This window comes from Anomaloglossus baeobatrachus, chromosome 7 (assembly GCF_048569485.1).
Source record: "Anomaloglossus baeobatrachus isolate aAnoBae1 chromosome 7, aAnoBae1.hap1, whole genome shotgun sequence".
Classification (NCBI taxonomy): Eukaryota; Metazoa; Chordata; class Amphibia; order Anura; family Aromobatidae; genus Anomaloglossus; species Anomaloglossus baeobatrachus.
In genome coordinates, this window is record NC_134359.1 from 218143624 (window position 1) to 218424452 (window position 280829).

At 48.7% G+C, this 280829-nt stretch overlaps 3 protein-coding genes across 7 annotated transcripts in view; 2 read left to right on the plus strand and 1 right to left on the minus strand.

Annotated features, from left to right (window-relative positions):
* The window catches only part of PMM2 (phosphomannomutase 2), a 24631-nt gene extending 9107 nt beyond the window's left edge, over positions 1-15524 (plus strand). Inside the window, 4 exon segments of the mRNA XM_075317902.1 lie at positions 7639-7738; positions 9433-9508; positions 9644-9759; positions 14030-15524. Coding sequence (XP_075174017.1) covers positions 7639-7738; positions 9433-9508; positions 9644-9759; positions 14030-14134 — 397 coding nt within the window. The 3' untranslated portion in view covers positions 14135-15524.
* A 16122-nt stretch (positions 15525-31646) lies between these two features.
* On the minus strand, positions 31647-237804 carry CARHSP1 (calcium regulated heat stable protein 1). Of its 5 annotated transcripts, none has more exons than XM_075319098.1 (4): positions 237794-237804; positions 48495-48695; positions 35377-35499; positions 31647-31842 (listed from the first exon to the last, which is right to left on the minus strand). In XM_075319098.1, exons 2-4 carry the CDS (start codon positions 48680-48682, stop codon positions 31680-31682), a joined length of 474 nt encoding a protein of 157 aa, XP_075175213.1. In that variant the 5' UTR covers positions 48683-48695; positions 237794-237804; the 3' UTR covers positions 31647-31679. The 5 variants fall into 5 exon arrangements, with proteins under 5 accessions (XP_075175213.1, XP_075175212.1, XP_075175209.1 ...); XM_075319097.1 differs by lacking the exon at positions 237794-237804 and adding an exon at positions 110054-110150; XM_075319094.1 differs by lacking the exon at positions 237794-237804 and adding an exon at positions 109975-110064.
* On the plus strand, positions 226465-228368 carry LOC142246663 (uncharacterized). The gene is made up of 4 exons (XM_075319728.1): positions 226465-226633; positions 226734-226947; positions 227028-227184; positions 227315-228368. The coding sequence occupies exons 2-4, from the start codon at positions 226833-226835 to the stop codon at positions 228366-228368; spliced, it is 1326 nt and encodes a 441-aa protein (XP_075175843.1). The 5' UTR covers positions 226465-226633; positions 226734-226832.
* Positions 237805-280829: the final 43025 nt, after the last annotated feature.

Below are 280829 nucleotides of genomic sequence, written 5' to 3' on the forward strand. Positions count from 1 at the left end.
GCAGCTTCCGCTGATCAAGCAGTAGTCACTACAGAAAGGGGTACAATCTCTCCTTCAAGGCCAGTCACACCCCTTGAGGCGCCTCATGCACTTCCTGGGGAAGATGGTGGCAGCAATGGAGGCAGTCCCTTTCGCGCAGTTTCACCTGCGTCCCCTTCAATGGGACATCCTACGCAAATGGGACAGGAAGCCGACGTCCCTCGACAGGACCGTCTCCCTCTCTCAGGCGACCAAAGCTTCCCTTCGGTGGTGGCTTCTTCCCGCTTCATTATCGAAGGGGATATCCTTCCTACCCCCATCCTGGGAAGTAGTCACGACAGACGCGAGTCTGTCAGGGTAGGGAGCGGTTTTTCTCCACCACAGGGCTCAGGGTACGTGGACCCAGCAAGAGTCCTCGCTTCAGATCAACGTTCTGGACATACGGGCAGTGTATCTTGCCCAGAAAGCGTTCCAGCAGTGGCTGGAGGGCAAGCAGATCCGAATTCAGTCGGACAATTCCACAGCGGTGGCATACTTCAACCACCGAGGCGACACACGCAGCCGGCAAGCCTTCCAGGAAGTCCGGCGGATTTTGATGTGGGTGGAAGCCACGGCATCCACCATATCTGCAGTTCACATCCCAGGCGTGGAAAACTGGGAAGCAGATTATTTCAGTTGCCAGGGCATGGACGCAGGGGAATGGTCCCTTCACCCGGACGTGTTTCAGGAGATCTGTTGCCGCTGGGGGGTGCCGGACGTCGACCTCATGGCGTCCCGGCACAACAACAAGGTACCAATGTTCATGGCACGGTCTCAAGATCCCAGAGCTCTGGCGGCAGACGCCTTAGTTCAGGATTGGTCGCAGTTTCAGCTCCCTTATGTGTTTCCTCCGCTGGCACTGTTGCCCAGAGTGTTACGCAAGATCAGGACCGACTGCCGCCGCGCCATCCTCGTCGCTCCAGACTGGCCAAGGTGGTCGTGGTACCCGGTTCTGTGGCATCTCACGGTCGGCCGACCGTGGACACTACCAGACCAAACAGACTTGCTATCTCGAGGGCCGTTTTTTCCATCTGAATTCTGCGGCCCTCAACCTGACTGTGTGGCCATTGAGTCCTGGACCCTAGCGTCTTCAGGGTTATCTCAAGAGGTCATTGCCACTATGAGACAGGCTAGGAAACCAACGTCCGCCAAGATCTACCACAGGACGTGGAAAATTTTCCTGTCGTGGTGCTCTGCTCAGGGTTTTTTCTCCCTGGCCTTTTGCCTTGCCCACTTTTCTGTCCTTCTTTCAATCTGGACTGGAAAAGAGTTTGTCGCTCGGCTCCCTTAAGGGACAAGTCTCGACGCTCTCTGTGTTTTTCCAGAAGCGCCTAGCCAGGCTTCCACAGGTACGCACGTTCCTGCAGGGGGTTTGTCACATCGTTCCACCTTACAAGCGGCCGTTAGAACCCTGGGATCTAAACGGCGTTCTGATGGTTCTTCAGAAACCACCATTCAAGCCAATGAGAGATATTTCCCTCTCACAACTTTCGCAGAAAGTGGTTTTTTTCTAGTAGCAGTCACTTCTCTTCGGCGAGTGTCGGAGCTAGCAGCATTGTCGTGCAAAGCCCCTTTCCTGGTGTTTCACCAGGACAAGGTGGTTCTACGTCCGGTTCTGGATTTCTCCTTAAGGGGGTATCCTCCTTTCATCTCAATCAGGATATCTCCTTACCTTCTTTTTATCCTCATCCAGTTCACCAATGTGAAAAGGATTTGCACTTGTTAGATCTGGTGAGAGCACTCAGACTCTACATTTCTCGTACGGCGCCCCTGCGCCGCTCTGATGCACTCTTTGTCCTTGTCGCTGGCCAGCGTAAAGGGTCACAGGTTTCCAAATCAACCCTGGCTCGGTGGATCAAGGAGCCAATTATCGAAGCTTACCGTTCGGCTGGGCTTCCGGTTCCATCAGGGCTGAGGGCCCATTCTACCAGAGCCGTGGGCGCGTCCTGGGCTTTGAGGCACCAGGCTGCGGCTCAGCAGGTGTGTCAGGCGGCTACCTGGTCGAGCCTGCACACTTTCACGAAACACTATCAGGTGCATACCTATGCTTCGGCGGATGCCAGCCTAGGTAGACGAGTCCTTCAGGCGGCGGTTGCCCACCTGTAGGAAAGGGCCGTTTTACGGCTCTCTTACGAGGTATTATTTTACCCACCCAGGGACTGCTTTTGGACGTCCCAATTGTCTGGGTCTCCCAATAGAGCGACAAAGAAGAAGGGAATTTTGTTTACTTACCGTAAATTCCTTTTCTTCTAGCTCTAATTGGGAGACCCAGCACCCGCCCCTGTTTTTTTGTGTACACATGTTGTTCATGTTGAATGGTTTCAGTTCTCCGATATTCCTTCGGATTGAAGTTACTTTAAACCAGTTTATAATTCTTTTTCCTCCTTCTTGCTTTTGCACCAAAACTGAGGAGCCCGTGGGAGCACGGGGGGTGTATAGGCAGAAGGGGAGGGGCTTAACACTTTTGAGTGTAATACTTTGTGCGGCCTCCGGAGGCATAGCCTATACACCCAATTGTCTGGGTCTCCCAATTAGAGCTAGAAGAAAAGGAATTTACGGTAAGTAAACAAAATTCCCTTCTTCTGAGATGACTTTTGGGTTTTCATTGGCTGTAAGCCATAATCATCAACAGAAATAAACACTTGAAATAGATCACTCTGTGTGTAATGACTCTATATAATATATAGAAATAGATCACTCTGTGTGTAATGACTCTATATAATATATAGAAATAGATCACTCTGTGTGTAATGACTCTATATAATATATAGAAATAGATCACTCTGTGTGTAATGACTATATATAATATATAGAAATAGATCACTGTGTGTAATGACTCTATATAATATATAGAAATAGATCACTCTGTGTGTAATGACTCTATATAATATATAGAAATAGATCACTCTATGTGTAATGACTCTATATAATATATAGAAATAGATCACTCTGTGTGTAATGACTCTATATAATATATAGAAATAGATCACTCTGTGTGTAATGACTCTATATAATGAGTTTTCCTTTTTATATTGAATTACTGAAATTTAACTTTTTGATGATATTCTAATTTATTAAGATGCACCTGTACAATGTGTTTTATTTTACTCTTTAACAAAAGAAATGTCATCATTGTGCAGCTGTCAGTGTCCATTACAGATTGGGGGCATTTAGTCCATGGGTGGCAAAGTTTCCCAGAGCAGGAGCCTTTCTTGGCAGTGACTTTCAAAGCCATAGACCTTTTTCTATGGATCTTGTCCCAATAGTGCTCATTATCTTAAGGCCCTGTTACACGCAACAACATCGCTAACGAGATGTCATTGGGGTCACGGAATTCGTGACGCACATCCGGCCTCGTTAATGACGTTGTTGCGCGTGACACGTACGAACAACCGCTAACGATGCAAAATACTTACCAAATCCTTGACAGTTGACACGTCGTCCATTTCCAAAATATCGTTGCTGCTTTTGGACGCAGGTTGTTCGTTGTTCCTGAGGCAGCACACATCGCTACGTGTGGCACCCCAGAAACTATGAACAACACCGTACCTGCATCCTCCGGCAACGAGATGGGCGTGACTTTCATGCGGCTACTATCCGCCCCTCCACTTCTATTTGACGCCTGCCATGTGACGTTGCTGTGACGCTGCACGAACCGCCCCCTTAGGCCCTGTGCGCACTGGAAAAAGGAATTTTCTTAAGAAAATTCTGCAGGCTCTTAAAGATTTCCGCACCTGCGGGAAAAAAAACGCAAAAAATCCGCACTGAAATCCGCATGCAAAATGTTGCGTATTGTTACGGGTTTGGTGCAGAATTGACGCAGGTTTTTCCCTGCGGGATTTCACAGTTCTTCCCGCTCCTGCTGTCCGTGGTGCTTTTGTCCCGCGCGACTGTCTCCGGCGCTCTGCTGTTTGCGGGTCAGCTGTGCACTGTATAACTGCATATGCATAAGCCGGCCTGGAAGCAGATGAGCAGTGTCCGGAGGCAGCCTCACAGGAGAAGGTGAGTATAAGATCAGCAGTGACTTCAGTCAGCGGATGTGCAGTGACAGCGGGAGTCCTCCACCGGGAGTCCTCCACCTGTCACTGCAAAGCACATAAGTGAAGTGACCGCTGATCCCGGCAGCTCACTTCACTTGCGTCCTGACCCTCACAGTGAGCAGTCATGGTATATGGCGCTCACTGTGAGTGCCAGGTGTAGCAGAGCTAGAAGCGTCGTGGGACATCTTGTGGATTACGTCGGACCCTGGAGGGCTGTTATTAGGGGGTTAATAGAGTGGTGAAAGAGGGGGCTTTTTTGTATTTTATTTCAAATAAAGGATTTTGGGGTGTTTGTGCTTATTTCACTTACAGTTTAGTGATGAGGGGGTGTCATATAGACGCCTGCCATCACTAAACTAGGACTTAGCGGCAGCTATGGGCTGCCATTAACTCCTTCATTACCCCGATTGACACCGCATCACGGCAACGGGAAGAGCCAGGAAAAGTCTAGGACTGTCGCATCTAATGGATGCGGCAATTCCAGGCGGCTGCTGGCTGATATTTTTAGGCTGGGGGGCTACCCATAACGTGGCGCTCCCCATCCTGCGAATACCAGCCCCCAGCTGTGAGGCTTTATCCTGGCTGGTTATCAAAATTGGGGGGGACCGCACGCCATTTCTTTTTTTTTTTTTTAATTATTTATTTTACTATACGCTATAGACCCGCCCACCGGCGGCTGTGATTGGTTGCAGTGAGACAGCTGTCACTCAGCGTGGGGGTGTGTCTGCCTGCAACTAATCACAGCCACCGGTGAGCATGGAAGTAAATACGAGATGGAATAATGAGCGGCGGCTCAGGAAGATAAGAGCCTCCTCGGGAGCAGTGTGACAGCCGCCCGGTCATCGGTGAGTATGAAGCGCTTGCTCCTACCCCTTTGGACCAGATTCTGTTCCCCATAAACTTTATATGGGTATCAGCAGCTGGCCAGATACCAGGGATCAATCCTCCGCCGACCCCGAGTCAGCGGGTGATTGATCTGCCAGCCCTCGAAACTGCAGGGACCTGCGGAAAAGAAGTGACATGCAATTGTTTTTGCTGCGGGAATCCCGCAGGAAAACATTCAGCTGTCAAAATCCGCATAGTGCGCACAGCTTTTTTTTTTTTCCCATACGATTTACTGCTGAATCACCGCAGAGATGTTATGAACATTTTATGCAGTGAAACATGCAGCAAATCCACAGGAAATCCACGGTAAAATCCGGCAAGTGCGCACAGGGCCTTAGAAAAGAGGCTGTTCACCGGCCAGAGCGACGTCGATAGGAAGGTAAGTACATGTGACGGGTACTAGCGATATTGTGCGCTATGGGCAGCGATTTGCACGTGACGCACAATCGACGGGGGCGGGTGCTTTCACGAGCAACATCGCTAGTAATGTCGCTGCGTGTAAAGCAGCCGTTAGAGAGCCGGACAATCCACTTAAGACAACCTGTCGTCAGGCCTTTACATGTTAAAATAAAGGCATGGCCATAATGGCGCTGTTAGTCCATGTTCACACCTTGTGTTTTCGCAGCGTTTTTTTTGTTCATTTTTTTTATGCAATTTATAAGCTGCTTTTTACATTAACAGCAAAAGCTATGAGAGTTCAGAAATCTCATGCACACAATTGCTTTTAGTTTTCTTTTTCCTGATTGAACCTGCTGTGTTTTTTTTTTTTTTTTTTTATTTTGCAGCATGTCAATTCTTGTGTTTTTTTTCACAATAGAAAGCAGTGAGGCAGTGCAAAATCACTGCAAAAAGTTGTTTTTGGTGAATAAAACTAACTTTATTAAACGTGCTGTAGAGAAATGACTAGAGATGGACGAATAGTGAAATATTTGGATTCGGAGTATGCTATCCAAGTACTAGTCATCATAAATAGTGAATCTAATGCAAGTCAATGGAGAACGTGAGCACTTTTTCTTGAAGATTTCCCAGAATAACACTCAGGTTCCGCATTGACTTGCATCAGATTAATTATTCGTGATGAATACTGGAATAGTACTAGGATAGCATAATCCGACCCCAAATATTTCACTATTCGCCCATCTCTGCAAATGACACATATAATCTGCAACAAAAAACGCCCTCCAAAATCGCAGCAATTTTTATGTTTTTTTTGTAAGCTGGTTCTCTACTGCCATGATAGCAGGTTTTGCCTGCAGCAAAAAATCAACATGTGAACATAGCCTTATACACACTCAATAGATCCCTTTAGTGAAGAAATCTGCATCCTGGTTGTTGTTGTTGTTGTTGTTGTTGTTGTTGTTGTTGTTTAATCAGCATTTTATGATTGGGTGTAATAAACGTTTGATTCATTGGACAGGACTGTGGATCTCCAGCTCGTCCCCGGCCCCTCTGGTGTCTGTATCTGCTTTCTGTTTTAAAGTTTGCTGTTGTCGCTTGGACAGATTGATATCCGGTCCTCAGCATAATGGTGGCTGTGCATGCGCTGCCACCGGAGTTATTTTTACTTAAAGGGAACCTGTCACCGATTTTTTTTTTTTTCGGCCTATAGGCTGCAGTCACCACCACTGGGCTCTTATATACAGCATGTTATACGGCTGTGTATAAAAGCCCAGGCCTCTATGTAGAATGTAAAAAAACATTTTCTAATGATCGCGTTGCGTTGGATTTGAGTCAGATTGGCGTCTCCGTTCTCCGGCGCCTCCTCTTTCGGCCATCATCGTCCTCCTTCTGTAGCCGGGGTGCATGACGCCTCCTACATCATCCACACTCGACGGTATTGAGGTCCTACGCAGGTGCATTTTGATCTTCCCTGAGCAGGGCAGATCAAAGTATTGTAGTGCGCCTGCACGGGACCGGCGAGTGTGTATAATGTGGGATGCGTCATGCACCCAGGCTTCAGGAGGAGGACGAAGATGGCCGAAAGAGGAGGCGCTGGCACCGGAGAACGGAGACGCCCACATGGCCCAACTCCACCGCAGTGTGACCGTTGGGTAAGTATTATAAAGTGTTTTTTACATTCTACATAGCGGCCTGGGCTCTTATATACAGCATGGTAGAATGCTGTATATAAGAGCCCACTGGTGGTGGCCGCAGCTTATAGGCCGAAAAACTGGTGACAGGTTTCCTTTAAGACTGCCAAGAGATTGATCGGTACAAATGCCATCTGCGGCTAAGACAACGCCGAAGCAACATTTTAAACAGGAGGCTGATACAGACACCAGAGGCAGCAGAGAGGCCGAGGCAGAAATATGGTCCCCTTTCAGTGTTTCCCCTTCCCCCTCCCAGTTTTTCTCCCTCCCAGTTTTTCCCCCTCGTTCCTCACCCTCACAGTCCCGCTCCAATGCACCGAAAGTTAGGAAACCCACACTGATTAAACAACCAGGCTGCAGATTTCTTCACTGAAGTATGTATTGTATCTGTATAACCGCACCATTATGGCCGCACCTTCACTTTAACATGCAGAATCCTGATAACGGGTTCTCTTTTACATTAAAATGATCAAATATTATCACATTCACCTTCCAATATCAATCCTGTCACTTTTTCTGTAAGTCCCCAATCACACGAGACATTTATACATAAAAAGCAAATATTCCTACCAGAAGCCGAACTTCTAGCTGTTGTGTAATTTCAGGGGAACGTTTGTTGAATTTCGGGATGGTATGCTGAATGTCTCGCCCATTGGAAGGAACTGCACCCAGGAGGAACGGATTGAGTTCTATGAATTGGATAAGGTGGGTGGAACAGTTTCACTAATGAATGGCATTATTGGGACCCTAGTAACCAGACTGAAAAAAAATGTACCTGGTTAATATCAGCTTGTTTTATAGTGTTGGGAAGTGAAGATGTTAATGCCCGATTTCCTAATATGTAGGACACAATTTGGCAATTTGAGGCTAGTATATGGGACTGGTAGCTAAATACAGCAGTCATTTATCTTCATTGTACCCATAGATTTTGAACAGCATGTCACCAAGCATGGGTGACCATTTCTTCATTAAAATTAATTACATATGAAACCTGCTGTCATAGTATGTTTCCTTGGTGGCCTAGGGTAGAATCAAGTGGGGTGATACTTGTTGTCTAGAGGCATACTCACATCTCCAGGATCCACCCATGTGTCCTGCTGTCTTGTGTTTTTCTCAGCTTCCCTTTTCTGCGCTCATACAGAGTCAGTGTGCTATTCAGACCAGGGAGAGCACTTTATGAGCACTTAGCACTCATTACGAAAAGTCAAGGTGCTCCGGTGCCGCCAGTCCCCCTGACTCTAGACTATTAGGATAAGTTCACATGTGGTAAATCTCTTTTGAACATTTTAGTCGTCTGCTATATTGACCTGAATGGGGTTTGAAATAAATCCAAGCACATTCTGCGGAAGCGACCCCATTCACATGTATAGAACAGATGTCGCTGATTGTCACGAGATCCTTCTCCGATATCACACAATCAACAGAGCAATAGATGATTGAACAATCCAAAGAACATTTATTCCAAGCAACTCAGAAGGTCCATCAAATAATCCACCACACACAGGGTAAAATAATCCAGGAACACTAATACAGTCCAGTAAGGGATAAATGTCGAGGTCTCTCTGGGGAGTCTCAGCTTCTCACACAGAGGATAAATCAGTCACAATCCTCCAGCAGTCCTTTTCCAGGGAAATCGGGTTTCTCACAGTCTCTTTGGGGTGTCAGCTTCTCCCTCAGTGGATCACTCTTACTCCTTCACTTGTCTTTCCCAGCCAAAATGAATAATCTCCCTGGTAAACAGAGAATTTGGGTGGATTCCAGGGCCCCTCCCTCACACCTAGGGACAGAAGCACTGCAGGGCGTTATAACTCAGTGACAGGACAAATAATCCAAAGAATGGACAGAGCAGCATGCCTAAAATACGAACCTACACAAAATGATACACAACCCACAATATCACACTATTTCTGCAATAAATCTTCAGCGCATAAGTAACTTGAAGGACTGCATTTACACCAGACGATCAATGGGTGTTTAATAGTTTTTTTTAGACTGGCCGACCACGCTTTCATGAGCACAGAACAATTGGTATTGTGACTGTTCTGTGGACGTCACCCCCCCCTCTCATAGCGCCTGTCTTTGCGGCAGGTGATGTGATGTTGTGTCTGCTGCAGTTCCCCGTTGCAGCCATTTTTGCTGTGGTGGAATACAGATTAGCTGCAGCTGTTCAGTAGCGCTGATTGGCTGTAGCAGTCACCTGACAAAACAATATCAGACCCAGCAGTGCCAACGTTGCAGGAACGTCAATGCTGCAGGAGGAGGTATCCATTGTTATTCTTTCTAATGGGGCCCTGAATTGCATAAGCAAAGACAACCCCTTTAATATCTCCTATTACGGATTAAACTGTCAGTCATTGGTTTGATGAATGATTGAAAGTTCTTCTCTTTTGCTTTTTTAGAAAGAACATTTTCGAGACAAGTTTGTTGCAGATTTGCGTAAGGAGTTTGATGGCAAAGGTCTCACATTTTCAATAGGTAGAGTATGAAGCGCTGTCAATCAGGCCCTGCAGGGAAGAAATGGACCGAATTATTGTCCTCTACGATGTGTACAGGGCCCTAAAGGGTAAACGCGGTGACATGCCATGGTACGAACCTTTTCTTTGCTAATAGGTGGGCAGATCAGCTTTGATGTGTTCCCCACTGGCTGGGACAAGACATACTGCCTAGGGATTCTGGAGAAGGAGGCCTTTTCCCAAATCTACTTCTTTGGTGATAAAACCATGCCGGTGAGTATTCAGAGGAGGTTTCTTATGGGCTGAATGGAGTCATTTTATGCGCTAAACACTATACAATTTCTGTACATTCATCTATTTCACCGCACTTTATAGAAAATGTGTTAATAAATCATCACTGACCACATCAAAGTTGACTGTAGGAGATAGAAAGCCTGTATAACCCAAACTGCAACATTTTTTAATGAAACTCAATTGCTAGAATGATTTTTAGCTACAAATACATCCATTTGAGAAAAATAAACCTCCCGTATGTGGCCAATATCTTTAGATAAGGCTTCAGTCCTTCATAATCTGCTGTAACGTAACATTTGTCTCCTAACCATTGTCGGTGTAGGTCGTTTGTGGGCCGGACGCTTCCTCCTCCATGGGCCGCCTCTGTGCTATTTGTCCACTTTAGATGATTTGTATCTCGGGATTCTCACTGACTCTAGACATTACTCCTATTCATAGCGGCCTCTCTCTATGACAGTTTCCCCAGGTCCCCCAATCCGCCATCATATATGAATTGCCATCTTTGTAGCTTCCCTAATAAGCTCTTAGTGTCTTATTGATTACTGCATATGGCAAAAAAACAAGTTGGTGTGCAAAGATGATATGAAAATTAGTGGGTGACTAGTCATTGAGGCGCTGTTCTTCCTAAGGTGAGTAATCCCACTAATTGTGTCATCGTCGTGTCCCTGTGAGCCTGAGGAAGACTGCTTTCACACATCCGTTTTTTGCTGAGCGGCACAATACGGCGCTTTGCAAAAAAAACGCAACCGTATTTAGCTCATGCGGCGGCCGGATGGAACGTTGCCTGGCACGTTTTTTTGTGCAACGAAAAAACCGCGCCGGCCGCCGCATGCGTTTTTTTTGCACTGCGCATGCTCAGTATCAAGCCGCATCCGTCAAAAAACGGACGGGCTGCATGGAAAAACTTATGCAACGGATCCGTTTTTTTCGCCGCATCCGTTGCATAGGTTTTTGAGCTGGATTGAGCTGCACTGCAATAACCGGATGTGTGAAAGCAGCCTAATATGACTGGCAAAAAGAGTATTACCACGCGATCCTTGTGTTTTTTTATTGCATTGTCAGGAAGGCAGTGATTTACAAGCAGTGCTTCCTGGTGCAGCAACAGAAATGTACAGATGGTCGTACAGCTTACTGCGCACCTCTGACAGCTGTGCTGCCGACACAACACCAAAACATATGTCAGGATTCCACAAAGGCGTTATGGGCACTTCTGCTGCCAAATCCCGGGACCCGCACTCCCTCTAGGGGAACAACAATGCAAAAACAGGAGGAACTATAGAGGTTCACAGGAAACACCAGGTGGCACTAGTGAGCGCTGCACTAAATGGCATAGAAACCACAATTGACCGGATGAGATATATAAATTAGCGTATGGAGTTTATTAGCACAAATAACTTGTTTCTCCCACAGCTTGGTATCTTCATCAGGATCTAAGGAGGTGAATTGCGGTTCCTATGCCATTTAGTACAGCGCCACCTGGTGTTTCCTCTAAGCTTCTACAGTTCTTCCTGTTCCATTACAATACGCACTATAAGTGGGTGTATGCCCCCCAGTTTCAGCACTGCACATGCCCAGGTGGACAGCAGTGACAAAAAGCTCATTCAGCCATTACCGCCAATTTTGAAAATGGCTGTGTCCTATGTTATCATCAGCTCCCTGGGCGTGCACTAATGAAGCCAGAATTTGTATACCCCACTTACTGCTCATCATCCGGGAGACCGAAAATTGCAAAGATCCGGCAGTGACGCAAATCATGTTACTTCTACCCATAGGGCTGTGATCAAATGATCAATGCGATGACTAGTCTGGGGAACGCAATGCCCCCTTGACTAGTCAGTCCGGAGTTATACAATAGTTTTCTGGCAAATGAAAGAATCAATACGAAAAAAAAAGGTTTGTTAGGAAAGGTGTAAAGATAGTTGTAAATACATGGTGGTGGTTTGGGCGCCCGGGGAAGCTGTTAGGTTCCCTTTAAATCACATTTGTTCTTAAGCACAGAAGTATTTTTTAATTACTGCTGAGGGTTCATATCTGTCATAAAAATATATATCATAGTATCATAGTTTTTAAGGTTGAAGGGAGACTCTAAGTCCATCTAGTTCAACCCGTAGCCTAACATGTTGATCCAGAGGAAGGCAAAAAAAAACCCAATGTGGCAAACAAGTTCCAATGGGGAAAAAATTTCCTTCCTGACTCCACATCCGGCAATTAGACTAGTTCCCTGGATCAACACCCTGTCATAAAATCTAATATACATAACTGGTAATATTAAATTTTTCAAGAAAGGCGTCCAGTCTTAAATGTTAGTAGTGAATCACTCATTACAACATCATGCGGCAGAGAGTTCCATAGTCTCACTGCTCGTACAGTAAAGAATCCTCGTCTGTGATTATGATTAAACCTTCTTTCCTCAAGACGTAGCGGATGCCCCCGTGTTCCAGTCGCAGGCCTAGGTGTAAAAAGATCTTTGGAAAGGTCTCTGTACTGTCCCCTCATATATTTATACATTGTGATTAGATCCCCCCCTAAGCCTTAGTTTTTCCAAACTAAATAACCCCAAGTTTAATAACCTGTCTTGGTATTGCAGCCCACCCATTCCTCTAATAATCTTGGTGGCTCTTCTCTGCACCCTCTCCAGTTCAGCTATGTCCTTCTTATATATCGGTGACCAGAATTGTACACAGTATTCTAAGTGCGGTCGCACTAGTGACTTGTACAGAGGTAGAAGTATATTTTTTTCATGAACACTTATACCTCTTTTAATACATCCCATTATTTTATTAGCCCTGGCAGCAGTTGCCTGACACTGTCCACTAAAGTGAAGTTTACCATCCACCCATACACCCAAGTCTTTTTCTGTGTCTGTTTTACCCAGTGTTCTACAATTAAGTACATAATCATAAATGTTATTTCCTCTACCCAAGTGCATGACCTTACATTTATCTACATTAAACTTCAATTGCCACTTCTCAGCCCAATCCTCCAATTTACATAAATCTCCCTGTAATATAAAATTATCCTCCTCTGTATTGATTACCCTGCCGAGTTTAGTATCATCTGCAAATATTGAAATTCTACTCCGCATGCCCCCAACAAGGTCATTTATAAATATGTTGAAAAGAAGCGGGCCCAATACTGACCCCTGTGGTACCCCACTATGAACTGAGACCCAGTCCGAGTACGTACTAACCACCCTTTGTGTCATATATATATATATATATATATATATATATATATATATATATATATATATATATATATATATATATATATATATATATATATATATATATATATATATATATATATTATTATTCAAGTTCTTCAACAATGCCTTGTTAATTAGTTTCTTAGTAGACACTGGATCATCTATCTAGACTGAATTCAGTGTCTACTATCTCACAATCTGTATTTAAGCCACAATGTACCGACTGATCACACACCTCTTGACCCAAAAAAGCAGCCAGAAAGGCATATAGGAGCCTGCTTGGTGAGGTCAGGAGATGCGTGGCAGGTGTGGACTTCTCAGTCTGCATATGGGCCATGAAACACTTCAGTGTTTATAAAAGATATGCTGGATACCTGCAGTGGCAACCAGGGGGAGTAAGAACTTGCTGCATATTTTAATACACTGATCTCATAACAGAAATCGCACTAAGCTCCCTCTAGTGGTGGCTGCACATAAAACAAGCTGCTGATGAAAGATGGACATTCACGTTGCATAGAGATTTTGCTGCAGATTTCATCTTCTTTATTACAAAGGGTCAATGATTTCCATGTTGATGCAGCACAGATTTTATTTTTCTACTTGTGGATTTAGCAAAATCTCAAATGTTTGGGGTTTTTTTAAAATATTTTTGGCAGTGGATTGTGATATGTAGAAAAAAAATCTAATTTAAAAAAAAATAAATATATAGAAATCTTGCCATCTTCACACCGGCCAATATAACGTTTGTAGAATCTAGCTTCAGGATAATATAACTTGCATATAAGACAACATGGTAATGTGAACAGTAGGTCATTTTACTTTTCTCCTTCATTCTTTTGCGCAGCCTCTTGCTCCCATACGTAATCCCTCACATACACAGAAACATGATCATCCCATAATAATGTATTGTATGGCTATCATGTAATGCACAGTCTAACCCCAGTATAATAGAGGAAGAATAGACAGAGGCTTAAGCCGGAAAGCATGAACTTGTATTGTGAGCGGTGGAAGCTGTAACCTCTCTCCGGCTTTGTTTTTCAGGGTGGTAACGACTACGAGATCTTCACAGACCCCAGAACAATTGGCCATTCTGTGACGTCGCCCGCTGACACGCAGGCAGTCTGCACACAGCTGTTCTTGCAGTAAACCGTTCTGCTTGAAGGGATGGTGGCGATACTGGGAGAGCTGATTGGAAATCGTCCCAATAGTGGCTTAATCAATGGTGACGGATTCATTATGTTCTAGTCTTTGTGGAACAGCAATGACTTTTAGTGACTGATACTTATAATTACTGCAAAGCTACAATAATGTGCGAGATGACCGTTCTGTAAATAGAAGTTTCTTACCACCTTCATCCATCTGATGGTATCGCCAAGAGCTGATCATCACACAAGGTCCTCGCAGCTCAATATGTGGATTCAGTTCTGGGATGTGATCTTGAAGAGGGCGAATTCCCCAAATGGGAAAATCATCCAGTTGTCGTTTGTTTGTTACAGCAGCAGTTTTTCTGCAATACTTAGAGACAGAACGTTACAGCCATAAGCGGCCACTGGGAATCTATGCATCTGGTCTGGAATAGAAACCCGCACACTTCTAGATATGTCTGTGTAGCTACGGTCCTGTGTGTCCTGAGAATATAAAGACCTGAGGTCACCGTTTCTGTAGATATTATTCTGAGCCCAGCTACGGTTATGCCAGTAGTTTCCTCACTGACTTTAATGAAGGAACGATTAAATCACGTGGGAAAAGTATCATGTGATTATTTGAGATTATTAGAGCAGACTTGGTGCCCCAGCACTGTCTATCACCCTAAATGTGTTTACAATAATTGTCGCTGCTGATCCCCTCCTGCCCTTGGCTCCATAATCTGCCCACGGATTTCCAGCCTAATTCACTTTTTGACTTTGCAAAAACTGGAAAAACTGTCCTGGGAGCAGAAGGGTTCATACAATGTATGCTCTTTTGTACAATGACTGGACCACACTCATTTAGTAGGGATTGGTTAGTGATGAGCGAGCACTACCATGCTCGGTACTCGTAATCAGCAGTTGTTGCTCGGATGGGCGCTACTCGAGTACCCGGGTATACCGAAAGTCAAAGGAGAACTCACGCATTTTCCCATAAGATTTTCTGGAAAAGTTCTTGCATCCTGCATTGACTTACATTACACTTGCATACTCAAGTCGCACCCATCCAAGCATCAACTTATTATGAGTACAGCTCGCTCAAAACTAGTGAGGATACAGTTTTAATGACATTCAGGTGCCATAGTGTGTCCAATTATTAGCAGTAAGAGAATATCTGGTCTGAGTGATTAGTCTACCTACTGTACTGTCAGCAAAGTTCATTTTCTCTCGATTTCTAGACTGGCTCAGACTTAGTGCCTTACCTAGGGAACCTGTCAAGTGCAATATGCAGCCAGAACCCTATGAGCTGTTCTGGGTGCATACTGCTAATCCCTGTATAACTGTCCCTGTATACACTAGCATAGATAAAGGGATCTTAAGAAAAAGTATTTCTAAAGATCATTTATTACATGCTAATGAGGCCAGGGACTAGTCCCAAGGGCGTTACTTGACATGTCTAGTTGGCCCACATAGCATGTTAGCACACCCCTGTGGGAGGGGTGCCAAGTAATGCCCTTGGGACTAGTCCCTGGCCTCCTTAGCATGTAAGAAATGATCTTTAGAAATATTTTTCTAAAGATCTGTTTATTTATGCTACTATATACAGGGACTGAGGGCATATAGGATAGGATTACTAATACGCACCCTGAACTGCTCGTGGCTATGAGTGCATATTGCACCTCACATGTTCCCTTTATTATTTCCATGGGAATATGCCAAAAATGGTTCCCTCCAGATCATACACTTTTTTTTATGCTTCAGAGAAGAGTAGCCACTATCCTATCCTAGTTACAATCCTCCAGGTCGGTGCTCCCCAACTTTTCTAATCTTGAAAGCCACATTAAGCTCTCATTGATGGTCACAAGTTACGTTCATCAGGACCACCCCCCCCCCCCCCCATGTACTCCATAGTGACACCAGCTGATTCTTACACAGGCAGTGAATTCTCAGTGTATTGTATAGGTAAGTTTCTATCATTACGGATGACTGCTGGCTACAAGCCATGGAAACCACATTGACCACGTCCTATATACTAACTAGTAAGGAAATTATTAACAGCAGTTTATTTCAAAATTATCCTTTACTGTATTCTCTATGTAAATATATATACATTTATATTTTACTGTTATTTCCAAAGGTGCGTTCTTCAGCCGTCAGCCTCGCTGCACACAGCTCTGCTTGCAGTGTATACTTGACACAAATGAAATTCCCATGTTGGCTAGTCCTCAGTGATGTGTGCGAAGGGGGCTGACAGATTCATTTCAGTAGCTAAGATAAGACCCTCAAGACACACTCCTGCTTTACTTATGAGCCAGAAGTGGTGATAAAGCTAAGGAATGCAGGCGTGTTCTATATATATATATAGAACGGTAAGGAAAGAGCGAAGTATGCCCCCCCCATCTCGTCTCAGGACACCTGATACTAAATCTGATATTCTCTTTAAGAAGGTGCCTTGTAGTCTTTAGGACAGTCTGAGTTCTTCCAGACTTATTTGAAACGCCCCACCTCCCCCTTGATCATTTCCGACTGCCTGCTGACACCACTAAGAACAGCTCATCAGCGGGGATGACGGTTTTTAGACCTCAACCGATCACACATTGATGACCTATCCAAAGGATAGGTCATCAATGTAAAAGTTGTGTACAACTCCCTGCATTCTGTTCAGGACAACCTTCCTTGCCTCCACTGGCCATATACTTTTTGGACTGTTACTACTAAACCAAGCATAGTACTGTACCTTGGAATACTAACATTACAGCAGATAACTTCTTGGGTCAAACTTGTTGTTAATTTGAGAAGCCTGCAGAATTTTGAATACAGACGAGAAAAGTAAAATCTGGAGCAGATACGTTAAGTGACCTTGGAAATATGTATGCACAAATTCAAGTTGTGTATTCATACCCCTACCAACCACTCTAACACTGAATAAAATACTTGAATACTACTTTTACTCAAGGGTTTGATTTCTAGTAACTTGTTTTAGGTTTTTTTATGTTTGTTTTCATGATGTGCCAAAGAAGAACCAAGAAACTGTGAATGTTCCAGTTTTCCAAATTCTAGACTGATGTGATGGTTGGATATTCGCACTTTGTGAAGAGCCTAAGACAAAGGATCGTACATGCAGTGATATTAGATTTATGTAGGATACGCAAGTGGCTCATCATACTAACATTTTACTCTCTTGTTGCAGTCGTCAGTCTGTTTTTGCAGCAATATGGCAGGAAGACGTGCAGATTCAGAGTTTACATCTCTAGCTAGATGCTGGCATTGTGCGTCAGCCATTGTTCTTCAGCTTTTGATTCATTCTGTTGCCAGATAATGTCTCATTGTTTCTAACAAGACAAATCTACAGCACGTGCTCCATCAGATTGATATCAATCCCATCACTGATTTTTGCAGATGTATCTACTTTTGTTAACCCCTTAACACTAGAACTACTGAGGTAGTCATTTTGACTACTTTGGACCATGTATTTCTATATAGGTGTCACGAGTCCAGTAGTTCTAGAGTTAAGCACCCGTCACATTTAACGACTTACCAGCGATCCCGAAAACGATACAACCTGATAAGGATCGCTGGTAAGTCGCTGGTGAGATGTTACACAGTCAGACCTTACCAACAATGCAGTAACGATGAGCGACTTGTATAGGAGGTCATGGTTAGGTGTCAAACACAACGATGTGTCCTGCCCAGCAGGACATCACCTTTGAAGAAAATGGTCTAGACGCTTCGGCAACGACTAGCGATGTCACAGCAGGGGCCTGATCACTGGTAGGTGTCACACATAACGAGATCGCTGGCAAGATCGTTACTGCGTCACAGAAACTATGACGCAGCAACAATCTCGTTAGCGATCTCGTTATGTGTGACGGGACCGTTAGTGACCACCAATATATCTTTAAGTAGTTGTTTGGTGTCCATTATAGCTGAAACCCTGCTACATCCGTCATCATCTGTGTTGGCACCGACCATGGCTGTTTTACCCCGTAGATACTTCTGTCAATAGTGACTTCAGCATCTAGGTGCTTAACTGATTGTGGGGTGGGATCATATTTACCCCATCAGCACCCTGAGATCATGTTTGTCTGGTCATGATTGTTACCACTGCAGTTCACGGCCAAGGCTATGGTGACTTGTTCAAACGTTAGCGACATTTAGGAGGTAAAAAAAAACATTTCTCTTTCCTGTTGTGTCACTTTGCATTAATTCCTGAACAACAGCTGATGGGTAATAAACTACATAACAGCAGTGTTGAGTATGTTGAGGGGCACTGTTTTAAAATATCACTTTTATGGGTTTTACAGTATAAAGGTCCCCCAAAGTCACTTCAATAGTGAATAGGTCTCTTAGGCTACTTTCACACTTGCGTTGAACAGCATCCGTTGCATTGCGTTGTGTGACGCATGTGACTGATGCCTTGCAAATAGTGTGATAATAACGGCAACGGATTCCTGGGAAATAACGCGTTGCGTTAAGTTTTCTAGCCGTGAGAGAGAGAGAGAGCCTCCATCATCACTGCACACACAGGCACTACCGCATTCATCATCATCACACACATCCCGGCATTACCGCACCCATCATCACTGCAGACGCAGGCATTACCGCCCCTATCATCACCGCGCACGCAGGCAATACCGCACTCATAATAATCACACACACTGGCACTAGCGCACCCATTATCATCATCATCATCATCACACATACCTCGGCACTACCGCACCCATCATCACCGCACACACCCCGACACTACCGCACTCATCATCACCACAGACTCAGGCATTACTGCCCCTATCAACACCGCACACGCAGGCACTACCGCACTCAATCATCACACACACTGGCACTAGCACACCCATCATCACAGCACACACCCCGGCACTACCGCACCCATCATCACAGCACACACCCCGGCACTACCGCACCCATCATCACCGCACACAGGCATTACCTCAGTGACGTCTCCGCTGACAGCGCGACTTCCTTCAGTTGCTGTATGGAGCTCACAGCGTACAGCGGTGTTCTACGGCCGGTCCTATCAGCTCCATGTAGCAGAGCTGGATGCGTCTCGGGACCTCGTGTGGATTACACTGGACCTGGAGTGGTATTTGGGGATTAATAAAGTGGTCAAAGAAGGTGTTTTTTTTGTCTTTTATTCCAAATAAAGTATTTTTTTGGGTGTGTGTTTATTTACTTTCACTTACAGGTTAATCAAGGAATGTGTCTCAGACGCCTGTCATGATTAACCTTGGACTTAATGGCAGCTATGGGCTGCCGTTAACTCCTTATTGCCTCGATTGCCACCGCACCAGGGCAATTCGGGATGAGCCTGGTAGAGTCCCGGGATTGTCGCATCTAATGGATGCCGCAATTCTGGGCGGCTGCTGACTGATATTTTTAGGCTGGGGGGCTCCCCATAACGTGGGGCTCCCTATCCTGAAAGAAGGGAATTTTGTTTACTTACCGTAAATTCCTTTTCTTCTAGCTCCAATTGGGAGACCCAGACAATTGGGTGTATAGGCTATGCCTCCGGAGGCCACACAAAGTATTACACTAAAAGTGTAAAGCCCCTCCCCTTCTGCCTATACACCCCCCGTGCTCACACGGGCTCCTCAGTTTTGGTGCAAAAGCAAGAAGGAGGAAAAAATTATAAACTGGTTTAAAGTAAATTCAATCCGAAGGAATATCGGAGAACTGAAACCATTCAACATGAACAACATGTGTACACAAAAAAACAGGGGCGGGTGCTGGGTCTCCCAATTGGGGCTAGAAGAAAAGGAATTTACGGTAAGTAAACAAAATTCCCTTCTTCTTTGTTGCTCCATTGGGAGACCCAGACAATTGGGACGTCCAAAAGCAGTCCCTGGGTGGGTAAATAATACCTCATAATAGAGCCGTAACGGCTCCGTCCTACAGGTGGGCAACCGCCGCCTGAAGGATTCGCCTACCTAGGCTGGCATCTGCCGAAGCATAGGTATGCACCTGATAGTGTTTCGTGAAAGTGTGCAGGCTCGACCAGGTAGCTGCCTGACACACCTGCTGAGCCGTAGCCTGGTGCCGCAAGGCCCAGGACGCTCCCACGGCCCTGGTAGAATGGGCCTTCAGCCCTGAGGGAACCGGAAGCCCCGAGGAACGATAAGCTTCGAGAATTGGTTCCTTGATCCACCGAGCCAGGGTTGATTTGGAAGCTTGTGTCCCTTTACGCTGGCCAGCGACAAGGACAAAGAGTGCATCCGAGCGGCGCAGGGGCGCCGTACGAGAAATGTAGAATCTGAGTGCTCTCACCAGATCTAACAAGTGCAAATCCTTTTCACATTGGTGAACTGGATGAGGACAAAAAGAAGGTAAGGAGATATCCTGATTGAGATGAAAGGGGGATACCACCTTAGGGAGAAATTCCGGAACCGGACGCAGAACCACCTTGTCCTGGTGAAACACCAGAAAAGGGGCTTTGCATGACAGTGCTGCTAGCTCAGACACTCTCCGAAGTGAAGTGACTGCTACTAGGAACACCACTTTCTGCGAAAGGCGTGCAAGAGAAATATCCCTCATTGGCTCGAACGGTGGTTTCTGAAGAACCATCAGCACCCTGTTCAAATCCCAGGGTTCCAACGGACGTTTGTAAGGAGGGACGATGTGACAAACCCCCTGCAGGAACGTGCGTACCTGTGGAAGCCTGGCCAGGCGCTTCTGAAAAAACACAGAGAGCGCAGAGACTTGTCCCTTAAGGGAGCCGAGTGACAAAACCTTTTCCAATCCGGACTGAAGAAAGGACAGAAAAATGGGCAAGGCAAATGGCCAGAGAGAAAAACCCTGAGCAGAGCACCACGACAGGAATATTTTCCACGACCTGTGGTAGATCTTGGCGGACGTTGGTTTCCTAGCCTGTCTCATAGTGGCGATGACCTCTTGAGATAATCCTGAAGACGCTAAGATCCAGGACTCAATGGCCACACAGTCAGGTTGAGGGCCGCAGAATTCAGATGGAAAAACGGCCCTTGAGACAGCAAGTCTGGTCGGTCTGGTAGTGCCCACGGTTGGCCGACCGTGAGATGCCACAGATCCGGGTACCACGACCTCCTCGGCCAGTCTGGAGCGACGAGGATGGCGCGGAGGCAGTCTGCCCTGATCTTGCGTAACACTCTGGGCAGCAGTGCCAGCGGAGGAAACACATAAGGGAGTTGAAACTGCGACCAATCCTGAACTAAGGCGTCTGCCGCCAGAGCTCTGTGATCGTGAGAACGTGCCATGAATGCCGTGACCTTGTTGTTGTGCCGGGACGCCATTAGGTCGACGTCCGGCATCCCCCAGCGGCAACAGATCTCCTGAAACACGTCCGGGTGAAGGGACCATTCCCCTGCGTCCATGCCCTGGCGACTGAGAAAGTCTGCTTCCCAGTTTTCTACGCCCGGGATGTGAACTGCGGATATGGTGGAGGCCATGGCTTCCACCCACATCAAAATCCGCCGGACTTCCTGGAAGGCTTGCCGACTGCGTGTTCCTCCTTGGTGGTTGATGTAAGCCACCGCTGTGGAGTTGTCCGACTGAATTCGGATCTGCTTGCCTTCCAGCCACTGCTGGAACGCTTTTAGGGCCAGATATATATATAAAGGAGAGAAGCGCCGCGTCACCGATAAAGTAGGTGCTCTAGGGTAAAAAATAGCACATGAGAAAAGAGTAACCCCGGCACACTACAACTCCCAGAAAAAAGGCAAAATGCAAAAAGTTGTATACAATATTTTTATTAACACAATAGTTCCTTGAATGCTTTTTTTCAGAAAAAATGAATATGGTCCAACAAACTGGACGTTTCGGCCACAGGCCTTCGTCAACATGGACTATTATCATGCACAATCAAATGTATGCGAATATTCGGTAAGGGACTAGGAATTATGGAAATGAGTAGATTCTCATATGTTTATCACTGTGTCAATTCGCATACCCATAATTGGAACGGTATATACGTCAAGGGTATTCGATGCTAGTACATCGATTCTATACTGTGTGTAGCATTAGAATGGTGCTACAGAATAAGACCTATATGTATGGTGCCAAAGAGGGAAGGGGCAGCATGTATCTGGTCACAAAACACAGGGGAATAACCATAAGCTGGTACTCAATTGAATCCTATCTCCACCTGGAGAGAACTGCTAAAAAGCAGTGAAGCAGGAAACTTGTAGTAGCTGATGCACACTCTTGCATGTGCTGTGTCAGTGTAGTCATTCTATGTCCTCAGGCAGTAGGGGAAAACTGAAGCCGGTAGAACCGGAGGTGCAATTGCCCGGACCAAACCGCAGCTGGACGTGTGTTCTGTAACAAGTCACCTGCACAGATACACTGCCCTGATCTCCAGAACATTGATCTGAAGGGAGGACTCTTGCCGAGTCCACGTACCCTGAGCCCTGTGGTGGAGAAAAACTGCTCCCCACCCTGACAGACTCGCGTCCGTCGTGACCACCGCCCAGGATGGGGGTAGGAAGGATTTCCCCTTCGATAATGAAGTGGGAAGAAGCCACCACCGCAGGGAAGCTTTGGTTGCCTGAGAGAGGGAGACGTTCCTGTCGAGGGACGTCGGCTTCCTGTCCCATTTGCGTAGGATGTCCCATTGAAGAGGACGCAGGTGAAACTGCGCGAAAGGGACTGCCTCCATTGCTGCCACCATCTTCCCCAGGAAGTGCATGAGGCGCCTCAAGGGGTGTGACTGACCCTGAAGGAGGGATTGCACCCCCGTCTGTAGTGAACGCTGCTTGTTCAGCGGAAGCTTCACTATCGCTGAGAGGGTATGAAACTCCATGCCAAGGTATGTCAGCGATTGGGCCGGTGTCAGATTTGACTTTGGAAAATTGATGATCCACCCGAAACTCTGGAGTCTCCAGAGTAGCGTTGAGGCTGTGCTGGCATGCCTCTTGAGAGGGTGCCTTGACCAGCAGATCGTCTAAGTAAGGGATCACCGAGTGACCCTGAGAGTGGAGGACCGCTACTACTGCAGCCATGACCTTGGTGAAAACCCGTGGGGCTGTCGCCAGGCCGAACGGCAGTGCCACGAACTGAAGGTGTTCGTCTCCTATGGCGAAGCGTAGGAAGCGCTGATGCTCTGGAGCAATCGGTACGTGGAGATAAGCATCTTTGATATCGATCGATGCAAGGAAATCTCCTTGGGACATTGAGGCGATGACGGAGCGGAGGGATTCCATCCGGAACCGCCTGGTCTTTACGTGTTTGTTGAGCAGTTTTAGGTCCAGGACCGGGCGGAAAGACCCGTCTTTCTTTGGGACCACAAACAGGTTGGAGTAAAAACCGTGACCGTGTTGCTGAAGAGGAACAGGGACCACCACTCCTTCTGCCTTCAGAGCGCCCAGCGCCTGCAGAAGAGCATCGGCTCGCTCGGGAGGCGGAGATGTTCTGAAGAATCGAGTCGGAGGACGAGAGCTGAACTCTATCCTGTAACCGTGAGACAGAATGTCTCTCACCCAACGGTCTTTTACCTGTGGCAGCCAGGTGTCGCAAAAGCGGGAGAGCCTGCCACCGACCGAGGATGCGGTGTGAGGAGGCCGTAAGTCATGAGGAAGCCGCCTTGGTAGCGGCACCTCCGGCGGTCTTTTTAGGGCGTGACTTAGACCGCCATGAATCAGAGTTCCTCTGATCCTTTTGAGTCCTTTTGGACGGGGAGAATCGGGACTTGCCCGCGCCCCGAAAGGACCGAAACCTCGACTGTCCCCTCCTCTGTTGGGGTATGTTTGGTTTAGCCTGGGGTAAGGATGTTTCCTTTCCCTTGGATTGTTTGATGATTTCATCCAATCTCTCACCAAACAAACGGTCGCCAGAGAAAGGCAGACCGGTTAAGCACTTTTTGGAAGCCGAATCTGCCTTCCATTCCCGCAGCCACAAGGCCCTGCATATTGCCACCGAATTGTCGGCTGCAACCGCTGTACGGCTCACAGAGTCCAGGACAGCATTAATAGCGTAGGACGCAAATGCCGACGTTTGAGAGGTTATGGACGCCACTTGCGGCGCAGACGTACGTGTGAGTGCGTCAATTTGCGCTTGTCCCGCTGAGATAGCTTGGAGTGCCCATACGGCTGCGAATGCTGGAGCAAAAGACGCGCCGATAGCTTCATAGATGGATTTCAACCAGAGCTCCATCTGTCTGTCAGTGGCATCCTTGAGAGAAGCCCCATCTTCAACTGCAACTATGGATCTAGCCGCCAGTCTGGAGATTGGAGGATCCACCTTGGGACACTGAGTCCAGCCCTTGACCACGTCAGGGGGGAAGGGATAACGTGTATCCTTAAGGCGCTTAGAAAAACGCTTATCTGGACAAACTCGGTGTTTCTGGACTGCCTCTCTGAAGTCAGAGTGGTCCAGAAACATACTCGTTGTACGCTTGGGAAACCTGAAACGGAATTTCTCCTGCTGAGAAGCTGACTCCTCCACTGGAGGAGCTGCGGGAGAAATATCCAACATTTGATTTATGGACGCGATAAGATCATTCACTATGGCGTCCCCATCAGGAGTATCAAGGTTGAGAGCGGCCTCAGGGTCAGAATCCTGATCAGCTACCTCCGCTTCATCATACAGAGAGTCCTCCCGCTGAGACCCTGAACAATGTGATGATGTCGAGGGGATTTCCCAGTGAGCTCGCTTAGGCGGTCTGGGGCTGCGGTCCGTGTCAGAGACCTCACCCTGGGATCTATTAGACCCCCCGGGAGGACATTGTTGTTCCAACAGAGGGGAACCAGGGGGCAATGATTCCACAGTGCCCCTGGTCTGAGATACCGGTCTGGACTGCAAAGCTTCTAGTATCTTAGCCATAGTCTCAGAAAGTCTTTCAGTAAAAACTGCAAACTCCGTCCCTGTCACCTGGACAGCGTTAGCAGGTGGCTCCCCCTGGGCCACCCCTAGCAGAGGCCCCGGCTGAGCAAGTGCCACAGGGGCCGAGCACTGTACACAATGAGGGTCAGTGGAACCTGCCGGTAGTGAAGCCTTACATGCGGCACAGGCAGCATAGTAAGCCTGTGTATTTTTGGCACCCTTGCTTCTTGTGGACGCCATGCTGTTGTCTCCCCTGAGCAACCCAGGAGGGTATATAGCCAAAAATCAACCGTGCACCATACAGTGTAAAGTATAGCCTATAAGCATATAATCTATAAGTACACTTCTGCACAAGTGGGGCCAGCACCACAGGTGCTGCTTACCGCCCGCTTAAAGCGGTTGTGTGGTCACCAGAATCCCTGCCTGGGTTTCCGAGAGCTTGTCTCCCCTCTCCAGCGTCGGAAGAGCTGACAGGAATGGCTGCCGGCGTCCTGAGGAGAGGAGGGGGCCGTGGGCGTGCCCTAGAAAGTGCGGGAAACTGGTGCCCCACTGTGCACAGTGAGGGGGGTGGAGTATGCAAAGCATGTTCCAGCCCTCAGTGCTGATGTCCTGCACAGCGTCCCGCCCTTCCCCTGACTGGCAGGCCTGGGGGCGGGAAACAAACGAGACTAGGCCGCAAAAGCCGGGGACTAAAGTTATAAGCGCGGACGCCGTATAAGCGCGGTCGGCGCGGTAGTCCCCGGCGAACTAACAGTCCCAGCCGCGCCGAAGAATAAACATGGCAGCGGCGGTCAGCGCGGTAGTCCCCAATAAACTAACACACCCAGCCACGCTGCAGTGTGTGATGGCACAAGCGCGGTCAGCGCTGCGGTCCCCGGCGCACTAACACACCCAGCAATGCTGGAGTGTTTCCGTGCGCGGTCCCCACGGGGACACAGAGTACCTGAAAGTAGCAGGGCCATGTCCCTGACGATACTCGGCTCCTCATCCAGCAGTCCAGGAGCTGTGGATGGAGCACGGTCTCAGTGCCTGGAGACCGATTAGGATCCCACTTCACCCAGAGCCCTAAAGGGGATGGGGAAGGAAAACAGCATGTGGGCTCCAGCCTCCGTACCCGCAATGGATACCTCAACCTTAACAACACCGCCGACAAGAGTGGGGTGAGAAGGGAGCATGCTGGGGGCCCTGTTAAGGGCCCTCTTTTCTTCCATCCGACATAGGCAGCAGCTGCTGCTGACTAAGTTGTGGAGCTGTGCGTGCATGTCTGCCTCCTTCGCACAAAGCATAAAAACTGAGGAGCCCGTGTGAGCACGGGGGGTGTATAGGCAGAAGGGGAGGGGCTTTACACTTTTAGTGTAATACTTTGTGTGGCCTCCGGAGGCATAGCCTATACACCCAATTGTCTGGGTCTCCCAATGGAGCGACAAAGAAATACCAGCCTTCAGCCGTGTGGCTTTACCTTGGCTGGTATCAAAATGGGGGGGGGGGGAGGACCGCACGTCGTTTTTTTAAAATTATTTATTGTACTGCACGATATAGTCCCGCCCACCGGCGGCTGTGATTGGTTGCAGTGAGACAGCTGTAACTCAGCGTGGGGGGTGTCTGACTGCAACAAATAATAGGCGCCGGTGGGCGGGGGAAGCAGTAAATCCTAGATGGAATGAGCAGCCGGCATTTTCAAAAAGCAGAAGCCGCCAGAGGAGTGTGACAGCTGTGCAGCGCCACGCCGGCGATCGGTGAGTATGAGAGAGGGGGTGAGAGAGACCAGGAGTGATTTTAAATGATTTAGATCGTTCTGCTGGACATGCTGAGCATGCTCAATAAAACGTGATGGAATCAGTTAGCGGATTCCGCCACTTAGTGCATTGTGGTGGAATCCACTCCCATAGACAATCATTAGACACCTTGGGGGATTCTAATGGAGTCCGTCAAAGTGCGTTATTTTAACGACCCAAAAAGCGCTACATGCAGCGTTCCCTCCGCCCGACGCTGCATCAAAATAACGACGCAGTGTCGTCCAGCGGATGCAACGCAGACACTTGCGTTATGGTACGTCATCAATACAAGTCTATGGAGACTAGCGCAGTGTGTTAACGGACTGCACTATTCTCCATAGCGGCGGATTGCGCTGAACGCAAGTGTGAAAGCAGCCTTAAAAAAAACCACATTTTGCAGATTTCTTTGGGAAAAGTGAGAAATTGTGGCTACATTTTGGAACTTAACATCCAAACAAAATAAAAACATTTTACAGATGGTGCTGATGTAAGGAAGACATGAGGGAAATGTTGTCATTTATTAACTATTTTGTGTGATGTGACCATTAGAGATGAGCGGTTCTGTGGAGGTTCGGTTCCAAGCTCCATCGGCTCGATCCGGACTCGAACCTCGGAGCAAGTCACGGATTGGCAGTTTGAGTCTCTGCCCACATACAGCCAGCCAAATCACTTCTGGGGGAGGGTGGGCAGGCTTTTTTTTTTAAAAATTTTTTGGGGGTTGTGCACTACATACGATCACGCTGTTGTTACCTTTAATGCGAGCCGTTCAAACACTGCAGGCGCCTCGCACAGGGTTAAGCACCAGGCATACCTGAGCACTGCATTGATCATGCGAGTAGAGTTCGCACGTAAAGCATCCGAACCCCGATCCTGGACTTTGATTTTTAAATTTGGTGTTTGGTTCGAAAACAGAACCTTAGGTTCACTCATCTCTGGTGATAATCTGGATTAAAGGGATAATCTAAGTCTGAAAATTGCCAAATTTCTGATATTTTTAAAAATGCAAAACATAAACTAAATCTCCCATTAACATAAAATATAATGTTGTCACGAAAAAAAAAATCTTAAAAAGGGAACCTGTCAGGTGCAATATGCACCCAGAACCACGAGCAGTTCTGGCTGCATATTTCTAATCCCTGCCTAACCGTCCCTGTATCTAGTAGCATAGATAAAGAGATCTTTAGAAAAGGCATCTCTAAAGATCCTTCATGAGATGCTAATGAGCACATTGACTAGTCGCAAGGGCGTTATTTCCCCCGACTAATCTGCTCTTATAGCAAGTTAGCACGCCCACAGAGGCGTCCTAACATGCTATTCAATGCCCAGCATCATTGGCATAGACGTGTGTAGTTATGACTGTTGTGACAACCTCAAAGGCCGGGTTTAGGCTCAGAGCACATGATCAGGAGTCCCGACGCTTCCAGTCATGTACACTAGACCTCTCTGAAGCAGAGACTCGTAGACCCAGCTTCATAGTGCGCATGACTCACAATACATGACCCCATCCATCCCTCCCTTCAATCCCCTTTGCAGAACAGCACCCCCGAAGTATGTAGTTTCCACCCTCATGCTTCACGGTTGAGACGGTGTTCTTGAGGGTGTATTCATCCTTCTTCCTCCAAACACGCTAAGTGGAGTTGATATCAAAAAGTTCTATTTTGGTCTCATCTGTCCACATAACCTTCTCCCATGCCTCCTCTGGATCATCGAGATGGTCACTGGTAAACTTCAAACAGGCCTGGACATGTGCTTGCGTAAGCAGTGGATCCTTGCATGCCTTGCAGGATTTTAATCCATCATGGCATAGTGTGTTACTAACTGTGATCTTTGAGATTGTGTCCCAGCTCTATTTAGGTCATTGACCATTGACCGGCGTCATTAGCGACATCGCAGCATGTAACATCTCTGAGCGACCTAAAACGATCGCAAAAGAGGTAAAAATCGTTGGTATTGGAGAGGTTGTTCCAACAACAAAAATCGTTGACAGGTGAGTAGCGAGGTTGTTTGTCATTCCTGCGGCAGCACAAATCGCTATGTGTGACACCGCAGGAAACTCACCTGACCTGCATCCCGCCGGCAATGAGGAAGGAAGGAGGTGGGTGGGATGTGTGGCCCGCTCATCTCCGCCCCTCCTCTGCTATTGGGCGGCCGCTTAGTGACATCGCTATGACGCCGAACGAACCGCCCCCTTAGAAAGGAGGCGGTTCGCCGGCCAGAGCGACGTCGCTAGGCAGGTAAGTATGTGTGACTGGTGTAAGCGATGTTGTGCGCCACGGGCAGCATTTTACCCGTGTCGCACAACCGACGGGGGCGGGTATGCTCGCTAGCGATATCGATACCGATATCGCAGCGTGTAAAGTACCCTTTACCCCACGAGATGAGCTCTTGCATGAAGCCCCAGACTAAATAAGATTGAGAGTCATCTTGTTTTTCATCCATTTTATAATAATTGTGCCAACAGTTGTTGCCTTCTTACCAAGCTGCCAGTCCAGTAGCTCAACCCAGCCTTGTGAAGGTCTAAAATTTTGTCCCTGGTGTACCCAAGACAGCTCTTTAGTCTTGGCCATGGTGGAGAGCGTGTAGTGTGATTGCTTATGTGGACAGGTGTCTTTTATACAGGTGCAATTAATTCAGGGAATGAGTACAGACTAGGAGGGCTTCTTAAAAGAAAAAAAAGAACGGGTCTGTGAGAGCAAGAATTCTTGCTGGTTGATAGGTGATCAAATACTTATTTCATGCAATAAAATGCAAACTAATTATTTAAAAATCATACAATGTGATTTTTATCAATTTAAATTCTGTCTTTCAGAGTTGAAGTGTACCTAAAATAAAAATGACAGACCTCTCCATTCTTTGTAGGTGGAAACACTTGCGAAATCGGCAGTGTATCAAATACTTTATATAAAATATTATATAATGAGTGAGGAAAATATCTGTATTGGTTAATATCAACTTAAAAAGGTTTTCCTACAAAGAAAGTTAATTTTAAAGAGTTCAGACTAAACTATGTAATAATCTATAACACGCAAATATAATAAATTCAACATCTAAATATATTATAGTCTAAACGCTCATACACAAAATATATTTTTGACTATAGAACGCACCTCAGGGTTAGTAGAAAAATAGGAAAAGCATATTTCCTGTTAATTAAAACTTCCCTGTTGGTGTAAAGAAGTGGAGATGCCAGGATCAATAATATTAATGCACTAGGGTAGAACAGGGAGGTAATGGATCTATTAGTGTGTCTCTGCAACATGTGCATTTATAATTGCTACAGCCTGTGTGTGCACAGCTCAGATGTAATAACACACAATCATACACACAGCTCAGCTACATCAACACACACACACAGGCATTCTTACATTACTTCTAGTCATGTCACTGATCAGGACACCTAGAAGGTCCTTCAGCTATTCAGACCCTGCAGCTTTAGAGATGCGCAGGTCCTAATCTCTTTCTCTCCTGCCCTGCACCGATTAGGCTGATCAGTTTCAGACATTATGAGAGAATTGTGCTGCTGGTATAGTTCGCTCAGTGATCATGTAGGACACTGTTTCAGCATTCTCCTCAATCCGAAGAAACTGCCTTCAGACTAAGGCCCCTTTCACACGTCAGTGATTCTGGGACGTTTGTGCTTTTTTTAAAACGTACCAGAATCATTGACATACGCAGACCCATTATAATGAATGGGTCTGCTCACACGTCAGTGATTTTTCACTGCACGTGTCTCCGTGCAGCGTACCCGCGTGTGTGTGATTGCTGCACGGGGACGTCCATATTTTTCTGGCATCACTGATGTCCCACGGACCACGCAGTGGTGTGGTCCGTGAAACACGTGCCAGAAAAAAACGTGCATTTAAAATAATAAACATTTTAACTCACCCGGCTTCAGCCGCGCTCTCTGCAGCCCGTCCTCCCTGCTGCTTCTAAGCCGGCTGATTACTGTCGCGCATATTCATTATGCGCGACACAGCCGACCCGGAAGCAGCTGCTGCAGGGGTCAGCGCCGGCCGGATGCTGCACCGCGGGAGGATTCAGCACCACGGAGAGCGGGAGCGGGCGCAGGTGAGTTGATTTCTAAGTGCAATCACGGGCCACGGAGAACGGAGCCCGGATTGCACTTAGACAACCCACGTGTGCCGTGATTCACGGCACACGCAGGGACATGTGCGTGTTTTACACGCCAGTGAAAAACGTCACTGTTTTTCACTGACGTGTGAAACAGGCCTAAGATGCATACGCTTTAAAAAATCACTTTTTCGAAAGAAAAATATTTTTCGAAGTCCAAAAAATTATAGCAAATATTTATAATGTACAGCTAATACAAAGCATGCATATACATACAGCAACATACATTGTTAGTTTTTTGTTGTTTTTCTTGCCCTGGAAGTAGGGCTTGGTACAAAAATGAAAAAAGAAAAAAAAAATAATGATTTACATAGCTGTGTGCTAAACTGCCTAGCTGTGTTTGATCATTACCAGGTAAATAAAAGAGGATATATGTCAGTGCCCAACATGTTACGGACCATGTGCAAAACAGATATTTTATTTTCAACTAAATGAAATCACTAACTCAAATTATTTCTGGACATTTATTACATAAATTGCAATTCCTTATTAGAGACAAAACATTGTAAAACTGTTAGCTATCCCTATGTTATTCAGTACCGGAATAGCATATGCTGGAAGTCATTCCTGTGGAGCCTTCATTTTTTTGCACATAATAAAGGGGAAAATAAAATGTCACAAGCTACAAGAGTGTGGTCCTGCGTTTTGTATGGATTGAACTATACATATTTATTCATTTTGGATTATAGACTATGAAAAATAAGGCAGCGTGTCGAGAAACCATAAATTGTATAGTTCACTGCATCCATGTTGGGAATGTTTGTCAGTACTCACTTTCTGCAGTAGCAGACAATGTTAGTTATCAACAATAGTTAAAAAAAAAAAAAAAATCTTTGTTCTTATTTGGATCTAAGAAGAGATGATATGTCCAGACCACGTTTCGTGCTTTATTCCTGGAGTTAAATGGGTGATGACGACTTCCACAGCCTGTTTCTTCTCATTCTTCGGAGGAATGGTGCAAACTTTGTAAGTGACTTCATCTCCTTCTACAGGGACATATTCTCCTTCAATACTATGAAAAAAAAACAAATAATATTCTAGTTTATTGCATACATGCAGTGATGATTAATAGCAAATTAAAGCAGGATTCTGACACAATGGGTAGCTTTCCTAAGCCTCAGTCGAGCATTGGTCCCGAGGCTGTAGCTTGGGAGCCACACGTGGCTCACAGGCCCATGATGTGTGGCTCACGACTGTCTTCCAGTTTCATGGATTAGCACCAGGTCTAGCAAACAGTTAAGAGGATCCGGTCTCCAGATGGGGACTTTTGGGAGTAGCCCCTAAATAGAAGAACAAATTGGAAAGGGTGGTATGGTAGGAACCCCTGAAACCTGATATACTGTCTCGGTGTGATTTCTGTGGAAAAGATTTGCTGCCATTATACAGATAATATGGGTTCTGGGTGTCACTACTGTGAGGGGGACGGGATCTGGATGTGGCTCCCGACACTCTTTCAGATCTAAATGTGGCCCTCAAGGTCAGAAAGGTTGGGGATCACTGCTGTAGAGGGTCACCAATTCTTCCATATCTAGGACTCCCACCTATTACATGTTTGGGATATGTGGGATCAAGTCAGCAAAGATCAGGGTTTGCAGCCGGATGGATGATAAAATGAGGCAAAAATTAACCCAATATATTTCCGTATATGCAAAGTGAAGTTCCAACATAGGTGAAGGAATGCTACAGGGCTACACAGTGGATAACCTTAAAGGGAACCTGTCAGGTGCAATATCCAGCCAGAACCATGAGCAGTTCTGGGTGTATACTGCGAATCCCTGTATACACTAGCATAGATAAAGAGATCATTAGAAAAAGAATTTCTAAAGATCGTATATTATATGCTAATGAGCACGGGGACTAGTGCCGAGGGTATTTGTTCCCTTAGCTAGTTAGCCCATATAGCATGGTAGCACTCCCCTGTGGGCCTACTAACATGCTAATGAATGTGCAGCGACGCACACATACCTCATTCTTCATGGCGGCCGGCGGAGGATGGATGCGCTCTGCGCCTGATCCGGAGTACCCGGGACTTCCGATCATGCGCACTAAACTGATACCGGGTGTAAGCTTCCTGGCTTCAGTGAGGTACAGTGCGCATGACCAGAAGTGCTGAGGACTCTGGATCATGTGCAGAGCGCATCCATCCTCCGCCAGCCGCTATGAACAGTGAGGCATGTGAACGTCGCTGCGCATTCATTAGCATGTTAGTAGGCCCACAGAGGCGTGCTACCATGCTATGTGGGCCGACTAGCTAAGGGAACTAACGCCCTCAGAACTAGTCCCCGTGCTCATTAGCATATAATTTTTGATCTTTAGAAATACTTTTTCTAAAGATCTCTTTATCTATGCTAGTGTATACAGGGACGGTTAGGCAGGGATTAGCAGTATACACCCAGAACTGCTTGTGGTTCTGCGGGCATATTGTATCTGACAGGTTCCCTTTAAAGGGGTTATCCGGCTTCTTTGACTTTTTTTTTTTATTTCCCTATTGGGCTACATTGGGGCAGGTAAGTAGATAGAGACCACTTACCTGCCCCGCTGTCAGCCCCCTCTCCCCCGGCTCAGAGCGGTCATGTGACCGCTCCTGCCGCGATTTTGCTGCTTCCGGTCTTTGCACGTCTACATGGGCAGGGCCATGTTGACATGCAAATGTGGAGCAGCATGTCACCTCCCTGCTGGGCGACTACAGTGCGAGGAGTCACCGCCCCCCTTCCCTGCACCCTCCCACACATTCCCCTGCACCTCCAGTAACCTCCCCCTGCACTGCTGTGGGGTCCGTGATTTGGGGGCGGGGCCTGGCGGCAGCTGCCGTAGTGTCAGCTCCAGCACCGGGCCCCCTGCCCAGGATCGCACATTCAAATGTACCGGCATCACAGATCACCGATGCCGGTACATTTGAATGTGCTGATGAGAAGTCACTGTCCCTCCCGCTGTCTGTGCGCTCTGCAGCACAGCGGTGACGTCACTACTGTGCTGAAGAGAGCACAGACAGCGGACGAACGTGCAGGAGCGGCGGGGACCGAGGACGGGTGAGTATGTACTCCACATGTGTTCCCGATGGGGATGGGGGGGTTGCAGAGCCATGTGTGTGCGTGTGCAGAGCCATGTGTACGGTGCAGAGCCATGTGTGTACGGTGCAGAGCCATGTGTACGGTGCAGAGCCATGTGTACGGTGCAGAGCCATGCATGTGCAGAGCCATGTGTACGGTGCAGAGCCATGTGTACGGTGCAGAGCCATGTGTACGGTGCAGAGCCATGTGTGTACGGTGCAGAGCCATGTGTACGGTGCAGAGCCATGTGTACGGTGCAGAGCCATGTGTACGGTGCAGAGCCATGTGTACGGTGCAGAGCCATGTGTTTGTACGGTGCAGAGCCATGTGTACGGTGCAGAGCCATGTGTGTACGGTGCAGAGCCATGTGTACGGTGCAGAGCCATGTGTGTACGGTGCAGAGCCATGTGTACGGTGCAGAGCCATGCATGTGCAGAGCCATGTGTACGGTGCAGAGCCATGTGTACGGTGCAGAGCCATGTGTACGGTGCAGAGCCATGTGTACGGTGCAGAGCCATGTGTACGGTGCAGAGCCATGTGTGTACGGTGCAGAGCCATGTGTACGGTGCAGAGCCATGTGTACGGTGCAGAGCCATGTGTACGGTGCAGAGCCATGTGTATGGTGCAGAGCCATGTGTACGGTGCAGAGCCATGTGTACGGTGCAGAGCCATGTGTGTGCGTGTGCAGAGACATATGTGTGCGGTGCAGACCCCGATGTGAGGCTGTTATTTGCAATGCTGTAGTGATACCAGGTCAGGTGCTGGGGAAGAATATACTGACAGGGACTGTGTGTGCAGGGGGCGGGCAGGGGGCGAGGCTGGACACTGGGGAGGGGCTGGACACTGAGGCTGGGCGGTGACAGCTCTGACTGAGGTTTTGCACAGGAAGTGGTCATGTTTGCTGGATCTGAATGTAAACAAGAAGCTGCAGAGAATAAAGGTATAATTCAAGAGGAACAAAAGTTAGAAAACAGAAAATAACAATGTAGGTGTGATTTATATGACAATACAGCACAGATAAACTCAAAAATTTTTGTTAAGCTAATGTCGGACAACTCCTTTAAGTGTTCAACCATTTTGGGGTCTCTTGTTAAAAAATAAAAAAAAATTGTTTACATTATTAAGTACTTGCTATTCTGACTTATTCATATATGGAATGATTTCACATAAGAAGAAAACATAAAAACTGAAAAATGTTGAAACAAGTGGAGGTTTATGAGCCTATAAATAATTGATGTGGATCCATCATTAGCTGTAATGGCCTGCTTCCCGTCCCTACAGGAATTACAGTGGCTATCAATCTTAGAGTAGTCAGTGAGCCCACAGCTATAATGAATGGTAATGCAAGAACTGGCACTGAAGTGGAACGAGCCTTATCATCAAAGTTTCCCATGATTCTTTTACACGACGAAACACAAACCATGAGGGTGTAAAGTGCAACTCCGCATGATCAGATGATCCGGGCCCGGATTCACTCCCAGCAGAAGGTTACTTACTCAGAAATGTGTACAAAGATATCTGGAGAGCCATCTTCAGGTATGATGAAGCCGTGTCCTTTAGAACGGGAGAAGGATTTACACACTCCTTTGTACAATGGTCCTTCAGAAGCTCGGACAGTTCTGTAGGAAATGAAGAATGGAGCTGTAGAAATTATTCTTTATTACAGGGCAAACAGAGTTTACACTACATTACATACATGTAACAATATAGGACAGTCATGGCGAACCTTTTACAGGCCGAGTGCCCAAACTGTAGTTCTAAACCCATTTTTTTTTCCGAAGTGCCAACCAATCCTATTATGTAAATAATTGATTTTAACCTTACCTTTGCAGTCTTCTCTTCTCTCCAGCAGGGGGCATCATGCTCATTCGTGCTTACCACACATTGAAGCTGAGCCCTTTCCAGACACAGCAGTTGGATTGATCTTTCTGGAAATAAATTGCAGCATATTAGACAGTGATTTTAGTCTGGAATGCAATCAGATGTCGCCCTGTAATCCACCTCTACATTTTAAAGTCTGAACATCTTGAAATCCCATAAAGACGTACGAGTGGCTCCCCTCCCCCTCCATTGTGTAGTTATGTCCCCCTTCCTGGGCCACTTCCTGGTAAACATGTCCCCCATCCTGATATATATTTCCTACATTCTGGTATATTTGTCCACATCATGGCCCCATCCTGGTAAATGTACCCCATCCTGGTAAATGTACCCCATCCTGGTAAATGTACCCCATCCTGGCATGTTCCCCCATGCTGTTAAATGACCCCATCTTGGTAAATGTACCTCATCCAGGCATGTTCCCTTATCCTGGTAAATGTACCCCATCCTGATAAATGTCACCCTTCCTGCTAAATGTTCCCCATCCTGGCATTTTTCCTCATCCTGGCATGTTCATGTACCCCCATCCTGGCATGTTTCCCCCCATTCTGGTAAATTTATCCCCCTTACTGGTAAATGTATCCCCCATACTGGTAAATGTATCCCCCATACTGGTAAATGTACCCCCCATACTGGTAAATGTACCCCCCATACTGGTAAATGTACCCCCCATACTGGTAAATGTATCCCCCATACTGGTAAATGTATCCCCCATACTGGTTAATGTACCCCCTATACTGGTAAATGTATCCCCCATACTGGTAAATGTATCCCCCATACTGGTAAATGTACCCCCCATACTGGTAAATGTACCCCTTCCTGGCATGTTTCCCTTCCTGCTAAATGTACCCCATCCTGGCATGATTTCCCCCATCCTTACAGCCATGTGTACCCCCATCCTTGCAGCCATGTTTCCCCCATCTTTGCAGCCATGTTTCCCCCATCTTTGCAGCCATGTTTCCCCCATCTTTGCAGCCATGTTTCCCCCATCTTTGCACGTTTCTCTCCATCTTTGCAGCCATGTTTTCCCCGTGCTCTGTTTGCCCCGTGCTCTGTTTGTATATGCCCCATGCTCCCATGTTCCCCCCCGTGCTAGCTATGTCCCCCGTGCTCCCATGTTTGCCCCATGCTGGCTCTGTCCCCCGTGCTCCCCATGTTTCCCCCGTGCTCCCCATGTTTCCCCCGTGCTGGCTCTGTCCCCGTGCGCTCCATGTTTCCCCCGTGCTGGCTCTGTCCCCCGTGCTCCCCATGTTTCCCCGTGCGCTCCATGCTTCCCCCGTGCTGGCTCTGTCCCCGTGCGCTCCATGTTTCCCCCGTGCTGGCTCTGTCTCCGTGTTCCCCATGTTTCCCCCGTGCGGGCTCTGTCCCACGTGCTCCCCATGTTTCCCCGTGCGCTCTATGTTTCCCCCGTGCTGTCTCTGTCCCTGTGCTCTCCATGTTTCCCCCGTGCTGGCTCTGTCCCCGTGCTCCCCATGTTTCCCCCGTACTGGCTCTGTCCCCTGTGCTCCCCATGTGTCCCCCGTGCGCTCCATGTTTCCCCCGTGTGCTCCATGTGTCCCCCGTGCGCTCCATGTTTCCCCCGTGTGCTCCATGTTTCCCCCGTGCTGGCTCTGTCCCCCGTGCTCCCCATGTTTCCCCCGTGCTGTCTCTGTCCCCGTGCGCTCCATGTTTCCCCCGTGCTGGCTCTGTCCCCCGTGCTCCCCATGTTTCCCGGTGCGCTCCATGTTTCCCCCGTGCTGGCTCTGTCCCCGTGCGCTCCATGTTTCCCCCGTGCTGGCTCTGTCTCCGTGTTCCCCATGTTTCCCCCGTGCTAGCTCTGTCCCCCGTGCTCCCCATGTTTCCCCGTGCGCTCTATGTTTCCCCCGTGCTGTCTCTGTCCCCGTGCTCTCCATGTTTCCCCCGTACTGGCTCTGTCCCCTGTGCTCCCCATGTGTCCCCCGTGCGCTCCATGTTTCCCCCGTGTGCTCCATGTGTCCCCCGTGCGCTCCATGTGTCCCCCGTGCGCTCCATGTGTCCCCCGTGCGCTCCATGTTTCCCCCGTGCTCCCCATGTTTCCCCCGTGCTGTCTCTGTCCCCGTGCGCTCCATGTTTCCCCCGTGCTGGCTCTGTCCCCCGTGCTCCCCATGTGTCCCCCGTGCTGTCTCTGTCCCCGTGCTCTCCATGTTTCCCCCGTGCTGGCTCTGTCCCCCGTGCTCCCCATGTGTCCCCCGTGCTGTCTCTGTCCCCGTGCGCTCCATGCTTCCCCCGTGCTGGCTCTGTCCCCCGTGCTGTCTCTGTCCCCGTGCGCTCCATGCTTCCCCCGTGCTGGCTCTCTCCCCCGTGCTCCCCATGTGTCCCCCATGCTGTCTCTGTCCCCGTGCTCTCTATGTTTCCCCCGTGCTGTCTCTGTCCCCGTGCGCTCCATGTTTCCCCCGTGCTGGCTCTGTCCCCCGTGCGCTCCATGTGTCCCCCGTGCGCTCCATGTGTCCCCCGTGCGCTCCATGTGTCCCCCGTGCGCTCCATGTGTCCCCCGTGCGCTCCATGTTTCCCCCGTGCAGGCTCTGTCCCACCCCTACATCTTGGCACAGCCGCACAGAGGCTAAAAATTAAAAAAAAACTCACCTTCTGGCCCCCACTCCTCCACTGCTGCGTCCTCAGTCACTTCAGTTCCCGCGCGGCCACAAGACACCGGCGCCGCCTACTGACGCTCCTCCGTCTCCTAGGCAACAGGCCTGCAGCCCAGGAGAGGAGGCGTGTCAGAGCGAGGAGAAATGTCTCCTCTGCTAAACACCTGTTTGAGCTGCTGGCGCGATCACACCAGCAGATCAAACTGGCGCAGTGTGGCGACAGCGCGTGTGCCAGCACAAACGGCTCTGCGTGCCCTGTCTGGCATGCGTGCCATAGGTTCGCCATCACTGATATAGGAGATGGGGTAGGAAGCAAGTGCAGTAAGCCTGACCCAGGCTGATTTACACACAGCCTAATTGTCAATGAGCAGGGACAGGGCATAAATGAGTGTGATATGAGAGGCCAAAAAGAGAGGTGTTATAGTAGTCTAGGAGGGAGATGAAAAGGGCATGAAGAAAAACATTGTTTGCTAAAAGTTGAAAGAGTAGATTTGAGAAATGTTTCCATACTGCCTGAAGGTAGCCTGCCTTTCCCAGCTTGATAAGTGTGGAGCAGTTAGCGGAGATTGATAGGTCTAGTAGGGCTTGATTAAGATGATGGAAAGATAATTACTTCAATTTTCCTGATGCGTTTTAGAAAGCAAGAGGAGAAGTGCAGTAATTTTCTGTGAAGCCCCCTTCAGACTATTTGTAAAGAATGATTGTCCGGAGAAGAAAAGGTGAGCGCTGAGTCCTGGGTCATGCAACCGTAAAGCATCCTGACATTGTATTCTTCTGTGCGGTTACTTTGCACCCATGGAGGGGGCTCACTCCCAAAATTGCCTAACAACAATATGAATAGAGAATATAATCTAAGCATCCTCAAACAGCGACTTCTCCTAAAGATCCAGGGGCAATTTGCTAATGAACAATGTTTTTTCCAGCATAATGGCTTCCACCATATATCTCTGAACTAATATCTCCTGATATCTCCCCACATGTAATCTCCGGCTCTCACAAGACCTCCCTTTTCTCCGCCACACTTGTACATGCTTCACACAATCGCCTCCGAAATGTCTCATGAATATCCCTCATCCTCTGGAATTTTGTGCCCTAACACATCAGATTATCCACCACATTAGAGCTTTCAAATGGAACTTAAAAAAACCATCTTTTTGCTCCCCCATCTGACAGCAGCATAAAGTGACCCTGATTCCAGAGATATGTCACTTACTGAGCTGTTTGCTGTCAAATTGATAAAATCAATGTTTTCTCTGCTACAGATCTAGCAATTATACAGAGCTCATGACTATGCTGGAGTCCAGTAATGATAATCTACTGCTGATTAATCAGTGATTTTATCAAAACTACACTGAGCAGCCTAGCAAGTGACAAATCACTGAAATCAGGATCTCTGCCCCTACATTATGCTGCTCTTAGATTAGGTGACAGATTCCCTTTAACAAAGCTTACAGTCTGCAAAAACCCACCTCACCGCCACTGGAGCTGCTGCAACCCCCAACCTATTGTCTCCTATCCATTATCCTGTATATGTAAGACCGCAAGGGCAGGACCCTCTGATTCTGTACCAGTTTGTCATTGTTAGCTTGCTGTGTATCTTGTATGTGACCCCTCATCATGTACAGCACCATGGAATTAATCACGCTCTAAAAATAAATACCATGCCAGTGTAGACAAAATGCCCCCTAATGAGACGATCAGGTCACTGGTTGCAGAGCTCTCACGTGACGTCAGTGCTGGTTATCAGTAACAGGAATGGAGAGCGCTGGATCCGTAAAGCTGAGTACAGACTGCTGCTTTTTTTTTGTCTTTTTTTTTAACCAAAAAACTGCAGCTAAAGGAGAAACTAACTGAAAGGGAACTGCCCCTGTAACATTTTGGGTCTGTGGCCTGGTGGGGACTCCCTAGATCTTCATCCCGTTGAGAATCGGTGGTCAGTCCTCAAACAGAAGGGGGACCAACAAAAACACAAAATTGTGATAGCCTCCAACCAGTGATACAATGTGTTACCATCAGTCAGGATTTGGCCCAGGAGCTGATATTCAGTGTGTCACTGTAAATATTTAGTCTTTGCATAAACTTGATGTATTTTGTAAGTAAAAAAAAAGGTGTAACCACTTATGAAATACTTATAATTGTACTTCAGTAACCATAGAAACATCTGACCAATATATCTAAAAACACGGAGGCAGAAAACGTTGTGAAAACCCAAATTTGTGTTAGTTTCAAAACTTTTGGCCACAACTGAACCTGGATTTTCAGTTATATCTGGTCCCTTTTACATTTTTCCACCGTGTTTCAGTATTAGCAGTTTTTACTTTGACTGTTTTGGCAACAAAAAAGATGTACAAAGACGTTAGGAGTCATATTTCTCTTGACTTGATTTATGACTTACTAGCTGCAGTACCCGGGCATTGCCCAGGATAGTAACTGTCCCCGAGTGTCTCTGTCCCCGACTGTCTTTATCATTCCCTGTCTCTTTCCTTGTCTCTTTTCATGTTTTTATCTCTTTCCCTGTCTGTCTCTCTGTCTGCCTCTTTCCCTGTCTGTATGTGTCTGTCTGCCTCTTTGACTGTCTCTCTCTTTCCCTGACTCTTTCCCTGTCTGCCTCTTACTGTGTCTGTGCCTATGTCTGTCTCTTTCTGTCTCTCTCTATCCGTCTCTCCACCGACATCTTATTACCTCACACATAAGCTTCTTATACTAACAATTTATTTTGTTTCTATAGCAACCAACCAATCACAGCTGCTATTAATACCCGTTAGCTCGTAGCTCTATTGACTTTAATGGAGGCAGGTTTTGGAGAGTAATTGTAAAGCGCAGGGTTAAATTTTCCTGTCAAAACATAGTCTATGACGTTCCCTGAGTCACATGGGGTGTCTGCAAAATTTCGTGATTATAAATGCGACGGTACGGATTCCTTTAGCGGACATACACATACACTCAGCTTTATATATTAGATTTTAGCTTTATATATTAGATTTTCTGTATACTTGGAGCTGCTGAGCAGCTGTGTAGAAGAGAATAATAAGAGTATAGCAGTCACTGACCGGGCTGCCCTGGATCTAATGAGGCTCATGGTCAGGTAAGCCATCACTCGACAATCCTGTGATTGCCGCCTCCACTGCACAGATAAGGCTCATATTAATGCCATCGGGTCAGCAGAAATAAAAACTAGTGTCTGCCCTCACCGTACCTGACCCACCGCTGCATCATGTCCTGTGCAGCCTGAATTATAAAATGCAATAAACCCCCCATTAAGGGGTTAATGAAACAATGGGGTCTTATTATTGCCGATATAACCACAGCTTTATAGTTTTGTTTTAGTTTTAAACAAAAAAAAGGGATAATTGCTGTCTCACAGCAAATATATCTAAAGATTTAGGTTACTATTGACAATGTTTTAAAGGGAATCTGTCGGCAGGTTTTTGCTATTTAATCTGAGGACATCATGATGTAGGGACAGAAAAACTGATTTCATGGATGTGTCACTTTTTTTGATGTGTGCTGTTTCCATACAATGAGTTCTTTAACTGCAGGAAATTATCACAGGGACTAGGGGCCCATATAACAGGCCCCCAACACTGAGAAGAAGCTCACTGTCAATATACAATGTACACAGAGAGCTGTAGTGTGGGTGGGCTACATCTAGCAAATCTGTCACAACTGCTGCACCCAGTAAACTAAGTGAAACATCACTGGAATTAGAGTCTCTTTTCCTATGTTATGCTGCTCTGAGATGAGGTAGAAAACACCAGGTGACAGATTCCCTTTAAAGGGGAGTCAGCCCCAAAATGCATTTTACATGTCGCTGTTTGCTCCACTAAGCATTCAGATGGTGCTCGCTCTGGGAAGCGATCACTGGCAATCAGAAATGGAGGATGAGCCCCTACAGGTAAATGAGGAGGCGAAGGGGTGTCCCATCTCTTGGCCACACCAAACCCTCTGCATTTGCATATGAATTAGCTATTTTCTCAAGCAGTGTACACCAGCAACAGCTACAGTGCAAGATTGGTTGTCATATATGTATAATTGCATGTCAATTATTCATGCAGAATTACCTGCGGATGTCCCGGCCCTCCGCTATGGAGATAGAGGCCGGGACGTCCGCAGGTAAGCCGCATGAATCTCCACATGTTTCCCGCAGCTATTCCGCTGTAATCTAGCAGCTAAAAATAGCTGCGGACGCCGGCGGGCAGCTGCGGGAAACATGCGCTCGTACCTGCGGATACATCCGCAGGTACGAGCGCCCGTGGGCACATAGCCTTAGGCTATGTGCGCACGTGTGCGCTCTGCACCGCACCTAAAAGGTGCGCTTCAGAGCGCAGCTGAAAAGCTCCGTTCTGAAGCGCATGGTGCCGGCAGAGAACGTGCGCTCTGCATGCTGCCTCTCCCTATAGACAGCATGCAAACCGCACGGAAGAAGTGACATGTCACTTCTTAGAACGCAGCGATTCGGGCAGCAGCTGAATCGCTGCATTCTAATATGCCACGTGCGCACGGCTCCTGCACAATCTCCATAGATTGTGCAGGGGACGCAGGACGCATGCAGTTACGCTGCGGTGCAGAGCACAGCGTAACTGCATGCAATACGCACACGTGCGCACATCCCCTTAGGGTTTCCCAGTAAACAAGTGGTGGTCCAAGATTGAGGATATAATCCTAGTACAGGCAGAATTGTATATCTTAGAGAAGAGAATGACCTCTAGCTACTACAGAAGACTCGGTGCAATAGAGTCATATCTTTAGAGTAAAACATAAGCCTGATAGCCCGTGTTGAGCTGACGCACACATGGAGACCACTTGCAGGACTATTCGTTTATACAGGAGATCCTTTGTATGTCCGAGTCCCAGCACATTCCTGCTCCTTTATACACACCAGAGGCCTCTTTCACAGATTGTTATTCCTTGCCTGTGTCAGGGTAAAGTACACTCCAAAGACTGCAGCACTGAACGCTGGGGATCACTGCCCACCGACAGGAAACAGTCACTATGGTCACAGCATGGGCAGCAATGGTGGCAGCCACAGTGACAGTCACCTGTGACGATTAGTAGCCACCAGATCCTGATGACTATTAGAGAGGACCCATCATTACACAATGATCCAGGTCCACTCCCAATGAAATAGAAAGGTATTTTACTATATTATAAGGAGCACAGTCAGCAAGACATCACCAAAATGTAGGAATGAATCCATCCTCCTCCATATAACAACCTCCAGCCATTTCATTACAAGAAGCTGAGAAAAGGGGCTATGAGATTGTTCTACCACCAAGGCTGCTTAGGGTATGTGCGCACGTTGCTTTTTACCTGCTTTTTTGCTGCTTTTTCTTCTGCGCTGTTTAATGCCAAAATGGATGTGTTCTTCTATTCAAGCAAAGTCTATGGGAATTTGGGTTTCTTGTTCACACTATGTTGTTCAAAATGCTGCCTTTTTGAGGCAGAACTTTGGTCAAAAACTCAGCTTTTCAAAGAAGCAACATGTCAATTGTTTTTGCCATTTGGGTTTTGCACTGCAAAGCTGAGTTTTTGACCAAAGTTCTGCCACAAAAAGGCAGCATTTTGAACAACATAGTGTGAACAAGAAACCCAAATTCCCATAGACTTTGCTTGAATAGAAGAACACATCCATTTTGGCATTAAACAGCGCAGAAGAAAAAGCAGCAAAAAAGCAGGTAAAAAGCAGGTAAAAAGCAACGTGCGCACATACCCTTAAGCACTCACATTTTTACCTGCTTTTATAGCGCCAACATATTCCAGTGTGTTAGAGGCACGGCCAGGAGCACTGTCCCCATTCAGTGTATAGCCTCATTCACATGTCTATGTGTGCAGGGAAATGTGACTGAGGATTTACTGCTGTCTGCACAGCGCATGAGAAGTCAGTATTAAAGCCTCATTCAGACATCCCTGCATTACAGACATCTGAATGAGGCTTTACACTGAATGGGCAGAGCCATGTATGTAATCCCCTCATGTGTGACATGGTCCCTTGAGCCATGCATCCATTCCCATCAGGTGTGAGTCTGCTGGACCGTGCATCCAGTTCCACCATGTGCGACATTGTCCACTGAGCCGTGCATCCATTTCCATCATGTGTAACACAGTCCCCTGAGCCGTGCATCCATTTCCATCATGTGTAACACAGTCCCCTGAGCCGTGCATCCAGTCTCATCTTGTGTGGCACAGTCCCCTGAGCTGTGCATCCAGTCCCATCATGTGTAACACAGTCCCCTGAGCCGTGCATCCGGTCCCATCATGTGTAACACAGTCCCCTGAGCTGTGCATCCAGTCCCATCATGTGTAACACAGTCCCCTGAGCCATGCATCCGGTCCCATCATGTGTAACACAGTCCCCTGAGCCATGCATCCAGTCACATCATGTGTGGCATGGTCCCCTGAGCTGTGCATCCAGTCCCATCATGTGTAACACAGTCCCCTGAGCCGTGCATCCGGTCCCATCATGTGTAACACAGTCCCCTGAGCTGTGCATCCAGTCCCATCATGTGTAACACAGTCCCCTGAGCCGTGCATCCGGTCCCATCATGTGTAACACAGTCCCCTGAGCTGTGCATCCAGTCCCATCATGTGTAACACAGTCCCCTGAGCCGTGCATCCTGTCACATCATGTGTGGCATGGTCCCCTGAGCTGTGCATCCAGTCCCATCATGTGTAACACAGTCCCCTGAGCCGTGCATCCTGTCACATCATGTGTGGCATGGTCCCCTGAGCTGTGCATCCAGTCCCATCATGTGTAACACAGTCCCCTGAGCCGTGCATCCAGTCCCATCATGTGTAACACAGTCCCCTGAGCCGTGCATCCAGTCTCATTATGTGTGGCACGGTCCCCTGTGCTGTGCATCCAGTCCCATCAAGTGTGGCCCGGTCCCCTGTGCTGTGCATCCAGTCCCATCAAGTGTGGCCCGGTCCCCTGTGCTGTGTATCCAGTCCCATCATGTGTGGCACGGTCCCCTGTGCTGTGCATCCAGTCCCATCACGTGTAGCACGGTCCCCTGTGCTGTGCATCCAGTCCCATCACGTGTAGCACGGTCCCCTGTGCTGTGCATCCAGTCCCATCACGTGTGGCCCGGTCCCCTGTGCTGTGCATCCAGTCCATTCATGTGTGGCACGGTCCCCTGTGCTGTGCATCCAGTCCCATCACGTGTGGCCCGGTCCCCTGTGCTGTGCATCCAGTCCCATCATGTGTGGCCCGGTCCCCTGTGCTGTGCATCCAGTCCCATCATGTGTGGCCCGGTCCCCTGTGCTGTGCATCCAGTCCATTCATGTGTGGCACGGTCCCCTGTGCTGTGCATCCAGTCCCATCACGTGTGGCCCGGTCCCCTGTGCTGTGCATCCAGTCCCATCACGTGTGGCCCGGTCCCCTGTGCTGTGCATCCAGTCCCATCATGTGTGGCCCGGTCCCCTGTGCTGTGCATCCAGTCCCATCACGTGTGGCCCGGTCCCCTGTGCTGTGCATCCAGTCCCATCACGTGTGGCCCGGTCCCCTGTGCTGTGCATCGAGTCCCAATGTGTGTGGCATGACCCCTGAGCCGTGCATCTAGTTCCACAATGTGCGACATTGTCCACTGAGCCGTGCATCCAGTCCCATCATGTATGACAGTCCACTGAGCCGTGCATCCAATGCCATTATGTGTGACACGGTGGCTTCCTGTGGACTAACATGACAAATAGGGGGGAACCTGGAGGGCTCTTCCCCTCCCACTAACTGGGTGGATGTCAAACTGGTATAGCGCTTTTTCCTCACAAGAAAAAATAAAAATGGTATGTGCATCCATTATCTTTATTTATCGTCCTCACGTATCTACAGTTGCTTTTTCATCAATTTGTGGCTTCACTAAACCACCAACAAATACCAAAATATGCCCCAACAGATAAATCTAGCTATACGTAAACCATCCCAGGGTCTAAACTTGGCTTCCTACTCCACCAATATCGAACTTGGGTGTCATTGGAGTGGAGTATGGGGTGTCATTCTGTGTGGCCAACAACCATCTGGTCCCAAATTTGCTGGTGGCTGCTCACACTTATTTTTCACGCCGGAGAATAGCGGCATATAGCTTAAAAGAAAAAAAATGGATAAGTACCGTATTTTTCGGACTATAAGACGCACTTTTTTCCCCCCAAATTTTGGGGGAAAGTGGAGGGTGCGTCTTATAGTCCGATGGCTGTGGTGCGGTGGTGGTGGAGCGGGTGAAGGCGGGTGCGGTGGTGGTGGAGCGGGTCATCAGAAGCAGGAGCAGGCTGTAGCTGCGATACCCTGACCACATGGGACCGCTCATTTGATATGCACGCCCATCATCCTGCCCATCAACTCTCAGCCCTGAAGCCGGCGCTGACAGGTGGCGGGATGATGGGCGGGGGATGCGAGCATACTAAAGAGCCGGCCCGCATGATCACCCCAGGCAACTACAGCCTGGAGTGATCATGTGCGGCTGTATTCACTGCCCCCCGTGCACCATCATCATCGCGGGGGGCAGTGAATAAGTACGGTATACTCACCGTTCCCCTGCAGCATCACGGTGTCCTCCTGTCTGTAGCCGGCTTGCTGATCTGTGTAGAGAGCGGTGAGCACAGGGATGACTTCATCGCTGTACACGCGGCTCCACACAGCTCAGCTAGCACACAGACAGGAATCAATGCTGTGTGGAGTGAGGAGAGGTGAGTATACAGCGAGAGCCCTCCAGCTGTTACCGCAAATCCAGCCACGGCTAAAGTGACCGCGAGATCCGCGGTGACTTCAGTCAGGTGATGTGCAGTGACAGCTGGGGTCACCGCTGATCCTGGCGGCTCATTTGACTTGCGGCCTGACCCTCAAAGAGCGGTCGTGTTCTATGGCTGCTCTCTGTGATTGTCAGATGTAGCAGAGCTGGATGTGTCGTGGGACATCGTGTGGATTACATCGGACCTGGGTGTTTTAGGGGTTAATAAAGTGGTGAAAAAGGGTGTTTTTTTGTCTTTTATTTCAAATAATGGATTTTTATGTGTTTGTGTTTATTTACTTTCACTTACAGCTTATTGATGAGGGGGTGTTTCATAGACGCCTGCCATCACTAAGCTAGGACTTAGTGGCAGCTATGGGCTGCTGCCATTAACTCCTTATTACCCCGATTGCCACCGCATCAGGGCAATCGGGACGAGCTTGGAAAGGTCCCAGGACTGTCGCATCTAATAGATGCGGCAATTCTGGGCGGCTGCTGGCTGATATTTTTAGACTTGGGGGGCTCCCAATAACGTGAGTCTCCACCAGCCCCCAGCTGTGAAACTTTATCTTGGCTGGTTATCAAAATTGGGGGAACCACATGACGTTTTTTTGTGTTTTTTTAAATTAAATCCATACAGTGTCAGCAGCGGATCCTCGCCCCATAACAGTGTGTCATGACAGCATTTTTTGCTTAAAAATTTTGTTTTCCTATTTTCCTCCTCTAAAACCAGGGTGTGTTTTATGGTCCGGAGCGTCTTATAGTCCGAAAAATATGGTACCCCATATATTGGCAGAATGGAGGTATCCTGATCCATGGGGGGCTCTCTAAAAATAAGTAGAGGTTTACAGGTGGCCATACGCGAGTGTAACAATCTTCATTCAAGTATAATGGCAAAGCACCAAAGATACACACTGTCTACTTTTCCTTATAGCAACAAGAAAAGGTTCCACATGTATAAAAAAAGCAGCATAATGAAATAATAGCATAATCAAAATTTGTGTATGAAAGCAGCATAATACAGTGAGAGAGACCCTGAGTCCAGCGATGTGTCACTTACTGGGCTGCCATATGGTTCTCCATATTCATGAGCTCTTTATAGCCTCGCTCTATCACTGATTTACACAGAAAGCTGCCAATCAGTGGTATGGGTGGGATAATACAGGTCGTAAAATTCAGAGCACTAGTAGATCTGCAGCAGATAAATCAGGGAGCAGCCCAGTAAGGGAATCAGGTTCTCTCCCCCTATACCCTGCTGCTCTCAGATGGGGTGTCAGATCTGGTGACAGATCACCTTTAAATATGATCAGTTATGGAACAGTACAAAAGTCATTTTGCCATTTACCTAGATTAAAAATCTGCCGCTCGATGATAACCTGTTATAGACATAAAAAGCAAGATAAATAGACTTACGCAGAAAATGTTCTTGTACGTCTGGTTGGGAGCGGGCTAGGTATAAGGTGTCTCATAGGAGAGGGAGAGCGATCTCTTATTCGTCGAGGGCCTGGTAAATTAAGGGTCTTTGGAGCCTCTGGAGATTGGGGAGATACCGGCGGCTCTCTGGATGTGCCAGTGACAGGGGAGGTGGCGTCAGATGACATTTCTGTTTCTTATCTGAAATGCACAGAACAAAGACAATATATGCATGAGCTTTATGCTAAATGTTGTAAAGGTTACACGTCCAAATGATCCGTCCAGCGTTGTGCACTGCCAGCAGGAGCTAATGAAATAATCATCTCTATTACATGCATCATTCATACTGGATCTACAGAAAGGAAACAAACGCTCAATATAACGTCAGCTACAAGTGATGACTGCTCTGGATCTGCTGCATTTATTCTATACAATATATCGTTCTTGTTATTTATGATAGATTGGTGCATGTTCTCTGTATGGGTGGAGCGCGCCTAGTCATGTACTACCCAGGTGTACTCACTCATGGGAAGGTGAAGAAAGTATGGACAAAACTTACCATGGGACACCATGCTTTACAATCATTAATCTTTGGATTTATTCAAATAATATATTTCCTCCCCAGTCGCACCTTCTGATGACCTGTGTGCAGGAGGAGCAGCTAGATTCCCCCAAAATAAGACCTACCCCAGAAATAGTAGGATGTTTAGGGCTTTTTTGAGTATGCTTAAAATACAAGCCCTATCCCAAATATAAGCCCTAGCTGCAGTTCCATGAGAGTGTCCAAGCAGCTACAAAAGTTAAATAATACAGTGGGACTCGATATCACAAGAATCAACCACCTCCAAAAGAAAACAGACCCCTACCCCAGCCCAAAAAAAACAAAACAAAATGAACTCTTCAGACCCGAACACTTAGGCAGGCTTTGCACGTTGCGACATCGCAAGTCGATGCTGCGATGTCGCACGCAATAGTCCCCGCCCCCGTTGCAGGTACAATATCTTGTGATAGCTAGCGTAGCGAAAATTATCACTACGCCAGCTTCACATGCACTCACCTCCCCTGCGACCGTCGCTCTGGCCGGCGACCCGCCTCCTTCCTAAGGGGGCTCGTCGTGCGGCGTCATAGCGACGTTACACGGCAGGCGGCCAATAGCGGCGGAGGGGCGGAGATGAGCAGGATGTAAGAATCCCGCCCACCTCCTTCCTTCCGCATAGCCGCCGACGGCAGGTAAGGTGAGGTTCCTCGCTCCTCCGGCGTTATACACAGCGATGTGTGCAGCCGCAGGAGCGAGGAACTACATCGTACCTGTCGCTGCAGCATAATTATGAAAAAGTCAGAGCCTGCAACGATGATACGATAACAACGCTTTTGCGCTCGTTAATCGTATCATCTAGCATTTACACACTACGATCTCGAAAGTGACGCCGGATGTGCGTCACTTTCGATTTGACCCCACCGACATCGCATGTGCGATGTTGCAACGTGCAAAGCCGCCCTTACAGTTGGCAAGTGCCGATGGTGGATGGGCTCTCACACAGAGATCTGCATCGCTGTCAGGTCCCTCGCCATTCCAGCTGCATTGCACTGCAGCTCTCACAAACAGACTGGGTACCAGTATTACTCTACGCAGGTGATACTGCTTCCAGGCACCAGGAGGAGCCAATAGCTGTAGAACCCAACCTGACCGCAATGCAGATTTGCATGTGAGAGACCATTCACTTGCCAAATTTAATTGTTTGGGGTCTGGTAAGTACAATTCTTGGGGGGGGTCCTGCTTTCTTTTGGGGGTAAACTTAGCGATACCCACTGTAAATATGGTATGTGCCCACCACTAAAGGATTGGGTCTGCACAGTGAGAATAGCAGATCAGATAAGAAAATGTGCATCTGAACCAGTAATCGGATTAACACAAAATGTTGATGCTCCAGAATATGATCACATGATTAGATTTGAATAAATGTTGATTTTTTTTTTGTCCAAGACTAAATGTAGATTGTTGTTCATAAAGAAAATATAAGACATCCATTGAAAATAAGCCCTAAGCTATCTTTCTGAGCAACAATATAATATAAAACCGGGAAACACAGTATTTAGCTTTGTAGGAAATAATTCTGTGCATGTTGTAATTTGTTGAACCATCCAATGTTCAATCTGTAAATCTAGTAGCTGGTCCTACGCAATGATTGACAGGAGGTCTGCATGCACACTTACACAGGAAGGCTGTCACTCTGAGTGAGACCACATAGTTACATAGTTACATAGTTACTTAGGTTGAAAAAAGACCTAGGTCCATCTAGTTCAACCTTCCTCCACCAGTTCTACATTTAGTCACTAAGTCATTTATAACCAACAATGTTTTGTGTACTGAGGAAATCATCCAGCCCTTTTTTAAAAGCTGTTATAGTATCTGCCATTACTACCTCTTGTGGTAGGGCATTCCACAGTCTGACTGCTCTAACTGTAAAGAACCCTTTCCTATTTAGCTGTTGGAATCGCTTTTCTTCCACTCGCAGTGAGTGCCCCCTGGTCCTTAGTATTGTTTTCGGAAGAAATAAGTTATGTGCCAGTCCTTTATATTGACCACACATGTATTTATACATATAAATGAGATCTCCTCTGAGACGTCTTTTTTCTAAGCTAAACATATCTAACTTTTTCAACCTGCCATCATATGGGAGGCCTTCCATCCCTTGTAGTAGTCTAGTTGCCTGCCTTTGAACTGACTCTAACTTCTGAATGTCCTTTTTAAAATGTGGAGCCCAAAACTGGATCCCGTATTCCAGATGTGGCCTTACAAGTGATTTATAGATGGGTAACAATACGTTGGGATCACGGGATCTAATCTCTCTATTTATACACCCTAGAATCTTGTTTGCTTTAGCAGCTGCTGCCTGACATTGAGTGCTGCTGCTCAGCTTATTTGTAATGAGAATACCCAAGTCCTTCTCCTGTTCTGTAGTCCCGAGTTTACTTCCATTTAATGTATACGCAGCTATAGGATTACTCCGTCCTAGGTGCATTACTTTACATTTATCAACATTAAATCTCATTTGCCAAGTATCTGCCCATTCTGACATCTTATCCAGATCTTTTTGTAATATTGTACTATCCAGGTCAGTTTTTAATATCCTACATAGTTTGGTGTCATCGGCAAAGACTGACACTGTACTATCAATCCCATCCACAAGGTCATTAATATAGAGAGTAAAAAGAATTGGTCCTAGCACAGATCCCTGCGGCACCCCACTGCTGACTATAGCCCATTTAGAGAATGTAGCATTTATGACTACTCTTTGTTTCCTATCTTTTAGCCAATTCCTTACCCAGTTGCATATTGTGTCCCCTAGTCCTTGCTTCTGGAGCTTTAGTATAAGGCTATTATGTGGTACAGTATCAAATGCCTTTGCAAAGTCCAAATAAATCACATCAGCTGCATTACCAATATCCAGGTTTGCACTTACCCCCTCATAGAACCCCAACAGGTTGGTTAGACACGACTTAGCTTTCATGAATCCATGCTGTCTGTCAGTTATTACCGTATTTTTCGCTTTATAAGACGCACTTTTCCTCCCCAAATTTTGGGAGGAAAATGGGGGGTGCGTCTTATAAAGCGGTAGCGGGGGGGGGGGGGGTCCTGTCTGAGGCGATCGGGCGGGTGCCTGTGGCTGCATGCAAGCGCCCGGGTACCTGTACTTGCATGCAGCGGCAGCCGGGTACCCGTGGCTGTGTACGGGCGGCAGCGGGTGCTGTGTGGGGTCGGCAGCCAGGTACCTGTGCTTGCATGCGGTGGCAGACGGGTACCCATGGCTGTGTGCGGGCGGCAGCCGGGTGCTGTGTGCGAGCGGCAGTCGGGTGCCCGTGCAGGTACTCGGCTGCCGCCCTCACACAGTCACCCATCTGCCGCCCGCACACAGCCATGGGTACCCGGCTGCCACCGCACGCAAGCACAGGTACCCGGCGGCTTGTACGCGGGGTGGGCGGGCAGCCTGCTGGCTGCCACTCTGTGCATGCGGGGCGGGCGGCTGTGCAGCTTACCAGTTGTCCGCGGTCCCACTTTCAAATGATGGCGCCGGTGGAGCTCTTGGATGAGAGCTCCATCTGCGCACGCGCTGCTCCGGGAGTCAGCGCGTGCGCAGATGGAGCCCTTGGATGAGAGCTCCATCTGCGCATGCGTCGCTCCGGGCGCCATTACTTGAATCGGGACCGCGGACACACTCCACCACTGAGCCGTCGCCGCCGCTCCCACTACTGAGCCGCCGCTGCCACCACTGAACCGGGACCGCGGACACACGCCACCACTGAGCAGTCCCTGCCGCTGCCACCACTGAGCAGTCCCTGCCGCTGCCACCACTGAGCAGTTGCCGCCGCCGCTGCCACCACTGAACCGGGACCGCGGACACTCACTGCACCGGCCTGCTGCACGGCTCACACGCCACGGCTGCTGCCGCCACCACGGACCCCACGGATCCTGCCACCGCGCCTGCAACCACGGCACCTGCAACCACGGACCCCGCTGCCACTGACCTGCCGCGCCTGCCAGCACAACCTGTGCCTCCTGTGACCCCGCTTCACCACCACTGCTGCCCCCCTCCGGTAAGAGAACACCGGAGTATAAGACGGACCCCATTTTTCTTTTTTTTACCTTTTTTATGTCTAAGTTTGGGGTGCGTCTTATATTCCGGTGCGTCTTATAAAGCGAAAAATACGGTATATTATTTTCTGCAATATATTTTTGCATGTCATCCCTTAAAATGCCCTCAAAAACTTTGCATACTACTGATGTCAGGCTTACTGGACGGTAGTTGCCTGGATCTACCCTCTTACCTTTCTTAAATATCGGTACCACATCAGCAATCCTCCAATCCTGAGGCACCAACCCTGTTACAAGTGAGTCTAAAAAGATGAGATACAGCGGTCTGTCGATTACGGAGCTCAATTCCCTCAATATTCGTGGATGAATGCCATCTGGCCCTGGGGATTTGTCAATGTTTAATTTACTCAGACGTAGGCGTACTTCATCTTGTGTTAAATTAATTATATCAGGTGGTGGACTTTGATTTTTCACTTGTTGAATGATCCCTGGTACAGTCAGTTCCTTGGTGAATACAGATGAGAAATGCCTATTTAATATCTCAGTTTTTTGTTTGTCCTCTATAACTAACTTGTTATTATATTTTAAGGGTCTGATACTATCCTTTGTTTTCCTTTTGGCATTAATGTATTTATAAAAGATTTTGGGATTTATTTTAATGTCATTGGCGATTTTTGTTTCAGTAGCTAGTTTTGCTTGTTTGATTTCTTTTTTGCATTGCCTATTGATATCTTTATACTCCTGCAATGCTATTTCTGTATTCTCAGCCTTTAAGATGTTAAACGCCCTTTGTTTTTGTTTTATTATACTTTGTACAGTCTTATTTATCCATAGTGGTTTCTTTTTATTCCTGGACATTTTATTACCAGAGGGTATAAGTTTTTTACAGGACTCTAGCAGTATATCCTTAAACTTACCCCATTTATGTTCGGTATCCCCAGTTACCATGACTCTGTCCCAATCTACACATTTAAGCTCTTCCCTTAATTTGTTGAAATCAGCTTTCCTAAAATTCCAGGTTTTAGCATTTCCCCTTTGAAATGTTCTATTGAATATTACGTTGAAGCTTACCATATTATGATCGCTGGTGCCCAAGTGCTCCCGGACCTGTAGATTTGAAATTGTATCCGGTCTATTTTACAGGACCAGATCTAGCAAATTATCTCCCCTGGTCGGTTCATCTACCATCTGAGAGAGGAAATGGTCCTGAATGGTAGATAAGAACTTACAGCTTTTAGCAGAACCAGAAGATTCTATGTCCCACTGTATGTCTGGATAGTTGAAATCCCCCATAATAAGAACCCGATTATTATTATTAGCTGCCTTTTCAATTTGTTCCAGCATTTCACCCTCTATTTGTTCAGGTATGTTAGGAGGCTTATAGCAAACTCCAATTAGCATTTTTCCATTATTCCCCTCCCCATGTACATTTACCCATACTGACTCTACATTGTTGCTGTTCCCCTCAATGTCATCATACAACACAGGTTTTAGGTTAGATTTGATAAATATACACACCCCACCACCTTTTTGGCCTTTCCTGTCCTTCCTAAATGTACTATAACCCTGTATGTTTGTCACCCAGTCATGGCTTTCATCCAGCCAGGTTTCCGTAATGCCCACCACATCATAATCCATGGTTGACATAAGAGTCTCCAATTCATTCATTTTGTTTGCAAGACTTCTTGCATTTGCCAGTAGACATTTAATCCTATTAACACCTTTATTACTCCTAGCCTCCCTACATTCCTTGTATGTCCCATCCCCCCCTAATCCTTCATTGACCCCTACCGTCTCCCTGTCTCTATCTGCTCTATCTATCCCCTTATTTGCTCCACTACCCTCCCTCCCCGATCCTAGTTTAAAAGCTCCTCCATCCGTCTGACCATTTTCTCCCCCAGCACAGCTGCACCTTCCCCATTGAGGGCAGCCCGTCCCTACCGTAGAGCCTGTAGCCGACTGAGAAGTCGGCCCAGTTCTCCATGAACCCGAACCCTTCCTTCCTGCACCAATTTCTAAGCCACATATTTATCTCCCTAAGCTCCCGCTGTCTTTCTAGTGACGCTCGTGGCACCGGTAGTATTTCTGAAAACACCACCTTGGAGGTCCTGGACTTCAGCTTCTCTCCTAGTTCCCTGTAATCATTTTTAAGGACCTTCCACCTGCCTCTAACTTTGTCATTAGTACCAATGTGCACCATGACCGCTGGGTTTTCCCCAGCCCCACCCAGCAATCTGTCTATCCGATCCACAATATGCCGAACCCGAGCACCCGGCAGACAACACACTGTTCGGCATTCACGGTCTCGGCGACAGATGACCCTGTCTGTCCGCCTAATTATAGAGTCCCCTACCACCAACATCTGTCTGGGCTTTGCTGCACTCCTATTTCCCTCCTTCCTACAGCAGTTGTTTTCCTGGTTGCTAGGAGCAACATCCTGCTGTAGTGACCCTAGTGCAGGCCCTTCATTCCTAATATCAGCCAAACAGGCATATTTACTAGGTTGTGCCAGGTCAGGACTAGGCTCCCTGACACTTTTCCCCCTACCTGTTCTTCTAACTGTTACCCAGCTACCTACCTCTGGGTCCTGATCTTCCCCACCTCCACCCTCCTCCATATCACTGGCCCCAGCCAGAGAAAGCTCAGTGAGCTTTAAACTTCTCTCCAGGTTTGCAATGCCCCTTAGTGTTGCAAGCTGCTTATTTAGATCAGTTACCTTGGCTTCCAAACACGCAACATGCTTGCATCGAGTGCAGACATATTCACCCTCGAACGACTGCTCAAGGCATGCATACATCTGACAAGATACACACCTGGTAGCATTGTCCATGGAGCACCTATCAAATGGGGATCAACAGTAAAGTAGAAAAACAAAGAGAAAAAAACGAAAGAAACCCAATGGGAAACGTATAAGGATAAATTCAAACTATGTTCTTGTGTCAAACTATGTAATTGTGTTGAAACTATGCACTTATCTTAAATTCAGCACTTTACTTGAATTCAGCACCTCGCTCGCTCAGCCCCCTCGCTAGTACTGGCTGGTTTATATAGATGTACAATGAGTATCAGAAGCTGCTGGAAGCTTCTAGAAACAGGTGTGACTAATCCTACTAATTAAATCACAAGACTAACCTTTTTTTTTTTGTACTAAGCAGATGATCCATAAATCACAAGTTATACCAAATCATTTATCACAAAAATAAATATGACGCAGCTTCACTCCTCCTGCTCTACAGCATGTTAGGAACGGTGGCTCAGTGGTTAGCACTAGAGATGAGTGTACCCCTGTAAAAATTCAGGTCTGCTGGGTTAAGCCAGACTTATTTAAAAGTTCGATTTGGCACCCGGACCCCATATAAGTCAATGGGGTGCTGTGAAATGGCTGTAGTAAGGGCTAGGGGCCTGAAGAAGGAAGCAATATGGGGGAAGTTGTTCTTCAAACATGTGGGTATGGAATAAATAAATTAAAAAAAAAAAAAAACATGGGCTCCCGCCTATTTTGCATAACCAGCGTAGGTAAAACAGACAGCTATGGGCTGAAACCCTCAGCTGTCAGCTTTACCTTAGCTGGTTAACAGAAATAGCAGGGATCCCACACCATTTTTTTTTTTTTTTTAAAACAAGTATTTAAATGAATCATTAAAAAAAATGGCGTGGGTTCCGCCCTATTTTATATAACCAGCCAAGGTAAAGCATACAGCTGGGGGTTGGTATTATCATAGTTATTGGGCCCTTCTCTGCTTAAAAATAGCAGCCCACAACCGCCCCATAAGTGGTGCATCACTTTAGATCAGGGGTGGGGAACCTCCTGCCCGTGGGCAGTATACGGCCCGCCATGCCCTTTTATGCGGCCCCTGGGTAGATTCCCGGGGGCGGCAGTGCTCGAGCCGCCACCGCCATCTTGTGGGCCGCCGGCCCTTTAAATCTGCACATGTGCTGCTGTGCTTTCCAATGTGATCTCCCGCTGGCCAGTGCCAGCGAGAGAGGACTTACTTTGTGGGCGGGTTTAGTGCTCTGCGTTGCACGCCCTCTGCCCTCTGAGCTGCGTTCCCGCCCCCCGGCTCTCGGAGCAGCATTCCCGCCCCCGGCTCTCGGAGCTGAGTTCCCGCCCTCCGGCGCTGCGTTCCCGCCCCCCCCGGCTCTCGGAGGTGCGTTCCCCCCCGGCTCTCGGAGCTGCGTTCCCGACCCCCGGTGCTGTGTGTCCAGCGCCAGCCCTCTGCTGCTCTGTGCCCTGTCCAGTGCTTTGTGGCCCCCCCTCCCCTCAGTGCTGTGTGCACCCCAATGCTGTGTATCACCCCAGGTTTGTGTGTCCCTCTTCCCCCCACTGATGTCAGGGCTCCGCAAGTGATATCTGTGCCCCCCCAGTGGTGTCTGCGCCCCAGCCCCTCTTGTGTGGTGCCTTGCGCCCCAGCCCCTCTTGTGTGGTGCCGTGCGCCCCAGCCCCTCTTGTGTGGTGCCGTGCGCCCCAGCCCCTCTTGTGTGGTGCCGTGCGCCCCAGCCCCTCTTGTGTGGTGCCGTGCGCCCCAGACCCTCTTGTGTGGTGCCTTGCGCCCCAGACCCTCTTGTGTGGTGCCTTGCGCCCCAGACCCTCTTGTGTGGTGCCTGCGCCCCAGCCCCTCTTGTAATGTGCATTTCCTCAGCGTCTCCTGTGACTTATACATCACAGGAGGGGCTGGGGGCACATACATCACAAGAGGGGCTGGGGGCACATACATCACAAGAGGGTCTGGGGGCACATACATCACAAGAGGGGCTGGGGGCATATACATCACAAAAGGGGCTGGGGGCATATACATCACAAAAGGGGCTGGGGGCATATACATCACAAGAGGAGCTGGGGGCACATACATCACAGGAAGGCTGGAGGCATATACATCACAGGAGGGACTGGGGGCATATACATCACAGGAAGGCTGGAGGCATATACATCACAGGAGGGGCTGGGGGCATATACATGTCCCCAGCCCCTTGTGTGATGTATGTGCCCCCAGTGTCTCCTGTGATGTATATATACACCGTCTGTTATGTGATGTATATGATTTACCAATCTTATCACAAAGAGTTGACTGCGCTCCAGACCCAGACAAAAATGAAAAAGCAGCTGTGAGAAGTAACATGATTAGTATCACCAAACATCACAGCCGCACCAAAGAGAAGCAGCTCCGGCCGCCACAGTAGGGGGTAAGTTAATTAATTGTTTGACCAAATATAGCAGGGTCATTTTCACATTGATAATTTTGTGCGGCCCCCGAAGGTTGGTAGAAATTTCCAAATGGCCCCCGGCTGAAAAAAGGTTCCCCACCCCTGCTTTAGATGCACCAATTCTGGCGCTTTATCCGGCTCTTTCTGAATGCCCTGGGCGGTGGCAATCAGGGTAAACCTTTGAAGTTGATGTCAGCTGTGATTTGACAGCTGGCATCAAGCCCAGGGGTTAGGCTGGGGCCACACGGGGCACTACTGCGATGCTCGCATGAGACTCGGCTCGCCCTGGCAGCACAGCAGGAGCCGAGTGTCATACGAGTGTGCCTGCATCTGAGGTCCGATCATGTGAGCAGACCTCAGCTGCGGGGGGCGGGCTGGCACGGAGGAGGGGAGGGGGGGATTTCTCTCCCTCTCTCCTCCGTAGTCTGCTATTGCCATTCTCGCACTGCACTAGCGGTACACCAGTGTACTGTGAGTGCAGTGCTATTTTTCTCTCGCCCCATTCACTTGAATCGCATGCTGCGATTGTTTTCTTGGTCTGATTAGGGCTGAGAAAATAATCGCTCATGTGTGCTGACACACAGGCTAGAATTGGTCCGAGGGGAATGCGATGTTTTATCGCACTCCACTCGCACCGATTTTCTCGCCGTGTGGCTTAGGCCTTAGTAATAGAGAGGGATCTATCAGACAACCCCATTACATCTTACCCCAGCCAGATGTATAAAACTGAAGTTCTAAGAGAAATGTGCTCACACACTGCTCAAGGTCAGCTAAGGCTGGTTTCACACTACGTCTTTTTAACATCCGTCAAAAACGTTTTTTTAACGGAAGTACGGATCCGTCCTTTTGCGTTATTTTAACATGTTTCAAAAACGCAACATGTAGCGTTTTTGAGCTCCGTCCAAATACTGCAAATTGCTGGATCCTGACTATAACGCACGCAAACGCAGGTGAACGTTGCATGCTGATAGACAGGATCCTGCTTTTGGACTGAGCATGCCCATAACCAGTGTCTGTCTCTCTCTCTCTCTCTCTCTCTCTCTCTCTCTCTCTCTCTCTCTCCCCGGCTCCTAGCAGCCACTCGTAACCAACATAAATATCGGGTATCCAAGGCCGATGTTTACCTTGGTTACCAGCGTCTGCAGCTGTCAGAAGCCTCCTCCCAGTCTAGTTCCCCTCACTCCCGATCACATGACTCCAATGCCCGCCCCTAAACATCCAGTGCAGGATCCTGCAAAATAACATATGCGTTTGCATACGTTATTTGCTGTAAAAGCAGGATCCGTACATCCGCTAAAAAAACGTTTTCAACGGATGTTAAAAAGACGTAGTGTGAAACCAGCCTAAGGCCCAGCAGTATTTCTATATCTGTTGTCTCCCAGGTATTACAATTTCCAGGTCCAACAGAGAAGACAGAAGTGATTTTAACTTCTTTCTCATCTCCAGGGTCCTCAGCCGAGTCTGCCAGTTGTTGGCACTAAACTCACTACTACTAGATTGTGGGAGCATTAAAATGCACCATTAATTTATAATGAATTCGGACTATCATAAAACTCAAATGTGGTTGAGCAGGTTCCATGTAATGTGAATTTTATGTTTGTAACAGGAATTGGTCTCTGTCAAAATACCCCCCTGCTCACACACACACACACACACACACACACTTATCCCGTTATCCTGGCTCACATTACATCAGTAGCTTTATAAGCATAATCAAACAGTAATTTGCTCATCTAATCTTAATAAAACAATTAATGGCAATGATCCTAAATTAGCAAAAAGCAGCTGGAGGACAAACCTAAACAAAACAAAAAACAACATGCAGAGGGACCTGAACACTCATTTTTGCAAGCTCCAATTCTCATCTAAATATAGTCTGAACAGTTCCCCGTCCTATGTATATTTTTGACAATGCGTTTGGAATGGAAAGCTTGTCCATAAATATCTGATCACCGGGCATTGATGAAATGGAAGGCATTAATCATCACACGGAGAGTGGGTGGCGGAAATGGGAGAATTTCCTAACAAAGGTCCACTTAATCCGCTCTATGAAGTTACAGTAGCCCTGTCCAAAATGTAAAACTAGACCAACCAAGATAAATGCTGATCGGCAGATTTCATGAATGTCGCCAGAGTTCACTAGTCAATTAAACTAATGACTGCGGATTATTGGATCCAACACAACAAATAAAGTGTCTCTTCGGCAGGGTGCTACATTGTGTTATAGCAAAGCCAGGAGGAGAAAGAACAAAGTACTACGGCAGCCGCTCCGCTACACTGCCATTGTAATGATTTAGTATCTGTAAAGCTGCAGATATATACTGGGAAGTTACATACAGATAGCTGAAAATAACTTTTTACAATACGCGGGTTCTATAGAAATCTTAGTGAAATGTGATACTTCTTACATCATCAAAGTACGTGCCACAGAGCAATTATCACTCCACAAAGCAGAAGAAGCCGCATTATCTGATTATATAACTGATCGCGATACTAACCTCAGTTGCTGCCTGGAGCTGACCGGAGCAGCGGTGAGTAGCGCGATCAGCTGAGCTGTCACTGAGGTTACCCGCGGCCACCGCTGCATCCACCGCTGGATCCAGGTAACCTCAGTGACAGCTCAGCCGATCACGCGGCTCTCTTCATTTGCTGCGTGGAGGTGACAGGAGCGGCGGTTTCTTCTGCTGCTCCAGTCACCTTCATGCAGCACAGCTGGAAGCGACGCTGGACCATCCTGGATTACGCCGGACATGGAGGGCTTTTTGGGGCTGATTAAAGTGGAGAACCAGGGAATGTGTTTGTGTTTTTTATTTCTAATAAAGGATTTTTCAGTTGTGTGTGTTTATTTACTGTAATTTACAGATTAATCATGGAAGGTATCTCGGGGAGACGCCTGATATGATTAATCTAGGACTTATTGGCAGCTATGGGCTGCCAATAACTCCTTATTACCCCGATTTGCCAACGCACCAGGGCAAATCGGGAAGAGCCGGGTACTGTCCCAGAACAGTCGCATCTAATGTATGCGGCCATTCTGGGTGGCTGCTGACTGATATTGTTAGGCTGGGGAGCTCCCCATAACGTGGAGCTCCCCATCCTGAGAATACCAGCCTTCAGCCGTATGGCTTTATCTGGCTGGTATTAAATTTGGGGGGAACCGCACGCCGTTTTTTTTAATTATTTATTTCTATACTCCATAGTGACACGCCCACCGGCTGCTGTGATTGGGTGCAGTAAGACACCTGTCACTCAGCGTGGGGGCGTGTCTCACTGCAATCAATCATAGGCGCCTGTGGGCGGGGAAAGCAGGGAATACGAGATTGTTTAATGAGCGGCCAGCTTTTTCAAATTAGAAAAAGCCGCCGGAGCAGTGTGAACGCCGTGCAGCGCCGGTGATCGGGGATCGGTGAGTATGAGAGAGGGGGGGACACTTCAGTCACTCGGGGGATTAGCGGTCACCGGTGAATCCTTCACAGGTGACCGCTAATCAGTACACGGCACACAGACAGAGCCGCGGCATGACAATGAAGTTGGGTGAAGTTCACCCGAGTTCATTCTCATCGCGCTACTCTGTCTTCCGACAGTTTTCACGGTGGTTTTCACGGATGTGTGTTTTAGGCCTGACAACGTCCCCAATGACTAGCTAGGTCGTTCTGCAGGTCCGGATCGCTGTTGCGTCGTTGGCCAGGTCTGCCTGTTTGACAGCTCACCAGAGACTTTGTAGCGATCCCGGCCAGGTTGGGATCGCTGGTGGGATCGCTAGAAAGTCTCAGTGTGTAGTAAAAGGGCCTTTATATACAGAGCTAAATCCAGACATAGACACCTCTGCTTATTCTTCACCTTCCACAGACTAACAATGTAATTACATAGAAAATACCTAGACAAAATTAGAACTTTATGATGATATATGGTCCTGATCAGTCATTCATCATGTCCCTATCCTACTATCATCGCTTTCCAACTATATCTCTGACGCCATACTAAGGAAATCCTGAGAAAGCACCCAATAAAAAGCCATGTCAGTACTACAGCACGTCTACACCCATCCAATAGTATTAGAACAGTTGCATTCATTTTAAAGGGAACCTGTCAGGTAATTTATGTGTTCTAACCTACAAGCAGCGTGATGTGTGGCCTAGTAACCCCTTCCTACCCATCCGAGTGTTGTAATAGTGTGTAATGTGAATGTATAAAATATGTTTTATTACTTACGTGTACCCTATGTAAATGAGCAGGGGCTGTAGCCCCATGGGTATTGCACCGCACTGTGGGAGTTTGCATATTTTCCATGGTATCACGCTCCTGTGGGCGTGATACCATGGATTTACATCAGCGACATGAGGTTGCTACTTCAGATCCCACGCGTGCGCACTTACCATTCCCTCAGTCTTGCTTGCTTCTCGTCTTCAGACACGCTCTGCACATGCGCAGAAGACTCCTGCAGTTCCGATCATGCGCAGTGCGCGTCTGGAGACGAGACGCAAGCACCCGGATAACAAGGGAGTGCAGGAGTCTTCTGAGCATGCGCAGAGCGGGTCTGAAGATGATAAGCAAGCAAGACTGAGGGAATGGTAAGTGCGCATGCGTGGGATCTGAAGTAGCGACGGTCACGTCGCTGATGTAAATCCATGGTATCACGCCCACAGGAGCGTGATACCATGGAAAACATGGAAACGCCCACAGGGCGATGCGACGCCCATGGGGCTACAGCCTCTGCTCATTTACATAGCGTGCACGTAAGTAATAAAACACATTTTATACATTCACATGACACATTATTACAACACAGGGATGGGTAGGAAGGGGTTACTAGCACACACATCACACTGCTTGTAGGTTAGAACACATAAATCACCTGACAGGTTCCCTTTAATGGGAATCTGTCAGCAGGTTACTGCTACCTCATCTGAGAACAGCATGATGTAGGCAAAGAGATCTGAATGTTTAGTCATGTAGCAGAGTCCAGAGAGCTTTCCCTGACCACACCAGGCTCTCTATAGAGATTGTGCATTGACTGTGAGGTGTCAATCAGAAGATGGCATGTGCCGAACTGTCATGTGTGACACATTTTGGTCTGAGCAATGATAAGGGTCCCTGTTATGATCTGGTAACCGTGGACGATCACAAAAATACCATCAGCAGAAAAACACAAAAAAAATAAGAGAAGTTGGAACCTGAGCTGACAGCAATCCCCTACACTAGAAGTAGCCGTGGAGCATTCCTAAACACACCTAGACGCCTTGTCACAGCCGGATAAACTTACTACACCTCACAGATAGAAATGAGGAAACCTATCTTGCCTCACAGCAGTCTCCAAAGGAATAGCAAGCCCCCAACATATAAAGCCAATGGTGATGTAAGAAAACACAATACACAGATAGGGAATATAGATTAGCAAAGGCGAGGCCCGACTTCCTAGATACAACAGGAAAGGAAATAAAACTGATTGCGGTCTGTGAAAAACTCTGCAGAAAAATACCAATCTCCTAATACACAAAAATCCTGAGACCACACGGTCTCTCCCCCTCTATATCAGGTACTCTTAAATAATGGCAGAAACAAAATACCAAAAAACACAAAAAATACAAAAGTGCAAATAAATCATGTAGAACAGGGAGAATCTCCCTTCTTGCAGTGGGGCCTGCAGAGGGGGAACCCCCATGCTCATCAAAACAGAAAGACATATCCTCTCCTGCAAGAAAACAGACCTTAAGCAAAATTAAAAGAAAAAGAAACACCCTTAGGTGTGGATCAGGCAATAAAGCAAAGAACTTACAACTTATCTGGAATGGTACAGGCACAGGATAGATGGAAGGACAAACTCTAAGCCAATTCAGAGACTGAGGAAAAACATTTATCACAGGCCCCAGCCAGCAGACACTGCTCTTCTATTAGCCCAGGCTGATCTGCAATTGGGCTTCCCGAACTCCCAATTAACTCCCACACCTGTTGAGTCACAGTCAGCTTCACCCCCAGTCCTGACCACCAGATGGAGCTCCAAACCATCACCCCCTCGGATAACATTCACAACAGGTCCCTGCTTAAACAAACATAGAAAATAATCAACAGATCGGACCTTGACAAGACAGGCATCCTTGAATTCTCTGTTAACCCTTACAGCATGCTGGCTTCAGCTTACAAAACAAAAACCTCCTGACAGATTCCATTTAATTTGTTCAGATGAGTGTTGTTGGTATTGCACGGCGACATTTCTATCCCCGATTCATGTAGTGGTCACATCCTACATCATTCACAAAGAACCCCCAATCTCGATCTTGTGCAGGCGTACTATGCTCGGTCCTGCAGAGGGCAGACCAGAGTACTGTAAAGTGCATGAGCCAGAAGAAGCCAAAGAAAGTCAATGAGTCAGAAGCAAAGCTGGCGCATGCAATATTTTTTGTCACATGCAGCTTATATTAGGAAATCCTGGTGGCCAGTTATGTTCAGAGGAGTGACTAAAAAGAAAGCTGAAAAAATATGGATAATTTTTCAATGTCATCTGTACGTCACTGATATGCAATCCATATGGTATCCATTTTTATACATCAGAAGTGAATATTTACAAAACCAAATAAAGTTCTTTGTTAAGAATTGCAATGTATCCATAAAAATCGGAGGCTTTACGAATGATCTGCATGGGATCAGGTTTTTTTTGTGTGCCCCCATAGATTTCAATATTCGAATCTCTTCAGAAGAGATTACCGTATTTTTCGGACTATAAGACGCACTTTTTTCCCCCCAAATGCTGGGGGAAAGTGGGGGGTGTGTGTTATTGTCTGAATGTAGGACTGTGGGGAATAAGGGTGCTGCGGTGGAGCGGGTCATCGGGGGCACGAGCAGACTGCAGCAGCGCCTGCCATGACCACGTGTGCCCGCTCATTACATATGCACGCCCATCCTCCCGCCCATTATCCCTCAGCGCTGAGTCGACGCTGACAGGTGGGCGGGATGATGGGCGGGGGATGCGCGCTTACTAAACAGCCGGCCCGCATGATCATCCCTGGCAACTACAGCCTGGAGTGATCATGTGCAGCTGTATTCACTGCCCCCCGTGCATCATCATCAGCGTGGGGTGCAGTGAATCAGTACACTCACCGTTCCCCTGCAGCACCGCGATCTCCTCCTATCTGTGCCGGCGGCGCTGTGTGGAGCCGGCCACGATCACTGCAGCATCGCGATCTCCTCCTTTTGGTGCCGGCCGCGCTGTGTGGAGACTAGCGGTGCTCACAGCAATGACGTCATCGCTGTGCGCACGTGTCCACACAGCCGCGCCGGCACAGACAGGAGGACATCACGATGCTGTAGGGATCGTGGCCGGCTCCACACAGCGCCGCCGGCACAGACAGGAGGAGGAGCGATGCTGCGTGGAGCGAGGAAAGGTGAGTATAAATGTTTATTTTTTTTTGTGTACCACAGGATGCAGGACGGGGGTATATGAGCAGGATGATAGCACATAGCAGGATGGGGGTATATGAGCAGGATGGGAGTATATGAGCAGGATGGGAGTATATGAGCAGGATGATGGCTTATATAGCAGGATGGGGCCATATGCCAGGATGGGGTATATAGCATGATGCGGTTATATACCAGGAGGTATATAGCAGGATGGGACTACATACCAGGATGGCAGTATATAGGTATATATCAGGATGTGGGCTCTACCAGGGTGAGGGACATCATTATATATATATATATATATATATATATATATATATATATATATATATATATATATATATACACACATACACATACACACAGCAGGAGGATCATTACCAGGCTAGGGTACCTTAGTGGAGAACTTGGGGACATTGCCCCCATAACAGTGTCAGCAGCAGATCCTCACCACATAACAGTGTGTCATAACCACATTTTTTTTTGCTTAAAAATGACATTTTTGTGTACTCACCATAAAATGTCTTCCTTGGAGCCTTTCATTGGGGGACACAGACAGTGGGTATTATGATGTCTCCAGGGGAGGTGTGACACTAGATTTGAAAACGTGTTAGCTCCTCCCCCACAGCATATACCCCAGCTAGGCAGGAAACTAGCTCAGTTTGGTGTAAAAGCAGTAGGAGGACAACCAAAACCACAAGGGTGGGAGCTGTGTCCCCCAATGAAAGGCTCCAAGGAAGACATTTTATGGTGAGTACACAAAAATGTCATTTCCTTTCTCGCCTTTTCATTGGGGGACACAGACAGTGGGACGTCCCAAAGCAGTCCCTGGGTGGGAGCTGAACTATTAACAGTGGATAACATCAGACTAAGAGCTGACTAACAACTGCAACTGCAGTGAACATATATCAAAACACTGTCAAGAAACCGAGCAGTGGCCACTTATAACTGGGCCACTGCCGCCTGAATGACTTGTCTTCCGAGAGCAGCATCCGCGGAGGCATGCGTATGCACTCTGTAGAATTTTGTAAACGTGTGCACACTGGACCAGGTAGCGGCCTTGCAAAGTTGGGCCGCCGAAGCCTGATGGCGGATAGCCCAGGAAGCACCCACTGCTCGCGTAGAGTGGGCCCGCACAGATTGAGGAGGAACAACACCTCGTGTTTTGTAAGCCTCACAGATGGCAGTCCTAATACATCGAGAAATCGTGGATTTAGAAGCCGGATTTCCCTTTTTGTGTCCTTGTGAGAGGACGAAGAGGGCATCGGACTTGCGCAACGGCTCAAGTTCTGGAGATCCGCAGAGCCCTGACGAGATCTAGAGTGTGAAGGGCTTTTTCAAAAGAGTGGACCGGGACCGGGCAGAATGACGGCAACACAATGTCCTCGTTTAAGTGGGAAGAAGATACGACCTTCGGAAGAAAGGCGGGGGAAGGCCGAAGGACCACCTTATCATGATGGAAAATCAGGTAAGGTGAGCGACAGGAAAGGGCCGCCAGTTCGGACACTCGCCTGATAGAGCTAATGGCGACTAAAAAGGCAACTTTCCAAGACAGTCGTTGAAGAGAGATTTCTCTCAGAGGTCTCAGAGGTTCGAAGGGAGGAAGCTGAAGAGCTCCGAGAACCAGATTCAGATCCCAGGGATCTAAGGGGTGGCGATAAGGAGGGACCAAATGTGCCCCCCTTAAAGAAAGGTACGGACCTGAGGGCGAGAATCCAGCCGCTTCTGGAAAAATACTGACAAGGCAGAAACTTGTCCTTTAAGGGTATTGAGAGCTAGTCCCGAGTCCAGACCGTCTTGCAGAAAGGCAAGAACATTAGGGATTGAAAAGGTAAGGGGCGACCGATTATGACGGTCACACCAGGAAAGATAGGTCTTCCAGGTCCTGTGGTAGATATTGGCGGAGGAGGGCTTCCGAGCATTAAGCATGGTATGAACTACCTTAGAAGAAAGACCTGATTTTGCTAGAATCAAGGATTCAAGCGCCACACCGTCAAATGCAGCTGTGCTGTATTCTGGTGGAATATTGGACCTTGCGACAGAAGATCCGGGCGGTCAGGAAGACGCCAGGGAGTGTCGCCGAGCAGTTGGAGAAGCTCTGGGTACCAGGCTCTCCTGGGCCAGTCCAGGGCCACGAGGATCACCGGGATTCCCTCCGCTTTGATTTTCTTGATTACTCTTGGAATGAGAGGAAACAGAGGCAAGATGTAGGGTAGGCAAAACTGCAACCACGGAAAGACTAGAGCGTCGGAGCCGAGCGTTAGCGGGTCTCTCGACCGGGATATGAAGGGATGTATTTTGGCGTTCATCCGAGAAGCCATGAGGTCCACATCTGGGAGTCCCCAACGAAGAGTGATCTTATGGAACACTTCGTCGTTGAGGGACCATTCCCCTGCCGCTAGACCTTGCCTGCTGAGAAAGTCTGCGGCCAAGTTGTAGTTGTCTACCCCTGGAATATGGACAGCTGAAATAATAGGACTGTGCCCATCTCTGCCCAAAGAAGAATCCTGGATACTTCTTTCATCGCTGCCCTGCTGAGAGTTCCTCCCTGACGGTTGATGTAAGCCACGGCCGTGGCATTGTCTGACTGGATCTGAACAGGGAGGCCCAATAGTAAGGGATGCAAATTCTGAAGGGCCAAAAATATGGCTCTGATCTCCAGAACATTGATGTGCAGGGAGCGCTCGGAAGGAGACCAGCGTCCGTGAACAGTGTGGTGGAGAAACACCGCCCCCCAGCCTATCAGGCTGGCATCCGTCGTGACTACTTGCCAGTGGACCGGGCGGAAGGACTTCCCTTGAGATAGGGATGAGGCTTGAGTCCACCAGACGAGGGAGCTGAGCGCAGACCGAGATAGGCGGACTGACCGGTCTAGGGAAGCTGTATTCTTGTCCCAGGAGGATAGAAGATCCAGTTGTAGAGGGCGCAGATGGAATTGGGCAAAGGACACGGCTTCTATGACCGCCACCATCTTGCCTAACACTCTCATTCCATTCCGAAGGGATGTGTGACAGCGAGAGCGGAGGGATTGGGCGGCCCGGATCAGGGAAGACCTCTTGTCCTCTGGAAGAAAAACCTGGGACTGGCCCGTGTCTATCAGCATACCTAAAAAGGTGATGCGCTGATGAGGAATGAGGGATGACTTGTTTAAGTTGAGCAGCCACCCTAGCCTTGACAGTGTGTCTAGGCAAATCTGCACGCTTTCTGAGCAAACTTGGGAGAGCTCCCTTTGACAAGAAGGTCGTCCAAATAGGGAATGACCAGGATGCCTCTGGGGTGTAAAATGGACATGACGGCCGCCATGACCTTTGTGAAGACCCGAGGCGCAGTGGCCAGCCCAAAGGGAAGGGCCCTGAATTGGAAATGACGGTGTCCTACAGCAAAGCGAAGGAACCGTTGATGAGAGACACATATGGGAATGTGTAAATAAGCATCTTGAACGTCTATGGAAGCTAGGAATTCTCCAGGTTCCATGGCGGCTAGCACTGCTCTCAATGATTCCATTCGGAAAGTTCGAATCCGTACGAATTTCAGCCGTTTGAGGTCCAAGACAGGCCGGACAGAGCCATCATTTTTGGGAACGACAAAAAGGTTTGAATAGAAACCTTTGCCGCGCTGTTCCAGGGGCACTGGAATGATAACATTTGCTTTCTGTAAAGAGGCTATGGCCTGAAATAAGGCCTGGCTTTGCGTTTTGGACTTTGGAAGACGAGAACGCAGAAACCTGTTGGCCGGCAGGGAATGGAAATCGATCTTGTAACCTGAGGTGACGATTTCTCGAACCCAAGCATCGCGAGTGTGGTCTAGCCAGATATCCCGAAAAAGCAGAAGCCGCCCTCCAACAGGAGTCGGATCTGAGGGATACCTGGCGTCATGCTGAGGGGGCCTGTACAGAGCGAGGTCCTTTGGGTTTAGGTTGCTTGGAGTGGGAACGCCAAGAAGAGCCCCTTGAGGGACCGGATCCTCGATCTGAGCGTTGGGACGATCCTTGGGTTGATGGTTTTTGGTGGGCAGGCCGAAAGGACTGCCTGCGCCAAGGAGGTTTTTTAAAATTCCTGGATACAGGCCGCTTTTGAGGTAGAATGGTACTTTTACCACCAGTCGTCTCAGATATGAGTTTGTCCAGGGATTCTCCAGACGCAGGCCATGGAAGGGGAGTGTGGACAGGGATTTCTTGGAGGCACTGTGCGCATTCCATATTTTTAGCCAAAGGACTCTGCGGGCAAAGACAGCATTGGCCGCCAATAGGGCTGACAAACTAGCTGCATCTAGGGAGCCATGAAGAAAATAATTAGAGGCTAGAGAGAACAAATCAAGGATCTCAAAAGCCGCCGGGGGAATATTACAAGAGCGAAGCATCCTGCGTAGGTTCTTGCTCCACACACCCATAGCTCTCGCGACCCATGTTAAGGCAAACAGGGGGCGAAGAGAGGAGTCCGAATCCTGGAAAATAGATTTGACCGCAGCATCAACTGCGCGGTCGGACGAGTCCTTGAGAGACACGTTGTCTGAAACAGACATGACCATGTGTTTAGCCAGTCTGGATACTAGCGGATCCGCAACGGAGGGTAATGACCAGGGCTTAACCATTTCAGAGGAAAGGGAGAAGCGAATGAAGAGAAGGGTTTTTTATTAAACCTTCTATCAGGGTGATCGCACAGTTTAGATATAATTTGCCGAAAAACCGGATCCTGAGCAAAGGATTTAGGAGGCTTCTTGGCCCGCTTGATTGCCGACTGAGAAGTCGGGTCAGGAGGCTGATCAGAGATCGACAGAGAGTGATTGACAGCCGAAATTAGTGTGTCTTCTATATGCCTAGACTCAGAAAGGACATCTGAATCAGAGTCAGGGTCTTGAGAATCGTGACTACTAAAGGTCACGGAACCTCGGTCAGACTAACTATTGTCCGAGTCGGATGAGGCGTAGAGGTCGCAATGGCGCCTTTTGGAAACAGCCTTTTTACGTTCTGGGAAAGAGGGACCAGACGAAGCAGGCGGGCTCCTCTGAGGGAGCTGGGCCAGGGGAAGGCTGTGCAAGGTCATCTAACCTTTTAGACATTAGAAGAGCCCATGCAGGCATTACATCATCAGACGGGAGTGCTGCCTGGGCGGTGGCCGGGGCAGAATCCAAAACCTGCGCGGCCTCCTGGTCCGGCAACGAGGTGTGTTGTGACACGGTAGTAGGGGCATCGCAGCCCCGGCATAGTGGATAGCTTCGGCCATTAGAAAACGAGCGTCCACAGGTGGTACAAGCATAGTACAGGTCCATAGAGGACGCCTGGGAAGCTTTATCACCCTTGCGGTTACGCACGTCAGCAATAGAGTCCAACAGCCCTATAGGGGTAGAGTTATATGAGTGAGGAGCCACTAGCAGTATTATAAAGTGACTGCTATGCACAGCCAGTATATACCGTAGCAAAATGGCATATACTGTCAAACAGCCGGCATATACCTGCAGGCAGAGCCAGTATATACCGCTAATAGCTGATATACACCGCTAGCCAGCAGGCACACACCGCTAGAGAGACAGCGATATACCGCTGAGCAGAGCGGTATATAGTGCTGCAGAAGTGCAGAGCCAAGGAGGCGATCTCACCCGTGTCTGCTCCCCACGTGGAAAATGGCGTCCAGTGTTCCTGGCAGCCTGGAGGAGAGAGACTGCCCCCGGAGGCTGATTGGTCTCAGGGCTGGGACTAAGCGTGACAGCCAATCGGAAAGGAGCTGCTCCTGAGTGAGGGAGCGGCTTCCAGAGCAGTGAGAGGGGGCGTTGCTAGAATGTAGGCCGAAGCCGGGGGCTAAATTAATGAGGCTCCCCGGGATCACGGCCTGCATTGGCCCACCGGCGCCTTTCCAGGCGGCGGTTTGGATGCAGGGGACAGATGACTCGTCGTCTCCCTACCTGCTCCTGGCTCCGTCTGAAGACGCGTTGGTGATGGATGCAGGGATCTCAGGGACGCATCTTCGGCTCAAGGCTGAAGCAGGTCCTCGGCTCTGCTCAGCCCTCTGGAGCTACTTCAGTGTGAGGTGCTTCCAGGGAGCCTGGAGGGGTACGCAGACCCGACCACTTGGGCGCGAGGGAAGACTGACGGCTTGTGCACGCCAGGGTTCCTCTGACCGTACACGGGGGGAACAGGGGTGGCAAGGCACCCTGGTATTGCCCCTATCAAAAATAGAATGAATAAGAAAAAGAAAACAAAATAAAAAGTAAAAATAAAAACAAAATAAGCTGGCCTGAGGCACCTCTGGTGGAGCTCAGTCCAGACATGTCAGCCTCCCTGCTGACACTAGAAAAAACTAAGCTAGTTTCCTGCCTAGCTAAGGCATATGCTGTGGGAGGAGGAGCTAACAAGTTTTCAAATCTAGTGTCACGCCTCCCTGGAGACACCATACTACCCACTGTCTGTGTTCCCCAATGAAAAGGTGAGAAAGGAATTTTATTTTCCTATTATCCTTCTCTAAAACCAGGGTGCGTCTTATGGTCCGGTGGGTCTTATAGCCCGAAAAATATGGTAGTGAAGACTACAGATTTTTTTTATGTGGACATTCAGTCTAAAAAAGACCCTTATCATCTGAAAAGCCAAATTGAATTACACTGGTCCGAGTGCTATCTGTATGATGTGAAGTTTTCCACGGACGAAACACTGACTGAAAATATGGCTGTGAGAACGGTCACAAGTTTCCAACAATAATGAGCGGACACATCAGATGCCTACTACACTGGAGTGCGATTTCCTTACCTCCAGCCTCCAGCAATGATTTGCTGTACTCTTCACTTACAAATGCTCTATCCCACATGAGACGTGACAAAGGCTTAATTTTTTTTTTTGCCTTTTGATAAAGAATGCATCTTGTGATTTTATAGCCATCAATAGGAGGATAAAATTTAGGACTAAAAAGAAACAATATGGAAGTGGAAGTGTTCTGAGTAGTAAAGCGGCTATAAACAGAGCTTTCTAAACAGGTTTGTAGCCTATTACAGCAAGCTCTTAGTGCAGCTCATAACATTGATTGTTGCCATTCATTAACACAGAAACGCCAAAAATAATCAAAGCTTTGAGCAGAGCGTTTCCTGCATTAGTGGGAGTCCGAGTAATCATAATTACATTTAGACAATGTAAGGGGTGCTTCACACACAGCGAGCTCACTGCCGAGATCGCTGCCGAGTCACGCTTTTTGTGACGCAGCAGTGACCTCATTAGCGATCTCGCGGTGTGTGACACTGAGCAGCGATCTGGCCCCTGCTGCGAGATCGCTGCTCGTTACACACAGCCCTGGTTCGTTTTCTTCAAAGCCGCTCTCCTGCTGTGACACACAGATCGCTGTGTGTGACAGCAAGAGAGCGACAAATGAAGCGAGCAGGGAGCAGGAGCCGGCGTCTGACAGCTGAGGTAAGCTGTATCCAAGATAAACATCGGGTAACCAAGGTGGTTACCCGATATTTACCTTAGTTACCAGCCTCTGCAGCTCTCACGCTGCCTGTGCTGCCGGCTCCGGCTCTCTGCACATGTAGCTGCTGTACACATCGGGTTAATTAACCCGATGTGTACAGCAGCTAGGAGAGCAAGGAGCCAGCGCTAAGCAGTGTGCGCGGCTCCCTGCTCTCTGCACATGTAGCTGCATTACACATCGGGTTAATTAACCCGATGTGTACTGTAGCTAGGAGAGCAAGGAGCCAGCGCTCAGTGTGCGCGGCTCCCTGCTCCCTGCTCACACTGGTAACTAATGTAAACATCGGGTAACCATACCCGATGTTTACCTTAGTTACCAGTCTCCGCAGCTTCCAGACGGCGGCTCCGTGCAAGCGCAGCGTCGCTTGCACGTCGCTGCTGGCTGGGGGCTGTTCACTGGTCGCTGGTGAGATCTGCCTGTTTGACAGCTCACCAGCGACCATGTAGCGATGCAGCAGCGATCCTGACCAGGTCAGATCGCTGGTCGGATCGCTGCTGCATCGCTAAGTGTGAAGGTACCCTAACTCCTCATTCTAGTTTATTACCCTGGGCTACAAGAGGAATCAGATGACAAATCCTCAGGCTTAAATGTCTACCTTCCATTATAAACACTGGTCCAGTGGGAAGAGGTCCCACAACTAGATACAGCCTGGTGGGTTTCCGCACATGCCTAGGAAAGGCATTGTATCCCCCCTCAGCTGCAATGTATCCCCCCCAGTCACCTGCAATGTAATGCCCGCAGCTACCATGCACCCACCTCAGCTGCCATGTGCCCCCCTCACCTGGCCAGGGAGGAGGGACTGCCCCAGAGGTGACAGTACATTGCTGATAGTCCAGGCTAAAGTGGTGACATAAAGGATGTGAATACTGTCAAATTAAAGGGGTTGTCCACTACTTTTACATTGATGGCCTATCCTTAGGATAGGCTATCAATGTCTGACTGGCCTAGGTCCGGACACCCAGCACCCCTGTCGATCAGCTGTTCTTGGTCACAGCAGCAGCAGGAAAGGCTCAGTGCCAGAGCTGCCCCGACGTGTGATAGTGGCCGCAGCTGGGTACTGCAAATGGGCTTCCTATAAATCTGAATGGGAGGCGGATGTGCAATACTCAGCCACTATCAGAATATGGAGCAGCTCCGGAAGTGAGCATTTCCAGCTGCTGCTGTCGGGACCGAGAACAGCTGATTGGCAGTTGTGCGGGATGTCGGACCCCAAGTGATCAGACATTGACAACCTATCCTAAGGCTAGGCCATCAGTGTAAAAGTAGCGGACAACCTCTTTAAGGCTGGGCTCACATTAGCATACAGCATGGGATGTGAGAGAATGGGCTCAGGCTCTGCTGTGACTGCGCATTGTGCTCCGATTCTCTCACATGCAGGAGTCGGATCACAGGTGAGGAGAAGATGGTGAGATTATTCACCCAATTGTCTCCGCTGCTTGTCTCTGTGTAGATCGGACTGGACTTGGATGACATCCTTGACAAATTTGGTCTTTTCAGGCATAAGGACAACAACGATTTCTTTATAGCAGTGAACTATATATTCTGAATAAAGTTTTAAACTTCTAGATTTTATTTTACTTACTTTATATTATTCATGTATTATATTTATCATCTTGCCAGGTTTAGCTTTTGTTACCCTAAATCATTTCTCAAACTACAAAAGACTAGACCATGTGACGAAAGGCTGGTGAGGGGCTGCAGGGCTCCCAATACTTAGTGTCATGTGAACTGCTGCTTAGTAATAGGATTTATAAAGCAGGCCAATGTTCAGTACAGTTTAGTACCCTTATAGTCCATCCCTGGCCGTACGGCACCAGTACTGGATTACTCTAGAAAAAGCCATCCACACAACTGCAATCAGAAAAAAACAACGCTATTCCAGTGCAGGAAGCTCGGGGTGGGGGAGGAAGGGAGGATAGCGCTATATTTCTTGGGAATGTCAAACTTTCTAACATCCTTCTACGGCATGTGCAGCAGATATACAATATTCAAGGCCTAGACCTAAAATATACTCTACATGTCTTGCTGATTCAGTGTCTGCACAGGCACCATGCACTAGAAGTAGTCTCGTTTTTGAAGGAACGTGCGGATGCCGGACCTCAGGGCTCTGCACTACTTTGCTAGAGACAGCCGATGCTTGTAGACCGCTTTTGGGCAGGATGTGCGATGCTTACTGTACTCTTCAGGACAGGGTCCACCCCACAGCCGGTCACAATCTTGGATGGTTCAATTAAACACAGGACACTGCAGAGATCTGAGCAAAACAACTGTAAACATTTATTTAACTCTTTCACCTTCACGACAGACATAGCCACACTTATCTGGTTCTACTGCCACTCTTTCCCGGGATATTTTGACTATCCTATCCAGCTGCCTGCGACCTAGTCTTTCAGCTGCCTGGCCTATGCCTACGTTTCCCAACTGTTTTTCTCTCCGAGGCTACTGGTAGTCTACTCACTGCCTCTGACAGCATCTAGTCTCTTGACTTCCCTAGGCCCGTCCCGAGAAACTCTCTCCCGGTCACATCGGTCTAGTCCCTGGACTCTAAGCCTGTCCCAAGGTGAGCCGATGGCTCCAAACCCTTGGAGGACATCTCTGGGTTCCGCCCCGTTTAAAAGTACCATCTTTACTCTAGAAACCCCTCTGCAGAACTGATCTCTCTCCGGCCTGTCTCAACACAAACCCCCCCCCCCTCACTCCTCCCAGCTCCCTCAGTACCCATGATGCACCTGTTTGGCAGATTCCTGAAAAATTGTTCTTACCGGCATGAATAGTGCTTTCTGGAACATTTGATGGAGGAGGGCTAAGGCTGCTTTCACACATCCGTTTTTTGCTGTGCGGTTCAACCCGGCTCTTTGCAGAGAAAACGCAACCGTTGGGTTTTTTTGCCGCCGGTTGCGTTTTTTCCGCATAGACTTTCATTAGTGCCGGACTGTGCCGCATGGCCTTGCGTTCGGTCCGGTTTTTGCCGGAGGCGGCAGATTTAGCCCATGCGGCGGCCGGATGGAACATTGCCTGGCACGTTTTTTTTGTCCGGCAAAAAAAACCTGCATGGCGCCGCATCCGGCCGATGCGGCGCTATTTCCAATGCTTGACTATGGATGCGGCGCGATGCAGCAAAAACCGCATCCGGCTGCCGCATGCGGTTTTTTGCACTGCGCATGCTCAGTAGCGTGCCGCAATTAGCAAAAACCGGACGGGCCGCATGTAAAAACTTATGCAAAGGATGCGTTTTTTTCGCCGCATCCGTTGCATAGGTTTTAGAGCCGGATTTAGCTGCACTGCTAAAACCGGATGTGTGAAAGCAGCCTAATCGCAATCTGGATATTGGTCAGACCCCTTATTTCCACTGAAGAGTAATGTTAAACGCTATCACTATACATAGGCATTTTAGACAATCGTATGCTTCTAGTTTACTTAATATATGTTATGTAATAAAATTACTTTAAAATACACATTATGCAGTAAAACACAGTATACAAAACATATTAGATGTCATGTAAACACCGTAGGAGTGGGAGAAACCTGACCACTTCCTACATCTTTTCCTTGTTATGGGTCATTGGACTCATTTGGGAAGACAGTAGCAGACATTACAAGCCAGACCTTCTCCAGTCTGTGCACGCTCATTTCAAAGGTGATAGATACGGTTACAGGCAGAACCCCTGCAGGACACTCCAGCTCCTGTACACTAAATGTGTCAAACAATGTCTTCATTGACCCTACCTCATACCCAAGAGCTTTCACAGGCAAAAACATGCTGTAGAAAAAAAAAAGTCAAAAACTAGAAGCATACGACTGTCTAAAAAGCCTATGTATAGTGATAGCGTTTAACATTACTCTTCACTGGAAATAAGGGGTCTGACCAAAATCCAGATTACGATTATCACTCCTCCATCAAATGTTACATAAAGCACTATTAATGCCGGTAAGAACATTTTTTTAGGAATCTGCCAAACCAAGGTTCATCCATTAGCCTGCTAGATAGCAGTTATAAATGACGTATCCAGAATGTGTTCTCGCTGCTCGAGTCCGGTGATGGTGCACCTTACACCACACCGCTGATCCGGAGCACGGCGCATGATCCGATTCTTCAGTACAGCCGCATGACAGCTTATTTGACAAATATTGAAAAATGCCATTTTTATTTTGGGTTTCTCCTTTCTTAAAAACCTGCCAAAAAAGGTAGCACTTTAATTATGTAGTTGATTAACCTCTTCACCACCACTTGACTCATCCTTTACCATCTAAGCTTCTGTATTTCTTTTCATGTGGAAGATGATAAATTAACCATTTCAGATAATGTCACTTAGAAGCAATAACTTGTATAATCATGACACAACACAGTTTCTATCTGTATAATGCTTCCTGATTGAGTTTCCACAGATCAAATCTACAAATTGCATTTCACTCAGATACACATTATGTCTGGCTTGTGCTCTGCGGCTGGTCTGACATGATCGTGCTATGCTTGTTGGACTTCAACATTACAATTACACTTCAAAGATACTTATATGGAATCTGTCAGGGAGATCAATCATCAAAGCCCTGCATGCCTGTATATGCATGTTAGGTTGTGTGTGTGTGTTCTTAAGGCTGCTTTACACCAGACAATCTATCGTGCGATAGATCGTCGGGGTCACGGATTTTGTGACGCACATCCGGCATCGCTGGCGATGCCGGCCTGTGTGACACCTCCTAGCGACGCAGTATCGCTCACAAATCGTGAGTCGTGTACTGCTTGTTAGGTTCCATAATATCGTTTAATTTAGTTGTTCATTGTTTCCGCGGTAGCACACGCCGCTCCGTGTGACACCCCGGGAACGATGAACAGCAGCTCACCTGCGTCACGCGGCCGCCGCCGGCTATGTGAAGGAAGGAGGTGGGCGGGATGTTTACGTCCCGCTCATCTCCGCCCCTCTGCTTCCATTGGCCGGCAGCCGTGTGACGTCGCTGTGACGCCGAACGTCCCTCCCACTCCAGGAAGTGGACGTTCGCCGCCCACAGCGTGGTTGCACGAGAGGTAAGTATGTGTGACGCGGGTTACTGACTTTGTGCGACACGGGCAGCGATTTGCCCGTGACGCAAAAAGGACGGGGGCGGGTACGATCGATTGTGAAATTGCACAATCGGTCGTACCGTGTAAAGCAGCCTTTACTGACAGATTACCTTAATACTAAATACCAATTCAATTTTACTTAGACACTGAAGGTAACAACTTAGAGGTGTAGCTTCTTTGCAATGTTTGTTACCCCTTTCATGCAGTTGTCACAGTTATTTTCACCCATCCCTTGTAGACTATGACCCCTCGCGGGCAGGGTCCTCTCTCCTCCTGTACCAATCTGTGCCTTGTAATGTTTATGATTATTGCACTTGTCCCTATTATCTACACCCCTTTTCACATGTAAGCATCATGGAATAAATGGCGCTATTATAATACTAATCTTATCTAGGACTAGGTTGACTATGTAACCAGAATAGATCAACATCAACTAAAATGTTAGTGTATGGCCTCATCATCTCCTACATTTACTTTTGCAATAACCTTCTCTGTGTTCTCCTAATTAACTCTGTCACACCCCTCCAGTCTATCCTTAAAGGTCCAGTCACACATAACGAGATCGTTAATACGTCACAGTTTCCTGATCGTTGTTAAGTCGTGGTGAGATCATTGGTGAGATGTCACACAGTCATTTTCCCAATGACTTTAGTAACGATGCAGCGACCTGTATAACGATCTCGTTGGTCGCTGTCACACAGCAGCTATGTAACGATTCCGACCTCGAATAGGGGCGTAGTGTTTGACGCTGTAAGCCACGTAGGCATGTATATGCGTCCCCTTTTCCACACCCCCCCCGCTCAGATTGGTGGCCAATACTGTGTTCTGATTAGGCGGCCGTACTTTGTTCCCGGTTGCTTGCTTTTTGGATCAAAGCTGCATCTGCACCCGGATTCATCCCTCCTTCGTTCTATCCTCAAAGCAAGGCTCAAAAAGGAACAAAGCATGAATCAATACCCAATCAGAACGCAGTACTGTTCTCAGCGCCAACCAATCGGTGCAGAGGGGGCGCGGAAAAGGTGACGCAACTACACGCCTATGTGTCACGCTTTAAGTTCTCATCTAGGTGTTAACGAGATCGTTGGTAGGTGTCAAACATACAGATCCATCCTGCCCAGCAGGACTCCAACGAGCCAAAAATGGCCAGCAATGACCAACGATCTCACAGCAGGGAGCGGATCATTGGTACGTGTCAAACATAACGAGATCGCTGGTGAAGTCGTTGTTTTGTCACAGAAACTGACATAGCAACGATGTCGTTAGCGATCTTGTTATGTGTGAAGTGGCCTTAAATCTGCTGCCTGATTAGTCCTCCTCTCCCCTTGATACTTCTCTGCCTCTGCTCTCCACAAATCCCTTCACTGGCTTCCAATTTCCCAGCCAACCATGGCTCACAAGGTGGTCCACAATCTGCCTCTTCCAAACTAATCTGATGGGTTCGTCCGGACTTTAGTTAAAAGTTCACTTCAGGACCCATACTTGCCCCGGACCTAATACAAGTCAATTGGGACCCAAACTTTGGTGCTGTAAAATGGTCACACTAATGGAGAGGGAACTGCGAAAGGAAGAAAAATGGTGGCAAGAGCAAGACAATGCAAACAAATGTGGATAAGGAATCAATAAAACAAGATTGAGACTTTCCGTGTCTAGGGCTGATCGAGAGTGACCTATGGATCTTCATTCTCAGAATGAGGCTCCATAGAATTTGATGGACGTTGTTGGACATTCACCATTGGAACCTCACTAATTTCTTTTTAATTAATAAATTGGTGAAAGTGTAGGGAAGTCTGTATTTAAACAAACTATTTTGTCCAGTGTCTGTGTTTCTTAACTCTACACTTACTGGGTAATGGGGTGTCTGATAGACGCCTATCCATTACTAACCTCTGGACTTGATGCCAGCTGTCAATTCACAGCTGGCATCAACCAAAAAAGTATTACCCCGATCGCCACCGCACCAAGGCAATCAGGAAGAGCTAAGGAAAAGTGCCAGAATTTCCGCTTTTAATTGATGCACAACTACTGGTTTGACTGTAGGTTGACATTTTTAGACTAGGAAGGGCCAAATAAACATGGACCTTCCCAGGCTGATAAAGCAAGCAGCTGTGGACTGGTAATACATTGGCTGGTTATCAAAAATAGGGGGAACACCACACAGTTTTTGTTTTTTTTTTCAATTATTTATTTAAAAAAAAAAATGCTTGACATCACCTCTGTTTTTGATAACCAGCCAAATTAAAGCAGACAGCTAAGGGCTGCAGCCCACAGCTGTCTATTTTACCTTGGCTAGTTATGAAAAATAGAGGGTACCCCAAATAATATTTTGTTCTCAGCAACGTCCAGGCATCTTCCCCATGGTGAAATTTTGTTGATTGGCTGCACTGCAGCCTTTCAACAAGGTTTATTCAACATCCCAACAGCAGCCAAACTCCAAACTCAGACATCCGAACTTTACTGTTTGGATTTTCCCTATTTTTAGGATTTTTTTCATGAGCATCCTCCATTCTCTGTTTAGTGCCTCAGCACATCCAATTCCACCATATTTGAAACCTTCAGACGCAGCCTGAAAGCTCATCGCAACAAGAAAATTTACAGGCAGCAATAGCCCACTGCCACCTCATTACCACCATAGCTGCTGCAATCCTCTGACTTACTGTCTTCTTTCCCTATACCATGTAGATTGTAAAACCGAGAGGGCAGTGTCTTCTTCCTCTGTAACAATCTGTCACTGTTAAGGCCCCGTTACACGCAACGACATCGCTAAAACGAGATGTCGTTGGGGGGTCACGGAATTCGTGACACACATCCGGCCTCGTTAGCGATGTCGCTGCGTGTAAAGCCCCCTTTAGTTTGTTCATGTTATAATTTATTTATGCATTCTCTGTATGTAAACCCTTCTTGTCTACATCAGAATGGAACAATAAGGCTTCTATTTACAGGGGTGAAATAACTGCATCCATTATATTGAAATATGTATATTAGAAGCAACTCATTCATGTTTTCTTAGAATTATTATTAAAAGGGGTATTCCAGCCTGCAAGAACTTATCACCTAGCCACTGAACTCTGCCCTGCAGAGAACAGCATTCCAATTGCTAGCGTATTACAATGTGTGCATCCTTCACCTTCCCACTGCCAAAATATTTTAATGCCTGTCAGATATGAGGCAAATACTTGTACGGTCATTTTATTTTTTTTAGTTACTTTCAGATATTCTAATCTGCATAATCACGGGGACAAACCTGTAACTAGGGCAGCCATCATCCCACCTAGGACAACATCTGCAAGGAGCTTTCTGTTTCCTCCCACACTTAAAAGACATACAGGGAATTTATATTGTGAGCCCCAGTGGGGACAGAGATGATGAGGTCTGTAATGCGCTGTAGAATATCATGGTGTTACAGTCATATGAAAAAGTTTGGGCCCTATTAATGTTAACCTTTTTTCTTCATAACAATTTGTTTTTTTGCAACAGCTATTTCAGTTTCATATATCTAATAACTGATGGACTCAGTAATATTTCTGGATTGAAATGAGGTTTATTGTACTAACAGAAAATGTGCAATCCGCATTTAAACAAAATTTGACCGGTGCAAAAGTATGGGCACCTCAACATAAAAGTGACATTAATATTTTATAGATCCTCCTTTTGCAAAAATAACAGCCTCTAGTCGCTTCCTGTAGCTTTTAATGAGTTCCTGGATCCTGGATAAAGGTATATTTGACCATTCCTGTTTACAAAACAATTCCAGTTTAGTTAAGTTTGATGGTCGCCGAGCATGGACAGCACGCTTCAAATCATCCCACAGATTTTCAATGATATTCAGGTCTGGGCACTGGGATGGCCATTCCAGAACATTGTAATTGTTCCTCTGCATGAATGCCTGAGTAGATTTGGAGCGGTGTTTTGGATCATTGTCTTGCTGAAATATCCATCCCCTGCGTAGCTTCAACTTCGTCACTGATTCTTGCACATTATTGTCAATAATCTGCTGATACTGAGTTGAATCCATGCGACCCTCAACTTTAACAAGATTCCCGGTGCCGGCATTGGCCACACAGCCCCAAAGCATGATGGAACTTCCACCAAACTTTACTGTGGGTAGCAAGTGCTTTTCTTGGAATGCCGTGGTTTTTTGCCTCCATGCATAACGCCTTTTTGTATGACCAAACAACCCAATCTTTGTTTCATCAGTCCACAGGACCTTCATCCAAAATGTAACTGGTTTGTCCAAATGTGCTTTTGCATGCCTCAGGCGACTCTGTTTGTGGCGTTCTTGCAGAAACAGCTTCTTTCGCATCCCTCTCCCATACAGCTTCTCCTTGTGCAACATGCGCTGTATTGTTGACCGATGCACAGTGACACCATCTGCAGCAAGATGATGCTGCAGGTCTTTGGAGGTGGTCTGTGGATTGTCCTTGACTGTTCTCACCATTCTTCTTCTCTGCCTTTCTGATATTTTTCTTGGCCTGCCACTTCTGGGCTTCACAAGAACTGTACCTGTGTTCTTCCATTTCCTTACTATGTTACTCACAGTGGAAACTGACAGTTTATATCTGAGACAACTTTTTGTATCCTTCCCCTGAACAACTATGTTGAATAATCTTTGTTTTCAGATCATTTGAGAGTTGTTTTGAGGAGCCCATGATGCCACTCTTCATAGGAGATTCAAATAGGAGAACAACTTGCAAGTGGCCACCTTAAATACCTTTTCTCATGATTGGATACACCTGCTTATGAAGTTCAAAGCTCAATGAGGTTACAAAACCAATTTAGTGCTTCAGTAAGTCAGTAAAAAGTAGTTAGGAGTGTTCAAATCAAGAAATTGATAAGGGTGCCCATAATTTTGCACCGGTCAAATTTTGTTTAAATGCGGATTGCACATTTTCTGTTAGTACAATAAACCTCATTTCAATCCAGAAATATTACTGAGTCCATCAGTTATTAGATATATGAAACTGAAATAGCTGCTGCAAAAACCCAAATTGTTATAAAGAAAAAAGGTTAACATTAATAGGGGTGCCCAAACTTTTTCATATGACTGTATATAAGTAAACATAAGAAAATTCTGACGCTGCCTTTTGAATCCTAAAAAAGACTAAAAGTTAACCCACAGCATTCTGTTGTCAGATCATGATTTTGGTTAACTTCTTTTTTTTCAATTTATGGGACTTCTAACAATACCAAGTCATTCTTCACTCATAATCTGGTCAATATCTACTACATTTGATTGACCAAAATTTGATTTGTATGGCAGACAACTAAACTATTATAAACAGAAGTTACTTAAAGGGGTTCTGTCAGCGCAGACTGACTGTTCAAACCACATACAGGCACTAGTGTATTATGGCGGGGCCAATCCCTTAAAGCGCACCAATCACCAGCATTTTCCTATATAACCTAAAGCCAGTGCTATACTGGCACTATCTAATTCTATTATACAATCGTTTTACTTTGTGACTAGAAGGACCTGTGCTGATGTTATACCCGTGTGACCAGAAGGGGCGGGGTCTCAGCCAACATAGCTTATACCAGGACGTCAACATTTTTCTGTTGGCTGAGGCCCCACCCATTCTGCTCACATGGGTATGACATCAACACAGGTCCTTTTAGTCACAAAGTAAAAAGCTTCTATAATAGAATTAGCATAAATAATAGGGGGAGGGGATAACTATGACTACCCACCCCAGCTATCAGCTGATCGGCAGCTGCTCTCACGCAACAAGCTGCTGACTTTTACAAACTTTACTTGCTTGTGTTTCAAAACCTATACATCCTAGTTGACAACTAAATGTATATAGAGAATCAGCATGATAGTGCCAGTATAGCACTGGCTTTAGGTTATATAGGAAAATCCTGGTGATCGGTGCACTTTAAGGGATTGGCCCCACAATAATACACGAGTGCCTGTATGCGGTTTGAACAGTCATTCTGTTCTGACAGAACCCCTTTAAATCCACCTTCTCACCTGCCTGTTTTCCCTCTATCTCTGCCTTTTCTGGCTCTATAAAGCCAGATCCGTCAATCAAAGAGGGGGGTGCAGATAGAGGGAAAACCAACAAGTGGGAAGGAGGATTTAAATATTTGACCCCACCATGATACACGAGCGCCTGTTCTTGGTTGGATTAGGCTATGTTCACATTTCCGTTGTTTTGCCTAAAGTCACAATCCGTGGCCTTGAGGAATTACGGTATCTTGCAAAATATTTTGCAGGAATCTGTTATTTCCCCATAGACATCTATTAGCGATGGATTGTGACTGATGGCCCTGCGTTGCATCCGCCGCTTGACGATCAGTCGTTTACTGACTGACCGTCAGGCGGGAGCAACGCTGAATGTAATGTTTTTTTTGTGCAGCGGATCGTTTTTTTACTTTGAGCATGCGCACAGTAAAAAAAAACATGATCCACTGTGAATGCAGTTTCAGCGGCCGGAACGATCAGCTGTACGCCCGGCTGCCGGCTGTGAACGATCAGCTGTTTGCCCGGCCGCTGGCTGTGAACGATCAGCTGTTCGCCCGGCCGCCGGCTGTGAACGATCAGCTGTTCGCCCGGCCGCCGGCTGTGAACGATCAGCTGTTCGCCCGGCCGCCGGCTGTGAACGATCAGCTGTTCGCCCGGCCGCCGGCTGTGAACGATCAGCTGTTCGCCCGGCCGCCGGCTGTGAACGATCAGCTGATTGCTTACAAAAGCCGGTGGCCGGGCAATCAGCTGATCTCCCGGCGGCTGGCTTTTGAGAGCGATCAGCTGATCTCCCGGCGGCTGGCTTTTGAGAGCGATCAGCTGATCTCCCGGCGGCTGGCTTTTGAGAGCGATCAGCTGATCTCCCGGCGGCTGGCTTTTGAGAGCGATCAGCTGATCTCCCGGTGGCTGGCTTTTGAGAGCGATCAGCTGATCGTTCTCTCTCTCGTTTTTATACTGAAATCATTTCACCAACAGAATCCTCTTTCTCAGGACAATCAATTCCATTTCTTGCCACCCGTCGTACAACGCATCAGTAACAAGCGTCAAGCAACGCAGGTGACTGATGCAAAAAACGGAAATGTGAACATAGCCTTAGTCGTTCTGTGCTGACAGAGTCCCTTTACAGGGGATGTGCACTACTGGTCATCTTCTTAATCATGTCAATGTCACATAGATAAAAACAATGTAAACTCAGCTCCTGTGGTGGCACCTTTCCAGCCATGACTATTTTGTCAGAGCGGATGTCATCAGAGCCAACATGATTGGAATGGCGCCACTGCAGGAGGTAACATTGATTTTATCTATGGGACTCTGAATTCATTAAGCAGCAGTTGTCCAGTAGAGGACAACAACCACAAGTGAATTCTCTTGCTGCAGATTCTGTCGAGACAGTTCAGTGACTGAAAATCAGTACCATCCATCTGAACGCAGTGACAGTGGCAGATCCTTCCACAACAAAATCCTCACTGTGCGATTTCATCTTAAGGCTATGTGCGCACGTTGCGTACAAGCCCTGCAGAAATTTCTGCAGCGATCTGAAGAGCACATGTGCGCTTTAGATCGCTGCAGAAATGTCCGTAGTGAGCGCCGATTCCATGCGCTCTGCCTGCAGCTCCTGCCATAGACAGAGCAGGAGCTGCCGGCAAAGCGCAGGAAAGAAGTGACATGTCACTTCTTTTTGCGCTGCGCTCTTAAACGCCACGTGCGCACGGCCCCTGCACAGTCTCCATAGACTGTGCAGGGAACGCAGGACGCATGCAGTTACGCTGCGCTACAAAGCGCAGCGTAACTGCATGTTTTTACGCAACGTGCGCACATAGCCTTAATCTCAACCACGAATCTTTAGCATTTCCAGAAAAAAATGGTCTTTTTACACCCTTCAGCATAAAATAAAAGATCATTCACTTTATTGGGAAACAGCTTTTCGCTCTTGCTGTTAGTGTCACTTCATTTTACGGCTGCAGAATAATGTAAAAGGACTTTGTACAATTCATATCTTATCACAAGTCACCAACTGGAATATGGAGCAATTATTCCGTTTATTCTCTTCCCTTTTATAGATTTGAAGAGAAGTTCCCTATGGAAACATTTATGGCATATAAATAAGAAAAGCCATAAATGTCCCAGAAGTAACAAGCCTTTTGGAATAGATTTCACTCACTGCAAATCTGTTTTAAACGCCATAAAAATCAGCCGCAGACGATTATGCCGCACAGCTGGAATATCTTCCTGACGCTCTATTCAAATGTATTGTACTTAAAGGGAACCTGTCAGGTTCTGTATGTACCCAGAACCAAGAGCGGTTCTGGGTGTATATTGCTAATCCCCTCCTAGCAGTCCCAGAATATAGTGGCATAGATAAAGGGATCTTTAGAAAAAATATTTATAAAGATCCTTTATGATATGCTAAGGAGGCCAGCAACTAGTCGCAAGGGCATTATTTCCCTTGGCTAGTCGGCCCCCTTAGTATGATAGCTTGTCCCTGTATGCGTGCGAACATGCTAATGAATACGCAGCATCAGAGGAATGGTCGCTCTCACCTCTCTGCTGCCACCACTGGTTTTCGGCTCAGAGCACATGATCAGACCATCACCTGACTTCCGGTCATGCGCACTACACCAGTTTGAAGCCGGGACACGTACACCCGGCTTCATAGTACACATGACCGAAAGTACGGGACTTCTGATCATGCGCACCAAGCCGAAATCAAGCGTCGGGCACACTGGCAGCAGAGAGATGAGATCAATCATGAATCTGACGCTGTGCATTCATTAGCATGTTAGTACGCCCACAGGGGCATGCTAACATACTAAGGGGGCAGATTAGCCAAGGGAAGGAGTCGCTGGCCTCATTATCATTTGGTAAAAGATCTTTAGAAATACTTTTTCTAAAGATCCCTTTATCTATGCTACTATAGGCTGGCACTTCTAGGCAAAGATTAGCAATATGCACCCAGAACCACTCTTGGTTCTGGGTACATACAGGACCTGGCAGGTTCCCTTTTGAAGGTCTAGTCTCCAGTAGGGAAAACCTACCAAGAACATCACAATCCAGAGTTACGACAACCACAATCTTGTTGATAGTATATGTGGTGGAAAAGCGCATTATAAAGGCAAGACGCTGTCCGCTACAGATCGTAGCTTCTGTTACTATGTCACAGTCTGGACATGTTTGAGCCACAGGAAGGGGTATGACTAATATTGGGGAGAGACAAGTAAACCACTGTCAGAAAGAGTCTACAAATACATAATGATGCATCAAAATCTTGGCCACACCAAGGGTGCACCATAGCCCCTCATTTACATACAAATTAAGTTAATTTCTCAGGCACTGTATCAGTAACAGGTACAGGGCTGATATAACTTTTATAGTAGCCAAGTTGCTCATATACTAGATTTTAGTACAGACATGACCGGGGCCTCCAATTCACATTTTACACAAAAAGAAATACAAACTGGTGCAAAGCTGTGAAACACTCACTCATGTGTTTGAGATGGGAGCGGGTTACCTGTTTAGTCTAGAACAATAGCGACCCTAGAGATTACAGTAATGAGTCTCATCCATTGGTGTAGTTTTACTATTAATGGTGATAAGGTTACATCAGATAGAGACAGAGGGAAAGAAAATATAACTTGAGCTACCAGGATACCAACCCCATTGGGACTGTAGTGGAGTAAATTACCCTGGTGTAAGTGAAACAGAAGTCTGGAGTAAATAATACATGCTGCATACATGGCTTTTACCTACACCAGAGTATTCTGCTTCTGACAACTTTCTCGATAGTCAGCAGCTTCCCACATCAAGTAAATGCCGCACAGAGCTAACGGATACCGAGGCAGAAGATCCTGGCAGACATCATGAAGAAAAACCAGATGCATGTACAAAGATCTCCAGATTTACATTTTCTGCCTCCAGTTGTAAATTAGGAGATATATACATTAGCAAGGAAATTTTCCAGTGCGGCAGAACGACATTTTTTATGTTTCCACCTATATTTCAGTATTATAAAAGGGAGACTTTTTGGCAAAAACTAGCAACTTATTCAACTTTGCCAAAAGTGGATTGAACTGGGAGGCCAAACACATTTATGTCACAAAGAGGTACAAATTATTGTTCAATTCTACGCCAAGACGCTGATTTTCACACACAGCAAGAGATGTGCCCGATTTATAAGAGTAGGGATGAACAGACCCGAACTGTAAAAGTTCGGATCCGTGCGGTTTCAAAGGTACTCGAGTTCCGGACCCGGGATTCCGGGTGTTTGATGCAGATACGGCACTCAAGAAATTAAAAAAAAAAAAAAGAAATATATAAAGGAAAAATAAACAAAATAAGAATGAAGTGAGCGCTTCATACTTACCGAGCTGCGTCACGGCAGCAAACTGCTTCCAGGTTGCGTATTCAGTTCCTGTGCAGCGCATTAGGCTCATCATATATGTCCTGCTTTCTCTCCCTACCGGCCGTCCTGGCGACTGTGATTGGTTGCAGTCAGACGCGCCCCCAGCTTGTGTGACAGCGTCTGACTGCAACCAATCACAGGCGCAGTATGCGGGTCAGTACCAAGGTATAAAAATAAATAAAACAACTGGTGTAGGGTCCCTCCATATTATGATACCCAGCAGACAAAGCTAACAGCTACAGGCTACAGTCCCCGGCCCTGCGCTTATCTTGGCTGTGCATGCACCACATGCATCTTTTTTTTTATATAAATAATAAAAAAAAAAAACTAGAAAACAACAATGTGCGTTCCCCCCCTCAATTTCGATAAAAGCAAGACAGCTGGGGGTTGGTAATCTCAGACTGGGGAGGCCCATGCTTATTGGGCCATCCCCCAGGCTAAAAATAGAAACCTGCAGCCATCCAAGATTGTCACATCTATTACATGGGACAAGCTCAGCGCTTTACCTGGCTCTTGCCGTTGCCCTGGTGCTGTGGCAATCAGGGTAATAGCAGGGGTCAATAACAGCTCACAGCTGCTACTAAGTCCTAGATTACTAAAGGCACAGGCGTCTACGAGACCCCCCCATTACTAATCTGTAAGTGAAAGTAAATAAACACAAACCCTAAAAAAAAATCTTTTAATTGGAATAAAATACAAAAAACACCCTCTTTCACCACTTTATTAACGCCCAAAAACCTCTGTAGGTCTGATGTAATCTACTGGAGGTCTCACAATGATTCAGCTCTGCTACATGTAAGTCACAGCGAGCGACCAAAGAGGATGACTGCCCGCTGTGAGTGCAGACAGAGACTGGGCCACGTGATCAGCGGTGACATCACTCAGGTCACAGCTGGAGGTTCCCACGGTCCTTCCCCTGTAACAGCAGATAACCTGTGCTCAAGTGACCTTAGTAAAGTCAGTGACCTCATCTCAGGCGAGACTTGCATCTCCTATCAGAAAACCGTGTGGGGTTTTTGCCAAGAGATGTATATTTCGTGCTGAAAATTTTACACCATATTCCTGCACCCAATCTACATTTCCTGGCAACAAAAAAAAAAGGGTTTTTTTTACACATTTTTTGCCACGGTCTTCTGCCAGGAGGTGCACATTTGGTGCTGAAATTGTCCGCACCAGATTTCAACACCAAATTTGCACATCCTAGCAGAAAAAAAATGGGGTTTTTTTTGCATTTTTGGGCCAAGAGATGCAAATTTGGTGATGACATTTTTACACCATATTCCTGCACCCAATCTACACCTACCAGAAAAAAAGGCATTTCTTTCCCACGGTATTGATGGAGATTTCCAGCAGGAGGTGTAAATTGGGTGCATGAATATAGTGTGAAAATTTCAGTACTAAATCTGCATCTTTTGGCAAAAAAATGTGGTTTTCTGCCAAGGGATGTAGGTGAGTTCACTGACTGAGGTCACCTGAGGGCAGGTTAACTATTGTAACAGGTGGAGGACCGTGGGGACGTCCAACTGTGACTGCAAATCACTTGACTGACGTCACCGCTGATTGCGCGGCTCAGTCTTTGTCTGCACTCACAGCGGGCAGTCATACTCTATGGCCGCTCGCTGTGAATTGGATGTAGCAGAACTGAATCATCGTGGGACCTCGTATGGATTATGTCGGACCTACAAGGGTGTTTTGGGGTTAATAAAGTGGTGAAAGGGTGTTTTTTGTACTTTATTCCAAATAAAGGATTTTTTCGGTGTTTGTGTTTATTTACAGATTAGTGATGGGGGTGTCTCATAGACCTGTTCTCATCACTAATCTAGGGCTTAGTAGCAGTTGTGGGCTGTTATTAACCCCTGCTATTACCCTTACTACCACCACATCAGGGCAATCAGGAAGAGCCAGGTAAAGCGCCGAGCTTGTCACATCTAATGCATGCGACAATCTCGGGCAGCTACAGGTTGCTATTTTTAGGCTGAGGGGTTGGGGGGGGAGGCCTAATAACCATAGGCCTCCCCAGTGAGAGAATACCAGCCCCAGCTGTAGGGCTTTATCATGGCTGTGTATCAAAATTGGGGGGGGACCGCACGTCATTTTTTAAAATTTATTTAAATAGTTAAAAAAAAAAAAAGCTGCATGCGGTTCCTCTTATTTATATTCACAGCCAAGATAAGCGCATGGCTGGGAGTTGCAGTCTGTAGCCATGGGCTTCATCTGTGCTGGGTATCATAATATGGAGGGACCAATTGTTTTATTTATTTTTACTGCCCAATCTAGACGCACACAGCGCCTGGGAGTGGAAGCATCAGACACGCTGTCACTCAGAGCGGGGGCGCTTCTGACTGCAACCAATAAGAGACGCTGGTGGGCGGGAAAGCAGTGCAAGTTCAATTATCGGCTCCGGAAGTGAATGAATGACCTGGAAGGAGTATACAGCCATGACGAAGCCTAAGTGAGTACAGCGCGCATGCTACCATCTCCCCATCCCTTCCACCACCATTTTTAATCGCCAGATTATATGGGGACCAGATTCCGGACCAGAACCAGATTTTTTTTTTTAAAAAAATTTAACAGGTACCTGCCGATCCCGATTATCTGCAAGTCCTCCCATCTCTAATTAAGAGGTGTGCACCTCTTAGGCTAAGTTCATACTTCCGTTGTTTTGTATCAGTCACATGCGTCGCTTGACGCATGTGACTGATGCGTTGTACAACGGATGACAATGAAAAGAATTTCATTGTCGGACTCCGTTGTGTGTGGGAGGGGGCGGAGCCGAGCGGGGGTGGAGCCGAGTGGGGGGCGGAGCCAGGCGCTGAGGATGTCAGTGGCAGTGCTGCGGTCTACATGGCTGGGGACAGGTGAGTGTGTGAGTGTTGCGAGTGAGTGTGTGTGTGAGTGTACACATGCGGAGTGCGGGAGGGGGCGGAGCCAAGCGGGGGGCGGAGCCAGGCGCTGAGGATGTCAGTGGCAGTGCTGCGGTCTGCATGGCTGGGGACAGGTGAGTGTGTGAGTGTTGCGAGTGAGTGTGTGTGTGAGTGTACACATGCGGAGTGCGGGAGGAGGCGGAGCAGAGCGGGGGCGGAGCCAGGCGCTGAGGATGTTAGTGGCAGTGCTGCGGTCTGCATGGCTGGGGACAGGTGAGTGTGTGAGTGAGTGTAGTGAGTGTGTGTGTGTACACATGCGGAGTGCGGGAAGGGGCGGAGCCGAGCGGGGCCAGGCGCTGAGGATGTCAGTGAGTGGCAGAGCTGCGGTCTGCAGGGCTGGGGACAGGTGAGTGTGTGTGTGTGTGTATACATACATGTGCGGAGTGCGGGAGGGGGCGGGGCCGAGCGAGGAAGTGTCGGCTCCCTGCAAACGTAACCAGACTAAATATCAGGTAAAGCAAAGCACCCGATGTTTACCTTGGTTACCCGATATTTACCTTGGTTACGGGCGTACACCGCTTAGCGCTGGCTCCTTGCACCGTAACCAGGGTAAATATCGGGTAACCAAGCAAAACTGGTGACGTGTGCAGGGAGCCAGAGAGCATGCGCAGCGAAATCCGACGGATTGCACTGCTCAAAAAACGTTACATGCTGCGTTCCTCCAGCCCGGCGGTCAGTCGTTCCACGACTGATCAGTCGGGCAGAGGGTGCAACACAGCATCATCAGTCACAATCTGCCGCTCATAGAAGTCTATGGGAACAACGGAATCCGCTTAACGGATTCCGTTGTTTACCAGAGCAGCGGATTGTGACTGATACAATTTAACGGAAGTGTGAACCTAGCCTTAGACACATCTTATGCCAGCATGCTTTTTGTTATCCATTTATTGCCCTGTTGTGCTTTGGCCATATATATTACAATGTAATACACATGTAATACAAATTGCAAGGCAAAAACTATATACTAAACAAGCTTTATTTTCCCTAATTAAAATCTGCTCATATAGATAAATCAAAAATATGTTCAGACAAAAAAAAAAAAAGAAAGAAATATATAGATAGATAGGGAACACCTGGAAATAAAATGTATGCCCTAAGATATCTCAAATTAAGCACATGATGGCACAATATAGAAGATTTTGAGCAATTGTCAGACTGTATAGCACAAAGATAGTTGAAAATATACTCAATAAAAGGGCAATTTAGAGATTTAGAATATGAGAAAACTGCAAGAAGCTGGAAAGTGTACTCTAAGGGCGGCTTTGCACGTTGCAACATCGCACGTGCAATGCCGGTGGGGTCAAATCGAAAGTGACGCACATCCGGCGTCACTTTCGACATCGTTGTGTGTAAATCCTAAATGATACGATGAACGAGTGCAAAAACGGCGTTATCGTATCATCGGTGTAGGCTCCGACTTTTTCATAATTACGCTGCCGCGACAGGTACGATGCTGTTCCTCGTTCCTGCGGCAGCACACATCGCTGTGTGTAAAGCCGCAGGAGCGAGGAACATCCCCTTACCTGCCGCCGCCGGCTATACGGAAGGAAGGAGGTGGGCGGGATGTTTACATCCTGCTCATCTCCGCCCCTCCGCCGCTAGTGGCCGCCTGCCGTGTGACGTCGCTATGACGCCGCACAACCCGCCCCCTTAGGAAGGAGGCGTGTCGCCGGCCAGAGCGACGGTCGCAGGGCAGGTGAGTGCATGTGAAGCTGGCGTAGCGATAATTTTTGCTACTCCAGCTATCACAAGATATCGTACCTGCGACGGGGGCGGAGACTATCGCGTGCGACATCGCAGCATCGGCTTGCGATGTCGCAACGTGCAAAGCCCGCCTAAGTCTATGTTCACACATCAGTTTTTTGGCATCAGGCACAATCCGGCGTGTGCCTGATGCAACGGATCCTGCGCAAAATATGCAAAAACGGATGCACCGGATTCTTTTTTTTTACGGAATCGGTATACTGGTTCCGTAAAAAAAAAACGGATCCGGCGCATCCGTTTTTTTGCATCAATTTCACCCGTTTTTTGCTGGAACATGTGGAACATGCTCAGTTTAAAAAAATGGATAAGGTGGCCGCATCCCTTGTTTGACGCATCGAGCCGGATCCCGTGTCCATAGGCTTCCATTCTAAATCACGCCGGATCGCGCCGATCCGGCGCGATACGTTTTTTTTCAGAGACAAAAAACGTTCAATGAGACGTTCCATCCGGCTAACGCACTGAGTAATTACGCCGGATCCATCATAAACCGGATGCAACGCAAGGCCATCAGGCACAATCCGGTGCAAATACAAATCAATGGGGATAAAACGGATCCGGCGCCTGATCCGTTTTATCTGTTTTTTCCGGAATGTGCCTGATGGAAAAAAACTGATGTGTGAATGTAGCCTAAAGCTGGGTTCACACATTGCGACAGCGACGTCGCTGTTACGTCACCATTTTCTGTGACGCAACAGCGACCTTGTAAGTCGCTGTTATGATCGCTGCTTAGCTGTCAAACACAGCAGACGCAGCAGCGATCATAACGACATGCATCGCTGTGGAAGCGATGCTGCACTTGGTAACTAAGGTAAATATCGGGTAACCAACCAAAGTGCTTCTCTGGTTACCCGATATTTACCTTGGTTACAAGCGCACACCGCTTAGCTGGCTCCCTGCACTCATTTCCACAGTACACATCGGGTTAATAAGCAAACCTTTGCTTATTTCCCGATGTGTACTCTGGCTGTGTGCAGGGAGCAGGCAGCCGGCAGCACAGGCAGCGGCGGACGCTGTAACTAAAGTAAATATCGGGTAACTAAGGAAAGGGCTTCCCTTGGTTACCCGATATTTACCTTGGTTACAGCTTACCGCAGCTTCCAGATGCCGGCTCCTGCTCCCTGCTCGCTTCATTTCGTCGCTCTCTCGCTGTCACACACAGCGATGTGTGCGTCACAGCGGGAGAGCAACGAGCAAAAAATGAAGCAGGACATTCAGCAACGAGCGGCGACCTCACAGCAGGGGCCGGGTCGTTGCTGGATGTCACACACAGCGACGGGACGTCGCTGCTACGTCACAGAAAATGGTGACGTAACAGCGACGTCGTTGTTGCTATGTGTGAACCCAGGTTAAGGCTAACAGGTATGCCCTACTGTGGACCGGACCATTCAGTGTATCATATAATATCATTGATGGACGAGCTTGCTTGACAATCAAGCACCAGGGTTCTTGAGATGCTTAATACTCGATCGACTAGCCTGGTACTCAGGGACCATGCTCGAGTCCCCGCTCAGCATGTTTCACGGCTGATTTTCAGCCACTAAACATGCAGGGATTACTTACCAATCACGGTAATACAACTAGTGTAGAGTTAACTTCTGGAGTAGGGATAGTGTATTAGAGGAATTTAGGCAGGGTTCTTTGCGTTACAGTCATTGGTGCTACCACGTACAACCAACAGTCCTTTTTAGGGCTAATCTAATTTAAATAGATTCTATTCTGTAATAATAGCATAACTGCGTACATAATGTAAAATGTGCAAGGAGTGCGGTAAGGGACAGGGAACTGGATGTCCAACTGATGAAGGGGTATGCAGAGGCTGAGGGCCTGGGCAAACTAGACCTGCGGGGAGCACACCAAACCCATGCATCATCCAGACCTAACTTCCTGTCCAACTGGCTTTAACAGTGGGACATTTTTTTCAGTGATTTTTGATTGTGGGGTAGGGAGAAGAAAAAAAAACAAAAACCACACCACCAGCTGGTTTGTTCCTCACAGGCTACACATGGTCTCGAATTGTCCGAATGTCCGAATTTGTCCGTAGATGCACATGCTGGCTGCTGAGCTTTTCCCACACGCTGTCAACCCCCATGTAACTATATGTAATTTTGCAATAGGGGATTAGTTTGTAACCATTCACATAATTTAGCCATGGTTTTTACATTTTTACATACCCATTACGTTTTATTTTTTTAATTGAGAAGTCCCTTTCTTTTCTAATCCATGGGGGAAAAAGATTTGACAAGTCTGCACCATTTCATGGATCAAGAGTAAAGACTAAGGGTGCGTGCCCACGATCAGTATTTGCAGCGGTTTGGATGCAGCATACGTCAGCTGCGTCCAAACCGCTGCAGTGCACAGTCCAAGCACAGTGGACGGGACGGGATTGTTCTTTCCACAGCAAACACTGACCTGCGGAGCGTTTTTACAGATCGCAACATGTCAATTGTTTGCTGCTGAATTGCCTGCGTCCTCCGTAGGTAGAACACAAGCGAGAGATCGCAGCGCACTGAACCCTGATCATGGGTACTGACAGCTGCTGTCTCCTACGTTCTCCTGCGGAAGGGACGCCCCCCCCCCCCCGGTCAGGACTCGCTGCGTTCAAAACGCAGTGAGTCCTGATCGTGGGCACATACCCTAAAGGTGGTGGTGGGAATGTGCACTGTAGTGTTTGCAAGCGAAGCATACACAGTAAAAAACAAAGAAGACATGGTGTGAGGTTTACGGCTCCTCATGCAATTTTATGTCAGTGGCTCGTGTGCTCCTCTGCATGGAGGAAGGGTGCAGGAGCTGCCGCTATACACTTGCGTCAGTCTGGTCCGTACAACCAGTGATTTTTTTTCCCATCCCCCATCACTGGTGTACATGGCCCATAGATCAATATTGGGTCAGTGGGCTGTCTGTTCTGCATACGGGCAGCACAATAACTGAAGACATGCTTGTCTGAAGGCCAATAGTAATTACATAGTTTTGTTATGGAACTTGCTACACTAGTGCCTGAGGTCAGAGTCACTATCAGCAGTTGCCCCAGCCATTAACAATAAGTAATCAATTTACAAGCTTTCCCCTATAATCTATTTGACAGCCGCTGCAACAGTAAAGACACGTGCAGATTTTATGAATTTCTTTATCCTAAATTTTTTAATTAAAAACAAAATTAGCTGCCAAGAGTACTTAAATTTGCAGTCAACTATAGCACGGCAGAGGAAACTGATTAGTACAGTAGTTAGAAAACGAGCGAACGGCCAGCCAGATAATCCATGGACTGCTCCAGCTCATGAAGCCATAGCCACACACACAGACACACAATTGATATGTTTGTTGATGCCTGCAGCCTTATACAGTCCTGCTCATCGTTATTGGCACACATGAAGTTTAAGTACATAATGTGGAATATCTCATGTAAAAAAATGAATTAAGTGAGGCAGCTTTTTTTTTTTTTATAGACCACTTGTGTTAAATACAAAAGCGAAAATGATAAATATAATCCACATGTGTGTAATCAAGTCCCTGTATAAATGCACCTGCTCTGTGATATTCATATTAAATTATGGTATAAAGACCGGCCAGGGACCATAGCCAGAGACGAGAATAGTTTGGGGGCCACCTCTTCAGAGCTGCTGGAGGTGATTGATAGGGCTCTCCCTACGTATATCATCTCTAGCACCTCTGGGAAGAGCCAGGTGTGGACAGTGACAGACCAGTCTTATCTCTGGCAATGGTCTGAATCTAGTATATATTCACTAAAGTGTTTCAGAGTAAAATATAAATGTCTGCAATAGTGCAGCCAGGCACGGATTACTGCTGCCTGCGGTGTGGGCAGCATGAACCAGATGACAGGTTCCCTTTATTATAGCAAAATAACATAAGGCAATGTCTCAAAGCTTTACTTCAGTCTTACCTATAGAGCTGCAATAGAGAAAACGTCTGCTGTACATGATTAGCTATAAAGCCCCACACTGCAGATGTGTACGCACACAGGCAGCCAGATTCCTGTGCTTCACAAATCACTATCAAGAGCAAATTCTGACACCATACAAATATAAGCAAGGTCATGCTTTTTACATGTTCTCATTTTAATCACTCGCAAACAGTATACGGTAGTTCGTCAGCCATCAATGCCATGCAAAGAATTAAGAAAAAAACACTGAAGTACGAAGAATGACATTCTCTGTAAAGGTCATGGATGACAAGTAATTATGTCACTCATTGACAACAATCAATCCAAGGACCCACTCTGCGCCCCCTACAACCTTGCACTCTATATAGGAGTACGTCATCTGTACTCTTGTAAACAGCTGTCTGGATGGCCCGAGCAGCCAACCATGGCAAGCTACAAGCATGGCAGATGTGCTTCTAACATGAGGCAGAGGCAAGCGATGATCAATGTGCTGACTGCTGAGCAAACACTGCTGACTACATACTACGCCTCACTCCTTCACATCTGCAAGCACCACAGCATAATGGAGAAAGCAGTGTAAGAGGAGACATATGGGCACATTTTGCATGTCCCTTCCTTAGTTAATGCCAGTTACTGTCGCTTTAGTACAGAGAAGTCAGCAGCTGCAGAAAGTGTTTAGTTCAGTATTTTTTAATAAATGCTCCATTTGATTTGCATTCAATAGGAACAGGAACATGGAAGTAGAATTTCAAAATATAGCCACACACAGGTTATATACCTTTAAAAATGGAAACTTGTAATACTACAGCTTCATTGCCAACAAGAGCAGAGTAAAAAGCAGGAGATTAATCAAAGATTACTGCACAATACACTATATGCTGCAGTACTGCACACTATCCTGCTGAAGAACCAACTCATGTAAGGAGCAGGCTTCCCCAATCTACAATCTGTCAGACTAACAGGATGAAAGGGTAAACGATGGTGTGGGGGTGCTTTGCTGGTGACACTATTGGTGATTTATTCAAAATTGAAGGCATACAGAACCAGCATGCCTACCACAGCATCTTGCAGCGGCGTGCTATTCCATTCGGTTTGCGTTTAGTTGGACCATCATTTATTTTTCAACAGGACAATGACTCCAAACACCTCCAGGCTGTGTAAGGGCTATTTGACCAAGAAGGAGAGAGATGGGGTGCTACACCAGATGACCTAACCTTCACAGTCACCAGACCTGAACCCAATCGAGATAGTTTGGGGTAAGCTGGACCGCAGAGTGAAGGCAAAAGGGACAACAAGTGCTAAGCATCTCTGGGAACTACTTCAAGACTGTTGGAAAACCATTTCCGGTGACTACCTCTTGAAGCTCATCCAGAGAAAGGCAAGAGTGTGCAAAGCATTAATCAAAGCAAAAGGTGGCTACTTTGAAGAACCTAGAATATAAGACATACTTTCAGTTGTTTCACATTTTTTAAGTATTTCATTCCACACGTTTTAATTCATCATTTTGATGCCTTCAATGTGAATCTACAATTTTCAGAGTCATGAAACTAAAGAAAACTCTTTGAATGAGAAGGTGTGTCCAAACTTTTGGTCTGTACTGTGAGATATTTTTATATATAACTCTGCTCCTGGATATTCCTCTTTCAATTTTTCAATTCATGGATAGACAGGTTTCAACATTACAGGGATCCTGGCTACGATGGTTGTCGCTTTCAAAATTCTACATTGAGGGGTGGAGAGAGCAGCTGGAGGCAGGCGCAGACATCGTGCTTCAAGTTCTACTTAGACCGCAGTAAGGGCTCATGCGCACGTTGCGTACTTACATGCATTTATGCTGCGTATTGCACTGCAGCGTAAATGCATGCGTCCTGCATCCCCTGCACAATCTATGTAGATTGTGCATGATATGTGCGCATGTTGCTTTTATGAATGCAGCAATTTGGGTGCTAACATTTTGACCCAAATCCGTGAGTTCATAAAAGCAGCATGTCAATTATTTGTGCGTTCTGGATGCATGGTGGGGGCAGCATCCCAAACGCATGAAAACGGCTTTTTTTTAACAAAAATACTGCATTCATTACGCAGTGTTTCTGCAGCGATTTGAAGTGTACATGTGCTGTCAAATCGCTGCAGAATATTATGCAGTTACGTGCGCATGAGCCCTTAGGATAGGGCTAGACAGCCATAGATTCTCTCACCTCAGAGAATCGGGCTGATCATGTAATGGACAGTCTGCTCAGACTCTGATCAGTTTGATTCCAGTGCCAGCTTCTGTACTCTATCAATCAGAGTATAGAAGCACACTGTGAGGAGTAGATGGAGAACAAAACTTCTAGATTTTCCCCATTGTGTCAGTGTGCAAAAATCGACTGAACTCAGATGTCATCCAAGTGCAGTCCGAAGATTGAGAAGCACTCACTTACTTGCATGTCTGAGTGCAATATGAACATTAGATCAAACTTGGACATACAGCGATTTTTTTCCCCTCGAACAGACCTGGTCCAAGGAAAAAAAAGAATCTGACGTGCTCGACCCCATAGTCTAATATTGGTCTGAGCACGATCTGATGTTTGGTCAGAAAAGTCTCGGACTGAAAATACTGCCATCTACCTCTGCCCTTACACTCCGAGTTCACATCAGTTGCCAGAATTTAAGCAGAAAACAGATGTGTGGTGTTTTACACAAGCCTCAGCTCCAACAACCTTTTGAAAATGGGCACAATTTAGGGTGCTTTCACACTTGCGTTCAGCAGAGTCCGTCACTATGGAGAATAGCGCAGTCAGTTGTATATATAGACTTGTATGGATGACTCACTGTAACGCAAGTGTCAGCGTTGCATCCGCCGGACGACGCAGCGTCGTTATTTTGACGCTGCGTCGGGCGGAAGGAACGCAACATGTAACTTTTTTTGAGCAACAGAATCCTTTGGATTCCACTGCGCATGCTCCCTCTGGCTCCCTGCACCTGTAACCAGGGTACACATCGGGTAACGAAGGAACCCTGGTTACATGTGCCGGGAGCCCGACACTTCCCCGCTCGGCTCTGCCCCCTCCCGCACTCCGTATGTATACACACACACAATCGCACACGCACACACACACACACACTCTCTCACACTCATTCACCTGTCCCCCAGCGATGCAGTCCCCGCGGCACTGACGTCCTCAGCCATGGGCCCACTCGGCTCCACCCACTTTGCACTCCGCCCCCCGCACACATTGTCGGCGACCGAACGATCAGCTGATCACCCGGCGGCCGGCTACTGTGAGTGATCAGCTGATCACCCGACGGCCGGCTACTGTGAGTGATCAGCTGATCACCCGGCAACTGTGAGTGATCAGCTGATCGTTCACAATAGTCTGCCGCCGGTTAACTGTAAAAAAAACCCAAACTGATTGCGTTGTTTTGCAGCATCCGTTGCATCCGTTGTGCCACTATATGCAACACATCTGTTGCATCCGTCACACAACGCAATGCAACGGATACCGTTCAACGCAAGTGTGAAAGTAGCCTTAGCTGAAAATGCATGGTTTACAGTCATCATAATTTACAGAAAAAAGTGGTAGAAATTAAGAAATGTACTTCAATGTTAAACTGGAATACGTTTTTCGTGGTGATGCACAGCAGCTGAAAGGTCAGGCACAAACCTCTTATAGGGAACCTGACAGCTGATACATATGGCGTTTCAGAGAGAAATATACAGTGGAACCTCAGTTTACGAGTAATTTTCTTTTTGCTGTACTATAAATTTGTAAGTCAGTTTACGAGCAAGCTTTGCTGTGCAAGCAAATACTCACCGCACACACACTGCCGGTTCCGTACTTTCACCGCGCTCTGACCCGCTCTTGCAGTCCACACAAACACACACACACACACACACTATGCTCACCTTACCTTCCGTTACCTCGCCGGCCTCCTGGTTCTAGTAGTCCACAGGTATGTGTATCAGGTAACCATCACGACGATGGAGGAACTTCCGCTGTCAGCGCTTCTCAAAGGCAGCACGCTGACAAATCAGAGGCAAGCGGCTCATGCGTATGACGTGGACGCTGACAGCGGAAGCTCCTGCATCGGTCGCGATGGTTACCGGATACACATACCTGTGGACTACAAGAACCAGGAGGCCGGCGAGGGAACGGACGGTAAGGTGGGCATAGTGTGTGTGTGTGTGTGGAATGGCACAATAGGGGACATTGCACAAGTTGTGGAATGAAATTTTCTGAGCTTCCATTATTTCCTATGGGAAATCTTGCTTTGCTAGACGAGTAAACTTTGTTTACAAGCACACTCCCAGAACGGACTGTTCTCGTAAACCAAGGTTCCACTGTACTTTAAAAGTGACTGGGGACTCAGACGTATAGGAGACTGGTCAGCCACAGGCCCTGGCGGGTTCTCCTAGTCCGCTGCCAGTGACTGACAGGTCTCTCCATTTACACATTAGAAGTGAGCGTGGAGAGGTCACTGGGACCGGCCTGTCTGACTAGTGTTCCGTGTGCTTCGGTCCTCGGCGGCTATTGAAGAATGTCTTTGGCTAAAACACAGCAGTGCTCTCAGAGTCCAGCTTACCTGGCTGAGACCATACAGCCAGTGCCTGACACATGCTGCCCATGTTTTTGGGCCGCATGCATCAGTTGTCAGACTCCCCTTAATGAATACTTCAGTGCACTCTTCAGCAAGACTGGCATGCAAAACAAAAGCCTTGATGAATCAAGGCCTAAGTAATGATCTTCCAACCACATCTGCTAGAAATTTGTTCCAATCATCTACTACGATTTCAGTGAAATACTATGTTCTCACTTTGCTTTTGATCTTCGTGCCCACTGGCTGTTGTATTTAGATATGGGGGAGGGGGCGTTCTGCTGGCATTATGGAAAAACAATGTCCAATGAGCACTTTCAACAACAACAACATTAATAGACCACAAGAATTCCAGACAAGTTCGAAAACGTCTGCAATCTTCAGCATTCAAAAAGGAACGCTGGCTTTCCATTTTAGGCTCCTGACTGCTACATAATTTGCCCAATGCATTGCTGAGCATCAATGATAAGCCTACCAAGTGTATCGCTATTCTTGCCTGGGCACGTAGATGTCTATGTGAATGGATTATACAAAAGGACATGCCATCTGCATTTGTTTAGGTTGTAAAATGCATCTTTCAGAGGAGCCTGCTGCGTGTAGTGTATAAACATCTCCCGGAGATCCCAGGGCTGGGGCTGAATGGCTGCAGCATGTAAATCAGAAAGTTTCAGTCCCGTTATGAGACAAACCGGATGTATGTGCCTCCTCCAGAGCCTGCGATTATACAGCGTGTTATCCTTGTCCCAATGTCCTTTGTGCCTCCTTCTGCAAGACTGGATTTTCCTGGTTTGAACTCAGATAGAAAGAAGTGACATGCTGACTACAGAAGACATACGGTCACCAATACGATTACATCAGGATGAAGCATAGCCGCCCGGGGGGTTTCAGCTGTCGAACCCACCATAATCAGCTGATCTCTGGCAGGGCTGCATTTGGGAAAGGGGTTGTCCTCATGAGACATTCATGTAAAGGGATTGTCAGGGACTAAACTAGCCATGATCTACCCATAGGTTAGGTCACCATGAGATCAGTGGGGCTCATGAGCAGGATAAACTGCAGTACCACACAGCATCCACTAAATGTACATTGCTGCAGTGTTCTGTCCTGTACACGGCTTATGCTATCTGCACACCCTGAGAATTGTAGATTATTTTGCACCAAAAACACTGTGCTTTTTTATTTCATTCATTTCAATGAGTGAAAAATGCTGCAAAGAAGCTGTAAGATTTGACATGCTGCAGATATCAAACTGCTTTACATCTGCAACGAAAAAATAAGCAGAAAGTGCAGTACTGTACAGTGCAGATTTATTTTTTTTACCATTGAAAACGAGGCAAAAAGCAGCATGTGAACAAGCCCTTAAATTCGGCTGCTGCCAAAGCAGGTATAAGCTGACCGGTGGACATTCCAGGTGTTGAACCGCCACCGATCTTATATTTACCAGACCTTGTTACTGTCACACCTTTACGTACATCTATACACCATAGCATTAAGACCACTGTAGGTCCTTCTTGTATCATTCATATCCAGCAGCATGGTGCTGTTTGTTGGTTTATCTAGCCACATTTTGTAACTATCGGCCTCCTGATGAACCAGAGAACTGGGGAAACGCGTCGAGGCATGAGGCGTTATTAAGATAAGTTATACTTTGGGCTTTCCCTGATTAGGCTGCTTTCACACATCCGGTTTCAGCAGTGCGGCTAAATCCGGCTCTAAAACCTATGCAACGGATGCGGCAAAAAAAACGCATCCTTTGCATAAGTTTTTACATGCGGCCCGTCCGTTTTTTGCCGGTTGCGGCACGCTACTGAGCATGTGCAGTGCAAAAAACCGCATGCGGCGGCCGGATGCGTTTTTTGCCGCATCGCGCCGCATCCGGCATCCATAGGCATGCATTGGAAAAACCACCGCATCGGCCGGATGCGGCGCGATGCGTTTTTTTTTGCCGGACAAAAAAGCGTGCCAGGCAACGTTCCATCCGGCCGCCGCACGGGCTAAATATGCCGCATCCGGCAAAAACCGGACCGAACGCAAGGCCATGCGGCACAATCCGGAACTAATGAAAGTCTATGCGGAAAAGACGCATCCATCGGCAAAAAAAACCGGTTGCGTTTTTTCTGCAAAGAGCCGGATTGTGCCGCACAGGAAAAAACGGATGTGTGAAAGCAGCGTAAGTTGTTGTTCTCATAGAGAACCATTGCGACATCCTGGGTATCCCGGAGACTTTTTGTGAACTGAAGCTATTGCACTTGAAGCACTTTAATTTGCGCACTGCACTTTATCTTTTGTTGCAGGGGTTTACAGGGTTAGGACAGGGAAAGCCGTCGAGGAGTGGGGGCGCCATATCGTACATCTAGGGTGCCAACCTCCATGGCTAGGTAGGACACAGTAGGGCAGGGGTGGGGAACCTCCGGCCCGCGGGCCGCATGCGGCCCGCCATGACCTTTTATGCGGCCCCCGGGCACATTCCCGGGGGCTGTAGTGCTGGGGCCGCCAGCCCTTTAAATCACCACATGCACTGTTCGGGAGAACCAATGGGCTCTCCCGCTGTCCAGTAGCGTAATCAGCGGTGTGTGCCCGCCCCTCTGTCCCCTCGTGCTGTGTGTGTGCCCGCCCCTCTGCCCTCCGGAGCGATGTGCCCGCCCCTCTTCCCCTCGTGCTGTGTGTGCCCGCCCCTCTGCCCTCCGGAGCGATCTGCCCGCCCCTCTTTCTCCTCGTGCGGTGTGCCCGCCCCTCTGCCCTCCAGAGCGATCTGCCCGCCCCTCGTTCCCCTCGTGTGGTGTGCCCGCCCCTCTGCCCTCCGGAGCGATCTGCCCCCTCTGCCCTCGGCGCGATGTGCCCGCCCCTATGTCCTGTTGTGTGGTGTGACCGCACCTTTCAACTCCAGAGCGATCTGCCCGCCCCTCTGCCCTCCGGCCTGCACTGTCTCCGGCGCTGTGTGTGCGCGCCTGCACTCTGCTCCCCGTCCAGCACTTTGTGTACCCTCCCTCCAGAGTTGTGTGCAACGATCACTGCTGTGTCCCTCACCCCATGCTGTCTATCACCTCAGGTTTGTGGCTCCCCGGTAATGTCAGGGCTCTGCAGGTGCTGTGTGCAGAGCCTTGACATTACTGGGGGGCAGTGCTGTGTGCCCTCCCAATGCTGTGCATCACCCCCCAGTGTTGTGTTCCCCCCTCAGTGATGGCTTTGCCCCAGCTCCTCTTGTGATGTGTATGTCCCCCAGCCCCTCTTGCGTTCTGTATGCCCCCCAGCACCTCTTGCGTTGTGTATGCCCCCCAGTATCTCTTGCGTTGTGTATGCCCCCCAGCCCCTCTTGCGTTGTGTATGCCCCCCAGCCCCTCTTGCGTTGTGTATGCCCCCCAGCCCCTCTTGCGTTGTGTATGCCCCCCAGCCCCTCTTGTGTTGTTTGCCTTCAGCGTCTCCTGTGACTTATACATCACATTGGAGATGCTGGGGGCATATACATCACAGGAGACACTGGGGACATACACAACACAGGGGGGGCTGTGGGCATTTACATCACAGGAGGGGCTGGGGGCATATATAGCTCCTCATGTGATGTATGTGCTTCCAGTGTCTCCTGTGTTGTGTATATACAGCAGTCCCAGCGTTTCCTTTCTGTGGTGTATACGTCAGTCCCAGCGTTTCCTTTCTGTTGTGTATACGTCAGTCCCAGCGTTTTCAATGTGATGTATATGCCCCCAGCCCCTCCAGTGATGTATGTGCCTTCAGTGACTCCTGTAATGTATATAGAGCAGTCCCAGTGTCTCCTATGTGCTGTGTGTGCCTCCAGTGTCTCCTATGTGTTGTGTGTGCCTCCAGTGTCTCCTATGTGTTGTGTGTGCCTCCAGTGTCTCCTATGTGTTGTGTGTGCCTCCAGTGTCTCCTATGTGTTGTGCGTGCCTCCAGTGTCTCCTATGTGTTGTGCGTGCCTCCAGCGTCTCCTATGTGTTGTGCGTGCCTCCAGTGTCTCCTATGTGTTGTGCGTGCCTCCAGCGTCTCCTATGTGTTGTGCGTGCCTCCAGCGTCTCCTATGTGTTGTGCGTGCCTCCAGCGTCTCCTATGTGTTGTGCGTGCCTCCAGCGTCTCCTATGTGTTGTGCGTGCCTCCAGCGTCTCCTATGTGTTGTGTGTGCCTCCAGCGTCTCCTATGTGTTGTGCGTGCCTCCAGTGTCTCCTATGTGTTGTGCGTGCCTCCAGCGTCTCCTATGTGTTGTGTGTGCCTCCAGCGTCTCCTATGTGTTGTGCGTGCCTCCAGCGTCTCCTATGTGTTGTGTGTGCCTCCAGCGTCTCCTATGTGTTGTGTGTGCCTCCAGCGTCTCCTATGTGTTGTGCGTGCCTCCAGCGTCTCCTATGTGTTGTGTGTGCCTCCAGCGTCTCCTATGTGTTGTGCGTGCCTCCAGCGTCTCCTATGTGTTGTGCGTGCCTCCAGCGTCTCCTATGTGTTGTGTGTGCCTCCAGCGTCTCCTATGTGTTGTGTGTGCCTCCAGCGTCTCCTATGTGTTGTGTGTGCCTCCAGCGTCTCCTATGTGTTGTGTGTGCCTCCAGCGTCTCCTATGTGTTGTGTGTGCCTCCAGCGTCTCCTATGTGATTTATATGATTTAGCAAATATTATTATCACAAAGAGTTGACTGCGCTTCAGACCGAGACAGAAAAGCAGTTGTGAGAAGAAACATGATTAGTATCATCCAACATCACAGCCACACCAAAGAGAAGCCGCTCCGGCCGCCACAGTAGGGGTGAGTTAATTGTTTGACCAAATATAGCCGGGTAATTTTCACATTGATAATTTTGTGCGGCCCCTGAAGGTTGGTAGAAATTTCCAAATGGCCCCCGGCTGAAAAAAGGTTCCCCACCCCTGCAGTAGGGAATGGAGATTGTAGGGAATTATTTCCTCCTCCTTCCAGTGCACTGATATCTATATTGTATTGTGGTTCAGACCATTATAAAATAATCATTAAATGTTATGTTTTAGTTGGGGTCTATCCGTATATGTGTTTAAATACCCGTTAACTAGTATTTTGTAGGTCCTTCTTGTACCACCAAGCCAGCATAGCCACGGGCCGCACAAGATCTCTGAAGATCCTGTGGTAAATGCACCAAGAATTCAGCAGATGCTTGGTGTCCTGTAAATTTTGAGGTGCGGCCTCCATGGTCTGGAGTGGTGTCTCCAGCGCTTCCCACAGATGCTCACTCAGAGTAAATTCTGAGCAACACTCAGTCAATACTTTGAGATCTTTATCACGTTTCTCAGTCCGATCATGTATACATCTTGCAGTGCAGCAGGGCATTGTCCTGCCAAAAAAGGTGACAGCCATTAGGATGGTTCTTGACCTGCAACAAAGTATAGGTAGCCTCTACTTGTCACAGAATCAGCCACACATTGCCAGGATCCAAGGTTTCCCAGTAGAACTTGAAGCCTCCTCCGCTGCTTATCTTCTTCCTATGGGGCATCCTTGTGCATGTCTTAGCTGGGGAACAGAAGTGACATGTCCTTGGCCATCTTCATAAAATGTGGTATACCAGACGGCCTTTTTACATTACTCTGTAGTCCAGTTCTGATGTTTATGTGCTCACTGTACAATAGATATGGGCTTTCTGAATGGTCTGGAGATACTAAGCCCCACAGTCCTCAGCTACCAATACCCATTATCTGCTAGCACCATTCTATCACGGGAGCTGACATTTGGGTTACAGTAGCTCTCCTGTGGGATCAACCAGGCCAGCCTTTCTTCTCCATGAGCATAGATGAGCCTGATGCGCCCCTGACCGGTTGCCGGTTCACTAATAGTTATAAATGCTACCATTTATTGGCTACATCAGAGATCTATGGCTACTGTAGCCCTGTGAGCGGCCTACTACGTCCCGGCATCCCTGGCTCTTGTTTTGATTAGTTGATCTGGTGTAATGTCGCATGTGTGACATGGCACAATGATGGCATCGTACCAGGCCGGGGATGCTGACACCGCAAATTACCGGCCTGGCTGATGGACTGCCTCCTGCAAATCAATTAACTTTTAAGGCTGGATTCACACGGTTGTGCCGCTTCCGATGTGAGTGCATCAGATGCGATATTCTAATAACGTTTGCCTCCCGCTGCGCTGCACTCGGATGTCATCTGAATGCAGTTTGATGTTTCACTCGCACCCATAGACTTGTATGGGTGCAAGTGACACGGCTCTCACTGACAATTGCGGCATGCTACAACTTTTATCTCACCCAGAATTTGGATAAGGAAAAAAATCTGATCTGCCTCATTGACTAACAATGGTCTAAGTGCAAGGAGAGGTTTTCTCGTGTGAGCGTACCCTAGTAAGTACTATCCACTGCTAATGGGGGTCACAACTGGCTAAAATAACATCTGTATGTGGCAGTCTGTAAGCACATTTCACAGGTATTATCTGCAATATGGGGCCTGTGGCTGGTGAGGGATGCGGCCCTGGCTTACAGATGGCACTGCAGCCACACAAATCAATCTGCGCTGCGAAATACCATAGTCATAAATAACACAAAAACAAAGTTACTTGTGGACTCTCCTAAACCACAAGTATAAAAGAGATGGCAAGAAAGGGGGGGGGCAGGGACCCTCAGGAGACGGGGAAAGAAGGAATGGCGGCTGCCTCCCCACAGATGAGATGTGCCACCTGTAACAGCAGAGGCCACAGGTGCATGTCCGCCCTCCACATAGCGGGACGAGGAGGCGGCGGACATCACTGCGGAGCACCGGAGGCAGCCCAGGACTTCATACAGCGCCTCCCCGGAGCACACACTGGCACCAGTACCGGCCGCACTGCAGCGCCCCACACACTCAGGAGCAGGGAAAGCCGCAGAGACACAACTCACCGGAGGCAGAGACACAAGTCACCGGAGGCAGAGACACAAGTCACTCACCGGAGGGCAGAGACACAACTCACCGGAGGGCAGAGACACAAGTCACCGGAGGGCAGAGACACAAGTCACCGGAGGCAGAGACACAAGTCACCGGAGGCAGAGACACAAGTCACTCACCGGAGGGCAGAGACACAAGTCACTCACCGGAGGGCAGAGACACAAGTCACCGGAGGGCAGAGACACAAGTCACTCACCGGAGGGCAGAGACACAAGTCACCGGAGGCAGAGACACAAGTCACCGGAGGCAGAGACACAAGTCACCGGAGGCAGAGACACAAGTCACCGGAGGGCAGAGACACAAGTCACCGGAGGCAGAGACACAACTCACCGGAGGGCAGAGACACAAGTCACCGGAGGCAGAGACACAACTCACCGGAGGGCAGAGACACAAGTCACCGGAGGCAGAGACACAAGTCACCGGAGGCAGAGACACAACTCACCGGAGGCAGAGACACAAGTCACCGGAGGGCAGAGACACAACTCACCGGAGGGCAGAGACACAACTCACCGGAGGGCAGAGACACAAGTCACCGGAGGCAGAGACACAAGTCACCGGAGGCAGAGACACAACTCACCGGAGGCAGAGACACAAGTCACCGGAGGGCAGAGACACAAGTCACCGGAGGCAGAGACACAAGTCACCGGAGGCAGAGACACAACTCACCGGAGGGCAGAGACACAAGTCACCGGAGGCAGAGACACAACTCACCGGAGGCAGAGACACAAGTCACCGGAGGGCAGAGACACAAGTCACCGGAGGCAGAGACACAAGTCACCGGAGGCAGAGACACAAGTCACCGGAGGGCAGAGACACAAGTCACCGGAGGCAGAGACACAACTCACCGGAGGGCAGAGACACAACTCACCGGAGGGCAGAGACACAAGTCACCGGAGGGCAGAGACACAAGTCACCGGAGGCAGAGACACAACTCACCGGAGGGCAGAGACACAACTCACCGGAGGGCAGAGACACAACTCACCGGAGGGCAGAGACACAACTCACCGGAGGGCAGAGACACAAGTCACCGGAGGCAGAGACACAACTCACCGGAGGGCAGAGACACAACTCACCGGAGGGCAGAGACACAACTCACCGGAGGGCAGAGACACAAGTCACCGGAGGCAGAGACACAACTCACCGGAGGGCAGAGACACAACTCACCGGAGGGCAGAGACACAAGTCACCGGAGGCAGAGACACAACTCACCGGAGGGCAGAGACACAAGTCACCGGAGGGCAGAGACACAAGTCACCGGAGGGCAGAGACACAAGTCACCGGAGGCAGAGACACAACTCACCGGAGGGCAGAGACACAAGTCACCGGAGGGCAGAGACACAAGTCACCGGAGGGCAGAGACACAAGTCACCGGAGGGCAGAGACACAAGTCACCGGAGGGCAGAGCGCAGGACACAAGTCGCAGTCAGGGATGAAATTGTCTCACTCACTAGAAAAGTGTCGTGTGGGCTTTTCCTGTCCTCCTCCCCCTGTGACATCAGCACACCACCCCTCCTGTCATCATGGCCGCTGCCCCCCTCCTCTGCCGGCCGGGCGGTATGGTGACTGCCCCTCCCGCTGCAGCCCTCACATCCTCCGATGCTTCAGTCCTAGGTGCAGGAGGCGGGAAACTGCTGAGGTGGCAGATAACAGCTGCTGTACAGCACACTGCTCCATTATATGCCACTGTACAGTCACTAGACCCCCTCTGCCGAATGAAGAACCCACTGAAAAACAAATAAAACTGGAACTAAAACTCCTTAGCCTTATATCAATTCACATGTCTGTGACATATAGTGACATATAGTGACATATAGTGACATATAGTGGCTGTGTGACTTATAGTGACATATAGTGACATATAGTGACATATAGTGGCTGTGTGACTTATAGCCGGTGTCTGCGCCAGGAAGGTCTCCTCATCCCTCTTCTATATGACTACACAGGGTCAGACTGGGGTGTCTGGGCCCACAGAGGCAATGCACACCAGTGGCCCAGACTACACTTAAGTCGTTATCCTGTTATAGTGGGCATCGACTGTTAAGGGGGATTTACACGCTACGATATCGTTAATGTTTTATCGTCGGGGTGACGTTGTTAGTGACGCACATCCGGCGTCATTAACGATATTGCAGCGTGTGACACGTACCTGCGACCTTAAGCGACCTCAAAAATGGTGAAAATCGTTCACCATGGAGAGGTCGTCCCAAACTCAAAATCGGTAATGGTTGTTTTTCGTTGTGGTTCGTCGCTTCTGCGGCAGCATACATCACTATGTGTGACACCGCAGGAGCGAGGAACGTCTCCTTACCTGCCGCCGGCCACAATGCGGAAGGAAGAGGTGAGCGGGATGTTTACATCACGCTCAGCTCCGCCCCTCCGCTTTGATTGGCCGGCCGCTTAGTGACGTCACTGTGATGCCGAATGTCCCTCCCCCTTGAGGGAGGGATTGTTCGGCAGTCACAGCCACGCCGCCGACCAGGTAAGTTTGTGTGACACTGCCGTAACGATAATGTTCGCTGCGGCAGCGATCACAAACAATCGTATGCACGACGGGCGGGTGTTTTCACGCTCGATATCGCTAGAAATTGCTAGCGAGATCGCTACCATGTAAAGCCCCCTTAAGGCCCTGTGTGCATGCTGCGGTTTTTACCGCAGTTTTTCTGCATGTTTTGCTGCAGAAAATGTTCATAACTTTGCTGCCGTCCTTCCCCAGCAAAACCTATGGTAAAAAAAAACATGGTGTGCGCACACTGCGGTTTTTTTCGGGACATACTAAAAACAATCATAGATATGGAATGAACATAGAATATATGTGGATATAGGGGAATGAACACATATACCACACAAATAAGTATGTATTTTATTCCCTGAGCATCTTAGGTGGGGAATGAACATAGAATATATGTGGATAATGGGGGAATGAACACACATACCACATACCCATGCCGGGACATACTAAAAAGAATGAACAAAAGGAATGAACAAAAAGAATGAACATAACTTCTTGGTTCCAAATTATGGAGATGAATAATAGGTTTCATAGACATCATAGATATGGAATGAACATAGAATATATGTAGATATTAGGGAAATGTAAACATATACTACACATATACCACACAAGCAAGTGTACATTTTATTCCCTAAGCTTCTTAGGTGGGGAATGAACATGGAATATATGTGTATAATAGGGAAATGTACACATATACCGCACAAACAAGTGTATTTTTTTTATTCCCTAGACTTCTAAGGGCTCATGCGCACGTAACTGTTGAATATTCTGCAGTGATATGACAGCACATGTGCGTATCAAATCGTTGCAGAAACACTGCATAATGGATGCAGTATTTTTGTTAAAAAAAAAAGCCGATTGCATGCTCTATGGATTCTGCCCCACCATAGACAGAGTAGAGTACAGTAGAGAATAGACAGAACTCGGGTCACTGCTGTGGACCCCGCACTGACCTCAGAGGTTCACCTGAATTCACTGTCATCGCGCGGCTCTGTCTCTGTGTGCTGTCATGAATCATGACACAGAGACACAGCTGTAAGATGACAGTGAACTCAGGTGAAACTCTGAAGTCACAGCTGCGAGGCCCTGCACTACTGCCTGTGTCCTGGCACTGACCTCAGAATTCATCCGAGTTCATTACAGCACACAGAGACAGAGCAACGCCATGACAATGAAGTCGGGTGAAGCTCTGCGTCACTGCTGCAGACCCTGCACTACTGCCTGTGTCCTGGCACTGACCTCAGAAGCTCATCTGAGTTCATTCTCATCGCGTGTCTCTGTCTGCTGACCGCACTGTCAAAAATGCATCCAAAACGCATGCAAAACACATCCAAAATGCATGCGTTTTGGATGCATTTTTTTGTCAAACGCAGTATTTACAGTTGTCAAAGTCTGCCAAAGGGTGCATTTTTTTTTTATCAAATCAAGAACACAGCGTGCGGATATACCCTTAGAAGTGCTTCAGGCATCTGGTTTTGCACGTGGGAGCATCAGATTTGCCCGTTGCAAAAACCAGCTCTAGTTCCCCGTCATATTGGGATTCCAGCAGCCTTGGTATCTGATCTCCAGAGTAGAAATTTATTTATGGAATCTTTTTCCATGTTCGTCAGTTACATCTCCTAAATTGAGTGGAAAAAAGTCAAGATGGATCTGTAACAATTACATTTTCAATGACATTTGGCAGCCATGTTGTTCATATGCATTAAGCATGTTGTCCATTTGTTCAGCTTGTCTGTTCCCAAGTCAATTCTACTGTTGTCAGGATATTAATAAAAATCTCTTTTATTACAGCATTCCAACGCGTTTCAGAGACAAGGACCGTCTCCTTCTTCAGGGAAAAGAGAATATATAGATAGATATTCTTTGCGCACACATTTTTTCTATCAAATCAGCACACTTGATTCCTTTATTTATTTCTTCACTGTGACACCAGAGAAACCTTTAAATCTTCATCTCCTCTGAAACCGGTAAGCTTTGGAGTAATGGTTAACTACTAACTACCCCATGTTAAACCAAATGATTACCCTCCTTTTTAGGTTCGTAAACCACACTAAATTCATATGTTTGTTAACATATTGTCGCACTCTGAAAAAAACAAGCAAAAAATGTTTTTATATATATTTTTTATTTTTTTATTTTTATCTTTATTTTATGCCTTTATTCATGTCTATTTTTTTCTTATGTGTCAACGGAAAATACTCCTCCTTTGTAGTTTCACGTGTCTATGAGTCACTCCGTTACCATGAGAGCATTGACGTCATAGATGTCAAAGTGGCGGTATAGACTCCTTTATAAGTAATCGGTCTGCAAACTGTGTACATGATTTCTCTTTTCCCTGAAGAAGGAGACGGTCCTTGTCTCTGAAACGCGTTGGAATACTGTAATAAAAGAGATTTTTATTAATATCCTGACAACAGTGTTTTTTAGCGCGGCAAAAACCCGTTCTCCCTATATATATTTTTACCACGTTTCCACGGGGCCGCTGCTTGAACCACGCGGACACTCACATGCTCAGCAAGGGGTTGTGACTAGCACAACCTCACCAGGTGAGTGTACCTTTCTATAATTTCATACGGTTATTACCGGTTAAGACCCTATTGCACCTTTTGTTTCCCTTCTCTAGCAGTCCCAAGTCAATTCTGTACAACGAGCACAAATGCTCCAAGCTGCTGAGTTTTGTTCGGCCATCATACATTAGTTTATTTTGGGGCCAATTTTGACCTTTAATTTAGCCTCAGTTTTCAGTTCTCCTTCCAATCCTGGAAACCATTTCTATAATGATCAATTGCAACAACAACATTTTTTTTGTAAACCAAGTTTAGTGTGATGCTGTGGAAGATAAACTTTTATTTTTGTGTTTATTAAAGGAAGGGTGTTGCGGTTTTTTATTTTTGTATTAATAATAGTGATTTCGAAATCAAGTATTTATAATACAAAATTAAAATCACTGTTTATTTAGTTTTTATTTAATTCTAGTTTCACTGAAGCACTGGGGGCTGCCATCTTGGATTTGCTGTGTGTAATGACAGTTACCTCCTTTATGTCAGCCCTCTGTGCATAGAGGACAGTGGTCGGCGTCCAACCTCATTTAGTAACATTAAAGAAGACATCTGCTGTGAAATGGACGCACCTCCTGGACTGTCCAGATCACAGCAGATGGAGGAGATCAGCGCCATCTTCGTGGAGCTCACAGCGTATGTCGTGTGCTGCAGTATCCCCCTGTCACCCGCCGGGATGGATGGATGGATACCCTGTTTTTCAACTAGTTAAGACCCTATAGCACCTCTTTGGTCCCGTATTACATATTTCTTATGCCTATGGCACAGTTGTGATGACAGCTGTCATTACAAAATGAGACAGTGGCCCCTTACAGTCGCGCGCACAGTTTGTTGGCACAATGTACAACACAAATATCTTGTTGATCCACTTCATGTTTATCTTCCACCACTTCACACTAAACTTGGTTTACTAAAAAATGTTGTAGTTGCAATTCATCATTACAGAAATGGTTTCCAGTATTTGAAGAAGTTTAGAACTTAAAACTGAAGCTGAGGCCTCTTTTACACGTCCATGAAAATCACGCACGTTTTTCACGGACGTGTCAAAGGTGCGTATTGCCCTCGGTGTGCCGTGTGTATGTGTGACGCCCTGGGCAAGCAAGGGGTCACAGGTCATCACACCACCACACCCTACACCCCAGTTAGGAACACCAAGGCTACCAAAATCCTTGTTGCCTTCCTCCAGGGGCTGATGTTCACACCAGGGGGTGGGCCAGGCGGTGGGCTCTGCCCACCGAGGAGTTCACAGCCCTGGAGGCGGGGAGAACCAGGCAGTTAAGCTGAGGAGAGGAAAGTGAGAGGAGTAGAGTTTAGCTCAGGGAGAGCTTGAGTGAAGAGTTAAGTGAGGGAAGTGAAAGTGAGAAGAAGAGAGATAGAGTTTGAAGGAGAAAGCGAGAGGAGTGGAAGTGAAGTAGTAGAGGAACAGAAGAAAAGAGTAAAAGTGTCAGTAAGAAAGCCTGAAGTTGGTCCGTCTGTGTGCCCGGACAGTGTCAGCAAGGTCAGCAAACGGCGGTGACAGTCTGGAGGGGGGCTGCTCGGAGATTGCTGGAAGGACCGCGGATGGGTAGTGACCCGGCGGTCTGGAGCAGTATACGAAGAACAGTCAGCACCAGGGCAGGGGCCTCTCGGACCCCGGCAAGGCTAGGAGTCGCCGTAAAGTTGCCAAATCCGTCAGTGAAGGGGACGTCTGTCTCCAAACAACCAAGTCCCGATTGAAGGCAACAGTCCAACCATTGAAGAGAGACACCGCCACCGCCAGGGCACCAGTTTCTCAGGGCCAGTGCCTGCGGGCAAAATAGGGCTCCTCCGGTGGGTGGCGCCACGGACAATAAACAATTCCCACACCCAAAAACCCCCTTTCACTCACGGGCGAGGAGCGCCGCTAGAGTCCCCCGGATCCGGCCCATCGCTCGAGCCACCGAGCAGCGGCAGCAGCAGGCCGCAGTGCCCGCCGGACCCGAGCAGAGGGAGAGCGCGGCGTCCCCTCCTCCACTCGCGACAACTTGGCGCTGTGAACAGGATCTTACCGCTCTGCCGTTGGGTAGAGGTGCGCCTTGTGACCGCCGGAGGTATCCGGCTGAAAAATTTCGGAAGTCGCCATCTTTGGCGCGAAGAGTTCCCGCTCGAGCGTCTTCTTGAGTAGCAGAGGCGCGAAGGCCAAAACCCCGCCCCAATAGAGGAGGGGCCAGAAAGAAGCTAAGGGGGACGCGATGGCAGCTGGACGCATGTGAGGTGGCTATAAAAGCAGGGACGCCAGGACCCTGTGGCCATCTTGTTGCTAGTTCCTGGAAAGCACGACTGCCGAGATGTCCGCTCCAATCAATAACAGTGAGACCCCCGCACCCGGCACGGCGACGTGGTTGAGGGACCGGACCGTCCCGCTGAGTAATCGTCTGCAGGCCCATATGCAACTCCTCCTGGAGGAGTGGGAGACCGACATGGCGGATGTGGTGGCTGCTATGTGGAGACGCGAGGTAGAAGAGGATTTGGAGGAGCGGGTAAGCGACCCACGCCCCTGTATTCCTGAAGGATCGGCCATTGGAGCTGAGGTGCCCGGCCGGCTTCCGCTCACCCTGCCTCTCTCCCCACTACCCGTGATAGCTGCTGCCGCTCCGCCATTAGGCCCGCTACCTGCCCAACTGGTAGCGATACCCTGCCCAGCCGCTCCGGCGGACCAGCCGGCTACAGACGTCCGGGACGTCCCTGAAGTACACCAGGGGGAACCGCTAGAACCGCGGCCCCTTGACAGCATGGTGCCAGAAGTCCCGGTAGAGACTGTGCCAGACCCTGAGCCCGGGACCGTGGCCTGGATGAGGGCCCGGGTGATTCAGTTCCACCAGCGTCAGCAGGAACAAATCCTCCAGATGATGGAGCAGTGGACCAGCGAGGTGGAGATGCTGACAACGACTACCCCGAGGTACGGAGGGGGAATGGATGTAGCAGAGTCGACTGGTGACCCACGTCCCTATGTCCTACCTGGACCGGCCGCTGCGGCTGAGGGGCCCGGCCTAGTCTCGGCCTATGCATCACCCTTGCCGTTACTTATGGGGCACCTCAGTTTAAGCTCGCCTAATCTGCTGCTCCGTGCTACCGCAGAAGGGGCTGAAGTGCTGGATGTTGGAGGCCGGGAGGCTGTGGCAGCTGGCGGTAACCCGCCTAACGCAGGAACAAGAGATGATGACTCCGGCCCTAGTCCCGGGTCTGCTGCTGAGTTTGAAGAGGCAAGTGAGCGTTCCCGCTATGTGGGAGGCCCCGTGGTTTTCCATACCCCGCGTGCCGGTGGAAATGGGTACCGGGTACCCCTGTCACCGCAGGCATGTCAGTGCATATTTGATATGCTGGTGGCAGAGGATGGGTCCGCCTCAGCAGAAGAGTATGAGTAATGGCAGCGGAGCACCGCTGCAGCAGTCCCCGTTGGGACCACCTGTGTGTTTGTTTGAAAGTTGGAAAATGATAAAAGAAAAATGATTACCTGAGCTTTACCTGATCTACCGTGATTGGAAACCGGCCGTTGCCGGCACCGTTGTCCCCGTGGGGACCGTTTAAAAAGTTGGCATGGAGAACTTTCCATGGACAAGCCCGTGAACTTGCAGGGCAACCACAAACGTTAGTGGCTTGTAAATAAGTTGTTTTACCGTTACCGTTTCCGCAGTTGCCTCCTCCGGAGAGGCAGGTTGGAGGGAGGGCCCTCAGCAGAGCAGGCTGGGGCCCAGCCACCACAGGAACCGGTGGCTACCCTCTGGAGGGGAAGGACAGATCCCGCTCGGGTAACTTGTGCTGGACTTGGGTAAAGGGGTGCTGCCTGGGTTTTAGGGGCAGCATCAGGGCCAGGTTGCTTGGGTGGGAGAGAGCGGAGACCGTAACCGTAAACCGTTAGTAACATTTAAGAAATGTGCCTCCCGTTGTGGGATGATGTCATAAGTTGTATGTGTGTTATTCTTTTTTACCTTTTTCAGAAAATAAAACCGGTGTTGGACGGGCAGCCCGCGGACGGTCTGCATTTTGCTAAGGGGGAATGTGACGCCCTGGGCAAGCCAGGGGTCACAGGTCATCACACCACCACACCCTACACCCCAGTTAGGAACACCAAGGCTACCAAAATCCTTGTTGCCTTCCTCCAGGGGCTGATGTTCACACCAGGGGGTGGGCCAGGCGGTTGGCTCCGCCCACCAAGGAGTTCACAGCCCTGGAGGCGGGGAGAACCAGGCAGTTAAGCTGAGGAGAGGAAAGTGAGAGGAGTAGAGTTTAGCTCAGGGAGAGCTTGAGTGAAGAGTTAAGTGAGGGAAGTGAAAGTGAGAAGAAGAGAGATAGAGTTTGAAGGAGAAAGCGAGAGGAGTGGAAGTGAAGTAGTAGAGGAACAGTAGAAAAGAGTAAAAGTGTCAGTAAGAAAGCCTGAAGTTGGTCCGGCTGTGTGCCCGGACAGTGTCAGCAAGGTCAGCAAACGGCGGTGACAGTCTGGAGGGGGGCTGCTCGGAGGTTGCTAGAAGGACCGCGGACGGGTAGTGACCCGGCGGTCTGGAGCAGTATACGAAGAACAGTCAGCACCAGGGCAGGGGCCTCTCGGACCCCGGCAAGGCTAGGAGTCGCCGTAAAGTTGCCAAATCCGTCAGTGAAGGGGACGTCTGTCTCCAAACAACCAAGTCCCGATTGAAGGCAACAGTCCAACCATTGAAGAGAGACACCGCCACCGCCAGGGCACCAGTTTCTCAGGGCCAGCGCCTGCGGGCAAAATAGGGCTCCTCCGGCCCATATCCAAGCCGGGGAGCGGGTTACCGGTGGGAACCCATCGCAACCATTGTCAACTTAGCTGCAGGACAGAGGGACCGTCACCGTCACCTACTGGGGAAAGCAAGTGCAGCCGTCCGTGGGAACCGTCTTTCCAGCCGTGTGTTTTACCGAGAACTGTGTCATCGTCTCAGGCTGAGTGAGTACCACAGTGCCGCAAGGCACAGCGCTGCCCCCGCGTCCCTGTGCCCACCAAGCCCTGCATCTCCCACCTCATCACTGGGCCCCGGGATCACCAACCCCTACCCACGGAGGGGCAACACAACAACTGGCTGCTCCATACCATCCTTCCCGGGATCCCCATACAGAGCAGCGGTGGTGCTAACAAATCACCACAACCGTGGGTGGCGTCACGGACAATAAACAATTCCCACACCCAAAAACCCCCTTTCACTCACGGGCGAGGAGCGCTGCTAGAGTCCCCCGGATCCGGCCCATCGCTCGAGCCACCGAGCAGCGGCAGCAGCAGGCCGCAGTGCCTGCCGGACCCGAGCAGAGGGAGAGCGCGGCGTCCCCTCCTCCGCCCGCGACATATGGCACACGTGTGTTCTTCGTGTGTTATCCGTGATAACACACGGAGAACGGGAACTTTCTACTCACCTGTCCCTGGCGTCACTGTCCATGGTGCTGATCGTCGGTCTCAGGTCCTGCCGACTCCCCACTGCTGCTGCTTCCGGCCGCAGTGAAGTGAATATTCAATGAGCATAATGAGCGGCGGTCGGCAGCAAGTGACAGCAGCGGCAGAGACAGGAGGGCAGTAGAAGGTGAGTAAAGGGTTTTTATTTCTCACAGACACGTCTTCTCTCCAATGCGTGTCACACGGAACATATCCGTGTGGTCCGTTTGCATTACATGTGACACATTTGCGTTCCGTGTGACACCCGTGATGCTGGAGAGAAAACGGACATGTCGGCGTGAGAAACACACGGTTACACGTAAGTACGGAACGGACACGCGGTCCGTGCGAAAACACTTACATGTGTCCAAAACCATAGGAATACCTAGGTCTACATTTGTACGTGTCTCCGGTACATGAGAAAACTACCAAACACGTACCGGAGGCACGTAGTGTGAAAGAGGCCTAAAATAGAGGTCAAAATAGGCAGCGAAATAAACAAACTAATGCATGATGACCCATTCCGAACAAAACTGAACAGCTTGGAGCATTTGTGTTAGTTGATCAGAACTGACGGGAACAGACGAGCTGAACAAATAGACAACATGCTTAAAGCATATGAACCACATGGCTGCCAAATATCAGTGTAAATGTATTTTTTATAGTTCCATCCTGACTTTTTTCCACCCAATTTGGGAGACGTAACTGACGAACATGGAGAAAGGTTCTATGCCGCCCCCGTGGCAGCAGCCGAGCTGCTCGGATCCGGGTTCTCAGTGGCTCGAGGGTCTCTGGACCCGGGGGTCATGCGGCCGCTCAAATGAAGGGGGTATTTACAAGGGATTATAGAGTTCGTGACACCACCCATGGTGTGTGGTAATTAGGACTACAACCGCTGCAGTTGTGAGTACCCGGGGATGATGGAACGGGGCAGCAAGGTGTTAGAACCCTCCACGGGTAGGGGGGATGCACTGGGACTCGGCATGAGGGAATAAGGCCGTGGAATGCAGGGATCACTCTTGTACTCACTCAGTCCATTAAGCAGACACCGACAACCGAGTAAACCAAATCTCTGGACACTGCTGCCGCTGAGGGGAGCTAGTTCGGATCCCATCCCCAATGGTGTTGCCTGGTGATCCGTGACCTGCCTCCTGGCACTAAGTTTACTTCTCTGGTGGTCCTGGTAGTATGAAACTTGCCAGGTCCCGCTCCCCACTGTGGCAAAGTGTGGGAGCTTGCTCTCAGGGCTCACGCTTGGGATTTTCTGGACCATTTTGAATGGAAAGTCCTATTCCCCTCGTTGCGCTAGTGCCCCGATTTTGGAGCGCTTGGGAACGAATCTTGAAGGCTCCATTCTCCACGGGTAAATTATCGAGTTGCATGCAGCTACTCCCTGACCTAGGGTCCACGTACCCAGTCGTGCCTTGGACCTAGCCCGATGATGGTGCAAGGCCGCCGGCTGTCCTGCTTGACAGATCCGAGCCCCTTGCCACGATCCCCTGCGACCGGGGGTCCAGCTCCTCTAGGCCCAGACCAGCGTCTGCCACCTAGACAGTTTCCTTATGGGAGTCCCCGCTCCCGACCTCCTCAGAGCTCCTCACAGCTCGAAAGCTACTCTCTCCAACTCAATACCCACTACACTCCTCACTTCCCCTCCCTGACCCCTAGGAGGGTGACTCTATTCCACTCAAGGTGTCTACTGGTGTGTCTGGTGGGTGTGGTGCAGGGTGTATCTAGGATTTGATTAGCTGATGTAGGCAACACCATGTGGTTAGTGACCCATAACCAAGAGGGAGCTGGATACTGCACAGGAGGGCAGATTGTGCAATACCCTGTGACGACCTGATAGTCCAGGGGCGTCACAGTTCCATTAAGAAATTTCTACTCTGGATATCAGACACCAAGGCTGCTGGAATCCCAACATGGGGAACTAGAGCTGGTTTTTACCAGTGCTGGGCCTTGCTCCAGAAAGACTTTTAGACTGGAATACAAGACTTTTTGAAATTTGTTTATTTCACTACACTTGCATATACTGTTTTCTATGAAAACTTTAATGCAGATCCGGTAATTATTGGTGTAAAACTTGTTCTGTACAGAATAATCCAAAGCTTTCCAAGTGCTTGATTCATTTGGCTCAGCTTCTACATAACAAAAGTTCCTGATCTGTTACAACAATTTTAACTTTGGATTTGGAATAGGCCCTCCATTTAGTATAGAACATATGGATTTTTTCCAGTAACAGATGAACATTTGAGGATTAGACCTCATCCACCACATCTGAAATTATTCTTATTGGGGTCTTCTCATCTCGTACATGCTGTATGCCTGGATATTACATTATGGATGGTACATATGGATCCCCCCAATGGGGCGCACATGTATGTGCAGAATGAGATGCTGCCACTCTTTGTGGAGAGATGGTATAAATTCCTATACACTTAGAGCGGCGCAGGTTGTGGTCCCATTGGTGGGATCAACATCTACTATACAAATCCTGAGGATAAATGTACCAGATGATACCAGACAAAGCACCATGGAGCCGGCGGCCGGTGCTGTGTGTACGCCGGACCAAAAAGTCCAAAATACAGATGTTAAAGAGGAATGTACGAAATTAGAAAAAAATCTCTGCTTTCTACATAATAAAGAGTTCTCAGGTTATATGTGTCACTGCCTCTCAGCTCCACTGACCTGAACAGACTGAGGTGCAGCACCACATACACACCATGAGGGAGGGGCCCTGTATATAGAAGAACTACGGCATATATTGTAATCCCTTTATTAGCCAGACTGGGCACACCCCATTTGGCAATGCTGCAAATAATTTTGTTGGAAAATTTGTTAGATAAATCCACACCGAATAATGTAATATTCTCTAGAACTTCATAATGCACAGCTCAGCTGCTGCAGAACCTCAAAATACACATCTCAGCTGCTGAAAAATCTCATAATTCACCTCAGTTGCTTTAGAACCCCATAAGACACACCTCAGCTGCTTCAGAATCCCATAATACACACCTCAGCTGCTGCAGAACCACATAATACACACCTCAGCTGCTGCAGAACCCCATAATACACAACTCAGCGGCTGCAGGACCTCATCATACACAACTCCACTGCCGCAGAACCCCATAATACACACCTCAGCTGCTGCAGAACCCCATAATACACACCTCAGCTGCTGCAGGACCTCATCATACACAACTCAGCTGCTGCAGAACCTCATAATACACCTCAGCTGCTGACGATGCATTACATTGATAGAATGGCGTTCATAACAACACTACGGCTAAGTTCACACAGGACATCTTTTGTAGCATTTTTGAGGTCACAAAGATGCCCCTGCATGCATTGCCTCCTCCCAGCAAAGTCTATGGGATTTCTCTTTTGCTGTCCATACTGGGCATCTTTTGTTGGCAGCGTTTTTGAAGATGCAGCATGTCAGTTCTTTTTGCGTTTTCGTTTTTGAACCCTTCCAGTCAATAGATTAGACTTAAAAACCACAATGGGCAAAACGCGGTAAAAATGTGTCAAAAACACATTGCGTTTTTTTATGCGTTTTTGCCGCGGTGCATTTTTGGTGCATTCTTGGGACAAAAACGCTGCATATTTGTGGTAAAAAAAAGATGCCCCGTGTGAACATCCCCTAAACCATTCCATGTGATCTGCAGACGGCAGTGACGCCAGGTAACATATGAGACTCCGCTGTTATTCTCTACCAGGTAAGGAACCTGACCGCTGATTCCCCTGCATGACCCCCGCGTGGAAGGAATCAGACACCGGCTCCATTATTGCAGTCGTGTATATTTTACTCTGATGCTTCCACATTTCAGATAAAACACATTTTATCTCTGCCGAGGACGATGCAGTCAGGACGAGGAGCCCGGGAGGCCGGTGCCCAATGGCTTCTCCCTGCTCTGCTGCACATTGACTGGTCGAACCCCAAAATGTGTAATACACACTGTTAGGATTTAATTTGCCAATGAAATCACTCACAAGTGATTTGCAGACTCAGGGTCATCTGCAAAATGACGTCTCCTCCTGCTTCTTTCATTGTTATAATTTTCAATTTGAGAGAAACAGGAGGAGATGTCATTCTGCAGATGACCACACATTGCAAATCGCATGTGAGTGATCAGGTGACAACTACTCGAATCAGCAAGTGAAATCCTTACAGAGCGCATGTTACACACCTTTAGGATATGGCAGGTCAATATTCAAAATTACATTACATTACACACTACACGTGACATGTACAGGGCATATGTAGGGTGTATAATGTAATATATAAAGCTGAGTGTATGTGTATGTGTGTGTGTCTGTCGAATAAAGGAATCTGCACTGTCACATTTACAATCACGAAATTTTGCACAGACACCCCATGTGACTCAGGGAACATCATAGACTATGTTTTGATGAGAAATTTTAACCCCGCACTTTACAGTTATTCGCCGCAAAAACCTGCTTACATTAAAATCAATGGCGCTTGGAATTACAGGTCATTAATAAGAGCTGTAATTGGTTGCTATAGGCAACAAAGGACATTCTTTTTTTAAGACAGGTAATGTGTCAGATAATATGATGTCAATAGAGACAAACACAGACACACAGAGAGACAGAGACACACAGAGACAGAGACACACGGACTGATACAGAAACACACACAGGGACACAGAGTCTGATACAGAGACACACAGAAACACAGAGACAGACACAGAGATAGAGACACAGAGAGAGACACAGAGAGAGAGAGAGAGAGACACACACACACTCACAGACTGATGCAGAGACACACACAGGGACAGAGACACAGACTGACAGAGACACACAAACAGACACACAGAGGCATAGACACAGACATAGAATCACAGAGACTGATATAGAGACAGAGAAGAGACACACAGAGACCAAGCGAGAGAGAGACACACACAGACACACAGAGACAGAGACACACAGAGACAGGGACTGATAAAGAGACACACAAACAGAGACTGATACAGAGACACACAAAGACTGATACAGAGGCACAGAGAAAGAGACGGAGACACAGACATAGACAGAGACACACACACAGGGACACACACACAGGGACACACAGAGGCACACATACAGAGACAAAGACACGGACACACACAGAAACACAGACACATACAGAGACACATTCACGCACAGAGACACACAGACAGACACATAGACAGAGATACTGTTAGGGCCAGATGAACGGGTAGACCCTGGAGGTGGATCCACTGGGCCGAACTCCCGGATGAGGGAAAGGAGTCCGGTAGCCGGAGCACTGTAGGTAGCAGGACAGTCCGTGCACTGGGAGAAAATGGAGAAGTCCCTGGGACCACGAGGTCACTGATGGTGGTCCGGGTGACGGAGCTCAGGTTCGGAAGCCGTGATGGTGTCAGGCGGGGTCCGGAACCGTTGGAGCGAGATGACGGGTCACCGCAGGGATCCGAGATGGTACGGACTGTCAGGATGGCAGATGGGCAGCGTTCGGGGTTCGAGGTACCGCAAGACCGGATGGCGATGCAGGATCGGCTCTAGAAGACAGAGAGGTAAGTATCTCACAGAACACAAGGAGACCTGACTCCTAGCTTGGGAAAACACGAAGAACAGGCCCCGCTCCCTTGGACATTAACCCCCTATATACCCTGTACCTGTATGCCTCATTTCCTGTTAATTGACACTGGCCCTTTAAGAAAGGGTCAGTGACCGCGCGCGCGCCCTAATGCGCATGCGCGCGGCCCGGGTGCCAGAAGCCAGGGCAGGAAGCTGAGAGGAGGACGCAGTGGAGCCGGCCAGGGACTGGGAAGCCGTCGGGCGCCGGGAGCGGAGACCAGGGGGCCTGGGGGGTACGGGCACCGGAGGCTGGAGAGCGCGGAGCGTGGCAGGTGAGCCGGGGAGCGGAGCAGAGGACCCGGGGAACGGAGCAGAGGACCCGGGGAGCGTGACAGTACCCCCCCCCACGCCCCCCTCCCCGCAACCGGGACAGGAAGGCACGGATCAGAGGAGTGCCCACGTTCTCCCTGGGCTCCCAGGACCTATCCTCAGGACCATACCCTTCCCAGTCCACCAGGAAGAACTGCCGACCACGGACGGTCTTCATGGCCACGATATCTCTTACCGCATAGATGTCGTCCTCAGCAATAGGAGGAGGAGCCGGACTGGCGGCAGCGGAGAAGGGACCAAGGACAACCGGCTTGAGCAGAGAGACGTGGAAGGAGTTGGGTATTCTCATCGTGGCCGGGAGCTGCAGTTTGTAGGAGACCTCATTGATCTTGCCGAGGACTTTAAACGGTCCGATGTAGCGAGGTCCCAGCTTGTAGGATGGTATCTTCAGTCGGATGTATTTGGAAGCAAGCCAGACGAGATCTCCCGGAGAGAAACACGGAGGATCCAGGTGTCTCTTGTCCGCGTGTCTCTTCATCCGCAGGGTTGCCCGTGCAAGGGACGCCTTAACTGAGTCCCAAATGGTTGTAAAGTCACGGAGTACTGCATCAGCAGCAGGGATGTCCGAGGACGAGGATACAGGCAATGGGACAGACGGCTGAAGTCCGTAGACGACATGGAAGGGAGAACTGGAGGAGGACTCACTGACGTGGTGATTATGGGAGAATTCAGCCCAAGGAAGAAGCGTGGACCAATCGTCATGATGGGCGTTCACGTAGTGACGTAAGAAAGAGGTCAATATCTGATTGACCCGTTCCACTTGGCCGTTCGACTGAGGGTGGTAGGCCGAAGAAAAGTCCAGAGTCACTCCCAGATGTTTGCAGAGAGCCCTCCAGAAGCGGGAGGTGAACTGAGTTCCTCTGTCGGACACTATGTGTGATGGAAAGCCATGCAAGCGGAAGATGTGATGTATATAGGCGTCCGCGAGTTCCTGAGCAGAGGGCAGTCCAGCCATAGGAACGAAATGGGCCATTTTAGAGAACCGATCCACCACGACCCATATGACTGTGTGTCCGGAGGACAATGGCAAGTCCGTAATAAAGTCCATCGCTATGTGTTGCCAGGGAACTGAGGGTATGGGCAGAGGCAGAAGACGGCCGTATGGCAGGTGTTTGGGTGTCTTGTTCCTGGCACAGGAGGAGCAGGCAGAGACAAAAGAGGCGACGTCCGTGCGCAGGGATGGCCACCAGTAATGACGTACAATAGCGCTCCATGTTTTCTTCTGACCTGCATGACCGGCTGTTTTCGAGGCATGGCCCCAGTGTAACACTTTTTGCCTGTCTGTCTCAGAGACATAGGTCTTCCCGGGCGGTATCTGGGCCAGGGTGACAGGAGCCACCGGAATAATCTTACTTGGACAGATGATGGGTTGAGATGTCTCTTCCTCCTGTTCCACGGGCACGAAAGACCTAGACAAGGCATCAGCGCGTACATTCTTGTTCGCGGGTCAGAAATGAAGCTGGAAGTCGAACCGGGCAAAGAACAAGGACCACCTGGCTTGCCGTGGGTTCAGTCGCTGAGCAGTCCGCAGGTATTCCAGGTTTTTGTGGTCCGTGTAAACAATGACAGGGTACACTGCTCCTTCCAGAAGATAGCGCCATTCCTCCAGAGCCAGTTTAACCGCCAATAGCTCTCGGTCACCGATGGTGTAATTGCGTTCAGGCGCGGAGAAGCTCTTGGAGAAGAAACCGCACGTCACCATCTTCCCGGAGGAGGACTTCTGCATGAGCACTGCTCCGGCTCCCGAGGAGGAGGCATCCACCTCCAAGGTGAACTGGCGGTTTAACTCTGGACGGTGGAGTACAGGAGAGGAGGCAAAGGCTCGCTTTAGAGCGCCAAACGCGGCGTCGGCCGCAGGTGACCAGTCCTTTGGATTAGCCCCCTTCTTGGTCAAGGCGGAGAGAGGAGCAGTCAGAGCCGAGAAGTGAGGAATGAACTGGCGGTAATAGTTAGCGAATCCCAGAAATCGTTGGATTGCCTTCAGTCCAGAAGGAGGAGGCCAGTTGAGAATGGAGGAGACCTTCTTTGGATCCATCTGCAGTCCGGTATCGGTGATGAGGTACCCCAGGAAGGGGAGAGAAGACTGTTCGAAGACGCACTTCTCATACTTGGCGTACAGACGATTCTCTCTCAGTCTTTGTAGAACCAGTTGCACGTTCTCTCGGTGGGTCTGGAGGTCCGGAGAGAAGACAAGGATGTCATCCAGATATACCACCACACAGACGTAGAGAAGGTCCCGAAACACATCGTTCACTAATTCTTGGAAGACTGCTGGTGCGTTACACAGGCCGAAGGGCATCACGCAGTATTCATAGTGCCCATCGCGAGTGTTGAACGCAGTCTTCCATTCATCCCCTGAGCGGATACGGACCAGGTTGTAGGCACCCCGAAGATCCAACTTGGTGAACACACGAGCTCCTCTGAGCCGATCAAACAATTCGGGGATGAGCGGCAGGGGGTACTTGTTTTTCACGGTGATTAGGTTCAATCCCCGGTAGTCTATACATGGGCGTAGGTCACCCTCTTTCTTCTTTACGAAGAAGAAGCCTGCTCCAGCAGGAGAGGAGGATCTCCGGATGAATCCCTTAGCCAGGCTCTCTGTGATGTACGTAGACATGGCCCTTGTTTCGGCTGGAGACAGTGGATATATCCGTCCTCGAGGTGGTGTAGTTCCCGGGAGCAGGTCAATGGCACAATCGTAGGGACGATGTGGCGGAAGTACTTCGGACTCCTTCTTATCAAAGACGTCCACGAAGGACCAATAGGCTGAGGGCAGTCCCGGTAGGGACTCGGGAACCGGAGGTCGCCGGATGGGTTGTATGGTCTTCAGACACCTCTCATGGCAAGAAGGCCCCCATCGAGTGATATCGCCAGTGCCCCAGCTGACTGAAGGCTCGTGTGTCCGCAACCAGGGAAGGCCCAGCAGGATTTGATGTGACATATGTGGGAGGACGTAGAGTGCGATGTTCTCGGTGTGCAGAGCACCGATACGCAGTTCAAGCGGCTTGGTGATCCAGGAGATGGTATCAGAGAGAGGTCTCCCATCCACAGAGGCAATCACAAGAGGTTTGGCGAGTGGAGTAACAGGCACCTGGTACTTGTCCACCGTGGCCTGCTGGATGAAATTGCCTGCTGCCCCAGAATCGAGGTACGCCTCAGCCGTAAACTGCGTCTCTCCCGTTGTCACTTGCACAGTCCATGTAACTGGGTCTGAGAGAGTCCCAGCACCTAGGGTGGCCTCTCCTACCAACCCTAGGCTTTGGAGTTTCCCGGCCTCTCTGGACAGGCGCGTAGCAGGTGTGTGCCCTCTCCGCAGTAAAAGCAGAGACCCTTGGCGAGCCGCTCTGCTCGACGTTGTTCAGACTGTCGTACACGGTCGATCTGCATGGGCTCATGGACGGAGACACCAGAGGCCGTTGACTGGAGTAAGGCGGGCTTCTGTGGAGGAGATGAATGCCGTACCGGACGTCTCTCACGGGATACCTCTTTGGACCGCTCCTGAAAGCGTATGTCCACTCGAGTCGCTAGGGTAATCAGGGCGTCCAGGGTGGACGGTACATCACGTCCAGCCAGCTCATCTTTGATTCGACCCGATAGTCCTTCCCAGAAGGCGGCGGTTAGGGCCTCGTTATTCCACCCGAGTTCTGAAGCCAAGGTGCGGAAACGGATGGCGTATTGACCCACCGTCAGTGTTCCCTGACGTAACCGGAGAAGTGATGACGCAGACGCGGAGGCGCGTCCGGGTTCGTCAAAGGTGCTGCGAAAGGCCTGCAGGAACTCCTGGAGGTTCTTGGTCATAGGTTCCTCCTTCTCCCACAAGGGGTTCATCCACGCCAGTGCCTCGCCCTCAAGGTGAGACATGATGAAGGCGACCTTGGCTTGGTCGGAGGCAAACAGATGTGGCAGCTGCGTGAAATGGAGGGAGCATTGGTTTATAAACCCCCTGCAGGTCTTGGGATCTCCGGCGTACCGGGGTGGTGAGGCCAAACGCAGTCTGGAAGCATCCGAAGAGGCAGCCACGGGAGCGGGGGTCGTGGCTTGACTAGTGGAGGCTCGGGATGTTGAAGACGTGACTGCCGCTTGTAGCGTGGTCAGGCGGGTGTCCACGGAAGTCATAAAGTTCAGCATGCGGGTCTGGACTTCACGCTGGCGTTGGAGTTCCTCATGCAAGGCCGCTAGTGCTTCGGCGGGATCCATGGCCTGTTCTTACTGTTAGGGCCAGATGGACGGGTAGACCCTGGAGGTGGATCCACTGGGCCGAACTCCCGGATGAGGGAAAGGAGTCCGGTAGCTGGAGCACTGTAGGTAGCAGGACAGTCCGTGCACTGGGAGAAAATGGAGAAGTCCCTGGGACCACGAGGCCACTGATGGTGGTCCGGGTGACGGAGCTCAGGTTCGGAAGCCGTGATGGTGTCAGGCGGGGTCCGGAACCGTTGGAGCGAGATGACGGGTCACCGCAGGGATCCGAGATGGTACGGACTGTCAGGATGGCAGATGGGCAGCGTTCGGGGTTCGAGGTACCGCAGGACCGGATGGCGATGCAGGATCGGCTCTAGAAGACAGAGAGGTAAGTATCTCACAGAACACAAGGAGACCTGACTCCTAGCTTGGGAAAACACGAAGAACAGGCCCCGCTCCCTTGGACATTAACCCCCTATATACCCTGTACCTGTATGCCTCATTTCCTGTTAATTGACACTGGCCCTTTAAGAAAGGGTCAGTGACCGCGCGCGCGCCCTAATGCGCATGCGCGCGGCCCGGGTGCCAGAAGCCAGGGCAGGAAGCTGAGAGGAGGACGCAGGGGAGCCGGCCAGGGACTGGGAAGCCGTCGGGCGCCGGGAGCGGAGACCAGGGGGCCTGGGGGGTACGGGCACCGGAGGCTGGAGAGCGGGGAGCGTGGCAGGTGAGCCGGGGAGCGGAGCAGAGGACCCGGGGAACGGAGCAGAGGACCCGGGAGCGTGACAGATACACAGACAGACACACACAGAGACCCACAAAGACAGAGACACATAGACAGAGACACACAGAGACAGACATAGAGACACAGATATAGTGACAGAGATACACAGAGATAGAGACACACAGAGATACATACAAACACAAGCACAGACACACAGAGACAAACACAGAGAGAGAAGGAGACAGACAGAGAGAGAGGGACACAGAGTGGGGAGAGGGAGAGGGAGAGAGACAGTTACTATCCTGGGCATCGCCAGGTACTACTGTGACGCCCTGGGCAAGCCAGGGGTCACAGGTCATCACACCACCACACCCTACATCCCAGTTAGGAACACCAAAGCTACTAAAATCCTTGTTGCCCTCCTCCAGGGGCTGATGTTAACACCAGGGGGTGGGCCAGGCGGTTGGCTCCGCCCACCGAGGAGTTCACACCTCTGGAGGCGGGAAGAACTGATGAGGAGTTGAAGTCTAGCTGAGGGCTAGAGAGGAGTCAGCTCAGGGGGAGCTTGAGTGAGGAGCTAAGTGAAGGAGTAAACAGCTAAGTGAAAGTGAAGTAGTAGTGGAGCAAAGAAGAAAAGGAGTAAAAGTGAGCGTAGAAAGCCCTGAAGTTGGTCCGGCTAAGTGCAGGACAGTGTCAGCAAGGTCAGCAACAGCGGTGATAGTCTGCAGGGGGACTGCTCGGAGGTTGCTGGAAGGACCGCGGACGGGTAGTGGCCCGGCGGTCTGGAGCAGTATACGAAGGACAGTCAGCACCAGGGCAGGGGCCTCTCGGACCCCGGCAAGGCCAGGAGTCGCCATAATTTGCCAAATCCGTCAGTGAAGGGGACATCGATCCCCCAACAACCAAGTCCCGACTGAAGGCAAAAGTCCAACCATTAAGGAGGAACACCGCCACCGCCAGGGCACCAGTTCCTCGGGGCCAGCGTCTGCGGGCAAAGCAGGGCTCCTCCGGCCCATATCCAAGCCGGGGAGCGGGTTACCGGTGGGAACCCATCGCTACCAACATAGAAACACTAGGTGCAGGTCAAAGGGACATCACCGTTACCTACTGGGAGAGCAAGTGCAGCCGTCCGTGGGAACCGTCTTTCCAGCCGTGTGGTTTACCGAAAAACTGTGTCAACGTCTCAGGCTGAGTGAGTACCACAGTGCCGCACGGCACTGTGCTGCCCCCGCGTCCCTGCGCCTACCAAGCCCTGCATCTCCCATCTCATCACTGGGCCCCGGGATCACCAACCCCTACCCACGGAGGGGCAAAACAACAACTGGCTGCTCCATACCACCCTTCACGGGATCCCCATACAGAGCAGCGGTGGTGCCAATAAATCACCACAACCGTGGGTGGCGTCACGGACAATAAACCATCCCTACACCCAACAACCCCCTTTCACTCACGGGCGAGGAGCGCCGCTAGAGTCCCCGGGATCCGGCTCATCGCTCGAGCCACCGAGCAGCAGCAGCCGTGGCAGCCGGACCCGAGCAGCAGTGGGAGAGCGCGGCGTCCCCTCCTCCGCCCGCGACACTACACCTAGTAAATATATATATGTATCTATTACCCCCTACACATGCTCTGCACCCACTCTGGCCGCAGCTGCAGGGCCCACAGGCATCACGTCCCAGGCTCCCCCTGATGTCATTACACCTATCCAGGGCCCACAGCTGCAGAGCAAGGGCGAAACAGAGAGCCAGTGGCCATCCAGTCCTCAATGGTGTTCAACCATGCATCCGAGAAAATAGCAATGGCACCCATCACCGACAGGCCAAGTCACTTTGCCTCTGCGTAAATTACACAATATACATGACACATACATAGATACTATGGAAAAGATAGATGGATGCAGGGTCGGACTGGGGTGTCTGGGGTCCACAGGAGGAGTTAACTCTAGGGACCACACAACTATATGCAAATCGCTGCAGGAGCCCCCACACAGCCTCCTATGCATAGCAGGAGCCCCCACACAACCTCCTATGCACAGCAGGAGCCCTCACACAACCTCCTATGCACAGCAGGAGCCCTCACACAGCCTCCTATACACAGCAGGAGCCCCCACACAGCCTCCTATGCACAGCAGGAGCCCCCACACAGCCTCCTATGCACAGCAGGAGCCCCCACACAGCCTCCTATGCACAGCAGGAGCCCCCACACAGCCTCCTATGCACAGCAGGAGCCCCCACATAGCCTCCTATGCACAGGAGGAGCCCCAACACAGCCTCCTATACACAGCAGGAGCCCCCACACAGCCTCCTATGCACAGCAGGAGCCCCCACACAGCCTCCTATGCACAGCAGGAGCCCCCACACAGCCTCCTATGCACAGCAGGAGCCCCCACATAGCCTCCTATGCACAGGAGGAGCCCCAACACAGCCTCCTATACACAGCAGGAGCCCCCACACAGCCTCCTATGCACAGCAGGAGCCCCCACACAGCCTCCTATGCACAGCAGTGGCCTCCACATAGCCTCTTCTATACAACAGGAGCCCTCACAGATCCCATATAGACATAAAGAAAAAAAAAAAAATAATACGTAGCTCTGGGTCCGCCTGGCACACGACCTGTGCCCCTTATCTATTCTAACCCTGCCGTGGAACTGACCACTTCTCACCAAACATAAGATAGGAATGTCCTACACCACTAAACAAACACTACAATCAGTACACTCACTGCCACAGATTAAGCGCCTGCTCCAACCCCGGGGACCCCTTATGCCACTGACGGATAACCCTGAATTTTTTCCAGGGGCATCGTCTAATAATTTTTTGGGAAGCTCAAAACAGAACCCCCTGAGACTAGGACAGGTGGCACCAGATGGGGTTCTTCTCCCACTTCCGGACATTGTGGGGCAGAGAGACTTTAAGATGCGGTTCTACTTTGAATATGCCCAACTTAAACACTTCATAACCACGCAGGGGCCAGACCTAGCTCGTCCCTCATCCCCAACCCCTTTTGAACTTATCTGTACAGGGACACCTGACACTAGACATGCAATATCAAGGATTTATGGGATCTTGACAGCAGCAGCAGAAATACCACTTCCTCGCTTCTGTACTGCATGGGAGGCAGAGCTCGGCCAGACATTCTCCAGGGATCAATGAGAACGATGCTTCCACTTGACCCACAAGTCCGCGGTTGCAACGAGAATGCAAGAGACTTGCTACAAAATCCTCTCCAGGTGGTACAGGGTCCCGTCATCCCTTCATATGTGGTGCCCCGAAATCCCTGACACATGCTGGCGGTGCGGAGCACAGGGAGGTACCATGGCCCATATCTGGTGGTACTGTCCGAGCTTGGCGGCCTTCTGGAGCAAGGTGCTGGTGGGCATCCAGGAGGTCACGGGGATCTTAGTCCCTAGTCGCCCCGAGGCAGCCCTATTGTTTATGTTTAAAATACCAGAAAAGGTGTATAAAAAATCCCTTACTGGACATCTCCTCCAGGCCGCCAAGACAGTAATCCCACGACGTTGGAAAGACCCTACCCCCCCATCCATAGAGGAATGGGTGACAGAAGTAAATGTAATACACCGCATGGAGATGGTAATGGCTCAATCGCAGGGCCAGCTAGTGGAAACCTCCTCTAAATGGTATCAGTGGGAATCTTTTCTCTCTGACCCAAGGTTTCTTGCCCTCGTTGACCCTCAGTAAACAGGACCCTCGGCTTGCCACACCTTCCATAGTCATTTTCATTCTTTTCAGGTTTACGCCCAACAGACGGGACGCCAGTCTCGGCCAACATACTCCTATCCACATCTTTCCCCCCATGGGTCTCCCCCTCTCGTCTCCCCCACTCACTTCTGATCCACTCTCTTCCTTGTTCATCTTTCTTTACGTTCACTTTGGTTTCTTGTTCTCTATTAGAAAGTCATGTTGTTCGATTATTTCCTCATTGATAGCTGTAAAGATTACTGAGCCTGAGGCCTTCAGCCGCCGTGATGGCTCCTTGTTTATCAAATTTGTATTCAATGGTCTGCAATGTTGTTGTACTCTTTCCTTTGAAAACTAATAAAACTTTAAATTGGAAAAAAAAAAAATAATACTCACCTAATCCTGATTCCCAGCACCGCAGCCTCCGTCTTCTCTTCTATGGTGGCCTGCGGAGGCAGCGCGATGCAATGATGTCACTGCTCTGCCCTTGTGGATATACGGTCTCCTAAGACACAGGCCTGCAGCGGTCTGTGGCTTAGGAGATGGGCAGTGATAGAGCAGGGAGCTCTGTGCTCTGTCACAGGATTGAACTGTATCGGGGTGACGCTGACATAGTTCAGTGCGGTGGTTGCAGAAGATTCAGGGATTCAGGCCAAGAAGTTCTGGGTCGGAGCTCTGGATCTTTGATTCCAGTGGTGCCCCTGCCGGCGGGTCCCTTTTATGTTCAGTTAGAGAGCTTTCTGGGGCATTGACTGGTGTCTGTGTACCACACCGACACTGGATAGATGATAGACAAATAGATATCAGACAGATAGATAAATAAAAAGATAGATAATTGAAAGATAGATAGATAATAGAGATACATAGATATAGACACATATAAAATAGATAGGCAGACAGATAATAGATAGATAATAGATATAGGATAGATAATTGAGATATATTGACAGATATATAATAGCAAGATAGGCAGACAGACGGATAATAGACGGACAGACAGATACACAGACATACATTGCACAGTATACAGGACACACACATGTTATACATAACACACACACACAGCACATACAGTTAGGTCCAGAAATATTTGGACAGTGACACAATTTTCGCGAGTTGGGCTCTGCATGCCACCACATTGGATTTGAAATGAAACCTCTACAACAGAATTCAAGTGCAGATTGTAACGTTTAATTTGAAGGTTTGAACAAAAATATCTGATAGAAATTGTAGGAATTGTACACATTTCTTTACAAACACTCCACATTTTAGGAGGTCAAAAGTAATTGGACAAATAAACCAAACCCAAACAAAATATTTGTATTTTCAATATTTTGTTGCGAATCCTTTGGAGGCAATCACTGCCTTAAGTCTGGAACCCATGGACATCACCAAACGCTGGGTTTCCTCCTTCTTAATGCTTTGCCAGGCCTTTACAGCCGCAGCCTTCAGGTCTTGCTTGTTTGTGGGTCTTTCCGTCTTAAGTCTGGATTTGAGCATGTGAAATGCATGCTCAATTGGGTTAAGATCTGGTGATTGACTTGGCCATTGCAGAATGTTCCACTTTTTTGCACTCATGAACTCCTGGGTAGCTTTGGCTGTATGCTTGGGGTCATTGTCCATCTGTACTATGAAGCGCCGTCCGATCAACTTTGTGGCATTTGGCTGAATCTGGGCTGAAAGTATATCCCGGTACACTTCAGAATTCATCCATCTACTCTTGTCTGCTGTTATGTCATCAATAAACACAAGTGACCCAGTGCCATTGAAAGCCATGCATGCCCATGCCATCACGTTGCCTCCACCATGTTTTACAGAGGATGTGGTGTGCCTTGGATCATGTGGCGTTCCCTTTCTTCTCCAAACTTTTTTCTTCCCATCATTCTGGTACAGGTTGATCTTTGTCTCATCTGTCCATAGAATACTTTTCCAGAACTGAGCTGGCTTCATGAGGTGTTTTTCAGCAAATTTAACTTTGGCCTGTCTATTTTTGGAATTGATGAATGGTTTGCATCTAGATGTGAACCCTTTGTATTTACTTTCATGGAGTCTTCTCTTTACAGTTGACTTAGAGACAGATGCACCTACTTCACTGAGAGTGTTCTGGACTTCAGTTGATGTTGTGAACGGGTTCTTCTTCACCAAAGAAAGTATGCGGCGATCATCCACCACTGTTGTCATCCGTGGACGCCCAGGCCTTTTTGAGTTCCCAAGCTCACCAGTCAATTCCTTTTTTCTCAGAATGTACCCGACTGTTGATTTTGCTACTCCAAGCATGTCTGCTATCTCTCTGATGGAATTTTTCTTTTTTTTCAGCCTCAGGATGTTCTGCTTCACCTCAATTGAGAGTTCCTTAGACCGCATGTTGTCTGGTCACAGCAACAGCTTCCAAATGCAAAACCACACACCTGTAATCAACCCCAGACCTTTTAACTACTTCATTGATTACAGGTTAACGAGGGAGACGCCTTCAGAGTTAATTGCAGCCCTTAGAGTCCCTTGTCCAATTACTTTTGGTCCCTTGAAAAAGAGGAGGCTATGCATTACAGAGCTATGATTCCTAAACCCTTTCTCCAATTTGGATGTGAAAACTCTCATATTGCAGCTGGGAGTGTGCACCTTCAGCCCATATTATATATAATTGTATTTCTGAACATGTTTTTGTAAACAGCTAAAATAACAAAACTTGTGTCTGGACGAGCTCCCCTTTGAGAGGCAGCGGCACCTAGAGACTTGGTTTACCCGGTTGTCAGCGTCTGCTTACTGGCTGAGTGAGTACATGAGTGATCTCACCGTCACGGCACCCAGTATAACCAGAGTCCCGGGGCCTACCTCTACCCATGGAGGGTAATAACACCTTGCTGCCCCAATCCATCACCCCGGGTACTCCCAACAATGGCAGTGGCGGTCAGGGCCGCCATCAGGGCATTACTACTATGCCTGGTGTAGGGGGCCCGGTGAAGAGAGGGGGCCCGGCCAGGCCCGGGGTAAATACTTATCTTTAGCCTCAGGCAGGACGGGCCCCTTCTCTTCACCAGGCCCCAGTCACAGCTGCAGCAGCAGCAGAGGGGCCCCGTAGTGTCGCTTCACTACCAGACATGACTAATTTGCCTGCGAAGGGGCGGCGCATGCAAATTAGCCATGTGGTGTAGTGGAGGCAGGGTCAGTTGAGCAGAGCAGGGCGCGTCATCGCTGGGCCGTGCAGTAGGAGGTGAGGTCATCACTCTGAGACCTCATTACACTCCTGCAACAGCGGCTGATGTAGTCAGGATGCGGCAGCCAGCGGAGACAGGTAAGCGCTGTGAGCTGAAGATTTGCTGATCTCTGCCCTGGGCCCGCCCTGATCTCTGCCCGGGGGGGCGCTGATCTCTGCCCGGGGCCCGCGCTGATCTCTGCCAGGGAGGCGCTGATCTCTGCCCGTGGCCCGCGCTGACCTCTGCCGTGGGGGGGACGCAGATCTCTGCCTGGGGCCCACGCTGATCTCTGCTGGGAGGTGGAGGGGGGGACACACTGATCTCTACCCGGGGCCCGCCCTGATCTCTGCTGAAGGGGTGGGGCGATGATCTCTGCCCGTGGCCGCCCGCCGACCCCAGCCCCTGTCTTGCTTCAGCTAGATCAGGGGTGGGGAACCTCTGGCCTGTGGTCTCCCGGCCTCTCTGCTGTGAGTCTCCTGGCCTCTCTGCTTTGAGTCTCCTGGCCTCTCTGTTTTCAGTTTCCCGGCCTCTCTGCTGTGAGTCTCCTGGCCTCTCTGCTGTGTCCTCCTGGCCTCTCTGCTGTGGCCTCCCGGCCTCTCTGCTGTGAGCGTCCCGGCTTCTCTGCTGTGAGCATCCCGGCCTCTCTGCTGTGAGCGTCCCAGCCTCTCTGCTGTGAGCGTCCCGGCCTCTCTGCTGTGAGCCTCCCGGCCTCTCTACTGTGAGCCTCCCGGCCTCTCTACTCTGAGCCTCCCGGCCTCTCTACTCTGAGCCTCCCGGCCTCTCTACTCTAAGCTTCCCGGCCTCTCTACTGTGAGCCTCCTCTGCTGTGAGCCTCCTGGCCTCTCTGCTTTGAGCCTCCCTCTGCTGTGAGTCTAGAGTGAGCCTTCCGACCTCTCTACTATGAGCCTCCCGGCCTCTCTACTCTAAGCTTCCCGGCCTCTCTACTGTGAGCCTCCTGGCCTCTCTACTGTGAGCCTCCTCTGCTGTGAGCCTCCTGGCCTCTCTGCTTTGAGCCTCCCTCTGCTGTGAGCCTCCTGGCCTATCTGCTGTGAGCCTCCTGACTCCCGCTGCTGTGTGCCACCCTCCCTCCAGTGCTGTGTGCCACCCTCCCTCCAGTGTTGTCTGTGCTCCCTCAGTCATGTTCATGTCTCCAGTCCTGTTTGTGCTCCTCTAGTGTTGTCCGTGCCACCGCCAGTACTGTCCGAGCCCCAGCCCCTCCTGTGATGTGTATATGCCCCCAGCCCCTCCTGTGATGTATATACAGTGCCTTGCGAAAGTATTCGGCCCCCTTGAATTTTTCAACCTTTTTCCACATTTTAGACTTCAAACATAAAGATAAAACAATTACATTTTATAGTGAAGAATTAACAACAAGTGGGACACAATTGTGAAGTTGAACGATATTTATTGCTTGTTTTAATTTTTTGTAAAAAATAAATAACTGAAAATTGGGGCGTGCAATATTATTCGGCCCCTTTACTTTCAGTGCAGCAAACTCACTCCAGAAGTTCACTGAGGATCTCTGAATGACCCAATGTTGTCCTAAATGACTGAGGATGATAAATATAAGCCACCTGTGTATAATCAAGTCTCCGTATAAATGCACCTGCTCTGTGATAGTCTCAGTTTTCTGTTTAAAGAGCAGATAGCATGATAAAGACCAAGGAACACAACAGGCAGGTCCATGATACTATTGTGGAGAAGTTTAAAGCCGGATTTGGTAACAAAAAGATTTCCACAACTTTAAACATCCCAAGAAGCACTGTGCAAGCGATCATATTGAAATGGAAGGAGTATCATACCACTGCAAATCTACCAAGACCTGGCCGTCCATCCAAATTTTCATCTCAAACAAGGAGAAGACTGATCAGAGATGCAGCCAAGAGGCCCATGATCACTCTGGATGAACTGCAGAGATCTACAGCTGAGGTGGGAGAGTCTGTCCATAGGACAACAATCAGTCGTACACTGCACAAATCTGGCCTTTATGGAAGAGTGGCAAGGAGAAAGCCATTTCTCAAGGATATCTGTGACGCCCTGGCAAAACCAGGGTGTCACAGAGCCTGCAGAAATCAAGCAAAGTGCAGGCGATTATCCTCCTTGGTAACCTAATCCCACACCAGTGCAGCAGGACAGACACTTCCCCCCCAGTGTAAGAGCTAAACAGAGCAGGAGGGGAGAGGCTGGAGCAGAGTGAGTGAGGAGAGTCAATAGAGTAGACCAGGGGAGGATAGCTCCTGGCTGCTGTAAGGAAGGGAAGTGTGAGGAAGGGGCCCAAGGAGACTGGGGCAGGGTAGTGACCCGCCGGTATCAAGGGACGACCCAGATCACTGAGGGGAGTGGGCTCCCCGTTCCTGACTGAGGAAGGAGAAAGAAGGGTCTGGCTGCAAAACAAGAACAGGATCCTGCTGTACTGTGTGTGGGACCCAAACACCCTCTGCACCGAAGGCTGCGGACTCCGGCAGTTTCTAGTTTACCAGTGACTCTGTGTAATACTATTGTATGTTTTGAGGATTTCGATAGCGTTAGGGCAATGACAGCCAGAGACGAGTTTGTGGTACAAGATGTTTATGATATGTAACCACGGTAGATACACAACGGAACAAACACAGCAGAACAAACACACAAAATACCTTCCCGAAACGGAGCGGAGGGAATTCCCGGGGCAACGCACCGGACTCCCCCAGGGAGACCACCAGAGCGAACCCCTATACAGGGACTGTCCGGCAATCAACCCCGGAAGGCCTAAATGCGCCGCAGCCGGGACACAAGGGGCAAGCGGTAAAGTCCAGAAGTGTCCGTACGGGATGAAAGTCCAGAATGGTTACGAACCGGAAGAAACCAGGCAGACGTGCTGACCAAAGACGGCAGACGGAGTCCGGGCACAGTTTGAAGAAACCGGGTGTGGTCCAGAGTCGGTCGGTAGATTTTCAGGAGGATCCAAGTAGCAGCAGCAGTAAAGCAGGAGCACACAGCAAGCAGTATACTCAGGCACTGGACTAGGCTTAGAGGCGGCCTTTTAAGCAGCTGGACAGGAAGTAGGGCAACAGAACATAAAACTCCATGTTAACCGAGGGCAAGCTTTTTCAAAAGAGGACTGGAAAACCCGGAAACCTGACACTCTGTGTGGTTTAATTGTGAGTACAACCTTGCCATCCGGCACCGCGCTATGCTGCACCGCAACCCTGCACCCTGCGAACCACTTCCTACGGGAAACCCGGGTCCGGCCCGCTCGAGCCACCGAGGAGAAGGCACCGGATCCGAGCGCGATCTCCCCGAGCAGCTGGCCCCCGCCCCCGACATATCCATAAAAAGTGTCATTCAAAGTTTTCCACAAGCCACCTGGGAGACATGTGGAAGAAGGTGCTCTGGTCAGATGAAGCCAAAATCAAACTATTTGGGCACAATACCAAACAATATGTTTGGTGTAAAAGCAACATAGCTCATCACCCTGAACACACCATCCCCACTGTCAAACATGGTGGTGGCAGCATCATGGTTTGGGCCTGCTTTTCTTCAGCAGGGACAGGAAAGATGGTTAAATTCGGTGGTAAGATGGATGGAGCCAAATACAGGACCATTCTTGAAGAAAACCTGTTGGAGTCTGCAAAAGACCTGAGACTGGGACAGATATTTTTCTTCCTACAAGACACTGATCCCAAACATAAAGCAAAATCTACAATGGAATGGTTCACAAATAAACATATCCAGGTGTTAGAATGGCCAAGTCACAGTCCAGACCTGAACCCAATCAAGAATCTGTGGAAAGAGCTGAAAACTGCTGTTCACAAACGCTCTCCATCCAACCTCACTCAGCTCCAGCTGTTTGCAAAGGAAGAATGGGCAAGAATTTCAGTCTCTCGATGTGCAAAACTGATAGACACATACCCCAAATGACTGCAGCTGTAATCGCAGCAAAAGGTGGCACTACAAAGTATTAATTTTCAGGGGATGAATAATATTGCACGTCCCACTTTTCAGTTATTTTTTATAAAAAGTTTAAAATAAACAATAAATTTTGTTGAACTTCACAATTGTGTCCCACTTGTTGTTGATTCTTTACCAGAACATTAACATTTTTATCTTTATGTTTGAAGCCTGAAATGTGGGAAAAGGTTGAAAAAATCAAGGGCGCGGAATACTTTTGCAAGGCACTGTATATACCAGAGTGTGCCCAGTGTCGCGGGCGGAGGAGGGGACGCTACGCTCTCCCACTGCTCGGGTCCGGCTGCCGCTGCTGCTGCGGCCGCTGCTGCTCGGTGGCTCGAGCGATGGGCCGGATCCCGGGGACTCGAGCGGCGCTCCTTGCCCGTGAGTGAAAAGGGGTTTGGTTTTGGGGATTTATTGTCCGTGACGCCACCCACGGTTGTGGTGATTTTTGGTAACACCACCGCTGCTCTGTATGGGGATCCCGGGAGCGGTGACAGGGAGCAGCAGAGTTGTTAGTTCTCCCCTCCATGGGTAGGGGTTGGTTGTCCCGGGGCCCAGTGATGGGGTGGAGGATGAGGGATGGCAGGCCAGGTGCGGGGCCTGGTGAGGTGCAGGGTCGCGGGGGCAGCGCTGTGCCTCACGGCACGGTGGTACTCACTCAGCTTGAGACGATGACACTGTTCTCTGTAAAACACACGGCTGGAAAGACGGTTCCCACGGACGGCTGCTGTTGCTTTTCCCCGGTAGGTAACGGTGACTGTCTCTTTTCCTGCACCTATGTTCAATGTTGGTAGCGATGGATTCCCACCGGTAACCCGCTCCCCGTCTTGGATATGGGCCGGAGGAGCCCCTCTTTGCCCGCAGGCGCTGGTCCTGAGAAACTGGTGCCCTGGCGGTGGCGGTGTCTCTCTCATACGGTTGGACGATTGCCTTCAATCGGAACTTAGTTGTTTGGAGACCCGGAGGACCCCTTCACTGACGGATTTAGCAAATTCACGGCGACTCCTAGCCTTGCCGGGATCCGAAAGGCCCCTGCCAATGGTGCTGGCTTCTCCTTGTGTACCGGTCCGGTACCGCCGGGCCACCACCCATCCGCGGTCCTTACGGTAACTCCGATAGGCCACTCCTGCAGACGGTCACCGCCGTCTGCTAACCTTGCTGTCTCGGTCCGGGGCACACACCCGGATCAACTTCAGGCTTTCAAACTGTCACTTTTTTTTCTTTCACTACTGTCCCTCCTTCTACTTCAAACTCCAAACCTAATCTGCCTGGTTTTCCTGCCTCCAGGACTGTGAACTCCTTGGTGGGCGGAGACCAACCGCCTGGCTCCACCCCCTGGTGTGGACATCAGCCCCTGGAGGAAGGCAACAAGGATTTCAGGTCTAGCTTAGGTGTGCCTAACCGGGGTGTAGGGTGTGGTGATGCCATTACCTGTGACCCCTGGCTTGTCCAGGGCGTCACACCAGGAGGGGGATGTATAAAGCAGGAGGGGCCCAGGATGGGACATATATACCTAAATGGGGACACATGTACAAAGACAGGGACATATATTTCAGGAGGGGGACATATATATATATATATATATATATATATATATATTACACATGTTTTTCCAAGAGGGGCAGTGAGACTGTGGGAGGTTTGAGGGGTGGAGGCGGAGCTGGGGTGGAGCCTGGGCGGAGTCCCAAGGGGGCCCAAAAATTTTGCCTTTATGGGGCCCTGAAATTCCTAGTGGAGGCCCTGGTGGAGGTACTCCCAATCACCGCACACCATGGGTGGCGTCACAAACTATTATCCCCCCTGTAAATATCCCCTATCACTTTTGAGTGTGGCCCCGAGCCCCCGGGTCCGGAGACCCTCGAGCCACAAACGGACATTGCCCATGGATCCAAGCAGTTTGATCTGCTGCTGGGGCGGCACATACTGTATATACCAGAACACATAGCTGCAAATAAAGGGAATCTGACAGCAGGTGTTTACTATGTAATCTGAAAGAAGCATGATTTATGGCAGATCACCTGATTTCAACAATGTGTCATTTATTGATCTGTGTGTTGTTACAAACAAATTAGTGTTAAACAGCAGATTTTCACTAGAAGACTAGTCATCTCATGCCGTGTAGTCAACTACTCTGTGTAACCCGACCCCACCACTCATTAGCATTTTTCTGCCTATGCACAATGCATACAGAAAGCTGCCAACCAGCGGAGTGGGCATGGCTATACACAGCTTAGATTTTGAACACTTGTAGATCTGCAGCAGAGAAAACTGCGATTGTACTAAAGTGACAGCAAGCAGCTCAGTAAGGGGCACATAACTGGAATCAGGCTCTCAGCCCCTACATCAGGGTTCTCTCAAATAACAGCAAAAACCTGTGGACAGCTCCTTTTATGGCCAGATTCACACATCTATGTCCACAGATTTGTCGATGATGTTCTGACCCGAACGTGACAGCATCATATATACGCCTACATATAGCTGTTGAGTTCAGGTCAGTGACACATAGCTGGTCTGTGAATCATAGCCCATGACACACATATGTGTGAATGCAGCCCTAGGAGTTTATTGCATTTATTTGTATTTGTTCTGTAGTACAGTCATTTCATTGTTGTGTGTATAATTTTTTGTATGTGAGTAGGATGAAAAAGATGATGTTTGAAAGACAACGGTTCATCATCAGAAAAGCTGAGTAGCAATGAATCATTCTCACTGCTGTATGTTATATACCTTCTTATGTCATAAATAAATTCATTGGCATCTATTATTCTGGATTTATACGATGCTTATGGACTGATTCATCAGAGTTTTATGGCAGTTTTATAAACATTGAAAAGTCACATAATTTTGGCACACATCGAGACGGCTCTCAAAATTTTGCAACTATAAGGCTGTGTGCGTATGTTGCGTTTTTTCTGCGTTTTGACTGCGTTTACAACTGCATTGTGTGATTGACAAAATGCATGCGTTCTGATTCCCCAGCAAAGTCTATGAGAATCATGCAAAATCTGTGCGCACTATGCTTTTTGAAACGCAGCGTTTTGATTGACAAAAATTTGTCAAAATCTCTGCATTTGAAGAAGCAGCATGTCAATTGTTTTTGCCATTTTGGCTGCGTTTTACACCCATTCAAATTAATGAGTTGTAGAAAAACACTGCCAAAATGTTAAGCAGTGCGCTTGCATTGCATTATTGTTGCGATCCTCATGTTTTTTTTAACATAACAAAGGCAGGTCTTTCGTCTTTCTCTCCCTGTCGGTCGGTCTGTCGGTCGGTCTCTCTCTCTCTATGTCTCTATCTCTCTCTGTCCATGTCGGTCTCTCCCACCCCCTCTCTCATACTCACCGATCCACGATCAACGGCGCGGCGCTGCACGGCGTTCACACTCTGGCGGCTTCTCCTCTTTTGAAAATTCCGGCCGCTCATTAATCCATCACGTATTCCCTGCTTCCCCTGCCCACTGGCGCCTATGATGGGTTGCAGTCAGACACGACCCCACGCTGAGTGACAGCTGTCTCACTGCAACCAATCACAGCCACTGGTGGGCGTGTCTATATCGTGCAGTAAAAAAAAATAATGAATTGAAAAAAACCGACGTGCGGTCCCCCCAATTTGGATACCAGCCAGGGTAAAGCCACATGGCTGAAGGCTGGTATTCTCAGGATGGGGAGCTCCACGTGATGGGAAGCCCCCCAGCCTAACAATATCAGCCAGCAGCCGCCCGGAATTCCATTAGATGCGACAGTCCCGTGACTTTACCTGGCTTATCCCGAATTGCCCTGGTACGGTGGCTAATGGGGTAATAAGGAGTTAATGGCAGCAGCCCATAGCTACCACTAAGTCCTAGGTTAATCATGGCAGGCGGCTCCCCGAGATTAAAGAAAATAAACACACATCCAAGAAAATCTTTTATTTGTAATGAAAGACAAAGAAACACCCTCTTTCACCACTTTATTAACCCCTCAAAAACAACTCCAGGTCCGACATAATCCACTTAAGGTCCCACAACGCTTTCAGCTCTGCTACATCGGAAGCTGACAGGAGCGGCAGTAGAACACCGCCGCTCCTGTGAGCTCCATGCAGCAACTGAAGTGAGTCGCGCGATCAGCTTTGCTGTCACTGAGGTTATTCGCGGCCACCGCTCTCAGGTGGAGGACTGCAGCTGTGGCCGCGAGTAACCTGAGTGAAAGCACAGCTGATCGCGCGACTCACTGCAGTCACTCAGGGGATTTGCGATCACAGGTGAGTCCTTCACGTGTGACTGCAAATCAATCCGCGGCACATGCACAGAGCCGCACAATCACAATGAAGTCGGGTGAAGTTCATCCGAGTTCATTCTGATCGCGCAGCACTGTCTCGCAGCCAGCCATGATAGTGACAGTGCGGTTCCACTCGACTCTGCTGCAAGTCTATGGGGATGCTGCAGAGTCGAGTGGGACCGCACTGTGAAAAATTGTGCATTCTGGATGTGTCGCGGGCGGGGAGGACGCCGTCGCTGCTGCGCTCTCGCTAACGCTTGGGTCCGGCACTGCTGCTGCTGCTGCTCGGTGGCTCGAGCGGTGGGCCAGATCCGGGGACTCGAGCGGCGCTCCTTGCCCGTGAGTGAAAGGGGTGGTTGGTTTGGGGGATTTAGTCCGTGATGCCACCCACGGGTTGTGGTGAAGATAGGCACCACCGCTGCTGATGACTGGGATCCCGGGAGCGATGGTAAGGAGCAGCTGGGATGTTGTTTTCCCCCTCCGTGGGTAGGGGTCGGTGGTCCCAGAGCCTGGTGATGTTGTGACGGGGAGGCAGGGTTGGTGAGGTGCAGGGTTGCAGGGACAGCGTGTACTCACTCAGCAAGAAAGGTACAAAGTCCTCGGTAAACCAAACGGCTGGATGGACGGGTCCCGCAGCCGGCTGCAGTGCTTCTCCCCGGACAGGTGATGGCGGCTGTCTTTCCCTGCACCTTTATGTTCTCTTTCTGACTACTATGGATTCCCAACGGTAGTCCGTTCCCCGGTGTATGGGTACCGGAGGAGCCCGTTTGCCCGCAGACGCTGGCCCTTGGGTCTCTAGCCTTAGGCGGTAGCTGTATACCCTCACGGTGTGGGCGGTTGCCTTCAATCGGGACTTTTGCTGTTATCAAACCCCTGGGGTTCCAGTCACATTCAGATCTGACTATTGACGGTGGCTCCAAGCCTGGTCGGGGTCCGATGGCCATGCCTGGGTGTGCTGGCTTCACTTCGCTCCACGGTCGGTACCAGCGGGCCGTCACCCGACCCCGGTCCCACGGTTCCGCGTTGCTTCACCACTCCTGCAGACGGCCACCACCGTCTGCCAACCTTGCTGTTAGTGCCTGGGCCACAAACCCAGACACCCAAGTGTTCACTCCTCTCACTTCAAACTCCTAAACTGTTCTGTCACTTTTCCCGCCTCCAGGCCTGTGAACTCATCGGTGGGTGGGGCCAACCGCTTGGCTCCGCCCCACCTGGTGTGGACATCAGACACAGGAGGGAGGCAACAAGGGTTTTTGTTTGGCTGGTGTCCCTGTCTAATGGGGGTGGGGGGTGTTTGTATGTTATCTGTGACGACCTGGCTAGGATGTAGGTTCAAGGGGCAGAAGAACCGCCCACCTATGGGTAACATTTTATAAACGCCTCCCTCCAATAAAACCACCTGCAGCAAGTTGTTAATTAACCCCTCCATACCTTAGCCTCCAAACCACATGTCCGCCACAGGGTGCCCGTCCGTCAGTTGCATCACTTCCAGTTCAAGTGGAGAGAGATCACGTGATCGGGTATTCCCGACCCTACGTCACTGCGCATGCTGTTATAAAGATAATTTAAAATCCTGGTGGGAGATACAATCACTGGAGAACTATATTAAGAACAAAGTGGTCCCCAGGGATCTAAGAATAAATCTAATTCCCTCTAAACGCTCCAGGTCCCCGGAACTGTTGTCCGCCTGGGAAAAAGAATTGACCGAGAGTTCCCTTAGATTAATGGGAGTGCTCCTAAAAGAGGAAAGGAACATTTTTGACTATACCTCAAGGAGGCTAACCACCCTGACAGAGGAGGCACTCAAGTTTAGGGCTGAGGTGGATTTCCCAAGGAAGGAGGCCGCCTTACAGTTTGCTATAGAGAAGTTCCAAAACTCCATCAAGGACCGTAAACAGAAGCAATTTAGCAGGGACGTACTGGAATTTAAGGAAGGGAGGGGGTATCCCATCCTGCAGGGAGATCCTGGTGAGGGCCCTAGAGATATATCTACATCGGATACGGATACATCTGATACAGAAAGGTCCGATACGGCCCTAGCGGATATTGAGAGGGGGGCCAGACTTAAGTCAAGTTATCAAAGTAGTGGACCTTCCAGGAAAGGGAAATGGGGGAAATTTACAAAGAAAAATATGGGTCAAAGGGTAGACCCCTCCCCTTTTCCTGCCTCTCATTCTCCTTACTCATCCTCCTCTACTGCGGGAGCCTCTGCATCTTTTTTAGAGCAAAGGACTCATCAGAACTTTTACAATCTGAGAAACAACTCTGTGAGAGTGAACCGCAGATGAGCCATAGAGATGAGAATTGCATCATTAACCTAACTCCCCGTGTTTTCACCCCCTTTGAGTGCCAAGTCCTTGCCAAGGGACTTTCATTTGTCCCCACAAACTCATTTGATGAGTTTGGCTGGATAAAGGATATTAACCTCTTTTCCCGAAAACTTAAGTGGAAGCGCTTCTTTAATCGCCATGATAAGCAGGAATGCTTAAGACTGGGTATAGCGGAGGAGGACCTCCCGGATTTTAGAACTCTGAGTGGTCTCTTGAGTGAGAACCTCTCGGTTCCAGGACATGGTCCCTTCACAGAGCTAAGACCTAAGAGCCAGAAGATGCCACTGAGTTCGGAAGTTAACAGTATCGATATTTTCACTAAGTTGGTGACAGATGAGCTTGGTCACCTAAGGAAAAGAGGGTGGACGTCACAAGGGAACCTTGGGTTGGAGGAGAGGGAAGCACTAGACACTCTAATGAGGGATGATGCAATTCTCATCAAGCCATCGGACAAGGGCGGCAACTTGGTTGTTATGACCCATAGCCAGTACAGAAAGATGTGTCTTGACATCCTGGATAATAGAGACACATATGGAGTTATTAGGAGGGACCCAACTATGGGGTTTAACCAGGAGCTTCACTCACTTCTTGAGGAAGCCTTTGACCAGAGACTTATCTCCAAGAACGAGATGGATTTTATGTATTCAAAGTTCCCAGTGTTACCGGTGTTCTATTCCCTGCCTAAGGTGCATAAGGGGCTGGACCCCCTACGTGGGCGACCAATAGTGTCGGGGGTCGACTCCTTTACACAAAATAGCAGCATCTACGTGGACAGGGTACTGAGAAACTTTGTTACAGCATTACCTTCATTCTTGCGAGACACCTCGGATTTACTTTTAAAACTTGAGGATGTGGTGATTGAGGAAAATGTCTCCTTTGCCTCAATTGACGTGGAGACCCTATACAGTTGTATCCCACACGATCTGGGAATAGCTGCGGTTGAACATTTTCTCAGCACAAGGGGCACACAATTTGCTGCACATAATAAATTTATTGGTATCCTTTTGAACTTTATACTCAAGCACAATATTTTCCGATTCGATGGGAGGTTCTTCCACCAGCTCAGGGGTACAGCAATGGGGAGCCCATGTGCTCCCACTTATGCTAACCTTTACCTGGGCTGGTGGGAGGATACCATCGTTTTCGGTGAGGAGACATCTTGGTGGAGCCCCCATATAACATTCTGGGGGCGTTACATCGATGATGTGCTGTTACTATGGTCAGGCGGAGAGGGAGAATTTAAAAGGTTTGTGGACGATCTTAATAAGAACAGTCTGGGTCTGAGGTTCACCTCAGACTTTAAAAAGGACAAGATTGATTTTTTGGATATTTCTATTTTTAGAGGTGTTCAAGGACAACTCCAGACTAAAGCCTGCTTTACACGGTACGACCGATTGTGCGATTTCACAATCGATCGTACCCGCCCCCGTCCTTTTTGCGTCACAGGCAAATCGCTGCCCGTGTCGCACAAAGTTAGTAAACCCCGTCACACATACTTACCTCTCGTGCGACCTCGCTGTGGGCGGCGAACGTCCACTTCCTGGAGTGGGAGGGACGTTCGGCGTCACAGCGACGTCACACGGGCGCCGGCCAATAGAAGCGGAGGGGCGGAGATGAGCGGGACGTAAACATCCCGCCCACCTCCTTCCTTCCACATAGAGACGGCGGCGGCCGCGGGAGGCAGGTGAGCTGCTCATTGTTCCCGTGGTGTCACACGGAGCGACGTGTGCTACCACGGAAACGATGGTCAACTAAAGTAAACGATATTATGGAACCTAACGAGCAGTACCCGACTCACGATTTGTGAGCGATACTGCGTCGCTAGGAGGTGTCACACAGGCCGGCATCGCCAGCGATGCCGGATGTGCGTCACAAAAACCGTGACCCCGACGATCTATCGCACGATAGATTGCCTGGTGTAAAGCAGCCTTAAGACGTTCCGAAAACCAACATCAACAAACAGCTTCCTCCACTGGCAGAGCCATCATCCTTTAAGCTTTAGGAAAGGGATACCCAGAGGGCAGTATCTCCGAATGAGAAGGAACTGCTCTTCTGACACCGACTTTTACCATCAGGCGGGAGACCTTAAAAGGAGGTTTCTCCATAGGGGCTATCCAGAGCATGTTCTTAGTGCAGCATTTCAAGGTGTGTAGGCAACACCTAGGAGTGCCACCTTGCAGACGAGGTTAAGAGAGGCGAACCAAGTGATGAGGATCATTGGGGACTTTGATGATCGGTCGGAAGATATACGGAGGATCATTGGAAAATACTGGGACATTTTGAAAGCCGACCCTGACATTGCGGGCTCAATACCCCCTTCTCCTTCCATCACATTTAGAAGAGGTAAAACCATTCGTGACAGGTTGGTCCATAGTAGTTACTCTTCTCCATCCAGATCTACCTGGCTTGACACTAGGAGGGTGGGCACCTTCAGATGCGGGAGGTGCATTTTCTGTAAGTATGTGAAACGGGGAGACCGTTTCTTTAGCGAAATGACGGGGAGAACTTATTTCAATAGACAGTTTGCTAACTGTACCACAGTTGGTGTTATCTACCTCTTCAAGTGTGACTGCAGGAGGGAGTACATAGGGAAGACAAAACGGGAATTTAAAAAGCGAATAGGAGACCATCTTGGGGACATAAGAAACGCCAGGGATACTCCCATTTCGAGGCATGTTAGGATGGAGCATGGGGGTAACCTGGATTGTTTTGCTTTCAATGTCATTGAGGTGGTCCCCCCACCGGATAGGGGTGGGAATTGGGATAGAGTTATCCTCCAGAGGGAGGCCAGATGGATTCACAGGATGCGCACTGTGAATCTGTCCGGTCTCAATGAACAGCTACACTTTGGGTGTTTCATCTAGATTCTTCATCCCCAACTATGCCCCCTTATGCCATAAATAATTGGTTTTGCCTCCCTATGCTGTTATTATAATAAATTGAATATTTTTCTGGATTTTTTCATCCTAAGGTGTCCCTCTCCTTTGCTTTTCTTGGTCTTTTCCTCTCTTTTTCTTCCTTCTCTCTGTCTTTTTCTTTTCTTTCTCACTGCCTTGCCTGATTTGCATAACCCCTTGGTTCTGCTATGCCCATTGTTCCGTGAAGGATTTGGCTATTTATCTACCTGGATATCAGGTCTTATCCTCCCCTTCTATTATTGAAGTAATTCAGTATTGGGGTTAACGGATCCCGTTTGTCTCCATTCCCTCACACACCTTTATACCTCCTTCAGTTCATACCCCTCTGAATATTGGGCTTTTCTTATCTAATTTGCCCTAATTACTTTTTCTTCCCTTGATTTTTCCATTCCAACACTCTGCTTCCCTCTGTATTAGGGGATATTGGATGCGTTGCTCTGGGATTCCCTACACTCGTCTGATCCTCCTTTGCTTGCATGTCAGAGAGGAGAATTGACGGTGCGCGTGCGCAGGGTTGCGTCATGAGGGATCCCCCGATCACGTGACCGCATCATACTCGGAATATATGCGGAAGTGATGCGTTGTAAGGCTCTGACCGCTTGCGGTTCAAAGTGGAACGCGGACAGCGCGCATGCGCAGTGACGTAGGGTCGGGAATACCCGATCACGTGATCTCTCTCCACTTGAACTGGAAGTGATGCAACTGAGAGACGGGCACCCTGTGGCGGACATGTGGTTTGGAGGCTAAGGTATGGAGGGGTTAATTAACAACTTGCTGCAGGTGGTTTTATTGGAGGGAGGCGTTTATAAAATGTGACCCATAGGGGGGCGGTTCTTCTGCCCCTTGAACCTACATCCTCACTGTTGCGGGCCGCATCTGGGCTTTAGGATGAGGACTTGAGGGATTGCATTATCGCTACTCTGGAGACGCTGGGTCCGGTCGATATTTGGGGAATCCCCTGAGAAAGGTCCCTTATTTGGTGGATACCGAGGCATATGAGATAAGTGGTTAAAGCCTTGGTTCTGACCTGGCCTTATATGTTTGGAGTCTGTCTTTACAAGTGCATGTATTTGCATTCATGATTAACCCCTGTATCTAACTATAGGGTTTAGCTCCACCGGGATTGCTTTATACAGACTCCAGCATTTTTTTGATTCTACCAGTGTTTGTATTGTGTTGGGACCACCAACAGTCATTTATTTTTTTGTTCTATGAACTAATCTTTCTTTCCACTCCTGAAGAACCTCAGATAGATGAGGGGAAATGCATCGGGTGGTTTCGTTTAGGGACCACTGGAGATTATTGAGTGGATCTCTGGGTCATTGTGCCCGTGTTGGCCATAGGTTATGATTATGTATATTACATCTTGAATTTTGATTCATTTGAATGTGTGAATCCTTCACAGTACTATCACCCTCCTCACAACTCCTAGGGCCACTGTAGGGCCAGGAGGGAGAGTCGATGTAGAGCGGGGGCGCCATTTGCGCAGGTTCATAGGGCGTCGACCTCCGCGGCAAGGAAGGGCTTAACTTAGGGCGTTATGAAGGGTTAGACCCCCTCCCCCTCCCTTGTGTTTTCTTAATATTGATAATATTTGTATTCTGGAAGGAATTTACTACTGGTTTTGGAAGATTCCCTTCCCTTTTAATCAGACTATTAAAATTTGAATTTTAGGAGTTTTTTGTTTGTTTTTTTCACGATTGCACTTCTAATTATTGATTTATGAATTGCAAAGAAATAGTACCTATTAGAATGCATATAGTTATTTAAAATGTCTTGTATAAAATGCCTTTTGTTTTAGGTGATTAAGTAAATGGACAATTGGGCCACTGGACTATGGGTGGCCAACACTTTAACTGTACATAGTTAGCACCAGTGTGCTCAGCACCCCAGAAGAAAAACCCATCCGGCGTGCATACAAAGGGGTCATCAATGCTCTGACGCACGCCCAGAGCCTACATTAGGGCTTTTATCGCGGCGGGTCCCCCATGGAGCAGTGTAATGGACACCCGGCAGGGAGCCACACTAGACTCTTTTAGTATTATTTAAGTTGTAACGTTTAAGAAAATGTGCCTCCCACCATGGGATGAAATGTTCTAACATGTTATGTTTGTTTTGCTTTCTTCAGTCCGGGAGTACTGAGTTTAACTAAGGGGGAGTGTGGCGCCCCAGGACCTGGTCGCCACAACAGCATTGCCCCTCCAAAGGGTTAATGCTGAGCCTGGAGGTAATTGGGGGAATCATTGGCCAGTAAGTTCAACATCCAACGCAGTTTCTCCCTCAGGCCAGCAGAGGGAGCTCTGAACCTGGAATTCTAGGGAGCATTCCTCAAGTCTGACCTGAGGGAGGGGTTAGTGTTCAGTCTGTGTAGAGAGAGCAGAGAGTGTAGACGCAGAGTGGTGCTGTCCTGTGGACTGAGGCCTGGAGCTGGAATAGCTTGGCCCAGTGAAGCAGGATTTGCAGAGAGGAACAGAAGAGACTTCGACATTGGAGTCTGTGGCCACCAGGGCCTAAAATATTACTTGGTAGCCGAGTCCGGAGGGCAGGAGAGCTGCAAGCCCCCTGGCCCATAAGCAATCTGAAGGTACAGCTGCATCCCAAGGGCCCGGTGTGGACAGCAGAGAAGCACCCGAGAGGGCCTGCACAGCCTACCATACAGAAAAAGGGACGAACTATCGGTCCCAGCAGCAAGAGGGCCATTGCTAAATTCAGAGTGCAGGGTCCTGTAGAAGAAAAGAAAGAGCAGGGAGTAGGCTTCACACTCAACTGGCCAAAGAGATCACCCCCAGGCACTTCCAGGCCGGCCGGATCATCTTTACCAACTGTGACGGTCTCCCAGGACGAAACTGTTGCCAAGTAAAAGAGGAGAAGGTGAAGAGACTACTGTTTGTGCCTGTTTCTTTCACTGCCCTGTCGGCCCTGCACCGTATTATTCACACAACATCACCAGAGACTTCCATCACACCATAGACTATTACGAGCACCAACTGTTGCCCCGGGGATCCACCTGTGGGGAGCAGGACCACCCAAGCTGCCATATCACCAGCCCCGGAGGCCTCATAGAGCAGCGGCGGCTTAATAACCGCAAACCACAGGTGGCGTCACGACAACCATAAACTTTATTCACCCCCAAGTCACCAGCCATATTTAATTGACACCCACCAGGGTCACGGAGTCGGGCCCCGCCACCACTGACGACCCCCGGACTAGTCCGGCCCGGCACCGGGTGTCCCATAGCCCTGGGGTGGGCGAGTCAGGTGTTCGTCCCCAGCTGCATTCACCTGGCTGAGGACAGCTCCCAGTCCATAAGCAGAGGCGTCCGTTTGCACAATAAATCTTCGCTTGTAGTCTGGAGCAGCCAGGACAGGATCGCAGACCAGTGTGTCCTTCAGTCGGTTAAAAGTCTCATCACAGGCTGGAGTCCAGATCACCAGCCGGGGCATTGTTTTCTTGGTCAGGTCAGTAAGAGGCTTGGCCACAGTGCTGAAATGAGCTGACCTGGGTTTCTGGCGTCATTTATAGGTCACAGTTCAGACACTGTGCATTTCACTCATTATATGATGGGCTCCCAGTGCAAGCCTTATTAGTGTGCATGTCTTATGCTAAGCAGCCACCCCTCCCCTCTAGTGTGGAGGTTGAGTGGCTGTGACATCAGCATCTTGCACCTCGGCTGCAGCCATCTTTATGAGGCTCACCACATTCTGTGTGTGCACATATCATTTGTCTTGGCTCCTTTTTGGTGTTTTTTTGATATAGTTCTTTGTGGTTTTTCTAAGCAGTGCTCAGAAAAGCCATAACTTGTTTCTTAGTTTGGGGTGCAGGCCAGTCTCTAATAGCCTGGATTTTGGCAGGCTCAGGACGGAGCTTCCCTCCTCCCACTCTATGGCCTAGGTACTGGACTTCCCCCATCCCCAATTGGCATTTATCGGGTCGAATGGTTAGGCCGGCTGCAAGAATCAGGTCCAGAATAACGGCTACTTGATTCAGATGTTCCTCCTACGTCTGGCTGAAGACGGCAATATCATCCAAGTAGGCACAAGCAAAGTCACCCCATCCCCGGAGGATCTGGTCCACCATTCTCTGGAAGGTGGCCGGGGCATTTTTCATTCCAAAAGGCATGCTTAGAAATTCATACAGACCAAAGGGGGTTATAAAAGCGGACCGTTCTCTCCCTTCCTCCGTTAGAGGGATCTGCCAGTATCCCTTACTGAGATCCAAGGTAGTGACATATCGGGACCCAGCCAGTCGGTCTAGACGTTCGTCAATACGAGGCATTGGGTAAGGATCGCTGACGGTATGGTCGTTTAGTCGCCGATAGTCCACCCAAAATCGAGTACTCCCATCCTTCTTGGGTACTAACACCACAGGGGAGGCCCAAGGGCTATGGGAGGTCTGGATTACCCCAAGCTGTAACATCTCCTCCAGTTTGTGCTGCATGGTGTTTCGAACTGATTCAGGGACCCGGTAAGGAGGCTGTTGTATGGGACAGATGCCCTGAGTGTCCACATGATGTTGGGTGACGGTGGTTCGACCTGGTTGGGATGAGAAAGCAGCCCGTCTCTGTTGAAGCACTTCCAGCATCTGGATTTTCTGTAAGGAATCCAGGTGATCTCCCAGGGGAACCTGTTCCACAGTGGATGGGGCTCTCGCTGCTTCTACGAGATCAGGTAGAGAGTCCTCATCCTCTTGACCATCTTCTGAAGCCAACCGACAGCTTGCTATCATTGGAATGTTCCGGTCATGGTACTCCTTAATCATATTCACATGGACAGTCTTTTGTCTTAGCCCCTGATCATCTAAAGCAAGAAGGTAATTGGAATCATTCAGTTTTCTGAGAACCTGGAAGGGACCCTCCCATGTGGTCTGCAGTTTATTCTGCCGATGGGGAACAATCATTAAGACTTGTTGTCCTTCTACAAACTCCCGATAGCGTGCTTTACAGTCATACCATGTCTTCTGTCTGGTTTGAGCCATACGCAAATGACTCTGGGCAAAACTAGCAAGTTGGGCCAGGGTTTCTCGCAGCTTTAGGACATAAGGGACAACAGGGGCTCCTGTATCTTCAACTTGCCCCTCCCAGTATTCCTTGAGCAGGGTTAAGGGTCCTCGGACCTTTCTTCCATAGAGTAGTTCAAAGGGGAGAACCCAGTGGACTCCTGGGGAACTTCCCGATAGGCAAACAAGAGATAGGGTAGGTACTTCTCCCAGTCTGAATCTCGGTCCGTGAAGGCCCTCAGCATATTCTTCAGAGTGCCATTGAATCGTTCACAAAGTCCATTTGTTTGGGGATGATACGGGGTCGTTCGGATCGCTCGTACTCCACAGGTGCGCCACAGACACTGGACCAACTCTGACATGAACTGGGAACCTTGGTCCGACAAGATCTCACTGGGGAATCCTACTCTGGTAAAAATAATATCCAAGGCCTCGGCCACCTTGGCTGCAGAAATACTTGACAAGGCCACGGCTTCTGGATATCGGGTGGCATAGTCCACAACAGTGAGAATGTACTGCTTTCCAGATTTACTTGGTTTAGCCAGAGGTCCAATGATATCAACAGCTACTCTTTGAAAGGGTTCTTCTATTATAGGGAGCGGTTGCAGGGGTGCCTTTGGGTGATCTCCGGGTCGCCCTCTACGCTGACATATGTCACAAGTTCGGCAGAAATGCGCCACTGCTTGGGAAATCCCCGGCCAATAAAAAGTTTGAGTCAATCGTCTCTCGGTGTGGGTTTTGCCATGATGGCCAGCAGTAGGAATGTCATGAGCCAGGTGTAATAGGGGAATTCTGTATTTCTGAGATACAATCAGCTGTTTGCTATAAGTCCAGTGCTTATCTAGGGAGTCGGCATTGGCAACCCGATACAGAAGTCCATTTTCTCTGATAATTCTTTCTCCGTTCTCCCCTAGCTGCCCTATTTCAGCTCGAGCTCTAAAACTAGCAAGGGTGGGGTCAGTCTCTACTTCTTGTCTGAACTGAACTTTATCCCAAGTAACATTCATATTATCCCCACAAGAAGAATCACTCACTGGCTGTAATGGCAGTTCTGGTGGCCTCATTTCCATGGATGGGTTGTACACGTCCACATGGGCTGCTCTCTTGGCCTGACTTCTGGTTACCGCACCGACAAAGTGGCAATGAAGATTCCCCACATCAGGCACAGAATCCAGCTTTTCTCCTGGTGAAGGTGTCTGTAGATAATGAACAGGCAAAGGCGGTCTGTAGCTGTTCTGCCTCCGAACACCTGGACATTGGAATTGCATGTGCCCAGGCTGCCCACATCCATAACATCTGCGCTCTGGGATTCTTCCTCCACGTCGTATTCCCAAAGGTGGAGCAGGAGTAATGCGAGGCACAGTCACACGAAGGTCCCCATGAGTTGATGGTCTAGAGTGATGGTGAACATTGGGGCCAGAAGGACCAGGGGCCGCCAGCGTTGGAGGGCTGGTGTTTTTTTTCTCGCTGAGTAGTAGTTTTTTCCACTGAGGCTTGATGGTGAGAGCCTCATCAGCTAGAGCTGCAGCTTCCTCCACAGTGGCTGGTCTCCTTTCACGCACCCATTCCCGGATCTCAGCGGGGCACTTGAAGTAAAACTGCTCTTTTAGGAGGACCTGGAGGACGGTCTCCAAGGTTAAGGCCTCCTCTGCCTCCAGCCAACGATGCCACAGATGTTTGAGTTTGTGGGCATACATCTTGAAAGACACTTCCTCATCACATGCTAAAGTACGGAACTGAGTCCTGTAAGTGTCTGGCATTACAGCATAATGTTCTAGAATAGTCTGTTTAATATCCACATACTCACAGTTCCACCGAGGGTCCATAGCTCTATAGGCTGCTGCAGCTCCACCCTCTAAGAGCCCAGCCAGATGCCGGACGCGCTCCCTTTCTGGGACTTCCATTAATCGACACTGATGCTCAAAGTCCTGGCAGAAGCCCTCAATGTCACCAGCAGCCTCATTAAACTGCTTGAAGTCTTTGCGGGACACTCTGGGAAGTTCCCTCATGGTGGGTGCTGGGGTTACAGTCTGTCTGGAACCTCTAGCGGCTTCCACAGCGAGCTGCTTATCCAGCAATGCCATCTCCTTCTCTTTAGCTCCACGCATGACCTCCATCTTATATTCTATGTTGGTCTCCTCTCCCAGCAAGGACATCTCCTCCTCGTACCACACAACCCACTGACGTTTTTGGGTATTTACCTCCGGCTGCCATCTTTCTTCCGTTTGCTGGGAGGATCCTTCCTCAGCGTCATTTTGTGAGCAAACTCCTTCCAACGCCTCAATCAGCTGCTCCTTGGAGAGTCCCTTGTAGCTGACTCCCAGTTCACGGGCCTTTGTTTGTAGGTTCACCGCAGTCCAGTTCTTGTACTCTGAGGTTCTGGTTCCAGCTGTTGATGGGCCGTTGTCCTCCATTCCTTCTGCTCTGATCCCACCGCTGCCAACCAGTTTGTGACGGGGTGTACAGCAGAGCAAGGAGAGACAACAGGCAGAGTATGATCCAACAGGTTTACTAACAGGAATACAGGAACAGCACACGACAAGTCCAAATAAAACAGATTCGGGGGCACCTCCCGATAATCCAAAGGTAACGGGATACGCAAGGACTGCACGGAACCACAGGGGTTAATCAATGCAAATTTAATAACATATTGCACAACACAGGTGGAGGAATAGTGCGGGAAAAGAGGGAGAGAAAAGCGGGAATGTGCACAGCAGTAGATATAATGTAATATACATACAACCACTTTGAAAAGCTTGTCAAGGGTGGGAAGCCTCAGATTGTACTCCCAAAAGCAAAACACAAAAATCCTTATTAAGCAAAAAAAACGCAGGGTCCTTGTTACCTTACTTGCATAACACAGTGCAGAGTCATTTCCTATCTGTCCCTAACTAAAAGTAGTGTGCACACTTAACTGCAGGTTTCAGAGTGGGGTACCTCGTCACCGTTGGGGCCCGTATTCCGCCGGCAAACACCTCTAAAGTTCAGTCTTTGTCCCGTCTCTGTAATTTGCCCGTGCTGTCTGGCTCCTCGCTCCACATCCAGCCTTTCTTGGATCTGTGTCTTGGGGAGATGTCACGAACACTCAGGTACTTGGACCTTGTTCAGCAGGGCAGAATGCGGCCTTGCCTTCTTCAGCACGTCCGAACACACACACCTCAGCATAAACAGCTACCAAACAAAACTAGCTCCTCCTCACATCCTGTTCAGGACTGTACCAAGTAAATCAAGCAGCAGGGGTTTGTGCCCGCTGTTCTTTGTTTTGACAGCAGGTGGCAGCATAACAAGGAAAAGTTCACAGTCTTCTAACCTATATATGTAAATGTTAACAGGTCTTACATTTCCCCCCTCTTTAACCTCGGCCGTCCCGGCCGATACTCTCCTGAGGCGCTCTGCACAGGGGCACACGGTGGCAACTCCTGCCCTGCTTCACAACCTGTTGCTTGGGAGCCAATGTCTTAAAACAGGATCCAGTGACAGAACACACAAATTCATCTGCCAAGTACCGATCAGGGGGAATACCAGCATTAGCCCGCTCAGTCTGGCGTGGTACTACGGCTAAGTCACCAGACATCGGCGCCGTATCAGGGAGTACAGTATTCTCGTCCCCATCTCTGGCGATTGGTGACTCCTGCTTTGCAGGGGTGGCACCTGTGTCTTGAACGGATGGGGGCGTGGATCTCTCCCAGTCTGCTGGGTTGGTCGGGGCCCGCCACCATTCTTCATCGTCAGAGCCCTCTTCGAGGGTAACAGGAACGGGCACGGGCACCGTCTCCGAGGTACTTTGTCTGGTCCTGTCTTCTGAATAGCAGGGCCTCAGCATATTGCGATGCAGGATGAGGGTGCTGCCTCTTTGCTCGCCTCTCACTTCGTATACTGATCCGTGGGGCGAGATTCTTCTGATCACAATGTAAGGCTCTGTTTTCCAGCGCTCGCTCAACTTGTATCTCGGGTGCTTCTCTGCAACTAGTACTCGGTCCCCTGGCAAGAACGGGGTTTCACACACAGGTTTCCGCTGTGGATGTGTCTTTTCTTGCAGCCGCTTGGTGACAATTCGATGGATAGTCTCCAGCCGTCGACGGTGACAGTCAACCCAGGAACCCACACTCTGACCTTCACTGATCTCGGGGGGAGCTAGGTTCAGCTCTTCAATGCCTCTTCCGGCTCTTCCAAACAGTAGCACGTATGGGGTGTACCCAGTGGTGGAGTGGACACGATTATTGTACGCCCACACGAGTTCTGCGAGATAGCCGGGCCAGTGATTCTTACGATCATCCTCTAACGTGCGTAGCATTTGTAGGAGGGTCCGGTTAAATCTCTCGCAGGCTCCGTTGCCCTGTGGATGATAAGGCGTAGTCCTTGACTTCTGCATTCCGTAAATCCTTTGCAGCTCTCTCATGACACTGCCCTAAAAGCAAGCCCCTTGGTCGGAATGTATTCTTTTGGGGCAGCCGTACACCCGGATAAAGTCATCACTGATGGCTCGAGCAGCTGATTCAGCCGTCTGATCTCTGGTGGGCGTCACCACTGCAAATTTGGAGAAGTGATCTGTCATCACAAGGCAGAACTGATAGCCCCGGTGGGAGTGACCAATCTTCAGATAATCGATCATGAGTACTTCCAATGGCTCTTTGGTTGCAATAGTCTGTACTGGTGCTCACTGTGGGGGAGCTTTACTTAACTCACAGGAACGGCACAGTTTACAGGCCTTCTCTACTGCCCGAAGCATCTGAGGACAGTATACTATTCTTTGCAACCACTGGTAAGTCTTGTCCGGTCCAAAATGGGCTCCCTTCTCATGCGCCTCTCGGGCCAATGGTACTGCCATCTTCTGGGGTATCACTACTTGCCACCGTACTTCCAACTCTGTAGCTAGGTGCACCTTCCGATACAGCATCCCTTCCTGCACCGACAGCTTATCCCACTGGCTGAGAATCTGGAGGGCCACATGCGACAGCGTGGCCCGTATTTCCTTTCTAGGCTTGCGCTGCTGGATCACCCACTCTTTCACTTGAAGCAGTTCTGGGTCAGATGACTGGATTTTCACCCATTCCTCTCTGGTTTGGCCAAGCAGGCGTGATGTCGTGCCCGATGTAATTTCCAGCATACGAGCCTCTACCACTTGAGCGGTGAATTTACTGAAGTCCGGAATTTCGTCTTCCTCCAACTGTTCATCTCTCCCCCCCACTGGGGCTTCGGTGGTAACACGAGAAAGGGCATCCGCATTCTGATTTTCATGCTTGGAGCGGTACTGCACATGATAATTGTATCTGGAGAGTCGTGCCAGCCACCTCTGTTCCATTGCTCCCAGTTTGGCGGTGGAGATGTGAGCCAGGGGATTATTATCCGTATAGACTTCAATTTGGGCTCCCGTGAGATATTCCGAGAATCTTTCGGTTATTGCCCATACTAGTGCCAGTAACTTCAGCCGAAAGGAACTGTAATTCTCGGGGTTGCGCTCGGCTTCCCGTAACGTCTGACTTCCATATGCAATCACCCGTTCAGTACCATTCTGTACCTGGGCCAGTACTGCACCCAGGCCGTAGAGGCTTGCGTCTGTATACAACCGAAAAGGGAGGTTATAGTCTGCATAGGCAAGCACAGGGGCGCTAACCAAGGCCTCTTTCAATCGGTGTAAGGCTTCTGCTTGTCTTGGTCCCCAGCAAATTTTCTGTGCTTTTGGTCCTTTCGCAGTCCCTCGGAGCAATTCGTGCAAAGGTTCTGCCTCCTTCGCGAAATCTTTGATAAAGCGACGGTAATATCCGGCTAGCCCCAGGAAAGCTCGAACCTCCCGCACTGTGCTGGGTGTGGGCCATTGTAGCACTGCTCTCACTTTCCCATCGGAGGGCTGTACGCCGGCTTCCGACACCTTGTGTCCGAGATATTCAATCTCTTCCTGAAAGATCCGGCATTTTTTTGGTTTCAGTTTAAGCCCATGGGCCCGACACCGCTGAAACACTTGACCCAGGTTTTCTAGATGTTTTTCGAAGATTGCAGAATACACTACTATGTCATCCAGGTAAAGCAACGTGGCCTCGAAGTTCATGTCTCCAAGGCAACTTTCCATGAGGCGCTGAAAAGTTCCTGGGGCATTATTTAGTCCAAACGGCATGCGATTGAACTCGAAGAGTCCCATGGGTACAATAAATGTGGTTTTGGCCTTGTCTTTCTCTGCCACAGGGACCTGCCAATATCCGCTGGCCAGATCAAGGGAGGAGAAGTAACGTGCCTTTCCCAGCGCCGACAGGGACTCCTCTATCCGGGGCAGAGGGTAGGAATCACGAACCGTGCATCCATTAAGCTTGCGGTTGTCAACACAGAAGCGGGTAGACCCATCCTTTTTCTTGACCAGCACGATTGGGGCAGCCCATGGACTCTGACTTTCTCTTACCACCGCGCTCTTCAGCATCTGCGCCAAGAGCTCTTTTACCTCTTGGTAGTACTTTGGGGGTATTTGTCTGTACCTTTCCCTGATCGGTGGGGCATCTCCAGTGGGTATTTCGTGCTGAATCTTGTCAGTACAGCCAAAATCTTCTGCGTGACGGGAGAACATGGCTTGATTCTCCCAAATAAAGTCTTCTATGGCTTGGGCTTGCTCCGAAGCGAAGGGGCTCAGGTCCACTCCCATCTGCCCTAAGATGACGCGACTGTTCCACTGATCAGTGGGTTTCTCTTTTCTTTCCATAGAAACAGCCCAAGTCCAGGCTTCCCCTGCCATGGGCTGCAATTCAATCGATTCTGCGGTCGCCACCTCTTCAGGCGCCAGGTAGACATGGGCCAGAACAACTCCCGAGGTCAAGGTGTAAGCCTGTTCACCGGTGTTCACGCAACGGAAAGGGACTCTTCCATTTCTTACTGCTGCTAAAGTGCGAGCCACCAACGGTTCATCTCCGTTCTCTTCACCACGGTAAGGCTCCACCAACACCTCCATCCCCTCGAGTGTACGGTGGGCTCCAACTGGCAAGGTGAGGACTGTCTCACGATTTGGAGATAGAGTAATTGTTGTCTGTCTTGGGACTCGAACCCTCCCCACCGGGTAGCGGCTCCCACCATTCCTCCACAGTCCTCGGGCACGGATAAGGTGTTGGAAGACCTTTTGGGCGGGCCTGTTAGCAACTGTCGTCTTCCAGTAATCACAGCCCCCCTTGTTGAAGAGCAACTGGTCTAATTCTTTCAGGACGTTCATACCCATGATAGCCGGCACTTCTCTGTCGTACCGGCCCTCCGTTAACACAATCCCTTTTTTGCCTAAGTTCTGGCCACATGCACGTATGTTCATCCACACGACCCCTACAACCGGAATGGGAAGATTGTTTGCAGCCCTCAGTTTGATATGTGCCCCTTTGTCAATGGATACAGTTTGTCCAAAATGTTGGTAGAAGAACTGTTCTGGCATGGTGGTCACTTGGGACCCAGTATCCATCAAGCATCTTACTTCTTTCCCTTCAAATTCGGCCATGATCGTCGGCGTGCTGGCTGCTATATCTTCAGGGCGTTGGTTTTCTCTAAGCTCAGTTGGTCTCCCCGCCATGTGCCCATCCATGGAGGGAGGCACTAGTTTAACGGCGGTCTTTCTTGAGACGTCTTCCTCTCTGGACAGTGTCGGAATAAATGGTTCTGATTTCCACAGTTCCAACACTGGTACTCTCCAGCGGGTCTCGATCGTCTCTGCTCGATCTGTCCCCTCTCTTCTTGATAGGTATGTGTGCGGGTATTTGGCCGCGGTGCTGTCGTTCTTACTTCTGACGCCGGGGCTTGCATATTCTTCAGCAACTCTTGTAGAGCAGTAACCGTCTCTTGTTAACTGATCGACTTTAGCCTCAAGTTGGCTCGGTTCTCGGTTTTTCTCACCCGGGACTATCTTATGCATACAAACTTCTCCCCAGGCGTTCTGCGGGTCGCAATTTTCAGTTTGTGCGCGGGAGACTGCTTCTTCCAATATTTCCTGGAAAGTTAGTTTTATTTCTACCCTGAGCCGTTCACGGAGGGCACCTTTGATCTTGGGGTTATGTAATCCGCTGAGGAATTGATCTCGCAGGGTACGGTCAGCATAACCGGGGGTTTGTGCTAGCTCTGGCTCTGCTGTAAGCATTTGTCTCATTATTCTCTGGAGTGCATTTGCATACTGTGGCAGACCTTCTTCTTCACCCTGCAGCCTGTAGAACAGTTGCGCCTGTAAATCTCCTGCTTCTGGTTTCCCGCCATACACTCTCTCAAGAATCTTCACCACCTGCTCTAACGTCTTTCGTTCACTCTCAGGGCGCAAAAAAATAGTCTCTTGAGCATGGCCTTCAAGGGCAATCAGCAATATCTCCCCTTGATTTTCTGCAGTCACTCCTGCTACTCTCAACATGTCCCTCACTCTCTGCGCCCAGTCATGGAGAGGTACATTGTTGCCAGTAAATTTTGGTATATGGGTCAGCATAGCCCCCAGGGACAGCTGCCTTGCTGGTATTCCCCCATCAGGTTGTATTAGAACACCTCCATCAGCGACACCACCCTGTCCGTCCATTGTTCCGTACCAGCCTGCGTATCCTGCCGACTATGTTAAATGTAATAACCTGCAGGTAACGGGATATGCAAGGACTGCACGGAACCACGGGGGTTAATCAATGCAAATTTAATAACATATTGCACAACACAGGTGGAGGAATAGTGCGGGAAAGGAGGGAGAGAAAAGCGGGAATGTGCACAGCAGTAGATATAATGTAATATACATACAACCACTTTGAATAGCTTGTCAAGGGTGGAAAGCCTCAGATTGTACTCCCAAAAGCAAAACACAAAAATCCTTATTAAGCAAAAAAAACGCAGGGTCCTTGTTACCTTACTTGCATAACACAGTGCAGAGTCATTTCCTATCTGTCCCTAACTAAAAGTAGTGTGCACACTTAACTGCAGGTTTCAGCGTGGGGTACCTCGTCACCGTTGGGGCCCGTATTCTGCCGGCAGACACCTCTAAAGTTCAGTCTTTGTCCCGTCTCTGTAATTTGCCCGTGCTGTCTGGCTCCTCGCTCCACATCCAGCCTTTCTTGGATCTGTGTCTTGGGGAGATGTCACGAACACTCAGGTACTTGGACCTTGTTCAGCAGGGCAGAATGCGGCCTTGCCTTCTTCAGCACGTCCGAACACACACACCTCAGCATAAACAGCTACCAAACAAAACTCCTCCTCACATCCTGTTCAGGACTGTACCAAGTAAATCAAGCAGCAGGGGTTTGTGCCCGCTGTTCTTTGTTTTGAAAGCAGGTGGCAGCATAACAAGGAAAAGTTCACAGTCTTCTAACCTATATATGTAAATGTTAACAGGTCTTACACTATCTGCGCTTTAAACAGAACACTGAGACTATCACAGAGCAGGTGCATTTATACGGAGACTTGATTACACACAGGTGGCTTATATTTATCATCATCAGTTATTTAGGACAACATTGGATCATTCAGAGATCCTCAATGAACTTCTGGAGTTAGTTTGCTGCACTGAAAGTAAATAATATTGCACGCCCCAATTTTCAGTTTTCTATTTCTTACAAAAGTTTAAAATAAGCAATAAATTTCGTTCAACTTCACAATTGTGTCCCACTTGTTGTTGATTCTTCACCATAACAGTTACATTTTTTTATCTTTATGTTTGAAGCCTGAAATGTGGGAAAAGGCTGAAAAATTCAAGGGGTCGAATATATTCGCAAGGCACTGTGTATATATATATATATATATATATATATATATATATATATACAGTGCCTACAAGTAGTATTCAACCCCCTGCAGATTTAGCAGGTTTACGCATTCGGAATTAACTTGGCATTGTGACATTTGGACTGTAGATCAGCCTGGATGTGTGAAATGCACTGCAGCAAAAAAGAATGTTATTTCTTTTTTTTTTTTTTAAATTGTGAAAAGTTTATTCAGAGGGTCATTTATTATTCAACCCCTCAAACCACAAGAATTCTGTTTGGTTCCCATAAAGTATTAAGAAGTATTTCAGGCACAAAGAACAATGAGCTTCACATGTTTGGATTAATTATCTCTTTTTCCAGCCTTTTCTGATTAATTAAGACCCTCCCCAAACTTGTGAACAGCACTCATACTTGGTCAACATGGGAAAGACAAAGGAGCATTCCAAGGCCATCAGAGACAAGATCGTGGAGGGTAACAAGGCTGGCAAGGGGTACAAAACCCTTTCTAAGGAGTTGGGCCTACCTGTCTCCACTGTTGGGAGCATCATCTGGAAGTGGAAGGCTTAGGCTGGTTTCACACTACGTCTTTTTAACATCCGTTGAAAACGTTATTTTAGCGGAAGTACGGATCCAGTGCAAATGCGTTTTCATTTCAATGCATTTGCAATGGACTCGCGTTAACATGCGTTCACCTGCGTTTGCGTGCGTTATAGTGCGGATCCGGTGACTTGCAGTTTTTTAACATGTTTCAAAAACGCTACTTGTAGCGTTTTTGAGCTGCGTCAAAATACTGCAAGTCACCGGATCCTGACTAAACAGCACGCGAACGCAGGTGAACGCTGGCGTGCTGATAGACAGGATCCTGCTTTTGTACTGAGCATGCCCAGAAAGTACTGAGCATGCCCAGAACCAGTCTCGCGTGATCTGTCTATCTCTCTACTCCCTCCCTCACCCTCTCTCTCTCTATCTCTGTCTTTCCCCCTTCCTCCCCTCCCTCTCTCCCCCACCTGAGAGCTGCGGACACTCGTAACCAAGGTAAATATCGGGTAACCACTTCTCTTAGTTACACGATGTTTACGTTGGTTACGCGTGCAGGCAGCCCTGCTCCTAGCAGCTGCAGACACTCGTAACCAAGATAAATATCGGGTATCCAAGGCCGATGTTTACCTTGGTTACCAGCGTCTGCAGCTGTCAGAAGCCGGCTCCCAGTCTAGTTCCCCTCACTCCCGATCACATGACTCCAATGCCCGCCCCTAAACATCCAGTGCAGGATCCTGCAAAATAACAGATGCGTTTGCATACGTTATTTGCTGTAAAAGCAGGATCCGTACTTCCGCTAAAATAACGTTTTCAACGGATGTTAAAAAGACGTAGTGTGAAACCAGCCTTATGGAACTACTGTTAGCCTTCCACGGCCTGGAGAGCCTTTGAAAGTTTCCACCCGTGCCGAGGCCAGGCTTGTCCGAAGAGTCAAGGCTAACCCAAGGACAACAAGGAAGGAGCTCCGGGAAGATCTCATGGCAGTGGGGACATTGATTTCAGTCAATACCATAAGTAACGTACTCCACCGCAATGGTCTCCGTTCCAGACGAGCCCGTAAGGTACCTTTACTTTCAAAGCGTCATGTCAAGGCTCGTCTACAGTTTGCTGATGATCACTTGGAGGACTCTGTGACAGACTGGTTCAAGGTTCTCTGGTCTGATGAGACCAAGATCGAGATCTTTGGTGCCAACCACACATGTGACGTTTGGAGACTGGATGGCACTGCATACGACCCCAAAAATACCATCCCTACAGTCAAGCATGGTGGTGGCAGCATCATGCTGTGGGGCTGTTTCTCAGCCAAGGGGCCTGGCCATCTGGTCCGCATCCATGGGAAGATGGATAGCACGGCCTACCTGGAGATTTTGGCCAAGAACCTCCACTTCTCCATCAAGGATCTTAAGATGGGTCGTCATTTCATCTTCCAACAAGACAACGACCCAAAGCACACAGCCAAGAAAACCAAGGCCTGGTTCAAGAGGGAAAAAATCAAGGTGTTGCAGTGGCCTAGTCAGTCTCCTGACCTTAACCCAATTGAAAACTTGTGGAAGGAGCTCAAGATTAAAGTCCACATGAGACACCCAAAGAACCTAGATAACTTGGAGAAGATCTGCATGGAGGAGTGGGCCAAGATAACTCCAGAGACCTGTGCCGGCCTGATCAGGTCTTATAAAAGACGATTATTAGCTGTAATTGCAAACAAGGGTTATTCCACAAAATATTAAACCTAGGGGTTGAATAATAATTGACCCACACTTTTATGTTGAAAATTTATTAAAATTTAACCGAGCAACAAAACTTGTTGATTTGTAAGATTTATGCATCTGTTAATAAAGCCTGCTCTTGTTTGTAGTTTGCAGGCTCTAACTTATTTTCATTTTATCAAACCTGCTAAATCTGTAGGGGGTTGAATACTACTTGTAGGCACTGTATATGTATATACAGTATATATATATATGTGACTCCCCTGGACTATCAGGTCGTCACAGGGTACTGCGCAAACTGCCCTTCTGTGCAGTACTCCAAGTCCCTCATGGTTCTGGGTCCCTATCAATATAGTGTTGCCTCCAACAGCAAATCAAATCCTAGATACACCCTGCACCACATCCACCAGGCACACCAATGGATGGCTTGAGTGGAATAGAGCCTCCCACCTGGGGGGCCAGGGAGGGGAGGTGAGGAGTGTAGTCAGTCGGAGTGTGTAGTCAGAGAGAGAAAGAGTGAGAGGAGGTCAGGAGCGGTGGCTCCTAGAGAAGCTGTCTAGGTTGTAGATGGTGGTCTGGGCCTAGAAGAGACTAACCCCCGGTCGCAGGGGATTGTGGCAAGGTGCCTGGACCTGTCAAGGAGGACAGCCGGCAGCCTAGCACTACCACCGGTCCAGGTTCGAAGGCACGACGGGGTACACGGACCCTAGGTCGGGGAGTAGCTTCAGGCAACCCAACAATTCACCTGAGGAGAACAAAGCCTTTATGATCTGTTCCCACCCGCTCCAGAATCCGGGCATTAGTGCAACGAGGGGGATAGGACTTTCCAATCCAAAACGGTCCAGAAAATCCTAAGCGTGAGCCCTGAGAGCAAGCTCCCATACTTAGCCATAGTGGGAAGCGTGGCCCGGCAAGTTTCATACTACTGGGCCACCACGTTGAAGTTAAACTTAGTGCCAGGAGGCAGGTCACGGATCACCAGACAACACTATAGAGGACAGGACCTGGACGAGCTCCCCTCAGCGGCAGCAGCACCCAAAGAGTTGGTTTACCCGGTTTTCAGCGTCTGCTTATTGACTGAGTGAGTACGAGAGTGACCCCTGCATCCCATGACACCCCCACACCGAGTCCCGGGGCATTCCCCCTACCCGTGGAGGGCTACGATACCTTGCTGCCCCACTTCATCACCCCAGGTACTCCCAATGGCAGCGGTGGTACTCCCCAAATTACTGTATGCCAAGGGTGGCGTCACGAGCTATATATCAACTCCCCTGTAAATACCCCCTTCATTTGAGTTACCACACGACCCCAGATCCAGAGACCCTCGAGCCACAACGAACCCGCCACGGGGGCGGCACACCTCAAATTCCTGGTGTCACGAACAAGATACGAGCAGGACCCACTTACCTGGGTGACGTGTGCCTTTAAAATCCAAACCGCGATTCAAGAATCCCATTTCCCGCCATTTCCGCCATTTTCCGCCATCTTTGGCGCCAAAATGCCGTCTTCTTGACCAAAAACGCGTGAAGCAGAAGCCCCTCCCTTCGTCCTGAGAGTCAGCCTGGAACCAGATGTTCCCAGAGGGTTCCCGCAGAAGAAATATAGCGGCTGCGTGAGACTGGTCACCGGAGCGTGCTGCTCCTTGGACCGCGACCTGGATCGAGCAAGAGACGGAGCAGCTTTGCAGGAGGATACGGACGCAATTCCTCTTGATACAGGACCACTGGAGGGAAGAGATGAGGAGCCTGGCAGTGGCGGTGCGAGCCCGTGAGATCGAAATCCCACGTGAGGAGCGGGTAAGCGGTTACTCAGTCCCAGTTTATTCCACTAATCCGGCCGGTGCGGCTGTGGGATCCGGTCCACCCCCGCTCATGGCAAGCACTTCACCACCGTCACCCCCATCCTCGGCGGATGCCGAGCTGCCTATCCCAACCACGGCAGTGGAACCTTTAGCCCCAATCTACGAGAAGCCAGCTGCGGAGCTCCCGGCCCCGTCACCCGACCAGGTCACAACAGCGGTCACCCCGACACCGGCACGACCGGACCCGGCTGCATCACTGGGCCCGTACCTTGATACGGAGCACCCAGACTCTGCACCCCTGGCTGCGGAGCAGTCGGTCCCTTTTCCTGTAATAGCGGAGGCGGAACCTGAGGAGCTGCCAGTTCCACTGTGCGGCATCCCGGCGGCCGCTGGGGCCGCAGAAGTGCACCTACAACCCATGCCAGAAAGGGCGGCAAGGCCGGACGCTAACGCCCCCTACTGGGAACGATACCAGCATAAGCTACACCAAAAGATGACAACACGAGACTGGCGACGATGGGAGATTGCCACCCATACCCAAAAAGAGAAGGACCAGGTGAGAAATGCCGCTTCTCGAGTCTGAGGGCCGCGGTACCGTGGCTTCGTGGATCGTTTTGACCCCGACCAGGGATGAGGGTTGATCCAGGAAGCAGGCCCCACAGCTGGGGTGTTTGTGTCCCGGCGGGATGTGGTACAGAACCTCCCCAGGGGACACCCCTGGCAGAATCTGGAGCCGGGGGATATGAATACGTACAACCGGCATTGTGGAGAGCAGGGCTGGTATGCCCTGGATGTCACCAAGCAGGTGATGGCTGAAGAAGAGTTCTTGCCGGCGTCCGTGGTGCGTAGCCGCAAAGAAGCATGGCTGCGGGACCCGGCCATCTAAAGTTAGGAATGTTAAAAGAAAATCTGTGTTTTCCTTTATTATTTTCCATAGTTTGTTATTTTTCTTGAATAGTAATAAATAGTAGTGTTTCTATATATATATATATATATATATATATATATATATATATATATATATATATAAAAAAATACTGAATAATCATACCGGGTTTAATCAACAGAGAATCTCACCAGATTAAGAAAAGTTAACATATTGTTTGCATCAGGTGCATGGACTCCGATACATATATTTTAGTAGTAAAAATGGACCTTGACCACAGGACTGGTTGTGGCCAGCATGGACTTGTGTAATTGTAAAAAGTTGCACCTCCGGTGCCTACCCGAGTCGTCTTTTCAACACCCGGAGTAAGTTGAGCCTCCCGCTACTAGCATAACCGGTAGTGTTCCATGGTTAAAAGGATGAACTCTAAAAGTTAAAGTAACATTTAAGTGATGTGCCTCCCTAATGTGGGATGTAAATTGTAAATAAAATGTTATCCTTTCTTTCCTTGTAGTTACAAAATTAAACCTCTGGATGTCCTGTAGCTCGAGGATGAACTACGTTTATCCAAGGGGGAATGTGACGCCCCTGGACTATCAGGTCGTCACAGGATACTGTGCAAACTGCCCTTCTGTGCAGTGTTCCAAGTCCCTCATGGTTCTGGGTCCCTATCTAAATAGTGTTGCGTCCAACAGCAAATCAAATCCTAGATACACCCTGCACCACACCCACCAGGCACACCAGTGGATGGCTTGAGTGGATTAGAGCCGCCCACCTGGGGAGTCAGGGAGGGGAGGTGAGGAGTGTAGTCAGTTGGAGTGTGTAGTCAGAGAGAAAGAGAATGAGAGGAGGTCAGGAGCGGTGGCTCCTAGAGAAGCTGTCTAGGTTGCAGACGGTGGTCTGGGACTAGAGGAGACAGACACCCGGTCACATTGGATTGTGGCAAGGTGCCTGGACCTGTCAAGGAGGACAGCCGGCAGCCTAGCACTATCACCAGTCCGGGACCGAAGGCATGACGGGGTACACGGACCCTAGGTCGGGGAGTAGCTTCAGGCAACCCAACAATTCACCTGAGGAGAACAAAGCCCTTATGATCTGGTCCTACCCGCTCCAGAATCCGGGCATTAGCGCAACGAGGGGGATAAGACTTTCAAATCCAAAAAGGTCCAGAAAATCCCAAGTGTGAGCCCTGAGAGCAAGCTACCATACTTAGCCATAGTGGGGAGCAGGGCCCGGCAAGTTCCATACTACTGGGCCACCACGTTGAAGTTACACTTAGTGCCAGGAGGCAGGTCACGGATCACCAGGCAACAGTATAGGGGACAGGACCCGGACGAGTTCCCCTCAGCGGCAGCGGCACCCAGAGAGTTGATTTACCCGGTTGTCAGCATCTGCTTATTGACTGAGTGAGTACGGGAGTGACCCCTGCATCCCACGGCACCCCCACACCGAGTCCCGGGGAATTCCCCCTACCCGTGGAGGGCTACGACACCTTGCTGCCCCACTTCATCACCTCGGCTGCTCCCACGGGGGCAGCACATATATATTGTGAGGTAGCGTGGTCGGCTGCGCGGCAGAAGACACGGGATCCAGGCACCAATGGTCACAGCACACGGTTTATTGCACAAACAAATGTCCAACACAGCACACACATGTGTGTCTCTGGCAGAAACTCAGGGAGTTGTGTTCACTCCCTCACACTAAGGACCCACGCCCATGTTCCTGTTTCCTTTTAACCCTCCTTTCAGCCTGCAGGGAAACAGCATTAACCCTGGAGTGGAGTTGTTTTCTATACATGGAGGGAGCACAACCGGGGCGAGACATACCGGCCGTCATAGATAACCCCGGTCACAGTCTCACATACCCCCCCCCTCAGTTCAAGCGTGCGGGGTTGAACTCCCGCCATCAAACACGGGCCGCGGGACAAGGCATCGGCGTTGCCCTGCAACCTACCGGCCCGGTGTTCAACCGTAAACCAGAAGTTCTGCAGAGAAAGGAACCACCGGGTAACCCGGGCATTCCGTTCCTTGGCGGACCTCATCCAGACCAGTGGAGAGTGATCAGTCACCAAGCGAAATTGTCGTCCCAGCAGGTAATAGTGTAGGGACTCCAAGGCCCACTTGATCGCCAGGCACTCCTTCTCCACTACGCTATAATTCCGCTCGGGAGGGGTGAGCTTCCTACTCAAGAAGGTGACGGGGTGTTCCTCCCCCTGAACCACCTGAGACAGCACTGCCCCCAGGCCGACCTCAGAGGCGTCAGTCTGTACTATGAACTCCTTCCGGAAATCAGGGTTGACAAGAATGGGCTGTCCGCACAGGACCCCCTTTAGGGCCCGGAAGGAGTCCTCGGCCTGCGGAGTCCAGCGCACCATGACGGACTTCTTGCCTTTGAGAAGGTCCGTCAAGGGGGCTGATAGTCCCGCAAAATTTTTTACAAACCTCCTGTAGTACCCCACGATACCCAGGAAGGCCCTAACCTGCTTCGTGGTCAGGGGTCTAGGCCACTTCTGGATCGCCTCAACTTTGTTAATTTGGGGCTTAATCACTCCTTGGCCTATTACGTAGCCCAAGTAGCGGGCTTCCGTGAGCCCCAACGCACATTTCTTGGGATTGGCTGTCAATCCGGCTGTTCGGAGCGCGTTCACCACCGCTTGTACCTGTTCCAAGTGGGTCTGCCACTCAGAGCTGTAAATAATGATGTCATCAAGGTACGCTGATGCATACGCCTGGTGGGGTCCCAGCACCAAGTCCATCAACCTCTGGAACGTGGCCGGAGCGCCATGTAACCCAAAAGGCAAGACAACATAGTGGAAGAGACCCTCCGGTGTAACAAAAGCGGTTTTCTCCTTGGCGGACTCCGTCAGTGGCACCTGCCAGTACCCCTTGGTCAGGTCGAGCGTGGTGAAATATCGCGCCTGTCCCAGCCTATCAATCAGCTCATCCACCCGGGGCATGGGGTAGAGATCGAACTTGGATATTTCGTTCAATCTCCTAAAGTCATTGCAGAACCTTAAGGAGCCATCGGGTTTTGGTATCAGGACAATGGGACTAGCCCATTCACTCCGGGATTTTTCGATGACCCCCAGGCGTAGCATTGTCTTCACTTCCTCTGATTTGGCTTGTCTTCGAGCCTCCGGTACCCGGTATGGCTTCAGGCGTACCTTCAGGTGAGGCTCGGTGACAATGTCATGTCGTATCAGACTGGTCCTACCAGGCAGCTCGGAGAAGACATCGGGGTTCTGCTGAACCAGCCGTCTGGCCTCTCGCCTCTGTTGCTTGGTGAGGGCTTCTCCAATCCTTACTTCCTGTTCTTCCTCTCCTGAGGTCGCTGGAGCCGGGTTTGAACGACCCGAAGAGGAGGGAGATGGGGATAAATCAACCATCAGGCTTTCTCGTTCCTGCCAAGGTTTTAACAGGTTGACATGGTATATTTGTTCAGGTTTCCGCCTACCGGGCTGCAATACCTTATAGTTGACCACCCCGATTCTTTCCTTTATCTCGTAGGGGCCTTGCCACTGAGCCAGGAATTTACTCTCCGCCGTGGGGATCAATACCAACACCCGATCCCCGGGTTTAAAGGTCCGCACGGTGGCTTGTCTATTGTAGCGGCCGCTTTGCGCGGCCTGAGCCTCCTGTAAATGCTCCTTCACAATTGGCATGACCGCGCTTATGCGGTTCTGCATTCCTAAAATGTGTTCAATCACACTTTTATGGGGGGTGGGCTCCTGCTCCCATGTTTCCTTTGCCAGGTCCAACAATCCCCGGGGATGTCGCCCGTATAACAACTCAAAAGGCGAAAACCCCGTGGATGCCTGTAGCACCTCTCGGATGGCAAACATCAAATAGGGAAGCATCATATCCCAGTCTTTCCCGTCTTTGGAAATCACCCTTTTGAGCATGGTTTTCAGGGTTTTATTGAATCGCTCCACTAAACCATCCATTTGAGGATGATACACAGACGTACGCAACTGCTTGATCTGGAGTAGCCGGCATAGCTCTTTGGTCACTTTAGACATGAATGGGGTCCCCTGATCCGTAAGGATCTCCTTGGGCAACCCCACCCGGCAGAACACAGCAAACAACTCCCGAGCTATAAGCTTCGCCGCAGTATGTCGGAGAGGTATCGCCTCTGGATACCGGGTGGCATAGTCAACGATCACTAGGATGTGTTGGTGCCCTCGAGCGGACTTTACGAGGGGCCCCACCAGATCCATCCCTATCCGTTCAAAAGGGACTTCTATAATGGGTAACGGTACCAACGGACTGCGAAAGTGGGCCAGGGGTGCCGTAAGCTGACACTCCGGGCAGGTTTTGCAGAACCGTTTTACCTCCCCAAAGACCCCGGGCCAATAGAACCTTTGCAATATTCGCTCCTGCGTTTTCTTGACCCCTAGCTGGCCACTCATCAGGTGTTTATGAGCCAAGTCGAGGACCCGCCGGCGATATGGCTGGGGCACCACCAACTGCTCTATCCCCACGCCCCGTATTTCATCTACCCGGTAGAGTAAATCCTGCTTAAGAGCGAAATGGGGGTACCTTACCTGGGCACCGGGCAGCTGTGCCACCCCGTCAACCACTGTCACCCGACTCCGGGCATGTATTAATGTAGGGTCCTGGAGTTGGGCTGTCCCAAACGTATCCGGGGACGCCTCCAACTCCGGGAGGGGCTCGACCATCTCAGCCTCTCCTGCCAATACCTCTAGGGGCGACCTATCGGGTTCACATTCTGTCCCTATCATGGGGACCCCTACGGCAGGCGTCCCGGATTCGGGATTGTCGGGCTCAGGTCCCGGACTGTCCAATACCTGAGGGGACTTAGGAGGCCCCTTCCATAGAGTCCAAAAATACGGCAGATCCCTTCCTAATATCACGTCATAGGGAAGAGTGTTAATAAGTCCCACCTCATGTTGCACCTGACCGCAGGGTGCTGTGATGGTGACAATCCCCGTGGGATAATCTCGGCGGTCCCCATGTATGCAAACCACCCCCACGGTACGTCCTGTGGCCTTTACTTCAGCCCTTAGGGTTGATCGCACAAGGGTCACTAAGCTTCTGGAATCCAACAAGCCTGTATCCGGACATCCATTCACCTGTATTTGGCACAAGTGGGGCTCAGTCTCCGGGGAGACAAGGTCCGCGGTACACACCGCCTGAGCATACATTGAACCCCGCCGGATAACCCCACAATCCATGGGCTCCGTGGTGAGTGGACACTGGGCTTCCATATGTCCCACCCGCTGGCACCGCCAACATCTAATAGGGAAGGAAACCCCCTTGACGAGTTGTCGTTTAGGGTACATAACCTTCTGGACCTCAGGGACGGCGGGCGCGGCCTCAGAGGGACGGTAGCGGACTCCCGCACCGGTGTCCGCGGTGGGTCCTTGGCCCGAGGTTTGGAGGGGCTGGACTGATGGGCGGCACGCAAAGTCTCAGTGTCCCGTATCAAGTCCTGCGTAGCCACATGCCGCTCCACCAGGCACAGTAATTGGTCCAGGGTACTTGGGTCGCCCTGTCCTACCCACCGTTGAATGGTGACGGGTAAAGTGCGCACAAAGCGATCAACCACTACCCTTTCCACCATTTGCGCAGGGCTCAGAGTGTCAGGCTGCAACCACTTCTTTACCAGATGCAACAAGTCATAGGCCTGGGAGCGTACGGGTTTGACTTCCTCATAGAACCACTGATTTACCCGCTGAGCCCGTACATAGGTATTCACCCCCAACCGAGCAAGTATTTCGGCTTTCAGGGTCTCATATTCTATGGCGTCCTCGGTACAGAGGTCCAGGTATGCTTTTTGGGGCTCCCCCGTCAGATAGGGCGACAATACCTCAGCCCACTGGGGGGTCGGCAGCTTTTCCCGCTCGGCCACCCGCTCAAACACCGCCAGGAACGCTTCCACATCATCCCCCGGGGTCATCTTTTGCAACGCTTGTCTCACCGTTTTCCGGACGCTGACGTCGTCACCCTGTCCCGGGGTTGTTGCTGCCGGTCCGGCACGGATCGACTTGGCCAGGAGAACCATCTGTTCTTGGTGCCTTTGTTCCTGCAATTGCAAGGATTGCTGCTGACGATCCAACGACCGGAGCAGGTGTGCATTGGTCTGTTGTTGCTGTGCATTAGCCTGAGCCAGCTGCTTTAGTATGTCCTCCATGGCGTCGCCGGGTTTGGGCTGTAGTATAGCCGCTCGAATCCAGGACATGCGCTGCTGGGTCACCAGGGATGGATGCTACACCTCACCGGGCTGGCATGCCCGCCGTTCTCCACCATCTGTGAGGTAGCGTGGTCGGCTGTGCGGCAGAAGACACGGGATCCAGGCACCAATGGTCACAGCACACGGTTTATTGCACAAACAAATGTCCAACACAGCACACACATGTGTGTCTCTGGCAGAAACTCAGGGAGTTGTGTTCACTCCCTCACAATAAGGACCCACGCCCATGTTCCTGTTTCCTTTTAACCCTCCTTTTAGCCTGCAGGGAAACAGCATTAACTCTGGAGTGGAGTTGCTTTCTATACATGGAGGGAGCACAACCGGGGCGAGACATACCGGCCGTCATAGATAACCCCGGTCACAGTCTCACAATATATATATATATATATATATATATATATACACATTAAAAAATGTATTTTAAATATTTTAGCTGGTAAACAAAAAACATGCTTTATTTATTTATTTTTATGCCCTTTTTGTAATACAGTTTTACAATTAGAATCATATAGTAATTTTGGCCAACATTTTGTAGTAATGTTCCCATCCTGGTCCTAATCCTGTATTAGTGTGCCTTACTCTGCCCATCCTTGTGTCTGTCTTGTAGTAATGTGCCCATCCTTGTCCTATCTTGTATTAATGTGCCCATCTTTGTCCCCATTAGAGTTGAGCGCGGTTCGTGGTTCGTGGTTCTCCAGTTCGCGGCTCGAGTGATTTTGGGGCATGTTCTAGATCGAACTAGAACTCGAGCTTTTTGCAAAAGCTCGGTAGTTCTAGAAACGTTCGAGAACGGTTCTAGCAGCCAAAAAACAGCTAAATCATAGCTTGGTTTCTGCTGTAATAGTGTAAGTCACTCTGTGAATCAAACTATTATCACATTTCAGTGTATAGTGTGCGTGAACAGCGCCTTCAGATCACTGCTGTTTCTATAATGGCGATCGCCATTTTTTTTTTTTTTTTTTCTTGTCTTCCTTCCCTAAGCGCGCGCGTCTTGTGGGGCGGGCCAGCATGTCAGCCAATCCCAGACACACACACAGCTAAGTGGACTTTGAGCCAGAGAAGCAACGGCATGTGTGATAGGATCTGCATGTCACATGTCCCTGCATTATAAAACCGGACATTTTCTTCACGGACGCCATTATCTGCCTTCTGCGTCTTTGGTGTCAGACATCACTGTCGCAGCTCCGTCTTCCTGAGTCCTATAGCCGATACAGCTGTATGCGCTGCATACACAGCGTTAGACAGCTTAGGGAGAGCACTTTATAGCAGTCCTTTTAAGGGCTCCAACCGGCAGGGTCAGAGAGCCATAGGTGACAGGTCCTGCAAACAGCAACAGCGTCTGTGTAGCCCAGGTCAGGGATTTCCTACCTGCATTTCACCATTAGGAGGGAATAGAAAGGCAGGCTTCCATTCCTCTACCCAGAGCACCACAATCCTGCCACTGTACCCTCTTGTCCTCTGCACACTCCAACTGATAACTAAGCCATTATACTAGCAAACACTCAGTGTACCTAGTGGCATCCTATACGTGGCTATTGGACTTTGCTATAGTCCCACTAGTGCAAAGACATTTGCAGAGCGCGTCTGCCTGCATTGCACACTACAACTCATTCTAACCAAGCCATTATACTAGCAAACACTCAGTGTACCTAGTGGCATCCTATACGTGGCTATTGGACTTTGCTATAGTCCCACTAGTGCAAAGACATTTGCAGAGCGCGTCTGCCTGCATTGCACACTACAACTCATTCTAACCAAGCCATTATACTAGCAAACACTCAGTGTACCTAGTGGCATCCTATACGTGGCTATTGGACTTTGCTATAGTCCCACTAGTGCAAAGACATTTGCAGAGCGCGTCTGCCTGCATTGCACACTCCAACTCATTAAAACCAAGCCATTATACTAGCAAACACTCAGTGTACCTAGTGGCATCCTATACGTGGCTATTGGACTTTGCTATAGTCCCACTAGTGCAAAGACATTTGCATAGCGCGTCTGCCGGCATTGCACACTCAAACTCATTTTAACTAAGCCATTATACTAGCAAACACTCAGTGTACCTAGTGGCATCCTATACGTGGCTATTGGACTTTGCTATAGTCCCACTAGTGCAAAGACATTAGCAGAGCACATCTGCCTGCATTGCACACTACAACTCATTCTAACCAAGCCATTATACTAGCAAACACTCAGTGTACCTAGTGGCATCCTATACGTGGCTATTGGACTTTGCTATAGTCCCACTAGTGCAAAGACATTTGCATAGCGCGTCTGCCTGCATTGCACACTCAAACTCATTTTAACTAAGCCATTATACTAGCAAACACTCAGTGTACCTAGTGGCATCCTATACGTGGCTATTGGACTTTGCTATAGTCCCACTAGTGCAAAGACATTAGCAGAGCACATCTGCCTGCATTGCACACTACAACTCATTCTAACCAAGCCATTATACTAGCAAACACTCAGTGTACCTAGTGGCATCCTATACGTGGCTATTGGACTTTGCTATAGTCCCACTAGTGCAAAGACATTTGCAGAGCGCGTCTGCCTGCATTGCACACTCCAACTCATTAAAACCAAGCCATTATACTAGCAAACACTCAGTGTACCTAGTGGCATCCTATACGTGGCTATTGGACTTTGCTATAGTCCCACTAGTGCAAAGACATTTGCATAGCGCGTCTGCCTGCATTGCACACTCAAACTCATTTTAACTAAGCCATTATACTAGCAAACACTCAGTGTACCTAGTGGCATCCTATACGTGGCTATTGGACTTTGCTATAGTCCCACTAGTGCAAAGATATTAGCAGAGCACATCTGCCTGCATTGCACACTCCAACTTTTTTAAACTAAGCAATTTTACTAGCAAACACTCAGTGTACCTAGTGGCATCCTAAACGTGGCTATTGGACTTTTGTCTATTCACAGTATTGGAACGATATTTGCAGCACGTCTGCCTGCATTGCACACTCCAACTTTTTTAAACTAAGCAATTTTACTAGCAAACACTCAGTGTACCTAGTGGCATCCTAAACGTGGCTATTGGACTTTGCTATAGTCCCACTAGTGCAAAGACATTTGCAGAGCACGTCTGCCTGCATTGCACACTACAACTCATTGTTACTAAGCCATTATACTAGCAAACACTCAGTGTACCTAGTTGTATCCTAAACGTGGCTATTGTACTTTTGTCTATTCACAGTATTGGAACGATATTTGCAGCACGTCTGCCTGCATTGCACACTCTAACTTTTTTAAACTCAGCCATTTATAGTAGCAAACACTCAGTGTACCTAGTTGTATCCTAAACGTGGCTATTGTACTTTTGTCTATTCACAGTATTGGAACGATATTTGCAGCACGTCTGCCTGCATTGCACACTCTAACTTTTTTAAACTCAGCCATTATACTAGCAAACACTCAGTGTACCTAGTTGTATCCTAAACGTGGCTATTGTACTTTTGTCAATTCACAGTATTGGAACGTTATTTGCAGCACGTCTGCCTGCATTGCACACTCAAACTTTTTTAAACTCAGCCATTTATAGTAGCAAACACTCAGTGTACCTAGTTGTATCCTAAACGTGGCTATTGTACTTTTGTCAATTCACAGTATTGGAACGTTATTTGCAGCACGTCTGCCTGCATTGCACACTCAAACTTTTTTAAACTCAGCCATTTATAGTAGCAAACACTCAGTGTACCTAGTTGTATCCTAAACGTGGCTATTGTACTTTTGTCTATTCACAGTATTGGAACGTTATTTGCAGCACGTCTGCCTGCATTGCACACTCTAACTTTTTTAAACTCAGCCATTATACTAGCAAACACTCAGTGTACCTAGTTGTATCCTAAACGTGGCTATTTTACTTTTGTCTATTCACAGTATTGGAACGATATTTGCAGCACGTCTGCCTGCATTGCACACTCTAACTTTTTTAAACTCAGCCATTATACTAGCAAACACTCACTGTACCTAGTTGTATCCTAAACGTGGCTATTGTACTTTTGTCAATTCACAGTATTGGAACGTTATTTGCAGCACGTCTGCCTGCATTGCACACTCAAACTTTTTTAAACTCAGCCATTATACTAGCAAACACTCACTGTACCTAGTTGTATCCTAAACGTGGCTATTGTACTTTTGTCAATTCACAGTATTGGAACGTTATTTGCAGCACGTCTGCCTGCATTGCACACTCAAACTTTTTTAAACTCAGCCATTATACTAGCAAACACTCACTGTACCTAGTTGTATCCTAAACGTGGCTATTGTACTTTTGTCAATTCACAGTATTGGAACGTTATTTGCAGCACGTCTGCCTGCATTGCACACTCAAACTTTTTTAAACTCAGCCATTTATAGTAGCAAACACTCAGTGTACCTAGTTGTATCCTAAACGTGGCTATTGTACTTTTGTCTATTCACAGTATTGGAACGTTATTTGCAGCACGTCTGCCTGCATTGCACACTCTAACTTTTTTAAACTCAGCCATTATACTAGCAAACACTCAGTGTACCTAGTTGTATCCTAAACGTGGCTATTTTACTTTTGTCTATTCACAGTATTGGAACGATATTTGCAGCACGTCTGCCTGCATTGCACACTCTAACTTTTTTAAACTCAGCCATTATACTAGCAAACACTCACTGTACCTAGTTGTATCCTAAACGTGGCTATTGTACTTTTGTCAATTCACAGTATTGGAACGTTATTTGCAGCACGTCTGCCTGCATTGCACACTCAAACTTTTTTAAACTCAGCCATTTATAGTAGCAAACACTCAGTGTACCTAGTTGTATCCTAAACGTGGCTATTGTACTTTTGTCAATTCACAGTATTGGAACGTTATTTGCAGCACGTCTGCCTGCATTGCACACTCAAACTTTTTTAAACTCAGCCATTTATAGTAGCAAACACTCAGTGTACCTAGTTGTATCCTAAACGTGGCTATTGTACTTTTGTCTATTCACAGTATTGGAACGTTATTTGCAGCACGTCTGCCTGCATTGCACACTCTAACTTTTTTAAACTCAGCCATTATACTAGCAAACACTCACTGTACCTAGTTGTATCCTAAACGTGGCTATTGTACTTTTGTCAATTCACAGTATTGGAACGTTATTTGCAGCACGTCTGCCTGCATTGCACACTCAAACTTTTTTAAACTCAGCCATTATACTAGCAAACACTCACTGTACCTAGTTGTATCCTAAACGTGGCTATTGTCCTTTTGTCAATTCACAGTATTGGAACGTTATTTGCAGCACGTCTGCCTGCATTGCACACTCAAACTTTTTTAAACTCAGCCATTATACTAGCAAACACTCACTGTACCTAGTTGTATCCTAAACGTGGCTATTGTACTTTTGTCAATTCACAGTATTGGAACGTTATTTGCAGCACGTCTGCCTGCATTGCACACTCAAACTTTTTTAAACTCAGCCATTATACTAGCAAACACTCACTGTACCTAGTTGTATCCTAAACGTGGCTATTGTACTTTTGTCAATTCACAGTATTGGAACGTTATTTGCAGCACGTCTGCCTGCATTGCACACTCAAACTTTTTTAAACTCAGCCATTTATAGTAGCAAACACTCAGTGTACCTAGTTGTATCCTAAACGTGGCTATTGTACTTTTGTCTATTCACAGTATTGGAACGTTATTTGCAGCACGTCTGCCTGCATTGCACACTCTAACTTTTTTAAACTCAGCCATTATACTAGCAAACACTCACTGTACCTAGTTGTATCCTAAACGTGGCTATTGTACTTTTGTCAATTCACAGTATTGGAACGTTATTTGCAGCACGTCTGCCTGCATTGCACACTCAAACTTTTTTAAACTCAGCCATTATACTAGCAAACACTCACTGTACCTAGTTGTATCCTAAACGTGGCTATTGTACTTTTGTCAATTCACAGTATTGGAACGTTATTTGCAGCACGTCTGCCTGCATTGCACACTCAAACTTTTTTAAACTCAGCCATTATACTAGCAAACACTCACTGTACCTAGTTGTATCCTAAACGTGGCTATTGTACTTTTGTCAATTCACAGTATTGGAACGTTATTTGCAGCACGTCTGCCTGCATTGCACACTCAAACTTTTTTAAACTCAGCCATTATACTAGCAAACACTCACTGTACCTAGTTGTATCCTAAACGTGGCTATTGTACTTTTGTCAATTCACAGTATTGGAACGTTATTTGCAGCACGTCTGCCTGCATTGCACACTCAAACTTTTTTAAACTCAGCCATTTATAGTAGCAAACACTCAGTGTACCTAGTTGTATCCTAAACGTGGCTATTGTACTTTTGTCTATTCACAGTATTGGAACGTTATTTGCAGCACGTCTGCCTGCATTGCACACTCTAACTTTTTTAAACTCAGCCATTATACTAGCAAACACTCACTGTACCTAGTTGTATCCTAAACGTGGCTATTGTACTTTTGTCAATTCACAGTATTGGAACGTTATTTGCAGCACGTCTGCCTGCATTGCACACTCAAACTTTTTTAAACTCAGCCATTATACTAGCAAACACTCACTGTACCTAGTTGTATCCTAAACGTGGCTATTGTACTTTTGTCAATTCACAGTATTGGAACGTTATTTGCAGCACGTCTGCCTGCATTGCACACTCAAACTTTTTTAAACTCAGCCATTATACTAGCAAACACTCACTGTACCTAGTTGTATCCTAAACGTGGCTATTGTACTTTTGTCAATTCACAGTATTGGAACGTTATTTGCAGCACGTCTGCCTGCATTGCACACTCAAACTTTTTTAAACTCAGCCATTATACTAGCAAACACTCACTGTACCTAGTTGTATCCTAAACGTGGCTATTGTACTTTTGTCAATTCACAGTATTGGAACGTTATTTGCAGCACGTCTGCCTGCATTGCACACTCAAACTTTTTTAAACTCAGCCATTTATAGTAGCAAACACTCAGTGTACCTAGTTGTATCCTAAACGTGGCTATTGTACTTTTGTCTATTCACAGTATTGGAACGTTATTTGCAGCACGTCTGCCTGCATTGCACACTCAAACTTTTTTAAACTCAGCCATTATACTAGCAAACACTCACTGTACCTAGTTGTATCCTAAACGTGGCTATTGTACTTTTGTCAATTCACAGTATTGGAACGATATTTGCAGGACATCTGCCTGCATTGCACACTCAAACTTTTTTAAACTCAGCCATTATACTAGCAAACACTCACTGTACCTAGTTGTATCCTAAACGTGGCTATTGTACTTTTGTCTATTCACACTACTGCAAATCTATGTGCAGCACCTCTGCATGACAACCTCGTGCTCTGTTTTTAATAAGCTATAATGATAGCACAAAATACTGCCATTTTGTGGCATCATAGAACTGGCTGTTGTATTCCATTAGTGCCCCACTGGTGACAAGCTATTTCTAGCACCTCTACATCACACCCTCATGCACATTTAGCTACGCTAATGTTATAGCAAACTCATGGAATTCATTGCTGCATTTCATAATTCGGAGGGATAGAAAGTCAGGCTTCCTTTAGCTTTTCCTTCTGTTCATAGACAGCATCTCCAAGACAAATTTCCCCTCCACGTCTAAGTGTGGAGAGGCAGCTAGTGCGCATGCGTGTGCCGATGTACCCCAGCTGCAGCATAATTACAGTGTTTCGCCTAGTGAGTATGCTCAGCCTGACTGTGCCATTCCTGACGCTAAGTCTTCATTTCGGGATACAGCGCATGCTCCCACACTAAGTGTGAAAAGCCTCTTTGCACAGGTGCTTGCATTCTGTGCCGGGTCTAAGTCCTGTTTTGTGCCTAGACACCATGCTAAAGCTGATAGTCTTTTTTCAGAGACTGTATTTCATGCTACTGAGCATGCTCAGGCACTTCCTGCATCAGAGACTAGGTCCGGTAATGAACTCTTTGGCCCTGGCCCTGATGTGGGGGTCCCATATAGACCACAGGGCATCAGGTGTCCTCCCAAATGGCTTGCAGAGGCCCACACCTATGACTTGTCACCGCATTATTGATGGTCAGACGATGACTGGTGAGGTGTTTGGGTCATGGCAGCCATGAGGTCATCATTGAAGTTGCGTTTCCAAATAGGACGCTAGTTATGCCACTCATGACGTGTCACTCTGCTTTTGTCTCCAGGAGGTGCATTGTGGTTCACCCTGGTTTGGGGCGGACCCAGGTTATAAAAGGGGCTGGAGCCAACAAGGAGGTGCGCAGTCTTCTATTATGCTCCGAAAGAGCACACCTCCATGTGTTGAACCCATTGCGGCTTTAGGCCAGAGGTAGGCAGGGATAGGGTGGTGGATGCAGGCCACCACCACAGTTGGTAACGCAGAACGGTTAAGACCAGCTCCTGTCCTAACAGTCCTGCTTGTGCAGCCCAGTGGCATTAACAGGCCTGCTGCTGCTGATGCGCCTGCTGTCCACAGGTGTGGCCCCTACGCACACGGTCAGCGTACTCAATGGCCCCTGTGTTGTTAACAGGGAGTTCCTGGGCTGGGTGGGCATGTGGACCCTGTGACGCTAACAGGGCTCACAGTCTCCAGATCCGAATGGCGTCTAACTCGGTTCAGGGTACTATTAGTTTCATAGCCACACAGCTCTGTATCCTCCACCAAACCTTCAAGTTGCCAACCTCTCCTTTTCCAACTGGGAGCACGGTGGACACTGACTGCTGAAGGTGATATATACCTTTCTCTTTCTTTTCTTATTAATTTTTGTTATATAGTGGTCACAGATTATATACCACTTTATCCAAATCTGCCAGTCCCACTGTAACAGATGTTGTTTCTTCAGCAAATGTTACAGTTGTTTAACCACCAAATCCACGGACCAAAATTTTTTTCCCCTTTCCAACACACCTGTTCCCCTTTCCAACAGCATCTGTCCTTTTTCAACTCATTTTGGGATATGACCAAAAGTGCAACTGTGCAGGGACACCGTACTCAACGCCATCTCAGCACAGCAGCCATCCCTCGGTCCCTCCGATGTGGACAAGTAAAAGACCATTTCCTCCTATCCATGACAAAGTGTTGAGATTCACTCTGTGCAGCACTGGTGTTTAGTGGAAAAGTAGATCTAAGATTGCGTACCACATTCTGCAGATACTCCTGTATACGTGCGTCTATTTCTATGGCAGGAATTAGTTCGCCAAATTTTGTCTTGTACCGGGGATCTAACAGTGTGGCAACCCAGTATTCAGGATTACTTCAAATTCATACAATCCGAGGGTCATGTAGGTAGTGCAGCAAGAAGGCGCTCATGTGTCTTGTGCATCCAGGAGGACCAAGTCCTTGGTGTGTTGGTGGCAGAGAGGTGAGAATCGTGCATCCTTCCTCTGCCCTCTACCCACAACCTCGCACAACCGAAATGTGAGCAAGCTCTCACTCATCTGCTGAGTCTTCCATGCCCATCGCCAGTTCGTCCTCCATTTCTTCATGGGCTCCTGCACTTTCATCAACACTTTTTGCTGATACTATGCGCCCTTGTTAATCCCTCTCCCTCACCATGACTGCCGCATAGGTGCCGCTGACCATCTGGACCTCGTAGATCTTGTTATCCCTTCCGCATATGACTCCTCCTGTACTTCCTCCCCTTCCTCTTGTCCCAACACCTGACTCCGAATAATAATTACAGTGTGCTCCATCATGTAGATGACCAGAATTGTCACGCTGAGAATGACATTGCCAGTGCTAAACATCTTCGTCGACATTTCAAAACTGTGTAGCAGGGTGCATAGGTCCTTGATCTGACACCACTCCAGCAGCGTGATCTGCACCACCTCTGGATCAACTTATCCCAGGCTATATGTCTTACCGTATTTCAGCAGGGCTCTGCGGTGCTGCCACACACGCTGCAACATGTGCAGATTCCAATTCCTGCGTGTCGGAACATCGCATTTCCGGCGTTTAACTGCCAGACCCTAAGACTTCCGGAGTGATGAAAGTTGTTGAGCTGCTGTGTGCGCACGATGGAAGTGAGCACATAGCGAGCGTGCCCGCTGCACAAGGCCATGTAGGCCGTGATGGTGTTTTAAAAATTGCTGGAGAATTCGGATCAACACGTGAGCCATAAAAGGCACGTGTGTCACATTGCCCTGAGGATGGCCCGCAGCCAGGTTTGCATCATTGCCGCACACGGCTGTTAAGTCACCAACGGAGTCCGCTCCGTCAATTTGTACTCCGGTCGCCAGGTGACAACGTGTTCCTTTCATGAATAGTGCTGATGATGGGAGAGTAGTCGATGCCAGCGGCGCAGGTGGACGCAGGTTATGCTCACCCACTGGGCTGCATTACCTTGACAGATGCAGAATCTCTGGCTGAATGTAGCTGGTGGGTATCTCACAGATGAAATACCATCATTCAGCTACAACCAATGGGAAGACACCACACCCTTTTTTATGCCCATCCTGTCTGCAGACCACTGCCAGACATAGCTATGAACCTCTGGTTAATTTTACCCCCAGTTCAGTTTTATGATTTTGTGTGCTTGTTACCTGACTACTTTTCCTGCTTGCTGTTTATGTACCTTGTTGGCCGATACGCATTTCACCTCTGCTTGTTTTCTGATTAAGTCCTGGCCGTCCCATTCTGTTCCTGTTCCTCAATTAATGTTTTGACCCTGCCTGACTACTATTCTCTGTAATAGCGGTGTGACTCACATTTCCCATACATTTCAAAGTAAAACTTTGACCGCCTGATGGCATTGAGCTCTGCTGCCAGCATAGTAAGGAGGTGTGTGGTAGTCCTTGTGCGCAGTTGCAAGGAAGGGTGGCCTGACCACACAGGGTTTGCGCAAAGGTAGAGGACCCACACGAGGTTGAAGAGGCAGAAGCAGTGTATTAACTTCTACATACAGAACAAGGATTGAAACAACTCGTGGGGACGGCAAGACTTGTACAGCAGACCCTTCTCCATCTCTCACCATAGTTTGCCAGTGCCCAGTCAGTGACATGTAATGACCCTGTCTATGCTTACTGGTCCAAGTATCTGTGTTGAAATGCACCCTGTCGCACACAGATTTTCTCAAGGAAGTGGTGATGTTGTGTGCGACATGCCGGTGTAGCGCGGGCATGCTTTTCTTGGAGAAGCAGTGGTGATTGGGCATCTGGTACTGGGGCACAGCGACAGACATAAGGTCTGTAAAATCCTGTGTGTCCACTACGCGTAAAGGCAGCATTTCGGTAGCCAACAGCTTACAGAGGGATAGAGTCAACCACTTAGCTTTGTCATGGGTCGCAGTAAGTGGCCTTTTATTTGACCACATCTGAGGGACAGAGATCTGGCTGCTGTCTGTAGACGGTGTTGAGTAGGGTGTCCCTGGAAAAATGCAGGTTTGTGAGAAAAGTGCAGGCGGAGACATGATGTTGGCTTCATCTTGCCTTCAGATCTGTTCATCTTGTATCATTTTTAAAAAACACAGCAAGCAAGGGTTACTCCAAGCGGAGTCTCCCTTTTTTTCCAAAAATTGGGCCCCACACAGACACCTTATCAGTGGCAGCACTTGTGCCCTAGTTGCAAACAGGATGTTTTGATTTGCATCAAGCACATTCCAAATCCACAAGCATTTACTCTCCCCAGGATGACACAGGGGTAGTAAATTCCTTCTGGATCCATGACTTGTTCATTTTGATGAACGTCAGTCTGTCCACATTGTCACTGGACAGACGCGTGCGCTTATCTGTCAGCACACACCCAGCAGCACTGAAGACACGTTCAGAGACAACGCTGGCAGCTGGACACGACAAAATCTTCGAGGCGTAACTGGAGAGCTCTTGACATTTTTCTAGATTTGAAGCACAAAAGGAGCAAGGCTCCATTTGCAAAGTCATTGCATCGATGTTCATTTGGAGATACTCCTGTATCATCCTCTCCATCCGTTGACTATGTGTCAGACTTGTTGTCTCTGGTGGCCTTGCAAAGGAGGGTCTAAAAAAATTATGAAAAGATTCCATAAAATTGCTGTTACCAGCACCAGATACGGTCCTACTGGTACGGGTAGACTGTTGAAGATGACGAGGCCGTCCCATGTTTGTCAAGTTACAACTGGGAGAATCACTCCCTTCACCTGCACGGTTGTTTGGTGGAAAAGCCGAGCTAAGATCGAGTAACAGCTTCTGCTGATACTCCTGCATACGTGCGTCCCTTTCTATGGGTGGAATTATGTCACAAAATTTGGACTTGTCCCGGGGATCTAATAGTGTGGCAAGCCAGTAGTCATCATCACTTCTAATTTTGACAATACGAGGGTCATGTTGGAGGTAGTGCAACAAGAAGGCACTCATGTGTCTTGCGCAGCCATGCGCACCAAGTCCACGCTGTGTTTGTGGCATAGAGGTGCTAACCGTTCTTTCTTCCTCTGTCATCTCCCCCCAACCTCTTTCAACTGAAATTTGACCAAGGTCCCCCTCATCTGCTGAGTCTTCCATGTCCATGGACAGTTCGTCCTCCATATCTTCATGTCCTCCTGCACCTTCCTCAACATCTCACCTGCTACCATGCGCCCTTGTTGATCCCTGTCCCCCATGGTCCCATGCCTGCCGCGTTGGTGATGATGAACGTCTGGACCTTGGTGATGTTGTTGTGTCTTGCGCATATGAATCCTCCTGTAGTTCCTCCCCTTCCTGTTGTCCCACCCCCTGACTACGAATAGTGTTTAGCGTGTGCTCCAGCATGTAAATGACTGTAATCGTCATGCTGATAATGGCATTGTCAGCGCTAAACATATTCGTCGCCATGTCGAAACTGTGCAGAAGGGTGCATAGGTCCTTGATCTGAGATCACTCCATCAGGGTGATCTGCCCCACTTCTGCATCTCGTTGGCCCAGGCTATACATCATGACGTATTGCACCAGGGCTCGCCGGTGCTGCCACAGTCGCTGTAACATGTGGAGAGTTGAATTCCAGCGTGTCGCCACATCGCATTTCAGGCGATGAACCGGCAGGCCGAAAGACTTCTGGAGCGATGCAAGTCGCTCAGGTGCGGCGGTTGAACGGCGGAAGTGAGCACTGCAGACAGTTTCCGTGCCCTGGTCAGAAGGCCATCTAGGCCGGGATAGTGTGTTAAAAATTGCTGGACAACAAGGTTAAACACGTGAGCCATACAAGGCACGTGTGTCACCTTGCCCAGGCGAAGGGCCGCACCCAGGTTTGCAGCATTGTCGCACACGGCCTTACCAGGCTGCAGGTTGAGTGGAGACAACCATTTATCAAAATCAGTCTCCAGAGCTGCCCACAACTCAGTCGCTGTGTGACTCCTATTTCAAAGACATGTCAAGCTAAAGACCGCCTGATGCCGTTGCGCTCTGCTACCAGCATAGTAATGAGGGGTGCGTGATTCCTTCTGCGCAGTGAGAACGCTGGTGGCCTGACCAGGCAGGCTTGGGGCGGAGGTGGAGGACCCAGATGAGGTGGAGGATGCAGAAGCAGTGGCGGAACTTGGACAGACAGAGGATTGACACACAAGTCGTGGGGACGGCAAGACTTGTGCAGCAGACCCTTCACCATCTATCACCATAGTTACCCAGTGGCCAGTCAGCGACATGTAACGTCCCTGTCCATGCTTACTGGTCCAAGTATCGGTGGTGAAATGCACCCGTTCACACACAGAGTTTCTCAAGGAAGCGGTGATGTTGTGTGCGACATGCTGGTGTAGCGCGGGCACACCTTTCTTAGAGAAGTAGTGGCGACTAGGCATCTGGTACTGGGGCACAGCGACAGACATAAGGTCTCTAAAATCCTGTGTGTCCACTAGGCGGAAAGGCAGCATTTCTGTAGTCAACAGCTTACAGAGGGATAGAGTCAACCTCTTCGCTTTGTCATGGGTCGCAGGAAGTGGCCTTTTATTTGACCACATCTGAGGGACAGAGATCTGGCTGCTGTGTGTAGACGGTGTTGAGTCGGGTGTCCCTGGAAAAATGCAGCTTTGTGAGGAAAGTGCAGGCGGAGACATGATGTTGCCTTCATCCAAAGTTGGTGCTATCGATGTCTGAGAGAGCTGTACACACTCACTTGTTTCCCCTTCCAAACCAACTGACGACCTACCAAGCAAACTGCCTGTTGCGGTTACAGTGGTGGAAGTTGTGGGTGGAAAAACAGGTGTGACAGCTGTCCCCACAGTCCTAGAAGATGACGAGCGCGCGGATGCACTGGAAGGGGCAGGCGGTGGATGGTTCGCTCCGCTAGGCCGCATTGCAGCACGGTGAGCTTCCCATCGGGCCATATGATATTTATTCATGTGACGATTCATGGAAGAAGTTGTCAAACTGCTGAGGTTTTGACCTCTACTAAGAGAACCATGACAAATTTTACAGATCACATAATTTGGGCGATCTTTTTCTATGTCAAAAAAGGACCTGGCTAGGCAAGGCTTAGAGGCCATGCGACCTGTTGATCCACCCCGAATAATGCTCAGAGGCAGAGTGGTGGCTGAGGATGCAGTTGTAGACGTGCTACCAGTGCTCCGACTGTGTCCAGGAAGGCGCCAGGTTACTTCGACGTCGGTTGCATCCTCCTCCACCGCCTCTGTTGACCTCCTCGAGTGTCTGACTGTGGGTTGACAGTAGGTGTGATCTAGAACTTAATCATCAATTGTTGTGTTTGCACTCCCCTACCCCTCAGACCGAGTTTCTTCTTGCCCTGACCGAATATTTAAGTTGTCATCCCAATCGGGTATCTGCGTCTCATCTTCATCAGTATGTTCCTCATTGCCTATAACCACAGTTGTTGGAAAGGCAGCATTTTGGTAGCCAACAGTTTGCATATGATGAAAGTCAACCTCCAAGCCATTTCATGCCCTTCTAAAAGCATGTAAAACACAGCGAGGGGACTCCAACCACAGTCTCCCTCGTTGCCACTAACTGGGCCACACACACCCCACTTGACTGGCATCGGTTGAGCCCCCTTTTGAAAAAGAAAAAGATGCTTTGCATGAAGCACTCTCAAAAATACGCGTGCCTTTCCCGTCCCCTGGCTGACCCAGGGGAAGAAAAGTCCTCTGAGAGCCATGACTTGTTCATCTTGGTTCTTTTAGAGACACAGCGAGGGGACTCCAACCACAGTCTCCCTCGTTGCCACTAACTGGGCCACACACACCCCACTTGACTGGCATCGGTTGAGCCCCCTTTTGAAAAAGAAAAAGATGCTTTGCATGAAGCACTCTCAAAAATACGCGTGCCTTTCCCGTCCCCTGGCTGACCCAGGGGAAGAAAAGTCCTCTGAGAGCCATGACTTGTTCATCTTGGTTCTTTTAGAGACACAGCGAGGGGACTCCAACCACAGTCTCCCTCGTTGCCACTAACTGGGCCACACACACCCCACTTGACTGGCATCGGTTGACCCCCCCTTTTGACAAAGAAAAAGATGCTTTTCATGAAGCACTCTCAAAAATACGCATGCCTTTCCCGTCCCCTGGCTGACCCAGGGGAAGAAAAGTCCTCTGAGAGCCATGACTTGTTCATCTTGGTTCTTTTAGAGACACAGCGAGGGGACTCCAACCACAGTCTCCCTCGTTGCCACTAACTGGGCCACACACACCCCACTTGACTGGCATCGGTTGAGCCCCCTTTTGAAAAAGAAAAAGATGCTTTGCATGAAGCACTCTCAAAAATACGCGTGCCTTTCCCGTCCCCTGGCTGACCCAGGGGAAGAAAAGTCCTCTGAGAGCCATGACTTGTTCATCTTGGTTCTTTTAGAGACACAGCGAGGGGACTCCAACCACAGTCTCCCTCGTTGCCACTAACTGGGCCACACACACCCCACTTGACTGGCATCGGTTGACCCCCCCTTTTGACAAAGAAAAAGATGCTTTGCATGAAGCACTCTCAAAAATACGCGTGCCTTTCCCGTCCCCTGGCTGACCCAGGGGAAGAAAAGTCCTCTGAGAGCCATGACTTGTTCATCTTGGTTCTTTTAGAGACACAGCGAGGGGACTCCAACCACAGTCTCCCTCGTTGCCACTAACTGGGCCACACACACCCCACTTGACTGGCATCGGTTGAGCCCCCTTTTGAAAAAGAAAAAGATGCTTTGCATGAAGCACTCTCAAAAATACGCGTGCCTTTCCCGTCCCCTGGCTGACCCAGGGGAAGAAAAGTCCTCTGAGAGCCATGACTTGTTCATCTTGGTTCTTTTAGAGACACAGCGAGGGGACTCCAACCACAGTCTCCCTCGTTGCCACTAACTGGGCCACACACACCCCACTTGACTGGCATCGGTTGACCCCCCCTTTTGACAAAGAAAAAGATGCTTTTCATGAAGCACTCTCAAAAATACGCGTGCCTTTCCCGTCCCCTGGCTGACCCAGGGGAAGAAAAGTCCTCTGAGAGCCATGACTTGTTCATCTTGGTTCTTTTAGAGACACAGCGAGGGGACTCCAACCACAGTCTCCCTCGTTGCCACTAACTGGGCCACACACACCCCACTTGACTGGCATCGGTTGACCCCCCCTTTTGACAAAGAAAAAGATGCTTTGCATGAAGCACTCTCAAAAATACGCGTGCCTTTCCCGTCCCCTGGCTGACCCAGGGGAAGAAAAGTCCTCTGAGAGCCATGACTTGTTCATCTTGGTTCTTTTAGAGACACAGCGAGGGGACTCCAACCACAGTCTCCCTCGTTGCCACTAACTGGGCCACACACACCCCACTTGACTGGCATCGGTTGACCCCCCCTTTTGACAAAGAAAAAGATGCTTTGCATGAAGCACTCTCAAAAATACGCGTGCCTTTCCCGTCCCCTGGCTGACCCAGGGGAAGAAAAGTCCTCTGAGAGCCATGACTTGTTCATCTTGGTTCTTTTAGAGACACAGCGAGGGGACTCCAACCACAGTCTCCCTCGTTGCCACTAACTGGGCCACACACACCCCACTTGACTGGCATCGGTTGAGCCCCCTTTTGAAAAAGAAAAAGATGCTTTGCATGAAGCACTCTCAAAAATACGCGTGCCTTTCCCGTCCCCTGGCTGACCCAGGGGAAGAAAAGTCCTCTGAGAGCCATGACTTGTTCATCTTGGTTCTTTTAGAGACACAGCGAGGGGACTCCAACCACAGTCTCCCTCGTTGCCACTAACTGGGCCACACACACCCCACTTGACTGGCATCGGTTGACCCCCCCTTTTGACAAAGAAAAAGATGCTTTTCATGAAGCACTCTCAAAAATACGCGTGCCTTTCCCGTCCCCTGGCTGACCCAGGGGAAGAAAAGTCCTCTGAGAGCCATGACTTGTTCATCTTGGTTCTTTTAGAGACACAGCGAGGGGACTCCAACCACAGTCTCCCTCGTTGCCACTAACTGGGCCACACACACCCCACTTGACTGGCATCGGTTGACCCCCCCTTTTGACAAAGAAAAAGATGCTTTGCATGAAGCACTCTCAAAAATACGCGTGCCTTTCCCGTCCCCTGGCTGACCCAGGGGAAGAAAAGTCCTCTGAGAGCCATGACTTGTTCATCTTGGTTCTTTTAGAGACACAGCGAGGGGACTCCAACCACAGTCTCCCTCGTTGCCACTAACTGGGCCACACACACCCCACTTGACTGGCATCGGTTGAGCCCCCTTTTGAAAAAGAAAAAGATGCTTTGCATGAAGCACTCTCAAAAATACGCGTGCCTTTCCCGTCCCCTGGCTGACCCAGGGGAAGAAAAGTCCTCTGAGAGCCATGACTTGTTCATCTTGGTTCTTTTAGAGACACAGCGAGGGGACTCCAACCACAGTCTCCCTCGTTGCCACTAACTGGGCCACACACACCCCACTTGACTGGCATCGGTTGAGCCCCCTTTTGAAAAAGAAAAAGATGCTTTGCATGAAGCACTCTCAAAAATACGCGTGCCTTTCCCGTCCCCTGGCTGACCCAGGGGAAGAAAAGTCCTCTGAGAGCCATGACTTGTTCATCTTGGTTCTTTTAGAGACACAGCGAGGGGACTCCAACCACAGTCTCCCTCGTTGCCACTAACTGGGCCACACACACCCCACTTGACTGGCATCGGTTGAGCCCCCTTTTGAAAAAGAAAAAGATGCTTTGCATGAAGCACTCTCAAAAATACGCGTGCCTTTCCCGTCCCCTGGCTGACCCAGGGGAAGAAAAGTCCTCTGAGAGCCATGACTTGTTCATCTTGGTTCTTTTAGAGACACAGCGAGGGGACTCCAACCACAGTCTCCCTCGTTGCCACTAACTGGGCCACACACACCCCACTTGACTGGCATCGGTTGAGCCCCCCTTTTGACAAAGAAAAAGATGCTTTGCATGAAGCACTCTCAAAAATACGCGTGCCTTTCGCCTCCCCTGGCTGACCCAGGGGAAGAAAAGTCCTCTGAGAGCCAGGTCCACATTGTCAGTGGACAGACACGTGTGCTTATCTGCCAGCAGACCCCCAGCAGCACTGAAGACAGGTTCCGAGAGAACGCTGGCTGCAGGACACGACAAGATCCTCAAGGCGTACGTGGCGAGCTCAGGCAATTTATCCAGATTGGAAGCCTAAAATGAGCAGGGCTCAAGTTGCACAATAATGGAATCGATGTTTCTTTGCATATACTCATATATCTGTGTGTCTCCCTCTTTTTCCTTGTCCAGCTGTTTTGTTTTCACATGAGTATATGTCCTTGTCACTTTCCCATGTGTTTGTGTTATGTTGTGAGTTGTTTGTCACCTTTTGGACACCTTTCAGGGTGTTTTCTAGGTGTTTTACTGTGTTTGTGATTGCCTGCCATTGTTTCCTATGGGCTCGAGTTCGGTTCGTCGAACGTTCGACGAGCCGAACTCGAGCCAGACCCCCCGTTCGGCGAACCGCCTCGAGCCGAACCGGGACCGGTTCGCTCATCTCTAGTCCCCATCCAGAAGTAATGTGCGCCGTCCTTTTGCCCATCCTTTAGTAATGTGCCTATGCAGATCCTCTTCTTGTAGTAATGTCCCGTTTACTGGACTTCTTGTAGCAATGTTCCATCCTGGTCTCCTATTGTGCCATTCTACACACACACACACACACACACACACACACACACACTCACCCAGCCCTCTGCAGCCTCAGCGGGAAACACACACACACACACACACACACACACAAACATGCACCAAAACATGCTTCTCGCATGTCCTCTGTTCCCTTGGCGTCCTCTTTCCTGCTTCATGCTGTACGCAGGCACGTGGACCCATAATGTGTGGGCCTTTTTCAGCGCATTATCTGAAATTCATGTGTACGTTTTGCCCCTGCTGTGCAGAGTCAAGTTCTCTCTGCGCAGCTATTTCAATAGCGGCCGCTGGCCTATCAGAGGCACGCAGATGAGATCATACACGTCATTTGCTTGCCTCTGACTGGCAAGCGGCTGCTATTGAGTTGTGCAAAGAGAGCTTGACTATGTGCAGTGCCGACAAAACATTCATCTGAAATAAAGCACTGATGGCTGCAGCCCCTGCGGCGATAGTTACCGGGTCCACATGCCTGCGGGCTGTAAGAGGAAGCCTGAGGGGCCGCGTGTTTGAGACCCCTGATGTATAGCTTGTATAACAGTGTACATTTGGCGTGCCCTAAGTTCCCAATTAGCCATTTTCACTCCTCTTTGTCATGTGATTCATTAGTGTTACAAGGTCTCAGGTGTGAAAGGGGAGCAGGTGTGTTAAATTTAGTGTTATCGCTTACACTGGAAATTCAACATGGCACCTCATGGCAAAGAATTCTCTGAGGATCTGAAAAAAGAATAGTTGCTCTACGTAAAGATAGCCTAGGCTATAAGAAGATTGCCAACACCCTGAAACTGAGTTGCAGCATGGTGACCAACACCACAACCATTTAACAAGACAGGTTCCACTCAGAACAGACCTCGCCATGGTTGACCAAAGAAGTTGAGTGCACGTGCACAGCATTATATCAAGAGGTTGTCTTTTCAAAATAGACATATGATTGCTGATGAAGGCTTCCACGGGCAGTAATATTACGTCCTAGCTGTCATAATGTTACGGCCCGCGGTCTGCCGGTGGCAGCATGCCGCGATCGGCACACATCTCAGCTGATTTTCACAGCTGAGATTTGTGCCTGCTAGGCACGAGCAGAATCATTATCTACTCGTGCCGTTTAACCACTTAAATGGCGACGTCAATATGTGACAGCCCCATTATAACTCATCGGCGGTAAACTTTTACTTACCAGCCGGTACCGGAAGTCATGTGATGTGATCACGTGACTTCTGGTGGTTGTCATGGTAGCACAGGGTCATGTGATGACTCCTGTACTACACATGAATTACTTTCAGTTTCACTCGGCCCGGAGCCAAGTGAAGCAGAAAGTGAGCGTATCTGCTGTTTACAGCTGTGTAGCTGTGATCAGCAGATAGGGCAGAGCAATCAGATTGCTGATTGCTATAGCCCCCTAGGGGACTAGTAAAATAAAAAAAAGGGAAAAAAAAAGTTTTAAAAAATTAAAAAAAAACCCCAAAAAAACCTAAAAGTTCAAATCACCCCCCTTTCGCCCCATTGAAAATTAAAGAGTTAAAAAAAATGAAAAATATACACATATGGTATCGCCGCGGTCAGAAACGCCCGATCTATCAAAATATAAAATCAATTAATCTGATCAGTAAACGGTGTAACGGCAAAAAAATTCCAAAATTACGTTTTTTTGTTTCCACAACTTTTGCACAAAATGCAATAACAGGTGATCAAAACGTAGCATCTGCGCAAATATGGTACAGTTAAAAACGTCAGCTCAAGACGCAAAAAAATAACCCATCACTGAGCCATAGATCCCGAAAAATAAGAACGCTACGGGTCACGGAATATGGTGTAAAACGTGCGACACTTTTTTCAGACAAACTTCAGATTTTTTTTTAACCCCTTACATAAAAGTGAACCTATACATGTTTGGTGTCTTCGAACTCGCACTGACCTGAGGCATCACACCCACACATCAGTTTTACCATATAGTGAACACAGTGAATAAAATATCTCAAAAACAAAAGTGCTATCGCACTTATTTGGAAATTTTTCTGCATTTGGAATTTTTTTCCCGTTTTCCAGTACACTATATGGTAAAACTTATGGTTTCATTTAAAAGTACAGCTCGTTCCATAAAAAAATGAGCCCTCACATGACCATATTGACTGAAAAATAAAAAAGTTACGTCTCTCAGAAGAAGAATGGCGAAAAAAAACCGGAAAGCGAAAAATCGGCCAGTCGTGAAGGGGTTAAAGATATATACCCTAACTGTCTCCTCCGTTTGCTGGTGTGGTCTGCCATCTAGTGCACTGTCCTTGTATGACACCCTATATCTTATTTTGTTATGTATTTCACAATAAAGATTGTATGTTTTACCTTTTATTTTGGTTCATATTCTTGTGAGGTGGTCTTAGGGGTGGGGAGTTAGCTTGTCAGTACTCAGACCATACCCGTAAACTGCGTCAAATTGGTCTGAATAGCTGTCAGACCGAGAAGGAAGACTCTTCTAAAGATTATGCATAAGAAAGCTTGCAAACAGTTTGCTGAAGACAAGTAGACTCTGGACATGGATTACTGGACCCATGTCCTGTGGTCTGATGAGACGAATATAAACTTTCTTGGTTCAGATGCTGTGAAGTGTGTGTGGCAGCATCCAGGTGAGGAGTAAAAAGACAAGTGTGTCTTTCCTACAGTCAAGCATGGTGGTGAGAGTTTCATGGTTTGATGCTGTGTAGAAGGGTGTTGTGCCCCAGCATGTACATATTCCATGTTTTACAGATTGTTGAATATTTCAGAGGTATATGTTTGTACCATTGGCTGTCATCAAGTCGATTTTTGATTAGATGTTAGATAAGATAGGGTTAAGGTAGTGGAAGGGAGGAGTGGCAGATGGTGGGAAAGAGAACAGGTGGGAAGGCTCAAGAGAAAACCAGTAGAGAAAAGAATTCAAGTGTGAATGAAGAGATGTGGTCTCGGTGCTAGTGCCAGTCAGGGAAACCTGAGGTAACCTCGGGAGGTTTGGAGCTAATGCGCTTAGAGTGTCATCCGCGCTAGAGAGCCGTCAAAGCCCAGAATCAAACAAAGGTGAACAGGGTTAGGGGGAAAAAGACACAGAGGACCTTGAGGTTGAGATCCAAGATAGCAGGTGGAATAGGTTGAGTAGCAGTACCCCACATGGAAAGGAAGGCCATGTTTGTTGTAATGGTGAGAAGAATAAGAGTGAATGAGTCGTGTTTGCTATTCAAACAATGGCATTGCCTGTGTTACTGACTGTCCATGATGGTGACTCCCAGTGCAGTGATTGACACCAACCTGAAGAAACCTGTAAGTGACATGAACCTCACCCGAAGTCAAATACACACCCAGAGTCTTCATAGCGAAGAAGTGCGGCGCATGTGCGACCTAGGGCCGTCACCTTTCTTCAGCTGCATGAGTGCTGCCAGATGTGGGGAGCTAAAGTTCATTGAGTGAACCATGAATTAAAACATGTACTGTGACGTACTGGGGCAGAGCATGAAAACTGGGCTGTAGGGCAGTTTTCTAATATAATAATGACCCAAAACCCACCTCTAAGAAAACCACTGCCTTACTAAAAAAACAGATGGTAAAGATACTGGACTGGCCAAGCATGTCTCCAGACCTAAACCCTATTGAGCATCTATGGGATATCCTCATACGGAAAGTGGATGAGTACAAAGTCTTTAACATACACCAGCTCCATGATTGTCATGGAAGAGTGGAAGAAAATTCCACTGCATTCTATGAATCTCTAGTGAAATACATGCCCAAAAGAGTTAAGTCTGTGCTTGAAAATAATGGTGGCCACACAATATATTGACACTTTGGGCACAATATCGACATTTTCACTTAGAGGTGTATTCACTTTTGTTGCTAGCAGATTTGACATTAGTAGCTGTGTATTGATTTATTTAGAGGTCACCAAATTTACACTGTTATACAAGCTGTACACTGACTATGTTACATTGTGTTAAAGTGTCATATCTTCAGTGTTGTCCCATGAAAAGATATAATAAAATATTTAAAAAATGTGAGGGGTGTACTCATTTCTGGTGCAGGCATAGAATATGGTCGCCGACCGCAGCCATTCACTGCATGATCTACATATTGCCCCATATATGTAAGTGATACAACTCAGGTGAAACTAAGGACACCAGTAGACCTGCACAAGACTGGGCTTGGCTACAGGACAATAGTCAAGCAGCTTGGTGAAAAGGCTGTTGAAACAACTGTTGATGCAATTATTAGAAAATGGAAGAAACACAAGATGACTGTCAATCTTTCTTGGTCTGGAGCTTCATGTAAGATCTCACTTCGTGGGGTAAGGATGATTCTGAGAAAGGACCGGAATCAGCCAAGAACTACACAGGAAAACCTGATCAAGGACCTGAAGAGACCTGGGACCACAGTCTCAAAGATTACCATTAGTAACACTATGACATCATGGACTAAAAAACTGCATGGCACGCAAGGTCCCCCGGCTCATGTCAGCACATGTCCAGGACCGTTTGAAGTTTACCAATGACCATCAAGATGATCCAGAGGATGGATTGGAGAAGGTCATGTGGTCAGATGAGACCAAAATAGAACTTTTTGGTATCAACTCCATTCGCTGTGTTTGGAGGAAGAAGAAGGATGAGTACAACGCCAAGAACACCGTCCCATCCATGAACCATGGGCGTGGAAACATCATATTTTGGGGGTGCTTTTTAGCAAAGTGGACAGGACAAATGCATTGTATTGAAGGGAGGATAGATGGGGTAGTGTAAATTTTGGCCACCAACCTCCTTCCCTCAGTAAGAGTATTGAAGGTGGCTCTGGCTAGGTCTTCTAGCATGACAATGACTCAAAACACAGACAGAGTAACTAAGAAGTCGCTCCTTAAGAGGCATTTCAATGTCCTAGAGTGGCACAGCCAGTCTCCAGACCTGAACCCAATAGAAAATCTTTGTAGGGAGCTGAAATTCAATGTTACCCAGCCACAGCCATCGAAGCCTGAAGATCTGGAGAAGATCTGTATGGAGGAGATGGCAAAAATCCCTGCTGCAGTGTGTGCGAACTTGGTTAAGAACTACAAGAAATGTCTGACCTCTGTAATTGCAAACAAAGGTTTCTGTAGCAAATATTAAGTTCTGTTTTTCTATTGTATCAAATACTTATTTTAAAAATAAAGCAAGTTGCCAGCTTACCGGTATTGTAGTCTTTCAAATGTGCAAGCTTTCCAGCAGTCTGCGTGGAGTAGGGTGGGAGCCAGCCACATAAACCAGAAACAAAAAGCGAAGAGCACCATCCAGCGGACAATTGAAAATAGATCCTTTTTCAGTTAAAGAGATAAATACTTTATTCTCCATTTTTTTTAAAATTAGCTACACCACAATATTGGGCAAAGATAATGGGAGATAGTAACTGGGGACAATGCGTCTTGGCGTTTCCTCATGCATTCCTCATGATCCATTGTCTTATCAAATACAAATTTTATGCAAAAAAAAAGAAATTAATTATTTAAGAATCATACAATGTGATTTTCTGGCTTTTTTTTTATTCTGTCACAGTTGAAGTGTACCTACAATACAAATTACAGACCCCTCTATTCTTTATAGATTGGAAAACTTGCAAAATCGCCAGTGTTGAATACTTATTTTCCCCACTGGATGTCCCTCTGTATATTATTGGTAAACCAATATTATCATGTTGGCCTAACTGCATTGTTTCCATTGTGATAATCTCAGCACTTTGTACAGACCTTGGTCAGGGTGTGTAACTGTAACCCTATTGTGGGACAGTTATATCACTTATCAGCCATTGGCTGTTTTAAATATATATCATTTTCACTTTATGGTTTTGTGCAGATATATTTGTGAATAAAATTGATTTATTTTAGGCAGGGCCGGACTGGGACTACAATTGAGCCCTTGCATTTGGGGGTGCACAGGCCACTTGTCACGTGGTGAATGTGTAATATCTTTGTGCACCTGTAGGTGGTGTAACACGAGCATATAACATGTAGTCACAGCTGCGTCCAGTATTACAGCTCAGGCCTATTTATTGCTCTATTTGCTGCTATTTTCCCTCCAGAGCTGGGTCTCATAGATAATGAAGAGGTTGCTGCCCTCCATAATGCTGTGGCCTCTTCATATAGCTGATGGGCAGGGATACAAAATCAGATTTTTTCCACCAATTTCTGAGACCAATAACTTGGCTTTTTTTTGGAAGGGGGAATGGAAGGAAGCTATAGTTTTTACTGATGTTATTTTTCGGTGCATACCACTTAGGGAATGCGCAATGACATTTTAGGGGGCCGATCCACCATGTAAACCACTATGAAAAATACTCGAATGATCATCTGCATCTACTCGCTGTGCACAGGTTCAGGCTTTTGAGCATCTTTTAACTACTTCAGGGTTCTAAAACCACAAAGCAGGTAAAAGAAGTGATTCTCCATTCTTTTGGTGTTTGCCACTCTGACACTCTGTACTTTACAATGCAGATACTGTATCTGAAGAAACACAAATATATACACAAAACAGGGCAGAGGGATGCATAGTAAAAGGACATTTAAATAAATAAAGACTGAGCTAAAGGCCACGTCTCACTAAGCGACATCGCTAGTGACATCGCTGCTGAGTCACGTTTTTTTGTGACGCAACAGCGATCTTGCTAGCGATGTCGCTGTATGTGACATCCAGCAACGACCTGGCCCCTGCTGTGAGGTCGCCGGTTGTTGCTGAATGTCCTGGACCATTTTTTGGTTGTTGCTCTCCTGCTGTGAAGCACACATCGCTGTGTTTGACAGCGAGAGAGCAACGATCTGAATGTGCAGGGAGCCGGCTTCTGCGGATGCTGATAACCAAGGTACACATCGGGTAACCAAGCAAAGGCTTTGCTTGGTTACCCGATATTTACATTGGTTACCAGCATCCGCAGCTTCTAGAAGCCGGCTCCCTGCTCCCTGCACACGTAGCCAAGGTACACATCGGGTTACTAAGCAAAGCGCTTTGCTTAGTAACCCGATGTGTACTATGGTTACCAAGCGCAGCGTCGTTACACGGGTCACTGGTGGCTGATCTCTGATCGCTGTGGAGATCTGTGTGTTTAAAACAAGAAAGCCTGCGGATACACCATCACATGTTTCTCAACGCTGGCAGGAAACTAGCCAGGTCTTTCACCGGGAAGGAACAACCACGGGAAGGGCAGTCTCCAGTCAAGGAGACCACCTATGCCAAACATGGTATCCATCCACAGACAGCTGTATTGGGGTATTTGCCCCTCATCAGTGTGGAGTAGGAAACTGGCTAGTGCGAGCAATGTCTAGTAGAAGACTACATAAGCAAGGATGGTTGACCTTAGGGAGATCAACATCCAACACCGCGGAGACACCATCACGTGTTTCTCAACGCAGTGATTCTAGAGCAATGCCCCCTGGGAAATATTCAAAACAAGGGGGCATTGCTCTAGAATCACTGCGTTGAGAAACACGTGATGGTGTCTCCGCGGTGTTAGATGTTGATCTCCCTAAGGTCAACCATCCTTGCTTATGAGATCTGCCTGTTTGACAGCTCACCAGCGACCATGTAGCGACGCTCCAGCGATCCCTGTCAGGTCAGATAGCTTGTGGGATCGCTGGAGCGTCACTTAGTGTGACAGTACCTTTAGCTTAGTGTTTGTTTATTTAAATGTCCTTTTACTATGCATCCCTCTGCCCTGTTTTGTGTATATATTTGTGTTTCTTCAGATATTTTGACATACCATGCCTGAGGAAGAGACCTGGGATGTCTCGAAAGCTTGTTTTTAGTAACATCATTTTATTTTATTTAGCCATTAAAAGGTATCACAACTACAACATTTTAATTTTGTTTCTCTCACTGAGAGCAATCAATCATTATTCAACTGGCTAACACGGTATCAAAACTTTTTTCTTTTAACTAAAAACAATGAGAAAACACACAAAAAAAAATAAAAATGGTCAAAAAACAGAAAAAATTCCTCGGAAACTACTGTAAAACACAGGAGATAGGTCAGGAAAATAACACCATGGTTTTCAGCATATTCTGCTTCAAACCTTACCTTTAAAGTGGTTTTCCGGTTTTGGAAACCCAATCACTGGATTGTTTGTTTGGAAACAAACAAACTGCTTTTTTCTCTCTCCCCAGGTCTGCTATTGTCTGCAACGCTGATGTCATTTCACAATGACGGCATTGCAGCCAATCAACTATAGACAGAAGTTTCTAATTGTTATAACAAAAAGGAAGCATCAGACATCAAGAGGATGTGAGCAGTTGGGATCATGTTAGGGATACTTACATGAATACACCACTAGAACCACCATCAGTACATTAATGCATCCCTGGAATAAAGTTTTAAGGATTTAATGAGGATTTGGTGAGATTATGCTCACTTTCTGCTCAAAAAATAAATATGAACATACGCTAATTTACACTGTTTTTGGATAAGAATCTTGCCAAATTCTCCTCATAATCTCAAAACAAAGTTTTGGAGATTTTTACATTTTAACTTAGCCATGAAGCCTGTTTTGGATTGCTAAATGTGTACAAGATCAGATCCACTGTCATTACATAAGTGCAGCACCAGAACCACCATCCGTACATAAATGCAGCACCAGAATCAGCATCAGTACATGAATGCAGCTCAAGAACCACCATCAGTACATAAATGCAGTGCAAGAACCATCAGCACATGAATGCAGCACCAGAACCAAGGTCAGAACATGAATGCACAGCCAAAAGCACCCTCGGCACATGATTGCACAGCAAGAACCACCCTCAGCACATGAATACAAAGCCAGAACCAGGGTCAGCACATGAATACAAAGTTAGAACCAAGGTCAGCACATGAATGCCATGCCGCAACCATCGTTAGCACATGAATGCAAAACCAGAACAAAGGTCAGCACATGAATCCAGCGCCAGAACCACCGTCAGCACGTAAATGTAGCACCAGAACCACCGTCAGCACATGAATGAAGAGCCAGAATTACCATCAGTACATGAATAAATACCCAAGCTTAGTCCCATGTACAATTGTATTGTACAAACCTACAACTCCCAGGTTGTGCTGAAAAATGGCAAGGAGATGCTGGGAGTTGGGAATTGTTATCAGGCACCATCAGACTGTGGAGCATACAGGAATCACAGACCTGATGAGATTCAGGCAGTATCAAAATTATTTACATGCAGGTACCTTATAGGTGATGTCATCTCAAACCAGAGTTGTTCCTGTGCGTTGTGTCTCCATGTAGTAAAGGCGCCATGATGAGATGTCGTGCACAGAGCTCGTGTTTCCAGATTTACCTCTTTTCCACCTTCCGCAGCACTTCCCAACATGGCGCTCTTAAAAATAAAAGTATCATTGTACTGTGGCGCCGCTGACCTGGTCAGGCACCACTGAGCACTGCACCCACGCTGGGTGAGTGCAAACAGGTAATCCTGATGGCTGGAAAAGGGTGTGGACACACAGACACATAGTGACCAGGTCTCACACACATCTTAGAGGGGACCCTGGGCAGACCCAGGAGGGGGCGTGGCCTCAACATCTCAGCTAGTGGTGGGTGGAGAAGCTGGTTGCTAGGTTGCAGTGGCAGGCATAGAGGGGAGGCAGTAGTGAACCAGTCTGAAGTGAGAAAGCGCAGTGTGCAGTCACAGAAGGAGGACATGCACGGTGTCACTAGTCAGACCCTGCACATGTGGTGGCTGTCAGCGGGGGAGTTCAGTTGCCACACAGTCAGCCTGAATGACGCCTCAGGAAGGAGCGAGGTGATTGAGTACAGGGACTCCTGGTAGACTAGGCCCGCATGGGGAAACAGGTCCCTAGAGCAGAAATCCATTTACTCGATCTGCTAAACCTGCCGGTGAGGGTGCTGGATGTGTCTCACCAACAAACACAAATTCCGCAGCATCAGCAGCAACGAGGGGGCCCATAAGTGAGATAGGGCAAGAAGCCATCTTTACTTGGTCTACGCTGCCAGCAAACGGGCCAGAAAGGGGAGAAAAGGCAGTTGCGACTTCCCTGGGTGATTCCCGCAATATTTCAAGTCAGGGCTCATCTCAAACCAAACAAGAAGGGCTAGGAAGGCGAGTTGACAGTCACCCCTGGACCAGCCTGAAGGATACCTGGTTCTCCCTGCAGTTTGTCTCAGAATCGCCTGGGTTACCTCACAGTGAACAACTGAACGTGAGTAAAAACCCTGAAAGACATTTCTGGACTGTGTGTGAGTTCTTCTGCGACCTGTGGTTCTACGCACTTACACTCGAGCCCCTTGGGCCAGCCTCACTCTCGGGAGGCCACACCATCTAACTGCAAATACCATTGGCCCCAGACGCTCACTAAACTGCAGTGACGGTCACCCTCATCCTGACCACAAAACCGAGAGTGGCGTCACGACTAAGATAGTAAAATCCAACCTACCTGTCGTTCTGCTGAAGGAGTACTGTGGCATCCTCGAACAGGATCAGCGCTCCTAGGGCGTCACAATACTGCTCCATACATTTCTCCTATTCTGCACTCCTGAAAAAATAATTGCACTGCTTCCTTCACAAAATATCCCATCCATAAACTAAACCTCTCAATCATATTCCCCCCCTCCAGTCTGCCCCTGTGCATCATATTCCCCCCAGGCTGCCCCTCTCCATCATATTTCCCCCCAGGCTGCCCTTCTCCATCATATTCCCCCCGAGCTGCCCCTCTCCATCATATTCCCCCCATCCTGCTTCTCTCCATCATGTTCCCCCTCACGCTGCCCCTCTCCATCATATCCCCCCAGGCTGCCCCTCTCCATCATATTCCTTCCCAGGCTGCCCCTCTCCATCAAATTCTCCCCACGCTGCCCCTTTCCATCATGTTACCCCTCAGGCTGCCCCTCTCCATCATATTCCCCCTCAGGCTTCCCCTCTCCATCAAATTACCCCCACGCTACCCCTCTCCATCTTATTTCCCCTCACGCTGCCCCTCTCCATCATATTCCCCCCAGGCTGCCCCTCTCCATCATATTCCTTCATATTCCACTATTTCAAGACGTGTCATATGATGCCCTTACTTGGTTAATTAATTGCAGATAAACGCAAATTCCCGACGCGTTTCATTGAAGTCACTCTTCAGGGGAGTCATCAAAAGGGTTAAAAGCGCTGCATTCTGTCAGTGCACAATACGCTACTGACCATAGTACATAGATGTCCTCAATGGACGCATGTGTCCTTCGGACTGGACAAATTCAAAAGGGGCACTTAATCTACAATTATTTAACCAAGGAAGGGCATCATATGACAAGTCTTGAAATTGTGGAGCCTCAAGCTTGGATTATTTGTGAGCCTCTTTGATGATTTGGTGAGACCATTCCTATTTGGCGAGATCCATTATGTTTAAAAATGGCTTCTTAGGCTGTTATAATTGGCTTTGGTTTTTACACCTTCCCATCTGATTTTTCCCAAAGTCCTCCTCCTGGGGGCGCTTCTCACGGCTGTGAGGTTTTGGATTCAGTCCAGCCATTGTTAATGGTGGAATCTGTATGTTTATGGGAATTTTGTGTGCCTCACATTTGGCATTGGTCCATATGAGCTTGGTGACCAAGGGCCATCTGTGTTTATTTTTAATATTCACGGTTTTATCAGTGACCTTTTTTCACTTCTTAACAAGCACCCAATAAATGTTAAGTTTTATTTTTTGTTTTTATTCGATTTATAATAAAAAGAGAGAAAAAAAACCCTATTTGCTAGTTTAATACTCCCTGACGCTTGAGGGCTTATACTGCGAGGTATATTTGCTACTATCTCAATGGGACTAATAACCACAAGAATATTTACAAAATCCATAGAAACTAGCAGTATTTTAGACTGGGAAAGGGCCAAAAATTACACCTTCATTCTGCAGATTGAATTCCTACTTCCATTCATGCTAATTATTGGATCATCAATCTTGGTAATGAATATTGGTAAATTCATATTGCAGTAAAAAAAATATGAAATATAGCCACAAGATGGCGACATAACTGCACTTAATAATGAGAAATCTGAATTTACCAATGGACCATATCCTAATAAACCATTTCCTAAAAGAAAACTCCCCACAGCTGGTCAGCAAGCAATGGGGGAGGGTTACCAAACTAAATAACCCAAAATTCTGTTTCAATTTGCTATTAAATGGGTTTAATAATTTTCTTTTTTCAGGAGCGCACTACTCCCCAGATTCTCTGTTTCCTACTTGCAGAGGGATTGTATGCTAATGAAGATTGACAGTTCAGACCCATAACATGGTTATGTTGCTGGTCCGAACTGAGCGCACTGCCTGCTGCCACCAGAGGGCACTGGTCCACCAGCTCTAGAGGCATGCTTGCAGGATCTAAGGCATAAAGCAAGCATGTGCAGGCCTCTGGCTAGGCAAAGGTAATCTAGTTAATGAGTAGTAAGCAATAGAATTATAAATCCCTCCATCCTTTAAAACAAAGTATTTTTATTGAGCGGTAAACGGCAAGTTTTCTTGTTTTTATAAACAGTTTGCAATTTTACCCATTTAATTTCAGAATTATTAACTGGCATATCCTGCATTTATTATATCTTTTAGACCCTAATCAGAGGACAATAAAACTTTCACACTGAACTGCAGCAGTATTTATGGCCACAACAGTTTGCCCCCTGCCATAGTGAGAGTTCTGTTTCATATAACTTGTTTTTTTTTTGTTTTTTTTACTGCACTATTCTATGTCCTGTTGTGTATAAATATGTGACTCTTCAGATTTTGTGTTATACTGAGCCTGATGAAGAGACCTGAGTAGTCTCGAAAGCTTGCAATTATTACCATCTTTTCAGTTAGCCATTAAAAGGTGTCAACCACTGAGGACTTCAGTTCTTTTAAACAATTTTTTATATCTTTTATGTACTTGATAAAACTCCCATTTTATCTATATAGCACCTCTGCAGATCTACGTTTCTCCATAATTAGTGACTAAACTAACCCTGTATGCAGGAACAATGACTCTGAAGGGTTTGCTAACTGAAAGAAGTGGAAGGGAAAGCGATTTGCACATGATCCCAAATATGCAAATCTCATATGAGCAGCAATATAATGGATCACGGGAGAGGAGAAACAGCGAAAACCAACAGAGAGTGCAGTGCACACTGCTAAGTCCACATATTAAAGGGAACCTGACTCTTGATACATACTGAACTATATTACTGGAAGAAAGAAGCGCAATATGGTCTTACCCCAAGTAAGTAGGAATATTAATATAAAAAGGTGCTCACCTTTAAAGGTTGTGAGAGTCACAACTACTAAACAGAATGTATAAGTGCAGCAGCACTTATAGCAGCAACAGCACAGTATAAACAAGCAGCAGCAACAGCACAGTATAAACAAGAGGAGAAAATAGTACAACCGCGCTGTCGTGAACAAATCGCATCAAACTTGTATTGTATTTTATTGGTAATACTAAAACTAGTAAAACTCCTTCAGGAACAAATCATATATTGGTATTTGGTCCTGAAGAAAGAGATTTACTCTGAAAAGCGTAGACTTTATTAAATCACCAATAAGGATTTACAAGTTTGATTCAATTTCTTCATGACAGCGCTTTTGACGTTGTTTCAGCGTGGTTTTCTGCCAGAAGGCGCAAATTTGGTGCTGAAATGTCTGCACCAGATTTCAACATCAAATTTGCCCCTCCTGGCTGAAAATCGCACCAAAATGGTGTGAAAATCAATTTGTGTGCATATTTTGGCCAAGAGATGCAGATTTGGTGCTGAAATTTTTACACCATATTCATGTTCTATGCCCATGAACTGAGCAGTATTGTAGCAGGGCTGGTATCATAATGGGACCTCATGTGGATTATGTCAGTATGTTATGTTTTTGGGGTTTATAAAGTGGTGAGAGGGTGTTTTTTTTCTCTATTTTATTTCAAATAAAGGATTTTCGGTGTTTGTGCTTATTTCTTTTCACTTACAGGTTAGTAATGCGGAGGTCTTACAGACGCCTCACATTACTAATTTAGGGCTTAGCAGCATCTGAGAGCTGTCATTAACCCCTTGTTACCCAGATTGCCACCGCACTGAGGCAATCGGGATGAGCCGGGTAGAGTGCCAGGATTGTCGCATCTAATGGATGTGACAATCCTTGGTGGCTGGGTCTGCTATCTTTAGGCTGAGCAGGCCCAATAAGAATGGGTCTCCCTAGCCTGAGAATACCAACCTCCAGCTGTCAGCTTTACCACGGCTGAGTAAAAAAAAAAAACTGCAGGCAGTCCCTCTTATTTTGTTACACAGGCAAGATAAGCACACGGCTGGAGGCTGCAGCCTGAAGCCATATGTTTTATTTGTGCTGGGTATCATAATATGGGGGGGCCCTACACCAGTTTATTTATTTATTTTTACACTAATATAGGCGCACATGCAGCATCTTTGATTGAAAGCAGTCAGACATGCGATCACACAAGGTGGGGCACATCTGACTGCAACCAATCAGAGATGTGGAGACGGTCAGTTGGCGATGGAAGCTATGCATACGCATGAATGATAATCAGCAGCCTTGGAAGTAGCATTACTGCCTCGCGGAGACTGGTAAATATAAAGCACTTGCTCCAATCCCCGAAGCCCATCTACGACCATGTTTAAGAGCCTGATTCGGGTCTCCATAGACTTATATGGGGACTGGGGTCTGGCCAGATATCCAGGATCAATTCCATGCTCGAACTGGTTTTTTTCTTTAAACCTGGTTGGACCCGCTGATCCCAGGTATCTGCGAGTCCGCCCATCACTAATACTAACAGTTACAAATTAACTGACTGCAAAACGATAAATATAAATGTGGCATAAGGCAACATTCCAAAAAATAAAGAAACAATTTTTCCAGCAGCACACATTAGCTATCATGGGTGGGAGCATCATGCTATTGCTGACAGAAATTGATAAGAAGGTGTGGTGTTGCAAAATCATTAAGCAGTTAATATTTAGCTATTACAGCTAGTGCAGTTGTAATATTTTTGTATTGCAACACCACACCTTTTTATCAATTTCTGCCAAAAACTGCATGATACTACAACCATTGATAGCTAGTATGTGCTGATGGATGTTTTTTCTTTATTTTTTTGTATGTTGCCTTATGCCATATTCATATTTTTGTTTTGCAGTCAGTTTATTTATAACTGTTACTAACATGTTTAACCAAAAATAAGCCCCAAAAATAAGCCATAAAAGAGCCTGGAATCATACTCACCAGACGCTGAATGGGAGCAGTGGAACGCATCAAGGACCTGCTCCCCGGATGGGGAGGAGAAGGAGGCCCTCCCCTTTAGTCACGTGCGTCCGCTCTTTGGAGATTCCCTTTATGTGGGACGCTACTATAACGTATGCTAGATGACGTATTGAGGAGACACACTATGGGATGGGGGGGAGGCGTTCCTCTCCTCCTATCAGCACTGTCTATTGACAGCCATGGGCGGTCCTGGGTGAAACGCACGCTGAGCAGCTATGGACGCTGCTTTACACGTGCTGAACACTAATGGGATTATATTATTATCTATACAACACTAATGTAATTAAACATCAGGTGAGTTGTCCCTCCTGATTGGAGGAGCCACATTAACGCCATGTTTAAAAGACCCCACTTTATACGAGCCAGACTCTTTTGACATCTGAGGCATGTGAGGGCTGGTAGTGAGGACCTGGTATATTTCTAATATGTCCCCTGAAGAGTCGATGTGGACGAAACGCGTCGGGACACCAACAGGGTCAGCTTAGGGGTCCAACCTTGCAATAGATGTGGACCGTCCTTGTTAGGACGGGAGTTTGGGGTGGCAGGTAATTTTGTTATTTTATGGTCTCCTGATTGGACAGGGAGAGTGAATGCTGGATTAGCATGCTGAACCCAGGAATCCAAAGGAGAGACTGCCTGCCCCCCACCTGTGGAAGGAGTTGGTGAGACCATTCCTGTTATATGCCTAATATATGTCTATAATTGTGGTATCTGACCACTGTCAGTATCAGATATTAATTGATGATTTTTTGTTAGGTATAATTATTTTTTATGCTTAGTTTTTCTATCAAATTGGACTAACGTCCGTTGATTTGGCATAATCACCTTTGTTTTTGTTTATTATGTTGGTTTGTTTATTTGTTTTGAACTAGTGGCCTCCACCATGATTTTCTAAATGCGGTATGAATTGCCTTGGGATATCTGGGCACGCATTTGTTGTATACATGGTGAGGGCTTTGTGAGTTGACGAAATATAAGTAGAGGAATTGGGTTCCTCTTTTAGAATATATTCAATAAAGGATTAATTTTTAATGCTGTTACATATGTTGCCTTATGCCATATTCATATTTTTGTTTTGCAGTCAGTTTATTTATAACTGTTACTAACATGTTTAACCAAAAATAAGCCCCAAAAATAAGCCATAAAAGAGCCTGTAATCATACTCACCAGACGCTGAATGGGAGCAGTGGAACGCATCAAGGACCTGCGATGGAACGCACACACATTTGATCACACACACACTTCTGATTACACACACATTAGATTGCACACACAATCACACATCAGATCACACACACAATCACACATCACACACAACATCCAATGATACCTATTGTTTCCGGTCAGCAGGGGAACATGGGATGCAGTGCAGGGGAACTCATCGATGCATTCCATCGCAGGTCCTCCATGCATTTCACTGCATCGAGGTGTCACCGGATGTAGTGTATGTTATCTGATGTGTGTGTGTGCGTTCTGATGTGTGTGTGTGCGTTCTGATGTGTGTGTGAATTCTGGCCAGAAGCAGGGGAGGACTACTGTGGAGCATACCTGCTGGGAGTGCTCATTGAGGATTGCAGGAGGTCCTGGGAATGATGCAGACGTCTGTTGTCTGGTAAGTATGATTCTCCTAGGGGGCCTGCCTTTTTTGTGGGGGTAAACTTACTCCCAACTTGTGTTTCCCCCAGAATAAGTCCTACCTTGAAAATAAGCGCTAACTCATTTTTCAAGGCAAAAAATACTATAAGACAGTGTCTTATTTTTGGGGAAAAAGCACTGGTAGCTTCAAGGAGAGGGAAGAAAGTCATGGATTTTAGTTTTTTGTGGCAAAAATCATAACATAAAGAAGTAACAAAACCAATGTATCCCTAAATTGCTACCATATACTATATCACCATCTGTAATCAGCCTATAGCACAAGTAGCCACAGAGTGAGCCCATGGACAATACTCGTAATCTCTCCTCAATATACGAGTGTACTGATCCTAACTTTACCCTATCAAGTATAGGCATATCATGAATTGGCTACTATTTCTTTAAAGAGTTAATTTTATAGTGTGGATTATATTTATATAAACTCTGACAAGGGATAAATACTGTATCTGCTTTCATATCATGAATCCCTCTGAATGGCCAATCAATTAAGTAAGAGAACTGGGCTTTTTCTCTATGGTACCCTGTATATTGCATATCGGAAAACATTTGGCCTGGAAAGGTGTACAACAAAAGCCCACACGCCAGCCAGAACCGTGACTTTAATGTAGCATGCCTGGGCATCCGGAGTCAATCCCTCGCCAACAACTTCTGCCTCTTGACACCCTACATATGTACACCAACAGAATTTTCAACTTATCAGGGCAACAAGACCATGTTTTTACAGGTTTTGTGTGAAAGACAGCATATGCTTTAAATGGGTTTTCTTAGAACTGCAAGTTATCCTCTATCCACGCGATAACTTGCTGTTTGCTGCGGGTCAAACTGCTTGGACCTCTAGCTATTCTGAGAATCTGGCTCTGAAAAGCCCCGTCTTGTATGGAACGTGGATGCAAAACCACTAATAGCTGAACGCTGTATTAAGCTATCTCTGGATGTCCCATAGACAATGAATGGAGCAGAGGTCATGGGCACCTATGCTCCATTAAATACAGATCCTAGTTCTTGGGATTCCTGGAGTTTACAGTGATCAGACCCCTATTGAGTAGTAATTCATCCCTTGCAATTTTGGAAAAAACCCTTTAGACACTGTGCCCACGGGAGAAAGTAACTGCGGATTTTGCTGCGGAAAACCCGCAGATTTTCCAGATAAATCCGTGGGTTTACACAAGTACAGACACTCCCCATGTTATCCTATGGGATTTGGGGAGTGCTGTATCAATGGTGTGGTATTTGCAGCTGCGGAAAATGCTGCGCAGCCGCACGTAACTGCATGTCAATTATTCATGCAGAATTATCTGTGGAATTCCTGCCTTTCCACTATGGAGATACATGGCGGGAATTCCGCAGGAATTTCGCACAAAATCCGCCCTGTTTCCACTGGTTTACCACAGCAATTCCACAGAAATACCGCAGAAATGGATAGCTGCTGATATTGGGGAGTTGCTGCGTGAACCTGTGTAAATACTTGCAGAAAAGTGCGCAGGTATATTCTCCCGTGGGCACATGGCCTTAAAGGGAATCTGTTAACAGGTTTTAGCTATGTATTCAGAGCGCACCATACTGTATAGTAAGGTAATGGAGCCTGGATCCAGCAATGTGTCACTTACTGGGCTGTGTTTTGCTGTTTCAATACAATCAACGTTTTATCTGCAGAAAATTATTACTACGGGACAACTGGCCTCCTTGTCCAACCAGGAGGCCAGTTGTCAATGCAATCACAGCATTCAGGAGGCAGGGAGAGGAATCGCTTACTTCTCCCTGGTGATCGGGTCTCTGTAATGCAATCACAAGGACCCAATTGCTGCCATGGCAACTCTGGGTCGTCACCATGATGACCCCAAGTCACCCAGCTATGGATTACCTCACAGACCATGCGTATGAATGATGTGTGAAGTGAAGTGGCAGAGCTGCTGTTGCGGCTCTGACACTTATATTCCACTGCAGTGATTCAGACAAAATTCCTAACAGAAAATTCACTGTAATTGTGGCACCCTGGCCTAGCCAGGTCGTCACAGATAACATACAAACACCCCCCACCCCCACTAGACAGGGACACCAGCCAAACAAAAACCCTTGTTGCCTCCCTCCAGGTTCTGATGTCCACACCAGGTGGGGCGGAGCTAAGCGGTTGGCCCCACCCACCGAGGAGTTCACAGACCTGGAGGCGGGAAAAGTGACAGAACAGTGTAGGAGTTCGAAGTGAGAGGAGTAAACACTGGGGTGTCTGGGTTTGTGGCCCAGGCACTAACAGCAAAGTTGGCAGACGGTGGTGGCCATCTGCAGGAGTAGTGGGGCAACGCGGAACCGTAGGACCGGGGACGGGCGACGGCCCGCCGGTACCGACCGGGGAGCAAAGTGAAGCCAGCACACACAGGCAGGGCCATCGGACCCCGACCAGGCTTGGAGCCGCCGACAATAGTCAGATCCGAATGTGACTGGAACCCCAGGGGTTGCACAACAAGCAAAAGTCCCGATTGAAGGCAACAGCCCACACCGTGAGGGTATACAGCTACCGCCTAAGGCTAGAGATCCAGGGGCCAGCGTCTGTGGGCAAACGGGCTCCTCCGGTACCCATACACCGGGGAGCGGACTACCGTTGGGAATCCATAGTATTCAGAAAAAGAACATCAAGGTGCAGGGAAAGACAGCCGCCATCACCTGTCCGGGGAGAGACACTGCAGCCGGCTGCGGGACCCGTCCATCCAGCCGTTTGGTTTACCGAGGACTTTGTACCTTTCTTGCTGAGTGAGTACACCCGTGCCATCCGGCACAGCGCCGCGCTGTCCCTGCAACCCTGCACCTCACCAACCCTGCCTCCCCGTCACAACATCACCGGGCCCAGGGACCACCGACCCCTACCCATGGAGGGGGAAAACAATATCTCAGCTGCTCCCTACCATCGCTCCCGGGATCCTTGTCACCAGCAGCAGTGGTGCCCATCTTCACCACGAACCGTGGGTGGCGTCACGGACTAAATCCCCCAAACCAACCACCCCTTTCACTCACGGGCGAGGAGCGCCGCTCGAGTCCCCGGATCCGGCCCACCGCTCGCGCCACCGAGCAGCAGTCGCAGTGTCGCGGGCGGAGGAGGTGACGCTGCGCTCTCCCACTGTTCGGGTCCGGCTGCTGCTGCCGCTGCTCTGTGGTGGCTCGAGCGGTGGGCCGGATCCCGGGGACTCGAGCGGCGTTCCTCGCCCGGGAGTGAAAAGGGGGGTTTGATTGGATGGTGGGGATTGGATTATTGTCCGTGACGCCACCCATGGTTGTGGTGATATTGGTGACACCACCGCTGCTCTGGACGGGGATCCCGGGAGCGGTGACAGGGAGCAGCTTTGTTGTTAGTTCTCCCCTCCGTGGGTAGGGGGTTGGTTGTCCCGGGGCCCGGTGATGGGGTAGGGATGGATGGCAGGCAGGTTACGGGGCCTGGCAAGGTGCAGGGTCGCGGGGGCAGCGCTGTGCCGCACGGCACGGTGGTACTCACTCAGCCAATGATGAGGACACAGTTCTCGGTAAAACACACGGCTGGATGGACGGGTCCCACAGACGGCTGCGGTGTTGTTTTCTCCCGGCAGGTTGATGGTGACTGCCTTTCCCTGCACCTAGATACGGTAGATGGTTCCAATGGGTTCCCACCGGTAACCCGCTCCCCGACTTGGATATGGGTCGGAGGAGCCCCTTTTGCCCGCAGGCGCTGGCCCTGAGAAACGGTTGCCTTGGCGGTGGCGGTGTCTCCCTCACTTGGTTGGACTGTTGCCTTCTGTCAGGACTTGGCTGTTGGGAAACCCAGGAGGTTCCCTTCACTAACGAATTCGGCAAATTCACGGTGACTCCTAGCCTTGCCGGGGTCCGTAAGCCCCTGCCAGATGGTGCTGGCTTCTCTTCGCGTACCGGTCCGGTACCGCCAGGCCACCGCCCGTCCACTGTCCTTACGGTAGACTCCAATCGGCCACTCCTGCAGGCGGTCACCACCCTCTGCCAACCTTGCTGATCTGTCCGGGCCACACACCCGGACCAACTTCTGTCTGCTCCTTTACTACTTTCCTCCTTCCACTTTCACTTCTCCAACTGTCCTCACTCCTCTCCAAAACTAAACTGTTTACTTTTCCCGCCTCCAGGACTGTGAACTCCTCGGTGGGCGGGACCAACCGCCTGGCCCACCCCCTGGTGTGGACATCAGCCCGTGGAGGAAGGCAACAAGGGTTTTGTGTTTTACTTCGGTGTGCCTGCTGGGAGTGTGGGGTGTGTTGGTATTGTTCTCTGTGGCCCCTGGCTTATCCAGGGCACCACATTCCCCCTTAGTTAAATGCAGACCGTCCGCGGGCTGCCCGTCCATCACCGGTTTTATTTTCACCAACTGAAAAATATAAAAAAAACGGTAACACACATACAATTATAATAACAGCAGCAGCGCCGGACCCGAGCGTTAGCAAGAGCGCAGCAGCGACGGCGTCCTCCCCGCCCGCGACATAATTAGGCAGAGGGAGTCACTTGGACCACACGTCTGGCCTGTTGTCCAGCAGTGTCCATCTTTTCACACCTCTTTTGAGTCGTGCACAAAAGTGTGGTAATCAACAGTTTTGTTCACCTTTGAAAAGGTGGACACCCCTGAACAGAGGCCAAACGGAGTCCGTTGTAACTCAGCTGCCTCATTAGTGAATGGATCTGTTGCAAATTTCACCTGAATCAAGTATTCCGGAGATGTACATGGAAACCCAGATGTAAGTGTTCAGTATAGAGCACAAGATAACTGTGAACTAATCAAAAATGTTCTGTACCAAAATCGTCACCAAATAGCATTCAACTCAACCCACAAAAACTCAAGTCCCTACTTAGGTCCGTCATCGATTAACAGAAATATAGGGGCTTCCACATTTCTGGTAGCACAAAGGCTCTCAAAAAACGCTATGGCTCCCTCCCTCAAAAAAAGAAATCCAGCAAAATCTGTGCTCCCAAATCCAAATGCCCCCAGTATTTTCTCAGGCCCACAATGTGCCTAAACCACAGTTAGCATCCACATGTCTGGCATTGTTGTAGTGAGGAGAGCCCGCTTTAATGTACAGGGTGCAGGTTTACTGAAGCAGAAGCTCAGCACAATGTACGGTCACTAAAATGTACAGTCATGGCCAAAAGTTTTGAGAATGACACCAGAATTATTTTTTCACATGATCTGTTGCCCTCTGGTTTTTAATTGTGTTTGTCTGATGTTTACATCACATACAGAAATATAATTGCAATCATATTATGAGTACCAAAAGGTTATATTGACAGTTAGAATGAGTTAATGCAGCAAGTCAATATTTGCAGTGTTGACCCTTCTTCTTCAGGACCTCTGCAATTCTCCCTGGCATGCTCTCAATCAAATTCTGCACCAAATCCTGACTGATAGCTGTCCATTCTTGCATAAGCAATGCTTGTGGGCGCCCTGGACTAGCCAGGTCGTCACAGGGTCTACAACACGACACCCCCACCCCAAGATAGGCACATCAGCCAGACACAAAATCCTTGTTGCCTCCCTCCAGGGGCTGATGTCCACACCAGGTGGGGTGGAGTCAGGCGGTTGGCCCCACCCACTGAGGAGTTCGCAGTCCTGGAGGCGGGAAAGGAAGTTAGTTAAGCTCAGGCAGAGCTCGAGTGCAGTTAGGGAAGTGGTAGTAGAGGAGCAAACTGACTTTGTCCGGGTACGTGGCCCGGGCACCGAGAGCAAGGTTGGCAGACGGTGGTGGCCGTCTGCAATAGAGGCAGATCAACGCGGAACTGTAGGACCGGGGATGGGCGGTGGCCCACCGGTACCGAACCGGGGAGCGAAGTGAAGCCAGCACAAACCGGCAGGGCCTGCGGACCCCGACCAGGCTTGGAGTCGCCGTTAAACAGGTCAAATCCATTAGTGACCGGAACCCCAGGGGTTTCCAAACAGCCAAGACCCGATTGAAGGCAACGGTCCAACCAGCACAAGGGGAATACAGCTACCGCCACAGCTAGAGTTCCCAGGGCCAGAGCCTGCGGGCAAAAGGGCTCCTCCGGCCCATATACACACTGGGGAGCGGGTTACCGGTGGGAAGCCATCGGGACCGAAGATACACAAAAGGTGCAGGGAAAGGCAGCCACCACCAACCGTCCGGGAGAAACCACAGCAGCCGGCTGCGGGACCCGTCCATCCAGCCGTTTGTTTTACCAGAGACTTTGCATCCATTTGTGGCTGAGTGAGTACTACTGTACCATACGGCACCGCGCTGCGCAGTCCAAGCGACCCTGCACCTTGCCCGACCCTGCCTCCCCGTCATCTCACCGGGCCCCGGGACCATTAACCCCTACCCACGGAGGGGATAACAACATCCCAGCTGCTCCCTGCCATCGCTCCCGGGATCCCCGTCACCAGCAGCGGTGGTGCCCAACCTCACCACAACCCGTGGGTGGCGTCACGGACCAAATCCTCAAACCAAAATCCCCTTTTCACTCACGGGCGAGGAGCGCCGCTCGAGTCCCCGGATCCGGCCCACCGCTCAAGCCACCGAGCAGCAGCAGCAGCAGCGTCGGACCCGAGCGCGGTCAGCCCAGCGCCCTCCCCGCCCGCGACAAACTTGGCGTCATGAACAGGATCTTACTGTTCTACCAGCCTACAGGTGCGCCTTGTGTCCCGCCGGCGGTGTCCGGCCGAAAAATTTCTGAATCCGCCATCTTGGGCACGAAGATTTTCCCGCTCGAGCGTCTTCTTGAGCAGTGGAGGCGCGAAAGCCGAAGCCCCGCCCTGAAGAGAAGGTGCTGAGAAAAGACCAAGGGGGGTGGATGGCGTCTGGCCGCATGTAAACCGCGGCTATAAAAGCAGGGACGCCAGGACTCTGCGGCCATATTTTGGTTCCTGGAAGAAACCGCTGCCAGTATGCACCGTCCGTCCGGTAACACCGCAGTCCCCGCGCCCACTCCTGGTACCGCAGCGTGGGTGGAAGTCCGGACCGTTCAGCTGAGCAGCCGCCTGCAGGTCCGAATGCAGCTCCTCTTGGAGGAGTGGGAGGCCGACATGGCGGACGTGGTGGTGGCCATACGGAGACGCGAGGTGGAGGAAGAGTTGGAGGAGCGGGTAAGCGACCCACGCCCCTGTGTTCCTACAGGATCGGTCGTCACGGCTGAGGGGCCCGGTCTGCGCCCGCTCGCCCTGCTGCCTCCCCCGCTACCCGTGTTGGCTGCTGCCGCCCCACCACTAGGCCTGCTACCCCTACTACCGGTAGCGGAACCCTGCCCATCCGCCCTAGCGGACCAGCCTCCAGCTGAAGCCCGCAGCCGCCCCGAGCCGCTTTCCTGGAAGCTCCCGAAGGCGTCACCTGTCGGCGAAGACGTACCAGTGGCACCAGAAGTGACCGTGCCTAATCCCGTTCCGGCTCCTGTGATCCTTCCCAAGCAGGAGGAGGCGGAGGTCGAGCGGGAGAGGACCCCTGTGCCCATCCCCCACGCCTCAGCTGAGGCTGCGCTGGGTCGTTGCTGCAAGGCAGCGCCCCAGGCCATGTCACCGCGGGATCTTCCACCGAGGGCGCCAGTAGTGGGCAGTGTAGTGGAAATCCCGCGGGGCCCGACTCGCGCACAGGGGCAAGCAGCAGCCCCTTACTGGGACAGGGAACCGACCCCGCTGGGCTGACAGATTGCGGAGAGGGAAAAGCGGAAGGCTGAGCTGATAGCCCGCACCATACAGGAAAAGGAGAGCCTCCGCAGAGCCACCTCCCGGGTACGGGGCCCGATCCACGAGGGGCAAGTAAGAAGGTTTGATATCCGTCGAGGATATGGATTTATTTTTGAGCCGGGCCTGGAAGTGTTTGTGGCCCGCCGGGATGTTAATGCCCATCTGCCAGAGGGCCACCCGGGCCGCAACTTGCTCCCAGGTGACTTAGTCACTTACACGCGGCACTGTGGGGAGAGGGGCTGGTTTGCCCTGGATGCCAAGTTGAGAGGAGGCCAGGAGGCCCAAGATCCGGCCCAGCCCCCTCATCCGGCCTGCGTTGTGGATCTAAAGTAATGTAGCGGTCCCTCCATTGCACCGTTGTCCCCGTTGGGACCACCAGTACCGTTAACCTGTTAAATGAAAAGTAATCAAACCAAAGGTTTTTTTTACCTGATTGTCGACTGTGATTGATCCGGCCATTTCCGGCAAGTAGTCCCCATAGGGACCCTTTGTACCGTTGCATAAGAAACTGCTTATGGACATGCCTGAGAACTAGCAGGGCACCCACAAACTAGTGGAAATGTAAATATTTTGGGCATAATTCCGTTGCCGCCTCCGGAGAGGCTGATTTGGAGGATGGGCCTGGAGGAAAGAGTTGGCCCAGGCCCGCCACTACCGCAAGCGGTGGCGATCCTCCGGGGGTCAGGGGTCCCCCATGGACGTGGGGTCCCCTGAAGTGACAGTCGGGTGCGAGACACCGTACCCGTTCCCGCTCGGGCAGCCTGGATCTGGACTGGGGTCAAGGGGTGCTGCCCACTTAGTAGGCAGCATCAGGGCCAGGTTGTTTGGGTGGGAGAGCGGAAGCCGACCGTTATCAATGACAATGTGTTTGTAACGTTAAAGTACCGTGCCTCCTGTTAAGGGAAGATTCATAAATATGCTTTGTTGAATGTTTTCATATGTTTTTACCTTTTGCAGTTAAAAATAAAAATAAAACCGGTGATGGACGGGCAGCCCGCGGACGGTCTGCATTTAACCAAGAGGGAATGTGGCGCCCTGGACTAGCCGGGTCGTCACAGGGACTACAACACGACACCCCCACCCCGAGATAGGCACATCAGCCAGACACAAGAGGAGTTTGCAGTCCTGGAGGCGGGAAAGGAAGTTAGTTAAGCTCAGGCAGAGCTCGAGTGCAGTTAGGGAAGTGGTAGTAGAGGAGCAAACTGACTGTGTCCGGGTACGTGGCCCGGGCACCGAGAGCAAGGTTGGCAGACGGTGGTGGCCATCTGCAATAGAGGCAGATCAACGCGGAACCGTAGGACCGGGGATGGGCGGTGGCCCGCCGGTACCGAACCGGGGAGCGAAGTAAAGCCAGCACAAACCGGCAGGGCCTGCGGACCCCGACCAGGCTTGGAGTCGCCGTTAAACAGGTCAAATCCGTTAGTGACCGGAACCCCAGGGGTTTCCAAACAGCCAAGACCTGATTGAAGGCAACGATCCAACCAGCACAAGGGAAATACAGCTACCGCCACAGCTAGAGTCGATTCCCTTGGCTGAGAAGCAACCCCACACATGAATCGTTTCAGGATGCTTAACAGTTGGCATGAGACAAGACTGGCGGTAGCGCTCACCTCTTCTTCTCCTAATAAGCTGTTTTCCAGATGTCCCAAACAATCGAAAAGGGGATTCATCTGAGAAAATGACTTTACCCCAGTCCTCATTATCCACTCCCTCTACCTTTTGCAGAATATCAGTCGGTCCCTAATGTTTTTTCTGGAGAGAAGTGGCTTCTTTGCTGCCCTCCTTGAAACCAGACCTTGCTCAAGCAGTCTCCGCCTCACAGTGTGTGCAGAAGCACTCACACCAGCCTGCTGCCATTGCTGAGCTAGCTTGACACTGCTGGTAGTCCGATCCCGCAGCTGAAACAGTTTTAAGATACGGTCCTGGCGTTTGCTGGTCCTTCTTGGGTGCCCTGGAGCCTTTTTGGCAACAATGGAAGCTCTCTCCTTGAAGTTCTTGATGATGCGATAGATTGTTGACTGAGGTGCAATCTTTGTAGCTGCGATACTCTTCCCTGTTAGGCCATTTTTGTGTGGAGCAATGATGGCTGCACATGTTTCTTTAGAGATAACCATGGTTAACTGAAGAGAAACAATGATACCAAGCACCAGCCTCCTTTTAAAGTGTCCACTGGTGTCATTCTTACTTAATCATGACTGATTGATCGCCAGCCCTGTCCTCATCAACACCCACACCTGTGTTAATGGAACAATCACTAAAACAATGTTACCTGCTCCTTTTAAGGCAGGAATGCAATGATGTTGAAATGTGTTTTGGGGGTTGAAGTTCATTTTCTTAGCCAATATTGACTTTGCAAGTAATTGCTGTTAAGCTGATCACTCTTTATGACATTCTGGAGTATATGCAAATTGCCATTAGAAAAACTTAAGCAGTAGACTTTGTAAAAATTAATATTTGTAGCATTCTCAAAACTTTTGGCCATGACTGTACTGGGCACAATGAGGACTTATTTGTAATTTTTAATTCTGCAACATTCACTGTGTTTGACACCATGGATGTTTTCCAGAGACTAAATTTTCATTACATCAATAGATGAATTCTCAGAGGTGTGTAATTTCCAAAATTTGGTCACTTGAGGGAAATTTCTTCTGTTCTGGCACTTGGGGGTTCTGCAAATACGGTATATGTGCTCTAAAAATCAAATGGTGCTCCTTCCCTCCTGAGCCCTGTGGTGCAGCCAAACAGTACTGTACAGTCACATGTTGGGTATTGCCATATTCAGGAGAAATTGTGTAACACATTATGGGGCTTTTTTACCTATTCCCCTTCTGAAAATTGGAAATCTGAACTTAAAACACCGTTTTAGTGGTAAAAATGTAATTATTTTTTTGTTCACCACTCAATAGTCTAAAAATTTGTGACACACCTGTACTGTCAATATGCTCCTGGATGAATTCATTGAGGGTTGCAGTTTGTAAAATGGGATCATTTGTAGAAGGGTTTCTGCTGTTCTGGCACCTCAGGGGCTCTGCCAATTGGACATGGCACTCCCACACTATTCCAACTAACTCTGCACTTCAATATTGCTCTCCTTCCCTTCTTCACTTTATACTGTGCCTCAAAAGTAGTTTTTGACCTTATAAGGGCTATTGGCATACTTAGGAGAAATTGCACAACAAATATTATGGTTCATTATCTCTCGTTACCGTAATGAATTTGAAAAAAGTGGCGTTAATGCAACATTTTTGCGGTTAAAAATTTATTTTTTCATTTTCACTGCTCATCGCTCTAAAATTCTGTGAAACTCCCAGAGGTTCCAGGTGCCTAGATAAATTCCTTGAGGGGGTCTAGTTTCCAAAGTAGGGTCACTTGTTGGAGAGATCCACAGTTTAGGGACATCAGTAGCTCTACAAACGTGACATTGTGTCCACAAATGATTCCAGCCAATTTTGCAGTCAAATGGTGCTCCTTCCCTTCTGAGCCATGCCGTCCGCCCAAGCAGTGGACCACATATGAGGTATCAATGTACTCAGGAGAAATTGCATAATATATTTTTATGGTGCATTTTTGTAACAATTTTGTGGGATTTTTTTTTATTGTCATAGCTCAATGTTATGAACTTTTGTGAAACCCCGGCGGGTTCCAGGTGCTCATCAAACATCTCGATAAATTCCTTGAGGGGCTAGTTTCCAAAATGGGGTCGCTTTTGGAGGAACTCTACTGTTTTGACACCTTAGGGGGTCTCCAAACGCGACATGTCATCCGCTAATGATTCAAGCTAATTTTCTTTTCAAAAATTCAACTGGCGCTACTTCCCTTCTGAGCCCTTCTAAGCACCCAAACAATTGATTTCCACCACATATGAGGTATCTGCGTACTCAGGAGAAATGGCATAATAAATTTTATGGTGCATTTTTCCTGATACTCTTGTGAAAATACAAAATTTTATGGCTAAAGTAACATTTTTGTGTAAAAAAAGAAAATTTTCATTTTTTCCTTCCACATTGCATTGATTCCTTTGAAGCACCTAAAGGGTTAATGAACTTCTTGGATGTGATTTTGAGTACTTTCAGGAGTGCAAATTTTAGAATGGTGTCACTTTTGGGTATTTTCTATCATCGAGGCCTCTCAAAGTCACTTCAAATGTGATACGGTCCCTAAAAAAATATTGTTGAATAATGAGAATTATTTTGTGTGAACTAACTCTCGGATTTATGGGCATAAAACATTTTTAAAAAAAGTTTTAACATTGCAAAATTTTCAAATTTTTCGACAAATTTCCGATATTTTCACAAATAAATGCAAAAAATCAGCCTAAATTTACAACTATCATGAAGTACATTATGTCATGAAAAAAATATTCTCAGAATCACTGGGATCCATTGAAGTGTTCCAGAGTTATAATCTGTCAAGGTGACACTGGTCAGGATTGTAAAAAATGTCCGGTCACAAAGGTGTTTTCAGGTCCAGGGTTGAAGGGGTTAAGGCAGACAATATCTAAACATTCAAAAAAATAAAATGCAGTATCCAACATCAATGTAAAGAAGATCTTGGCTGCGCAGATTTGTGCAATGATATATTGAGTAACTATTTTCTCAGCAAACACAAAATGGTTTTCTAAAGGAAATAGGAATCACGAGAACAAGTTAGGACACAGTTCATTTGCATAATTACAAGCTTGTGGGAAAATCCATTTATCATCAGCATTAAAATGTGGCTTCGTTCTTTGCATTAATGTGAATTTTTCCTACAGTAAAGGGAATACTTTCTAGCGTGAGCTACAAAATTTGCAAAGGCAATTTTACAGAAACCTCTTCCCTCTTCTTCAACTGCTAAAATGATCCAGTGAACTGCTAAACTATGGAAATGCTGTGAAATGTCAGGCAGCTTCATGACCACTGAGGAAGGATTCTCCGGTCGTGATGGTTAGTATACCCACTTAACCTAATAAATAACACACCGACTGCATGTGACTTGGTTAAACAAATTGGCCACAGCAGCCTTTATTACCTATTATTAACATACTAACACAAGGGGGCGCCGTCCAACGGGCGACCCAAAACAAATAATAGGTAACACATAAATAATAACTGTACATGTAACCCCATGTAGGCCCGGTCCAGAAACCACTTCCTCCACCAATATCCCTGGCCGCAACACTCCGACCCAGAGATGAGGTATTAATCACCCCGTGGATTAATACCCCCCAAACCTTGCAGAACCCCGTGCCTGCAATTTACCGGAACCCGGAGACACCATACCAAGACAGTGCCTCTCAGTCCAGCCACCAATCCCTTACAACCGCCTCTGGACCAGACCTACCCCCGCTGCTGCGACAGAACATACGACTCTTAGGCTACTTTCACACATCAGTTTTTTGCCATCAGGTTCAATCCGGAAAAAAACGGGTAAAACGGATCCGGTACCGCATCCGGTTTTTCCCCATAGACTTGCATTGTTGCCGGATTGTACCGGATGGCTTTGCGTTGCATCCGTTTTTTTCCGGATGCGGCAAAATAATTGAATGCGGCGGCCGGATAGAACGTATCATGTAACGTTTTTTGTCCCCTTAAAAAAACCGCATTCTGCCGGATCCGGCGCAATACGGCATTGTATACAATGGGTGTCTATGCATGCCGGATCCGGCGCAATGCGGTTTAAACCGGATGCGGTGACCGCATCCGGTTTGGTAAACAGAGCATGCGCAAATTTTTTTTTTCATCATCACAAAACTTATAAAAGGATCCAGCACATTCTACACACTTCCTGCCGGATCCTGACTTCAACTTCTGCTGTCCTCCAGTCCAGTGCTCCAGGGAAGAGGTAATGTCCACAGTACTGTCCACAGATCACTGCTGTGAGCTGCGTACATGTACTTAGACATTTTTTTTTCTTTTTTTGCAGGTGCAGTGTTGCCGTTAACGTTTGGCCCATCAAGTTGTTGTGCGTGGTCTATTGAGTACAAGTGCGGATTTGGAGAAGAGAGTGTTCCTGAGGTAATGTCCACAGTACTGTCCACAGATCACTGCTGTGAGCTGCGTACATGTACTTAGACATTTTTTTTTCTTTTTTTGCAGGTGCAGTGTTGCCGTTAACGTTTGGCCCATCAAGTTGTTGTGCGTGGTCTATTGAGTACAAGTGCGGATTTGGAGAAGAGAGTGTTCCTGAGGTAATGTCCACAGTACTGTCCACAGATCACTGCTGTGAGCTGCGTACATGTACTTAGACATTTTTTTTTCTTTTTTTGCAGGTGCAGTGTTGCCGTTAACGTTTGGCCCATCAAGTTGTTGTGCGTGGTCTATTGAGTACAAGTGCGGATTTGGAGAAGAGAGTGTTCCTGAGGTAATGTCCACAGTACTGTCCACAGATCACTGCTGTGAGCTGCGTACATGTACTTAGACATTTTTTTTTCTTTTTTTGCAGGTGCAGTGTTGCCGTTAACGTTTGGCCCATCAAGTTGTTGTGCGTGGTCTATTGAGTACAAGTGCGGATTTGGAGAAGAGAGTGTTCCTGAGGTAATGTCCACAGTACTGTCCACAGATCACTGCTGTGAGCTGCGTACATGTACTTAGACATTTTTTTTTCTTTTTTTGCAGGTGCAGTGTTGCCGTTAACGTTTGGCCCATCAAGTTGTTGTGCGTGGCCTGTAATAAAAAAAATATGTCGTCTTCTGGTAGCCCGTCCTTCGGTTCACAAACTGAGGTATTTTATTTTTTTTGGTGTTATATTTTTAAAAAAAAAAAAAAAAATTTTTTAAATAAACGACATTTACACAGGTGGCCGAAACATCACAGGAGATGCTGCCAGAAGACGACGGAAGGGGTGGAGAAATACACGGAGCGGGCGGTCATAGTGTAAGTTTCATACAGGAATTGTTTACCACAGCACACCAAACACATAAGTAAATAATGTTTTTTTTTTTTCTTCACTAAAGGCTTCAACTTCTAGGGCTCACGATAGAGCTCCCCCAAGACCGTCCCAGGGTCGTCGTCGAGGTGGCGGTGGTCATAGTGTAAGTTATTTTTTTTTTTTTTTTTTTTTTTTTTTTGGTCATGTCAGTGTGAATTTTTGTCTATTTTTTTTTTTAATTTCTTTTTTCTTTCTTTGAACAGGCATCACAGCGTGCTCCCGATTCTGACGGTGAGGAGGCCGGATTTATCAACATCGACCTCCTCATCGATGAAGTTAGAGAAAGGGAGCCGCTGTGGAACATGGCTGACCGCCGCCACGCTGATTCGATCGTAACCCGTCGACTCTGGGACGAGGTATGCCACGCAGCGGTAGAAGGTTGGGGGGAGCTCAATTCTCGTGGCCAGAAGAAACAGCGTAAGTATTCACAGTTCAGTAGGTTATGCTGCATGATGTAATGTGTTGTATACTAACCACTTTCTGCTTTCCACTTTCAGGTGACAAACTTCAGAAGCGGTGGCGGTCTATCAGGGATCGCTTCAAAAAGGAGTTGAATCAAGAGATGCAGGCCCCGAGTGGATCCGGAGGACGCAGATCGAAGTACCGTTACTTTCGAGCGTTGTCGTTCCTCCGGACAACTATGGTGTGCAGAAGGTAAATATTCCCCACAATATGTACAAAGTATAATATTTTATGTCTGATTTTTTTTGCCTTTTTTTTTTTAGTCAGTGCCAATGTATAGCAATTAAATTAATTATTGTTTTGTTTTTCCTCTTTTTAACAGCACCGTCTGCAGCACTCAGGAGCCTGCATCGAACCCGACAGGAGCGATCCCTGAACAGTCCGCCACTGGGGAACACAGGCACAGACCCCACCCATCTGAACCTTCCCTTCCATCTACATCTGTCCCATCCACCTGCGCTGGAGCTTCCCGTGAGACTTCATTACCTGAAGCTGCTGGTGATGAGATAGCTTTTCCCCTACCCCACCCCTCTGACACTGCTGCCCTCAGTAGAACACCTTTGGGTTCTGGGCGTCAGCGTCATAGGGGTCAGGAAAAGAGCTATGCGCCCGAGTTCTTGCATCTAAATGCAGCCTTCCAGAACGCCATTCAATTATTAGCCGAACAAAATCGTTCATCTTTTAGCTTAATAAATGCCAATATGGAAAAAAATACGCACGAATTGTGCACGCGTCTGGACAGGCTGCATTTAGATGCAAGTAAATCACCCAATCATTGTTTTTTTCAAGCCGTACTAGAGCGCATGGAAAAGCTATCTCTTGACCATCAGATGCATGTAATGCAAGCCACACGGCAGGCTCTGGCGCAGGTTGACTCCCAACCACCTCCACCCACCCCTCCAAGACCACCTGCCCCCCCTCCAGCCATTGTCCCTACTCCCCCTACTGCCCAGTACCAGCCTGCTGCCCAGTACCAGCCTGCAGCCCAGTACCAGCCTGCAGCCCAGTACCAGCCTGCAGCCCAGTACCAGCCTGCGGCCCAGTACCAGCTCCCAACCACATCTGCCCCTACACTTCCTACCCACTACCACATCTCGCCTTCCACACCCATCATGACCACAACTCAAGCCACTAATTCACCAGCCACCTCTTCTGTCTCCCAATCCCTCCACTCCACCCCTCAATCCTTACCAAATCCCATCCCATCTCCTGGTTTCCCTCTTGGTTTCTCAAGCACACCTTCACCTTCTGTTACTTCCCCACCACCACCACCAACACCACTTTCCACCCTCAATACTCCAACTGTGCGTGTGTTCCCACCTGTCAGCCCCTCCAGTACTATCTCCACCCCAAGCCCAAGATATACCAATTTATAATTTATGTTTGTAATAAAAATAAAAGTTTTTTGTTGAAAAGTATTTATTTGTTCTTGTTTTTTTTGGGGGGGAATATTATTTTGCAAGTTAAGTAAATAAAAAGGTAATGCAAAAACATAACATGTTGTAATTTGACGGTGTAAAAATTACAAATTTTTAAAGCGAGTGAAAGCTTAAAATTAACAAGGTTAACAAGATATTTTTTAATTTATTTTTAACTATTTTTATTTGTTATAAAACTAAACAAAAATCTTACACCATTTGATCTTGCCAATCTACTCTACCTTCTGGGGACACAAAATAGTCAGCATATTTGTCACGGATTGTTGAACAGGCAACACTACTCCTAAATCCAGGACTGGTGTAGTCAGACAAAGCGGTGGATTCCAAACTCTGGTCATCCAAGGACAAAGGTTCCTTTGTTAAAACAAAATTGTGCAGTACCACACATGCTTTCACAATTTCATCCACAGTTTCAATGTTTAAATTAATGGCTGTTAACAACACTCGCCATTTGCTGGTTAGTATCCCAAAGGAGCATTCCACCATTCTTCTGGCTCTGGATAATCTGTAATTATATATTTTTTGTGTTTGCGTCAATCCACGGCTTGCATATGGCTTCAATAGATGTTGGGAGAGTTGAAAGGCTTCGTCGGCCACAAAAACAAAGGGCATTGGGGGCTCACATGTGCCAGGAAGAGGTCTTGCAGGAGGGAAATCAAAAGTATTCCCATAGATTCGCCGCCCCATTGGGGACATTTTAAAGACCTGAGAGTCATTGGATCTCCCATATGCGCCAATGTCCACTGAGATGAATTTGTAGTCCGCATCCGTTATTGCCATTAGGACAATTGAGAAATATTTTTTATAATTGTAGTATTCTGACCCCGAAGCAGCTGGTTTCACAATTCTTATATGTTTGCCGTCCACTGAGCCAAGGCAATTTGGAAACTGACAAATGTTATAGTATTGTTCAGCAATTGCAAGCCATCTGTCCCTGGTGGGCTGGGGGATGAAATCATCATGGAGGCAATCCCACAAGGCTTGGCAAGTGTCTCTAATGATTCCCGAGATGGTGGAAATTCCTAGTCGAAACTGGTAGTGGAGGGATGAAAGCGACTCTCCAGTTGCAAGGAATCTGTAAAGGAAAGACAATAATTATAAAAAAATAATAGCAAACACATTACAGTTAAAAGTCAATTTACAGGAGGATACAATTTAAAAAAAAAAAACTTACCTAAGCGTAACCAGCAAACGCTCCTCGGGTGTTATAGAGAACCGGCTGTAGGTGTCCGTTTTACGGATGTTGTCCGCAACAAGGCCAAGGAGGACGTCAAAATTAATCACTGACATCCGGACATAGCTTGTGAATTTTTCATGGTTTCCACGGAGCTCCAGGTATAGGGTTGAAAACACCCCACGTGTCAGTCTCTGTGCAGTCAGGGGATGGATCCAAAAGCGTCGATGTCGCTGACGCCTCAGTCGCTGTCGCTCCTTTTCTCTGACGATGATAGCCAAGCGATTTGCCTCAAATATAAAATCTGCAGCGATCTTTGTGTAATTTGCAAGAATAGCATCCATGGTTTCTGCTTGCCTCTGTCTTCATTCTGTCATATATGCTTCAAAATACTGTATATATACTATATGTTCCCAATAGCCAATCAGAATACGGAACTCGTTAATTGTTTGTTTAGTGTTTAAAAAACGGATCCGTCAAAAAACGGACATAACGGATGCAAAACGGATGCAAACCGGACCTACCGGATCCGTTTTTTAACGGATCCGTCCTAAACGGATCCGCTTAAAAACGGATCCGGTAGGTCCGGTTTGCTCCGGTTTGCACAACAAAAACGGAAACGTTGGATACGGCAAAAAAAAGGACTGTGCCTGAATACAGAAAACTGATGTGTGAAAGTAGCCTTAACCTGTATTCCCCTTTTTTTTTTTTTTTTTTTTGCTTTAAAACCGCATCATTCCATTTTCTCATTTTGTTTTCTTCTTTTTTTTTTTTTTTTTTTTTATAAACAAACATAGCCAAAACGAACTCGCAAAACACAAGGGCGGGTGGGCGGGAATCCTTTACTGTCCGGAGTCACAAGGAAGGTAAGACCCCTCCCCTATAGTTTATATACTAGCCCCCTCCCCACCCTACAGTGACCCTATTCCACCAATCCCCTATAAGGGCCCATAATGCCCTTTAATTCACTTTATTAACCCCTCACTCCCTCCCTTCCCTCTGGTCATGTCGCCCCTCCCCCCTATGGGGTCCATGGCTTTCTTGACCACTGAGGAAGGATTCTCCGGTCGTGATGGTTAGTATACCCACTTAACCTAATAAATAACACACCGACTGCATGTGACTTGGTTAAACAAATTGGCCACAGCAGCCTTTATTACCTATTATTAACATACTAACACAAGGGGGCGCCGTCCAACGGGCGACCCCAAACAAATAATAGGTAACACATAAATAATAACTGTACATGTAACCCCATGTAGGCCCGGTCCAGAAACCACTTCCTCCACCAATATCCCTGGCCGCAACACTCCGACCCAGAGATGAGGTATTAATCACCCCGTGGATTAATACCCCCCAAACCTTGCAGAACCCCGTGCCTGCAATTTACCGGAACCCGGAGACACCATACCAAGACAGTGCCTCTCAGTCCAGCCACCAATCCCTTACAACCGCCTCTGGACCAGACCTACCCCCGCCACAGGACAGGACACGTGACACCTTACGTGGCCTGGACCCGCCACACACCCAAGGCTTGCTCCACCATCACGCAAACCCAAGGCCCATAGATCAGAACCAATCTCAGTAAGGTGAACCCCATCACCCCTTCGAAACTGCCACTTTGGCGACTCCAGATCCGCACGTCACACTACACTACCGCCGTTTCTCCGCACGAAACGCGCAACCACCCTGTTCACATGATCCTGGGCGCGATTCAGCTTCTCAACTGACCGTGCCCCCCTCCACACCAATGTGGCCACAATCCGACCATACCACTATCAAACCCGGATACCTGGTCCATAAACGCAATAGATCCATCTTGATGTCCCAGATCAAATCACGTGATGCCCGCACTCCCAAGTCACTTCCCCCCCCACGTGCAAAAACCAACACGTTCGGAGGTCTATCCACCCTGCAATAGTATTCAAACTCCGTCACGCCCCGCTCCATTCCAAGCCCCGCACACCGAACCACTTGACCAACGCAAGCGATCTGTCCACCCAACTGCCGACCATTCAGGCGAGCATCGGCCCGACGAGCCCCCCCAGAACACGAAGGAGAGCCCCAGAATCCATATCAGGCAGATTCCTACAACCACCAAAACTTTTACCAAAACAAACCCCACCAACACCAATTTTTTAGCATGAAACCCGGACAAAGTCACAACCAACTACTCCATAAAGCCCTCACTGGGACAACAACTGTGGGCGCACATAACCCCGAAAAACGATAAGACTCCCACCAACCGATTCGTCCCACCATGTCATCACCCAGGCCACAACGCGAAGCCTCCGCAGCCGCCCCGATCCTGAAGGAATGAGGCCCATAATCTCCCGAGCATTCCCCCGCCCAGCGCAAACAACTCCTCAGTACGGCCACAAACTGGTAACGAGACAAACCAAGACCCATCCACGTGCCATAACAGCAGGCCCGGAGGACCGCCCCCAAGCCGCAAAACTTCCTCACCAACTGCCCCGGGCACCACGCATCCATCACCACCAACCTGCCTCGACCCATCAGGTCTGTTTTTGGACCGCCTAAGCTGACACTCTACTCTCCGTCCCACCAATGCCACAACCTCGGACATCAGACCACCCCCCCTGAACCTGGAAGGGCTTACCAACGCCCCCAAAAAGGCTAACACAAAAGCCGTTTCAAAAGCACCCTCTCATAAACTGAGACACAAATTTCCCGCAAACCGTCCACCAATTGCCGTAACAAAACCAAAGAAATGGGCCACCTAGTGTCCCGCTCCTTCGCCCTTTTTCCGAAAAAACCCTTCAAGGCCTGCCGCCCCAAAATTCCGCGGCACGCCCCACTCACCCCTGACCTTCAACCAAAAAAGGCCACAGCCGCCACCCTAAGTAACACTGCTGATGCTGACTTCCCAGCCCTGAAATCCTCGCTCACTAGTGCCAGTAGCGCCAACAAGTAATTTGCTCGCCCGTCACCAAACATAACTCCCAGCATCTCCTGCCACTCACCGAATTCCTAATGAACCCGCAATCAATGCCTCACCAGGCTCCACAAGTCCTCTGGACACTGCTCCGATCTCGTCTGCCCCCTGGCATGAACTCCCACAACCTGTGGACTGAAAATGAGATAAAGCGTCCGCCACCCCGTTATCAACCCCCACCACGTGTTTCGCAACCACATGAACGTTCCACAGTAAACACTTGAGCACCAAATGCCGCAGATAAGCCACTACCGGTCCGGACTCTGCTGACAAGCTGTTCATCGCATGCACCACCGCCTGATTATCGCAGTGATCGCACACTTACATCCCGAAAATTGCGACCCCCCACAATTCCACCGTCACCACGATCGAAAATAACCACAGCAAGGCCAGATTCCTAACCAGACCAACCTGCCGCCATTCCTCAGGCCACCTCCCAACGTACCAATGTCCCTGAAAAAGTGGTGACGAAACCTGCCGACCCGGCCGCGTCCCTGTACAGTTCTAGCACACCATTGGGCACCACCTTCTTCAACCACAAGGCTCGGCCGTTAAAACATTGCAAGAAAAACATCCCAAACCAGAAAATCCTCCTTGATCTCCCGCGTGACCCGCACAAAATGCATCGGGGACCGTACGCCTACCCTATCTGCCGCCAAAATCTTGGCGAACACCCGCCCCATCGGCATAATCCTGCACGCAAAGTTCAAACTTCCCGAGCAAAGACTGCACCACCTACAGCCGCCCTTTCCGTGCTGCCAGCATTGCTGCTACCACACACCACAAGGCCACCATCTTCCCCTCCGGCAGCCTGCATTCCATAGCCAAAGAGTCAATCTCAGTCCCCAAAGAAAACAAAAAATTACCGCATAACCGTCGCCGGCCCCTCCGACTTATCCTGTGCTAAAGGGAACCCAAAGCTATCCGCCCCTCTCTGTAAGGCGAACAACGAGCCAGCGCAAACCATGGATCCCGCCGGACCGACACCAAGAAAATCATCTAGATAGAGGATAATGGAGGACACCCAGACACGTCCCGCACCACCCACTCAGCAAAGGAACTAAACGCCTCAAAATACAAACCAGAAATTGAAACAGCCCTTAGGCAAACAATGATCAACATAAACTCATCACCCCACCAGCAACCCAGGAGGTGCTGGCTCTCCGGATGCACCGGCAGCAAACGAAACGCCGATTCTACATCCACCTTTGCCATCAATGCACCGCATCCCGCCGCCCGCACCAAGTCCAGCGCTTTGTCAAACGAGACGTAGTACACTGCCGACAATTCTAGCGCGATGCCATCATTCCCTGACGACCCCCCCGGAAATGAAAGATGCTGGATGAGCCGAAATTTATCCGGCTCCTTCTTTGGCACCACCCCCAACCGGGACACCACCAGATTACTGCACGGCGGGCTCTCAAATGGACCCCCCCATCCTGCCCAACTCAACCTCTGTCCCCAACTTCCCACCCACAACCATAGGGTGGTTCCTTGCCGACCGTAAAGTACGACAAACCGGAGGCCATGCCTCGACCGCCGACGAAATCAGAAAACCGTATAAAAACCAAACCGCAAAATTGACGCCGCTGCCCCGCCCGGATACCTATTTAAAAGATGGCGCCATTGCCCCCTATTTTCACTGCCGTCCTCCCTTTTACCAAAAAACCCGTCCCCCCTCAGCCGGAGCACTCATGCTCGAACCTGCATGCTGCCCCAAATTTGCACCGGCCGTCGCCAACTTGCCAGCACAATCCTTTTTTCTGGGTACCCGAGGGCCTGGCTCCCGTTCCCCCCGGCGCCGCCATGAAAAGGGGAGGGGGGGGGGAAGGGGTAGGCTCGGGGCCGCCATTCAACGCATCCCTAAGGAAATGTCCTCACGGTCCCACCGAATGCCGGGCCGCAACGCCTTCCGCCGCCTAAACTGCACAACATACCGCAGCCATGGCAAGCCCCTGTCCGTGCGATACGCCTCCCCCATTGCATCCCGATAGTCAAACAGAGCCGAGCAATGCTCCGGCTCCTTTTCCCCTTCACATACTCCCCCTTCCCAATCTTGTCCCTCACCTCCCTCTGGAGGTGAGCCCCTAACGGTCCCTCAAAGCACACGTAAACTGAACCCTATCCGCCAAACGCACCACCACATCCCCATTTTCCTGTTCTACCGCTGTTTAACCCGCGGGCTCCACTACTCCACCAACCGCACCCGTCCCAACCGGCGCCGCCTCGCTGCTGACCGACGCTGCGCCCTCCACCGTCGACCCGTCCAGGCCGCTGCTGCCGCCGGCGCGCGCGTTAACCCTGCAACAAGCCCAGCAACTGACTAAGCAATGCTGACCCCCCTTGGCGCTGCCGTGCCCGCAGCCACCTCCCCAAAACTAGCACCCCGCGCCGCAAGCAATGCCGAATCCACGGCTAGCTCACCCGACCGTGGCGCAGAAATGGAAATTGGAACCGCGACGTCCTCCGCCATCTGCTCATCAGATTCGTCCCCCCGACCTGAGGGCTCCCTCTTCTTCCTCGCTGTAGTCGTCCTCCACCATTCCAGCTCCAGGGGACGCAGCCGATGCCTCCCCTCCACCACGGCCGCCCTCCCGGGCCGCCGCGTGGGCACTGGCGGTGGGCATCCGTCTCTTCCTGTGCGGCGACAGCCCGCGAGACCGTCCTGTCCCCCGGGCCGCCGCTGACCGAATCCTCTTCTTGGAGGAGCCTCTCCCTGAGCTCAGGGGGCTCCCCACCGTCGCCTCCAGCCCTCCAGGGGCCCCAACCGTGGCATCCCGCCGGGTCCTCCCCGGGAGGGGGAGACCGCTGCTGCCGGGCGCAGTACTGATGACCTGAGGGACCTGGCAGGAACCGCAGGGCTCCTGCCGTCCCCCCTGCTCCCCGCAGCCTCACGGGTATCCGGGTGCCGCCTGCACACACCGGTCCCCCCGCTGGCTGCCTGCGCCCAGCCCCCCCCGCCACCCACGGGGGGTACTGCTGGCCTCCTTCAATTGCAGGGCCCGCTCCCATTTGGAAGCTGCCGCAGGGCCGTGTCCCTCCGCAGGGTGCCTGTCACCAGGAGCAGGCCCCCCAGGCTGGGCACGCCCCTTCTCAAACCTCCGATCATCGCTGGGCACGCCCCCCGGTCCCGGGCTGCCGCTGGCCTGGTAATTGAGCCCGAGGCCTGGGACCGGAAGTAGGCCCCAGGCCGGGCCCGCCTCCGTCCAGGCCGCCGCTGGCCTCAGATCGTCGCCGGGCTCGCTCCCGGCCAGGAGACGCCGCTGGGCTCCTCACTCCAGCCCGAGGCCCGACATCAGGAGAAGGCCCCGGGCTGGCCACGCCCCCTTTGCGGCCGCCGCGGCCTCGCCGGAGATTCCTCCCTGCGGCCGGGGCAGACGCTGGAAGCAGCCGCTGCCCGCCCCGCCGCGGAGGGTCCCGAGGGGGGCTCTCACTGGGCCTCCTTGCCCCCCCTGCGGCCGGAGAATACCTGATGATGGGGGGGGGGGGCCTGGAACGCCGCCCGCGGCCGAGGGGGAGACAAGGGGCAGGTGCCGACGGGGAAACCCAGGCAGCCCTGAAGTGGGACTGCACTGCCTGGGCCCCGTGCACCGCCATCGCTGATCGGATCGTCCTGTCCCGTTCCTGGAGGTCCGCCATGCCGTTGGACAGGTCTGAATCCTTTACTGTCCGGAGTCACAAGGAAGGTAAGACCCCTCCCCTATAGTTTATATACTAGCCCCCTCCCCACCCTACAGTGACCCTATTCCACCAATCCCCTATAAGGGCCCATAATGCCCTTTAATTCACTTTATTAACCCCTCACTCCCTCCCTTCCCTCTGGTCATGTCGCCCCTCCCCCCTATGGGGTCCATGGCTTTCTTAGTTATAAAGCAGAGAAGGGCAGCGGGATGGCTCAGTGGTTGGCAGTTGGCACTGTTGCTTTGAGCACATGTATAGATAGGTTTGCGGGAAAATATTTCGTATAGCTTTTCCTACTCTCTAATTCAATAAAGCTGCCCACAGATTTCACAATATTTCAAAGCTTACAGGTTACCTTTAATGATCCTCTTTTTTAGCAGATGAAGAATAAGGAAGTGATTTTAATTGTCCTGTGAAATTTCATCGTAAATTCCGTGGTTCATGCTTGCTATTTGCATTTTTTTTATTGTAGACAACTGTGTAAAACATCTGATCAACGAAATATGCTTCTTTCTTCACTCATAATGAACTTCTCTTCCACTTTTCCTTCACCAACTCTTCACACCCTTAAGGCCCCGTTACACACAATGACATCGCTAACGAGATGTCGTTGGGGTCACGGAATTTGTGACGCACATTCGGCCTTGTTAGCGACGTCGTTGCATGTGACACGTACAAGCAACCGCTAACGATGCAAAATACTTACCAAATTGTTGACACGTCGTCCATTTCCCAAATGTTGTTGCTGCTTTTGGACGCAGGTTGTTCGTCGTTCCTGAGGCAGCACACATTGCTACGTGTGACACCCCAGGAACGACAAACAACACCGTACCTGCGTCTTCCAGCAACGAGGTGGGCGTGTATTTCATGCGGCTCCTCTCCGCCCCTCCGCTTATATTGGACGCCTGCCGTGTGACGTCGCTGTGATGCCGCACGAACCGCCCCCCTTAGAAAAGAGGCTGTTCGCCGGCCACAGCGACGTCGCTTGGAAGGTAAGAATGTGTGACGGGTGTTAGCAATATTGTGTGCCACGGGCAGCGATTTGCCCGTGACGCACAAACGACGGGGGCGGGTTCCTTTCATGAGCGACATCGCTAGTGATGTCGCTGCATGTAAAGCCCCCTTTAGTAATACAACTAAAATCTGTCTCGCTCAAACAAACGGGATGGACTGAGGGATCAGATTACAGCTGCCTATTAAAGTCTCTAGAAAGGGAGGCTGAGAGACATACATGGAAAAAAGAGCTGCTTTCTATAAAGTGTTTTATCACTGATGGATTAACAGCTACACTGTTCAATTCTGTTGTATAATGTCCACCATGTTGCTGCTGCTTCCAACCATGTGCTTCACAAAGACAGGAGAGCATAAATCACTAATTTCTCTGTGTTCTGTGTAATGTAGCAGCTAATCCCCATCCATCCCCTTGGACACATGAAAATTATACATGTATAGATAAAAATTAGTAAAATAAAACACAGTATACAAGTTATTTAATGGCGAGAAATAGTGTTATTCTTCATTTACACCAATTACATTAGGCTATGTGCGCACTAGAAAAGTGATTTTTCTCAAGAAAATTTCTTGAGAAACTTCTGGGAGTTGAAGATTACCGCACCTGCGTTAAAAAAACTCACCGAATCCGCGGGAAAAACGCGTGCGTTTTTGCAGCGGATTTGCCGCGGTTTTACCGCGGTTTTTCCGCAGGTTGGTCCCTGCTTTTTTTTTTTATGCTGTAACTACTTCAATAAATAATATAGATAATAGATAATCGATAGACAGATGATGGATAGAGGGAAAGATGGATAGATGAATAGATAGGTAATAGATAGATAGATAGATAGATGAGAAAGACCTATATAATGTCCCACCCCCCCTGCATATTCTAACCTGGCACCCTTTAGTGACTTTCATGTGGCACTAAAGGGTGCCTAGCCTTGTATTTAGCCATAAAATAAATAAATAATTTAAAAAAAAACCACGTGAGGTCCCCCCATCTTTTGTAGCCAGCTAGGGTAAAGCAGACGGCTACAGCCTGCAGACCACTGCTGGCAGCTTCACCTTGGTTGGTAATCCAAAACAGAGGGCACCCCACGCTGTTATTTTACATTAAATAAATAATTTAAAACAAAAAACATGGGGTCCCCCCAAATTGGATCACCAGCCAAGGTAAAGCGGACAGCTGTGGTCTGATATTCTCAGACTAGGGAGGTCCACTGTTATTGGACACTCCCCAGTCTAAAAATAGCAGGCCGCAGCCGCCCCAGAAGTGGCGCATCCATTAGACGTGCCAATCCTGGCGCTTCGCCCCAACTCATCCCGTTGCCCTGGTGCGGTGGCAAACAAGGTAATATATGGGGTTGATGCCAGATGTGTAATGTCACCTGGCATCAAGCCCTGGGGTTCGTGATGTCACGCGTCTATCAGATACCCGACATCACCAATCCAGTCAGTAAGAAATAAAAAATAGACAACAAAAAAAGTTTTATTTGAAAAAACACTCCCCACATAGCCTCTTTCACCAATTTATTGAAAAGAACAATCAATTCCACGTCCGGCATAATCCAATAAGGGGGGGGTCCCACGGCGATCCATACCATAGTCACTGTCCCATTCAATGAAGAACAGAATGTTCCCCATTGGCTGGGAGAGCAATGCAGTGACCTGAGCTAACATCAATAGCCCAGGTCACTGCAGGGGATGCCGAGCGCTGCTGTCAGGAGGATAGATGAGATCATTACCTGCTGTGATGATCTCCTGTAGTCCTGCCATCAGCGCTGTCACTGCCTTCTATGCCCGCCGCGTTGTCAGCAGTATCGCGAGAGCCCATGACGTCACCGCTAGTGACAGTCTTGTGCCGTTCGCGAGACAGGCATAGACAGCAGTGACCGCGGTGACGTCAGGAGGCAGGAGATCGTCACAGCAGGTAATGATCTCATCTCACCTCCTGACAGCAGCGCTCGGCATCCCCGCGGCTGCACGCACTGCTGTGTGTCAGTGTCTGCCTGCGCTGCAGCGTGACAAGCTGCTGATACTGCGGGCAGACACTGACACACTGCGGGCAGACACTGACACTGCTGTGCGTGCAGCGGCGGGGCTGCAGCGGGACACAGACTGCACGGGCACCCGCCGGACGTCACACGGAAGCGCTTCTGTGCGGCGTCCAGGGAGTGTGACGTCTGTGTTTACTGTGCTCCGCCTCCTCTTCCTGGCATAATGACATCCCTCCCTGCAAAACCGCAGGGAGCGATGAGCACTACCGCAGGTAAATCGTGGCTATACCGGGGGTATACCGCACATCATTTGCTACCTGCGGTATACCCCCGGAATTTCGCGATTACATTACAGTGAATGGAGTAAAATTCCAGGGGTATTCCGCAGGTACCTGCGGAAAATAATGGACATGCTCATTTTCTCAAGAAAGTTTCTTGAGAAAATTTTTTCAAGAAATTTTCTTGAGAAAAATCTGCAGCGTGCGCACAGCTATTTTTTGTTCCCATAGGTTTTGCTGGGAAATGTCTGCAGAAAGATTTCAAACCTTTCTCAAGAAATTTCCGCAGCAAATCCGCGGGTAAATCCGCGGGTAAAACGGCCTAGTGCGCCCATAGCCTTATACTGAAAAATCATATAAAGCCACAAGTCATCTTGAAGGTCAAGTAATTGCAGTAAATAATTTACGGTGAAATGTCCTACCAATAACACTCTAACAATTGTTTTGTAACACTTACGCTTATGATGTAAAGGCAATTAATATTTTAATAGATTACAAAATAGGGGAAGCACAACCTTAGGTAACACCAATACTGTTTCATCGAATGAAGCTTAACTATTATATGAAGAAAAGTTTTACAATCTACCAGTGTAATTTCTGTATCAGTTTCGTACAGTTTAATCTTCAGCACTAACATTACTAACCATTACAGTAGAAAGCAATTGAGAATATGGACATGAGGTGCACTTTTTCAAATGTCCAGTCTAAGCTAAATTCTTGATGGCTAGCTCCATTTTTTGTACTATGATACCTGATGGTACATTAATACAATGATGTTTTCCTTGGTCGTCTTCCATGAAGTCCACTTTGGTTCAAACAACGACGGGTGGTGCAATCTGACACTGATGCTCTTTGAGCTTGAGGTTCATCTTTATTTTCTTGAGAAGTTTTTCTGGTCTCTTTCATTACCATTCGTATTATGCGTCTCTTTGATTTGACATTAAATTTCATCCTGCAGCCACGTCCAGGGAGGTTGGCTACATTCCCATGGATCTTAAATTTCTGAATATGTGCAACTGTAGTCACAGGAACATCAAGTTGCTTGGAGATAGTCTTATAACTTTTACTTTTAACACGCATGTCTATAATTTTCTTTCTAATCTCCTAAGACAACTCTTTCTTTTGCTTCCTATGGTCCATGTTGAGTGTGGTACACACCATGTCACCAAACAGCACAGTGAGTATATTTAGCCCTATATACTGTACAAGTCCACTGACTGATTACAAGATTGTAGACACCTGTGATGCTAATTAGTAGAGACACCTTGATTTAACATGTCCCTTTTGTCACATTATTTTCAGGGGTACCATCATTTCTGTCCAGGCCTGTTTCATGAGTTTTATTGTTTAAAAATTCTGTTAAAGCATGGTTGAAAAGCAAGGTCTGACTTTCATTTTTTTATTTTCATAGATTTTTTTTTATTTATTATCACTTTTGTCAGATTCAAGTTTTTTTCTGTGACCATTGTGAGTATGTCTTTCATTAAATAAGGGGTATCAACAATTTTGACCACGTATGTATGAGTAGTGTCATATTCATATCATATTTAAGCTGATACTGGATTAAACAAATTTTGGACAATAATCTAATTTTTCCTTGTTACTTGAACCTTGGAAACTATTTTTTTCCATCTAGATGAAAAACTACTTACCTTGCTGTATTATGCTTCAGATTTTCAATATGGAAATCTCTTTGGATATTTGGCACCAAATCTGCATTGACTTCATTCACCCTGAAGGCCTTTTTCACACGCCCGTGAAAATCACGCATGTGTTTCACGGATGTGTCAAAGATGCGTATTGCCCTCGGGGAGCTGTGTGTATGGCATACGTGTGTTCTCCATGTGTTATCCGTGATAACACATGGAGAATGGGAACTTTCTACTCACCTGTCCCTGGCGTCGCTGTCCGTGGTGCTGATCTTCGGTCTCCGTCCTGCTGACTCCCCGCTGCTGCTGCTTCCGGCTGCAGTGAAGTGAATATTAAATGAGCGGCGGTCGGCAGCAAGTGACAGCAGCAGCAGAGACTGCAGGCCTGGAGAAGGTGAGTGATGTTTTTTTTTTTTTTTAATAGACACATGTCTTTTCTTCGGTGCGTGTCACACGGAACACAACCGTGTGGTCCGTGTGTTTTACGTTTGACACGTTTGTGTTACGTGTGACACCCGTGATGCCGGAGATAAACGGACATGTCGGCGTGGGGAACACACGAGCATATGTAAGCACTGAACAGACACACGTTCCCTGCAAAAATACTTACGTGTGCCTGAAACTATAGGAAAACATATGTCAACGTGTGCCTGTGTCTCCGGTACGTGAGAAAACTGTCCATACACGTACCGGAGGCACGGGCGTGTGAAAGAGGCCTAAGATGGTGAGTGACTGACACTCCTAGACTGCATACTGATACCTCAATTGGAAGCCGCAAAAAATAATTATTTGAAACTTTTCCAAAGTTTGTCTTTTCTGAACCATGCATTAAAACGCATTCAAAACGGCACTGAATAGCATTTGGTTTTACCGTGAAAGTTTTTTGATGTGTATGTTTTGCCTGGGCATATTTTATAGGTGAAACAATTTAGGGCTGATTCATCATTGCTTTTGCGCCTTTGTTTTAAGCGGGCTTTACACGCTACAATATTTCTAGCAATTGCTAGCAATATCGTACGCAAAAGCACCCGCCCCCGTTGTGTGTGTGATTTCGTGTGATTGCTGCCGCAGCGAACATTATCGCTATGGCAGCGTCACACATACGTACCTGGTCGTTGTCGTCGCTGTGACTCCTGAACAATCCCTCCTTCAAGGGGGAGGGACGTTCGGCATCACAGCGATGTCACCGCGACGTCATTAAGCGGCTGGCCAATCAAAGCGGAGGGGCGGAGATGAGCGGGATGAACATCCCGCACACCTTCTTCCTTCCTCATTGTGGCCGGCGGCAGGTAAGGAGATGGTCCTCGCTCCTGCGGTGTCACACATAGCGATGTGTGCTGCCGCAGGAGCGACGAACCACATCGATAATCAACCATTACGGATTTTTGGTTTTGGGACGACCTCTCCATGGTGAACGATTTTCACCATTTTTGAGGTCGCTTAAGATCGCTGATAAGTGTCACACGCTGCGATATTGTTAATGATGCCGGATGTGCGTCACTAACAACGGGACCCCGACGATAAAACATTAACGACATCGTAGCGTGTAAATCCCCTTTTAGATTTAAAATTATTTTATTGATGACTTATTTTTATTGTGCTTTAATCATTATCTTATTTGCACCTATTTTTTAGTTAAAACTTTATTTGGGTATTTTTTATTCTGCAGCGTGAGTGTGGTTTTTATTATCTATTAGTTTTAACCTAATTCAATATTTGTGATTTTCCGTTGCCCTTTTCCTGTTAGAATAGTGGAGGACAGGATCTCCTATGCTGTTCCTCATGCTAGGGAACCCTAGGCTGTCCCTAACCTCAGGGTTACTCCTGATGGTGGAGATGCCTGAGTCTCATTCCTGGCTATGCTCCTGAGCAATACTACTCTGATAACCCCATCCCACCAGGAAAGGACAGAGCAGGAGTGTGATAGAAAACAGATAAAGACAGACAAGGGAAAAGGAAAACTCTGACACACTTTATACACACACAGGAATAGACAATGAGAGAGTCAGGAGTAAAGCAAGAGCAGAAAGGTAACAACAAAAGGCAAAAAGGGTTAACTCCATAACCGCACTCAGCAACAATAATAATGTGGCGCCCCAGGACCTGGTCGCCACAACAGCATTGCCCCTCCAAAGGGTTAATACTGAGCCTGGAGGTAATTGGGGAAATCATTGGCCAGTAAGTTCAATATTCAATGCAGTTTCTCCCTCAGGCCAGCAGAGGGAGCTATGAACCTGTAGTTCCAGGGAGCATTCCTCAAGCCTGACCTGAGGGAGGAGTTAGTGTTCAGTCTGTGAGGGAAGTCTGGAGAGTGAAGACGCAGAGTAGTGCTGTCCTATGGACTGGGGCCTGGAGCTGGAATAGCTTGGCCCAGTGAAGCAGGATTGGCAGAGAGGCACAGAAGAGACTTAGACATCGGAGTCTGTGGTTGCCAGGGTGTAAAACCCTTCCCTGGTAGCCAAATCCGAAGGGCAGGAGGACTGCAGGTCTCCTGGCCCCCCAAAGCAACCTGAAGGTACAGCTACATCATCAGGGCCCGGTGTGGACTCCAGCACAGAAGCATCAGAGAGGGCCTGCGCAGCCTACTACACAGGGAGAGGGACGTACCACTGGTCCCAGCAGCAAGAGGGCCATTGCTAACTCAGAGTGCAGGATCCTATGAAAGCAAAGAAAGAACAGGGAGTAGGCCTCATACTCAGCTGGCCAAAAAGATACCTCAGTTACGTCCAGGCTGGCCGCAACCCTCTACCACCTGTAACAGTCTCCCAGGACTAACCGTTTGCATAGTAAAAGAGGAGAAGGTAAAGAGACTGTTGTTTGTGTCCGGTCCTTTCACCGCCCTGTCGGCCCTGCATTACACAGCAAGTACATCGACACTTACAAGCACCAACTGTTGCCCCGGGGCACCGCTCCACCTGTGGGGAGCAGTAACACCATTGCTGCCGTTCCATCACCCCGGAGGCCTCATACAGCAGGGGCGGCTTAATAACCGCAAACCACAGGTGGCGTCACGAATAATACAAACTTTAATCACCCCCAAGTCACCAGCCTTATTAATTGACCGCACCAGGGTACGGAGTCGGGCTCAGCCACCACTGACGATCCCCGGACTAGTCCGGCCCGGCACCGGGTGTCCCATAGCCCTGGGGTGGGCGAGTCAACTTTGGCGTCACGAACAGGATAACGTGCCCGGCCCCCACCGGGTACTGTGCGCCTGAAAAGACTGTGTGTTTTACTGTTGAAAATTGCCGCCGCCATTGGCACTGCTTAGCGCAGGAAGAAAGGGAGCGTGCCCGAAAAAGGGCGCGAAGGAAGCGCGCCATCAGAGCGGAGAGCCATTAACCCCGCGCGACTCTGAAGAGATTTTGAAAAGAGAGTGGAGCCTGGTAAGGTCCACTAAGGGGGAAGGAAGATGTCCGATTCAGAGGGAGAACAGGTGGCTGTGATAGCTCAAGACACAGCAGCACCGGCCAATTTGATCCCAGTCGCCGTCGCCCCAGCTCCGCTGCAGCGCCTGTAATGCCGCTCACCATGCCATACCTTCCGGGAGCGGACTTGCTACCGCAGTACTCCGGGGAGTCACATACCCTGAGCGACTTCAGAGAAAGGCTGCACAGCTTGTTTAGAGTGTATCCTTTGACTGAGAGACAGAAGGTGGGCATATTAATGGGGCAGCTAGCCGGCGCGGCCCAGCGTGAAGTGAAGTCCTGGCCTGACACAGATAAAGGGACAGCAACCCAGATACTGGCTAAGTTGAAGAGTACTTTTGACACCCGCACCGCAGCAGAAATAAAAATGAGATTCTTTGGGTGCAAGCAACGGGCCACAGACAGCATACGGGACCTCTGCCTTAAACTTGCAGGAGGCCCTGAGAGCAGTTACACAGGTGGACCCAGAGAGTGTACGTGAAGAAGTCAAGCTCCTAACTGAGCAGTTCATAGAAGGGCTCCTGTCAGACTCCCACAGGACCCAGCTGCGTATCATGGTCCTGCAGAACACTGCTCTGGACTTTGCAAAGTTTAAGGACCAGGCCATCCGGGTACTGAGAGAATCTACACCGAATGACACGGTACCCCTCCGGCCTCTTGCTATCACATACCCAGAGGTGGTGCCTGCAACACGAGCCGCTGCAGGGGCTGAGGCGCAGACCCTGGATAAAGATCCCGCTGCGGAGCTGAGGCAACAGGTCCAAGACCTGACAAAGACTGTGGCTGCCCTTGCAAAGACCGTGCAGTCTCTACAACTGACCCCACCGCCGGCGAGAATCGAGTTGGCCTCCAGTCCAGATGACGTCCCGTGGATGCGACAAAGGGGGATTCCGCTGACCAGAGGAAAAGATACAGACCGGTATGATTCTGCTGGACAACCGATCTGCCGCCGCTGCAGCCAGGCGGGCCCCTTGGCAAGGCACTGTCCTTTAAATGGGCCGAACCTGGGGCCAGGAGCCAACCCCCAGGTGTAAGGAAGCCCGGCTCAACTCCCAGTCGCAGCAAGTATATGGGAGGATGACTGGTCCTTCCTATTGTGCTGGATGGGATCCCTTTGAATGCCCTCCTGGATACGGGGTCCCAGGTAACAACCATCCCTTATAAACTGTACAAAAGATATTGGGCTGATTCAGACATTGACCATGGCCCAGATGATGATTTAACAATTGTGGCCAGTAATGGTCAGCCCTTGCCTCAAATCTGGTATAAGGAAGTAACCATTAAAGTGGGGCGGGTAGAATTGCCATGTCAGGGGATGATAATTGTAGATATTGATCGCAAAGAATCTAACTCACTGCTAACCATTGGTACAAATGTGATGGAAAATTGTCTTGCCGAAGTGATAATTTTGTTGCAGCAGGCATCCAAAAATGCCAGCTCCGGGAAGCAGCGTGCCCTACAGAGGGAGATCAGAGCCCTGATGAGAAGGCAGCAGGTAGAGCTGGCCGGAGGAGAAATTGGCAGTGTAAGGGTAAGTGACCCTCTCCCCATTGCAATTCCCCCAAAAAGTGAAATGTTGATATGGTGTCGGGCAGCAATAGGCCTCAAGGGTCAAGATTACTAGGCCCTGGTGGAACCTGTGTATTCAGACAGTAGGCCTGGAGTCCTGATAGCCAGAGGGGTAGCAGACGTCCGCAAGGGAAGAGTGCCCGTCCACGTCCTGAATTGTGGGGAGGAGGAGGCCAAATTGCCCCGGTACGCCACTGTAGCAAAACTGTACACTGTCAGTAACAATACCATCAAAGCAGTGGAACCCTTGATCCCGTCCGACCAGGCGGAAGGCAATGGCTCCAAGGGACAGCTGGAGGACTGGTGCCAAAAATTACATGTGGGCACCGACTCCACCCCCTCACACCAAAAGCATGGGGTTTACCGGGTGGTACAGGAATACGAGCGGGTCTTCAGCAAACACCCCCTAGATTTTGGGCAGGTAAAAGGGATTAAACATCAAATCCCCACTGGTGACCATCATCCCAATAAAGAGAGATACCGCCCTGTACCCCCAGCACAGTATCAGCGTGCCAAAGAAATGTTACGGGAAATGAAGGAGGCTGGGGTTATCAGAGATAGTTGTAGCCCCTGGGCAGCTCCACTAGTGCTCGTAAAGAAAAAAGATGGCACAATGAGAATGTGTGTTGACTATAGGCAAATTAACCGCATTACACATAAAGATACTTATCCACTACCCAGAATAGGAGAATCATTAGCAGCTTTGAAATCAGCTAACTATTTCTCCACCTTGGATCTCACCAGTGGGTATTGGCAGGTTTCCGTGGCAGAGGCGGACAAGGAGAAGACTGCATTCACGACAGCAATGGGCCTCTGCGAGTTCAACTGTATGCCATTCGGGCTCTGCAACGCCCCAGGAACATTTCAGAGATTGATGGAGTGCTGTTTAGGCCATTACAACTTTGAAACCGTGCTATTGTACTTGGATGACATCATAGTCTACTCCAAGACCTATGAAGACCACCTGAGGCACTTAGCAGAAGTGTTCGAGTCCTTGTCAGAGTATGGCCTGAAGATAAAGCCATCCAAATGTCACCTCTTGAAGCCAAAGGTACAGTACCTGGGTCATGTGGTCAGCGCAGAAGGTGTGACACCTGATCCAGAGAAAGTCACAGTAATCAAGGACTGGCCAAGACCCACCACGGTAAAGGAGGTGCGGCAGTTCCTTGGGCTGGTGGGCTACTACCTAAGGTTCATAGATGGTTTCACAAAGATAGCAGCGCCTCTTCAAGATCTCCTGGTGGGCCAGCCAAAGAAGGCTAAGAAGCAAAGCCCTCCATTTGAATGGAACAGCCAAATAGAAGCATCCTTTGTCCGGCTGAAAATGGCTCTCACTGGAGAAGAAATTCTGGCCTACCCTGACTACAGCCAGCCGTTTGTACTGTACACAGACACCAGCAATGTGGGATTGTGAGCAGTTCTGTCCCAGGTGCAGGGAGGCAGAGAGAAGGTGATAACTTATGCCAGTAGGAAGCTTCGTCCCACAGAAAGGAATCCAGAAAACTACAGTTCCTTCAAGCTGGAGTTCCTCGCGATTGTCTGGGCAGTGACGGACCGCTTCAAGCACTATCTGGCGTCGGCCAAGTTTACTATCATCACGGACAACAATCCGTTGACTCACCTGGCAACAGCTAAGCTAGGTGCACTAGAACAGCGATGGATGGCTCGACTGTCCAACTTTGACTTTACCATCAAGTACCGGGCTGGCAAGAAGATTAACAATGCGGATGCTCTGTCCAGAATGCCTCACTTACTCGAGTCTGGAGAAGACCTGGATGAACTGGAAGAGATAGAGTTACCAACTTTCTATGGACAAGGTGTCTCCCACTGTGAGCATGCTGTAAGAAGAAAGCGCTCGAGTCAGCAAGAGGTTTCTATCAACCCATTACTCCACCATAAATGGGAAGAAACCCAGGACAGTGACCCAGCCGTCCGATTAGTTAAACAAAAGCTGGCACAAGCCGAAACCAATCTTGGTCCCGATGCTCCACAAGAAGCCCAACAGCTGTGGAAGGAGAGGGGAAAACTGTTTCCCTACAAAGGCAAGCTCTGCAAGAGATATGTCAACTGGCGAACGAATGAACTCGTCTGGCAGAGACGTTGTCCCACAGAGGGATGCTCCAATGGTCCTAGCAGCTTACCATGACAGAGCAGGACACTTCGGGTGGAAGAAGTTGGAGGTCCTACTCCGTGATCGGTTCTACTGGGTGCACATGAGAAAGGCAGTCGAGAAGTGGTGCAGAGACTGTGGTCCATGTAACCTGAGGTGGAAGGATGATACCAGCCAGAGGTCTCCCCTACAGCCAATTGTCACAAAGCAGCCCCTAGAGTTGGTGGCCCTGGACCACGTGAAGTTAACACCAAGCCGGTCAGGCTAAGTCTACACCCTTACCATAGTGGACCATTACTCTCGTTTCCTGGTAGTAGTGCCTGTGAAAGACCAAACAGCCAGAACAGCAGCTCGAGCATTTCAAGCATACTTTTGTCGGTCTCACGGTTATCCTGAAAGGGTACTGACTGATCAAGGCCCTGCATTCGAGGCAGAAGTATTCCAAGAGTTCTGTAACATGTACGGATGTAAGAAAATAAGAACAACACCGTACCACCCCCAAACCAATGGATTGTGCGAGAAGATGAACCATGTGGTTATTGATTTGCTCAAGACTCTACCTCTGGAAGAAAGAAACCAATGGCCAGAGAAGTTACCAGATCTAGTGGACTTGTACAATAATATCCCAGTAAACTCGACCAACTGCAGCCCTGCTTACCTGATGCGAGCAAGACCTGGCAAGTTACCTGTAGACTTTGAAATGGATCACCTAAAGTGGTTCAAGAGATAGAAGATTGGGATACAGAGCGACAACAACAGTACCGCAAAGTTCAGCAATGCGTGGAAAAGAACCTGTCCCAAGCCAGAATGAGACAAGAAAAGAACTACAATCAAACAGCCCCAGCAACTCCCTTAGCACCTGGAGAACAGGTCCTCAAGAAAAAGCGGAGAACGCATAAATTAGATGATCAGTGGGAGAATGAACCCTACACCATTATTTCCTCCAATTTTGACAATAGTAAAGTGTGTCTCATAAGCAAAGATGAAGGCAAGACCTATCAAGCAGTTTCTAGAGACCGCCTGAAAGTGTGCCCTGAACGGTGCAAAATCCAAAAGGAAGTCGAAGAAGTACAAGAAAGTCCCCAAATTCCAGAAAAAGAGGAAGAGATGATCCAAACAATACTTGGAAAACTTCCCAAAACATGGACCCAAATAAATAATGCTATAGTGGTACCAGTATTGACATTCCCGCAAATGGTCGAACCAGCAGCAGAAGAGGTCTCGAATCCACCTGAGGAAGTCGGTCCCAACAATAGATGTCACGCCAGCAGTGGAACAGGAGAATCAACCCCCTGCCAGTGGTGAACCTGTCGTACCCTTGGCGAATCTAAGACTCCGTAGGCAACCATCACACATACCTATCAGGGTTAGGCCTACCAGTAACACTGAGGTAGTGCATACACCAAGTAGTCAGGGAGAAACACCAGAGCTACGCAGGTCCCAACGCAGCACTCGGGGACAGCCCCCTCCAAGGTATAGAACATAGAAAATAGAATACCTAACAGAGTGTATATAGTTATGTGAAAATGTCTGTCTATAATGCTTTATTTTAGGTGATTAAGTAAATGGACAATTGGGCCACTGGACTATGGGTGGCCAACACTTTAATTGTACATAGTTAGCACCAGTGTGCTCAGCACCCCTGAAGAAAAACCCGTCCGGCGTGAATAGAGTGGGGTCATCAATGCTCTGACGCACGCTCAGAGCCTACGTTGGGGGTTTTATCGCGGCGGGTCCCCCATGGAGCAGTGTAATGGACACCCGGCAGAGAGCCACACTGGACTCTTATAGTGTTATTTAAGTTGTAACTTTTAAGAAAATGTGCCTCCCACCATGGGATGAAATGTTCAAATATTCTTGTTTTTGTTTCCTCAGTCCGGGAGTACTGGCTTTAACTAAGGGGGAGTGTGGCGCCCCAGGACTTGGTCGCCACAACAGCATTGCCCCTCCAAAGGGTTAATACTGAGCCTGGAGGTAATTGGGGAAATCATTGGCCAGTAAGTTCAACATTCAACGCAGTTTCTCCCTCAGGCCAGCAGAGGGAGCTATGAACCTGTAGTTCCAGGGAGCATTCCTCAAGCCTGACCTGAGAGAGAAGTTAGTGTTCAGTCTGTGAGGGAAGTCTGGAGAGTGAAGACGCAGAGTAGTGCTGTCCTGTGGACTGGGGCCTGGAGCTGGAATAGCTTGGCCCAGTGAAGCAGGATTGGCAGAGAGGCACAGAAGAGACTTAGACATCAGAGTCTGTGGTTGCCAGGGTGTAAAACCCTTCCCTGGTAGCCGAATCCGAAGGGCAGGAGGACTGCAGGTCTCCTGGCCCCCCAAAGCAACCTGAAGGTACAGCTGCATCACCAGGGCCCGGTGTGGACTCCAGCAGAGAAGCATCAGAGAGGGCCTGCGCAGCCTACCACACAGGGAGAGGGACTTACCACCGATCCCAGCAGCAAGAGGGCCATTGCTAACTCAGAGTGCAGGGTCCTATGAAAGCAAAGAAAGAACAGGGAGTAGGCCTCATACTCAGCTGGCCAAAAAGATACCTCAGTTACTTCCAGGTCGGCCGGAGCCCTCTACCACCTTTAACGGTCTCCAAGGACTAACTGTTTGCACAGTAAAAGAGAAGAAGGTAAAGAGACTGTTGCTTGTGTCCGGTCCTTTCACCGCCCTGTTGGCCCTGCATTACACCGCAAGTACATCGACACTTACAAGCACCAACTGTTGCCCCAGGGCACTGCTCCACCTGTGGGGAGCAGTAACACCATTGCTGCCGTTCCATCACCCCGGAGGCCTCATACAGCAGCGGCGGCTTAATAGCCGCAAACCACAGGTGGCGTCACGAATAATACAAACTTTAATCACCCCCAAGTCACCAGCCATATTAATTGACCCCACCAGGGTACGGAGTCGGGCCCAGCCACCACTGACGGTCCCCGGACTAGTCCGGCCCGGCACCGGGTGTCCCATAGCCCTGGGGTGGGCGAGTCAATAACAACCACCAAATAGTCTGGCATAGGTGGAAGAATCTAACCAGCATATTTAGAAAGGGAGCTTATGTCATTGGCTTCCCCACAACATTTGATCAAAGGAGACTAACAGGCAGACTAGCAGAGATTAACTCTGATTAGCTTACCTATGAATTCCCACTCTGCAGGTTGACACTCAAATCTTCCTGCGTTTATCAAAGTCACCAGAGACGTTATCCGGCAGAGTATTAGAATCTGTAGTCTGAACAGAACTGAACTCTGCCATGACAGATGGGGAAGTTTGTAAAAATCTCCATGTGACAGTTATGTTTTTACTTTGGTGTCCGTTAAGAGTGCTTTTTCTGACATCCTGTCTTTTTATGGCTATGCTATAAAACTTTTTAGATGCTTTGCTCATTGGCAATCAATATTCTTCTATGGCACTCAATGTCCTCACAAAGGACCTTTTGGTCTGCCATGACTATGTCACTATTAGATCATCTTGGTCCTAATACTGTAGATATCCTGCTTATGTAACACTAGCAATCAATTGTGCTTTACAATATCATGTTTTCCAAGCATTCACAAATTCCTAGCTATGTCTCAGGCCCCCTTCACACGTCCGTGATACACGTGCGTGTTTGGTCCGTTTCCGTATATACCGGAGACACGGCCAAACGTGCACCAATGTTAATCTATGATTGTGGTCACACGTGCGTTATTTCATTATGTCCGTGTGCGCGTGTCCGTGATCCGTATGTGTTTGCGTTTTGCACGGATGCATGTCCGTTATCTGCACGGAGCACGCACACGTGGACACAATGAAAGTCTATGGGTATGTGCACACACATTAGTAAACACGTATGCATCTACCTATAGTCCGTGTCCGTTTGGTGTTTTTATTTCTAGTGATGTCGGCTATTCTTTCTATTTCTGTGTATGTCGGTCAATCTCCCTGAGTCCGTCGGTCGGTCTCTCTGTCTCTCTGTCGGTCTCTCTGTCTGTCTGTCCCTCTCTCACAGTCTGTCGGTCAGTTTCCCCCCCTCTCTCATACTTACCGTTCCCCGATCACCGGCGCGGCGCTGCACGGCAGTCACACTGCTGCGGCGGCTTTTACTATTTTGAAAAAGCCGGCCGCTCATTAAACAATCTCCTATTCCCTGCTTTCCCCGCCCACCGGCGCCTATGATTGGTTACAGTGACACACGCCCCCACACTGAGTGACAGGTGCCTCACTGCACCCAATCACAGCAGCCGGTGGGCGGGTCTATACTGTGCAGTAAAATAAATAAATAAATAATTAAAAAAAAACGGCGTGCGGTCCCCCCCAATTTTAATACCAGCCAGATAAAGCCATACGGCTGAAGGCTGGTATTCTCAGGATGGGGAGCTCCACGTTATGGGGAGCCCCCCACCCTAACAATATCAGTCAGCAGCCGCCCAGAATTGCCGCATACATTATATGCAACAGTTCTGGGGCTGTACCCGGCTCTTCCCGATTTGCCCTGGTGCTTTGGCAAATCGGGGTAATAAGGAGTTATTGGCAGCCCATAGCTGCCACTAAATCCTAGATTAATCATGTCAGGCGTCTCACCGAGATACCCTCCATGATTAATCTGTAAATTACAGTAAATAAACACACACACACCAGAAAAAATCCTTTATTAGAAATAAAAAACACACACATATACCCTGGTTCACCACTTTAATCAGCCCGAAAAAGCCCTCCATGTCCGGCGTCATCCAGGATGGTCCAGCGTCGCATCCAGCTCTGCTGCATGGAGGTGACCGGAGCTGCAGCAGACACAGCCGCTCCTGTCACTTCCACGCAGCTAATGAAGACAGCCGCGCGATCAGCTGAGCTGTCACTGAGGTTACCCGCTGTTACTAGATCCAGTGACAGCGGGTAACCTCAGTGACAGCTCAGCTGATCGCGCTTCTCACCTCATTTGCTGCGTGGAAGTGACCGGAGCGGCGGTGTCTTCTGCAGCTCCGGTCACCTCCATGCAGCAGCGCTGGATGCGACGCTGGAGCATCCTGGATTCCGGCGGACATGGAGGGCTTTTTGGGGCTGATTAAAGTGGTGAACCAGGGTATATGTGTGTGTTTTTTATTTCTAATAAAGGATTTTTTTCAGGTGTGTGTGTTTATTTACTGTAATTTACAGATTAATCATGGAAGGTGTCTCGGGGAGACGCCTGACATGATTAATCTAGGATTTAGTGGCAGCTATGGGCTGCCATTAACTCCTTATTACCCCGATTTGCCAAAGCACCAGGGCAAATTGGGAAGAGCCAGGTACAGCCCCAGAACTGTCGCATATAATGTATGCGGCAATTCTGGGCGGCTGCTGACTGATATTGTTAGGGTGGGGGGCTCCCCATAATGTGGAGCTCCCCATCCTGAGAATACCAGCCTTCAGCCGTATGGCTTTATCTGGCTGGCATTAAAATTGAGGGGGACCACACGCCGGTTTTTTTTAATTATTTATTTATTTATTTTACTGCACAGTATAGACACGCCCACCGGCTGCTGTGATTGGGTGCAGTGAGGCACCTGTCACTCAGTGTGGGGGCGTGTCTCACTGCAACCAATCATAGGCGCCGGTGGGCGGGGAAAGCAGGGAATAGGAGATTGTTTAATGAGCGGCCGGCTTTTTCAAAATAGTAAAAGCCGCCGCAGCAGTGTGAATGCCGTGCAGCGCCGCGCCGGGGATCGAGGAACGGTGAGTATGAGAGAGGGGGGAAACTTCAGTCACTCGGGGGATTAGCGGTCACCGGTGAATCCTTCACAGGTGACCGCTAATTCAGTACTCGACACAGACAGAGCCGCGGTATGAGGATAAAGTCGGGTGAAGTTCACCCGAGTTCATTCTCATCGCGCAACTCTGTCTGCTGTCAGCCGACATTTATAAACGACATTGTGCATCACACACACGGACATTCCACACGGACATTCCACGTACACATACACGTTAATTCCACACGCACACACGGACGTTCTACACACAAACACGGCTAGCATACGCAATTCACACAGGTGCCACATGGACCATAAAAACGGACACAAAAACGGGACACGGACACGAAAAACGGCCCGTAACACACGTGCGTGTTTTTCACGGACGTGTGAAGGGGGCCTCATAGTAGGAATAAAAAACAATTGGAGAATTCTTGTTTTCTGGCATACATTTTACTACAACGGGCTTGGGTGAATTGTCATCTCATGGTTTAGTTGTATCAGAATCCTTGGTGTCGTGGAGCGATTGCTTACTTAATTTACTGACTTTGGAGATATTGGACGCGTTTTCATGTTGTTTATTGGGTGTTTAGTGTGGAAAGATTTGTTATTGCTTATTACTTTTTAACCTGAAAAATAAAAAGTTATTGTTTTTCAAATTCGACAAATATAAAATTAAATAGAATTGCTTGGTCTTCAAGGTCCAAAATGTATGTGGCTGTATGTGTTTAGGCGTGTGCATATGCAGGTAGGTGTGTGTGTGCAGAGGTGTAGGCTGGTGTAGGTGTGTGCATGTGTTCTTCAGTTTGGAGTAAATATAGCAGTGTTGACTGTTGGTACAGTATTGCTAGGAGAAAGATTTTACTGTTCCCACAATGTACGTCATTCATCACTGGATTTTAGTCACTAAGGACTGCAGTACATTCCTGTACTTATGCCAACTCTAATGAGGAAGCGCATTTCCTTGGAAATGATACTGTTATATAAATTTATTTGAGTTAAATGGATTTTGTCAGCAAAGAATGACTTTTCAAACCAAGTGCAGGCACTCAATGTAGCTTTGGCATGGCCAAACATTTAACATTTTGGCTCAGTGGTTAGCACTGCAGTCTTGCAGCACTGGGCTCCTATGTTTAAATCCCACCAAGGACAACATCTGCAAGGAGTTTGTATGTTCTTCCCATGTTTGCATAGGTTTCCTCAGCATACTCTGGTTTCCAAAGCATACTGATAGTGGCTTTAGATTGTGAGCCCCAATGGGGACAATAATGATAATGTCTATATAGCATTGCGGAATATGATGGCGCTATAACAGCAAAAAATAATAAATAAATAAGTGTACATTCTCACCTACTTGTTGTTCCTCTATATTTGCTCTTCTTTGGACCTATGAAATGAAAACCTAACAGCAATCTACTATTGCTGGAACATTTTACTCTGGGGGTTACATCACTGAGGCTAACTGCCTTGGTGACACATATCTCCCATCCAAAACCCTGCCAGCTGCTTTCCTACAAAACCCAATAGTGGCCGCAATCTTGCATTTAGCCTAAGGCGGGCTTTGCACACTACGACATCGCAGGTGCGATGTCGGTGGGGTCAAATTGAAAATGACGCACTTCCGGCATCGCATGCGACATCGTAGTGTGTAAAGGCTCGATGATACGATTAACGAGTGCAAAAGCGTCGTAATTGTATCATCGGTGCAGCGTCGGCGTAATCCATGATTACGCTGACGCGACAGTCCGATGTTGTTCCTCGCTCCTGCGGCAGCACACATCGCTGTGTGTAAAGCCGCAGGAGCGAGGAACATCTCCTACCGGCGTCACTGCGGCTTCCGTAGGATATGCGGAAGGAGGGAGGTGGGCGGGATGTTTACATCCCGCTCATCTCTGCCCCTCCGCTCCTATTGGCCGCCTGCCGTGTGACGTCGCAGTGACGCCGCACGACCTGCCCCCTTAATAAGGAGGCGGGTCGCTGGCCAGAGCGACGGTCGCACGACAGGTGAGTCCATGTGAAGCTGCCGTAGCGATAATGTTCGCTACGGCAGCTATCACAAGGATATCGCAGTTGCGACGGGGGCGGGCACTATCGCGCTCGGCATCGCAGCATCGGCCTGCGATGTCGCAGCGTGCAAAGTGCCCCTTAGGCCTCCTTCACACAAACTTTTTTAAGTTCTTTTAAATGCTTAGCAAAAACATGAAGTGATATCAATTGTTATCACAAGCATTTTGAGTGTGTTTTTTTCCGTTTTGAAAAAAAGAGAAAACAATTCAATGCCATAGGATGCTGCTTTAAAAAAATGATACTAATTCCAAACCAAAACATGGCACCTTCATGTAACAAGCCAAAATGCAGTGTTTTAAATTTTTAGACAGATTTTAACCCCTTAACGACCCTTGGCATACTATGTCCGTCATGGGCCATATCACAAGCTTTGATGCGGGCTCGCACGCCGAGCCCGCATCTTTCCCTGCACATGTTGGCTGATTTAATCAGCCAACATCTGCCTCTAACATCTATGGGTGGAGCTCTGCTCCGTGTGCTGCTGTTAGCTGGTTAAATGCTGATGTCAATCTCTGACAGATGCATTTTACACATGCTAGCAGGGTGTGCGCTGTTCTGAACCCTCATTGGCACTCGTGTGACCTGATCACGGGACGCTGATGAATTATCATGACAACCAGGGGTCAGCTAATTACCCTTGTGTGTCATCACAGTACTCATCTGTAAACCAGCATGTGGCCGACATTTATAGGAGACTGTGATTTTTTCCTATATACAGCAATGCTGTAGCATTGCTGTATATAGAACACGTGATCAGACTATTGCAGGTTCAAGTCCCCTACGGGGGCTATTAAATACTGTTTAGTACAAACTAGAAAAAAAATGTATGAAAAAATATAAAAGTTCAAATCACATCCCCCTTTTACCATATTAAAAGAAAAAAAACACATATTTTGTAAACCCTGCATTCATAACAGTGAATCAAAATCTAAAGTAAATTAATGTGATAGTTAAAACGGGTAATGAGAAAAAAATTCGAATCAACAGAATTACAATTTTCTGCCACAATAGAAAAATATGTAATAACAGGCAACAGAAATATTGTACATACCCCAAAATCAAATATATAAAGCTGAGTGTATGTATGTACAGTACAGACCAAAAGTTTGGACACACCTTCTCATCTCTGGAATAACTATTAAGAGGAGACTTTGTGCAGCAGGCCTTCATGGTAAAATAGCTCTAGGAAACCACTGCTAAGGACAGGCAACAAGCAGAAGAGAATTGTTTGGGCTAAAGAAGACAAGGAATGGACATTAGACCAGTGGAAATCTGTGTTTTGGTCTGATGAGTCCAAATTTGAGATCTTTGGATCCAACCACCGTGTCTTTGTAGCAAAAGTGAACGGATGGACCTTACATGCCTGGTTCCCACCATGAAGCATGGAGGAGGAGGTGTGATGGTGTGGGAGTGCTTTGCTGGTGACACTGTGGGTTTATTCAAAATTGAAGGCATACAGAACCAGCATGCCTACCACAGCCTCTTGCAGCAGCGTGCTATTCCATACGGTTTGCGTTTAGTTGGACCATCATTTATTTTTCAACAGGACAATAACCCCAAACACACCTCCAGGCTGTGTAAGGGCTATTTGACTAAGAAGGAGAGTGATGGGGTGCTACGCCAGATGACCTGGTCTCCACAGTCACCAGACCTGAACCCAATCAAGATGGTTTGGGGTGAGCTAGACTGAAGGCAAAAGGGCCAACAAGTGCTAAGCATCTCTAGGAACTCCTTTAAGACTGTTGGAAGACCATTTCCGGTGACTACCTCTTCAAGCTCATCAAGAGAATGCCAAGAGTGTGCAAAGTAGTAATCAAAGCAAAAGGTGGCTACTTTGAAGAACCTAGAATATAAGACATATTTTCAGTTTTTTCCACACTTTTTTTAAGTATTTCATTCCGCATGTTTTAATTCAAAGTTTTGATGCCTTCAATGTGAATCTACAATTTTTAGTCATGAAAATAAAGAAAACTTTTTGAATGAGGTGTGTCCAAACCTTTGGTCTGTACTGTATGTATGTATGTGTGTATGTATGTCCGCTAAAGAAATTCGCACCGTCGCATTTACAGTCACGAAATTTTGCACAGACTCAGGAAACGTTGTAGACTATGTTTTGACAGGAAAATTTAACCCCGTGCTTTACAGTTACTCTACAAAAAGCCTGCCTCCATTAAAGTGAATAAAGCGACTTCCGGATCCGGTCCTGGCTGAGGTGGAGGCTTGAGGGAGAAGCTCCCGCCACCCCCTGGAAAAACCAGTCTGAAAGAAGCCCCCCCGCCTCCGGGAACAAGACGAAAGTCACACAGCAGGAAAGCGGAGGTCAGCAGCGATGGATCGTTACCTGCTGAGAAGCGCTGGCTGCAGTGAAGGACCCGGGAGGAGCGGCAACGCTGCGGCTGGGAAAGAAGTGGATGCAATGAATATGGCGCCGGCGAGCCTGTCGGGGGCGGAGCCAGAGGTGCAGGGGAGAGACGAGATGGATTCATGCCGGAGAGGCAGAGTAATGGAGGACACGGCTGAGGAGGCAGAGGAATCTGGAGCGGGAGAGAGGTGGATGCAGGGGTCAGAGGAGGGCAGCTCACAGTGGGAGGATGAGGGGATATGGGGGGAGAGCTGAGAGAGGAGGAGGCCGGCGATATGGAGGGGGGCAGTGGAGGATCAGGAGGGCCGGAGGAAGATGCATGCCAGCAAAGAAGGGAGAGAGGAGGCAAATGGGGACAACCTCACTACAGGAGGAGTTCATCCTCTGCCATTCCTGGTAAAGGAAGCAAAAAGCAGCAAGACCCACTACCACCTCAGCCCTATACGGCGGCAGAGGGAGGCAGAGGCTCCACACAAACAAGAAGGTCTAAGAAAACAGCACCACCTGCTGGCCAAAATAAGCAAGTACAAGAGATCCATGTGGATTATAAAAAATTGGCAATAGAAGTGACATCTCATCTGTCTAAGGAAATAAAAATAGCCATAGAGGCAGCCATACAATCTTCACTAGCCGCCATGCAGAAGCAATTGACTGATCACTCAAATAGACTGACAGAAACAGAGCAGAGAATCTCTAATTCTGAGGAGGCAATCTCGACCATGCAAGACCAAATAGCAACTTTACTAAAATCTAATGAATACCTGAAAGACAAGGCAGAGGATCTAGAAAACAGGTCGAGACGAAACAATCTTCGTATTGTGGGGCTGCTAGAATCGGTATCACTGGGACAGCTAGACAGCATTTGTGAGGTGGAACTACCACAGGCGTTGGGTATAAAAGCGAAATTTAGAGTGGAAAGGGCCCACAGAGTGGGACCATTGAGGCAACAAGAGATGAATAAAGGAGATGGACAAAGCCCAAGCAGTAAATCCCCGCCAAGAGCCAGACAAGTGATAGTCAAATACCTCGACTACAAGCACAAAGAAGAAATATTGAAGGCCTTTAGAGAACGTAAACGGCCCCTACAATACCAAGGAAATAGACTGCTGATCTTTGGGGACTATTCGGTTGATGTATCCAAGCGGAGGAAGGACTTCAGCAAACTGTGCACATTTCTGTACAACAAAAGAGTAAAATGCCAACTACTTTACCCAGCCATACTAAAGGTTAGGAAATCCAATGGAACATTCTCATATTATAAAGATCACAAGGAAGCGGAAAACATCCTTATGTCAGAACACGACAGAAGCCGGGCACAGGCTCAGGAGAGGAGATCTAATGAAGGAGGAAATTACAGAAAAGGCTCCCCTACAGGTTCAGGAAGAGAGGTTGGACAACACAGCAGGCAAACACAACCTGAGATCAACGGAGAGGGGAATCGGAGTCCAGCTCAGCAACCCAGCCCCAGACCGGGCTTCAGGGAGCAGCACTCTTGAGAGCCACCAAGACACGTGATGACTCTTGAACTGACTTTTACTGGTTTTTCTCTGTTCCCCTTGACCAAAGAGGGAGAGCGGGCCGAGAGGGAAGGGCCGGTGTGAGGGGGACGGAGAGGGAACCAATCGTTTTTCCTACCTTCGGTGGCGGGGGAGAGGAGAGGATGAGAGGATCTTCTTCGGCTTCCTCTCTTTCTTCTCCTTCCTCTTCTCCTTCTTTTTCTTTTCCTTCTTCTTCTTCTTTCTTCTTCTCCTTCTGCTTTTCTTTCTCCTTCTGCTTCTTCTCCTCCCCCTCCTTCTCCACCTCCTCTCTCTTTTTCCTCTCCTCTCTCTTCCTCTTCTTCTCTCTCTTCTTCTTCTCCTCTCTCTTTTTCTTCTCTTCTCTCTTCTTCTTCTCCTTTCTCTTCTTCTTCTCCCCTCTCTTTCTTCTCCTCTCTTCTTCTTCTTTTTCATTTCTCTCCTCTTCTTCTTCTCCTCTCTCTTTTTCTTCTTCTTCTCTTTCTCCTTCTTTTTCTCCCCTCTTCTTCTTCTCTCTCTCCCTCCTTCCTTTTCTCCTCTCTCTTCTTCTTCTGCCTTCTTTTCTTCTCCTTCTCCTCTCTTTTTCTTCTGCTCTCTCCCCTCTTCTGCTCTCTTCTTCTTCTTCTCTCTTTTCTTCCTCTCCTCTCTCTTTTTCCTCTTCTCTCTCTTCTTCTTCTCTCTTTTCTCTGCTCTGCTTCTCTCTCTCTGGATTGTCTTTCAGATCTAAATACAGTGGATCCGAACGGGTTGAAAGGAAGGTCCCACAAAACCAGGACTAAGCCAGCGGATGAACTCTCGCTAAGGTTCTACTATATACGACATATTGTTTTAATCCTTGCATAATACTTAAGGTTGTTATGTGTTCCTCGGGGGAAAAAACATAGAATTTGTTTATCAGGGGGGTGATCAGGGAGACTCATATTTTGGCCAGGAAGAAGGGAAGTCACTAACATGGCAAAAAGAGCCGAAAGTCCCTTTAAAGGGAAAACCTGTTTGGTCGTTATAGGATTTATATTTTTCATATGTTGTATAGGGGTTTATTTACGAGTTGGGGAAAAGAAATGCCATTCTGGAGGAACCACTTGTGAGGGCATTGTTGACAGTCGTGTCTCTCTTACAGTCGAGGTCTTGAAGGGCAGTATCAACAAGAGCAAACCATTTAGACAAACATGGTGCAACTAACAACGTGGAATGTTAAGGGCTCAAGATCACCTAACAAGCAAGCAATGATACTAAGACACTTGAAAAGACTAAAAACTGATATTGCTCTATTACAAGAAGGGAAGATTTTTTCCGCATGAAAAAATACTGGGTGGGTTCAGTATATGGGGCAGCGGCACAGGGAAGGAAGGCGGGCACAATGATTTTGATAAACAAACAGCTTAGCCATGAAGTGGTGGCTCAGGAAGAGGATGATCAAGGAAGATGGCAGCATTTAACAATTACCAGTCCAGCGGGAACACTCAGTATATATAATGTGTATGGTCCAAACTCGAAACAGAATCAGTTCCATGACACCATAAAAACCATAATTCTCTCAGATAAGGAACCTAACATCATAGTGGCGGGGGACTTCAATGCAGTGCCAGACTCAGCGGAGGACAGAAGCAAGGGAGAGGATGAGTTGGGACACGGGGACAAGGGCTCAGCCCACAGAGAGGTTTCTTTGGAGGATGTAGGACTAAAAGACATTTGGAGACTAACTCACCCACATGACAGAGAGTATACGCACTTCTCTCATCCACATAACAGTTGGTCTCGTATAGATCAGATTTGGTTGTCTTTGGAACTGGCAAACGGTGTGCAAAACTGCATGATTGAGAGTATGGGGATCTCAGACCACAGTCCGGTGAGAGTGGGCCTTAGAGAGAAATTCAAGAGAGGATCAGACATTATATGGAGATTCCCGTCGTTTCTCCTAACACAGGACAATTTTCACAAGATAATAAAGGAATGGTGGGAAGAGTTCTCAGAAAATAATAAGGAGCATTGGGCGACGCCAGTATTATTCTGGGAAATGGCGAAAGCGGTCTTGAGAGGGCGTTTGGTGGGGTATGCGGCCATGGTCAAACGAAAGACGAACGTGAAATACAATTTTCACAGTGAGGCAGTGCGACTAGCGTATACTAATTATCTGGCAGTCAGATCTATCACGGCAAAAGATAGGTGGATGGCGGCCAAGAGAGACTTTGACGAGTGGGCAAAAAAAAAGGAACAATTATTTTGGTCACATAAAGAGGCTGATCTTCATAGATTTGGGAATAAGGCGGGGAGGATGCTGGCAAATTTAGCAAGGGGCAACAGAAAGATGACGGCAATCTCTAAAATGAAAACAAAGGGTGGAGGGGTGACATCGGATCCCAAGGAAATTAATAAGGTGCTGGGAGAATATTACAGAAAGTTGTACGGGCCAGGACATAACGACATGACTGATGAGGCGGAGTGGCTAAGACAAGCCCAACTACCTAGCTTAACGGAGAAGGAACTGGAAGTCTTAAACGCAGATATCACAGAGGAGGAGGTTTCAAAAACAATTGGGGAACTTAGTACTAATAAGGCTCCAGGGCCCGATGGTTTCAACAGCGAATTTTATAAAGCCCTCAAGGATCTGATCTCACCGGACCTAACTTCAGTCTTTAATGCAATTCTGGGGGGAACAGAAATCCCTAAAAATGCCAATATAGCATACATTAAATTAATACCTAAGGGAACCAAGGACCTGGACGATCCTTCGAGTTATCGGCCCATCTCGCTCATCAACCAGGACTTAAAAATAATGTCTAAAATCATGGCGGATAGATTGGCCACGGTCTTACCTAGGTTAATTTCAGAACATCAGGTAGGGTTTATAAAAGGGAGAAATGCGGTGACCAACATTAGGAAGACGATTCTAGTGGTTGACGCAGTTAGATTGGGGCGCACGAAGGGGGGGCAAGTCCTGCATTAGTCACACTCGACGCCGAGAAAGCGTTCGACAATGTTAACTGGAGCTGGTTAGACAAGGTGATGGAGGCCGCGGGGATCTTGGGTAAGATGAGACTCTATATTAACAGCCTATATGCCAACTCAGGAGCAAGGATCCACACCCCGGGTTTTTTGTCCGACGTGTTCCCTCTGATGAAAGGGACGAGACAAGGATGCCCGCTATCCCCCCTATTATTTAACCTGGCAATTGAACCCCTATCAAGAGTGCTGCAGGGTCATAATAGTTTCAAAGGGATCCATATAAGGGGAACAGAAATGAAGATAGCGCTCTTTGCTGATGACGTGATTCTATTTATGGGGGACCCTGGTGCGGACCTGCCCCGGACACTTAGCATGATAGAAACATTTGGCGCCTTTTCAGGTTTTAAATTAAATAAAAAGAAATGTGAGCTGCTATTCCTGAGCGGGGATCAAGGGCCAGCTGGGGGTATCTTAAGTGCAGGGCATGTGAATGGAATTCCGGTAGCACAATCATCAGTCAAATACCTGGGAGTGCATGTAGGAAGGACGGTGCAATCAATTTATAAAATGAACTATGGTCCACTGATCAGAAAAATCATAAATCAATTGAAGGGCTGGAAGGGACTACCCCTGCCATTATTGGCAAGATGTCACCTCATAAAAAAGATGAGCTTCCCTAGGCTGCTGTACCCCTTCCAAACGATTCCATTATTGTTAACACTAAGGGATGTCAACAGACTCAACTCAGCGTATGCAGATTTTATTTGGAGGGGGAAGGAAACCCAGAATAAAGCTGCGTATGCTGATGAAGTCTGTGGAGGAGGGAGGGATACATTTTCCGGACGTCAGAGGGTATAACGTTGTGTGCATCATGAGACACGTGATTGATTGGCTGAGAGGAACGAGTAGACACTCGGATTATGGTATGGAACTCAAGTACGTAGAGCCATGGGATCTGACGTCTATTCTTCACTCCCCATTGTCCAAGGTTGAAGGTCACATAAGAAATTCCGTTATATTCCGAGACACCATGTTGGCCTGGAGATTGGTAAGACGGAAATTGGGACTTTCATGGAAGGTATCAAAATACCTAAATCCTTGGGCATCACCAAACTTCCCCCAGGGGAGAGAGAATAAACTATTCCTCAAGTGGAAAGAGAAGGGCATTAGGAGAATGATAGATGTAATGAATGTGGAAGAGAGAAGGTGGATGACAGGTCGGGAAGTGCTTGATAAATACAACCTGAATGGCTTCCACATTATTCAGTACGAACAATTGAAACATGGAATAATTAGAGGGCTGGGTGAGATTGGAAGGGAACTGAACAAGAGTATGATTGATGAGCTTATGGAAGGCAATGTAACAAATTTGAATGTCTCTCGAATATACCGAACATTTAGAGGTGTGCTAATATCCCGGGAAGATAGTCGTACACTTTTAGCATGGAAAAAACAACTGAAAGGGCAAGAAGTGGTGGAGGTCATACTGAAAGGATGGGTTCAGATGAGGAAACAAGTCACCAATGAGAGCTGGAGAGACACCCAATTTAGGATATTACACAGGGCAGTTTTGGGTTTCAACATACCGGGCAGGGAGGCACAGTGCCCTAAGTGCCACAAAGAAAAAACAGACATGTTACATGGCCTGTGGGAATGCAGGACGATAAAGAGGTTCTAGAATCAAGTCGGAGCACTAGCCCAGACAACATGGAGAATTTCCTGCAAATCAGAGTTAATGGTGTGGATTTTTCACTTCTTTGAGGGTGGAGTTAGAGGGGGACTGAATCCTCAGGACAAAAAGACATTTGCAATCATACATGACATAGCCATGATAGCTAAAAGATGCATCCTAAGGCACTGGATACAGGAGGAGGCTCCATCCACAGGGGAAGTCATCGGGGAACTACATAATCTTTTGAGGATGGAGAAACTAGAAGCAGAAAGGGACAAAGACAATAAGACTACCAAGTTTTTTAGTAGGTGAAAAACTTTTATTGAAGTTTATTTCAAACAGGAAGAAATAAACCATTTAGTGGCACCTTTTAGGCATACGGAGTGGTACCTTCTGAGTGAAATCCAGGGCAGCTTGGGAAAGTTGAGGATTACTTAGCGGGGACTAAGGTGAAGGACAAAGGTAAGATGGTATGACATGATGAAAGCACGGCATCAACATTAGAAATATTAAAGAATGGCACAGGAGCTTAAGGGTTTGTTTCATGTATGTTATGTTCGGATTCTATAATTTTGACTTATTTTATGTCAATACAACCTGATAATACATCTTATGATACGATATTGTGTAGAATTTGTAAAATCAATAAAAACTGTTTGGGAAAAAAAAAAAAAGTGAATAAAGCTGGGAACTACAGGTCATTAATAGGAGCTGTGATTGGTTGCTATAGGAGCAAAGGACATCGTTAGTACAAGTGTACCGCCCCGTGCCGGGCCGCAGCTGAGCCGCTCGGATCCGAGCTCGTAGGGGGGATGATGGTCCCGGGGGCCTGAGGGAGGTGCTGAGGCGGGGGAATGAATGTGTGCTGGCGTGTTGGTGTGGTGCGGAGCGGTGCGCGGCACGAAGGCACTGTTGTACTCACTATTACAGACACGCTGGAGTCTCTGGTAAACCAAACAAGATGGTGGACGGTGCCCGCAGCCGGCTGCGCTTTTCCCCTTTTCAGGTTGGTGGTTTCCGCCTTTCTCCTGCACCTCACTTTTGGTAGAAATGATGACTCCTATGCCTGAGCAACGTGAGTCCGCTCCCCAGCCTTGTGTGTGCCGGTAGAGCCCGTTTGCCCGCAGACGCTGACCCGTGGGATCTCGATGCCTGGGCGGTGGCTTTCTATCCCTATGGTTGGGCTGTTGTCTTCAGTCGGGTCTTAGGTGGGAAAGGGCCTAAAGTCCAGTCCTCAATCAGTGGATTCGACTAGGTCTAGTGGTTTCTGGGCCTCGTACTGGGTCTGAGTACCCCTCCTGGTGCTCCGGTTTCCAATCGGTTCCCCGGTTCGGTACCGGCGGGCCATTACCAGATCCCTGTCCCTTACGGTTCCACCGGCTGTAATCACAGCTCCTGCAGACGGCCACGACCATCTGCCTCCTTGCCAGAGGTGACTGGGCTCCGACCCAGACACCTGGTGTTAGACTGTGGACCTGTGGACACAGGTCTGCCCTTGAACTCTACTCCACTTCACTGTCAAAACTAATCTACTCAACTAACATTGTGCTCCCCACGGGGAACTGTTTTTCCTGCCTCAGGGCCTGTGAACTCCTCGGTGGGCGTGGCTAACCACCTGGCTTTGCCCCCTGGTGTGAACATTAAACCCTGAGGGAGGTGACAAGGGTTTTGTAGGTTGGCTGCTGTCACCTTATTAAGGGGGGAGGTGTTTGTGTAAGGGCCTACCTGTGACTACCTGGCTAGTCCAGGGCATCACATTCCCCCTTGGTTTAATGCAGACCGTCCTCGGGCTGCCCGTCCACCACCGGTTTATTTTGTTGCTTTAAACTGAAAAAGATAAAACATATTTACAAGCATAATAAACTTTGTACAATTCAAGCATATTTTCAAATCTTCCCTTACGGGAGGCACATTCTTCAACCGTTGCAAACAGAAACATTTTTATTAATAATGGGAACGGGACCGGGTCCTTCAGTCACCCATCCAAACAAACCTAGCCTTGATGCTGCCCCTAAGAAACGTGCAGTACCCCTTTTCCCCAGTCCAGGAACAGGCCCAGGTTGTGCTTTACGGGACGGGTACAGTGTTCCCCTCTCGGCTGTCTCTCAGGGGCCCCACGTCCAGGGGCCCCCCAGACCCGGAGGATCGCCACCGATTGCATTGGTGACGGGGCCTCGGCCATCACTTTCCCACAGGCCCATCCTCCAATCCGCCTTACCGTAGGTTGTGAGACGGAACAGGCCGGTCCGGGATTATTTACAAGCCTGCAAGTTCTCAGCCGTGTCCTTTTTTTTAAAACGGGGTAAATCAACAAAGTCACAACGGGGACGGGCAGTATGGTCCCAACGGGGACTTTTCAACTTGGTAGCCGGGATCCGCTACCTTTACTCATCATCTTAATCAGGTGAAAGTCTCGGATGATTGGTGCTCATTCATTCAGTTATTTACACAATCAAAATGTTGCGCCCCTAGATGGCAGTTTCCCTGTACCTAAGCGGGGGCCTACCTAGGTTGGGGCGTGTGGACCTCCTGGGCTCAGCATTGTCAGGGGGAGGCGGCGGGAGAGAGGGGACGGCTGGTCCCCCTGCCCGTGTGTCAGGTATTGTGGGTAGAGACCTACGGGGGCGTGGTATAAGTGCATCCCTGGGCGCTTGTTCAGGTGGCTCGCTGGCGGGCGTCTCCCTCTCCATTTCTTCCACTGGCTGTGGGAACATTATCACGGGAACAATCACCGCGCCATTCTGCATAGGCCAGGCTGCTGGTAAGTCACCCATTACGGTATGAATCACCTGTTTCCTCTTTTCCCCACTCGGCACGAGAACCGGAGCCTCATCTACCGGTCTCATGGGATCCAGGCATCTCTTCAGGTGGTCCCTGGAAACGGTAGCCATGGTCTTCCCCTGGTCGCGACTGATCAGATAGATCTTCTCATTCTCCCATCCAGTAGGCTGTATGACATATGGGGTCCTCTCCCATTGATCGTCGAGCTTATGCGTCCTTCTCTTGTGCTTCAGTACCACATCCCCGGGTTCAAAGGGGGCAGCTGGAGCCCGCTTGTTGAAGCGCTGCTCCTGCTTTTCTCGACTCTGGCTCAGATTCCTCTCCACGTACTCCTGGATCCGTCAGTATTGCGTTTGTCGCTTGGCATCCCAGTTGATGGTGGAGGGAAGAGCTTCGGGTGCCTCTAGGGCCATTTCTAGGTCCACTGGCAGTCGTCCCGGTCAGGCTCTCATCAGGTATGTGGGGGTACACTTGGTGGAACTGCAGGGGATGTTGTTGTACATGTCCACCAGATCAGGCAGCTTCTCCGGCCACAGATTCCTTTCCTCCAACGGTAGTGTCTTGAGGAGGTTCAGGACCAGGTGGTTCATTTTCTCGCACATCCCATTAGTTTGGGCATGGTACGGCGTGGTCCGGATCTTCTTGCACCTGTACAAGTGGGAGAACTCTTGGAACACCTCTGCTTCAGAGGCCGGGCCCTGGTCCGTGAGCACCTTTCCGGGTAGCCGTGTGGCCGGCAAAAGTAGGCCGGGAGGCCCTAGCTGCGGTACGGCCCGTCAAGTCTTTAACAGGGACAACCACCATGAACCTTGAGTAGTGGTCCACAATGGTCAGGGCATAAGTGTACCCATTCCGGCTGGGCGTAAGCTTGACGTGGTCTAGGGCGACCAATTCCAGTGGCTGGTGGGTGATGATCGGCTGTAGATGGGCTTTCTGGCTGGCTTCGTCCTGCCTTCTCAGTGCACAGGGGCCACACTCTCGACACCAGGCCTCCACAGACTCTCGCATCCCACTCCAGTAAAACCTCTGCAACATTTCCAGCTTCTTCCAACCGAAGTGCCCTGCACCATCATGGTAGGCCTGCAGGACCTTGGGCATGCTGGCCTGGGGGACCACCAGCTGGCGAACCTTCTCATGGGTCTTCGGGTTGATCAGCTCCCTATACAGCTTCCCTTGATGTAAGCATAGCCGGTCTCTCTCCTTCCACAACCGCTGAGCTTCTGAGGGGGCTGCAGGGTCCATCCTGGAAGAGCCCTGCGCAATCATGGTTTTGACCAGTTGGACTGCAGGTTCTTAGTCCTGAGCTTCTTGCCACCCTTGGCTGGGCAGCGGATCAAGGTTCACCTGCTGTTGGTTAACGCAGGGCTTCTCATCCCGTGGCCGATGGAATGTGGGTAGCTCAATTTCCTCAAGGTCGTCGTTCTCCACTCCTTCATCGGGTAGGTGCGGCATCCGAGACAGCGCATCCGCGTTGGTGTTCTTGAGGCCAGCCCTGTATTTGATGGTAAAATCATAATTGGACAGTCGAGCCATCCACCGCTGCTCCAGTGCGCCCAGCTTGGCTGTATCCAAATGTGTTAACGGATTGTTATCCGTGTAGGCAGTGAACTTCGCCGCCGCGAGGTAATGCTTAAACCTTTCGGTTATTGCCCACATGAGGGCTAAGAACTCAAGCTTGAAGGAGCTGTAATTTTCAGCGTTCCTTCCCGTTGGCAGAAGTTTTCTGCTAGCTTAAGCGAACACTTTCCCCTTCCCGTCCTGTACCTGGGACAGAACCGCACCCAGGCCCACATTGCTGGAGTCGGTGTAGAGGACGATCGGGAGGCCGTAGTCGGGGTAGGCCAAGAGTTCTTCCCCCGTCAGGGCTGACTTAAACTGGTGGAAGGACTCTTCGTGCTTCTCGCCCCAGACAAACGGGGGCCCAGGGACTCTCCCATTCTTGGTCTGTCCCAGGAGGAGATCTTGCATGGGCGCGGCCATCTTCGTGTACCCCTTGATGAAACGGCGGTAGTAGCCCACCAGGCCCAGGAACTGCCTCACCTCCTTCACCGTGGTCGGTCGTGGCCAGCTCTGAATAGCAGCAACCTTTTCAGGATCTGGGGCTACACCTTCTGCGCTCAACACGTGTCTGAGGTACTGCACCTTGGCTTTCAGCAGATGGCACTTGGAGGGCTTCAGCTTCATCCCGTACTTGGAAAGGGCTGCGAACACTTCTGCCAGGTGCTTCAGGTGGGCCTCGTACGTCTTGGAATACATGATCACGACATCCAAATACAATAGAACAGTCTTGAAGTTGAGATGCCCCAAGCAGCATTCAATGAGCCGTTGGAAGGTCCCGGGGGCATTGCACACCCTGAACGGCATACTGTTGAACTCGCAGTGTCCCATGGGGGTAGCAAATGCGGTCTTCTCACGATCTTTCTGTGCAACCGCCATCTGCCAGTATCCACTGGTAAGGTCAAGGGTAGAGAAATAATTAGCAGTCTTTAGTGCAGCCAGCGACTCTTAGATGCGGGGGAGAGGGTAGGCATCTTTATTCGTTATCTGATTAATCTTCCGGTAATCCACACACATTCTCATGGTACCATCCTTCTTCTTTACCAGCACCAACGGAGCTGCCCAGGGACTACAACTATCCCGGATGACCCCTGCCTCCTTCATGTTCCTCAACATGTCTTTGGCGCATTGATAGTGTGCTGGTGGGATCGGCCTCTACCTTTCTTTAATGGGAGGATGTGTGCCTGTGGGGATATGGTGTTGGACCCCCTTAATCCTCCCGAAGTCTAGCGGGTGCTTGCTGAAAACCTGCCCGTACTCCTGTACTACCCTGTATACCCCCTCTTTGGGGTGTACCGGGGTAGACTCGGTGCCGACATACAACTCCCGGCACCATTCCTCTAGCTGCATGGATGGGGTGTCACTGCTCGTGTTGGATGCTGGGGTAGTGGGGATGGTTTCTTGGATAGCGTGGGTGTCTATGGTGAACAGTTTAGCTATGGTGGCGTAGCGGGGGAGCCTAACCTCTTCCTCTCCGCATTTCAGCACTCTCAAAGGTACTCTCCCTTTTTTGACGTCAATCACCCCCCTGGCTGCCATTACTGTGAGCCAGTGCTCTAAAGGCGAGGGCTCAACCATCGCCGGGTAATCCCACCCCTGGGGGCCTACTGCTGTCCTGCAGCAAATCATTATCTCGCTCCTTGGCGGTACCACCAAAGGGGCTTCGTCCATCACCTGCACTCCACCAATCTCTCCACCCGTCAGGTTTACTTGCTGCCGATGCAGGAGAGCCCGGATTTCACACTGCAGTGCCCTCTGCCGACCCCCTCCTGCTGTGGCAGACAGCTGCTGCAACAGGCTCAACACTTCTCCTATACAGTGCTCAATCACATTGGTCCCCAGGACCACTTTCGGGTTACGATCACTGGACTCATTCAGCACCACAATCATCCCTTGGCATTTCAGCTCGGTCCGTCCCACAGTCAGGGTCACCTCCTTGAATCCCACCTGGGTCATAGGGAGCCCATTGGCCGCAATAATAGTCATGCTATCGTCGGGAGGGGCAAGTTCACTATCATCCCAATATCGCTGGTATAATGTGTAGGGCATGGTCGTTACCTGCGATCCAGTGTCCAACAGGTCCATAGTCGGGATGCCATCCACTGCTAGGGAGATGATGGGGCGACCTCCAACATACCAGTCTCGCCAATCAGTCAGGCCGTGAGGGTCTACTCCTGAGGATTGGCCCTTGGCCTCAGGGGTTGCTCGTTTAACGGGCATCACCTAGAGTAATGGCCAGGCTTGTTGCACCTGTAGCAGACAGCTGGCCCATACCGCGGGTCATTGTTCTTCCTCCGCTGCATCCAAGGGACATCCTCCGGACTGTTGGCGAGCTGGATTTTCTCCTGGGGCTTGGCTCTCGTCGGTATCTGGAGTGAGGCGAGGATCCGGGTGAGGTCTTTGTTCATGCGTCGGACCTGCGAGGCCAGCGCTTCCATCGTCCCGACGGGTGCGACAGGGGCCGGTAGAGCCAAGGGAGGGGGCGCTACCGAGACGGGAGCGGTTTCAACTGGCCAAGGGGCCGCATCAGGAGCGCCAATGGTTGGTACTTGTAGGGCCTTGATGGCCTGCTCCTTTAATACTGCAAAGTCTAGGTTGGCGTGCTCCAAAGTCCATAACCGCAGCTGTTTGCAATCTTCAGCAGACCCCAGTCCCTGCAGGAACTGTTCCACTAGCATCTTGTTGCTGTCGGCCTCACTGATGGTGTCCACCCGCCTCAGCATCCAGAGGGCTGTCCGCGGGCCGTTGCCGACATTGGTAGAACTGCATCTGCAACTCAGCCTCGGTGCGGGTTTCAAAGGCGGTCTGGAGTTTCTTGAAGATAGTAGTCACCGAGGCCCGGTCCGCGTCTGCCCAGGTGTTGTGAATGTTAGTTATGTTTTGGCTCCTGGGAGGCTCCCTCTGGTGGCCAGGAATGGTTTGGACTTGGACCAGGTGTGTTGTGCAGTGGGTGTTTCCTTTGCTAACTCTGCTTATTTAAGTCCTGGTCTGATTGCAGGCTGTTGCCGGATGTCAGTTGTTCTTTGTATCTCCAGCCTGCTTATTCCTGCTTTACACCACATCTACTCCAGATAAGTGCTTGCTCTTTATTTATTGTCTGGTTCTTTGCTTATCTGGGTTTGTCATTTGTTGTGGTTGGTTTCAGTTTATTTCCTTCCAGGGATTTCCCCCCCTCAGTGGATTGTTGAGGAACTCCCTGCAGTTCTGTGTGGAGTATAGCTCCTTTGGGTCCATGTGTTTGTGGCTTGTTGAATTTGTTACAATTCTTGTTTTCGTTCATTGGTATGACAAGGGCACCTGGTATAGGACGGAGTTCTGATCGAGCGATCTGAGGGCCTTTTTGTACTATCAGGAAGTTGGTATTTTGCAGGGTTTTTCTCTGGTCACCATCAGTCCCTTTCCTGTCCTTTCCTATTTTAGTCAGCGGGGGCCTCACCTTTTGCTAAACCTGTCATCTACCTGTGTATTGTGTTTTTCCTATATCACCGCAGTCTTTGAATGTGGGGGGCTTGCTATTCTTGTCTATTTTCTGAGGCAGAGAGTTATTCATCTTTCCTACCTTTAGGATAGTTAGTTCTCCGGCTGGGTTCGCGGTGCACAGGATGTTAGTTCACCCCTCGGCTACTTCTAGTTGTGATGGTTAGTAAGGGGATGGCGGCCAGATTAGTTGCCAATGCTCTTGTCACCTTTTGCCAATGATTTGTGGTGGTCTTCCATGGTTCCGGATCATAACAGTACATCCGGCCAACAAATTTAAAGGGGACTCTTAAGAAGGAAAAAAAAAAAAAAAAAGCTGCTGAGAAAATATATATATTTTTTTTTGGTGTTTTTCTTCTTCTTCTTTGGGTTCTGTGGAAGATTTCTTTTTCTAGCATGGATGAATTGGGTGAGTGTGTTGCTCATCTTGATGCTAAGGTTCGTCATATAGAGTCTTATCTTGCACAGACTCCCCTTGCAGAGCCTAAGATTCCTGTTCCTAAATTTTTTTCGGGAGATAGGGCGAGATTTTTGAGCTTCAAAAATAATTGTAAATTATTTTTTGACCTGCGCCCTAAGTCCTCAGGGAATCCCATACAGCAGGTTTAGATTGTTATCTCCTTGCTGTGTGGTGACCCTCAGGACTGGGCCATCTCTTTAGCGTCTGTTGATCCGATTCTCAATGATGTGGACTCCTTTTTTCAGGCCTTGGGATTATTATATGACAAACCCAATATTGTGGACCAAGCAGAAAAGGTCTTGTTGTCCTTAACTCAGGGTTTGGATTCTGCAGAAACGTTTTGTCAGAAATTTCGAAAGTGGGCGGTCCTTACCAAATAGAATGATGATGCGCTTGCGGCTCTTTTTCGCAAGGGTATTGCTGATGCTGTGAAGGATGTAATGGTAGGATTTCCCATCCCTTCTGGTCTTGATGCCTCTATGACCTTGGCCATTCAGATTGATAGGCGTTTACGTGAGCGCAGGAAGATACCTGCTGGTTTTGTGCCTGTGGAACAGCCTTTGGAGCCTATGGAGTGTGATAGGATCTTTTCTAATGCTAGTCGGCAGGGGTTCAGATGGAAGAATAGACTGTGCTTCTATTGTTGAGACCCTTCTCATAACATCTCTGTCTGCCCTAAACGTGAAAGGAGATTGGCTACCTCTGTTACTGTGGGTTCTTTGCAACCAAAGTTTCTTTTGTCTGTCACATTGATTTGCTCATTGTCTTCTTTTTCTGCATTTGCCTTTGTGGACTCAGGGGCAGCGCTCAATTTGATGGATTTTGGGTTTGCTAGGGATTGTGGTTTCCCCATAGTTCCTTTGCAAACTCCTATTCCTTTAAGGGGTATTGATGCTACCCCTTTGGCAGAACATAAACCCCAATTTTGGACCCAGGTGCCTATGAGAGTTGCACCAGCGCATCAGGAAACTTGTACATTTTTAGTATTGCATAATCTACAGGATACCTTGGTACTGGGATTTCCGTGGTTGCAGACCCATAATCCGGTTCTTGACTGGAGATCCTTGTCGGTAGCTAGTTGGGGTTGTCAAGGTGTGCATCAGGACCTTTCCATGTCATCTCAGGCAGTTGATGTTCCGGCCTTCTTGTCTGATTTCCGTGATGTATTTAATGACCAGGAATCTGATTCTCTGCCCCCACACCGGGACTGTGACTGTGCCATTGAGTTGGTGCCCGGTTGTAAATTTCCCAAGGGGCGGATTTTCAACTTGTCTGTGCCCAAACATGATGCCATGCGGTCATACATCAGGGAATCATTGGAGAAGGAGCACATTCGGCCCTCATCTTCTCCTTTGGGTGCCGGTTTCTTCTTTGTTGCTAAAAAAGATGGTTCGTTGAGGCCTTGTATTGATTACCGTCTTCTTAATAAAATTACGGTTAAATATCAGTACCCTTTGCCTCTGATGTCTGATCTGTTCTCTAGAGTGAAGAGTGCCAAATGGTTTACGAAACTGGATCTCAAGGGTGCGTATAATCTCATCCGTATTAAGGAGGGTGATGAATGGAAGACGGCTTTTAATACTCCTGAGGGGCATTGTGAGTACCTAGTGATGCCTTTTGGGCTCACTAATGCACCCTCCGTCTTCCAGGCCTTCATGAATGATATTTTTCGGGACCTTATTGGTAAATTTTTGATTGTGTATTTGGATGACATCTTGATTGTTTCTGATGATTGGGACTCTCATGTTGGGCAAGTACGGGATGTTTTTCAGATACTTAAGGATAATGCACTGTACGTTAAGGGGTCAAAGTGCCTCTTTGGGGTGCAAAGGATTTCCTTTTTGGGCTTCATCCTGTCTCCCTCCGCTATCGAAATGGACCCGGTTAAGGTTCAGGCTATTTACGACTGGGTGCAACCGACTTCTCTAAAATCCCATCAGCGGTTTTTGGGGTTTGCTAATTTTTACCGTAAATTTATAGCCAATTTTTCTGCCATTGTCAAATCTCTGACGGATTTGATAAAGAAGGGAGCTGATGCGGAGCATTGGACCCCTGAGGCTATTGTGGCCTTCCAGGAGCTTAAAAGGCGATTCACTTCTGCCCCAGTTCTGCAGCAACCTGATGTGTCTCGCCCATTTCAAGTTGAGATCGATGCCTCAGAGATCGGAGCAGGTGCTGTTCTGTCTCAACGAGACGCTACTTCGGGTAAACTTAAGCCCTGTGCCTTTTTCTCTCGGAAGTTTGCTCCTTCTGAACGGAATTATGATGTGGGGAACCGGGAATTATTGGCTATGAAGTGGGCATTTGAAGAGTGGAGGCATTGGTTGGAGGGGGCTAGGCATCAAGTTGTGGTGCTTACGGACCACAAGAATCTCATCTATCTGTAATCGGCCAAGAGGTTGAATCCTCGGCAGGCCAGGTGGGCTTTGTTTTTTACCCGGTTTAATTTTGTGGTCTCTTTTTTGCCGGGCACCAAGAATGTTAAGGCCGATGCCCTTTCCAGGAGTTTCTGCGCTGACTCTTTGGAGGTTGTCGAACCGTCTACTATCCTGAATGATGGTGTAGTTTTCTCGGCTATTTCGTCTGATCTGCGGTTGGCACTGGCAGAATTTCAGGGGGATAAACCTGAGAGATGTTCTACAGGGAAACTGTTTGTCCCAGACCAATGGAGAGACCGAATTGTCTCTGAGGTTCATTGCTCTGTTTTGGCGGGTCAGCCTGGCATTTTTGGTACTCGGGATCTTGTGAGACGCTCTTTTTGGTGGCCTTCCCTATCCCGAGATGTCCGTTGTTTTGTGCAGTCGTGTGGAGTTTGTTCTAGGTCCAAGCCCTGTTGTTCACGTTCTAGTGGGCTATTATTGCCTTTGCCTGTACCTAAGAAACCTTGGACGCACATCTCTATGGATTTTATTTCAGAGCTTCCCGTCTCTCAGAAAATCACTGTGATTTGGGTGATCTGTGACAGATTCTCCAAGATGGTCCACTTGGTTCCCCTATCTAAGTTGCCGTCTTCATCAGAGTTGGTGCCTTTGTTTTTCCAGCATGTTGTTCGTTTGCATGGTATTCCCGAAAACATTGTTTCTGACAGAGGAGTGCAGTCTGTATCCAGGTTTTGGAGGATTTTTTGCTCCAAATTGGGTGTTCAGCTGTCTTTCTCCTCGGCGTTTCATCCTCAGACCAACGGTCAGACTGAAAGGGCTAACCAGACCCTGGAGACCTATTTACGGTGTTTTGTTTCTGCGGATCAGGATGACTGGGTTTCGTTTATGCCTTTGGCTGAATTTGCCCTTAACAATAGAGCTAGCTCTACCACATTGGTGTCCCCCTTTTTCTGCAATTTTGGGTATCACCCTAGGTTCCTCTCAGGGCAGCTTGAGGCGTCTGACTGTCCGGGGGTGGATTCGGTGGTCCATAGAATGCAGCACATTTGGGGGCTGGTAGTTGATAAATTGTTTCAGTCCCAAGAAACTGCCCAAAAGTTTGCCAACCGGCGTCGGACTGTTGGTCCCCGGTTTAAAGTAGGGGACATGGTGTGGTTGTCCTCTAAAAATATTCCTATGAGAGTTCCATCTCCTAAATTTAAGCCCAGATTTATTGGACCTTATAAGATTTCGGAGATTATTAATCCTGTATCTTTCCGTTTGACTCTGCCTGCGTCATTTAAGATTCACAATGTCTTCCATAAGTCCTTGTTGAAGAAACATGTGGAGCCAGTAGTTCCTGCAGCAGCGCCTCCTGACCCTGTTTTGGTACAAGGGGATCTGGAGTATGAGGTTGAAAAAATTCTGGATTCCCGTCGCAGTAGGCGTCAGCTTCAGTACCTTGTGAAATGGAAGGGTTATGGGCAGGAGGATAACTCTTGGGTTGTGGCTTCTGACATTCATGCGGACAGGTTCGTTCGCGCCTTCCATCATGCTCATCCCGAGCGACCTGGTGGCGTGGGTGAGGGTTCGGTGACCCCTCCTCAAGTGGGGGGTACTGTTGTGAATGTTAGTTATGTTTTGGCTGCTGGGAGGCTCCCTCTGGTGGCCAGGAATGGTTTGGACTTGGGCCAGGTGTGTTGTGCAGTGGGTGTTTCCTTTGCTAACTTTCTGCTTATTTAAGTGCTGGTCTGATTGCAGGCTGTTGCCGGATGTCAGTTGTTCTTTGTATCTCCAGCCTGTTATTCCTGCTTTACACTACATCTACTCCAGATAAGTGCTTGCTCTTTATTTATTGTCTGGTTCTTTGCTTATCTGGGTTTGTCATTTGTTGTGGTTGGTTTCAGTTTATTTCCTTCCAGGGATTTCCCCCCCTCAGTGGATTGTTGAGGAACTCCCTGCAGTTCTGTGTGGAGTATAGCTCCTTTGGGTCCATGTGTTTGTGGCTTGTTGAATTTGTTACAATTCTTGTTTTCTGTTCATTGGTATGACAAGGGCACCTGGTATAGGACGGAGTTCAGATCGAGCGATCTGAGGGCCTTTTTGTACTATCAGGAAGTTGGTATTTTGCAGGGTTTTTCTCTGGTCACCATCAGTCCCTTTCCTGTCCTTTCCTATTTTAGTCAGCGGGGGCTTCACCTTTTGCTAAACCTGTCATCTACCTGTGTATTGTGTTTTTCCTATATCACCGCAGTCTTTGAATGTGGGGGGCTTGCTATTCTTGTCTATTTTCTGAGGCAGAGAGTTATTCATCTTTCCTACCTTTAGGATAGTTAGTTCTCCGGCTGGGTTCGCGGTGCACAGCATGTTAGTTCACCCCTCGGCTACTTCTAGTTATGATGGTTAGTAAGGGGATGGCGGCCAGATTAGTTGCCAATGCTCTTGTCACCTTTTGCCAATGATTTGTGGTGGTCTTCCATGGTTCCGGATCATAACACCCAGGTCTCCGTCTCCTGCTCAGCCGCGCTGGTCAGCTGCCCTAGCACTACCGTCGCACGCTGTCTGCTGGTCATGGCATACAAGTCAAGGATCGTGCTTATCTTTTTCCTGAACACCTGCAAGGCATCAGGCTTCCCATCGTACTGGGGTAGCCAAGTAGCACTGGGCACTTAGGGCAAGGAGATCGGCATTACCTGGGCGACCGTTAGACCCGCGGCCTCCCCCACTCCTGCGGCCGGAGCGAGGGCCGCTACCTTCCCGTCTTCAAGCGCCGCCACTCCCGTGGCCGGCGCTCCTCCGCCATCCACATTAGGCGTGGACATCTTCCTTCCGTTCCTCCTTGGTCTTTTCGGGGCACTCCGCTTTCTTTCTGCACCGCTTTGTTCTCAGGGGGCGGGACTTCACTTTCGCGCCCTTTTCCTTGGAGAAGACGGCTTGGGTGGGAAACTTCGCGCCACAGGACAGTGACAAGATGGCGGATTCTGCAATTTTTCAACGGGGACTCCGCTGACGATAACTTCAAGGCGCACTTACACAGGTAAGTGGATGGGTTCAATCCTGTTCGTGACGCCAGAAGAAGCGGATGTGTACCGCTCCGTGCTCAGCTGCAGCCGAGCCTCTCAGATCCAGGCTCATTTCTGGTGGGTGGCTCGAGCTCCTCCCGGACCCAGGGGGGGTCACGTCGCTCTGAAAGGGGGATGCTGGCGCTATGTGAGGGGTGGTGTTCGGTGGAGAGGTCCATGGCCGGGGCTGCGGTTGTTTGGGGATTAAGTTCGTGACTCCACCCACGGGTTGTGGTGAATGGATGGACACCACCGCTGCCGTGACTGGGCTCCCGGGGACGGTGTTGCGCAGCTTGGTGTTGACCCCTTTGTGGGTAGAGGGGATGATGGTCCCAGGGGGGCCGAGGGAGGTGCTGAGGCGGGGAATGGATGCGTGCTGGCGTGTCGGTGTGGTGCGGCGCGATGCGCGGCCCGAAGGCACTGTTGTACTCACTATTACAGACACGCTGGAGTCTCTGGTAAACCAAACAAGATGGTGGACGGTGCCCGCAGCCGGCTGCGCTTTTCCCCTTTTCAGGTTGGTGGTTTCCGCCTTTCTCCTGCACCTCACTTTTGGTAGAAATGATGACTCCTATGCCTGAGCAACGGTAGTCCGCTCCCCAGCCTTGTGTGTGCCGGTAGAGCCCGTTTGCCCGCAGACGCTGACCCGTGGGATCTCGATGCCTGGGCGGTGGCTTTCTATCCCTATGGTTGGGCTGTTGTCTTCAGTCGGGTCTTAGGTGGGAAAGGGCCTAAAGTCCAGTCCTCAATCAGTGGATTCGACTAGGTCTAGTGGTTTCTGGGCCTCGTACTGGGTCTGAGTACCCCTCCTGGTGCTCCGGTTTCCAATCGGTTCCCCGGTTCGGTACCGGCGGGCCATTACCAGATTCCTGTCCCTTACGGTTCCACCGGCTGTAATCACAGCTCCTGCAGACGGCCACCACCATCTGCCTCCTTGCCAGAGGTGACTGGGCTCCGACCCAGACACCTGGTGTTAGACTGTGGACCTGTGGACACAGGTCTGCCCTTGAACTCTACTCCACTTCACTGTCAAAACTAATCTACTCAACTAACATTGTGCTCCCCACGGGGAACTGTTTTTCCTGCCTCAGGGCCTGTGAACTCCTCGGGGCGTGGGCGTGGCTAACCACCTGGCTTTGCCCCCTGGTGTGAACATTAAACCCTGAGGGAGGTGACAAGGGTTTTGTAGGTTGGCTGCTGTCACCTTATTAAGGGGGGAGGTGTTTGTGTAAGGGCCTTCCTGTGACTACCTGGCTAGTCCAGAGCGTCACACAAGAAGCTTATGTGTGAGGTAATATGATGTCGGTAGGGAGACAGAGACAGAGACAGACACATAGAGAGACAGACGGGGAAGGAGACAGATGGGGAAAGAGACAGACGGGGAAAGAGACAGAGACAGACAGAGAGACAGACAGGGAAAGAGACAGACAGGGAAAGAGACAGACAGGGAAAGAGACAGAGAGAGAGACAGATGGTGAAAGAGACAGACGGTGAAAGACAAGGAAAGAGACAGACGGGGAAAGAGACAGACGGGGAAAGAGACAGGGACAGAGACAGGCAGACAGGGACAGAGACAGGAATACAGGGACAGAGACAGGAATACAGGGACAGAGACAGGCAGACAGGGACAGAGACAGACAGAGAGACAGACAAAGACAGATTGGGAAAGAAACAGACCTGGAAGAGACAGATGGGGAAAGAAACAGAGAGAAAGAGACAGACAAAGAAAGCAACAGTCAGAGACAGACAGACCTGGAAAGAGACAGACCTGGAAAGAGACAGACCTGGAAAGAGACAGACAGGGAAATAGACAGACAGGGAAATAGACAGACGGGGAAATAGACAGACCTGGAAAGAGACAGAGCTGGAAAAAGACAGGCAGGGCAAGAGACAGATGGGTCAAGAGACAGATGGGGAAAGAGAGAGACTGACAGACACAGACATAGAGACAGACACAGAGATAGAGAGAGACAGACAGACACAGAGATACAGACAGAGACTGATACAAAGACAGACAGAGAGATAGAAACAGACAGACAGAGACATAGACTCAGAAAGACAGACAGACAGACAGAGACATAGACACAGACAGACAAGGAAAGAGACAGACAGAGAGACAAACAGACAGCAACACACAGACAGAGACTGGGAGAGAGACAGAGACAGTTACTATCCCGGGCAACGCCCAGGTACTACAGCTAGTAACATCAATAAAAACAACAGCTCTGGGCGCAAAAAATAATCTGTCACACAGCTCCATATCCAAAAAATTTTAAACCTTATGGCTCTCAGAAAGTCGTGACACAAGCAAGTTTTTTTTTCTTCAATCTTTCTGATTTTTTTAACCATTTAAATAAAACAAAACTTCACTTTTGTATCTACATAATCATACTGACCGGGAGAATAATACTGTCAGGTCAGTTTTATAGAAACATGAATTCTGCAAATAAACAAATTGCAAAAAACAATTGCAGAATTCACTTTTTTGCCACAGTTGGAATTTTTTTTTTATCCCTTACCATTAATCATATGGTAAAATAGATGGTGTCCTTCAAAAGAACAACTCATCCACCAAAAAAACAAGCCCTCACATGGCCATATTGACAGAA

Excerpts from the sequence above, each read along its gene's own strand:
- CARHSP1 (XM_075319098.1), bottom strand. The coding sequence starts at position 48,682 with ATGTCATCTGACGCCACCTCCCCTGTCACTGGCACATCCAGAGAGCCG. Across the intron at positions 35,500-48,494 it reads CGTACAAGAACATTTTCTGC|AACTGTCCGAGCTTCTGAAG; the intron begins GTAAGTCTATTT and ends CATTTCCTACAG. Across the intron at positions 31,843-35,376 it reads ATCTTTGTACACATTTCTGA|TATTGAAGGAGAATATGTCC; the intron begins GTAAGTAACCTT and ends TTTTTTTCATAG.
- LOC142246663 (XM_075319728.1), top strand. The coding sequence starts at position 226,833 with ATGGCTGACCGCCGCCACGCTGATTCGATCGTAACCCGTCGACTCTGG. Across the intron at positions 226,948-227,027 it reads TCGTGGCCAGAAGAAACAGC|GTGACAAACTTCAGAAGCGG; the intron begins GTAAGTATTCAC and ends TTCCACTTTCAG. Across the intron at positions 227,185-227,314 it reads ACAACTATGGTGTGCAGAAG|CACCGTCTGCAGCACTCAGG; the intron begins GTAAATATTCCC and ends TCTTTTTAACAG.